At 38.4% G+C, this 283,674-nt stretch overlaps 2 protein-coding genes and 1 pseudogene across 7 annotated transcripts; 2 read left to right on the forward strand and 1 right to left on the reverse strand.

Annotated features, from left to right (window-relative positions):
* The first annotated feature begins 32,883 nt into the window (after positions 1–32,883).
* Positions 32,884–179,326, forward strand: DAAM2 (dishevelled associated activator of morphogenesis 2). Of its 3 annotated transcripts, none has more exons than XM_074236857.1 (26): positions 32,884–33,016; positions 118,273–118,475; positions 125,953–126,042; positions 129,976–130,050; positions 130,662–130,756; positions 132,129–132,462; positions 134,340–134,450; positions 137,221–137,324; positions 137,741–137,807; positions 138,716–138,833; positions 140,753–140,891; positions 141,967–142,025; positions 142,145–142,329; positions 142,887–143,189; positions 155,349–155,456; positions 158,282–158,311; positions 159,704–159,810; positions 161,787–161,871; positions 162,464–162,570; positions 163,217–163,305; positions 166,060–166,228; positions 166,377–166,484; positions 166,980–167,040; positions 168,620–168,751; positions 168,845–169,015; positions 169,839–179,326. In XM_074236857.1, exons 2-26 carry the CDS (start codon positions 118,308–118,310, stop codon positions 170,055–170,057), a joined length of 3,234 nt encoding a protein of 1,077 aa, XP_074092958.1. In that variant the 5' UTR covers positions 32,884–33,016; positions 118,273–118,307; the 3' UTR covers positions 170,058–179,326. The 3 variants fall into 3 exon arrangements, with proteins under 3 accessions (XP_074092958.1, XP_074092957.1, XP_074092959.1); XM_074236856.1 differs by lacking the exon at positions 32,884–33,016 and adding an exon at positions 72,919–73,232; XM_074236858.1 differs by lacking the exons at positions 32,884–33,016; positions 158,282–158,311 and adding an exon at positions 72,921–73,232 and having other exon boundaries at positions 169,839–179,325.
* Positions 173,587–214,138, reverse strand: MOCS1 (molybdenum cofactor synthesis 1). 4 transcript variants are annotated; one of them, XM_074236861.1, is made up of 12 exons: positions 213,939–214,023; positions 213,364–213,474; positions 193,000–193,132; positions 192,160–192,327; positions 190,117–190,281; positions 187,960–188,021; positions 187,481–187,592; positions 186,201–186,313; positions 185,624–185,734; positions 183,122–183,242; positions 182,613–182,660; positions 173,587–176,762 (listed from the first exon to the last, which is right to left on the reverse strand). In XM_074236861.1, exons 2-12 carry the CDS (start codon positions 213,403–213,405, stop codon positions 175,990–175,992), a joined length of 1,848 nt encoding a protein of 615 aa, XP_074092962.1. In that variant the 5' UTR covers positions 213,406–213,474; positions 213,939–214,023; the 3' UTR covers positions 173,587–175,989. The 4 variants fall into 4 exon arrangements, with proteins under 4 accessions (XP_074092962.1, XP_074092960.1, XP_074092961.1 ...); XM_074236859.1 differs by lacking the exon at positions 213,364–213,474 and having other exon boundaries at positions 213,939–214,137; XM_074236860.1 differs by lacking the exons at positions 213,364–213,474; positions 213,939–214,023 and adding an exon at positions 198,676–205,423.
* Positions 214,139–243,539: 29,401 nt separating this feature from the next.
* On the forward strand, positions 243,540–244,766 carry LOC141489203 (N-acetylglucosamine-6-phosphate deacetylase pseudogene; annotated as a pseudogene).
* The last annotated feature ends 38,908 nt before the right edge of the window (positions 244,767–283,674 follow it).

Raw genomic sequence — 283,674 nt, forward strand, 5'->3', positions numbered from 1 at the left:
GCCCCATTTGAGGTTTTCTTGCCAAAGATACTAGAGTATTTGCCATTTCCTTCTCTACCTCATTTTTTTTTACCTCATTTTACAGAGGAGAAAACTGAGGCAAACAAGGTTAAATGACTTGTCCAGGGCATTCAGCTAGGTCAGATTTAAACTCAGAGAAAATGGAGAATATCATTATATAAATTCAATTGATAATTCAGTGAAAGCCCAGATAACTTTTTTCTGACTTTATAAATTTATGAATAAAGAGAACTCATTCTAAAGAAAAATTAAACTTCCACAAAGTGTCATATTAATAATTTTTTCTAAAAACAGCAAATATTGCCCAATTTAATGCATTTTTCTGTCTCCAGTACAAAATAGGAATGGTTTTATTCCCTTGCTTTGCACAGCAATATCCGAAAGGCCTAGAATTTTGAAGTGGACTTTATTTCTCAATATCAGCTGACTTAAACAGTCAATCAATAAACATTTGCTAAATATTTATTATCTGTTAGGCATCTAGGAATTGTAGGAATGTAGGCATTGTAGGAATATGATCCCAGAAATAAAACAGTTTAGATTGTATTATGGGAGAGTTTATTTATATCTATATGTAAATATACATGTATCTATATGTATGTGTATGAACAAATATATTTACATATATATATGTGTGTGTGTGTGTGTGTGTGTGTGTGTGTGTGTGTGTGTGTAGAAAGAGAGACAGAAAGAGAGAGAAAGGAGAGAGGAGACTTAGTACTACTTTTAAAAGTAAATCCAACAGACCAAGATTTCCTTTGAAGGTCCCAGAGATTGTTATCCAGAAATTGCTGAGTACCCATGACCATATCTTTTTTCTGTTCCTTTTCAATTGTTTTTAATCATGTTTCATGTCTCCATAACCTTATTTGAGATTTTCTTAGCAAAGAACATGAGTGGCTTGACATTTCCTTTTCTAACTTATTTTACAAGTGAAGAAACTGAAGCAATCAGGGTCAAGTGACTTGCCCAGAGACACACAACTAGAAAGTCTGAGACCAGATTTGAACTTATGAAGATGAGTTTTTCTGACTTTAGGTTTGGCCTCTGCATACCACCTGCCCTTATGATCATCTCTTAAAGTTATATAATCACAGATTGATGATGAATCTGAAAAATAAATACTAACTTATAGCAGAATACAAGACATTTCAGCTCTTGTTGAAAGTGCTAACAGGGTAATCACTTTTTTATTCTGCATCTAGACTCTTTTTCACCTAGTCAACTTCCATAGAGAGTTGAATAGGGTAGAATACTACATTTAAATAAAGTGGTGAGATATTCAGTCCAAAACAAAATAAAAATAGAACTTTACAGATCTGTCATTCAGCAATTTCCCAAGAATGGCTTAGTTTGAATACTGTTCAAATATATCCAAGGTGATGATTTGATTCTAATACAGGCTGGTTAATATCACTCTGTTCCATGACTACAGATTATTTCTTTAACTCTGGCTAGTCATTTTACATATGCAGAGAGTTAGTCACAAGGGGAACCAGATGAAAGTTTGCAAATGGATTAGTGATAATCCAGAATAACTCAAAGCACATGCCTTACTGTTGATGGATTGTATTACCAGGTTGACTATTACTGGGGTTGAGTAAGAAAACAGGAGATAGGGTTCTTGAGGTCAAAACTCCCAATATATTGGGAAAGACATGGCTCTTTCTCTTTGGGGCATGATTTCCTAATTTGTCTTCTCTACAGTCTCAGTTCCCTCAATGCAATCTTTCATATCATTACCATATGCATAGATCTGATGTCCTTCCTTTATGGTTCCCTATACCTTATGAAATATAGCTTTTAAAATCTTTTGGGGTTTTTTGCATATATAGATTTTTTCATTCTGCCTTTATAGTTTTATTTCATACAGTTTCCTATCACTTATTCTAAGCTTTAGTCAATTGGACATTTTCAGTCTCCTGCAACTCTCCAAGGATTTCCCATTTCTGCACTTTAGTTTTCACTTTTTAGTTTATACAAACTGTACTATCCTGTCTCTGTGTATTGAAATCCTATGCATCTTTCAAGATCCAGTTTAAGTTGTGCCTCTTCTATGAAGCAATGTAGTATAATGGATAGAACACTGGACTTGACAACAGGAAAACCTGGGTTCATTTTCTATTTCAGCCTCTTGTTAGCTGTGAAAATTAGAACAAATCATTAAATTTCTTTAGTTCTCAAAGTGCTCATCTATAAAATGAGTGTTGGCTTTGATGACCTCTAAAATCCCCTTCCAGATCTAAATCTATGAACCTGTGAAAGCTTCCCTGATAATCTCAATCGAAAATGATCCTTCATTGAATAATATATAAAGCTTTGATTATTACTCTCTTGCGTTCTTATTAAGTTCTATTTTGCATTATGGATGGTTACTTATTTGTCATCTCCTTTTCTCCCTCCACCTTAGTAGACTATTAGAAGGACCAGGTTAGGAACTATGTCTCCATATCTGAGCCATTAGGAATTAAAGTATCCTTATTCTGTAGGTGATTGTCCTACTTTTGCTGACCCAAAGTGAACTGGGAAAGGGTTAAAATTGGGCATAAGAAAAATGTGAGAACAGTTATGAAAATGGTGAAAAGGGGTTTGAATTATAGTCTGATTTTAGGAATTCTCTTCCATTTGAGCTTCATAAAGGGATCAATTGGATACAGAAATTTTCTAGTAATATGCAAATACATTGTGTCAATAAACTGAACTGTGTTCCCACTACAACAAGGAGAGTATGCACTGAAGTAATAAAATGATGCAACTTAAACCAGAGTATAAATTATGCATTAAATTGGAGCCTAAACAAAGAACTGAAGCTTTGTTCTTTTCATCCGTTACAGTCAGTGCTAGATGCAGTGGATAATGTTACTAATTATAAACAAGTGGACAATAGAGTTTGTTTTTCACCCAGAGAAGCTGAACTCATTCCCAATCATTTTGGATTGAAAGAATCTCTCCCAAATTTGAATACATCTTTAACTGTAATGGAATTCAAAAGTGTCTTTTTAATCCTTCATTAAATAGAAGACAAATGAAGGAAGGCAAATATTTCAATACTAAGAATTTTTCTCCCCTCTATATTCATGGATGTTAAGGCTAGTATTCTTTTCCATATAGGATATTGATAATAACTTTGAAAGATTATTTCAAATCCTGCATCTTGCTCATCCAAGGAGAATATCATCCAAGCTGAGACAGATCCTAATTTCAGCAATCTCCTCCTAAGGCATTCCAGTGGTACTCTGTTACAGGAAGCTCTTTCTCATTGCTAAGACTAACCTTCATTGCTGAAGTTTAAAACCATTTGGTAGGGTTCTGATATCATAGCAAACAGGGAGAAAAATTAATTTCCAAACTCTTTACAAACAACATCAAAGTCTGGTGAAGCATTAAATTGCATCTCTCATCTTTCTCCCTCTCATAAGTAGGAAAGACATGCAAAAAAGTTAAGTAGGTAGGACTTAAAAAACAACTAACAACACTACATTCTTTATATAACAACACTATATTTTTACTACCCCATCAACATTTTCTACTATGCCTAATCTAAAAAGCAAAACAAAATAAAACCACAAAAATCTAAGCAGACATTTTAAGATTTGTATGAGTATTGATAGTGGATTTTTTTTCAATTTCTTGTGCATTGTAGTTCATCTGAAATGCAAAGTTCATTTCAGCAGATCTAGATCTCAGACTGGCTGGAGCACTCCAGTTTTGATTTGACCACTTTTTTTGGTACTATTATGATCAATAGAAAAGAGATTTACTTCTTACCACAGACACCTGAGATGCCTGGAGGGAATGGGCTGAAAAGTAATCTGGATTTTTCTTTAAAGCAGATGAGCTTTCTATCTCTAGGAAAGATCAAAGTGATGCATCTTGGATTAGTTTAAACTCTTACTTAATGACTCATAGAATTATCAGGAGAAGAGACATAAGAGATGAACTACTGTTTCTAAACATCAGAGAAGATAAGACAATGTTCAATCATTATTTTAGCAATATGAGAGAGGCAAGAGAGGGGGGATAATCAGATCTTGTAGTGGTACATCAGGAATAATAGCTAATAGGGAGAAAGGGAAGAAAGGAAGGATGGGAAGGAGGGAAGAAGGTAAGAAGAAAAATTAGAGGGAGGAGGGAAAGAAGGAAGAAACATTAGAAAGAGGAAGAGAGGAAGGAAGTATGGGAAGGAGGGAGGGAGGAAGGAAGAAAAGATAGAAGAAAAGAAGGAAGGATGGGAGGGAAAAAGGAAAAATGAGAGGGAGGAGTAAGGAAAGAAGGAAGAAAGAATGAAAAAAGAGGAAGAAAGGAAGGAAGAATGAGAGGTGGGGAAGAAGGAAGGAAAGAAACATGGAAGAAAAGAAGAAAGGATTAAAAACAAAACAAAAAAGCTTTCCCAAAAAAGGAAAGGAAGGGGGTGGCTAGGTGGCGCAGTAGATAGAGCACCGGCCTTGGAGTCAGGAGTACCTGAGTTCAAATCCGGCCTCAGACACTTAATAATTACCTAGCTGTGTGGCCTTGGGCAAGCCATTTAACCCCATTTGCCTTGCAAAAAAAAAATACAAAAAAAATTCAAAAAAAAAGAGAAATGGAAAGGAAGGAAAGAAGATAACAAAATCAAGAATCTTCCAAGATAGGGAATGAAGGAAGGAAGATAAAGACAAAAACAAAACCTTCCCCAAAAAAGGGAATAATGGAAGGAAGGAAGGGGAAAAAAACAACAAAAAAAATCTTCCCAAAAAAGGAATAAAGAAAATAAGCAGTTCTTAAATGTCTACTGTGTTAATGTCACTGTACTAAGCACTTGAATAATATCTCATTTAAAACTTACAACAGTTCTGTGAGAAAAGTGTCATTATTATTCCCATTTTATTATGAAGAAGTGGAGGCAAATGATGAAATAGCTTATCTAAGATCAATTAGCTAGAAAGTGTTTGAGATGGGATTTGAATTCAAGTTTTCCTGACTACAAACCTAGAGCACTATCCACTGAGTCATCTAGCTGTTTCAAATTTGAATCAGGTTCAAAGTTTCCTGAAAAAAGAACAAGGGGGAGCAGAACCAAGATAGTGGTATGGAGGCAGGAATTTCCAGAAGCTCTCCCCCAGATCACTCCAAATGCCATAAAATTAGGATTCTAACCAAATTCTAGAGTGACAGAACCCACAGAAAGACTGAGAAAATCAATTTTCTGATCCAAGACAACTTGGAAGAGCTGGAAGGAAGGGTTTGTTCCCCTGGAGTTGGAAAGGGCCACAAAACACACTGGGTCATGCCACACTGCATGAACTAGCTCCAACCTTCCAGGAACTGCTCATGGAGAGCTTGGGTCCCTGGGGGCACTTGGGTTCCTGGCAGCAAGGTGGTTTCCAAACTTCTCTTCCCAGGGATCGCCAAGGACAACTTGGAAGATCAGTAGGAAAACTCTGTTACCCCAGAGTGAGTGCAAAGCCCAGGCTAGTCAGGTCTCTGTGCAGCTCCTGCATGGCAACCAGAAGCAGGCTGGCAGAACCTCTCTGTAGTTGCTTCTAGAGTACTCAGCCCACAGATAGTGAGAGAGTTAGGTGAGACTACAGAGGTCTCTCCACTATTCCTAGGGCAGGACTCTGTTGCTTAGCCCATACTCAGATCAAGGTCGAAGTCTGGAGCCTCATATTACCATAGTAGAACAAAGACCCTCTTCATAGTTCCAGGGTAGAGCAGAGTACTTGTAGTCATCCACAGACCAGAGCACAGGCCAGGAGAGCAGTCAGAGGCTTTCATCGGTTCTTGAAGGGAGGGAGTATCCCAAAACCTTTCTGAAGTTTGGGAAAGTGTGTTAGTCAGGTCTTAGGCTGAGGAAATGAACATATAACAGAAGAAAAAGAATCTAACAATTACTATGATCCCATGGAGGATCAAATTATACACTCAGAAGATGACAAAGTTAAAGTTTCTGTATCCAAAGCCCCCAAGAAAAATAGAAATTAGCACAGGCTATGGGAGAGCTCAAAAAAAATTGAAAATCAAGTAAGGGAAATAGAGTAAAAACTGGGAAGAGAAATGAGAACAGTGTAGGAAAACCATGAAAACTAAGTCAGTGGCTTGGTGAAGGGGATGGAAAAAAAAAACCTGAAGAAAATAGCATTTTAAAAACCAGTTTAGATCAAATGGAAAAAGCAGTCCAAAAGGTCAATGAAGTGAAGAATATTTAAAAAAATAGAATTGGTCAGATGGAAAAGAAGATTAAAAAAAGCTCTCCTTCAAATGCAGAATGAAACTAAGGGAAGCTGATAACTTTGTGAGAAATCAAGAAGCAATAAAATAAAATCAAAAGAATAAAAGACTAGAAGAAAATGTGAAATATGTCACTGGAAAAACAACTGTTCCTGAAAACAAATCTAGAAGAGACAATTTAAAAAATAATGGATTCCCTGAAAGTCATGAGCAAGAAAAGCACCTAGACTTCATTTTTAAAGAAATTCTCTAGGAAAATTTCCCTGACATCCTAGAAGCAGAGGGTAAAATAGAAATTGAGAGAATTCACCCATCACCTCCTGAAAGTTCTCTACCCCCTATCCCCCAAAAAAACCCTTCCCAGAATATTAAACCCAAATTCCAGAATTCTCATGTCAAAGAGAAAATATTACAAGAGCCAGAAGGAAACAATTCAAGTGTTTCTTTGGAGCTACAGTCAGAGTTACACAGGATTTAGCAGTGTCTACATTTAGGATTTGTAGGACTTAGAATCTGATATTTCAGAAGGCAGAAGAGCTTGGATTACAACTGAGAATCAACTTCTCAGAAAAGTTGAGTATCCTCTTTGAAATGACCAGAGCTGAACAGAAAGTTTGATCTTCAAGTACAGGACTCAGGTGAAACATAGAGAGGGTAGATGGGAGGGGAAAATTATATGGGATTTAATGATATTGTACTATATGGATTCCTGCATGGGAAGATGACACTGATAACTCAAATGATCCTTCTCATTTATTAGAGGAATTAAAAGGAGCATATATAGGCAAGGCACAGGAGAGAGGTGATGAAGTTATAATATAAAGATGGAGTCAATGGGCCAGAAAGGAATTTCTGGGAGAAAGGGAAAGGAGAGATAGAATGGACTAAGATATTCATGTAAAAGAGGGAAAAATAGCTTTTGCAATGAAGTAGAAGGGGAATGAGTGTGCCCTCATTCTCATTGAAAGTGGTTCATAGAGGAAATAACATTCACACTCAGGGTATAGAAATCTATCTTACCCTAGAGGGAAAAGGAGAGGAAAGGGATGGGGGAAGGGAAGAGGGTATAGTATAGGAGAGAGAAGATCATGGAGAGGGTAGTCAGATACAATACATTTTTGAGGAGGGACAGAGTAAAAGTATAGAGAGAATAGAATATATGAGGGTGGGGAAGAATGGGATGGAGGGAAATACAGCTAGAAATATCAACTGTGGGAAAAAAATTGAAGTTACTTCTCTGATGGACTTATGGTAATAAGATCCATCCCAGAATCAGAGTTAATGGTAACTGAACACAGACTCAAGTACATATTTTCCTCTCATTTTATTTTTCTTCAGGTTTCTCTAACCTTTGTTGGTGGAGTGGGGATTATGTTTAATTTTATAAATAAATAAATTAAATGTAAAAAAAATTAGAGCAACTGAGGGTACAGGGACATTATTAAGAATATGGAGCTAATTTATTCCTCAAAATTTGTTTACTTTTTGATCATAATTATCATTATTATATCTCTAGGTGTCAAAATAGAAAGAACCTGGATTCAAGAAGACCCAAGTTCAATTCTTCCCACTAGATACTTCAAGTTCAATTCTTCCCACTAGATACTTCTCAGCTATATGATTCTGATGAGGTCCTTTCATTTATGCCTTATTTCCCTCATCTGTCAAGTGGAATAGCACTTAACTCCCAGTTAAGTGATCAAGCAAGATAAAGCAAGATAATAGTTGTAAAGCACTTTAAAATTCTATTCAAATGCCAACTGTTATTGTCATTATATTTAATGTTATTATTTTAGAATATGATAAAAACAGAATTACTAATAAAGATTCATTTTGTAGGACTGCAAAGAGAGTTCTGAAGGAATCTTTGTTAAGCTATCAATGTATTTGTTTTAGAGTAGCAATATAAAAATTTTATTAAATAATTAATTAAAATATAAAATATAAAACATATATGAATAACTTATAAATAAAACTATAGTGAATTAAAATCTATAAAAATATAAATAATTTCTTTTTGCACACACAAAGACTTTTGTTCATTTTTCTTTAGTCTATCTTTAGTCCATAAAAGGTGCTGACTTTGCTACTTTCAATTATATTCTTAGTTCTGGCTTGAAAGACCTTGACTCCAAGAAAAGTTGGGATGGCTTTCTATCTATAATTACCAGTTGGACCTCTTCTCATTACATACCCTTTTCCTTTTCTTTCTTTACAATATCCAGGCTCTTAGATTGTGATAAACACCTCTCCATCCCTCTGCTTGATTAATGTGTTTATGAATCACACACAAAGTTCTGGTCATTTGCTTTGTCTTGAAACCAGAATCCTAGAATTTTAGAGCTTGAGGGGACTGTAATGATCATTTAATGCAATTCCTTCATTTTCAAGATGATGAAACTGAGGGTCATTGAAATACAGTGAATTGGGAAATGTCACATAGCAAGGAAGTGGCAGATCCAGGGAATTCTCAATCATTCTTCCAGGTTAAGTGATGAGTAAATTGTTCCATTCACCACTTCCTAGTTATGTCTTTATTTTGACAAACCTTATCTTTGTTTTATTCTTCTTCTCTCTGTTCCAGCAAATTATATATGTATTAATGTAGAGCTTCAAACTCACCTTTATGAGACTAGTCCCCAGTCAAAGCCAGTTTTGTTCTCTCTGGACTTTTAGTCATCCATTGCATCCTTCCCCAATTCTTATTGATTTTATCTACACTCAAAATGTGGAAGCAACTACTATGCATCAAAGGAGTAAATACCTTAACATGGCTATGCTCATCTGTTCTTAATGCACAGTGAATGAAAACATGAGCTAACAAAGGCAAGGGGGATAAGCACATTTAAGCCAGACTAATTTCTAGGGAAGTCATTTAAAAAAGGTTCAAACAATTGCTTCAAAAACCCATATACAAATAATGATTTCCCCATGCATATAATTATGTACTTGTTGGCACTATAACTTTGACTTTTAAATTCAGTACCTAATAGAAAAGAAAAGTTAAGGGCAAGATTAAAAGAAATAAGCAGTTCACAATGAGGAGTAGCCCTTTTGTGTTGAAGCACAAAGACCCTCTCCAAGATTGGCTAGCTAGAGTCCACTGACAAAAGTTTCCAGATGCTGGCTGTTGTCCATAGAAGCAACATATGTGAGAATTCTAGAAAAAAGAGGGACTGAGACTGTTGCTTCCCATGTCATTATCTTCAATTGTCAGGATAGATCAGCAAATGTTTCCTGGGAGATGGGTTTTAACATCATTATTTTCCCTTATTTTTACATATCTGAAAGGCCCGAGACATGTGGCAAAAAAGGTAACTAATAATTCACTGTTGTTTTTAGTTTCCATTTCTAGTCTTCCAAGCAATAATAGATGAGTTCACAACAAATTTAAGCTATTAATCTCAATTAGACTCTTCTTACTGTTTGGCAATTTTTTGGTGTATCTCTGGTGGACTACCAGTAATGTTCCCCATATGAGCTGTTTCAAACCATATGTACTTTCCTTGAGCTCCAGTTCAAGACATCACTGCTACCTAATTTACTAAGAAGAATCTGACATATATTTCCAAATCTTTAATTTAACTATATTCTTAGTCCCAATCCTCTTACTTCTGTCAGAACTTCAGTTTAATAACTATCTACCTTATCTCCATTTCATCTACAATCTTTTCTTCTTTACTGGCTCCTTCTTTTCTGCCCATAAACTCTCTGGTTTTGCTTACCCAACCTCTCCCTTTCCAAACCTATCAACATTCAACCCTGCTACCCTTTCAGGCTCTTTCCTCAATCAATCAATCAATCAAGCAAGCAAGCATTTGTCAAGGGCCAGCTTTGAGCTAGACTAAATATAAGGTACTAGAGAGTTTTTGTCCTCAAGAAGAGGAGGTATAACATGTTCACAGGATATACATATATTTACACAATCACACATACACACATACACACATATGTATATATAAAGATATATATTCACAAACATAAAATTAATATACAGTGACTTGGTGAGGTGCTAACAACTAGAGAAATTAACTAAGGGTTTCCAAGAGATGGAGGTGAGGAAAGAAAATATTCTGGACCTGGGAAACAATCTATGCAAAAGCCTATAAGTAAGACCTAAAATGATATGTATTTTATTATTCAATTATTTATGGCTTTCTATGACCTCATTTGGGATTTTCTTGGCAAAAATACTGGAATCGCTTTCCATTTCCTTCTTCAACTCATTTTACAGATGAGGAACTGAGGCAAACAGAGTTAAGTGACTTGCCCAGGGGTCACACAGCAGTAGGGAGTCTAAGGTCAAATTTGAATTCAGGTCTTCCCAAATCCAGGCTCACTGCTCTATAATCTGCACCACTAGCTGCCCCTAAGTATTTTCATCTGACTTTGGCCCTCCATATAAATCTGTGTGACTTTGAGTACATTACTTAAACACTTTGAGCCTTTGCTTATTCATTTGTGAAATACTGCCTCAACTCAAAATACTTTTTAAACTTGTGAATGGGCTTCATTTCATCATTTTCATTTTCACAATATTGAATACATCATTGAAAAGATCATATATTGGGGAGATTTATCTGAGATGACTTTTGGTATATTTTCAACATCTTATCTATATTAGAAATTTTTTTTTAGGATTTTTCAAGGCAAATGGGGTTAAGTGGCTTGCCCAAGGCCACACAGCTAGGTAATTATTAAGTGTCTGAGACCGGATTTGAACCCAGGTACTCCTGATTTCAGGGCCGGTGCTTTATCCACTACGCCACCTAGCTGCCCCTATACTAGAATTTAATTACACCTTTGCTTGACAAACAAATCCCCATTGGATTCTGACAATGGTTTCCTTTGGGTCCAGTATCTTTTAATTATGCTGGGCTTTTTTCCTGACATTTCTGAGTAATATACTGGAATCCAATGGAAATGAACTGAATTGCCCCAGATGTGACTATATGCTTTATTTCAGGTTGGCTTTCTTATGTTACTTCTCAATTCTCAGGGATATTTTCAGGGCTGGGCCCCTTGTTTTGTTGTGATATATCTTCCTGTTGTTCCCATTTGAAAATGATGCTCCAAATTAAAAAAAAAGAAAAGAAAAGAAAATGTTGCTCCAGAAAGTGCCATAGTTAGAGTTATGATCAGAAGGACTATCAGCCTTCCTCCTGAGTCTGTGAATAATGGTAGATAACATTTTACTCTATCTTTAACTCTCAGACACTATGATTTGGCTAAAGGATTGCTCACATATAGGCTTATATTCATGATTGTTCTCTGTGTAATGAGTGACAATACCCATGTTATGCTATGCAGAAAAACAGACAGGACTGGAGTACATGTGCTCTCCTTACTTGGCTAGGCAATTAGTTAGGATACCAAGGAGTTCAATAGGTAACTGCTGTTGCCTAAGGAAAAGTTGAAACAATGAAGGTTCCCTTCAGGTTATTCATAATTGGCCACATGCCCCTTTGTCATCTGGGGGCAGGAGGGCACTCCCTTACCCAGAGACTTATTTGTTTATTTTACAATGCTCTTGGGTGGCATAGCGCTTTGTTGGAGTGCTTTGTTTCAAGATGAAGTAATGGAGGGGAGAGACTTGGGGAGAGGAAAAGAGTCACATTCATAATTGGGATTTTAGCTTGAGGACAATAAAACCAACATATAGGGTACTGCTGTTCTACAAAAGACATGAAGAGAAAATTGTGTTTTTCTCCAGAGTTCTGGGTGTGTTTAATGAAGGAATGAATTTCTTTTTCCCAATGGAGAGATAAAAGGACCACTGGGGCCTTTCCTAGTTGCACATGAAGGCAAGTCTCTCTTAGACTGTGCATAGGACTCCAGTCCACATTTGTTCCAAATTACTCTCTAATTATTTGTGTGTTTGTGGTATCTGTGCTCTTAACTTGATTTAAGCCAAAGGGGAAAAAATTCTCACCACCCAGAATGGACAATTCTGGAAGAGATTTTTCATACTGACCACCATAGCAGTGGAGGGGAGGTTTTCATTGAAATGCCTAAAGCCCTAAGGTAGGATCCTTTGGACTTCTTATATCTGAGATTCAGAGTACAGACTTGTGGTCACCAAATCCAGTATTGGGAAATTTCTTGAGAAATCGGGTTTTTTTCTTCCTGTTGTGATCATAATAGATACTTAATTGATAACTAATCCAATTTTCAAGGTATCAAATAACAATCATATTAAAATTAATATGGTTATTTATGTAGATCTAATGTCAAAGTTTTAGATAGACAGACAGATACTGAAAAGTTATGCTTAGTTTTCATGCCTGATTGAACCTTGAAGTACAAAATCTGGAATTATTAAGTTGGTTTGTGTTATCAAGGAAGGAGTTTTCTCTATATTATGCTCATGAATTTATTTAGGTCAAGTCAATAAACATTGAAGTGCTAACCCTATGTTAACCATTAAGAATATAAGAAAGGAAAAAAACAAAACAAAACTAGTCCCTCTCCTTTGGGAGCTTCTCGTTTAATAGAAGAAACACCATTATAACAAATATGTATATACTGAGTATGTTCGGGAGGAAATTTCAAAGGGCAGATGGAAAGAAATGAACCAGGAAAGACATCTTGTAAAAATAAAATTTTGTATTCGAAAGAAACCAAGAAGCAGAGATAAAGAAGGAGAACATTTCAGCATGGGGTCAGTCAGGGGAAAATCACAGATCTGGAAGATTGAGTGCCAGCCAAAAAAAAAAAACCAGCATAATGCTAGGGCTGATGGATTGTGGAAAAGTAGTGTGGAAATATATGAGGGATCTAGGTTATGACATACTTTTAAATACCAAATAGAATCTATTTGATCTGGGAGGTAATAGGGAGCCACTAGAGTTTATTGATTTGAGTAAGTATCTGAAACTAGATTTGAACTTAGGAAGAAGAGTTAATTAGATCCAGGAAAGGAGACTGAAAAGGAACAGTCAGACAGGTAAAAGGAGAAACAAGCACAAAAACTTAAAGAGATGAATATGATTAATAGTGTCAAAGGCTTCTAAGAGGGCAAGAAAAATAAGGGTTAAGTGGATTTAGGAAATGAACAGCTAGGCGGAACAGTGGATAGAGTGCCAGACCTAAAGTTAGGAAGACTCCTCTTCCTGGGTTCAAATCTAGCCTCAGATACTTACTATTTATGTAAAACTGGGTAAGTCCTTTAAACCTGTTTGCCTCAGTTTCCTCATATGAGAAATGAACTAAAGAAGGAAATGGCAAACTATTCCAGTATCTTTGCCAAGAAAACCCTAAATGGGGTCATAAAGAGTTGGACACAACTGAAATACTGAACTAAGAGGTTATTGGTAATTTTAGAGAGAGCAGTTTCAGTTGCATGGTGAGGTCAGAAGCCAATTTGCTGATGGCTTAGAAGATAGAGGAAGAGGACAATAAGTGGAGGTATAAATTATGGAAGTCTTTATCAGGAAATTTTGCCATGAAAGAGTGGTTAGAACAGCCTGAGGTGTTTTTGCTTGTTTGTTTTAAGAATGAGGTAATGATAGCTGAAGACAGCAGGGAAGTAGCCAATAAACAGAGGATGATGGAGGGAACAATTTGCTAGAGCAGTCAGGAGATCATATCAAGAGTTTATGCAGTGGTGGGGAGCAACTAGGTGGCGCAGTGGATAAAGCACCGGCCTTGGAGTCAGGAGTACCTGGGTTCAAATCTGGTCTCAGACACTTAATAATTGCTTAGCCGTGTGGCCTTGGGCAAGCCACTTAACCCCATTGCCTAGCAAAAACCTAAAAATAAAAATAAAAAAAGAGTTTATGCAAAGGAAGTAGCTTTGGCACAGAGAAGGGTCAATTCTTTGTCAGAGACCAGAATGAAGGGAATAGTTGAGGAAGATGCCTGAATAATGTGAGAAAGGGGTAGAGAAAGAAGGGGAGCACTCTGTGAATGATTTGAATTCTTTCAGTGAAGTAGAGTGGACTCAGCTTAGTTTTGGGATTTTCTTCAGCTCTGTTCAGCCACATTTGATTAGGACCAAAATCAAACAGATGATAGATTCAGAAGTCTGTAAAAAAAAACATGGAGATTCTGAGAACAGTTTTTTAATCTCATTTCTCAATCCTACCAATGAAATTCTCTTTAATCATGGTCTCTTATGTTTTCCTCTTTCTAATGTTTTGTCCCATGTATACAGTAAAAGTACTCTATATGCAAGCAGTACATAGGTATTATTTTTTGTTTTTGTACAGAGATTCTGAATTATCACAGAGCCATTCAAACTCAGACTCCTCGCAACAAGGGAGTTACTTTGTCAAGTTGCTGAAATTACCTGAGAGGTATCTTTGAGAAAATCCCTTCCTCCAGAAAGTGAAACTATATTGTCCTTTAACCTTGGACTTCAATCAAGTTTCAAAAATAAAACTAGAGACTATTTTACTATAAACATTTGCTGCTCTTTATCTGCCTGTCATAACTCCTACTCCCTAATGTAAGAATGTGGATAGAGGGCTATATCTGGCATTAGGAATACTTTTGGTCTCAGCTACTTATAATCTACATGACCCTGAGCACGTCATTTAACCCTGATTGCCTCAGTTGCCTCATCTGTAAAAATAAACTGCAAAAGGAAATGACAAATCATTCTAGTATCCGTGCCAAGGAAATTCCTAAATGGGAACACAAAGAGTGACACAACTAAAAATGACTGAACCATGACAGAATTCTAATGTAATCTAATAGGGAAAGTGCTAACTCTGGTCTACAGTCAGAGGACATGGGTTTAAATCTCACTCTGCTATTTATTAGCTATGTGACTTTAGGCAAAGTACTTTACCTCCCTAGGTCTCAATTTTTGCATTGTAAAATCAAGACTTTGGACTGGAAATACATTAAGTCCTTTCTAACTTTAAACCATAACCCCCATAATGGCAAAATGTAGATGTAAATCCAACATCTCTCAATCTATCTTACACATCTCCCCATTTCTATCACTCAGTACTCATGTTTTATACTGCAAATCTTTTTCTATTGGAAATAGACCTCTAGTTTTTTTTTCCTTCCTTCTGTTTTATTCCTCCCACTTGTTCCTACACTTGACTTTTTTTCTGAATGCATTACATAACTCAAAACACTTTCCAATTCTGTCTGCTTGTTTAAAACTTTTTTCCTTATTGCTAGCTACTTCTAGACCCTTGCTTTGTTACTATCATTCAGAAACCTCTCCTTATTTGAAGTTTATACCATTTGATTTTATCATCATTACTTTGTACTAGTGTTAGCAGTCTTTGGGAAACTCCTTCAACTTTACATAATAACTTCAGTACCAATATCTTACCTACTTCCTTATTCCTTGGACTGCAGCATTGGTGTTAAAGATCCTTCTAATTCATGTCCTTGAGTCTTTAAACTCTTCTATCCATTTATTCTCCCTACTTTGGTGTTCCATGGAGATGGTCCCACATTAAACCTTACAATTATTTTAAATGACAAAATTTTGAACTCTGAAATCTGTTATCTAATCAAACCTTCTTTTCTCCTACATCTCTCATACCCCTAGACCTGAATCTGCTCATTACATTCAATGTAAGATCTGCTTTCTCAACCTGCTCTCCAAGTCCATCATCTCTGATCTCACATCCCAGGATGTTGAGTCATTTCAATGATTTCTCTCAAATCTTCCGGTTCCCTAGATCTTTCACCTTTCTGAAGCTTATAATTCTCAATCCTAGAAAACCCTCAGTGCTTACTTTTTCTTCTCCTTCTGCTGAACAATGAAAGACTAATGGAAGAAGATGAAAAAATTATGCTGATGAAGGTGAAGGGAGGCTTCACTACAAATACATGCTATCTTAGTTTACCTGGGTCCTCAATGATGTATGATTATATTTTATATATCATTTCCCCCTATAACATGCATTATCAAAATATTTAATTATTATATTCCTCATACAAATTGTTCTCAAAATCTTACAGTGCTTCCTTTTATTGCTTTCAATGGCTTGCCAATTTGCAATGAACTTCACTTCCTACTTACTGAAAAGATTGAGCTATATGTCACCCTCAGGCCCCTTACTTTCTTGTCATATATCTCTTTGTGCTTCTCCAATCCTCTTCCTCTTCCCTCTTGTCTCAGAGAATGAAGTGGTTCTCATCCTTGTCAAAACCAAAATATCTTGTGTGCCCTAGGGCCTATCAACTCAATCTCCACTGGAATCTTGTTCCATCAATCATCTCCTATCTTCATCTCTTACATGCACTGCCTCCTTCTGCTTTACCAATCTCTGTTGCATCTCAGATGTCCTCTTCTTCCTTCCATGAATTAATTAAAAAGTACTTATTAAGCATTTATGATGTTCCAGATAATATGCTAAGTGATAGGCATGTCAAAGCAAAAAAGCAAGGCTCCACCCACATGCCTTGCTGACACTTCAAACTCAACATGTCTAGACAATTAACAAGACAGTAAATCAAACTTATATTTTTTTTCTTTTCTTTTAGGTTTTTGCAAGGCAAACGGGGTTAAGTGACTTGCCTAAGGCCACACAGCTAGGTAATTATTAAGTGTCTGAGACCGGATTTGAATCCAGGTAGTCCTGACTCCAGGGCCAGTGTTTTATCCACTGTGCCACCTAGCCACCCCCTCAAACTTATATTCATGGCATTTTTGCTGAGGCATAAACCCTAATTCTGAAAATTTAATAATGGCTCCCTGGTCCCAGCTAGTTCTAGGAAATCTCTGGAATTCTCAAGTTTTCAGACCTTGATGCTTCCTTTTTTGTAGGTCCCCAAGCACTGTTTGTTCCCTTTAGAAATTCCTGGGGCAGCTAGGTGGCGTAGTGGATAAAGCACCAGTCTTGTAGTCAGGAGTACCTGGGTTCAAATCTGGTCTCAGACACTTAATAATTACCTAGTTGTGTGGCCTTGGGCAAGCCACTTAACCCCATTTGCCTTGCAAAAACCTAAAAAAGAAAAAAAAAAGAAATTCCTCATCTTTTTTTACTTGTCATCTCTTTGTTCTCCTGGGTACCCTGAAGTAAAACCAGTTCTTTTGGTGAATTTGATCCTTAATTTGCCTAATTGTCTAGTCAACTTTTCAATTTAAGTTTGGGCCCCTTCACTCCATATCTTTCACCCCTAAGACTAATTTCTGAATTGTACTTCTAATACAGTCCTTTTTTTTTTAATTTATTTTTTATTCTCATTTTGTACAAATGTTTTTTTACATTAATAAAATATTCTTGTTTACAAGTAAACAAAATACCCCTCCTCCCCCATGCATATAGATAGACTTGCTTGGGTGAAAAAAGGAAAGGGGAGAGAAAAAAAATTAAAATTAAAAAAAAAAATAATAGTAATGATTGTAGGTATGGCCAGGTGGCGCAATGGATGAAGCACCAGCCCCTGGAGCCATGAGCACCCGAGCCCATATCCAGCCTCGTAAACCCAACAATCACCCAGCCATGTGATGTACAAGCCACCCGATCCCCACTGCCCTGCAAAAACCAAAAAAAAAAAGAAAAGAAAAAGACCCAAAATAAAATAAAATAGTAATAATAGTAGGGGTGGCTGGGTGGCAGAAAGAGCATTGGCTCTTGAGCCAGGAGCATCTGGGTCCAAATCCGGCCCCAGACACCCAAAGATCACCCTGCTATGTGGCCCCAGGCAGGCCATCCAGCCCCACCTGCCCTGCACCCTCCCCCAAATAATAATAACAAAAAATATGCTTGAGTCTTTGTTCCAACACCAACAACTCTGTCATGGGACTTATGATAAGTCCATCACAAAAGTTACTTCCATACTTTTCCACCGTTGCCATTGCTGATCGCAACTCCCTCCTTTCATATTTCTCCACTACCATGTACTATATTTTCTCTCTCCTTTCACTCTGACTCTGCTGTAGGGTCGTTGACTGGCTCAGCAGACAGATCCCTGGTCCTGGAGCCAAAAAGCCCTGAGCCCCCATACCACCCCTTAGGCCCAGAATCCACCTGGCCCCATGATCCTGGGCAGGCCTTCCAATCCCAGCCCCTTGCAAGAAGTAAAAAATAAAATGTGTTATATCTGACCACTCTCCCCCAATGGTCCATCCTCTCCTCCTTTATTCACATCCCCACCCCTTCCCCCTGCTCCCCCTCCTTCTTACTCCAGATGTCTATACCCCATTGAGTATATATGCTGTTTTCCTCTCTGATGAGAGCAAAGGTTCCCTCATTCCCCCTTACCTCCCCCCTTCCATATCATTGCAATAGCTCATTGTAATAAAAAAAAATCTTATTATGTGAAATATCTTGGACTATTCCCCCTCTCCTTTTTCTTTCTCCCATTCCATTTCCCTTTTTTTTCTATTGACTCCATTTTTACACCATATTTTATCTTCGAATTCAGCTTTCTCCTGTGCTTCAACTATAAAAGCTCTCTCTACCTGCTCTATTAACTGAGAAGGTTCATATGAGTATTATCAGTGTCATTTTTCTATGCAGGAATACATGCAGTTCATCTTCGTTAAGTCCCTCATATTTCCCCCCCTCTCCTCCAATCTCCATGCTTCACCTAAGTCCTGTATCTGAAGATCAAACCTTCTGTTCAGCTCCGGCCATTCCAAAAGGAACATTTGAAATTCCCATGGTTCATTGAAAGTCCATCTTTTTTCCCTGGAAGAGGACATTCAGCCTTGCTGGGTAGTTCATTCTTGGCTGCATTCTAAGCTCTTTTGCCTTCCGGTATATTGTATTCCAAGCCCTAGGAGCTTCCAATGTAGTTGCTGCTAAGTCCTGTGTGATCCTGACTGCAGTTCCACGATATTTGAACTGTGTCCTTCTGGTTGCTTGTAATATTTTCTCTTTGACTTGGGAGTTCTGGAACTTGGCTATAATATTCCTTGGGGTTGGTTTTTTGGGATCTCTTTCTTGGGGGGGGGGGGGGATTGGTGGATTCTCTCCATTTCTATTTTGCCCTCTGCTTCTAGAATATCAGGGCAATTTTCCTGTAGTAATTCTTTGAAAATGATGTCAAGGCTCTTTTCCTGATCATGTCTTTCAGGTATTCCAATAATTTTTAAATTATCTTTCCTAAGTCTATTTTCCATATCAGTTGTTTTTTTTAAATGAGATATTTCACATTTTCTTCTAATTTTTCATTTTTTTGGTTTTGAAGTATTGATTCCTGATTTCTGGTAAATTCATCAATCACCCTGAATTCTAGTCTTTGTCTGAGGGATTTGTTCTCTTCAGAGAGTTTTCTTATCTCTTTTTCCATCTGGCCAATTTTGCTTTTTAAAGCATTCTTCTCCTCAATAACTTTTTGAACTCTTTTATCTGTTTGACCTAAGCTGGTTTTTAGCATGCTATTTTCTTCAGCATTTTTTTGGATTTCCTTGACTAAGCCACTGACTTCATTTTCATGTTTTTCCTGCATCTCTCTCCTTTCTTTTCCCAGTTTTTCTTCCAACTCCCTCATTTGATTTTCAAAGTCTTTTTTGAGCTCTGTCATAGCCTGAGCCCAATTTCTGTTTTTCTTGGAGTCTTTAGATGCAGGAGCTTGTGCTTCCTCATGTTCAGACTGAGTATTTTGATCCTTCTTGGGCTCATTTGCAAAATATTTCTCAATAGTCTTCCTTTTGTTTCTCTGCTTGCTCATTTTCCCATCCTGGGCCTTGTTAGGGGGTGCTTCCTGAGCTTTTGGGACACTCCCACAAGGGTCTCAGTGTGTGAGGCTCTGTCCTCCCTCCTGGTCTGTGAATGACCATAAGCGCCCCCTCTGCCACGGGGTGAGGTGGGGGGGCCCTGCTGTTCTATGGGGGAGCCTAGACTGCGATCAGGATCTGAATGTGGTCAGAGCCCCAGCGTCCTGTTCCAGAGGCAGAGGACAGAGCTCAGCAGTCTCTCTTCACTCCCCTCCCTCAGCTCAATGGGCTCATGCCCTGGAGGCTCCAGCTTACCAGCTCCTTCTGCTTCTGTTTCTGGCTCTGGGCTGCAGAAAGACCAGGCTGCTCCCTGTGTGCCCCCAGGGCTGGGCTCCACGTTCTCGTGCTCGCTCTGGCAGAGGTCCCCCACTGTTCCCTCACTTTGTGCCCGGTGCTCCTCAGGGTGCAGCTCAGGAGTCTCCCCCGCTGCTGTGAGCTGAGACTCCCAGCCCCTGGGCCTGCCTCCGGGAGGCTGAAGTTCTTTGGCTCTGGTGGGCCACCCCTCTGGTGGGCCACTCCTCCTATCCCGGGGAGCAGAGCCTTTCTGCTCTTTTCCAGGTTACCTTGAGTAGGAGGACTGCCTCACTCGGTCCCTTTGTGGGTTCTGTCTCTCGAAAGTTTAGTTAGAGCCCTTAGCTGATGAGTTTTATCAGAGAGCGCCTAAGACTGGATCCCTTCTTGTCGCCATCTTGGCTCCGCCCCCCAGTCCTTCTTAATTGTCCATTATTGACAGAATTAAACTAACAGGCATGCCTCAGGGCCCTGGTTTTCTCTATTTGAAAAATAAGTTTTTAAAAAAGGTTATAAAAAGAATTTTAAATTCTTAAATTTAAATTTTAGAATTCTTTAAATTTAAAAGAATTTAAAATTTTAAAAGGATTGTATATATGTATGTTTCAATAAATGCAAATGAGCAAGAAACCTTAAGAAAATGTGACTTCAGAAATTGTTTGACCTGTTTATATGATTTTAAAGAAACAAAATATCTTTGAAAGGCAGCATAATGTAATGGCTTGCTATATGGCACACTACAAATAGAAAGCTAGGTCTAAAGTCAGAAGAATCATGTTCATGAGTTCAAATATTACCCCAAATACTTACTAGTTGTGTGACACTGATAAGTCATATAACCCTGTTTGCCTCAAATTCCTTGCTAGAAAATGAACTGGAGAATGAAATAGCAAACCACTCCAGAAACTTTTGCCAAGAAAACCCCAAAATAGTGTCACAAAGAGTCATATACAACTCAAACAGCTGAACTATAACAAAGGATTAGAAGACGAAGAGCTAGACCACAGAGACAGGAAAATCTGGCTTAGTTTATTTTTGATATAACATTTTCTGTGTGATCATAAGTAAATTCATAATAACAAGTAACATTTATACTGCACATTAAGGTTTGTAAAACACATTGTAAATATTTCATTTGATCATCATAAGAACCCTGGGAGACAGGTGCTTATCCCTATTTTATAGTTTAGAAAACTAAGGTGTACAGAGGTTAAGTGACATATCTAGGATAAGTTAGCTTGTAAGTATCTAAGTTTGGATTTGAACTTAGGTTGCTTCCAGGTGCAACCTTCTACCCACTTCAACACCCAGCTGTTGTATATGCATGCACATAGTTATTTATTTGTTGTCTTCCAACAACCCTCATTAGAATGTAAGTTCTCAAGGACAGCCACGATTTTTGCTTTTTTTGTATCTTCAGAGCTTAGTATCATGCCTAGCACATAGCACTTAATAAATACATCTGGACAGGTATAACTTTCCTGTTGCTTTAAAATTATAAATTATAAAAAAATTTACTAATCTCTATAGTGGAAAAATAGTTTCTATCTGAGAAACCCCCTTCCAAATAAAACAAACCCATATTCCCCCAAATAATTTTATCCTTTAAAAAGGGTAAAAATGATAATATTATAAATATATTCCTAATGAACATATAATCACTTGATTCAAATGGGAAGTTACTCTCCATATTTAAAAAAAAAAGTTTGCTGCAAACGTGTAGACAAAACACAGATGGCAGGTTTGCACACTCATGGCATCATTTGGTAAATACAGACATTTCTACACCCATGGGCTTTCATAAACACCCAATATCCTTGTTTGATTGTTGCATAACTGTGGTTTCAGGCTGCCATCACTTCATTTGTTAGTTAGATACCCTTCCTTTACTTTCTATTGAAATGCAAAGTGAGAAAGAGGGAATGGAGCATTTTTTTTTGTATTGTCCTTTTAGATTTTATATATGTGTCCACATGAGCTCATGTAAATGCAGCTTCAGGGAGGCATAAACAGCTATTTCTGGAATCTGGACCACCCCTCTCCAATATAGATTCATGTAGAGTGGGGAAATGAAGACTCCTCAAAGAGACTAGTATCTATCTGCTCCCCTAAATATTGCTAGTCTAACAGAAATTATTTCATTATTTGGTTCAAATTGCTTTCATGGTTAATATCCCTTAAAGAGGAAGGAATACCTTTATATTTGAATATCTTGGCCTCTTCCCACCAAATGTTAGCTACACAAAAGATCATCACAGATAGTAAGCAGAAATTAAAGCCTTTTATCCAATCAAATAGCAAAGACAAATTGGAGACATTGTATAAATTAGAATACACTCTACAAAATAAGGAGAGAATGAGTATGCCACTAGAAGTAATATATCTCAGCTCAAAAATATCTTAAAGATATGAGAAATGAAGACAAATTCCCCTATGTCTATTGGAAGATAAAATGGACATGCTGAGATATAAAACTTTCTGATGACTGTCACTTCCCAAAATTTCTGTCTCTGTCTCTCCATCTCTATTCTGTCTCTTTCTCTCTCTCTCCCTCCCCCCCCTAAGAAGATCTATGACCATCTATGTCCTCTCTTGAAATGGAAATAAAATGTCTGAATCCTCCTAAACTTTCATGCTAACTTCACCTCTCATTCAGGAACATCCTATCATCTTCTCCATCAAGAAAAGAAAAGCATCAACCTTGAACCCTGAGATAAAAAATAAATCTCTTTTGTTTCCAAAAGACACTGAATTCACTACTCCAATGGTCCAGCAATCAGACAAGAGGTAAAAACACAAAAGAAGAAACATTCAAGTTTAGATTCTTTTATGGGCCAAGTTCAGTGCTCATTCTACTTGAGTCCTGTATCAGCTGCTATGGTGGTGGGAAGTGGGGAAGGGAACCCAATTCATTCATTCAAGAAATATCTTATAAGCAGCTTCCTATATGAAAGGCACTTTTAGGGAAGTACAAAGGCAAATAATATATACCCGCTGTGTTCAATGGTCTTATAATTTAGTAGGGCACATGAGTTTAGGCAATCATCCCAACTACCACTTGAAGTGGCAGTCTGAGTCCACAGAGAGTGGCCATCACATCCTCCAGGGCTTTAGGGACAGCCCTGAGGGGGTAGAAATAATGGCCAATACTCAAAAATCCTCATCATTGTGTTTCCTGCCATGATTATCAGTTGACAGTATTTATTCATTCAGACTCAATTACCTTTTAGAAAAGAGGTGCTATATTTCCCTATGTATAAGAAGTACCTAATTTTGGGGCCTGAAATTTGAAAAAGAATATATTACATAAAGTTATTGAACTCAAGTTTTATTCATCATGAAATTCAAGGACCTTCTGCTCCTAGCTTTCAGACATCTCTTGGGCAAGTCTGGTGCGTGGATGCATGCTTAGTCCATTCTGTTTCATGAACCTGAAGCACTAATTGTGTCCCTCCTTTGAAATCAGTCACTTCTTTTTCATCACTAGTTCTTGTGGCCTTTTGCTGAACCATCTTTGTGGACATAGGAATTCCCATTGCCCTTTGCTCTTTAATGTATATCTTCAATTTCCCCTCTAACTCAGGCCATTTTGCTGACTTGCCTCTCATGGTCTTCTTCTGCTGGGGCATTTTCAGCAGGGTTGCTTCTTCCCATAGCCACTCTCGGATTGTTTTCTCAGTCGGAGGAGGACTAAACTTACATTCAGCAGCATGATTTCCATTCACTTTTGCAAATTGAATCACTTTGAACTTGAATTCAGAACTATACAAAAATCTTTTCTGAGCCATTTCTGGGCAAAATGTGATAAAACGTAACCTAATATACCAGGGGAAAAAAAAGTGAAACAAGTGCAAAGAAACTAAGCACAAAAAAGAGGGAAATGCAAGTAAAAAATCTACAACCATTGTATAAGAAACTCTGTTTTTAGACCCCAAATTTTTCAAAAAGGTTGTGTCTTATGCATGGGGAAATATGGTATTTATTAAGATGATTTTCTTTTTTTTTTTTGGTAAGGCAAACGGGGTTAAGTGGCTTGCCCAAGGCCACACAACTAGGTAATTATTAAGTGTCTGAGACTGGATTTGAACCCAGGTACTCCTGACTCCAGGGCCGGTGCTTTATCCACTATGCCACCTAGCTGCCCCAAGATGATTTTCATGACACAAAACATTCTCACCAAAGTCTGTGACATACTATACAACAAATATATAAGTAGAAATGTGAATGTATATATGTATACATATACACATACAAGCTATATATAAATAGGTGTATGCATATATATGTATATATATATATATTATATATGTATATATAAGATGTTTGTCCTTTTTCAAAAAAGGACCATGACATCAGGGGAGGTGATGTCATAATATGCATGTGAATTGGATTTGAGTGGGGGGGGGGGGCTGTGCTAAGTCACCAGCTTCACTTTCTCCTCCAGAGCCATCTGGGTCCAGTGGCCAGATATTAATTAGGCTGACTGGAGATGGCCCTGAATGCCAGGAAATCAGAGATAAATGACTTACCCAAGGTCACACAGCTAGTTAAGTATCAAGGCTGCATTTGAACTCCCATCCTCCTGACTTCAAGACCAGTGCTCTATCCACTGCACCACTACATAAACATATATGTAAACATATATGTAAACATACATGTAATTTATATTTCTGTTTTCCCCCAGGGGAAAGAAAACTCAAACTTACAACATATTTAGCAAAGGACTAACTCTCAACTCCTGATTGCATGCAGACGCCTATTCCTTTCTATGAGGAGCTCAAGAAGTTTCCTTTGGCTAATATCTATCTATATTTACAGCTACTTTTTTAGACTGCCTTCTGAAACCACAGCTGGTCTCTTCTCAATTCAGGTACTACTACCAATGGCCAGCCATTTTTCTCTTAGGGCATGATGTCAGAAGAGGAAAAGTCCAAAATCTTCTTAGCACTTCTGATCTTACAAGGTCCTCTTCCAGCCAGGGTAAGAGGAAAAGGAGAGAATTCTTAGGCCAAGTCTGAAATGCTATCCTCTTTCCCCAAGTGATTATTCCTTAGGAATTTTTCTAGAATACTCTCTCCTGGTTTACATTTGCTCTTTTATACCCAAAAGTAGCTTAAAATTTTATATTAGCTTCCTAAGAATGACCAGATTTCCTCATCAACCTGAACATACTCCCAGTGTAAGACCAATTGATCAAGGAACTCCCTTCTCCACTTAGTCTAAGGACTGGAATGGATTAATTGAAACACAAATAGGGTGCTTTGATTTATTCACTAAATCCATCTCTATCCTTACTCCTAAGTGACTGCATGTTATCTATCCATCTCTGTGGAGTATTTCATAGGAGTGTCTGAAATGGGAGCCAATGATCCTGCCTTATTGGGTGGTTAGGTGTGGGGTGGGTTTCTTTGAATAGGTCTTGGTCTGTGATTTCACTAGCATATTATGAGAAAACACCCTCTATTATTTCAAGTGGACACCTTTTTTGATAAGTAGAGTCCCAGAAAGACCAGAGAGCAAAGACTGTTTTAGTTTTCAAGGACACTCCAAGGTTCCATGACTGTCTGGAGTCAGATAGTATGTGTCACAAACAGAATTAGAACCCAAGTTTTCTAGCTCTATTGTCAGCTCTCTAGCCACTATGCCATGCTCCCTGTTTGAGATCTTTGAATATTTGCCCATGAATTCTTGCTCAGCTATAAAGATTTCTTCCTCAAATTAATTAAATTTTTTTTTCTGTGAACTGAGACTAGAATACTTGGCCATGAGAATTATTTTTCAAAAGGCTGAGAGCCATTGAAAATGAAAATATAATAGGAGTTTACATGTAATCATTACCCTGATGTTTGCTGTAACATAGGATCTGACTCCAGAAATAACATGAACAGCTGTGGCTACTAACATACACTCTTCTCCTAAACTCTGAACCTTAGGCTTTAGGGACAGACAGATTGTCTGGGGGGTGGTAGAGTGGGGTGGGGTAGATAAGGAAAGAATTTTCCATTTTATCTCTTCTACACTCCCACTCCAGACTCCTGTAGGATATTCCATTCCACTTGTGGCCTGGCCTGGCCAGGTACAGTACACTAGATTCGTGCTTGCCTTCCTGGCCTCTGCAGGGGAGCTACATACCAGATTAGACACATGCATGGTCTGGGTTAGGGAGGAGGCGGAGGGCAAAGCCCATGATGTCCTGGAATTGTGTGTCTTGTGGTTGAAAACTCAAGATTTTGACGTAAGAGAATTAATACACGGCAGAACCTCAAACCCACTGCAAACACCCTGAGTCTGCTTCTTGAAAATGAACAGGAGCTTGTTCTTTAAGTATGCTGTTTCTCAAACAGTTCTTTCAGTGTGGTTATGTCTGTCCTGGGAGAGATGGAAGCCAGGAGACTTGTAACCCCAGTATGGACATTTTATATCTCATGGGGGCTCTGGGTAGATATCTATAGTGGAGAAGGCAGAAAAAAGGAAAGAAACAAGAACTAAAATGACCATCAAGCAATTGAGCTATAAATTTTATATCATGTTAGGGGCAGCTGGCTAGTTCAATGTACAGTATCCTTGCTCAGGAGCCAGGAAGACTGAAGTTCAAATCTGTCCTCAAACATTCACTGCCTATGAAAGCATTATCCTCTGTTTGCCTCAGTTTCTTCATCTACAAAATGGAAGTGCTCCTGGGCTTCTGTGAGGATCAAATGAGACAAGTTTGAAGTATTTTCTTTCTATTTTTTTTTTTATATTTTTGCAAGGCAAATGGGGTTAAGTGGCTTGCCCAAGGCCACACAGCTAAGTAATTATTAAGTGTCTGAGACCGGATTTGAACCCAGGTACTCCTGACTCCAGGGCTAGTGCTTTATCCACTACGTCACCTAGCCTACTTTCTTTCTATTTCAAGTTGACTAGTTATTGATTGTTTCCAAATAATAGGTACCATATGAACTGAGAGGGACAAGTAGGAATCACCTTACTAACTGAATGAATCTTTTATTTTTTATAGACTGAGTTGCCTCCAAGCTATACTCAGTTCAAGACATATTTTATATTAACATTAGTTCAAAGCTAATCCTATGATATTGGTTTTTTTTTTAACAATAGCTAATAATAGCTCTCTGAAGTAGGATTTAAACTCAGGTCTTCCAACTCCAGATAGTGCTCTATTCATTGGGCCACCTAATTGCCCAAACCACCTACCCAACAAAGCCTTAGGAAACATTCATTTAAAAAAAAAATTGGTTGGTTCTTGTCCTTTGTTATCAAAGACCAAAATGACATCACAATGTTTGAGACAAATTACTGTGTGTCTGACTATGGCTGATCAGATCAATATGAGCTCAAAATGCTCTACCACAGATTGAGCACAAATAGGTCATGTGAACACCTGGGGTGGGTACTCTAAGCTTATGTATGTCACACTACCTTTGAGCTGGTTCAATTCTGCCTTCCTCATATAGTGCAGCACCCTCACTGATGAGGGCAGGCCATGTTGGGCGGTCCTATGCTAGTGTCTCCCATGCTGTAAACCAATTCTAAAGTTCTTCAATGAGACCTTCAGGGTTTCTTGATATCGCTTCTTCTATCCTTTGTGAGCTCTTGTCCTGTATGAGTTCTTCATAAAATAGGGTTTTGTTGGGGGTTTTTCTTGGCATGCATATATCTGGTATTTTAACAACATGACCAGCCCATCATAGTTGCACTTTCTGTAGTGATGCTGGAATGTCAGATAGTTTAACTCAAGAATGGACCTCAGTGTCTGGTATCATCTCCTGCCAGGTGATCTTCAGAATCATCCTAAGACAATTTAAATGGAAGCAATTTAGTTTCCTGTCATGGTGCTGGTAGACTGTCCAAGATTCACAGGTATTATAGCAATGAGGTCAGCACAATAGCTCTGTAGATCTTCAGTTTGGTAGTTAGTCTAAACACACTTTCTTTTGGAGCTTCCTAAATACTGAGTTAGCTCTGGCATTGCATGTGTCATGGTCAATGTGTACTTCTTTGGAAAGGACACTTTTCCACAGTACTCAGAACTTCTCTGTTTGTTGTAATCGATAGTTCCACATATGGATGGTGTGGTGCTGGCTGATGGAATACCTGTGTTTTCTTGGTGTTGATTGTTAGACTAGAATTAGCACAAGCAGCAGAGAACCAATACATACTTTGTTGTATCTCAGTTTCAGAAGTTGCACTGAGTGCACAATCATCTGCAAACAGAGGATCATGCACCAACACTCCCTCTACTTTGGTCTTGGCCTGTAGACATTTCAAGTTGAAGAATTTGCCATCAGTGAGGTAGCTGACTTTGAGGCCATGTTCATCCTTAGTGAAGGTATTTGCTAACATGGCTGAAAATCTCATGACAAATGATATTGCTCATCCAAAAACTGAAAATTTTCAGGTTATGGCATGAAGAGGTTATCCCCCAAGAATTCAAGAATGCCCCTATCAACCATGTCTATAAAGGTAAAGGGAATAGATTGTCCTGTGACTATCACAGGGATATTTCTATTTTAGTCATTGTGGGTAAGATTCTTTCCAGAGTCTTTCTCAATAGACTGACCCTTCACCTGGAAGAATCTCCCTGAGAACCAGAAACCTGAGAACCAGAAACTATTTTATGGAGAACTCAGAAAGGGTCGAGGAACAGTTGATATGGTGTTTACTGCCCGACAACTCCGGGAAAGATGCCAGGAACAGAACAGAGGTCTGTATACAACATTTGTAGATCTGACTAACCCCTTTGACACCATCAATCGTGAGTGTTTATGAAAAATTATGTCAGGTGGCTAGGTGGCGTAGTGGATAAAGCACAGGCCTTAGAGTCAGGAGTACCTGGGTTCAAATTCGGCCTCAGACACTTAATAATTACCTAGCTGTGTGGCCTTGGGCAAGCCACTTAATCCCATTTGCCTTGCAAAAACCTAAAAAAAAAAAAAAAAGAACAAAAGGGAAAAAAGTCATGAGGAGGAAAAAACAAAAATAAATTTTGGGGCAGCTAGGTGGCGCAATGGATAAAGCACTGGCCCTGGAGTCAGGAGTACCTGGGTTCAAATCCGAGCTCAGACACTTAATTACCTAGCTATATGGCCTTGGGCAAGCCACTTAACCCCGTTTGCCTTGCAAAATCTTAAAAAAAAAAACAAACAGTAAAATTATGTCAAAATTTGGTTGCCTGGAGAAGTTCATCAGTATTGTACATTAGTTCCATGATGGCTTGCATGCCCAGGTTCTGGAGAGTAGATGATGCTCTTGAGATTTCCCAGTCACCAATGGGATGAGACAAGGATGTGTCCTTATTTAAAAAAAAAAACAACAACTAGCATTTACTTAAATAGACCAGAAAGATAAATATCAAGGAAACCACACACCCCTTTCATACAAACAGGGATGTAGCCTCTCAAAGAGAAAAAAAAAAGGGACAAATATAATCTGAACAACTCATTCTTTTAGGGTTATATCATAGCAAGAACCTGTTACTACTTCCTTAGAGAGCTGCTATGTCATCTGCTGGACTGCTTTTTCTTCCATGCTGCTATCTGTTGCTTCTCTGATGAATTATTGGCTCTGTGTAGCATCTTTACAGGGGCACAGGTGGTGTTCAAGGAGGACTAGCACCTCTGGTGAGGACTTCCTATACCTTTTACAGGGTTTCTCATGCTTTGGTATCCACCTTACACCCAACTCACCTGTGGTCTAAGAACCTATAGGATGCACAATAGCCACGCCCCAGTACAATAACTCTCTGGACAGATGGGCTAAACCAGGTTGATGGTAAACAACATGTCTCAGACCCACCCATGAGTTAGGGGAAGGCCTACTCTAAGCACTTGAAGATTTTTTCCAGCAAATAAACAGACAGGAATAATTTGTTCCAATAGCCATGAAGGCATTAGTCCTCTTTGAAAATGGAGGAAAACCATGTGACTTCTTTAGAGAAGAGAGACTGGTCACTCTTTTTGTGAGTGTCTTCTATACTGGTCAAACTTGAATAGAAATGAATGACCATATATATATATATATATATATATATATACATATATATAAGGATCCCTGTGGGGTCCCATATTGACTTTTTTTTTTAGTTTTTGCTAGGCAATGGTACTCTATCCACTGAGCCACCTAGCAGCCCCCTCCATATTGACTTTGAAAAAAAACACAAATCAAGATTATCTATGTTCTACTGTATTTTTTTTGCTAATTTTGTTAAATATTTCCCAATTACATTTTTTATCTGATTCAGTCTGTAGTAGGAGTGTTGTCAATCTACAGTATGTTTGACACCTACTATAAGATGACAGTCTCATAGCTAGCTATTTCAGATTTTTTTTTTGAGTCAGATCCACGATCACACTCAGACCACAGTAAGATTTCCTTGTCAAGTCTGTCAGTTGTATTTTTTTGTGTCCTCTTCATCAGTTTCCCCAGGCCCATCTGATATATTGGTGTGGGTCAGTAAATTTCTTTCCATTCCCATCATACATCTAACACTAGATCCATGAACATTACTCAGAAGTTTCATTTATAATGAAAGAGTTTAAAGCTGACAAGCTTAGTGCTGAGTTCCTGCAGTTTCCTTAAATATTAACAAGAATATATATAATTTCTTTTTGTGTAAACAGAAATCAACACCAAAAATACTATTGCTAAAAATATTGAATAAGTTCCTCTATAAATGGGATTAGGTTTTTTAATAGAGCAAATTACACCCCTCTTTTGGGTTGTTATCATCATCATCATTATTAATATAGGTTTCTTATTATTTAATTATAGGGTCCTGAACTAAGAAAGCTGTTGATTTTTTAAGGCAAGGCTCATCTCATATATCTGAATAGTTCTTCTCATCCTTAGTTGCATTTATGACTGTGAATTAAGTACAGGGAAACATATTGATGGATACCTTCATACCAATGCTGTTATACTGAATTAGATCACATTGTGGCTCTGAGTTCTCTGAGATTCACCCAGGTATAGTGAGTGAGAAGAAATATTTATAGAGCCTAAGTCTTTCCCAAATATTGTTTCATAGAAGAATGAATCTTCTTTGGTAATCATACAAATTCAATCTTCCCTTTAAAAAGTATTGAGGGACTTAGTTTAAAGCACTATGATCTCTGGGATGTTGGGGCATTTGAATAATGGATAAAGGAGCAGAATCTCTTGTCCTGGAGATCTTTGAGAACTTGAGATAAACTTTCATCCATCTGGGACATATTAGGGACAGAGTTGGAGACAGAGTAATAGGCAAGATGAGGCTCTGACTAATTATCAACCTCATAGCCTGCCTCTGAACACTTAGTCTCACCTTTCAAGAGATTTTCTGTGCTACAGAATCAGAATAAAGTCAGATCAAAACATTCTGAAGTAGCAACTCTCTCTGTCTAGTTTAGACTTTCTTGTTTGTTTCTATCTCTCCTTTTTCTTGTCTTCATATATTCTCTTTCTTTCAAGATTTTTCCCTACCCCACTACTACCCAACCTGAATTTCTGTTAGAACAGAACATCACAGAAACCCCATGTAGAGAAGAGAAAAGGAAGATTAGAAGGTAGGCAAAATTAGTTTGAGTCTTGCTTAAGATGCATAATAGCTGTGTGACTCTCAATGAGGATAACAAGAATACCTCTTTCCCAGGGTTGCTGTGAGGATCAAATGAGATAAATATATATATATATAATAGCCTTTGTAAAACAAAAATATTATTTTCCCCCAGAAATGAGCTGATGAGCTGTGTACCTGGGATAATTCAACTCCAGGGTCTCCCTTTTCTAACCCTAGAATCTCCCATTTGGCTGAGATGCACAGTTAATTCAATCATATTTGTGATATCCTTTCAAGGTGTTGTAAGTTCTGCTCCCCAAATCTCAGAAAACTTTGTGTCTTGGGCATTACTTTTCAGTAAGCACTTTCCATCTGAGGTGCATAAGGAAACAGAAAATTCCACCCAGTCCTCACCCTTGGGAGGAGACACGCCTGGAACAGATGGGACGAAATCAAATTTTAAACAAGTTTTAAACACTTACAAAGAAACATAAACAATTACAAATAAATATCAAACAAATGCAGTCCACAGATGCTAAAGGCAGATTGCTGACTAGATCTAAGCAGGATTTCTTCAGGAAAAAAATCAGAGGTGTTGAGTTTAGAACAGCTTAATAAAAATGAACTTAAATATTTAGTCAGGCAAGCACTCCCCAGGAAAAAGCAGGGAAGCATTTGGATGTGAATCAGGACTTCTAATTGGTTGTTGTCTTTTGCCCCTTGTCTTTCTTTCTCACCTTGCTGGGAAATATTTATAGTGAGGATGGTTTTCCCCAAAATCTAAAACATTTGGGTATCCTGAGTAGGAGTTGTAGCAAGACTCTTCTTTTATACAGTGCATAGATACATTAGGGAGGAACATATTTTAGGTTGCATTTTTTTGCCTCTTTGACCTTAAAGTGTTTTCAAAAGAGAGAAAGGCTTGGTAGTTCACTTTGCCAAAGTTTTAAACAGTTGCCCTCATTGTCTGCCCTCCTGTTTCCTCCCTCTTTCTTTTCCCTTCTTTGTGGAGTTTTCTGTCTGAAAGTGTGAAAATTACAGATCCCGAGAAAGTGCGATCAGAAGTCTACCTAGGGAAACTTCAGTCTATCCTTGCCATAAATATCTCTCCAAGGCAGCCTGACGTCAGAGGCTGGGAGGGAGGGAGGGAGAAGAGCGAAGAGAGAGGTTGGTCTGAAAGTGAAAACAGCAGTGGTTTCAATCTGAGTACTGTACAGTACAGAGAGGAAAGAGGAGGAGGAGGACAAGAGGCACTCTGTGTGGATTATAAGACTACAGAAATCGGGGAGCTAGGACTAAGCTATGGGATACACAGTGTAAGTACCACAACCTTGACCCCTCTGCTTTCTGTTTCATGCTGTTGGGGAGGAATGGGGGATCAAAATCTGGGGCAACATTGTAGGGATGTCTCCTTTTTACACACTTTATAATCTTAAGAGGGTTTGGAAAACGTCTCTTCTATGGGCAAACTATTTTGTTTCATCTAAATGTACAGAGGAACTATGGCCATTTGGTGTTCTGCTGCTGCTGCTGCTGCTGTTGCTGCTGCTGCTGCTGCTGCTGCTGCTGCTGCTGCTGCTTTCTTTGTGTGTGTGTGTGTGTGTGTGTGTGTGTGTGTGTACGTGTTGGCACATTTGTATAAAGGAAATGTCTTTGGAAAACTTTAAGAGGGGGGAGAGAAAGATTTGTGGATTTGAAATCTGATTCCCTGATTGTCACAGGAGCGTCAACCCAAAATGAACTCTCCCAACCCCTAAATACTGGCAACTTTCCTGTGGCTTTTCCCCAGTTCAGGGTCCCCAACTGGCTCCTTGGGTTGGCTGGATTTTAACTCTTTCCAGTCCCAGCTTCCAGCCATGCACAAGTTGTCTTGAGGGCAGATGGGGCAGAGTGAGCAATATCTGTTCCCCCTCTTGGTGGTAATGGAAGCTTTCTTTAGTCTGGTCCTATGGCTTGAGCTACTCAAGAGGAAGAATGCCAGGGACTGGGGTGGGGGAAAGGCATTTGGGAATAAGCTCCTTGAGTTTATAAGCCTCAGCATCCCCACTTAGCTACTGCATAACTTTGTTGTTTGGGTCTGACATTTAAGGTTTAAGCTGTAATTTATATGAGGAAGGAATTGGTCTGGGGGACAGGTAATTTGTGAGGAATATGAAAAGGAAGAGGAGGGGGGAGAAAAAGAAGCGAGGGAGGAGGAGGAAGAGGAGGGGGAGGTGGCACAGACTTTGGCAAGGGCTAGATCCCCAGAAGAGGGGGAATGGGCAGGATGTCTCTGCCACATCTGTCCCACAGCAGTGTGGGTGCTGGGTACCCCGGGGAGTGTGCAGTGCCCCAAACAAGATGTGAGCCTGTACCATAAAGAGAAGTATCTGAGCTGTGGGGTGGAGAGAAAGATTTTTATCAAAATTGAACACAGATTGCTGAGGTCTGGGCTTAGTTAACCCTTCCCTCTGCCTTGTATACTCATGCAACATATTCTTGATTGATGTAAAAATCATTTTTCAGGGGGGATAGATGGAAGAATCCTTGTAGTTTTCTCTGAATTACATCTACAGAGTGACATCTTTAAATCTGTAACAATTTTAACATTTTCCATGACTTTCTCCCAACCCCGTCTAAGCTCCCCAGTTTGGTGTCTGTTTTGGGAGATTTCATTCTGAATACTGGTTTTCCTGAAGAAAGGACCTTACCCTGGAAGTTAACATGAAAGAAGCATGTTTTTGCTCAGTATGGAAGAGGGGCAAAAATGGATTGGGTCAAGATTACACAATGAATGGCTCTCTGATGTCAATAGTCAGTTTAAACAAACAAGAGACCACAGAAGAGATTATTTTCAGCTTTCTCTAAGAGAGTTTCATTCTGGTTTGGCATTTTTCAACAAAAATTTTGGTGGGAGGTGAACTGAGGGAGTTGGTAGTTAGTATCCTTTGGATTAGTTGATTGGAACATTTACCAGATTCTCCTTGTATGTAGGAAATTCTGACAAGTAAACATATGTCTGGAAATGTTTTGGACTGATTGTCTTAAATATTAGTCAAGTGAATTTTTTCAGAATAAGAAAACTTAAGCAAGTGGAAATTATACAACTAATTCAAATCCTGGAGGACATTGTCACTTTGGGTGTTTAGAAGCCAAATGAAATTATTATATATGAATATGGGTATATGAGTATTGGTACTTGTATGTTCATGTATCTTTCTGGATAAAGAGCATATATATGTGGGTATGTGATGAGAAAAAGGTAGAAATTGGGGTAGGAAAGGAATAAGTATTAGTCTGCACATTAGGTCATCTATTAATAGGGGTAAAGTTATTCATTCATTTGAAAAGTTATCCCATGCCTCATCTCTATTGCCTAATAGACATCTTGCTCTGGATGCCCCATAGATATTTTAAAGTACACATGTCCAAAACTGAACTCATCTTTTCCTTCCAAATTCACCCCCTTTCCAAATTTCCCTATAACTATTGAGGGTATCACTGTCTTTCTAGTCTCCTAGATTCAAAACCCTAATTGTCATCCTTGACCCCTCATTCTCTCTCACTCTCCATATGAAATCAACTGTCAGGGTCTGATTTTACTCACCTCCAAAATATACTTCTTTCTCTCCTCTGGTAGTGCTACCACTCTAGTACAGCTCCCCATGTCCTCATACTTGGATCATTGTAAGGGCCTGAGGGTTGGCCTATCTGACACAAATCTTTCCCTACTTCAGTTCATCCTTGAGTCAGCTATTAAGGTAAAGATATCACCCCTCCCTAATCATTAAATTCTAAGGTCTCCCTAACAGCTTCAGGATCAAATATAAATTTCTCTATTTGGTAATCTACCCCTCCTCACTTTCCAGTCTTTCTATACTTTGCCTCCCTCAAGCATTTTTGATTCAGTAACATTGGACACAGTGACCTTACTCCTCTTGGCTGTATTGTACAGTCTCTGACTGTATTCAATACTCCATCTTCTGACTTTCTTCAGGACCTAACTAAAATTCCATTTTCTACAGTATTCTAATGGATTTCTTCTGTTATTATTTTCTACTTATCCTATATAATTTGTACATATATAGTTATTTGTCTGTTGTTTTCCTCCAATAGAATGTGAGGTCTTTGAGAACAGGACTTTGTTTCTTCTTTTTTTATCATCAAATCTTAGCACAACATCTAAGAGCTTAATATATACTTTTTGACCAATTGGTAAATAGTTCTCTGGTTCACAGGGAATGGATTTGACTCACTGATAGAATATTAAAGTCTGGTAAGAAAGGTGATCCTGAGGCAAAGCTATTTTCTACCTTGAGTACCAATGATTAGGCTAAAAGTGGTAGCTTATAGGGACAAAGAATGCACAGAAAATTTTACAGAAGAGTTATGATCTAGAAAAAAAAGGGATCAGGGGAAGCTAGGTGGTGCAGTGGATAGAGCACTAGCCCTGGAGTCAGGAGGACCTGAGTTTAAATCCAACCTCAGACACTTAATAATTACCTAGCTGTGTGGCCTTGGGCAAGCCACTTAACCCCATTGCCTTGCAAAAAAATAATTACCTATCTGTGTGACCTTGGACAAGTCACTTTAACCCCATTGCCTTAAATAAATAAAACATTTTTAAAAAGAAAAAGGGGAGTTAATTCAAGAATACAATAATACATGGTATGTTATTGTGGAAAAGTTGGAAGAGAGTAAATAAGAATTTGAAGGATGGCAGGGCAGGATCCTTCTTTTAATATGAATTGCTTATGTACCCATATCTTCCACTGCTAATCCCCCAAGAAAGTGAATGTTACATGAGACATGACAGATACCTTTATCTCTAAGTAATCTTGAATCTGGGTAACTTATAACTAGGTTTCACAACTCCATTTCCTTGCAAAACAAAACAAAACAAAAAATAAATGAATAAATAAGTGACTAGGCCAAAGCAAAGATATGAGCATAGGTAGACATTTGAAAGGTGAGGATATGAAAGAAGATTGGTTCTTGGGCTAGGAATTTTTGTCAAAGGATCATAGAGTTGGAACTAGAAGGGACTTGGAAGCAATGTAATACCATCCCTTTATTTTACAGACTAGGAAATGAAAGATAAAGAGATTAAATTGTCAAAAGTAGGATTTGAATCCTGGTCCTCTAACTCCTAATCCAGAGTTCTTTCTCTTATATTAACAAATGGAGTCAACTGATAATATTTAAAGTTAATCCTTCTACCTCTTCCTATCAAAATAAAAACAAAAACCTTTGGGGTAGGAGAAAAATGTTAAGAAGAATTGGTCCTCTATAATAGTCCTGTTCCAGGCTCATGAATTCTTGACTAATATCAAAAAAAGGGACTTGAGAGAAGGGGCTTGGCATTAACTTTTTTGTTGGTATGGTTTCCTAAGATGGTCAATGATGTCTTGACCAACCTTCATAATTACAAGAGGCATATCCTAGATAAAAAAGGTCCTTGCTGTCTCTTCTGTTTGGAACACATTGACTAGACAACCACTGGACATTTCAGACTGGATTTCGCATAGACATCTCACACTCAACAAGTCCAAATTATCTCATTATCTTTTCCTCCAAACTCTCTCCTCTTCCAAATTTCCTTATTTCTTTTGAAGGTTCTACCTTCTTATAGATTCAACCTTGGTTTTGTCTTCAATTCCTTATTATCTCTTAAACATATCCAAATTCCCAGTCATTTGTTAATTCTTGCCTTTTCTTTCTCTTTCATAACTCTTATATCTGACCCTTTCTATTCACAATGGCCACCACCTTGCTTTAGGCTCTCCCCATTTCTCACCTAAATTATTACAATATCTTCCTAATTGGGCTCCCTACCTAAAATCTCTTCCTATTCCAGTTCATCTTCCATACAACTGTCAGAGTAATTTTCCTTAAGTGCAAATCTGTTTACGCCATTCTCCCACTCAAAAAACTCCAGTAGTTCCCTATTGCCTCTAGGATAAAATGAAATCATTTCTGTTTAGCTTTTAAAACTATCACTACCTAGCTTTCCAATCTCATTATACAGTTTTCTCTTTCCTCTCTTCCTCAAACAGGGCAAACTATCTGTAATATATTCCCTTCTCAATTGTGACTCATAGAATCACTCTTTTCTTCAAAGAGCAGTCCAAGGGGCAGCTAGGTGGTATAGTGGATTGAGCACCAGCCCTGGAATCAGGATGACCTGAGTTCAAATCTGACCTCAGACATTTAATAGTTAACTAGTTGTATGACTTTAGGCAAGTCACTTAACCCCCACCCCCCCAAAAAAATACCCCAAACCAAAGACCAGCTCAAGTACCACCTTCCACATGAAGCCTTTCCAGCTGTCTCTAACTAATGTCATATTCTCTTATTACTTTCTATGTAAAGTATGGATTTGCTTCCCCACTGAATGCAATCTCTTGAGAGTAAGAATTGTTTCACTCTTCTATTGATATTCCAAGTATCTTGCCTACTGCTTGGTACTTAGTATTCAAGTCAATAAAGCATTGATGAAGCATCTATGACAGAAACTAGTAATGGAGTTATATAGAAAGTCAAAAAGAGTCCCTAATCTCAAAGAGCTCACAATCTAATGGAAGGATATGTACATAGCTATATAGAATAAACAAGATAAATTTGGAAGTAATTTCAAAGGGATTTTTTGTTGTTATTGTCATGTCTGACTCTTCATGACCCCATCTGGGATTTTCTTGGCAAAGATACTAGAGTGGTTTACCATTTCCTTCTTCAGTTCATTTTACAGATGAGGAAACTGAGGCAAAAGGATTAAGTAACTTGCCCAGGAACACTCAGATAGTAAATATCTGAGGGAGGATTTGAACTCAGGAAGATGAGTCTTCCTGACTCCAGGTCCAGCACTCTTATTCACTATGTTATCTAGATGACCCAATTTCAAAGAGAAGAAAAAGTAATTAAGGAAGGTCAGGAAAGGATTCTTACAGAAGGTAGGATTGGAAGCCAAAGAAGCCAGAAGACAAAGACAGGGGTAAATAGCATATAAGGCTTGAATGCAATTTCTGGAAATAGAATATCTTGTATGACAAACTACAAGGAGGTCAATTATCACTGAATTTTACAGTTCACAGAGGGGAGTAAGATATAAGAAGATTGGGTCAGAACTTATTAAATGCTTTTTGATTTACTGATTGATCAATTGCTGAAATTTGAATAATTAAAGGACTCCCCAGGATGGAGACTCTTTGATTCACATTTAGCCATAAAAAATGATTTGCATTTCCTCTAAGGTTAAAGTTAGTCTTAACTTGTACTTTATAACCAGGAAAAATTGTATACTTGTGAACACAGTACCAGATTTAGTGTTCAGAGACCTGGGTACAAGTCCCAGTTCTGCTGTAAGTAACTCAAACAATATGTATGGGACTTAGTGTCCTTATTTCTAATGCTATGTTCTTAAGCAAGTTAATTAATTTCTGTAAGTCTCTCTCTCTCTCTCTCTCTCTCTCTCTCTCTCTCTCTCTCTCTCTCTCTCTCTCTCCATATATATATATATATAATGAGGGCAATAATATCCCTACTACTAAGTAAGCAGGACTATTTTAAAGATCAAATTAATTTATTTTTGTTCAATCATGTCCAACTCTTTGTGACCCATTTGGGTTTTCTTGGCAGAGATACTGTTGTGGTTTGCCATTTCCTTCTTCAGATCATTTTACAGATGAGAAAACCAAGGCAAACAGGAGTAAGTGATTTGTTCAGGGTCACTTAGCTTGTGTCTGAGATCAGATTTGAACTCAGGAGTTGAATTTTCCTGACTCCAGGTCCAGTGCTCTGTCCATTGCACTACCTCACTGACCCAATGAAATAATTCATATGCATAAAACACTTAAGAAGCAGGAAAGCCTTGAATCAGTCTTAGTTATCAATATTCCCTATCCTGAACTCTAGATCTCAAGTCAGTGTCAACCACTCATAAGAGTTTCCAGATCCACAGCTACATTGATCCTACTGGCTTTAGGGTGAAAGGAAGGAGTGAGTAGGGCACCTTGAGAGATAAGTAACCTGGGTTTTCATTCTCTATCTGTCCGGGATTTGGAAGATTGAGTTGAGCTTAGAAGAGACCCACTAATCATTAAAAACAATGCTCATAGTCAAGTATGGAAGAGACTTTCATGGGTCTCCATGAATTAAAAGGTCTAGATGCACATAAATCTCCAATTCCAGGGTTGGGGATGAGATAGAGCATTTGGCTTGAATTTCCTCTTCTCCCTAATTTGTTCCAAGGTGAACAAGGGATCTATCAGAAAATGAGAGCAGTACTAAACTGCTCTCTTGCTGAGGGAATAGTTATAGTCTTTCCAGGCCTATTCACTATCTTCTAAGAGATCCTTCAAATTGACATTTATGTCTATTTTGCTTTGAAGTGCACATTTGTTTTTGCTCAAGTTTTCTCTGAAATCATGTCCTGGGATGACTTTTCAGCTTTTAAAAGACTTAGCTAATGGCCAACTTCTCCAGAGATGTTCCAGTCAAAGGAACATGTAAACCTTTATCTAATGGCAAGATGTGCTTTCCCCATCTCTTCTTACTGGACTTTTAAAAAACTGTGAGCATTGTAAAATACTATGATAGAAGTGTGAATGACATCTGTTTGCTCTCTTCTCCTCCCCAATATGCATTCCCCAGAAAGTCACTCCAGGTCTGAGATACCATAATGGGTCATCTTCCTTTCAAAACTTGAGAACAGTAACCACTGCCCACATATTTTCACAAGGAGAGAACAAATTAGTTGAAAGCAAGAAGATTTTAATCAAATAGGATAACAAATCAATTAGCAAAAAAAATCATGCTCAAATGAATATGTATTCCCTCCTAAATAATAGTATGATAATCCATGGGAAAATATCTGTGGCAGGGTCACATGTATGAACTTCACATACATGTTTGACCAGTATAAGTGTCATCCCATGTTGAGAAAATAATTTTGTTATATAAAAAATGTTGTATTATTTCCACTCTCTGGTGGATGTTACTTTACTTGTTCTATGTTCATTGAACTGCTCTCTCCTACTACTTACTCATCTATAGCTAATCAACCTCTTTATTAGTAATTACTGACTGCTTTCTGCTATGGTATTGTAGCTGTTGAGTCTATTTTTGGGAAAAAAAGGGTTTAAGGTTGTAAAGAATACAGCTTATAGCTCTCCAACCTAGTAGTTAGCAAAGGTCATCAGAAACTCAGTTTTAAATTTAAGTCAAATATTGTGATTACATTTTCTTTGGTGCAGACTTAAAGTCTCTGACCTCAGCCAACTCGACTTAGCATTAGAAACTTCCTTTTAATTCCAGCCAAATATTTCATTACCTGCCTGTATCTCCAATATTCACAACAACATCAAGGGAACCTTGTGTGAAAGGGCTGAGGTGTGAACCTCAGATCCTATAATGCTGCCTGACTATCATACAAATCAGCCTGAGGATAAGAGGAAAGGACTAAATGAAACTGAGGACTGGACCTCTTTAATCTATATTATGCCTCCTCACCTAACTTGTTCCATTGATTAGTGGTGCCCAACCCTTTGTAACCCCATGGACCATGGCATGCCAGGCCCTTCTATCCTCCATTATCTTTCTAAGTCTGTCCAAGTTCATGTCCTTTGTTTCCATAACATTATCCATCCATCTCATTATCTGCTGTCCTCTTCTTCTTTAGCATTCAATCTTTCCCAACATCAAAGATTTTTTAAATGAGTTCTGTCTTCTCATTACGAGTCCAAAATATTTAAGCTTTGGCTTTAGTAGTTGACCTTACAATGAATATCATGAATAAATTTCTATAAGTGTTAACTCATTTAACTTTTTTGCTGACCAAGGGACTCTCAAAACTCTTACAGCACCACAGTTTGAAAGAATTGATTCTATAGTTCTCAACTTTCCTTATATTCCAACTTTCACAGTCATACATTGCTCATAGAAAAGCTATGGCTTTCACCTGAAGAACCTTTGTTGGAAATGTGGTGTCTCTGCTTTTGGTCAGCACAAAAGTGGTAGAAATTTCCACAAATGGATTTTCTCTCTGGGTATCTGAATTGTAAAAATAATACTGTTCTATATTCATTTATATTTATTCACCTAAATAGTTTGGGGGGTGTTTTTAAATTTTATCTAGAAAAAAAATTGCTATTGTTTTTTGTTCATGCCCAACTCTTTGTGACCCCATTTGGGATTGTCTTGGCAAAGATACTAAAAGTGGTTTACTATTTCCTTCTCTTTCTCATTTTACTGATGAGGAAACTGAGAAAAACAGGGTTAAGTGACTTGTCCAGGTTTACACAGTTTGTAAGTGTGTAAGGTAGCAAAAGTTTGTAAGTGTCTGAGGCCTTGTTTGAACTTATGAAATGTCTTTCTGATTCCAGGGCAAATCCATCTTGCCACCTAAACAGCCCAGGAACATCATAGACAATATTAAATGATGGATAATACAACGAATTTCTGTTTAATTTTGGAATGATTCACATAATAATGCTTCCTTTCTTTGACTTAGATTTATGTTTCACTAAGGGGAAAAGGAGTGTCTCCTGTTTTATGTAGGCAAAACTGATCTTTCAAGGAAGAGGGGAAACTTTTTGCTACCTTCGCTCCTGAGGTATAAAAGATCTGGCCTCTAAGGCAATGATGTTGGAAGTTTTAACTCTAATTCCCATCTCTTTGTATTTCTGATATAGCATTACTATATTCTTTGATTAATGTAAAGATGGAGAGTTGTGTTATATTTTAATTTAAACAGAAATTGCATCATTTTACATTTAATTATCAGTAAAGTTGTGTTTGTTATATTTTGTGATCTACTTGAGTATAGTGGAAAGAATGTCGATATGGAGTAAGAGGACCTAAATTCAAATTCTGGTTCTGCTACTTAATGGCTTTGTGACCTGGGGAAATGCCTTTGGTTTCTTTTTTCTCAGTTTCCTCATCTGTAAAATAGCAGGTTGGACTAGTTGACCTCTACATTGCCTTCCATTTCTCATTTATAATCATTGTATTCTAACTTCAAGCCTGTATCATTAGTCTGACCAGAATTAGATCTGGCCCAGCATAAGCCCTTTTAGGTTAAACATTTGCTACAGATAATTAAGAAGGATAGAAGAGGGAGGAAATTAGTATATTTACATAGACAAAATTTGGGACGTAATTTTGACTTTCAAAATCTGTTTTAAAATCCTGAATTATCTGGACAGTTTTCAAACTTGGATTAATCTTGTGTAACGTTGGCTTGGGATAAAATGGTTCATTCACTATGTGGTAAACACTTTAAAATGATTATTTAATTTGTTTCTTATGAGCAACCCTGGGAAATAGGTGCTACTATTGTATACATTTTATAGTTAAGGAAACTGAGCCAAAGGTAAGTGACTTGAGCAGGGTAATAGGACTAGTAAATATTTGATTTGAATTCAGTTTAAATGATTCCAGATCCAACTTTATGAGCGCTATAGTGCCACCTAGTCATCCACTTGGTTTCTATAGAAACCAGTTTGTTGGGAGGTTTTTGTTTTGTTTTGTTTTTCAATGCTGACTTCCAACTAGTGTCTTTCTAGACCCATTCTTCTCTTATCTGATCTCCTCTGGCTCTTTAATAAATATGGAATATGGTGGAGAAATATTATGACAAATGGACTTTGGAGGATTGTTTTAGTCAAATAATAAATAACTGAGGGTAACTTGAAACATAAAGTTCATTTGTTTGTATCTCCTCCCTTTCATTGTATGTTCAAGTAACACTTTATGTTCTGTCTTGAATGTGTTCTAGCCATTAACTGATTTTCCTAAAAATGAAGCTATACCTAAATCAAATAGGACATCTGTCCTGTCCTTTTTCATCTTTGTACCTCTATCCTCAAAACTTTGAAACTAGATCTAGTTTGGTCTTCAGGTCCAACCTGATTTGGACATTTGCCTATAATCTTTCCTGGAATTAGGGACTAGACTAGACCAGTTGACCTTTGGGATTTCCTCAGAAATGATTCTTGTTTGTTCTGTAAAGCAAAGAAAGTATTCCCGAGGGAGTCTGTTGGTACCCAGACCCACTATCCCTTTGGGAACTCTAGATTTATATTCAGATTCAGTATTTACGTCATTATATGAGTTGTTCCTGCCAAATCTGACTGGTGTTTGTGGTAGACACTTGATTATTACTCCTTTTGTCCTAAGGATAGGTCATCCCTACTGTGTTTTAAGTACACTGTCCTTACCAGCCTTTCTGAGTCAGAAACCCAGACAATACCAAAGACAAATTTTCCTTTATGATTCAAATTTGATAAACCAAAATCAACATGCCAAATCAAATTATTTGAGGTTAAGGCTTACTCTTCTTCTAGTCGCTCTTACTCTATCTTAGGTTTCCTAGAGAAGGACAGAAAAGGAACAGTGAAATGAATGGAAGGAAAAAATTAATATTTCTTCAATGACAGCACTAGTATTTGTAATTAACCCAAGTAGTACAAATAATTATGTTCATTTTAGATTGTCAAAATGACAAGAGAAAGAGAAACAAATCACTCCAGAAATATTATTGTCATCATCATCATGAGACGTCCTGATTACAAAAGTTTCTTTTAAGATGGTATTATGTTGTAAACTGAACACTATCAGTCACTATCCATTCATTTGAAGGAAAACTATACTGTCAGAGAAGGACATCCACTACCACTATTTCTTGATTATCATCTATTCATGCAGTTTTTTTCCTAAAAGAGTTTATTAATAGGCAATAGTCTTGGGGGGGGGGGACTTGCTGCTCCTGGAAAGAACATTGAACTAGGGACTAAGAATTAGGTTTGAGTTTCAGCTCTAACTTCCTCTGTGTCATGGACAAACCACACTACTTCTCTGAGTCTCAATATTGCCATAAAAAAAGATAGGTCTAGAGAACTGTGTGAGATGGTTAAATAAGAAGTAGTATATGTCTAGATCCCACTTTTACCTCCTCTGAACAAGAAAGAAATGTGTCAAATGAAAGAAAACAAATTATAATTAGAATAAAAGGAAGAAAGAAAAATTTCCCCACTAGAAAATCCCTATGGAAAATAAAATTGAAGGTTGAGTTACTACTCTACTATGCCTCCCACTTTCCAGAGTTGTCCTCAGAAGTGACCCTTTAAAAAAGAGAGAGAGATCATTGAATTCAACCAGCCCAGTACTTTGGAAAAAAAAATCAGGCAGACAACTATGAATGATAAGAAATGTAGATGTGGTTTTATTCAATGTTATTTAAAACAGGTAGGAAGCTAAAAGAGTTTGGGAATAAGTTTATCTACAGTAAGCTTAAAAGCATCAAATAAACTCGGGAAAACATCAATTAACAGAAAAGAAACAAGAACTTCCAAAATTTAATGATGAGAGTTTATATCAAAGCCCAACCCTCTTCTATCAAAAGAATAAAGTAATACTTGAAAAGGAGTGAAAAAAATTACAGCAAACATAAAAAAAGATTTGGAAAGCCACATCATATAAATCAGCAGTAAGATTATAAAGAAGATAAAAAGGAGCAATACTGTCTGGAAAAGAACACATACAATAAATACTGCAAACTCAAAAATCTCTGATGAAAAAGAAACAATGCAATAAATTATATGGGATTTCCAGAAATCATAATGAAAAACATCAGAAAACTCTGAAATCATTTGTAAGAGAAATAAATCTATTAAAGGAAAAAATAATGTTAGAAACAACAGCATATATCAGAACTCTTAAGGAAGAAATAAGAAAGACAAATGAGAGCTGGCAATTTAAACTTACAATAACAATCTTTTCAAAATAGTAGATCCTTTAAGAAATAAGAAAGACAAATGAGAGCTGGTAATTTAAATTTACAATAGCAATCTTTTCAAAATAGTAGATCCTCTAAAAAAATCAAAAATGGAAGAAAATTTGGTAGGGTAGAATTTTTTTAAATGGACAAAAATATGACTTCTATAAAATGATTGTCTATGATGATAGAGTATAGAGACAACCTAAACATTGCAAATTTCCTAGAAAGATGCAATGACATTAAAAAACCTCAATATGCTTCAAGAATTAGTTTTTATATATTTCCCAGAAATATTATAAATAGATAATGAAAACCTAAATTATAAACTCTATAGGAAACCAACAGAGAGATATACCAAGTTTATTTCATGAACAAATAAACTTGTCAAACATTAGAACATCAGTGTGAAAAAAAATTATAAGAAGATGAGAATCATTCACTTATGAAGAAAAATCAATCTTAATCATTCATGACTTTTCCTTATTTATGAAGAATCAATAGATATATTAGAATATGATAACGTGAAGGACAAAGGAAATAAAAACATAATTAATCACAAAAGAAAATTTTAAAATAGAAATAATTATATTTTAAAATTTTGAACCTAATCATCAATGAAAAAAATTGTATTCAGCAAAATGAAAGAATTTGAATTATTCTTACAAAGCAACCAGAAATGAAAAGATATACAAGCATATCAAATATGTCAACCAGAGCAGATAAGGGCAAATGTTAAATAAGAAAATATCAAATAATAAATTTAAATTTTTTTAGAGGTAAAACTAATGGTTTTTTATTTATTTTCAAGTCTCCTTGATTAAAGACCAATGAGAAACAGGTAAAAAGAATCTATATATATAATAAGAGTCTCAAACTTTCTTCTGTGAACAAGGGAATCTTAGGGACAAAATAGCTAATGGAATTAAAAAAGTGAGGAGAAAGAGGAAAGGAGAATTAAATGAACATTTCTTGGATGAAAACCCACATTCCCTTACTTGTGAATCAGTATTTTGGAGTGTTAGTGAAATACAGAGAAAAGTCACTCAAGTGGCAAGATGATAATAGAATGATGGGGAAAAAGAATAGGATGGTGGTGAAGGGAGTCAGAGATGTGCTCCCAACTGGTGATATGGGTATGTAGGTTTTTATGCCTCTTTGGAAGAGTAAGGAAAGAACACTGGAGAATGGAAGATGGAGTTTCGTAGAGGAAGATTTATGCCCTGATTAAGAAGGCCATATATTATGTGACAATATGATATACTTCTGTCAGTGGAGGGGGGGATATAAGATATGATAGAGGCTTTGCATTAGACTTTTTTCAGATGAAGTATATATATATATATATATATATATATATATATATATATATACACATATATATATATGTATTAAGGATCTATTCTTTCTTAATCAGGGTCTGTACTTCTTAAAAGAATCCACTGCCACAAACATTTCTCTTTCCAAGGGCTTCTAGTATTTAAAGAGGAGTGATGGGTGGTGGCAAGGATTTAAATCTAGAAATAACTGGAATTTGATCATAGAATGGACATGAGTTGAATGAAAAGGTATGGAGTAGAATCAAATACCTTGCCATGGGATAAAGAGCACCTTCTGCCAAGCAACACTAAATCCTTTACAAATTAATCTTTCTAGGATTGAGTCTCCTTGGAAGAAGGCCCTGTAAGAAAACAAAATACTATATATAGAGAAAAAAACTTAGTTAAAATACATAATTATATCATTATACAGGTAATATATAGGAAAGAGCAAGGTTTTTCAGAAGACCCAACTGGTATCAATGACATTGTGGTAATAAAGAAGGAACATGCAAGTGCATCAGATTGGAGATTCAATACCAGAGTATCCTAAAAGAGGAAAAAAGTAAAAAAGACAGTGAGAAAATAAAGACTTTTTTGGAAAAAGATTCAATGTAAGAATATTACTCAAAATAAGAGAATGGATTGGTAAAGGCATGCAGGAGGAATTCTCTACCATAGATGACACTCTTCTAAGTGTTGAGAAGAAGAGGCATCTATGGAATATCATTGAATTAAAATTCATGTAAGGTAAATAAATCATGGGCTATATTCTAATTTAAAAGAAAAAATGTTAAAGAAAAATCAACGAAGAAATGAAATAGAGGAAAACTTCAACCTACTGATAAAAATTTTAGATGTGAAAAAATTGAAAACCTTAATAAAGTGGAAGAAAAATGTGAAATGGGTTTAAAAGAAATTTCAGAAATTGGCTGTGTACTTTAAAGATATTTAATACAAACTGTATCAAAATTCATTATTCTTTAAATAATTTCAAAAAACAATAAAAATTCACAATGTCAAAAAAGCAGATAAGATATATTATACTTAAAGGCAATGTAATCAATAAAAAATAAAATTATATATATATATATATGCACCAATTGTCATAACATCTAAGTTCTTAATAGAAAAGCTAATTTTATAATTGAAGAAACTGAGGCAAACAGGACTTGTCCAAGGTCATATAGCTAGTAAGTTGCTGAGGTCAGATTTGAACTCAGGGAGAAGACTCTTCCTAACTCCAGGCCCAACACTATCCACTATGCTACCTAGTTGCCCCAAATAGTTATGTTGCTTAGGATAACCCAGTAATTGACAATGGGGAGCTTGGAAGAGTGACTGAGTTGGATTTATAGATCTAGAATTCATCTGCATAAATGAACTCATGGGACCTAATGGGATCACCAAGGGATATAATACAGAGAGAAAAGAGAATTTGAACCAAAACTGAACCATTGGGTAATGCCCACAATTAGAGAATCTGGTAAGGATAAAGACTGAGCAAAAGAGACAGAGAAGGAATAATTGAAGAGGTAAGAGGGAAACCAGGAGAAAGCAATGTCCCAAAATCCCAGAGAGGAGTGTATACAGTAGGAAAAGATGATTAACAATGCCATCTGCTGCAGAGCGATTAGAAGGAATGAGAATAAAGGAGAAATTATTAGAAAGATGATTGGCAACATTGGAAGAGGAGTTTTATTTTGATAAGGATGTCTGAATCCAAAATACAGTGATTTTAGAAGCAAGAGAGAAGAGGGGAGTGAAGCCATTAAATATAGATGACTTTATCTTTGTAATAGTATTTTATATTTCTAGTTACATGTAAAGATAATTTATAACATTAATTTTAAAATTTTTTTGAGTTCCAAATTGTAGATGATTTTTCAAGAAAGTTAGTAGAGAAGGGAAGGAAAGACAGAGCATGATAATTGTGGGGATGGTAAATCAAATGAGGGTTTTATGAGGATGGATGAGACATGGTTATGTTTATAGGCAGCAGAAAAAGAGCCACAAGATAAATAGTAAAGATTAGAGAAAATAAAGATGATGGGAAGGGCAATCTCTGGAAAAGGTGGAATAGGTGGGAGGAAGGGGTACATGTAGGAAAATTGACCTTGGCAAGGAATGAAGGGCCATTTTTCATAGAGATTAAAATGAAGAAGGAACTAGTTGGAGGGGCCAGGAATGATGTCAAAGGGGATAAGGGACTCTCATATGATGGATTCAATAAGGTATTAGAGTCTAAGTAAAGGCATTCTATTGTCATTGATGCTGAAAAATGTTTATTATAAAAATCCATCTTTTCCTGTTTATTGTTCTTATATTCTTATCTTTAAATGCCCTTAGAATGACTTTATTTCTAGAGTGTCTCATCAAACTTTCTTTTAATCACCTTTACCTTCTATTTCTTTGTTCTGTGTTATGAGAAAATGATGTTCATAATCTGTCTTCCATCATCTTCTTCCATAAAAATTTACAAATTAATTTACATTCTAAACTGGCATTGCTTTGGACTCTGACATCTATTAAATAAGGCAAGTGTTTGCTGACTAAGGAACTGTCTACCCTCTTTTTATCTATTTTTATGGTAACTTTTTTTTATATTTTTGCAAGGCAAATGGGGTTAAGTGGCTTGCCCAAGGCCACACAGCTAGGTAATTATTAAGTGTCTGAGGCCAGATTTGAACCCAGGTACTCCTGACTCCAGGGTCAGTGCTCCATCCACTGCGTCACCTAGCCACCCCATAACTTGTTTTCTTTAGTTCAACTTCTATATGAAATAATTTTTATCATTTTCTGTCATTTTTACTCATCTTTTTTTCATCAAATATAACTTCTTTAAACAGGTCAGGATGGAATTGCTTTAATTGTATGCCATATCTTTTATTACATATTTTATTCTTTCTAGCTTTGTACATATTTTTATCTTATCTCTAATAATACAATGTCTTGGGAATTTGGGGGAATCATGTATCAGCTTGGAGTTGTTGCTTTGTTTATTAAAATATAATAAATTTATTTGTGTGTGAAGAGTATAAAGGAATGTTATTTAACATTTTCATGCCCACTGTGTATGTATTCTTTCCTATTAATGATATATTGTCATGAGGTTTCTGTGTATATCTTTGGTACACAAGGTCTGGCCTTTCTAATTTTTTAATTCTTGGTCTACATTTTCCAGTCTAAACTTTCCATCTTTCCATTTGCCCATTTTTGGTCTAAAATAACTGAGCATCAAAGTATATACTGATTAAGTTTGGTATGTCTTGTTGAGGTCTTTTTAGAATTTCTCTTTCTCTTCATCCTTTGCAACAGATGTTGGTACATACACTGCCTTTACCTTCATGGTGGTCTTCATGCAAATACTTACCATGAGTTCTACAATATGAGTTGACCAGATGTCCAGAGAAATGTTGTTTCTTTTTTGTCTAGAGATGCATGATAAAGTGAAGACCAGCCATTCTTTTCTTTATTCCTCCAAATGGAAGTTGATTTGTCCTTTTACTTTGCTGCCATTTACCCCTTCCTTATGGTTTCATTGTAAGCTAGAATGTCAAAAACAATATGATTAATCACTTGATGATAAGTATCTATTAAGTGCTTGACAGTGTGTTAGGAACTTAAGATACAAAGACAAGAATGAAAGTTCCTCCCAGAAGGAGTTGATGTTCTCTATTGGGGAAAGAACATATATAATATATATATATATATATATATGCAAATAAACATATGAAAATAACTTAAGGTAAAACTTGAGGAGAGAGGACTTGCAGCTCAAAGATCAAGAAAGGCTTCAGATAAACCAGGAATTATTAACTTTTCTGTGTTATAGAATCCTTTGGCAATATGCTGAAACTCATGGACTCATGTTTTTAAATGCATAAAATAAAATGCATAGGATTACAAAGAAAAATATATTCAATATTCACAGTTATCAAAACATGTTTTAGAAGTCAGTTCTCGGATCCCTGTTAAAAATCCTACTATCATAAAAAATGTCCTTTTGAGCAGAATTTTGAAGGAAACAGGAATTCTAAGAGGTTCAGGTAAGGTTGCCGTGTCTTCTGGGTATAGGAGATAATCAGTTCCAAAGAGTAGAGACAAATGATAGTGTGCCATGTGTAAAGATTTGACTGGACCATTATATGAAGGAGAGAGAACAATAAGGATGGAAAAATAATTTGGTGGCAGATTGTGAAGAATTTGAAAAACTAAACATATTTGGTCTAAGAAATGATGGAAAGCTATTAAAGTTTATCCTATAGGGAAGCAACATGCTCAGAGTCAGACTTGGTGGTATGTTCACTTTTTGGCTAATAGACAAGGATCTCACATTTAGACTACCAATAAATAAAGTTTATAGATGGCCTAAAAATTCTGTTTTTAGCACCTTGTCTGCTCTTCTGCTACTTTGCCACTGAATCTTCAGATAGAGGCTTCATAGGACTAAAGGATATCTTATGTTTTTCCTTATTTTGCAAGTGGCAGTGGCCAGATATTTCATCTCCAGTTATCTGACCTACTGCCGATGAGCTTCTCCATACTTTGTCGAGTTGGTCCATGGAAGGCAAATTAGTATAGTCAGTCTTGGGACCATACTTAAAGCTTTACTAGCATGGTCATGCCATGAACTAGTACTTCATTGGCATAACTCCCAAAGAGTCCAAAGTCATGTCTGAGTCATTCAAGAAGGACTTAATGAAGATTTAACCATATAAACTTTTGCAATATGACCTAAATAAAAAATGTCTATGTATACATTTCAAAAAATGTATAAAAGCAAGTCCATTCTCCCCTATCAATTTCTCCCAAAATAAAAGACAGAACATCAAACTTCTGGTACAAAATATCCAAAAGTTTACCAAAACAATCCATTCGAATATTTGAAGTTAGCAAAAGCAAATAAATATCGTATTAAAAAATTTATACTTTAACAAGAAAACAGGAAATCCTCTGACAGGGACATGGAACAATCTCATTTGTATTTGAGTATATCTCATAGGGTCTTGGTTGTAAAACTGAAAGAGAATTTAGGAAACATCTAAGTTAATAGATGAGGAAACTCAGTTCAAATGAAGAAGGATAAATTGTCCAAGGTCATACAATATAGAGCTAAAGTCCTCAATTCCAGAGCCAATGATCTTTTAACATTGTTTCTCCTACCTATTTACCCTAGTGTGAAGAGATTTTTCTCAATATTAGATCAAGGACAATCCGATGATTTCTTTATTCCTTTACCAAACTCTATAATTTACACAACAAAGGTTTCCTATGTCTCTCTTTTGAAATAGGTGACCTGGGGGTGATTAGGTGGTGTAGTGGATAGAGCACTGGCCTTGGAGTCAGGAGTACCTGATTCAAATCCAGCCTCAGACACTTAATAATTACCTAGCTGTGTGGCCTTGGGCAAGTCATTTAACCACATTTGCCTTGCTAAAAACCTTTAAAAAAAATAAAATAATAAAATAAAAAGAAATAGGTAACCTGGTTTTGGAGTTAGGCTATAAGTTTTAGAGAAAGTACATACCTGCATTCCTATAGAAAGTTCCTCATTAGAAACTTCTGACATCAATGAAATCACAAGTCTGATCCAAAAAAGCCCCATATATGTAAATCATTAGAAAGAGTTGTAGGACAGACTTGGATGGAGTCATTTTGTTGTGTAATCAAATTTTTTAGTCACATCTGACTCTTCATCACTCCATTTTGGTTTTTCTTGGCAGAGATATTGAAATGGTTTGTCATTTCCTTCTCCTGCTCATTTTACAGGTGAGAAAACTGAAACAGTGTTAAATGTCTTGCCCAGGGTCACCCAGCTAATAAATATCGGAGACTGGATTTTTGAACTCAGAAAGATGAGTCTTTCTGACTCCAGGCCTGGCACTCTATTTACAATGGTGCCACCTACTTGTTCCTTAGAGATCATCTAGTCGAACTCTATTCTCTCATTTTACAGAAGAAAAAGTTAAGATTCAGAAGGGGAAAAGTAATTTGCTCAGGCTTATATGAGTAGTATGCAGCAGTGTTAATATTTGTAATGAGCTGCTATCACTTCTGTTCCAGTGGTCTTTCCAGTATATTGAAAAATATACTAATGGTAGAGTAGAAAGAGTGCTAGACATGGAGTCAGCAAGATCTGAATTTGAATCCTACCTTAGGTATTTACTCTCCATGTGTCCTTGGCAAGTCATTTAACTTTTATTTCTCTCCATTTCCTCAACTGTAAAATGGGGGTCATTCCAGTAGCTCCCTTATGGGGGGTTATAAAAATCAAATGAAATAACCTTTGTTTAAAAAAAAGTATTAAATATTTGTTTTAAAAAAAGCAGCATAGTGCCTAGTGAATAATAGGAGCTATATAAATATTCTCTTTTTAACCTCAGTTAAGACAGAGATAATAATAATAATAATAATAATAATAATAATAATAATTTCTTTATCACAGGGTTGTTGTGAGAATCAAATGAGATAACATATAAAGTGACTTGTATATATTAAAGGAACTTCTGATTTCTAGTTACACTTACACTGTTCCTAAAAATCTACCTTAGAATTGATTCGAAATCGTTACATTGACCTAGAGTTGTGAATTCCTGAGAATTGCTAGTGTAGCCATCCTTTCTTTGAGTAGGACTGGGATCTGACTACTAGCATATTGTTGACAATCTTACCTAACCAAATGTTTAAGAAAACAGACTGAGAAGCAATTGTAGGTTCTGGAAACAGTATAGATTGTTTCTTGGGGGAAGGACATCGTTCTTAAATGTTAGATGGAGAAAAGTCATATCTAAATTCAGAATTCAGAATTCACACTAGAGAATCTCTTGCAACTGGCAAAATGCTGCTCCTGGGAAAACTGGTGGGTGGCTAGAGACCTCTGACTGTTGGGTAAAAGTTGATGAATGACCTCAGTAACAGCAAGTTCCTGAATTCCTACAACATTGGAGCATTTCAGGAACAATTGTGATATGGAGAACTTTACAGTAATATTATATATTACAAGTTCTTTTGCCTTGAAAAATAAGACTTCTCCAACATTAGAAAAGGAAAAGAAAAAAATGACAGAGGGCTTTTTTTAGCCTTAGCTGAATATAACATTATTAGGTAGCTGAATGAGAGCTGTATTTGGTCACTAAGGGTCAACTAATGGAAAGTCATGACAGATACCCTAGATTGAAGAGGCAGTCTTGTGGGAGCAATGAATAGACTCACTGCTGGGAGAAGAGGAAACTTTAGGAGGGAGAGGGAGAAGGGAAGGAGGGAGGGGGAGAAAGAAACTGAAATGGAGAGAGAGACAGAGACAGAGAGACAGAGACAGAGAGACAGAGAGACAGAGAGAGACAGAGAAAGAGAGAATTAGGTTGCATATTAGAATATTCTGATTCAATTCTGTTTTTCTTACTTGGTTTTTCAAAATTTCTATGTTTTTCTTGAAACTTTGATAAAACTTGTCTTCTTTCATTCTGTGTATGCTTACTTAGGAAGAAAGAAGACTTCAAGATTGTGGATGAGAGTGGTAGTGTCAAGAACTTCTTGAAGGATTGCATGTATCATTGCTACCTGTGTATGCACCAGAAGCCTTTTTTTGTGTATATATTCAAGACATACTCTAAACTCCTGTCTTTCCACGTTCATTTCATTTAGATCAATAAGAATTTTCATCATCCCAAAGTTCTCATGCACAATTCTCAATTCTTTTGATTCAATAGTTGTGGAAAGAATAAAAAAAATGCTTTGCCTCTACTAAGCTTTTAATAAATGTTTTGTCATTTATTGCTTCATTCTTGTGGAAAGCAAGATGGTGTGAAGGTGCTCAAAAGACAAAACAAGGTCCCTAAGTTTATGTTACTATTTATCTTCTAGTTCCTACCTTTAGACACCCATAATAGAGTAAGACAGGAAAAACATTTTAAAAAACCAGAAAGCTTATGAACACATAAAAAGAAGTATGTATACAAGTGAAAAAAATTTCTTAAGTCTAGACTTATAAGCTCATCTGATACCAATTAGTAATTCACTCCTCTGTTACTACACCAAACTGACTCTCTGAAAATTAACCTAGAAAAAGCAAATCAAGAAGGACATGGGAACAGAGTAATTTGAATTGGTGGGGTTAGTACAGAGGAGAGCTTTGAGAGAGTAGAGGATTCCATATGAAATGGTTTTCCTTGATCTTTCTTGCATCAGCTGATAAAATATAATTGACCTAGGTGCAGTAATGGACATTGAAACATTCCAACCTGATGAAGAATGGGGAAATCAATTCTTTCCAAATCATGTCAAGAATGTTTGACTAGGCCTCAATACAAGGTAGCTATTAAAGAGAGTCTAGCAAAAATCTGTCTCAGAAGACCGTGCCCACAATCCCTGCATGGGCGTTCTCAGGAACATTTTCCCTCCTTATATTCTAGAACCCCCAATAAACACTCAGGGGGCAATGCATGTATTTTAGATGTGTTTGTGCGTTTGTGTGTATGTGTGTGTGTGTGTGTGTGTGTGTGTGTGTGTGTATGTGTGTGTGTGGTGTGGTGTATGTTTTCCATCTTGTGCTGATGGCAGCTGAGTATTTATAGCTCAGATCTAGAGAGCCGTTCTCACGTGGTTGCAGAAAATTAAAACCTCATGTGGATTTTGTTTTGTTTTCTTTTTCTGCCTTTGCCATTGCAAAGTTCTCCCAGTTCCTAAACCCTTGTTGTTGTAACCAGAGCTCCACTGTGCCTTGCTGTGATTGCAAGGTTATATAAATCCAGTGTTCCAGGGGAAAGGACTTATTCTTTTTGGGTCAGTCCACAGAGTAAAAGGTGGCATTTGGCACAGTGGATAGAGCAGCACAGTGGATAGAGCACTGGCCTTGGAGTCAGGAGTACCTGAGTTCAAATCTAACCTCAGACACTTAATAATTACCTAGCTGTGTGGCTTTGGGCAAGCCACTTAACCCCATTGCCTTACAAAAAAAAAAAAACCTTAAAAAAAAGGTGGCATTTCTCTTGAATATTACAGTGATGGTACAGAATCCTTGATGTTAAAGGTCCTTAATAATATATGTCTAAGGGAGAGATGTACTTGGCAACTAAGGGTGAACTTGGGGAAATTTTTCCTGATTAAACTCTCCTTGATGCTGAGAATCTTCTCAGCAATTTGTTTTTAACTAGACCCATGATTTCATCAGTATAGAGAATTCCTGGTGAGAGTCATCTTCCACCAATGTAAATGGGCACCATCTCTGCAACTTAGCAGACCTAGATTTGCCTGGGTATCTGAATGATTTGCTAGGATCACACAACCAAGATGTGTGAGAAAGAGGCCTTAGACCTGGTTCTTCCTTACTCAGAGACCAGATCTCTATCTTCTATGACACATAGCCTCTCTTAGCAATATGGACTCTAATAATGTTATTTTGCTTTACTCTTGTTATTGTGGTTTTATATTCTTAATTATTTTTTTCTTCACCAATGAGTATATTTTATTTCTTTTATTAGACTGAGGGTTCCTTGAGGGTTGGAACTGTATCTGTCACTTTACATTGTTAAGTCCTAAGAGATGGTAGGAAATGCCTCCTCTTCCCTCCATGGAATTTCACAATTAGAGAGGTTTCATATAAGGAAGGGATTGGCTGAACTGCCATTTTCAGGGCTACTAAAGATAAGGTCTATTCTTTTTTTTTTTGATTGGTCAGAGTGAGGCATGTAGAAACCATCATTCATTCAATCAATTAATAGTCAAGAAATATTCATTAAACTATTTTTTCTCGGACTAGAGATACATGTGTGTAAAAAGAAAAGAAAGAAACAATCTGTACTCACAAGGAGTTCAGATTCTAATGGGGAAGATAAGTAAACACATACACACATATGTAAACAGGAAAAATATAAAATAGTTTGATAGTTTGCAAGACAGGACATTTCACTTTGACGAAATCAGGAAAAGCACAAGAGAGTACTAGATTTTATTTTAAAAGAAGAAAAGAACATAAAGAGGCATAAAGAGAGAGTGCTGTCCAATAATGTAGGATAGTCAGTGCTAAGGCATGAAAACAGGAGACAGTATAGAGAACAGAAAGAAGGTCTCTCTCTTTTAATCAGTAAGCAAAATTCATGATTTAATTTTCAGTTTCAGGTAGAGCACCATGAGAGTAGAAAGAGACTAGTACTAAAGAAATATGACATTTTTTCTAGTTAATAATATTTGTTTTTTCCAATTACATGTAAAGATAGTTTTTAACATTCATCTTTGTGAAATTATGAATTCCAAATTTTTCTCCTTCCCTTCCTTTCTTCCTTCCTCTCCAAGGCAGTAAGTAATCTAATATAGGCTATCTATCTCTAGTTATATTAAACATAAGATAAATGACATATTACCAAAAAGCTGGGGGAGGGGGAGAAGAAGGTTAGGGATAAGGCATTGATAAAGAAAATTGACTTTGTCAGATTAACACTTTCAGTAGATAGTACATTCTTCCAATTATTATCCCCAAGATTATCAATGCATCCCTGACTGTATTTTTCCCTTTCAAAGACTGGAATTGCTTTTACTTATCTTCTTTAGTCTACTCCTTTTTGTTCTAATTTTTGGGGGGCTAGAAATTTAGAACACTGTTTCTGTAATCAGAGAACGGTTTTCAAATCCCATTTCTGAAATTTTCTATCAGTTGGGCCTTGGGCTAATCACTTAGACTATTGGTTCTAGTTTCTTCATCTATAAAACAAGAGGGTTATTGTTCAGTCATTTCAGATGTGTCTGACTCTTTGTGACCCCCTTTCGGGTTTTTTTTATTTGACATTTCCTTCTCCAACTCATTTTACAGATGAGAAAACTGAGACAAGCAGGGTTAAGAGACTTGCCCATTACCACAGAACTAGTAGGTGTCTGAGGTCAGATTTGAACCCAAAGTTTCCTGAGTTGAGACCTGGTGCTCTAGCTACTGCTCCACCTAGTTGCCCACAGAGTTGGACTAGATAGCCCCCAAGGTCCATTGCAGCTCTGGATCTATGATCCTAATGATTTACATTCCTTGGAGACTTGAAGATAATGATCTAGTCACCAGCCTTCTCTGCCTGAGTGGAATGCTCCAAGTTTCTATGATACAATAACAAGCTCTATTGCTTTTAAATTTGACAACCTTCCTTTATTCCTTTGGCTTTCCCCTCTCCACATTTCTTTCTGCCACCCTCTTTCCATCCTTGATTCTCTTCCTGTAAATCTAGAAGGTTTTCAGAACTGTGGTGGAGGCAGTAATTCATTAACCTTTGTCCTGTTTCCAAGAATCTTCAAATATAAGATTTCCTCAAAGAAAAGCCAAGCATTCCTGGGGAAAGTGTGTGTCACTATGAGAGAAGGAGAATTCCTCACATTGGGAAATTGGGTCACAGTCCTGTCCAGAAAAATCAATACAGGTTTCAGAGATACATGGAGAGTGAGTATCCTAAAAGGATTGGAACTCATTGACACGAATGTTGACCACCTTTTTCACATATTACAAACAGGGTAACTCAGCTTCCCAGTTCATTTGAAGATAACATGCAGATAACATCTTGCTTTCAATACAGAATACAGATTTGTGTTTGATGGTTTTCCTAACTGCTCCTGTGAGTCTTCTTATTCCTTTGGACTAATGCAAAAAAAGGCATAGAATAATCTCTTCCCAATCTAGCAGAAGAAGACAGATTCTGTACTCAGAGATCCCATTCTAATGGGATATGAATAAACTCTACTCTTGGAGATACATAGATCTCACTATAAATTAGGTCTAGGTCTTTTGAAGAACATTAAAAAACATCCAGTAAACTACTTAGACAACACATACAAAGCAAATTAGCAAACAAATTAATGATTGACAAGTGTGTAAGGTGAGCAATAATCAAGGAAAGCTTTAAAATAAAACTGGGTTTATCAGACACTTAAAACTGGGTTTACCAGACACTAAGAATTAGTAGAGAGAAGAGATTATGTCAGATCAAATGAAAAGACACAACTCAATTTGTTAATAAAAGAGATTTATAGAACCATTGTATCACTGGAGGCAGGGAATTATATTGCTTTCCTGCAAGTCTTTAGAGACTGAAAGCATTTTTACTCGTTAAGCATAGGGTTTTGAGGTCCAACTCTCAGGATTTCTTTTTTGTAATATCAGGACACATTTCTTCTTTGGCTGCACTTTGGCTTCCCAATTTGTAGAGAGTACAACTCTGATGAGTTAGTCACTTTGTTTAAATGTCAAATATAAGCTTGTCTTAAAGACTATTTTACAGAGAACTCATATATTACAGATTCTCACAGAAGTGATACAAGAACACTCTCAAGGTCTTTCTGAAGAACTTTGGTATTGATTGTGTGACATGGAGACATTGGTAAAGTATTGCCCAGAATGGTAGAACTGCATCAAAGAAGGTTCTATGCTCCAGGGGCAAAATAGAATTGAAGTAGTTCAAAAGAAATATGATATGTATAGTGTTAAAGAATCTACTCCAATTGTTCATATAGACAATTTATGCTCCAATTATGATAGCATATTCTGAGTTTGTATTAACTATAGCAGAGTATTCTGAGTTCATATTATACTAACATAGTAATGAAGGATAGCAATTAATCAACTAACCAATCAACTAATTTCCCAATCTTTGAAATTAGACTTTTCATGCTTACCTATCTCCTTGTTATCAGTCAAAAAATTAAAATGCAATTATTCAGCATCTATTATGTCACAAGTTTTAGGTCACAATGACTGAGGAGACAAAGAGATGGAATGGTCCCTGCCTACAGTTTATATTCTATCAGTTGAAGCACAATATATTCATATAAGTGTAAACAAAAATATGTGCAAAGTCAATATGAGCTAATTTTAGGGGAAAGCATTAATAGTTGAGGGACTCAGAAAAGGTTTCCTGTAGGAATAGGAGTTTGAGAGGAGCTTTTAAAAAAGCTGGGAATTTTAAGAGGCAAAGACAAAGCAAAGGAGACAGTGAAAAGGCTTGGAGACAAGAGGAGGAAGGAATAACAAGAACATGAATTTGCTTGAAATATAGAGTATCTGAAGGAGAGTCATATATAATAAATCTTGAAAGATCATATTGCAGACCTGCTGACTTGGGGGTACTAGAGAATTATTTTTCACTGAAAAGTTCCAACTCTGGACTCACACAGACTAGGTTCAATTCTGGGGGAACCTTAGGATTTTCCATGTTGTCACTGATAGATTATACACCCTTTCAGAAGAGAAACTTGGGAAGCAATGATTTAAATAAAGCTTAGACTTGACTCATTTTAGGGACTTCCCAAAAGAACTTAACAGTGTCCTTTCTAGAAATAAACTCAATTCCCAAAGGGCAGCTATTACACGGATAATTATTTCTTTCTCTACAAAAGAAATGCTTGAAACATAATGGGATTCCTAAGTAACATTGGCAAATATGCATTTAATTAACCATACTCTTATTATAGAATCCCAGGTGATTGTTACTTAAAACATCAAACCCTAAAATCCTCTGAGGGATTGCTGAACAACTATTTTTTGACTTTACTTTGACTCTGTACAGTCCAACTCACTTAAGGTTCATATCTTCTGGAAAACAGAGTCTGTCTTGGGTTTGACTCTTGTGACTAGTCATCTTCTCTTCTGAGAAAAACCATAGTAGTTGCAGAGATTCTGTATGCCCCACAGGGCTACTGACCCCACCTAAGGGCGCAAAATCACCGAGGCAACCACAGACTCAAAAGGTTTGTCTCTCAGGATTGCTGTTCATTCAACTATTTTTCAGGAAAGAAATAAAAGAGGAGCCAGAGATTTAAGGTCCATTCTCAGGCTCTCCCAGACAACCCCATGATCTTGATGCCATGTATGAATAGTTGATATAGTGCCAAGGGTGAGGGAGGGGAAGAATAAATCCCATCCTGTTCCTTACATAGAAGTATAATGGGGGGCTTTTCATTGAGTGCCAAGAATTTGGAAGAAAGGAAGAGAATTATAACAGATGTTGTCCCTACCTTTAAATTCTACTGCATAGGTAACTCTTTCTGTTCACTGGTTAGTCCTCTGACAGAAATTCTCACCCACCCCCTGGTCCAATATTGATTACCTCTGTCATGGGGATGGAGAGAAATGGCATACTAGTATGAACCAGAAGTCTCAGGTTGTGCCTGTCCTTTATCATCAAAAGTAACCTGAGTGCAGATCCATCATGTATTAGTCCCAGTTGCATTGTCCTCTTGTCTAAGTATTTGCTATCCTCAGCAAATCAATTTGGGGACATTTGACACATTTGTCTACCTGAGGAGTCTCAAGTATCTTCTATTAGAATGCTTCAACCCTATTCTCCAAAATGTCTCATCAAAGTTCATGTTGCAGTTCATTTTTCTTCTAATATTTTATTTTGAATTTGACATACATCAACAAACATGAACATTCCATGTATTATATAGAATATATAAAATATATAGAGAGAATATATTTCTAGAAATAAAAATATATAGAGAAATATGGAATATATTTAGAAAATATATTGAAATATAGATTTTTATATAGAGAGAAAAGACTATATGGAAAATATAATATATAGAAAAAATTCCATAGACCATGTATCACAATTATGTATAGCTTTCTATAGATATAGACACAATTCTAATAATCCTATTTGTTTATTCCACTTTGAACTTGCTTATGCCTATCTATTTTATAAATATTTCATTACTGTTCTTTCTTTTCTTTTTGCTATCACTATCATTCCCCTCATCTTTCAAAATTATCCATCTAGTACAACTCTTTCCCCCTTTTTTAAAAAAAATATTTTTGGCAATGGGGTTAAGTGACTTGCCCAAGGTCACATAGCTAGGCAATTATTAAGTATTTGAGGTTAGATCTGAACTCAGGTCCTCTTGATTCCAGGGCCAGTATTCTATCCACTGTGCCACCTAGCTGCCCCAACTCTTTCTCCTTTCAAAAAAAATTCCCACAAATATCCACCTTTGTATAAAAAATATATTCAAGTAAAACAGATCCACAAATTGATAATTTAATAACTAACATTGCTTTCAAAAGTGTCTGGTATTGTGCTAAGTGCTTTATTAGTTATTATCTCATTTGAGCCTCACAACAATGCTAGGAGGTTATTGGTATTATCCTCATTTTACAGATGAAGAATCTGAGGCAAACAGAGGTTAAGTGACTTGCCAAGGGTCATATACTCAGCACTCTATTGACTGCACTTCTTAACTGCCCCAAAATCATGACTCCTTGAGGGAGATAGAATTCATCATTGCACTTCTGGAATTGACTGGAGATTCTTTATTCTTTTAAAGTTGTTTTTTCTCAATAATATTGGAATTATTTTATAAACTGTCCTGGTTCTACTTATTCTTCCCTTTGATTCAGTTCATAACAAATTTCAAAATTCTCTGAATCAATCTATCATTTCTTACATGCCATTTCCCAATACTTGGGATCCTGTTTGTTTCAAGTTCTTTGCTACAACAAAAAGTATATTTATTTTTAACAATCAGGTCCTTTTCCTCTTTTGAGATCTCTTTGAGGATACAAATTCCCAAGGTGGGTAAAGGATCTGAATAACATAAAGACATTTGGATTTTAACTCCGATTGCTTTCCAGAATGATTGAGCCAAATGATAGCTCTACCAACATTATCTGTCCTCCCACAGCCCATGCAATAGCTATAACTTTTCACTTTTGTCATTTACTAATCTGATGATTTTAAAGTGAAACTTCAGAAATTTTTGATTTGCATTTCTCTTATTATTGTTGATTTGGAGAATTTTTTCATATTGTTATGGATATCTTAAATTTCTTCTTTAAAGAACTGGCTATTTCTATCCTTTGACCATGATGGAACTGTTCTTTTTTTTTTTAAATGTTATTTTAGTTTAATTTTGCCAATTACATGCAAAAACAATTTCAATATTCATCTTTTTGTAAGCTTTTTGAGTTCCACATTTTTCAACCTCCCTTCTTTTCCTTACCTCTCCCCAGACAATGAGTAATATGATACAGGTTATACATGTTACAATCATCTTTAACATATTTACATATTAGTTATGTTGTGAAGGAAGAATTGGAATCAAAGGGGGAGAAACCATGAGAAAGAGGAAAAAATATAAAACAAGTTTTAAAAACTGAAAATAATATACTTTGGTCTGCATTCAGACTCCACAGTTTTTCCTCTTAGTATTGTGATGGATTTTCCCTCACAAGTCTTTTAGAATTGTCCTTGGTCATTGAACTACTGAGAGGAACTAAGTCCATCATAGATGATCATCACACGATGTTTTCCTGGTTCTGCTCACTTCACTCAGCATCAGTACATACAAATTTTCCCAGGCTTTTCTGAAGTCTGCCTGCTCATGATTTCTTAGAGAAGTACTCTATCATACTCAATCACCATAATTTCTTCAACCCCCAATGATGAGCACAGTCTCAACTTCAATTCTTTGGATCTTTTCTCCCCTTTCTATGATTTCTTTGGGATACAGACTAAGTAGTGGTATTGCTGAATTAAAGGGTATTCACAGTTTTATTGCCCTTTGGACATAGTTCCAAATGGCTCTTCAGAAAAATTGGATCAATTTTCAACTCCACCAGAAGTCCATTAGTGTCCAAGTTTTGCCACATACCCTTCAACATTTATTATTTCCTTTTACTGTTATATTAGCAAATCTGAAAGGTATGAGGTAGTACCTCAGAGTTGTTCTAATTTGTAGTTTTCTAATCAATAATTATTTGGAACATTTTTTATATGACTACAAATAGTTTTAATTTCTTTGCATCTGAAAACTTCCTATTCACATTGTTTGACTATCTATTAATTGGAGAATGACTTGTATACTTTTTAAAAATTTTTTTCATTTAAGACAATGGGATTAAGAGTGACTTGCCCAAAGTCACATAGCTAGGCAATTATTAAGTGTCTGAGGTCAAGTTTGAACTCAGGTCCTCCTGACTACATGGCTGTTGCTCTATCCACTGTGTCACCTAGCTGCCCCCAATGACTTGTATTCTTATAAATTCAACTCAGTTCTCTATATATTTTAGAAATGATACCTTTATCAGAAACACTGACTTTGAAAATTGTTTCTAATCTTGGTTGCATTGGTTTTACTTATGCAGAACCTTTTTTGATTTAACATAATCAAGATTATCCATTTTGTATTTTATATTGTTCTCTGTCTCTTGGTTGGCCATAATTTCTTTCCCTCTCCAGAGATCTGATAAACTATTACTTATTCTTCTAATTGGCTTATGGTATCACCTTTATATCTAAATGCTGTACCTATTTTGACTTTATCTTGGTATAGATTGTGAATGGTCTATACCTAGTTTCTGCTATACTATTTTCCAGTTTTCCCAGAAGTTTTTGTCAAATGAGATCCCAGAACACAGAGTTCTCTCTTCAGGCATTGGGGAATTGGTTTTTACTGAAAGCTGTCCTGAGTACAAATCCCTCCTTGGATTCCTCTGCACATAGGGCAATTTGTGATTTCCTTAACAAACCCCCTATTATTGGATGGGACAATCTAGGTAGAGTTGTAGACATAAACCTCTCCTGGGGTTTTTGCATCACATAGGACCAATAATGTGCTGGAGCAAGCTTGGATTAGCTCTTCACAATTGATCATTATATTTTTAGTATGAGAATTTACACCTCAAAAATTGGTAAACATTATGAATCAGATCATCATTTATTGTTTTGGTGATTATCTAGACTTACAGAAGTGATGGAAAAATTGATGATGGAGCTTAAACTTAAAAGTGTGTCATCGGTACTTTTTTTCCTAGAGATCAATTTATTAAACAGTAAATGCCTACAAAATTTCATAAAGCATTCTGAATGGAAGTCTAAACTCACCTAGTAATGGAATAAACAATCTAGTTTTTTTTAAAAAGAATGCAAACAAAAACTGGAACAAAGGAGATGTCCATTAATTAGTAAATGGCTGAGTAGCTTATACCTAATGGAGTATGATTTTACGGTAAGGGATAGTGAGAGGTGCAATTCTAAAGAAACGGAAAAACATATCAACTGATACAGAATGAAATGAATGGAACTAGGAGAACAATTTATACACCAACAATGTTGTAAAGAAAAACAACTTTGACAGACTCAAGAAATTTGATGAGTGCAATGACCTACCACACATCCAGAGGGCTGATAAGAAATCATGCTAGCCATCTCCTGGCAGGTAAACTTACAGTGCAGAATAGGATATGCATCTTTGCACATGACAAATGTATGTTTTTTCTACCTTGCAATTTTGTTATCAAAATTTGAGTGTTTTCATTTGAGGGTGAGTAATTCAAGGGATGAGGTTAGGTATATAGCTTATAGAGCTTATAGGGTGACCAAAAAAAATGAAAGGAAAGAATGAAAAGAGTGTCATAGCAGCAATTTTTTAAAAATGCAAAGAAGAGAACTGAAGATATTTGGAAGAATCACAGGTAGGCAGGACAGCTTTGAAAAGAACATATTGAGGTTATTATGTATTATTAAAGGCAAGTTGTATATAAGGGAGATATGTTTTCACAACAATCTGCTTTTTTCTGTTCTACTTTATATATTGAGTTTTTCATAAATATGTATATATATGTGTGTGTGTGTGTGTGTGTGTGTGTGTGTGTGTGTGTATGATTTTGGTCTTCCAATTAAAAATAAAATAAGATTTAATTTTTTAAAAGAATGCGAACTCAGATGATCCTTGAACATGTTTGAGTTTCCAAAAAAAAGGAATTAAGCCTTTGAAGTTGATTTGAATAAAATCCTGGAGAGGGTCTTCATGGTAACAATTTCACAAGTGAGTTGACTAAGGCATCCTCTCCCATTAAGGTGCATCTGATTTGAATTCACATTCAGGTTTAGACCTAGAGGAGTATGACCTCTAAAAAAGGAATCAGACTCTTATTCCTTTCTCTGTCTCACTATCCTTGACTACCCAAAGTAGAATTATGGGGATAATACCTTAAATAAAGCTTAGGTTTGGCTATATCTAGTGCCTCCTCAAAATAGATTAATAGAATTCTTTTTAGAAAAGTTTTTAATATAGAATATACTACACAAAGAATGGGATTGAAATTTATATCCTTTCCTAAAGAAACACAAAAGACTCATAAACAAAGTATAAAAAAGCTGATGGTTCATATTATAATTTCCTGGAAGGTTGATACTTCAAGTAATATAACATGAAATATTTTGCAGGACTGCTGAATAGTCATTTCAATTTTATCTCACCACAATCCTTACTCAAGGTCTGTATTATATGCAGGGATGTGCAGTGGGGTCCATGATTAAGGAGCCATGAACAGTACCAAATCAGTTTGTGAGGAATCACTGCTGTCTCACCTCCCATCTTTCCCTATATTTAAGGCTAAAATTTGAAAATTCAATTGTTTTTGTCTATAACAACAATTGGAATCATACATAAATTGCAAATATCACAGATCAGTGAGCAAGCATTAATATTTATTTTATTTTATCAATTTTTTTTATTTTTCATGTCTGTCCTCTGTCTCTCCTGACTGCACATCCTTGATTTTATTTCAGTCCAGACCAGACTTGCTGGTCATTTTCTCCTTTAAGAAGAATATTGTTGAAAATGTTAGTTACTGGATGTCTAGATGACTTTGGACTGTTACTGTTAAGACACCTGTGCTGAGAAAAAGAAACACTCAAAAAAGAGGCAGCCAGAGACTTGAGGTCCAGCCTCACTCAGACTCATTTAAACAAGCATATAATCTTGCTGCCCTGGGCAAGCAGTTGCTATAATTACCAAGGGAGGAGGGGAAAAAAGAAATCTCCTCAATTCCTGTGAAGACCAAGTAAAAGCTGACAGAGACTCAAACCTCATATTAAGAGAGCAAGAGGAAAAAGAGTTTTCTTTAGAATCTACTGAGTGGAAGGGTGGAGCCTGGATGACAGAGCAGAGGCAGAAATTCACCTGAACTCTCAGAATTTCCCCTAAATATTGCTTTGGCTGCATCCCATAAATTTTAATGAAGTTATTGATTTTTTCTATGATTTTTTCTTTGTCCCACTCATTCTTTAGGAATAGATTTGCTACTGCTATTTCATGATATTTGAAGTGTTTCTTTCTGATTGCTTGCAATATTTTTGACTTGATGTGGGAGTTCTAGAATTTGGTTATAATATTCCTGGGAGCTTTCCTTTGGGGATCTCTTCAGGAGGTGATCAGTGGATTATTTCAATTGCAATTTTTACCCTCTGGTTCTAGGATATCAGGGCAGTTTTCCTTAGTAATTCTTGACTGGTGGAAATAATTAACAAGTTCAGCAAAGTTGCATGATAAATAAACTCATATAAACTACCATTTTTATATATTATCAACAAATTCTATCTGGAAGAGATAGATTCTATTTAAAATAACTACAGACAATATAAAATACTTGGGAGTCTACCTGTCAAGACATACCTAAAAATTATATGAACAGTATTACAATATAATTTTCACACAAATAAAGTCAGATCCACACAACTGGAGAAATATTTATTTAAGGGCTGGCCCAATATAATGAAAATGACAGTTCTACCTAAACTAATTTACTTATTCAGTGACATGTTAATCAAACTACTAAAATATTTCATAGAGCAAGAAAAAATATTAATAAAATCCATCTGGAAGAAGAAAAGTTCAAGAATATTAATAGAATCAATAAAAATAATGAGGAAAGTAACCTAGCAGTGCCAGATTTCAAATTGTATTATAAAGTATTAATCATCAAAACAATCTGGTACTGCCTAATGAATAGAAGAAAGGATCAGTGGAATAGATTTGGTACACAGTACACTGCAATAAATGGCCATAGATATCTAGTGCTGATAAAATCAAATAGTCAAGCTTTTGGGACAAGAACTCACTGTGTGAAAAAATTGCTAGGAAAACTGCAAAACAGTTTGGCAGAAACTAGGTACACTCTGTACACTAAAATAAGGTCAAATGGGTTTATGATTAAGACATAAAGGATGATAACATAAACAAATTAAGGGAACATGAAAAAATTTAGCTGTCAGATCTATATAGAAGGGGTGTATTTATGACAAAATATAGAGATAATGATGGGAAATAAAATGGATAATTTTGAATACCATAAATTAAAAAGGTTTTGTACAAATAAAAGCCAATTAAGCCAAGATTAGAAGGAAAGCAGAAAGTTAGGGAAAATTTTTATAGCAAGTTTTTTTTTCCTGATAAAGTTCCCACTTCTAAGTTCCCATATATATATATATAGAGAGAGAGAGAGAACTTAGTGAAATTTATAAAAATAGAAGTTATTCCACAATTGATAAATGGTCAAGGGGATGAACAGGCAATTTATATAAGAAGAAATCAAAGCTTTCTATAGTCATATAAAAATGCTCTAAATCACTTTTGATAAGAGTAATGCAAATTAAAACTACTCTGAGTTTCTACTTTATACCTATTAGATTAGGTAATATGACAGAAAAGGAAAATGACAAATATTGTATGGTGTGTGGAAAAATTGGGACACTAGTGTGCACTGTTGGTAGAGTTGAGAACTCATCCAACTATTTTGGAGAGCAATTTGGAATTATGTCCAAAGGGATTTAAATTTGAGTAAACTTTGAACCAGGAATACCACTATTAGGTCTGAATTCCAAAGAGGAAAGAAAAGAACCATATGTTCAAAAATATTTATAGCAGCTATTTTGGTGGTGGCAAAGAATTAGAAATTGAGGGGATGTCCACTAACAGGGGAATGATTGAGTAAATTGTAGTATATTATTGTGATGGAGTACTATTAAGTTATAAAACACGATAAGCAGAATGATTTCAGAAAAACCTGGGAAGATTTTACATGAACTCATTCAAGGTGAAGTAAGCAGAACCAGAAGAACACTGTGCATAGTAACAGCAATGTTGTATAATGATAACCGTTGAATGACTTAAGTATTCTTAGCAATACAATGATCCAAGACAATTCCAAATGATTTATGATGAAAAATGTTATCCACCTCCAGAGAAAAAACTATAATGGTATCTGAACACAGATTGAAGCATTATTATTTTTTTAAACTTTCTTTATTCTTCATGTTTGTTTTTCTTGTTTTTGGTTTGCATTTTCTTTGTAATAGGTATAATATGGAAATATATTTTTATGACTTCATATGATTTCATGTGTATAAACTGTATTAAGTTGCTTGCCTTTTGAAGATGGGGTAAGGAAGAGTATTTAGAATTCTGAATTGTAAAAAATGATTAAAAACTGTTAAATATAGTCAAGAAAATAAATAAAAATAAGAGAAAGAAAAATCAAGTCTATAGAGTGGACTTTGATCCAGCCTCCCATCATAGTGGTGGGAGATAAGCAAAGGTAGCACTTGGGGAACCATTCAGAAGCTTTTCATTGGTTATGCCCTCTATCTCTAAGACAAAACATGTCTCCAAAAAGCATATCTAGGGCCCAGGTTCAACACTTCATGGGAAGGTGGGATTTCTATGGAAAACAATCTAGCTAGAATGCTTCATGTCATTGGAGATGGCAAGATCTTGGGTCTATCTATATAAATGTTCCATGCAATGACCACTGTTACAGTAGGTGGGAAACAAATTGTGGTGGACTTTACAAGACAAAGCTAAGTCTATATCTTAACCTAATCACAAGAAGGAATCACTGAAAGTTCTTAAACAGGGAACCAAAGTGGTCAGTTTTTGGAATATCAGTCAGTGCTTAAATATGCCCTTCCAAGAGTGGGTGTTCCTGAAGGTGAAAATCAACTGTGATTAGTTAACAAGTAATTGAGAGAATGAACTTTATAATGAGATGAGCTTATTTGACTGAAAGTATGGGGGAAGGTGACTCTGATTACTCAGTCTTGGTCAAAGAGATTTATATATTTTCATATCACCCTGTCTAGTGTAATCTAGACAAAAGGGAGAATTCACTTTTACACCAGATCTGAGTAAAACACAATGGGCTGAAATTGATGGATTCATTAATTCACTTAAACTAAAATTTCTTTACCTTTTGAACACATCTGAGTTTTCTCTCTCATTATCAACCCTACATTTCAAAGGCTGCCTGAATAAACTATAAGGACTGATTTCTGAATGAGGAAGTACAAAAGGGGAAAAATTGGTTCTAATTCAATAATTAATTATTAATATGAGAGAAACAATCATTTCTCCCACAGTGAAGGCCGTTATAATTGTATCCAGTGATCTATCAGATCTAGTTTGTATTTAACATGAACTTCAAGGATAGTCATAACTGCTTCTTCTTACTCCTATATATCAATCTTATATGGGCCTTAAGACCCTGTTGTTTAGATTGTCTTCTCTAGATAGATAAATTCTTCTGCCTCTCTTGCTCATCTAACTCTCTCCTGCTTCCAAGCTTTTTCTCAAACTTATTTCTCTTCATATAGAATACCCTTTCCCTTTCCTTCTCTTTAGCTTTTCCCTTTCCTTTTTTTCTAACTGCTTAAAATTCACCTCTTCTGAAAAGTCTTTTATGATTAATTTGACTAATTTTGAGCACTCCTTTTCTGTGTATGTTTTCAATATTTACACACTTAGTTTGAATACCATTCATTTGTTGGAATGTTGCTTTGTATGCATTCTTGATGCTTTCTCCTATTTCCCCAGTTCTCCTGCATAAATCTCATAGCAAGCAAGTTCTTTCTGATGTCTAATCTAAGTCCCTTCTGCTACAATTCAAGGCATTGCTTCTATTTTTGCAAAAGGGTATTTTATTCATGGAAGTATAGAATATTCATGGCATCATTTCAGAGGTTTAGAGAATGTAGTGATACATTTCTAAGGGGAGTAGTGTTCCTTTAATTTTTTTGATTCAATATTTAATGAGCTTATGCTTGCATTCAAAACATCTAGCATTGTCTCTTATACCCAACTACCAGACAGGGCATCTAGGTAAGAAGCAGGGTATCACCTTTGGTTTTTTAGCTTGCAAATATTCATGGTTTCAGTTTCTTACTTTTTTTTAAGTCATGTTTAACATTCTTGTTGCTGTAGTGGAAACTTTTGTTCTTTGGAGAGGCCCAGGGTCAGATTCTGCACTAAAATCTGAACAATTTTTAAGGAGATTTCTTTTACCAGGGAGATTGTACCTTTGATCCAACTGTGGTTGGATTCCATGTTTAAGCCTCCTCAGAACTGCAACACAGAGACATTGAAAACTATAACATTCACTAGAAAGTCTGGAATATTTGATCAAATCCCTACTTAAACTGAATTGTTCTTGAATCTCAACCCCCACTCCCAAGTTCTCCAACTTTCAGGTGAACACTTAGTTAAAGGATTTTTTGGAATGAGATGAAAGCATATGAATCTGAGGTCTGAAAAAAATCCGTGTTACTTTGCCAATGTAGACTTCAGTCCAATGGTCCCTTTATGGTATTAAAAAGGTCACTTGTGGGGTTATTGCATGTCTTGGTCTATAAAAAGTAGTTCAATTTGGAGAGGTGGAGATAGAATTACTTTCCTCTGGGTATTATGTAAGTTTGTATTATTTTCAGGGAAAATTAGAATTTGATGCAAGCAATGAAAAATGAAATCATTTGTAAGGAATAAATTGTCCCTTTCTGACCCACCTTCATCCAGGATGTAGCCTCTGAGTAATTTTTCCAGCAGTGGTTATAGATGTAGATTGGAACAGAATTGAATAGACCTGACTTCTTGTCTTTGCATTGATATTAGCTAACAATGTGATCTTAAGCATACTCCTTCCCATCTCAGGGCCTCAGTTGCCTCCATGTAAAATAAGAGAGTTAGGTTATATAATCTCTATGGTGTGGTGGATAGAGTATTGGGAACCAGAAAGACATCTTTCCAAGTTCAAAATAGTTTCAGACATTATTAGGTGATCCTGGGCAAGTCATATAGCCTGTTTGCCTCAGTTTCTTAACCTGTAAAATGAGTTGGAGAAGGAAATGGCAAACCATTTCAGCATCTTTTGCTAAGAGAACTCCAAAATGGAGAAATGGAAAGTCGGACATGACTAAAACAACTGAACAACAACAAAAAAAGATCTTTTCTAGACTGAGATGCTGGAATTCTATGACCTACCCTCTTTTCCCAACTCCCCTAGTGAATGATTGGGATTAGTACTGTGAATTGTAGCTGTCTTGTGGAACAGAAGGTTTTTCTCCATTTGAGAGTAACTAGACCATATGGAGATATAACCCATAACCTTGGCCTCATTAGCACTGGGATTTAACTAACTGAGCTGACCAGCCCAGACAGAATGTTTAACATACACCAGCTGTGAAAATCACTCTATAATTCTTGCCTGACTACTGGTATTCACCTGCTGGACTGGAAGAGGCACAGTCAGGAGTGGAAAATGGGCAAGAAGAGAACATTGAGAGGAAATGGAGTCTTGGGAGAGTGCAGTGGGCCAGAAAAAAAAAGTGTTAGAGAAAGGACATGGTGAATAGCCCAGGCATTAGGGAGAAATGAATTTGGGGGCAAGAATGTGAAAACCATACTTTGGAAGACAACTTAGATAACAAATTTCTGTTACCAACCTGTGGGCACACTTGCTAGATGCTCAGGTCACTGCTATAAGCCCTCTTCTCTTCTTGTAACGTTAAAAGAATGCTTAACAAAAATGTAACAAACAATATCAGACAAGTTCTGTCAGAGGACCGAGGAGGGAACCAAGAAGGAAACACAAAAGATAGCAATAAAGGTTTATTTTCAAAAAAGAAAAGTTTCAAAAATACTGGACATCATAGGATGTGCATATATGTCTTGTCCTCATCTAGACTCATCTATCTACCTATCTATCTAAGCTATTTTTTTATCTATATGGGGGAAGAGATGGGGGGAAAGGACCATGTGGCATTTTTTACATCTTCCATGGTGCTCTGTGCAGACTCAAATATTTGCAAACTGCTGATATGGCACAGGGCGCCCCAGATTACCTGAATGAAACAGGTGGGAAGGTTGTAAGTGTGGCTAGGTCTGGCTGAGCCTTGTTGGGGAGCGCTTCAAAATTCTCTAACCCTGAGAGGAGTGCTGAAAGATTCAGGGCTCCTGAGTCTGTCTTATGCTGAGTCTGTTCCTTTTCCCTAGAGGAAAGCCTCCTTCCTCCTCCTCCTCCTCCTCCTCCCCGCCCCCCCCCCCCCAGGTCCCCATGGGAGAGCTGTCTCTTTAAGGAGAGGCAGCAGTTTACATAGTATCCAGTCAGTCCTGCCTCCCCCGGCTGTTCTGGGTTAGAGCAGGGACACCGAAGGAGCCAGGGGCGGACGCCACTGGACCGAGTTTGTGTGGGGGGAGCAGGCCTGAGTCCGAGCCCAACAGCCTCACGCATCAATGCCCATGAAGGACCCCCCCATCCCAGCCCTGATCTGTTGCCCTGAGCTTCCGCCCCAGGCCCTGGCTCTTGGACCCAAGATGGCCATTCTTGAGGACTGAGCTCAGGCTCTGTAAAAAGAAACTTGGGAAATGAGCTGGATGAACTTGGTAAGCGAAACCCCCGAGTTGCATCCTCCTTTCTTCTGGAGTGGGAGACTTCAGGTTCCTCGTCTCTGCAGACAGCAGCCCTTTTCTTAATAGAAAGGGGTCTGTGTCGGGGGGACGGGGGGAGTAGTGCAGCCAGGCAAATACAGCGGGGGTGCGGGGCTTTTCCAAGGGTCTGGACTTTGGGGACATCGGGAGTGGGGGAGTAATATGATGCTTGCAACTTCTGATCACCTCACTAAGAGTAACTTTCTACATCCTGACAGGGAATTGTGTTGCTGTGCCGGGACTCTAGTTCTAAAGTCTGTGTGTGTGTGTGTGGGGGGGGGGGGGGTAGGGGTGGAGAATAAAGCACGAAGGTTTTTAAGGGAGTGAAGGGAAGTTAGGAAAGATTGTTTCATTTCTCTCCGGTCTGGGAAAAGGAAATTTGGGCAGGGAGAGCAAAGATTGGAGCAACTACACCGGGCTGAATGTATTTTTACTGTCCTGAGGAGTAAGGCTGGAAGGGTGAAAAGCTGGGGAGACTGGAATTTCAATCTGTTTAGGGAGCTTGAGTGCTAGTTCCTCTCCTAGGGCTTGAGAAGGCAGACAAATTCCCGCCGGCCCCCACCCCAACCCCAAGTTCCATTATCCCTCCTAGTCCCCCCACCCCGTCCCCTATGTCAGAAAGGGGCAGGTATGGCTCATTTGAACTAGGGTCCAGTTTAATATGGTCAATGAGCTTAGTCAATTGTGACCAAGTGGGAGAACTCTTTCAAGCGAAAGGCAACAAAACTTTGAGGTCTCTTAGACCCAGCCAGGAGCGATGCTTCAGTGTCCTAAAGAGGACTGAGGAGCTCTCTAATTCCAGGCTGTGGAAATCTGGGAGATGAGATATGTGAGGAAGATCCCTGCGTCACTGATCTATAGGGAGAATATGATCTCTTGACCTTCCCCATCCCTCCTCATGCTGCTGCTTAGACATGCTCCCCAGTCAAAAAAAAAAAACACCTCAAAATCCATTTCTAGAAGTAACCTGGGGAACAGTTTATGCTGTTTGAATTTTCCTTGAAGGGAAGGAGCACTAGTGACCTCAGCTCTCAGGCTCTCTAATACTCAGTCATTCTGAGAATGTCTTTAGCTGGCTGTGGGAAGGGTGGTTTACCCTAATGTCACCGCGGGCAAACAGCGTGGTACCTTCATCTTCTTTTCTGTTCTTACAGACTATATATAGGGGACTGTATTTAGAGGGGCAGGTAAGAGGTGAAGACCGTGAAAGTTAATGGAGGAATAGAGGAGGATGTGGGGCTCACTTCTTTAGGCACCCTATCTCCCATTCTTCAGGCATAAGATGTTCCCTGCTCTCTAAGTTTGAGTGGAATATTCACTTTAAGTTAGGGAAGCTGAAGGAGCTATGAATCAGGGACTCTAAGTTCTAGTCCCAACTCCCTGCTGACTTTGTGAATCACTGTACCTCTTGGTGTGGGGTAGTCTGGGCAAAAGTAGTTTACCCAGGGAGAATAAGATAGGTCAAGGAACAACCTTCTGTTCTTTCCCTAATATTAGAGATTCTCTGGTTGCCACTGAACCACCAGCTTCTCCATCCAGTCCCAGAGGTCAAGTGGAATGAGAAGCTAGATTATCCCTTGAGCTGAAAACCAAGAAAAGCAATATTTATTACAAAGCCCAACCACTCCTCAAGTTGTCTTGGCTGTGGACACACCACTTGATGCCACTGTTCTTAGAGCCAACACTCTCTCCAGATTCAGATTTTTCTCCAGGCCCCACACCCAACCATTCCCCATGCCTGAAAACAGGGTAATGGAGAACTGCTTTGTCATGGGAATGGAGGCGGTAGGAAATTTAATTAATGCTCCAGACATTAATATTACATGGTTTTTCTGACTTTTGCGTCCTCCTCCTCCTTCTCTTCCTCATCTCCTCCTCTATTTGTTCTTCCTTCTCCTTCTCCCTTCCTACTCTTTTGAGAACCTGGAATGGAACAAGATCTGGTTGCAAGTAAGCCTGGAAATACCCTTTAAGAAAAACTAATAAATGTTGCCTCTCATTCTGCCTCCATTCCACTGAATCTTTCTTTATGGACCCTGGACCCAGCAGTGGTCATACCATTTGGGGAAAGCCCAGCCTTACCATATGTCTGGGTTCAAGACTGTCCTGCAGCTAAATCTATCCTTTGCTTTGTAATCTGAGCCTGCTCCGGTTTCTGCACCACCTGATCGGGTGTCCATGTTTGTTTTGACATCCAGTGTGGTGCATGGGGGGAACAACTACAGTTCCAGATTTCAAAGCAAAAATTTTTTTACAGCAGCCGCCCAAGGCCAGGCCCCTACCAGCTGCTGTGCTCCCATGTTAGCGTTTGCAGTTAATTAAGAAAACAAACCCCAAATCCCTGACAGAGACAGTTTTTTAAATACTGGACAGAGTGGGTTTATGCAAGCTTTTACAGGAGCTGCCTCAGGACAGGACAGGCTGATTGGGGTATTGAGGCCAAGTCAGTGAACTGAAGAGAAGAAGGAACCAAGCCAGTGAGGGAACAAAAGTGGGAAGGGGGTGAACTGGGGAGAAGATCAACATAGAGTCTTTTCAATAGTTTCCTTGGTAGCCATGGGATGGAATGGGAAGGAACGGAATTGGATGTCATGCAATGCCCTTCCTCAGAACAACCCCGAGTGATCTTGGCATTCCTGACAAGGTCCTTGACAAGAGTGCTAGGGGACTCAGGATGTTGCTGATTGTTCCTTCTTGGGGGAGGCAGTTGGGGTTGGGAGTGACCTTTTTTAAAATGAGGAATATATAGATGGATAAAACTAGACCAAAAGAGAGAGAGAGAGCAGAGTAGAGAGAAGTGATTTGAAAGTGATTTGAAAATTTTTCCCTTCAGGTCTGAGTTTTCTTCCCAAGAATTAGATTAGCCCAGGATAAAGAAGGGAATAAAAAGCATGAGATGAGTGATGCTTAAGGGAGAGCTTTAGGTGAACAGTTAAGTTAATCAGTTTGAGCTTCCAGGAGGAAAGCCCTAATAGCTTTTGATTCAGTAGATCTCTTCCTTTGTCCATGCAACAAGTTCCATCCCTCCTGCCAAGACATAACAATTTGTTGTTTAATTATCCTGGAAAGGGAAGTGCTCCTGGAGAAAGTTGTAAAGCTGCTAACTTTTGAATATCAGCATATTAATTATCTAATATATTGATTATTGGTGACAGATTTTTAAATCTGGAATGACTTTTCTGTATATTTCAGGATACTTCTGGGTCACCTTCCTTGCTGTTTACCTGTCTATGTTCAGAAAATGTTACCTTCAATATTAACTAGAACAAAAAATGCATTACACTGAGAGAGAGAGAGAGAGAGGAGACAGTGTGGCACAGTGGAAAGAGCACTTGATTGGCCCTACGATCAGAGGTTGTTGCTATTCAGGGGTTTCAGTCATGTCAGATTTTTGGTGACACCACTTGGGATTTTCTTGGAAAAGATACTAGAGTGGTTTGTCCTTTCCCTTTCCAGCTCAGAGAAAACTGAGACAAATATGGTTAAGTGAATTGCCCTGGTCACCCAGCTAATAAGTATCTGAGGCCACATTTGAACTCAGAGCATGAGTCTTCCTGACTTTAGACCCATCATTTTATTTCCTTAGCCACCTAGTTGCTCATATCTAGACTTAGAGGAGGGAGAATCAAAATCCCATCTCTGACTTGACTGTGGGGCTTTGCTCAAGCCTCAGTTTCTCCTCTTTAAAAATAAAAGGGTTGGACTCTAGTTGACCTCTCAGGTCCTTTAGAGCTATGATCCTCTGTAATATATTCCAAAACCTAGTAGCCATAAAGTAACTTGTGTGGTATGTATAAAGAAACATCTCAAAGTGGTGGTTCAAGTCCCAGCTAAAATCTAGCATTTTACAGGAAACCTTTCCCAAATCCTTTTAATTTTAATACCTTCCCTCCATTGATTATCTCTAATTTGTTTTGTATATAGTTTGTACATCGATTTTTGTATGTTGTCTCCTTCATTAGACAATGGAGTCTTCCAGGGAGAGGAATGTCCTTTGCTTTTCTTTGTACTTAACACATAACCTAGAACTCAGTAGGCACTTAATAAATATTGATTGAATGATGGCATTGTAACTCACATGTAGATACAGTTGGAATGTCCAGAAGCCCAGAAGCTTTTAGAAACCATCTCTGGGAGCTGCCTCTGATCCTACCAACACTCTCAAACACCCTGGTTAACACTTTGGTTTGCTCTTTTGTTTCTTACAGTCTCAGAACTTTATGAGCAGATATAAAATATTATCCTGATGATTTTCTCCTTGAACTCCAACTCTTCAGATTCCTCTGTTATCAACCTCACTAGGAGTGGCATGGAGACAGTATAGAGCTATGTATTTGGAATAGGGTCAACAAGCAATAATTAAGTTTCAAGCCAGGCTAAAGGCTGGAAATAAAAGAAAGGGAAAAGGAGCTATTAGATGGTTCACTCAGGCCCTGGAGAAAGGACCTGGGTTCAAATATGGTCTCAAAACACATACCAGCTGTGTGACCCAGAGCAAATCACTTAATATTGATTGCCTTAAAAAAAACTCACAATAAAAACAAGAAAGACAAAAATGAGTCCATGATTTCAAGAGATTCTTAGTCTGATGGGGGGGAATAACATGAAAAACAATTATATACAAACAAGATATAGACATGATAAATTTGAAATAATCAAGAGAGGGGCGCCATTAGCATTGGGAGGGATTGGGAAGGATTTGTTACAAAAGGTGAGACTTTAACTGGAAAGGAAGCCAGGAGGTTCAAAGAAGGAGAAAGGGCATTCTCCATATGGGGGACAGCCAGTGTAAATATGGGGAGTCAAGTGATAGAGTGTTTTGTTTGAGTAATAGCAATGTCATTGAATTGTAGAATATGGGGGTAGTAAAGTATAAAAAAGACTTGAAAGTTAGGATAGGGCCACCTTATAAAGAAATTTAAAAGTCAAACAGAGGACTTTATATTTCAGCCAGGAGTTTATTGAATAAGGGGGTGACAGAGCCAGATCTCTACCTTAGAAAGATCAATTTGATAGTTGAATGAACTAGAATGGAAAGAGACTCAGAGTAGAGATCCTTGTTAGAAAGGTAATTAATCAACTAGAATACAACTATAATAGATTGGGGTTGAGGAGATGACTTGTACCAGAGCAGTGTTATCATCTGAGGGGGGGGAGGGAATGAAAAATGAGATAAGTTTCTTGGGTGGAATCGATAGGAAAGATATGTGTGGGTATAGACTTTTTTATTTGTCTGCATATGTATAATCACCTGAAGGTGGAGGAGGATGCCATATATCTGTGTTACATGGTATTACTTTTCCAACCTTATCCCATAATAACCCTTATTCTGCAGCAAAATTGTAGGACTTGCCATTCTCTGTACAGTCTTCTAGTTCCTTCTAGAGCTTTTTGACTATGCCTTTAAACCCAAATCACTCTAGCTTTCACTTATTGGTCAACTAGAGTCCCCAGCTCAAGCCTTATTTGCTCATTATTTGGGTTTTCATGGCTCAGAGGGAGAGTAAATTGCAATTGTTTCTGTTCTGGACAGAAATTCAGAGGGTCTTCCCTGCCAAGATCCATTTCTTTAATGAAGACAACGAATTAGGCAATCTTTTTCTCTTACCTAGTTTTTTTAACTACTCAGTGGGTATTGCATCAGACAAACTGAGGCCTGGAAAGACCTTAGCTCAAAAAGGTCAAGGTTTCTCAATTCATCTGGGGCTATCACCAGTCATTTTGACCAAAGTGTTGCCACTAGACTCCAGTATCTCTGGAGGAGAAAGTGAAGGTGAAAACTTTGCACAGCTATGATCACAGCAATCCTTCCAGACCTCTGTCTTTTTTTTTGGGGGGGGGGGGCGGGGTTCAGTTAGAATAGTTCAACTCTTCGTGGCCCCATTTAGGGTTTTTTGGGCAAAGGTACTGGAGTGGTTTGCCATTTTCTTCTCTAATTCATTTTATAGATGAGGAAATTGAGGCAAACAGAGTTAAGTGATTTATCCAAAGCCTACAATGTCTGAGGCTAGATTTGAAGTTACATCCTCTTGACTCCTGGGCTGGCACTCTGTCCAATGAGTAAATCAAAGATTAAGCATTTTGTCCATGGTCACAAGGTCAGTAAATTTGTGAGGGAATATTTGAATTCAAATTTTCCTGATTCCAGGCACTGCCTCACTATCTGCCTCAGAAAGCCATCTCTTGTAACCTAAGTTTTAAAAAGAAACAAACAAAAAAACCAGTTCATCAAAAAACCAATACATCCCCTGTGACTGTAAGTATGCAAAAGTCCATACTTACAGTTTTCTGCAATGGAAGGGAGGAAAAAGATACATTTTTACAACTTTCTTCCATGACTAAGGTTATTCATTATAATTATACAGTGTTGTGTTAATGTTCATTCTTTTAAAGCAGCTGTAATCATTGGGTATATTGTTTTTCTAGTTGTGCTTATCATTAAATTCTTCATATTTGTCATTTTGATGGTGTAATAATTCTTTGTCACAGTTTGTTTAGGCATTCCTTAGTTGGTGAACATCTACTTTGTTTCCACTTCTTTGCTACCACAAAAAAATGCTACTGTTGATATTATCATATTAGGTTCTTTCTATCACAGTTCATAGTCCCTCACTATCTATTCTGTACCTATGTACAAATAAGTTATGGGCAAGATAAAAAAGAAAATACTCAACAAGGGGATGATACAAGCTATAAGGAAGTGAGATTTTAGCTGGGACTTACAGGAAACCAAGTTGGGAGGTAGAGATAAGGAGGAAGAGCATTGTCTGTATGGGAGGAAGATAGTGAAAATGAGATTTCATCGAGATGAAATGTCATTTTTTGAGGAATGTCATTTGCAAGAAGACAGGATCAAAGAATATAAGAAAGCAGTTGGGGAAGAGTGGATAAAGTCACACATGATTACAGCAGATGAGGCAGAGTTGAGCCTGACCTCTGTGCCAGGTGTATGCACTCAACCCTTCACAATCAGAGGTGAGGCTCAGCGCTGCCTTGAGGTGTACAGAGCCTGAAAAGGTGGGGGAGTTGGTTTTGAAGGATTTTGAATGCCTTCATCCTGGAGGTAATAGAGAATCCCTGGATTTATTCAGAGGGAGAGGAAAAGGCATAGCATGATTAGACTTGGGCTTGTACTAAATTATAATTCAAGATTGCTTTCTAGGATTGTAGAACCTAGTGATGGCTGTACCAATAGTGTATTAATATATTATATATTGTATTCATGTATTGTATTTGTATTTAGCATACCTACCTTTTCAGAACAAAACATTTGACTATTTTCCTTCTTGTGTCATCTTTGCCCATTTGTTGGATGTGAGGCAAAACCTCAGAGTTGTTTTGATTTTTCGTTTCTCTTGTTTTTAGTGGTTTCGTATGGCTCATAGTTTGCAATTCTTCTTTTGAGAATTGTATTTCATAGCCTTTGACCACTTATTCACTGGGGATGCAATTGCTTTTTAATGCTTTTTCCATTACAGCATGAAATTAGGAAAAGATCTTTGGGATAGGGGACAAGGAATGGGAATAGGAATCCTCTTATGAACTACCAAAAGCAAGCAAGAAAGATAATAGAAGTCACAGAATTGGGTGAAGATCAAATGATAAAAGCAAACCTAGCTGCTCACTTCTGATTATAGAGTGGAATGGGAATTGGACAGGGTATTGTCTGGACTGGTTTTGAGAGAGTTGCTAGTGGGAAAAGATGACATTTTCCATTACAGCTAGCTTTTGCCATGATCTGATAAATATTGAATTTCCTTTATACATATATAGAATCATTGACTTAAGTGCTAGAAGGGAAATTAGAGGCCATCTAGTATAACTCCCCTCATTTTAGAGAAGAAAAAACAAGAACTAGTGACTTTCCCAGGGTCACACAATTCCCAGGTGTCTGAGTTGGGATTCGAACTCAGGTTTTCTTAATTCCAAGTCCAGCACTCTCTACACTATCCTCATGCTCTTCACTTTATAGATGAGGAAGCTGAAAGCTAATGGAGGCAAAAGCCTTCCCCAAGGCCATGCTACTTACGTTGAGGGTGGGATGCACTATCTCAATTAAGCACCATTTTTGAAGTGTCTGTTATGTTCCATTAAACAACATTAAGGTACTGTGCTAGATGTTTAGAATACAAAGACAAAAAATAAAGTTACTGCTCTCAATTGCACATATGTTGGGGAGAGGGGAAGGGAGACTGTATTAAACAACAGCATTCTTTTGACAAGCACTTACTAAGATCTTACAATGCCAGGCATGGGGTGGGGTGCTTGGTGGTACAAAGAGAAAAACAAAATAGCCCTTGTGGTATATAGATAAGTGAATGTGAGGTGATTTTAAGTGAAGCTGGAAAGATGGTACCTTGAACTAGTAGAATGTTGAAAATAAGGATTTTTAGAGGTAAATGCAAGGGGGATAAAAATCTCAATCTAGCTAGTTGTTAATCTGGCAGAAATGGATAGGGCATGAAGATGTTCTCAGTCAGGAACGGTAGGCTACAGTCAGATGAAATGCAAGACTAAAAAGTTGGTGTTCTGTCCTAGTGGCCATAGAGAACCACTGAAGATTTTCTGAGTTAGAGTTACATGTTCAGATCTGTGCCTTACCTTTATTTTGTTGTCTGTGGGAAGGATAGATAGGAGAGAGGATAGACTGGATTCAGGGACACTAATTAGGAAGCTGTTACAAAGAGTGATAAATGAGGGCTTGAACTACTATAGTAATCTTGAGGAAAAGAGCAAAAAGAAAAGAGGAGGGGAAGGATAAAAGAAGTGTTATAGAGATAGAATTGATAACACTTGAGAATGGATTGCCTTTGAAGTCTGGTGCTGATGGTATAAGGGAAAGGGAAGAGTAAAGGATGACTTAGAAGTTACTGTATTCCTAGAAAATACTTGAAAGGAAAATAGAAAAGTTCAGAGCAGATACAGGTTGAATGGAGAAGACAGTGAATTCCATTTTGCACATTTGATTTTGAATGACCAAGCAGGACTGGAACCTGGAGAAAGAATAGGACTGGAAAAATAAATTTGGGAATCATCTACATGAAGTTCATATTTTAGTCTGTGGGAGTTAGTTTCCCAAAAAGAGAGAATACACAGAAAGAGGAACAGAGGGCTAGGGAAAGAACCCTGGAGGCCAGCAAGGGTAGGAGGTATTCCTTTGATAATGGACATTTTATAGATAGTTAGATGGTCATCCTTTTTCTTTGTCACACAAGTCTATTTCTTTTCTTTAGGTTTTTTGCAAGGCAAATGGGGTTAAGTGGCTTGCCCAAGGCCACATAGCTAGGTAATTATTAAGTGTCTGAGATCAGATTTGAACCCAGGTACTCCTGACTCCAAGGCTGGTGCTTTATACACTATGTCACCTAGTCGCCCCTACAAGTCTATTTCAAACAGATCCTTTCACTCTCCAAGCTTATATGGAATTGGAAGGAAAAATGTATCCAATTCAGAAAAATGGCACTGAGAAAAGTATCTAATGGAGTATGGCTTGGGAAGTTGACTGAGGCAGATGGGGTAAAAGGAAGGACATGATAAGTCTGGTTTACATTTGGTCTGAAATAGTGAACTCTCTATTTTCCCAGTCCAGATTGCACTTAGCTGTAAAACCTCTGGCAGATGTCCAGATATAGAGTGAATGTATGGGATGTCTGGGGGAATGTCAATATTCTAAAGCCCTGATTCAGAGACCCTGAAATGAACAGCTGAAATCTCCCTCCATGTGCAAAGGAGGAACCCTTAGGAGTCCTTGAGCATCTGGGAGAGTAGGAGAGCAGTGGGAACCTATGGTCCCACGCCACAGTCAGGCCTTCAGGGAGTGGGACAGAGGTCTGGACTTGCTCTTAGGCCTTTCCCAGGCAATTTTACCTCCTGCTGAGACCAGCTGGGCTCAGTGGAACAAGAGGGCTGGAGGAAGAGGGGTTGTTGTACATTACCTCACCATAAATTGAGAGTTCAAGCCTAGGAGACAGGATATCTGGATCTCTGCTCTCTAAGAACTGAATTTACTCTAGTCTCTTCTAACTCAGTTTACCTACTTGAAAGATTAGCACTTTAGCTCTGATTCCAATTCAAAGTCATGTTAGAGGGCGGGGATTAGCAGGAACTGGAAATGATACAGTGACTTTACTGGATAAAAAAGAAAAAGTAAAAAGAAGATATCATTATACAAAGCCATCAAAGTGATCAGATCATTGCATAGGGGAGTATAAGCTGTTGCTGCTATTCCACTGGAAATAAATACAAACTGATAGGTTCTCTCCTATTTCAGATTTCACTTAGGTGAATGGATTGATTCATAACTTCACTAATTCTCGACTAAATATCAAGTAGCTTCTTCTGACCTGGACCAGCCCCCTTTCGTTCCTGTTATTTGATTGAAGACTCTTCTGTTTCCATTCTGTTTCATTCTTCCTTGAATTCACCCTCTTCCATTCAGTTCAGTCACTTATTCAGTGGCCTGTGTGACCTTGGGCAATTCACTTCTCTCTGGTCTTCTGTTTCTTTCTCCATCAGATGAAAGGACTGGACTAGATGAACCTCTTAGTTTCCTTGTAACTCTGATATTTGAAGGGAAGGGAAAGGTTGCAACTGTTCCTGACTTTCTAGGGGGCACTGCTGATTATTTCCAGAGGGCAGTTATATTTCTGCTTGTTGCTTCTGTGGGCTTCTTAAAGTTAGGGGGAAATAATTCCTTACATATCCCAAAGTTTACTCTCTTTCCTGAGATTTGGGAGTCAAGGGTCAGAATGATCTAGGTTCTAACATGTTTGTTTTTTCAGGGAAGATTCTAGGAAACAGGGGACAATCTCTGTATTTACAAGCCTGACCACCAAGCCTGGTTGATGGATTGAGGAGTGTCCCAAGAAGTTATAGGATAGTTACTAAATGCCTTTCTTTTGACAGTAGTCTAGAGTAGAATGTAATGTTGTATAGTGAAAAGAGTCAAAGGACCTGAATTCAAATTCTGGTTCTGCTGCTGTGAGCCAAATCATTTGAGTTCTGCTACTAATTACCTGTACCACCTTAAGGAAGCCTTCTCTTGCCCTCAGTTTGTGTAAAATGAAGAGTTTAGGCTTCTAAAGACCTTTTCAGATCAAAATCTGTGATCTTAATATTAGCTTAGCTGTGTGACCTTGAGCAAATCAATAACTTCATGAGTCTCAGTTTCCTAATCTGTAAAATGAAGTGGTTCAACTCAGTGGCCTCTGGTCAGCTTCTGATCCATGATCTTATGACTTTCCTAATCCTAACCTCCCTCCCTCCCTCTTTTGAATTTAGTAGAATTTCTGTGGGATACCATTACTGAGATATTCTAGGTTGAGGGTGCTTAGGGAGAGAAGCCCCATTTGGTTCTCTGGATTACAACCAATATTGAGTAAACCTGGAGGAAGGAAGAGGTGGAAAGGAACAGGTGGGAAAGGTCATCTAAACACACCCTTGAACTCTGTAGCCAATGCTGCATCTTGTAGCAGGAGAAATATAGACTATGTGGCCAGATGAAAAACATAGATATGGGAAAAGTCCTAAAGACTCAAGGCTATGAGAAGAGACTAAAAGAAATGGAAATCTGTTAAAGAAGAAAAGGCCAATGCGGATAACTTTTTAATTGTTTTCAAGTCAACGAAGAACTTTAGTGATTGTGCTATGTCTTTTAAGTATCTTGGGAGTTTGGGGAAAGATGCAAATGAGAGAAATAAGGCCAGCATTGAAGCAACAAGTATTGAGCTATTTGCAGAAAAGAAGTGGAGGTATGTGAACGCATTTACCCAAACCACAGTCCCGCCCCCCCCCCCCCCCCCCCCCGTAGGCTTGTCCCAAGGGAAAAACTGTCCCCAGTTGCTTCCACTCTCCTGGTTTGAAGCCCAGAACAATCTCAAGTCTGAAACTCTGCCCTCAAGAATCTCTCACCCTAGCTTCTACTGTTATCTTTTGGCTGTCTCCTGTTTCAGCCCCCTTCCCAGGCTCCCTCCTTCCTCTTCACAGCCAAGACATAGTGAATACAGAAAGAATTTTATATAGCGAATATAGAAAGAAAACTTAAGGGGAACTTATTTGTACAATAGGGGACAAGCATACTCAGAATGTTATCAAAAATCTCTGCCCTGTAAACTCTGGATGTTCCCAAAGCTTCATCAGAGGAGTCCAGAGAGGACCAGGAGCAACAACTATAGATTTAGAGAAACAGATTTGGACTGTATGCAAGAAAAAGCATTGTAGGACTAGATGGATCTAAGGCTGCCTTGGTCCATGACTCCTGAAATCGCTTCCAACTCTGAGATTCGTGATTTTGTGATTTCATAGACTAACTATTTACTTACCCATGACCCTTTTCTGCGGTTTGGTCTCATAATGACATCAGTCATATTCTTCCAGAGTACATCTCATGAGTTCCAGTTTACTTTTAGTATGGCCTTGTCCCTTCTCAGCAAATTTGTATTTGGCCGGAGAGACACCCAACTTTCAGCTTAGTCCATTGGTAAACCACCAAAATACACAACTTCCCATCATCAACTTGGGAATAAGCCATCAAATACCTGGTTGAACCTAATACTTTGCCCATATCCTTGCATATGATTATGATATTATGACTAAAGTATACAGCTTTTATTACACCCTTCTACTAATAACTTTTTTCCAAATTTACCCTCAAAGTCATAAAAATAATTCTTAGCATTTATATTATGTTTTAAAGTTTGACAAGTACATGTTTTCTCATTTGATCATACCGTATTGTTATTATTTCCTTTTTTTTCCAGATGAGGAAACTGAGACAAACAAGGATAAATGACTTGCTTAGGGTCACATAGTTAAGTCTGTGTATGAGGCCAGATTTGAACTCCAGTTTTCTGGACTCCAAGTGCAGCATTCTATCCGTGGAACCTTCTAAGCTACCTCTTAATCACTAGATATTGATAACTTTATGTATTCCATTATTCTTGATCTTGTATCTAGATTAGGACACCTCCCTAGGATTCATGGAATTGTGGATTAAGAAAGAGAGGACTCCTTAGAAACCAAGTCCAACTCTCATTTTATTAACAAAATAATAGAAGACAGATAGGTTGTGCTTTGCCTGGGGCAAGATAGGAAATGAGATGGGATTTAAACCCCAGGTTTTCTATCTGACACTGTTCAAATCCACCAATACAAACTATCTCCCCCCCCCCACCTCTGCCTCAAGCTCAGTTGCTCATTCCTTTGTTGCTTCTTCCCTCTGGGAAAATGCAAATGAGGCCAGTTACCCCCCACCCCACCCCAATCCAGTACAGTAGTCCTTTCAGGTCATCCCCATCCTGGAGTGCTGGTGTGTGTCCTGGGATGGGAGGGGACTGAACAATGGTGCACTTAATGTTTTTTTTTTTCTGGGAGTTCAGAGGGAAAAGAAAAAGATAAGGAAATGAGTAAGAAGAAACACAATTTAAGAACTGAACCTGTTACAATTTTTGAGGAGAGTGAGGGCTGGCCATTTAATCATGTCAATGATCTTTAGGATGAGGCAGTGGGATTACATAAACCTGAAAGATATTTTGAAATCATGAATCTGTGGTTTGGAAACTGCAGATTATGATCAGGTAAGTAACTGGATATGTGATCAATCATTTTTAATGTGGACATATGTCTTTGTGTATTGGCAATGGCCTACCTCTAAAGACCAGTGAAAGAGAACAGAAACATATATTTAAGCCTAAAGGCATTTCAAAGAGGTAGAAACAAACTCTATGAAGGGCAGTCATTTATGTCTTCTTTAAATTTTGCTTCAGGAAGTCTTTTCCTGGGTCAACTATATGTTCCTTGCTGAACTTAATTGAAAGTCATAACCTGCCATGTCAGTACCTTGCCTTCTCCAAGACAAGCAGATGTAAAACAGTACATTTTTGCCATCCATCAGTCTCATGTCACCAAACCCCCAACATTGGATTTTGCCCCTGAAAAGTCCCCAAAGCCTCTGAAAAACTAGTTTTCACCTTTTCTCGCCAGGATGCACATCTTCAAACCATTTCCAGGATATTTTCATACCATGCCACCAATTTTATTTGCCTTTCCTTTCCCTGTCCCTTGCAGTTCTTGGGCTCAACATAGCACATAATTAGCCCTTAGATTTTCTGTCTTATCTAGTAGTCTACTCACCTGACTATTTTATCTTATCTATCTGTCCATCTGTCCATCACCATCTTTTTGAGCTGTTTCATTAAATCACCTTTACCAAGATGATTACTTCAGATAGAGTTTAATTAAAGTGGTTCAAGAAAGTAGCAGTAAGGTGATATGAGTCATTTCCATATCATGCCACCAACTTTATTTGCTTTTCCTTCCCCTAACCATTCCAGTTCTCCTTATTGTGTTGTTTACCTTCATTAGAATGTAAGCTCCTTGAAGCCAGGGACTGTCTTGCTAGTGGTTAACACACTAACCACTGTGTTACTGGCTTGCAGCAAGTGCTTCATAAGTGCTTAGGATTTCTCCAAGGGGAGACTGGTTATCAGTCCTTTCAAAAACAGATAGCTGGAAAGAGAAAGAAGGTTGACTGTCTTGAGCCTAACCATCTTTGCTCCCATGACCCTCTTAGTATACTGACCATCAACCATGGGGCCAAACTTCAAGCCTACACATGCTCACCTCAGACTGCATTCTAATAATAATAACTAACCTTTATCTAGAATTTATTATGTGCAAGGAGCTATGCTAAAAGCTTTATAATTATTTTCTCATTTGATTCTCACAAGAAGATAGGTGCTATTATTATTCTCATTTTACACATGAGGAAATTGAAGTGATCAGAGGCTTGTCTTACCCAGCTAATACTTGTCTGAGACTAGATATGAACTCAAGTCTCCCTGACTCCAGGACTAGACCTATGTCACTGCTTCCTATATATTTCTACTACCTCCCTCACAAGTTTGGGTAATGCAAGCAAAGGTGTTAGGAAAAAAACAAACAAAAACCAAAAATACCCCATAAAGCACTATATGTTAGAGACTGTCTAGTCCAACCTTATCTAAACCTGACATGCTCTGTGACATAGCTAGAGTCTGCTTGACCTCTAGTGAGGTGCACTACCTTGCATGGTAACCCATTCCCCTAAAGGACAGAGCTAATTGTTAGGATGTTTTTCCTAACATCAAACTTAAATTGACTCTCTATAGCTTTTACCCATTATCTGCCTTCTGGGCAGGCAGAATAAATCTCTTATACATGAGAACCTTTTAAAATACTTGAGGACAGCTCTAAAATCTCTTCTAAATCTTTTCTTGTTTAGTCTGCACATCTCTAGTTCCTTCAGTCAATCCTTATAGGATATATATACTCAAGGTCCTTCCCCACCCTGGCTTTTCTCTAGCTTATTATTAAGATGCTTCTGAAAATGTGGTACCTAGAAATGAACTCAATAGCCTAGATACAGAATACAAGAGAATGATCAATTAATGAACAAATATTTAATAACTGCCTTATGTGTGTCAGATAGTTTGCTAGGTGACAAAAGACAAAAATAAATCAGACCCTATCCTAAGAGAGCTTACCTTCCTTTGCGGGTAATAGTATGTATAATGTTTGGATGGAAGGAGAATGCTAAAAGCTAAGCTTTCAAGGAAAAGGTAGTGCTTGATCTGAGACTTGAAAAGGGGGATTTGTAAGAGGCAAAAGTAAGGAAGGACTGCATTCCAGCAAGGGGGGGGGCAGTCCAATGAAAAACCATTGATGTGGGAAATGGAATGTTATCTGTGAGGGATAGCAAGAAGGCTGGTTTGACTGAATCATAGAGTGAAAAGGGGAGTAATGTGTAATTAGTCAGGAAATGTAGGTTGGTGTTACCCTGTGAAAGTGCTTAAGTGCCAGAGAGTTTATATTGCTTCCTAGAGGCAATAGGGAGTCACTCAAGTTTATTGATTTTTTTTTTTGGCAAGGCACCAGGGTTAAGTGACTTGCCCAAGATCACACAGCTAGGTAATTATTAAATGTTTGAGGTAGGATTTGAACTTAGGTCATCCCGACTCCAGGGCCATTGCTCTATCCTCTGTGCCACCCAGCTGCCCCAACTCAAGTTTATTAAGTAGAGAAATGACATTTTTGGACTTTCACTTTAGGAGAAAGAGTACCTCCTTGGTCCTGTATACTGTTGTTTGTCCTTTATTTTTAAAGAAGGTCTTGACTTATGAATGAAATTGGATTTAATTGAGGAAAAATGCACCAAGTCATCATTCTCACTCTTTCTGAGTCATTGAAGTCCAGTGGTAGGACAAAAGTCAAAACAAATGGTGATTGTCCAGGTTGGCAAAGATGATCTTGACTTGACTTCTTTGATGTCTGATCAAGCTCTATGTGCTTCAAAGAGCTGCTTCAATTGCCTTCATGGTCATTGGAACAAATTGTTCTCATCTACCTATTCTGCTGGGGGGGAAATATTTACATGCTTGGAATAGACATCCCACTAATTTTCAAACCTGTCAGTTATCCTCATTCACTCACTCACTCACTGAGTTAACATGTCTGCCAAGACAGTTTACCTGGGTATGAACACTTGTATATGCTTCACCTTCTTGGAGCCAAAGGTGATGGCTGGGTAAAAAGTGGACATCAAAGGGAATGAACAGCCCTGAAAAGGATTCAGCAAGCACTCACTCAAGAGGTGTTATTTTTCCTGAATGAAATCCAATATTGTATGAACTTTTGAGACTCTCCTGTTGTACAGTTGACTCATCGAATTTTCAATCTATGAAAACAACCAGATTTATTTTGAATTTATTGCTTTTTAGCTAGACCTCCTTTATGAAGCTGACTTTTAAAACCCAAATATCCACATCAATTTTAATTGTATTTGGTTCAATCCAGTGTTCTAGTATATATAAAATCTAAACCCAGTCATTCAATGTGTTGGCTATCCTTAGGTTTTAATAACTGGAAATTTTGGTAAGCATACTATCTCTACCTTTATCAAAGTTATTGATAAAAAAATTTAATAATACAGGATCAAAGACAAATTCCCTGGAGTGCTTCTCTAGAGACCTTTTTTCCCAAGTTGACATTGTATGATTATTAACTTTGCTTTGTGTTTGGTTATTCAACCAGATTCTCAATTTATCTAACTGTTCTACTATCTATCCTTCATTTTTCTATCTTGTAGACATTACTAAATGCTTTGATGAAATTGAGACAAGCAATATTTATAGCATTTCCATGATTTACCAGCCTAGAAACTGTCAAAAAATGAAATGAAGTTAGTCTGGTATGATGTGTATTTTTAATGTTTTCGGGGCGGCTAGGTGGCACAGTGAATAGAGCACCGGCCCTGGAGTCAGGAGCACCTGAGTTCAAATCTGACCTCAAACAATGATTACTGAGTTGTGTGGCCTTGGGCAAGCCACTTAACCCCATTGCCTTGCAAAAACCTAAAAAAAAATGATGTTTTGGGGTATGATTTTTGCCACTTTCCATTAATGTCTATTCATACAGAATTCTCCCTTATAATACATAAAATTAATAATTTTAAATTAATTAAATTAATTAATTACTAAAAATCGATCAAACCTATCCTTCTCATAGTATCTACAATATTCTATATCAAAGTCTTCTTTCTGCTAAGAAAGATATGTATGTGTTTTCATCTTAGAACTAAGAATTCATCATTTCATTTAATCTTATTTTTGGCATCTTTTACTGTTACTTTCATTTATATTATTGCAAAGAATATCATTCTTCTAGTTCTGCTTTCTTTGTTCTAGTTAAGTTCATACAAGGCTTTGCATTCCTCATATTTGTCACTTTTATGGCACAATAATATTCTCATATTCATATATCACTTTGTTCAGTTGTTTCCCAATCAATGAAGATACATTTTGTTTTTGATTTTCTTTGCTATAATAAACAGGCAATATATGTTCAATGTTGCTATTAATATTTTGGTATACAAAGCACCTTTCCATGGCATGACCTGTTCTTAATGAAGTCACATTAACTCATCATGATCACTGCTTCCTTTTCTTGATGAGCATTGACTGGTATTTTAACAATCTTTTCTAGAATTTTGTCAGGAATCCATATCAAGTTCACTGGTGTTTATTGTGAAGATTCTGTCTTCCCTTCTTTTTTTGTGAAAAGCTCTCTGATCTTGCAGAGACATTGAAAAAACAGTGACTCAGCAATCAACCATCAGTCCTTTCAGCAATTTGGGATGTGGTTCATCTAGGCTTGGTGACCCAACTCATTCAAAATATCTAGCTGCCATTATTCTATCTCCACTAGCCTTGGTCTTCAACTTCCTGATATTTTGATTTCTTCCTTTCCTATCCAAAGATAATTTTCCTTGCCAGAGATGATAAGTAAAATTGATCAACTTTTTTCCCCATTATTCTAGTCCTATCTACACTGAAGAACTGTCCTATCCTTTCTTTGCCCCTCTTTTCCCTTGATATAGCTATTCATTTTTGTTGTCCTTTGTTTTTCTCATCAGTGCCAATTTATTTTGAACTCTGGTACTTTTTTCTTTTTTTTAATGTTTTTGCAAGGCAAATGGGGTTAAGTGGCTTGCCCAAGGCCACACAGCTAGGTAATTATTAAGTGTCTGAGGCCGGATTTGAACCCAGGTACTCCTGACTCCAAGACCGGTGCTTTATACACTACGCCACCTAGCTGTCCCAAGAACTCTAGTAATTCAAATATTATTTTTACAGTTCTCCTGATATATATGTTTGTTTACATTCATGATTACATATATGCATACACAATAAATATGCATGGCATGTGTGCATATGTATATAATGCATATAATATTAATTAAAATATAATATTAATATACTTGATTATTGCCTAATTAACAATTACTATAAATAATATTGTGATCATATGTATTCATATATTAGTCAAATGAGATACTACTTATAAAAATACTTAGGACAGTGCCTGGCAAACTGTAGGTGTTATACAAATGCTTATTCCTTTCCCTCTCCCCTCTTTTTAGAACTGTGCCATGCTTTATCATTCAGCTTTCATGATCAGATCTTATTTCCATCTTCTCTTTTAAAAAATCACATTTTCTTTTGTTAAGGGTAGGTCTGATTCAGAATACTATTAGTTTAAGTTCAACAGTGAACGAAAGGAGGTTTATTTTAGTGATTCCATGGAAATGATAGTTAGTGATTACATGCAAAAGTAAATGGAAGATTAGCATAAGTAGGCTTTACCCCTCTCCCTACTTTGCCTCCATAATGATCATTAGGGCAGGGTATGGTTCTGAATCTGAAGAGCTCCTAATTTTTTTATTCCTTTATGTGACCAGGAAACCACATCAATATAGCCAAAGGTACTAGGAAGCTGCTTCAAGAGTAGGGCAGGTTACATCTTAAGCATTGTGCCAGCTATGTCCCAGAGAAAGCTTTGTAGTTTTTCTGGGGGAAACTAGCTTGGTGGTACAGTGATAGAGCAGCAGTCTGAGTCAGTAGGACCTGAGTTCAAATGTGACATTTTGACACTTTACTAGCTATGCGACTTTGGACAAATCACATAACCACGATTGCACACATCCAGGGCCAACTCACTTTGCACAGTACCCCTTCACTCAAATACAATTCACATGCATGTCAGGGTATCACCTTCCTGATGCCGTGGTCTTCTTTGAAAACTATGGAGGAGCAAAAATAACAGCCTAACAGAAGACATTGGGGGAAGGAACAGCCCTGGTTAGTTGTGGTCTTATCACACTGCTCCTGTCTCTTTAGACAATTAACCCTTTGTTTTCTACTTTGGAATTGTTACTCTCAGCTATCCAAATTTCATCTGTCAGTCATCAAATCTATCAGTTATCAAAGCCCCAGATACTAAAATATAAAGAAAAAATACTAAAAAACTTAGGACAGAGGAGTTACTTATCAGAAGTAAAATAGAATTAATCAAGGAAGGCTTAATGCTTTAGAGGTAATTTTGAATCACAAATTAGAAAAGAAGAAAAGTGTTACAATATTTACATAGTCAGCTCTATGCCCCGCCCCAATAATTGATTCCATACAAACTTGGAATGGCTGTTGTGGGATGACTATTCTTTGGATAGAGTGTTGTGGACTCACACATAAGAGTCAGCTGGAATTGGAGGAATTATTAAGATTCTCTGTCCCTTAGGCCTTAGAGAGGAGGGTGGAAGGATAAATCTAATAGATCAACCAGGGAAGAGAAATTGTATTGGTATGGAGGAAAGTACCTTGTACTTTGTCAAGAAACTATTTCTTGTGTGGGAATTGTTTTCTTTCTTGTTACTCTTCAGCATATCCCCTTTTTCCATCCACATAGAAGAGCAAACCTAGAATGAACAATATTTCCCATTTTCAGTTTGTTCTTGAAATATCTTTGCTTATACTCCCACCATTCCCTCAACCTGGAATATAACCTTTCCCTCACTTTCCATCATTCCATGACTTTTTCTTCCTGTAAACCTAATTCAAAACTCAAGTGAACACATAATATAAAATTTAGTACTTTGGAAAGGATAAAGTTTACAAAAATTACAAAATGGTACATATTTCATAGGGCTTTATACTTTGAGAAATGTGCCTTTCTCATAACAGACCTATTAGTACAGATATTATTATCTCATTTTACAGATGAAGTTACAAAGAGACATGGCTTTCTTAAGGTCTCACATGTAGCAAATGAACTTATAACAACTTAATAAACACTTGTTAACTTTTTTCCTACAGAGAATGAGAGGCTGTAAGGACTGTGGCTTGGCTGGAGCTGAGGGTTCATATTGAGACATGAGAGTGGATGGATAGGAAGAAGTTAACTAATTTAATACTTTTTAAGGTAGGACTGAGGAGTTTGGACTTTATTTGTAAGCAATAGGGAGGCATAGAAGGTTTTTAATTAAAGTTGGCAAGTGACAAAAGTGATGTTTTAATAAAATGTATCTTTTTCAGACTTCAGGGTGAACTGAAATTAAGGAAGGTGTGATGAGACAGAGCCTGGAGGCAGGGAGGCTATTTAAGAGGTGATTTCAGTAATCTAGAAGACTTAGACTAAGGTTTATGGAAAGAGAATAGGAAAAGAAGCATTTACTTAGTTAATATCAACTATGTGAACAAATAATGTTACATTCTTACAAATTATCTCATTTGATCCTCAGAACAATCCTAAAAGGTAGGTTCTACATAACCTCCATTTTCCAGTTGAGGAAACTGAGGCAAGTTTGCCTCAGAGTGACTTTTACTAGGATCTAGGCTAGATTTGAATTAAGTATTCAATCCATTGAGCCACCTGCCTTTCATGGCAGTGAAAAGATTAAATCTAGTGTTCCACCAATTTCTTTGACTCCTGGAGATAATTCCCAGAAATGTTTAAGCTTTGAAAGGGTGAAGGAAAAAAAATCCAAACAAAAGAAACAGCACAATAGGCTAGTATTATAGGACATTTGTTCTGAACTTGAAATCATGGCCCAAATCAGGACAGATATTATCTCATTTTACTCATTTCTTATTATCTCATTTATTAATGAGGACCTGTTGAAGTATTTGAAAGTATTTTAGAATGATCAGTAGAAGTATTTTACTGTGGACAAATTCAAAGAAGACACTAAATACAACTGGTCTGGTGCTAATGACATCAAGAATCTGGGTATGATTTCCATATGAACCACATTTGTTTAATAGTGAGGCAGTGTAGAATGAAAAAAAAAAGCATTAGCTTTGAAGTCAGAGCACCTGATTTCAAGTATCATCTCTGATTCTTACTACCTGTGCAACTTTTAGACCTTCACCTGCTTAGCCCTTGGTTTTCTCATTTGTAAAATGGATTTGGATTAGATGGCCTCTGAGGTCCCTTCCAATGCCATATCCCAGATCCTGTGTCATAAAGTTATTTCTTGGTCCATATATTGGATGGGTAGAAGAAGGTCTGATGGTCTGTGAGGATCCATGTCTCCCCTACTAAATGCTAACAGACAGCAAAGTCTAGGTTTAATGGCAGCAGAGGAGTCTGAGAGTCTGATATCCACACATACTAATTGAATAGAATTGTCTTATGTTGCCAACATTTTTCCTCTTCAAGGTTTCCTTCTTGTAAAATGGAACTACTCATAAGCAAGGGGAAAAACAGAGTACTGTATTTCTGTAGTTTTGGTTAAAATTTCACTAAAACTCTAGACATCAAAATACAGTTACGTGGTACTATGGTAACCTCACTCTGGGGATTTGTCAAACCTTGGGCTAATATAACCCTTCTCCTCAAAAGTCATGATGGATTTGGGGGTTATTTAGTCTGACCAGAATCTGGGGAGTTGAATTGTAATTGAAAAGAGATGAGCTATTGTTGTGAGAATTCTGCCTGATGAGAAACAGTGGACCTAGAAGATGGTTAGGATCTGTGCTTTTCTGAGAAGAGAATGTGATGGTCTTTAATGAAGGCCATGGTAAGTATGGATGAAGAGGGTTTGATTTTCCTCCATAAGAGATGGAAAACAGATTTTGGTGATAATCAACTGGTGACAGAGGGTGAAAATATAAAGAAATAAGGCAGCTTTTAGAGGTCCTAGGTAGGAGTGAGAAATAGGGCGTTTGGAAAGGAAAAAGGAAACAGTTTGAGTTGACAAGAAAGAATTACTACTAGAAAATATGTAAAATAAATAAGAGAAATAAAAGGAAAGAAGGGGAACATATCTTTTTCCTAAAACTCAATTGTCTTCTATTCTTCCTTTTTCTGACAAAGCACCATCATTCTCCAGTCTCCTGGGTTCAATGCATCAACTCCTCACTCTCCTTCATATATTAATTTGTTGTCTAATATTTCTACTTCTAGCTCCATGAAATCCTTTACATTGGCTTCCTTCTTGCTTAACAAGTAAGACAATCACAATCCTAGTTCAGTAGCCTGTGATCTCTCACTAAAATCTCCTAACTTCCTATTGGGTTTTCCTTTTTCAGATCTCATTTCCAATCTTTTCTTCATATAGCTAACAAAGCACAGTTCTAATCATGTTACTGCTCAATAAATTCTAATGACTCCCTATTAATTCTAAGATAAAATTCAGTTTCTTTGTCTAGCTTCAGGGACAGAGCCTTGGGAAATACCACCATTAGAAGAGGGCAGAAAGAAAAAGAGAAGCCAGTAACAGGGACAGAAAAAAAACCAAACTAGGAGAATGAAGTCTTTTGCTGAAGCTAAGAAAGGAGAGTTTCAAGAAGGAACAGCATTATAAAATGATCCAGAAAGTACAAAGAAATGGTAAACTGAGGATAGGTCACTAGATTTGGTCAAAAACAGGTCATTCCTATGTAGGAAGTATGCAATTAAATTATTGTTGAGAGATTGGTTAGTTAAAAGAAGCATTTCAAGAAATTAGAGAGAAGATGGCACAGATAAGAAAATAGAAATATCAGATATAGAATATTTGTTAGAAAAGTTTGATAACAAAATGAGGGAGATATTAATTAGTACAGTAAATAGGAGAGGTAGCAAGGTCAAAGATTTTTTTTTAAATGGAAGGAAAACTTCATGCAGGGCAAGGAACCCTAGATTTGGGTTCAAATTACCTGGGTTGGAATTCTGACTCCATTACCTTTTTGATCTTGAGAAAGTCTACACTGGGCCTATTTTCCCATCTGTAAAATGATGTTAGGCAAGGTTTCTTCTAATTATACCTCTTGCTAGCCTATAAGCCAGGGCTTCTTGGAGTCTATTACTTATTTCTTTTAAAAAAAAGTTTAAAAATATTTCAATAAAATTGGTCCATCTTTAATGCCATATATTTTATGCATTTAAGAACATTATTCTGAAAAGGATGGAATAGTCTATTTATACACTCAGTGGATAGAGCACAGGTCTTGGTGTCAGGAGGATGAGAGTATGAATCCAACCTCAGACACTAGCTGTATGACCTTGGGCAAGTCACTTAACCCTGATTTCCTTGCATACAGGGCCATTTCCAGTCATCCTGATTCATATCTGGCCACTGGACCCAGATGGCTCTGGAGGAGAAAGTGAGATTGGTAACTTAGCACAGCACCTCCTCACTCAGATCCAGTTCATGTGCTTGTTATGGCAGCACCTCCCATAATATCACGGTCTTTTTTGAGAACAAAGGACAAACATCATCATGATGGATCTAAATCTATATCTATCTATCTATCTATCTAGAGAGAGAGAGAGGAGAGGGAGAGAGGGAGGATAGGGCAGGTTGTTCTTTGTGTATATTCACTTAATTTTAGCTTAACAACAATCAAGTCATCAGTTCTTCTGCCTATAAAGCCAATTAGAGAATATTTCATCCCCACATTATACCAACTCCTAAGTCATCCATATGATCCCTGCAACTGAAACCAGGAAAGAAATATCTGTGTATTTTTAAAGAACTGGACTCTCCTAGACTGATCCAGCCCTGCTACAAATTCAGGACAAAAGTGAAAAAAGAGATACCAAGAGATATCAAAAGGTAGCATATCATTAGCACAAAATGAGTGGTAAGCTAAGCCTTATTAATTTAGAAAGGAGAAATTGTTGTGGGTAGGAGTAGTCAGAGATGTAGGCTTTGAATGGGTCCTTAGAGCATTATTCTTCAATTTGTTTTACTCATGCATACTATTAGTACAAAAGAAATTGAGGATATGCCCCCAAATTATATTTATTTATTTATAAATTATATTTATGAAATACTGTTCTCAGAGGTAATGTAATAGCTAATGTTTATATAGTGCTTACTATCCGTCAGGTACTTTGCTAATTTATTTTTATCTTTACTTTATAATTATTATCATCATTGATTTTCACAACAGCCCTGGGAAATATGTGCTATTATTATCCTCTACAGATGAGGAAATTGAAGAAGAGAGAGATTAGATGACTTGCCAAGGTTCTTATTTAGTATGCGTTTGAGACTAAATTTCAACTCAGATCTTCCTGATTCTAGGCTCAGTACTCTACACACCTCTCCATCCTGCTGCCTCTGACACATAAAATGGAAAGATCCAATAGAAGAACAATGGCTGCTATAACAAGATCATGATACTTGTTTTTCAGTTCTATGCATCAATTTGAAAAGTACATTAAGCATCTACTTTGTGCCAAGGTCTGATAGGCCCATGAATGCACAAAAACAACTATCATGGTGTCAACCTTTGAGGAGTAAGGACTAGAAAATGGAGTATATAATCTATGAAGAAGCTTATAATCTACGCAAAGGTTTTGTTGAAGTATTAGCAGTGAATTTCCACCTTTCCTGACATTCCAGGATATTTTTGCAAACTAACCAAAAAGTCCCGAGCTTTTATATTTTTAGCAATATTTTTTAGCAAATAAAACCCCACCTAGAATCGGAAGATTTTTAGGTGAATTAGGAAACCCTGTCTCCAAGTTTCTTGAATATGTGAAACATGAGAAATTTTACAATGAATATGTTAAGGATAATTATATATGTCATTATATGTATTATATATATTATATATTAATTATATATTAATTATATATTATATATTATATTATATATATTAATTATATATTAAGTTTAGTCTTTAAATTTTGTCATCATTGTAATATAAATGGTAAAGTGTATCAAGTCCACAACAAAGTTAGGAAGACTTGAGTTTGAATTCTGCCTCAGATGATTGCCTGGACAAGACTCTTAACATCTCTGTGTCTCAACTTTATTTTTCTGCAAAATGAGGCTAATGATAGCACTTACCTCCTAGGGTTTTTGTGAGGTTCAAATGAGTTAAAAGATATAAAATGCTTTGCAATCCTTATGGTATTGTTTAAATACTAGTTATTATCATTGTTATTATTCAGAGGAAGCTAGTGGCATAGTGGAGAGATCACTGGATCTAGAGTCAGGGATTCGAATCCTGCTTCTTTTGAGCAAATCACTTAATCCTGTTTATCTCAGTTTTCTCATCTGCTAACATGAGTTGGAGAAGAAAATCACAAACCACTCTAATAACTTTGCCAAGAAATGGGGACACAAAGAATTAGACATGACTGCATGACTGAAACCACTGAACAACAACAACAAGTTGTATATTAGCTGTGGCTATTTTATTATTATTATTATTATTATTATTATTATTATTATTTTCAGTCAGAGAATATTAATGAGAGTGGACATAAGTAATTGCTCTAAACCTTAAGTGGGAAGAGGGAGGTAATGCTCACCATCGCCTTAGAGATGTTGAACCTACCTCCCTCTCTTCTGACCTTTGACTTTGAAAATGATGCGCTCAAAAAAATCTACAAATTACAGGCCAGAAAGCTTAACTTTGATTACTTGAAAAATTCTAGTACAAATCAAAATTAAAGAGATGTTTGATAAGTATCTAGAATGGGAATGCTGGGAAAAAATAGTGATTACAAAAAACTGACATGATTTCTTTGAGTAAGCCCTCATTTCCTTTTTTGATGAGATAGCTAAACTAGTACATTGAGCCATATTTAACAAGATTTTAGCAAAAGTTTTGAAAAAAATTTCTTCTACTATGTTTATATAAAATATGGAGAGCTATGGAATAGGTTCAGAATAGATTGGATGACTAGATTTAAAGAATAATTAATGGTTCAGCAACAGCATTTCAAGAAAACTCAGTGGAATATTACAGGTCTCTGCACTTGATCTGGAGCTGATTAACATTTCGATCAGTGACTTGTATAAAATTATTGATTGCATACTTATCAGATTTGCAGATGATATGAAGCTGAGACAGAGAGAGTTAATAGAGATGATACAAAGTCATTCTGAAATAATCTTGTTCTACTTGAGCAGGAGGTCATTTTTTTTAAAATGGCTAAGCTTTTTTTTTTAACATTCATTTAAAAATTTTTCAGTTCGAAAATCTCTTCCTCTCTCAAGTCCCTCTCTATCCCATTGAGAAAGCAAGCAATATGATATCAATTATATATGTGAAATCATGTAAAACATATTCCCATATTAGCCATCTTGCAAAAAAGCAAGAAAAATAAAGAAAGTGGAAAAAATACGCTTCAGTCTGCACTTAGAGTTTTTCAGTTCTCCCTCTGGATGTAGCTAGCATTTTTCATCAAGAGTCCTTTGTAATTGTTGTGAATCATTGTACTTATTAGAGTAGCTAAATCTTTCACAGTTGTTTATTGTTACAGTATTGCTGTTATTGTGTAAAATGCTCTCCTAGTTCTGCTCACTTCAGTTTGCATCAGTTCAAATTAGATTTACCAAGTTGTGAGGGTGAGAACGTCCAGTTATGAGAAGGGCTTCTCATTTTACCCATTGCCTATTTGTCTACTTGCGCAGCTACTGTGACTCAGTGGATAGAGGACTAGATCTGCAGTCAAGAAGACTCATCTTGGATTCAAATCCTGTTTACCTCAGTTTCTTCATCTGTCAAATGAACTGGAGAAGGAAATGGCAAACTACTCTAGTATCTTTGCCAAGAAAATTCTAAAAGTGGCCAAGATGAGTTGGACTTGAATGAAAATGAAATAAACAACAAGCAATACTGTCATCCCATTAGTTCTAGTCTTGCCCTGGAAGAGACACTTATTTAGCCTCTCCACCACTGTCTGCCCCAATCCCTGGGCTGTAAACCAGACCCCCTGTTGCCTAGACATCTGTTTCAATTTGCCTACATAATTTGGCCCTTCTCTCAGAGGACTCCACTTGACACTTGGAAAGGCCCATGATGCTTCTCTATTCTTAAAATTGTCCCTGATGTCCTTTCATTTCTTTCCTTTTTCTTCATGAGATTCCAGCCTGAATTACTCATTTTCAGAGCTATAAAAAGTTTGGGAAGTTAGAAAGAAGAAGGATATATATATAAAAGTACAAATGGAGAGCAGAGAGAAGGACAGGGAAACTATCAATATAGAACTACCCTCTCCTCCAATATCCATGGGCTGCTTTCCCATCTCATAGGGTTATTTATATTATGTTTTCTAGGGGGAATAAATAAGTTAATCAATATGAATATATTAAGCATTCCTATGTTCTAGGCTCTGTGATAGATGCTGGAGAGAGAATGACAAAATTGAAGCAGTCCCTTCCCTCAAGAGGCTTAAATTCTTTGGAGGTAGATAATTTCAAGAAATAATTGTCTATTAGTAAAGGACTGAACCTGGTTGTCTAAGAATGTTCCTACTTCTGTCCTGGAAACTGTGTTACTAAATAGCTTTTAGGGAAATATCAAAAAGTTGAATCTAAAATATGAATTAAGAGAAAGGAAGTATGGAAGGCAAGATTTGGTTTAATATAGTTGGACTATAAAGAAAGCAGTGCTACAGAATTAATGTTTTAAAATTGAGGTACTACAGAAGACTTTTGAGAATTCCCTTTGATAACACAGTCAGTACTTAAAGAAATTAATTTAGGCTATTACTGAAAGGTTAAATATTGAAACTGTAACTTAAATACTTTGGCCAAATCATGACAAGTTGGGACTCATTGGAAAAGACCAGTTGAAGGCAAAATAAGGAAGAGAAAACAGAGAATGAAATGGACAGATAGTGTAACGGAAACAACAAACATGATCTCGGACAGACTTTGAGACATAGTAGGGGATAGATAAGGGATTGTAGGGACCTGGTGTACTGTAGTCTATGGGGTCATAAAGAGTTGAACATAACTTAATGACTGAATAATAGTAGCATCAAGAAGGAGGAAATTAGGAACCACTGCAAAATTTTGAGCTAAGGATCAAGGGAACCAGAATGGCACTTTAAAGAAAAGTCATCCTGAGAATTGTTTGCTGGTTGGAATGATGTAAGGGAAAAACTAGAGTTAGAGAGCAGGTAGGGGGCATTTATGATAATCCAGGCCTGAGATTTTGTGTTTTGGGGAGTAGAACTGAGGCATTGTGGAAGAAAAACTGGTAATCACAGCAACTCTGGGAGATAGGTGATATTATTATTCCTGTTTTACAGTTGAGAAATCTGAGGTTGAGAGAGGTTATGTGACTTGTCCAGGGTTACACACAGTGAATTCTGAGACTGGAACTCAGGTCTCACTTGACTCCAGGACTATCCCTATTCACTATACCATCTAGCTGATGGATAAGATATGGAAGGTAAAACCCAGAGAAAATTTACCATCACTCTTAGCTTATATTGTCAGTTGATGGGAGTCAGGTCATTAGAAGGATATGATGATGAGGAGGGATGATGTGCAGCCAGGAAAGCAAATTGTATGATAGTTCTATTATCATCAAGTTGCTCCAAAGCAGTTTGGATTTCAAGTGCGGCTTGATTGAAAGAAGATGGAAAGTAGAGATGAGCCCTTCTGAGTGTCTGAGTCAAGTTTGTGATTATTCTAATGACTTCTCACATTTCAAGTTAGATCTGTAAGACAGAAAGAAGTAAACTATTAAGTATAATAATCCTAAAACCATATGATCCCTTCTGTGGACATTTAGGCCTTCCTCTTGCTTTCATTAAAGGCTATATTCAAGGAAATTTCAAATTCAATCAATCGACAGGCACTTACAGTATTCTAAATTCAGGATTACAAAGATGGGGGATATTAAGAAATTTCTAATTGTTTTTAATAAAAGGGTTTTTTTAGGACTCCATTGTCCCAGCTTATCCAGATTGCGTTGATCCTACTATTCACTGGCCTGATCTCAAAAAAGGCAGGAGAGCTTGATCTCCATTTCTGATCTGATCAGTTTACCCCTCCTTATACAACCTAGTCCCCTTCTCTTCATCTCCCACATTTAGTTGTGTAGCATTTTAGCTATATGATTGGCATGTCCCCATTGCAACTCAGAACTTCTGAGTTGAAGAGATTTGGCAGGCTCAGCTTCTCCATTACTATACCTGGTAAATAACTTACATTTTAATTGGGAAAACAACATATGAATAATTGAGTATATGCAAGATACATCCATAGTACTTTCTTACATGGTAGGGGAGGGGAAAAGACCCCAAATCATCATTTCATAAGATATTCCTTTATGCTAATTCCTATTCCATTTAATCCTATAGTCTCCTAATCCCACTGGTCATTAAGAGACAGGGATTACCCAGCAAGGTCTTGGTTTCCAGAAATGAGGTGACCCAGCACAACTCAGTTCTACTGGTAGCATGTATGCAGAGAATGAGCAGCAGAGGCAGTATAGCGCAGCAACTGTTGTGTGGGAACGGAAGTAAGGTATGAGAGAAAATATGTTGTTAGGGCAGTCAAACAGTGGAGTCGGGCTGGAGACCTCTGGGGAACCCCATGAAACCACAGGGACAGCAGTGGTGTCTGACAACATCCTGAAAGTTCCACGCTCTACAGCCTAGTTGATTTGCCTTCCTGAATATCTGATTTCCCTATTCCTTTAACTCTGCACAGAAGGGGCTCTATTCTCCCTATCCACAACCTTGGAGTAGAAAAAAAATGGAAAATCTGCAAGGGATTGCTTCAAAACAATCCATTTTAGTGATGAAGAAACTGAGATTCAGGAACGAGAATGAACATGGTCATTTATACTAATTTGTTAAATAGTAACCGAGTCTGGTTTCCAGGCTTCCAATCTGATTCTCTTTCCATTTATGCTCTCTAGAAAAAAAAGAGGTAGTGGTAACAATGGATAGGAGAGATGTTGTATGTATGAATCAAGGATTCATGACATTTGAGAGTCTCTGAGGTAGTTGCTAAAGGGAGAGTTGGCGGTGGTGGGGCGGGGAGGATTTAATCAAGCTAGTCACTCTTGTAAGGGATTTTATAATATAGGCTCATTTGATCCTTGAAACAACTTTGGGAAGTAAGTGTTATTGTTATTCCCATTTTACACTTGAGGAAGCTGAGACAGACAGTGGTTAAGTGACTTGCCCAGTATCAGGTATAGCTGTTATGTGTCTAACTCAAATTTGCACTCAGATCTTTCCAACTTCAAGACCTGGTGTTCTTTTCACTAAGACCCCCTGGTTACCGCCAGATTATAGTAGTCATGCCATACAAAGTGTAAGCAGAGAGAGTAGGATCTTGTAAGCCACTTTTAGTTTATATTTTCAGTGGATTGCATGCATAGAGAGATTATCTTTTAACATGAAGGACCGTACAATACTTGTTAATGAATGGAAGCAACTTGATAGCTGTCCTCCCTTCACCCTGCTCAAACCCAGGAGAAGGAATGTGTCCACGTTCCAGTGTTTATGATCAGCAAGGCCCTAAATATAAACAGCACATTTTCCAATGGAGGAAGCTAGAAATGACTAGAAATCCTGTCTAGGTCTCACTCAGTAGTATTTAGCAGCATTTTGGATATTCTTCTTTTTTTATACTCCACTTTGTGCTCATTGGTTCTAATTTCTCTGATTAGGATAGTACATAGCCTTAAATTACGCAAAAATGGAAGAAGACATTACTACTCTTGGCTTTGGTATATGCAAAGCTGGCTTTGCTGAGGTTAATGCTCTTCAGACTGTGTACACTTCCATTGCTGGTATGCACAAGACACCAGAATATCATAGTGATAATGTGCCAGACAGATAGCTATGCTGGTGATGAGACCTAGAGCAAGAGAGGTATTTTAATATTGAAATATCCCACTGTCTAAACTAGGATAACATGGAGAAAATCTGGCATCATACTTTCTACAGTGAACATTATGAAACCCCTTAGGAACATACTTTTCTGTTAACAGAAGCTCCCTTAAATCCCCAAACCAACAGAGTGATGATACAGATCATATGTGAGATCTCCAACACCCCAATCACATATGTCATTGTATGCTTCTGCTCATACCACTGTAGTTAAGGACTCTGGCAATGATATCACTCACACTGAACCTGTCTGGGAGAGTTATTCTCTTCCCTATGCCATTCTTTATCTTGACTTGACTGGCTATCATTTGACAGATGGCCTCATGAAGAGCCTGACAGAAAGAGGGTATACCTTCAAATCCACAGCTGAAAGGGAAATTGTTTGTGACATCAAGGAGAAGTTTTGCTATGTTATTCTGTACTTCAAACATTGCTGTTTCATCCTTTTCCCTAGAGAAAAATTGTGACTTTTTGATATAGCATTTGTTCACTACTAGCAATGAGAGGTTCAGGGATTCAGAGGTCCTATTCCAGTCATTCTTTCTGGGAATGGAATCCTATGGCATTCTTGCGATGACTTTCAATTCTATCATAAAAAGTGATGTTGATATTAAAAAAAAAATCTATACCAACAAGTACCATTTGCCACATTTTTGTTGTTCAGTTGTTTTTCAGTTATATCCTATTCTTCATGACCCCATTTGGGGTTTTCTTGGTAGAAGTACTGGAGTGGCTTGCCATTGCCTTCTCCAGCTCATTTTATAGATGAGGAAACAGGGTCACACAGATACTAAGTGTCTGAGCTCATATTTGAACTCAAGAAGATGAGTCTTCCTGACTTCAGGCCCTGCACTCTATTCATTGTGTCACCTGACAGATGGCAGAAAGAAATCATAGCCTTGGCACCTAGAACAATGAAAATTAAGATCATTGCTTTCCCTGAATGTATTTTATCTTCTCCACTTTCCATCAGATATGAATCAAAACTAAGAAGAAATATGATGAATCTGGTCTATCCATAGTCCACTGCAAATACATCTAAATGAATATCTTGAAGATTTATAGCATTTGGTGTATGAACATTCAACAAAGTAAAAATTTTCCCTGGCAAATATACATCTCATATTATCTTCATGATACTGGAATAAGTCTTCTTGGAAGAGAAACATGTCCTTGGGGAAATTTTTATCTGAGATTAGACAAATATCAGCACTTTTTAGATTGTTGAACTGTTCCTGATTTGACCTCATTTTCAAATTAGGTTGTTCCCTTGGTGTACATTTTAGCACATCTTTGACTTAAACCCATTGTGGCTCACTTTATTTCTACAGGTAAGGCCAAGCATTATGTTCTATAGAAAATTGAACTGATAATATGGCAATATAGTATCTGACTCAATGACTATACAATTTAGTTCTATAAAGCATCATACGTGTATAGAGTATTTAAAGGTCAGATTTCCAACATGTAAAAGAAAGTAATAGAAATCATATCTTGAGGTTTAGAAAAAGAATTGGGAGAAACTGGAGGTCCCACTGTTTTGTTAATGCAAAAATGATGAAGCTTTGGGTCTCAAGGTTATGCCATATTGGATATTCCCAGCCTTGTCCTGTTCAGATGGATATTGGTGCTTTTTTTTAAGGAATCTAGACAAAGAGATTTATTAAGAGCATGAAGTTTGGAGGAATGGAAAGAGAAGAAGCTGTATACCCTTCATACATTGTATTAAGACATGTCTTAGCAATGGGATGCAAGTACATCTGTAGAACACTAGATTTCAAATTAGACAACCTAAATTCAAATCAAACTACTACTACTACTACTACTACTACTACTACTACTACTACTACTACTACTGCTACTAACTGTATGACCTTGAGAAACAATAACTAAACCTATCTGGACCTCAGTTTTTTCCTCTGTAAAATGATCAATTCCTTAACTCCTAAAGTGTTTCTTAACTTCAGATCTATGATCTAGGACCTGGGGAAGTATATAACTTTGACTTAGTTCTTGAATCCAACTTCCCCATTTTATGGAAAGTTAATTTGAGCCCCAGAGAAATTAAATTACTTGGCCTCTATCCCACTGAAAGTAGAAGATCTGGGATTCTAATCTACATAGTCCTCTAAGAAAGGTATTCATTTTATCTCATCAAACTTCACTAGTTTCCCTATAAAATTTTAATAAAAACAGGAGAGACTCCCTTCTTCACTTCCCATCTGTATGAACTGGGAAAATGGCCATCCTATCTGGGGGAAGGAGGATAGAGTGACTTCTTCTTTGGAGAAGAGACCCAGAGCAGAGAAGTCAAGATCTCTCTTACCATCACTGAAAAGGGTGGGAATGAGAAGGTCCAAAGTTCCTTGAAAAGCTGATAGCTCAGAAAAATACCAAGTTGGGAATTTTCATTTTCTTCTTCCCAAGCTTCTTTCTTTACCCTCCTCAGAACTTCATCTCTGGCCTCCATCTGATTGATTCATTCACACCCTCCAACCTACTTTTAGAAGGAGCCCTAGGGGAAAGGAGTAAGGCTTTGGAGTGGGGGCAGGAGAGAGACTTTGGAAGACCAGTTTCTCAGAGGGGATTCTGGATCAGACTTTGCTTTCTCTGTCTTTCCCAGAGTAGAGGGGGAAAACTGCTTTTTAGGGGGCAGCTGCTAAAAGTAGCACCCCAGTCCTGGAAAGAGAACTTGATTATTTTGATAGTGCTCCCCCCTCAACCTCTCAGCTCCACCCAGACTACTGAAGGAAGGACTCACATACTAAGTTCTGTACTGAGAATGGAACCTGAGATTTTCAAGAGAAATGAACAATATCTCACTGTGTTTCATATTTGGAAAGTGATACCACTGTAGTTAGCAATGTGGATTAAAACTCCTTCTCAATAACTTTGGTATGGGAGTAAGTAGGGGAGATGTAGTCAGTTGGGCCTTAGTGATTAGCAAGCTGACTAATTAGGGAGCCATGGTACCTTTCCTCAGGAAGCCTATAGTCTGACGGCAGGCAGAGAAGATATTTCATTGCCCCATTTAGAATATTTGGGGAAGACATGGTTCTAGCCCTCAAAATATTTCCCTTTCTAATGGAAGAGACAGTGCACATATGAAGTCACATATGAAATAATATATATGATGCTATATGTGAAAAAGGACTACTTGAAAAAGCAATTCAAATGAATATTTAAATGAGGATTAATAGAATATCAACAGAGAAAAGGGATATCATGTAGCATGTAGAATAATCTCTGAATTTGGAATCAGAAATCTTGGAATGACAAGTGACTTTCTTCCTAGTGCTTGTTTGAGGTTGGACAATTAACTTATATTTTCTGGGCCTGTTTTTTTCACCTGTAAAGTGAAAGAGTTGGAGTAAATTAACTTTGACTTAACTCTAGAGTGATAAACTCAGTTTGAATTCATGTAGTCTGAGCAAAGAAATACTAGAATAAAAGAATAATTACAGAAGGCTTCCTGGAAAAAAGCCAGGTCTTGAAGGGAATTTTGCAAGATGGCAGCTTCTAAATTCATTTACTGAGAAACCATAGAAGGGAAAAATTTTTGTAAGAACTTGGAGGCAGGAATAAATAGATAATATGAAAGGGAAATATCAGGGGAGACAGTGAGATCTATGCTCTTGGATAATAGTTACCTGTTTTCTTCATTAATTCACTTAACCTGTCTGAGTTTTGATTTCCTCCTCTAAATAAAAGGCAACTGGAACCTTGACCCACCTCAAAGGATTGCTGTGGGGGGAAGCACTTTATACAACGTAAATCACTAATTGTTCAATGTTATTGTTCATTGGGTAGCTGTGCCTCAGAGCTGTTTCTGTGTGACCCTCTGTAGCACACAAATGGTCAGATATATGGGACGCTCTGGGCCCTTCATGAAGCAGGAAATGGTTTGCATTCCTTATTTTCCCCACAGCAGCTTTGGGAAGAACCAGGCCCAACTCCCAGACCCCAGGGGCCTCAAGGGACCCAGTGGAAAAAGGAGAGCAGGAGAGGAATGTCTCAGGCCCTGGGAGTGGGGGCAGCTCTGCCTTCAGACCAGGACATCCTTCTCCTTCCTTTCCCCCTTTTCCCTTTAGCCTCCCTTTTTCTTTGAGAATCATGACAAAACAGCAAAGCCAATAACCACCATATCCAAATTGTAAATTTGTCCCATCATATCCAAATTACATCATGGGAAGTCAGAGCAGCTATTTAGTATATACTTTTCTAAAATTATTCAGAAAATCCATCCAGGAGTCATAAAGCTAGACGGAACCCTCAGAGGTCATTCCATCTTATTTTACAGATGACATTGATGTATTTGAAGTGATTTGTCCTGGATCACTCAAGTATTAAGTAAGAGAGATGGGATTTGAATCAAAAATCCCCGACTCCAAATATAGCTTGTGCATGGAGTCTATTAGGACTCTTTCTAGGGTATCCTAGTGTCACTAGAGGTCACAATGATAACTGAGAAGGAAAGGGGATAGTAGGGAAGGATCTATAGAAGGCTCAGCTGGAGCCAATTTTAGTTGTTGCTCTGTCCTTTTTCAGTGGATCTGACTCTTCATAACCCCATTGTGTTTCCTTGGCAAAGATACTAGTATGATTTGCATTTTCTTCTCCAGTTCATTTTGCAGATGAAGAAACTGAGTCAAACAGGGTTAAGTGACTTGCCCATATTTACATAGCTAATATATGTCTGAAACCAGATTTGAACTCAGTAAAATGAGTCTTCCTGACTCCAACTGGCACTCTGTCCACTGCCACTTGGCTGCCTTCCTGTACAATATTTTGGAAATTGCAACTGAATCCTTTGTACACAAGAACTAAAACCAATTTGGGTGAAGTTATTGATCAAGGCCCAGAAAAGGAGTCTTGAGGCCTAAATCTCACATTCATTTTGATGAAGCACTGTTTGCTTTCAGGTTAAAGAGAAGAGTAGGCTTTGGGAATGATGTCTTTTTAAAATTTAAGACATTTATCAAATGCCTTATACTTGCAAGATTCTGAACTACCTAGGTTTTGGGGGTGAAAGACACAGTAGAAACTTGTCTATGGCCCCTGAGAAATTCCCCAACTAGAGATATTTAAAAATTTAATAGGTACCATTCATTTAGGTCAAGAATCAGGGGGAAGGACTTTAATAGGTTCCTTCCAGTGTTTTTACTTTATGATTTTTGTCTGTGTTTCTGAATGTGTTTAGAGGAATGCCAGCAAAGTTTGTTGTTCATCCTTTGTTTCCTTTTTTCTTTTTTGTCCTTTGTTTTCAAAGAGGACCAATGACACCACTAGTTTAACTCTTAAAGGAATGGAGAGGATTGTTGAGGAAGAAGAAACAGAACCATGAAAGAATGAAGCTGTTTAGTATTAGAGAAGCAGGAATAGATAGATAGCAACCAAAAGTAGGGACACAGAGGGAAGGGTTTAAAAATAAATTAGCATTTTGTTAACAAAAATTATTTATGAATGTTAACATTTCTTAAGTACCTCCTCCCTGAGATATACAAATACAAAATTGAGATGGTTCTTGCCCTTAAGAGGTTTACATTTTACTGAAGAGAATACACAATCTTTTTAAAAAATACATGCAAAATGTGTGAGTAGGACTGACTCACATGGGGGTTAGGAAAGGGTAAGATGGTCTTTGAGATGCTTTCTTCCTTGAAGGAATGTGAGGGTCCCAAGAGGCAAGAGATGAGGAGGAGGAGGAGTATTACAACCATTGGTGAGTGACATTCTGGGCAAAGGCTTGGAAGCAAAAGGTTGAATTGAGAAACATCAAGAAGACTAGTATAGCTGCCACATGGAGGTCTATTGGGAGAAGTGATATAGACCACATGATTATAAGAACACTTGAAAAGAAAGGTTGGAGTCAGACTATGAAGGGCTTTAAATTCCAACCAGAGAAGTTTGTATTTTTCCCTAGAATGAATCAAGTCTTTGAAGCTTCTTGGGAAAGGGGATGACATGGTCAGAACATTTTAGAGATGTAAATTGGCAAAAAAGAGGAAGAGGATGCTAGAAAGGGGAAAGCTTGGATTCAGATACATCAATTGTAGACTCTTGTAATAGTCCAGAGGAGATGAAAAGGCCTTAAACTTATAAAGTTTGAGTAGATAAAAAGGCGAGAGAGGTGCAGGGCAAAGAGCTGAGAAGATGTGTCTGATTAGATATGAGGAAAGGGTGAGAGGGAAGAGTTGAGGATGATTCTTAGACTAGAAGAGTGCTTGCAAAAATAGGAAAGTTGGGAGAAGGGGTTAGGTTTAGGGTTAAGGGTGAAGAAAAGACAATGAGTTTAATTTTGGATAAGTTGCACTTGAGATGCCTGTGAGGCAGCCATGTAAAGGTGTACAGTAGGCAATTAAAGATGAGGGATCTGTGAGAATAATAGGGGGTGAATATACTGAAAACTTAGGTAAGAATCTTGCAAATTGAATCAGTAGGAGCTGATGGCATTTCCTAAATCTGGATGTCCTAGTTTGTTGCCTTCAGTCGTCCATAATCTATTTTCCCACTCTGATTAGTTTCCACTCCTGTGGTAAGTTCCTCCAACATCTTCCAAGCATCACCTGCTAAAGTTAGCAAAGATATGTTAGAAAGGACACTGAAACTGGAGACAGACAGAGGATCAGGATTCAGATCTTACCTCTGATATTTATTACCTGTGTAAATCTCAAGTAAGTCACTTAGTCTCTCAAGGTTTCAGTTTCCTTATCTGAAAATGAGAGATGAACTAGATGACTGACATTTAAGGTCTCCTCAAACTTTATATCTTTTGAGCCTCTTACCACATTTTTTGAGACCCATTCCTATCACCCACCATCCAGGGAGCTGAGGTAGCTAAGAGGTAGCTAAATTTTCTTAATATGCCTTATTTAAAATGCCTTGACTTTAAGACAAAACACAGCAGGGACTTATCTGTCCACTCCCTAGACTTTGGATCTCAGGCAGGGACAATATCTCTAAAGTAGACCTGACATATCCCTAAAATACCAGGCTACTCCTGTTCTTTTCCTGTTTGGAAAAGGGCAAATGGTTCAGGTTACCTATGAGGCTCCAAGGCACAGTGCCATCATCCTCTGAGGGATTCTGATATTCTGGAATTCTTAAACTAAAAGTATTCTGGAGTTATTGAAAGGGAACTGAGGGAAGGCAGAGTCAGCATGCCTTACCATTGGAAAAGAGATACAATTCTCATGATTTTGGGTCACTTCCAGTCTTCTCTTTCCCAATACTATTGGGATACTTAGATATCGGTATTGGTCAAAAATCAGATAAAAGGGAGGAGCTACCCTGAGAGATAGAATAGAGAGAAGTGATTCAATGAAGAAGAACAAAGTAGAGGTCCCAGGTCATTGGACATTCTCAGCATTCTCCTTGGCTATCACTTTAGAACTCAAATATCAGGAACAGCTAGGTGCTGAAGTGGATAGAGTGTTTGGTCTGGCATCAAATCTGTCCTCAAACACTTGATAACTGTGTGACCTTGGATAGATCATTTAGCCTCTATCTACCTCAGTTTCCTCAGTTGTAAAATAGGATCAATAATAGAATCTGTCTTCTAGAGTTGCTGTAAGGCTCAAATGAGATAAGAATTATAAAATGTTTATCTTAGTTTCTGACACATAGTAAGCACTATATAAATGTTATTTATTAAGATTATTATAATCCTCACCTTCGCTATGTGGGTAACTGTCAAATGTATATATCCAGTCTTGGTTTCTCTCTTGAGCTGCAGTTAGTTACCAAAGAGACTTTTCAGATTCCAAATGTCCCACACAGAACACATTCTCTTAATATCTTAGTCCATTCTTCTTCCCTCTTTCTGTTAAGGGCACCGGCATCTTTGTAGACATGCAGATTTAAAATCTCAAGAGTCATCTCAACTTCTCAATCTTCCTCACCTCATATATCCAATCAGTTGCTGAGTCATGGTGGTTCTACCTCACTTTTTTCTCATCTGGTTCCCTTTTTCTCGCTCAGACAGCTACCACCAGACACATATCAGATCCTCATCTTTGACAATGGTAATAGCCTCCTTGTTGATCTCCCTGTCTAGTGATCAGGGAGGACTGGCACTCTGGTGTGAGGGTTTGGTAAATTCTCAAGGTGGCTCATCTGCCTTTCATGTTCACCTTTAATCTATCTCTTACCTGCAATTTCAAGAAGTGGTAGCATGCACAGCAACCACACCTCACTGTCTTGGCAAATGGTGAGAGTAACTAACTCTCTCAGTGAGTTAGGGAGATTCCCCATATATGTGCAGACTTCCCCAGTGGAATAGCATATGAGAACAATTTGTTTCAGTGGCCAAGAAGCAGTACTGTGGAGTCTTAAGAGGTTGGTCAGACATTGAAGGCACTGCTGCATCTAGGCCATCATGTCTTTACTTTTGTCCTACAACTGGACTTTGATGACTCTGGAAGAGAAGCTGAAGCTGAAGATTGCAACTTTGCCTCACTTAAGCTCAATTCATGTACATATCGAGACCAATGATGTCACTTAGAAGGACAAACAGCAACAATTCTATGACAAGTGACATCCTTAATGCATAGGTCTGACCATATCACTCTTCCTCAGCAGACTTCAGTGGTTCCCCATTGCTTTCAGGAACAAATATAACCCCCTTTAACATTTAAAACTTTTCAAAATCTAGTTTCTGCCTTCATTTCCAGTTTTATTATTACTCATTTATCATTCTCCTTCACTCTATTGTCTAGTCAAATTTTGTTGCTGTTTCTATGTCTTTTTGCCTTTTTGCCTAGCCTATACTTTTTAGAATTTCTAGTCTCCTTCAAAGATCAGCTCAAATAAAGTCAGGAAGTCATGAATTCAAATGCACTCTGAAACTTCCTCTGTGTTTCATTGGAAAGTGGCTAACCTGTTTGTCTTAGTTTTCTTATCCCTAAAATGGGGATGGGAATAGTAGCTACTTCCCAGAGTTGTAAGAATAAAATGAGAGAATATTTGTAAAGTACTTTGAAAACCTTGAAGTGGGACAACTATATGGTACAACAGATAGAGTGCCAGACACGGACTCAGGAAGACTCATCATCCTGAGTTCAAATGTGACCTCAGATGCTTATTGTGTTACCCTGAGCAAGTCACTTAGCCCTATTTGCCTCAGTTTCCTCATCTGTAAAATGAGCTGGAGAAGGAAATGACAAATCCTTCAGTATCCTCAATGAAAAAAACAAAAAATAAATGGGTCCCAAAGTCAATTGAACAATTGTACAACAAAATCCTTAAAGCTAAAATATAATATAAAGCTATAATGATATAACTGTTATTATCAAATTATTTTCATATGAGGTCTCTTGCAGCACACCTGAGTCACATTCCAACTGCAAATCTGACTAAAATGTAATTGTGAAATCTCTGACAAAATAAATAAAAATACAATAAACATAGATAATGTTAATATGTGACTTTCTAAGTTAATAAATATCTTATTCAATATTCCTTGTTAATGTTCCCTCAAATTACCTTATATATATTTTTTATATTTTGTTTATATTTATGTACATGCATTTTCTCCTTAATAGAATAGAATCTCCTTGAAGGCAAGGAATATTTCAATTTTGTGTTGTACTCTCAGTGCTTTGCAGTGTCTAGCCTAACACAGATATTTAATAAATCCTTGTTGATTGAATGATTGAAAAACACATTTAGTAAGTACTTAATATGAGCCAGGCACTGTGAGAGGCTTGCAATACAAATACCAAAGTGAGATAGTACCTATCCTTAAAGGATTTACATTTTAATAGGAAGATACCATACTTTGAAGAAAGTGATGTCCAGGGAAGGAAGGCTATATCTGGCTATATCAGAAGATTGATGTTGAACCAAAGGGTAGTCAATTCATATGTTCTCTCCAGAAACAATGGTAATATTTATTAGATTACTGATTAATCTCAATGGTAATATTAATAATAGTATTAATTTGATTAATCTGAACTTAGAGCAAGAGATGGAAAGGAGTTGGAGATTGGAGGAGATCCTATACATGACAACAGATTGGACTGTGTATTGGAGAGCTAGGACCAGCTAGATATAAGTTGAACTCATTCATTCACTAATTCAGATTGCTCAGTCTAAGGTGGAAGTTCCAGAACTGAGTAGATAAAGCTGCCTAGGAACAGGGAGCATATCTCTGGTGATCAGTTCCAGGAGGGCTATTCCAATTGAGAAATGGATAGATGGCAAGATGGTGGATGACTAGATAAGAAGATGTGAAACAAATTGATTGACTGATCAATCTATTAATTGTGAAAGTACATTTAGATCTAGATTAGTTTGAATAAGGTATCCCTTGGAGTGGCCCCATTATTTTTATTCTTTTTTTCTAGGTTTTTGCATGACAAATGGGGTTAAGTGGCTTGTCCAAGGCCACACAGCTAGGTAATTATTAAGTGTCTGAGACCGGATTTGAACCCAAGTACTCCTGACTCCAGAGCTGGTGCTTTATCTATTGCACCACCTAGCCGCCCCTATTATTTTTATTCTTACTGCATATTTCCATTGGCCTGGAATAAATTACCATTATTTTACATGATTATAACCTCAAATAGTGAGAGTTTGAATACATTTGATTACTTCATTGCTTGCACTATTTGGGACTTGGCTATAAAGTTTTAAGAAGTTTTAGGAAGGACACAGGACTGGTTAGGGAATCTAGATAGGTCATTTTCTGTTCTCAGGAACATTCTTATCAGAAATAAATTTAAGGAAGTTGGACTAGATAATCTTAAGGTTGCATTCCACCTTCAAATTTGATATCTGTTCTATGATATTAAAATGGAACATTAATGAGAAAAAAGAGAAAGAGTGCTTAGGAAAGGTGATGGTATCCCTAGTGTTACAAACTCAGGAAATATCAAGCAAGTCCCTTAAAAGGGCAAACTATGCGACACTCCCCCGAGGACTGAGTACCCAGATCCTTTTCAACTTCCTGTTTGGAAGGTCTGTGACTCCCCTTACTCCAGCTAGGTCTGGGAAGCTAGGGCTCCACTCCCACTCCTTCTCTGGTTCCTGCCACCCTCTCCCTTGTCAGGTCAGAGTTGGCAGTCAGCAAGCCAACTTGGTTAGTGGGGTGAGGGAGGAAAGATGGACCTGGGACGCCATCAAAGAAACCCAGCCACTGGTTTCCCAGATATCAAGCCATCTATCCCCTGGGCCCCTATCTCACTATCATCCTAACCTGCTGTAACCTCAAGATATTCCCTATTTGCGGTATGATGGGTTATTATGACTTCTCAATACACCACACATCAGCCAAGCTACAGTTGTACTTGGAGGCAGCTAAACAAAGAGGGTTGAATTGCATTCTTGTTAGGCACCCCAGGCTCCACATGTAGCAGGTATAATCACAGGTCATCTGGTTTAGTCTTAACAGAAAAGCTTGAATGAGGGGGAGGAGTGGAACTAGGGTAATAGAGGTTCAGCCAAGAAAAAATAGTCAGGCGGGCTAAGCTGGAGTCCAGTGCATGGGAGGGGGCCGGTGTCAGACAGGAAGCCAGAATCCCACAACTGAAGTGAGTGTTGGGCAGAGCAGTATGTGAACAGATGGGAAGAGGCTTTGCTCTGCCTCCTCAATTCTGCTTTCCTTTCCCTTGTCCTTAGCACCATTCAAATAAGAATACTGGAGTTAATATTTTATGTTATGTTTATGGAGTACATACCTTTTAGCTAAGGAAAAAAGTAGGAGCAAAAGTAAGGATGGTGAAAGTGTGTTCCAGGGATAAAGAAATATTCTTGTACTAGAGAATGAGGGAGGTTACCTTAGCCAGGTATTCTACCATGTGCTGAACAGTTCTGAATTGAAAGCACAATCCAGTTTTGCAAGGTATCCCATTTTGCAGAGTATATTGGGTGAGAGGTATGGGTCCCTTCCCTGTTTTGTTGCCGAAAATCCCATGGAGGAGGCAAAATGATAGCTTAAGGAAAACTGAAGAAGGAGCTGGTTAATTCTTGGTTTTTAGTTATACTTAAGAATGAAGAAAAAAAAATGTTGATAAGTGCCTACTATGTGTGCCATAGCAACTAGGTGGGGCAATGGGTAAAGTGTGGGACCTGGAGTCAGGAAGACCTGAGTTCAAATGTGATCTCTGACACTAGCAGTGTGACCCTGGATAAGTCACTCTTCTGTGTTTGCTTCAGTTTCCTCATCTGTAAAATGAGCTGGAAAAGGAAATGGGCAAACCACTCTAGTATCTTTACCAAGCAAACCCCAAAAGGGTCATGAAGAGCCAAGCATGTCTAAAACAACCAATCACCAGCAACACATTGTTTTTTGGCACTGTGTTAAGTTGCAAGTATTATCTCACAACAGTCTTGGGAGGGAGGTGCAATAATAATAATCATTATTATTATTATTGTCCTCATTTTAGTGTTCAGGAAATTGAAGCAAATAGAGATGAAATAACTTTCCCAGAGTCATACATAGCTAGCAAGAATCTGAGGTTAGATTTGAATACAATCTTCCTAACTGTAGATCCAGAACTCTCTCTCTCTATTTATTGTTCTACCTTATTACCTCTGGGAACTAATCAAAAACTTTCTCTCCTGTCACTCCAGTACCTAGTAGGCAGGAATCTACTTATCAGATTAGTAGCTCAAGTGTCAGGATACTATCTTTTCTTTCTTTTACATATTATCTAAACTATTACCTAACTTAATTTACAAGAATGCTCAGTGCAGAGAGCTGGCTAACAAAAAAGAGTGAGTTATGTATGGGGACTTCTGACTTTTGATATTAAGTATCCTTTAAGACAAAAAAAATACTTGGGTGAAACTGCCCTCAAAGTTCATTCATACCAGATAGTGTATGAGGAAGGATACTATTCCATATTTCAATGTCAACTCCCTTTTTCACAAACTTCTCTAGCTCCATTGATATCCCACTAAAAATCATTCTTTTACAACTCAAGAACTGCAAATGAATCAAGCTGTGGGTTCAAGGGAAAATTGGAAAACCAGTTTTAAAAAACAAATATGTCTTATGTCCTTCTTTATCTACTTTCAAGGATTTCCTTGGGGGTTCTCTTTTGTAAAGAATTCTGAGTTTGATAATTGCAAGAAAGGGGGTAATGAGGAAGAAATATCTTTTATTGGAGGCAACTGTGAGCTCAGTAATCAAATTAATGGCACCATGTGACCATTGTTCCTTGAAAGGAGTCTATTTGTTGAATACCCTTTGGATAAACTCATCATTCTTGTAACTTCCCAGAGACTTCCTTCTCTGGCTACCACTATGTTATGTGTATTATCTCTCTCTCTCTCTCTCTCTCTCTCTCTCTCTCTCTCTCTCTCTCTCTCTCTCTCTCTCTCTATTAAAGTATGTTCTCCTTGGGAGCAGGCACTGTCTCACTTTTCTATTCGCATCCCCAGTGAAGAATTGGTTTGCAAATAGATTGGCCAAGGAGCATTCAATAATATGGCAATACTTCTAAGATAAAAAACATTTGATGATGATCTCTGATGCTTGGTGCCCTCTGGCTTGGGAGCCTTCTCACATATCTCCTCTTCTCTTTTTCCTCAGATCATGATGAGTAGATAACAGTGCCCCAACTGACCATGGCTCCCTGGAAGAGGAGTCGTCATGGCCTGGGCTTTCTCTGCTGCTTTGGGGGCAATGACATCCCTGAGATCAACCTTCGGGACAACCATCCACTGCAGTTCCTGGAGTTCTCCAGTCCCATCCCACCTGCTGAGGAACTCAATGCCCGCTTTGCTGAGCTTGTGGTCAGTATCTTCAGAAGGCAAAGAAGAAATTGAAGGGGTCGGATAGAGCATCCTGGCATTGGGATATGGGAGGCTCAGTGGTAGACAGGAACATGTGAAAGAAGAAGAATGGTGGGGGGGAGGATATAGGGAGAAGGACCAACACAAAGAGCTAAGTATGTTGATAGGCAGAGGAAAATGTGCTGGATATGAATAGAGGTAAAGAACCTGGATTTGAATCCCAACTTTGCTACTTATTAGCTATGGGACCTTGAGCAAGTCACTTAATTTCTCTGGGTCAAAAATCCCTCATCTATAAAATGATTAGATAAACTATAACTTCTAAGGTTGTAACCTTCAAACTCTAAATCTAAGAGCCTATAAGAGAAAAATAAAAGAGAACTGTGTGAGAGGTGATATGTACTTCCTACACCCAAATCTGGGCTGCTGTAAGTCCCTTCAACATTGCTAGAAGAATAGAGCTAAAGGGTTGGAGGAATTGGATGGAGGAATCCCCCTTTTCTACTGGGCATTGCCCCCTGCTAAGCCCTGGACTATATAGTGGCAGATGACCTGGATTTCTGGGAAATCATTCAGTTACTAAGCATGAAAAACTTCCAAATAATTGAACACTTGTCTTTTCTTCTCTCTATGTGGAATCTCCCTGGGACTCTCTGTAGGTTTCTTTTGGGTAAGCTCATTGCTGGCAGACTCTACAGGGCTCTGAACTGGGAGAGTTTAGCTAGAGAAGATGAAGGGATTGTGCATTTTGCAACTGCATATCATGTTAACAAATCTAAAGAATTCTGAAATATCTAGCCAACCAACTTATTGATCATAAATCAAGGGATCTGGGTTCCATAGCCAACTCCAGCCTGACTTATTACCTTATTCTGAGTACCACTTTTCTAACACCATATATTGTGATGGTGTTAGAAATTAGGGGCAGCTGGGTGGCACAGTGTATAGAGCACCAGGCCTGGAGTCAGGAAGATGCACCTTCCTGAGTTCAAATGTGATCTCAGATATTACTTGTGTAACCTGAGACAAGTCATTAACCCTGTTGGTCTCGGTTTCTTGAGTACCTTCGCCAAAAAACTCCAACATGGGATCTTCAATGAACAACAACAACAAAAAAAGAAATTAGTAGAAACAGGAAATATAGTTTTGTTTCTAGGGAGAAGATAACCTATTAGGAAGAAAGGATCCCCTCCTTGTTTAGCAAACAAGGTCTTCCCATCGGAAGCCTCCAGTTTAATAAAGGAGACAGGAAAGAAACTCAGGAAACAGACATAAGGACTGGCACAGAAATATCAATACAGATTAATTTGTTCATAATAATATCCTGATAATCTGTTCTAGCAGAAGGGAATGTAATACAGATAATCTAAAATCACTTATATTTGTCTTTGAAATATTCTTCTCTTTAAATATGGACATGTTGGATCTAGGAATTTGTAACATTTCCAACAAGAAATGAAGCTACTTCATAAAGGCTCAATTCAAAAGAAGCAGGCAGGATTTCTTGACTTCTCAGCTCTGCTGAGTGGTGAGGAATTATAAGCATCAGGGAAGCTTGGATGAAGCCCTTCCTAAACTCTTAAAATTTTCAGACTCATACGTTTCCTAAGAGTAGTCAGTGTATCAATAACCATTTATTAAGCGCCTACTATGGGTCGGGCACTATGTCAAGGGTTGGGGGAAAAAAAGAGGCAAAAGGAAGACCTTTCCCCAAGGAGCTTACAATTTAAAGGGGAAGATACTATGTAAACAAATATACAAAGAATTCTCTATACAGACCAAATAAGAAAATAATTAACAGAGAGCAGGCATTGGAATTAACAGGGGTTGGGGAAGGCCTCTTCTTATTTTATTTTATTTTAATTCTATTTTTTTAGGTTCTTGCAAGGCAAATGGGGTTAAGTGGCTTGCCCAAGGCCACATAGCTAGGTAATTATTCAGTGTCTGAGGTAGGATTTGAACTCAGGTACTCCTGACTCCAGGGCTGGTGCTCTATCCACTGCCAGCTAGCTGCTCCAGAGGAAGGCTTCTTTTAAAAGGCAGGATATTAATTAGAAAAATAAATCAAATATTTTGGTTTAAATAGTATCTCAATATAAAAGATCATTTTTCTGTTGTAAAAATTATTCACCCACCAAGCATTTATTAGAGCAGGCATAATAGAGAATATTTGTGGTCCCTACTTCTGGGGAGGCCAAGATTGGTAGATTGCTTGAATTTGGAAATTCTAAGGTACAGTAGGCAACAGCCAATTTGGTGGCCAACACCAGTATGATGAGCCTTGAGAGAAGTCTGTAAAATTGACTTGTATTGACTAAGAAAAGGTGAATAGTGACCAGTCAGAGACTTAGCAGGGCAAAGCTTACCATGCTGATCAGCAGTGAGATGAGGCCAATGAGTGATCTTTATGTCTTCCTAATATCATCTTAACCTTTTTTTTCATTTGTGCATGCAATCTCTTTTTTTGTCTGTTGAAGTTTTTCTTTTCCTTCTTATCCCAGGTCAGGTGCTTCAACTTTTGCTCTATCTAGAAGTGATTCTTTCATCCTCAAATCAAAAATCCCCTAATTCAGCTAATTAAATTCTAACTTGGATTATAGTTAGTTGGTGACATGGAGAAATTCAGTCTCAAAAAACAAAACAACATTCATTAGATGTCTTCTCTGGGCCAAACACTGTGCAAAGTGCTAGAGTTTAAAAAATGAAAACAGTTCCTGTACTCAGTGTACTGATTCAAAGAACTTTTTTTAAAAAAAGCCTTAATGAATCAGATTAGCTTTTGCTGTCAATAAGTAATTAGCATGCCAGGAATGAAAATAAATTCAGAGAATTCTCTTTTAGCTCAATTTAGCTCAGTGAACATTTAGAGCTTAACAGACCTACTAACTGTGTGACCCTGGACAAGTCATTTAACCTGGTTTGCCTCAGTTTCCTCATCTATAAAATGAGTTGGAGAATGAAATAACAAACTGCTCCAATATCTTTGTCAAGAAAATCCCAAAATGGAATCAGGGAGACTCAAACATGGTTGAACAGCAACAACAACAAATTGTGCAAAACTGAGTGCTACTCAGGGTTTTAAAAAAAAAAGTTGAAAAAGACATAATACTGCCCTTAAAGAAGAAATTACCATTTATTAGGGGTTAAGATAATACAAAAATAACTGTAACCCAAGTTAGAATAAAATACTAGAATATCATATATGATATGATTTGAGGGGGAAGGAATACTCCTAGGTAGAGGGAAGGCTGAAGTATCTGACCTGGAGTATGAAGAAAGAGAAAAAATTTCAACAGGCAAGGTGTGGGAGGAGGTCCTTTAAGGCATGGAAGATTGCATGCACAACTGAAAAGAGTCAGGATAATATTAGAAAAACGTTTGGCTAAGGAATGAGAATGCTTGAAGGGGAATACTTTGAACAAAGGCCAATAATGTAAGTTAGAGCCAAATTGTGTATATCCTTAAATGTCAGACTAAGAGGTTTGCATTTTATTCCACAGGCCATTAGAAATATACACACACACACACACACACACACACACACACACACACATATATATATATGTATATATGTATATAGACCAATCATAGCTGTATATTAAGGTTACTTTGGCACATTTGTGGTAGTTGAGACCAGGAAGATGGCTATTCTAGTTTTCTAAACAAAAATTCTTTTTTTTTTTAGGTTTTTGCAAGGCAAATGGGGTTAAGTGGCTTGCCCAAGGCCACACAGCTAGGTAATTATTAAGTGTCTGAGATTGGATTTGAACCCAGGTACTCCTGACTCCAGGGCCAGTGCTTTATCCACTATGCCACCTAGCATCCCCTCTAAACAAAAATTAATAAGAATTTACATTATAGTTTTATTAGGATGGAGAAATGCAAGAGACCCTAGAGAGACAGAATCATTTGAACTTGACAACTTGATAGGATATGGGAGGTGAGAGAGAAATAGGAATGAAAGAGAACTCTGAAGCTAGGAGTTTTCAGGATTGAGATGATGACCATGCCATTAATGGTAATAGGAAGGGAAGAGTGATAGATCTTGAGGAAAAATTAATGAGTTGGGGACCCATTGAGGTTCAGGTGTCAGTGGGATGGATGTCCAGGTGAGTTGTGTCATGTTAAGTAATTAGTGCTATAGGACTGATGTTCAGGGAAAAGAAAGAAACTGAAGACAAAAATTTGTGAGTCATCTAGACATGGGTGACAATTAAAGTCTTGTGAGCAGATGACCTTCCAAAGGAAAGAGGAGAATGGATTGCCAGTGGCAGAAGTGGGGAGTGGGATGGATGCCCACAGTTATGGGCAGGAGGAGCCAATGGAAAGTGAGGAGTAGTTAGAGAAAAAGGAGAACTAAAAAGGAACATTGTCCTGGAATTAAAGAAAAAAGAAAGTATCCACTAGAAGATGAGATTGGTTAATAGTTAACAATGCTGAATGCTTCAGGAAGGTCAAGGAGGATGAAGTCTTAGAAGAGGCCAATTAGAAGATCATTGGTGATTCTGGAAATAATAATTTCAGCCAAGTGATAAGGGTGGAAGTGATATTAAAGGGAGTTGGAGAATGAATAGATTGTGAGGAAATCAAGGTTGGTAGGAACAGAAAAAGACTTTGTAGAAAGAGGATAAGGGAGATGAACTTTAATTTTTTTTTAGGTTTTTGCAAGGCAAATGGGGTTAAGTGGCTTGCCCAAGGCCACACAGCTAGGTCATTATTAAGTGTCTGAGACTGGATTTGAACCCAGGTACTCCTGACTCCAAGTCCGGTACTTTATCCACTATACTACCTAGCCACCCCGATGAACTTTAATTTTAATAGTCAACAAGCATTTAGGGTCTTCTATGTATGAGGCACTGCGCTAAGTATTGGGGGATACAAAGACTAAAAAAAGTCCCTGTCCTCATTTGCTCACAGTGTATAAGGGAAGTCTATATGTAAATAAGCTGTTACATCTATATCTATATCTATATCTATATCTATATCTATATCTATATCATCATCTGTATCTATATCTATATCTATCTATATCTATATCTATCATATCTATATCTATCTATATCGATATCGATATAGATGGTTTTTTTATGCTAACTCTCAGAAGAGGATGTCATATTGGTGATATGCTTATTTTTGCTTATTCTTGTGCTTTAGAGAAAGATTGATGCAGATCCAGTTCAGAGTTTCTTGGAGCATTCCAAACAGCAAAAAATTAATATTAAATCTGGACATGAATAGATATGGAGGTACTTAAATAGTATTTAGGTTGGAGAGAGGGTGTTTTAGGAGTGGAGTGGGAGGGCAGCATGAGGATTGTTTATATGATAGAAACATTAGAGAAGGAACTATGAAAAGTCCTTTTTTGGACTATTTATCATAAGGGCAAATAAACATCAGCAAGAAGAAAAAAACATTGAACTGAAACTCAGAAGATGCTTCATCTAACCCTTTGTCATTGTATCTGATGGATAGAGCTTGGTGAGTGAGATTAGAGAAGATTTTTCCTGGGAAAGCTTTAGTGAAAATTGATAGGTAAGTATAAGACAATTGGATGCAGATGTAACCAAACTAAACAGAGAAAATAAGCTGTTTTATGATCTATAGTAATCATTGCATTTATGATGAGTTATAAAGAATCATCTCAGGTATTATGTAAGGAACTGTAGCCTAAGACTCTAAAATTGAAAGCCATGGGGAAGGTTTTCAGACCTGATATTATGGGTCATAAGAGTCATTATAAAACTGCATGCTGTCAGGGCAATGGTAAATCAACACTTGAGGTGATGGGTAGGGGCTAGATTGATTTAGGAGTTTGGTGATGGTGACCATTTGGAACTATGTAAACACATTAACTACATTTGAGAAGTAAAATAACTAGCACTGAGAGATGGCTAAGTAGAAGAAAAGTTTAAGTCCTTAATTAGAAAAGGGTAGTCCATGGGCATCACATGTAAGAAATGGAATACATATAATAACCATTATTTTTTCTTTTGCTTTTGGATGCATGTCTTACTATCACCTCCCTTACATTTGGATAAAAATATTTCCTTATTTTCCTTATTACTCAGGGGCAGCTAGGTGGCCAGTGGATGGAGCACTGGCTGTAGAGTCAGGAAGATCTGAGTTCAAACATGACCTCTGACACTTACCAGCTGTGAGATCCTTGGCAAATCACTTAACCCTAATTGCCTCCAAAAATATATATATAGTTAGTTCCCTGTTATCTACTTGATATCTTTAGGTATGATAGTCATAATGTCTAAGAGAAAATAAAATTGACCTTTTTAAAATTTCATATGTATATGTATACATATATATTTTTAAACCAATTTTCATTCCCTTAATAATGTAAATGATACCTTCCCACCCACCCCCATCTTACCACTTAACAGTTGTACATTCTGGCTTCACAGTATCTTTCCAACCTTACTTCATGCTCTCTCCCTTCATATGTTCTATAATTCAGTGACTCATAATTTTCTGTTCTTGTCCTGTCCTCTCCGTGGCTTTGGTCATGCAGTCCTCAGAGAACTTACTATTTGGACCTTGAAAGAAGAGATTTCAACAGATAGAGATGGAGGGGAGTTTCAGCATGGAAGAGGGCACGAATATATAAATAGTATATGAAGGATGGAGGGAAAAATTTGGATGCAGGGCCATCAGTTAGAAAATGTTTATAAGAGTCTAGACAAAAGATGATGAGGACTTAAAATAGAGTAGAAAGAATTAAGATTCAGTTGTTGAGAGTAAGCAAGAAAAGGCACTTAATTGTTCCCAGATAAATATATACTTTAAATCTTACTCTGTATAGGAATTTTTTTAACAGGTATATGAATTAGCAGATTTTATATTTTGTTTTGATAGTTTTGTTTAAAAAGATAAAACATAATTTTAGACAGACATGCAATGTTAACTGTGACTCAGTCAACCATACCTTATATGAAGCTAGAGTGTTTGATCTGTGATTCTTTGGTTTAGGCCACTGTAAACTCTCATGATCAAAATTAACAATCACACACTTGGAAATGGAATTAATGAACTGGGAGGATTCTTTGAAGCCATCTACTCCAGTCATTCATTTTGCAGAGAAAGAAACCAAGATTGAAAGAGGTTCAGTTACTTGCACAAAGGTCACCTAGCTAAGCAAGTGGTAAAGTGAATGACCCACCTCAGTTTGTACCTTAGCTTTTCCATGAATCAGTATCATTCAGAAGGATAATTCTGCTATTTCATTGGAAGGAAGGAAGATGGTGATGCACATCTTCTAATGATGAAGGGAAATATTTGAGGGCGGGGAGGGATAGATATAAATATAGCTATGCACACAAGCATGCATGCACGTATGTGTGTGTGTGTATGTTTATAAAATAAGGCTGAGAAATGGGTGAGTAAAACTTCCTGTGGGGCTGAATTTTGCAATAGATTTCTGTATTTCTGATCACAATTTAGTTGCTTTTTTTCTTTGTCTCCCCTATAGGATGAGTTGGATCTCACAGACAAAAATAGGGAGGCCATGTTTGCACTGCCATTGGAGAAGAAATGGCAGATCTATTGCAGCAAAAAGAAGGTAACTATCTCTAACCTTCCTACCACCCCTTCTTTATTTCTAGTCTTTTGGATATCAGTTATTGGGATGGATTTTTTTATGTGAGAAAAGTCATTCATGCCATAGAGGTCCACGAATACAGGAAACAGACCATGTACTGTGGTTGGACAGATAGTGGATAGAGTACTGGTACTGGAAATCAGGAGGACTCTTCTTCCTTGGTTCAAATATAGCTTCAGATACTTACTAGCTTTGTGACCCTGGGCAAGTCACCTCACCCTGTTTGCCTCAGTTCTTGTAATACGAGCTGGAGAGAAATGACAAACCATTCAAGTATCTGCCAAGAAAATGCCAAATGGGATCATGAAGAGTTGGACAATGCTGAAATGACTATACAACTACAGATGGGATCCTGTAGGCCCAGGTTGACAAGCCATGGCAAAGGAGTTTTTCTGAAGCATTTTTGTTCTAATCACTCAATCAGAAATAACCATTTATCCTTCCTTACAAGGAGCTTACATTCTAAAAGGGGAGACGAGAACATATGAATGAATGACTAAATGAAACATTTATTACTTACTATATGCAGAGCACTGTGCTGATCTCTGGAAATCCAAATAGAAAATTAAGATAGTTTTTGTTTTCAAGAGGTTCACCTTTTAATGAGCGATAGATAGACAGATAGAAAGATGGTTGGATGGACAGATAGGCTGGCAGACAGATAGATGGATAAATAGATGGACAAATGGACAGACAGATAGGCAGACAGACAGAAAGACAGGCAGTGAGAGACAAGTAGATAGATGGGCAAATGGACAAACAGATAGAGAGATAAGACAGGCAGACAGAAAGAGAGATGAATAGATGGATGGTTAGATAACTACAGGTAGGATAAAGAATATAAATACAAATAGATTAGGAGATAGAGAGTGTGTGTGTGTGGGGGGGGGTGGAAATCAGTAAAGGTTTTATGTAGAGGGTGGTACCTAAGCTATATTAAGGGGAAAGAGAAGGTCTCTAGGAGATAAAAGGCAGCAGAGAGTATATTCCAGGCATGAGGGATTGCTAGTGCAAACATACAAAAACAGGAGATTACATTCTACATATGTTTAGAATGTGAGATTAAGTCCAATGACTCCAATAAGTTAGGTTGGAATCAGTGCAAAGCTTTCAAAGTTAAACAGAGGAATTTTTGTTTGCTGTTATAGGCAACAGGGAGCAATAGGAAATCACTGGAGTTGATTGAGTAAGGGAATGTCATGTGACCAAATCTATACTTAAGAAAAATCATTTTGGCTTCTCTATGTTAGATGGATTGAAGTGAAGAAATACGTCAGGAAGGCTAATTAGTTTTTTGCTAAAATATCAGAGAGGGGGTGGCTAGGTGGCGCAGTGGATAGAGCACTAGCCCTGGAATCAGGAGTACCTGAGTTCAAATTCGACCTCATGCACTTAATAATTACTTAGCTGTGTGGCCTTGGGCAAGCCACTTAACCCCATTGCCTTGCAAATAAAATAAAATATCAGAGAGGATTGATGAGGACCTGAATTAAGGTGACAACTATTTAGACATAAAGATAGAGTAAAAACAGCAAAGACTGACAATTGGTTAAAATTATTGAGCTTCACTATATATTGTCAGGAGAACAAATTCCAATTCATCCCTGCTTTCATGGAGGGACAATGAGATGATATACATACACTTCACAAATAGTTTCAAATCCTTTAAGAAGGAAGGTACCACTTCATTTTTTTTCATCTCTCATTAATTTTCTTTGCAATTATCTCTGTCTGCTCTTTATGTTTCTTTCTTCTCTATCTCCTGGTCTCTCATCCTTCTTCTTCCCCCCACTCCATCTTTTTCTGTCCGTGTCTCTTTTGCATATTGTCTCTTTCTACCCTCTATATTTCTATTGCTTATGTAGCTCTGAGGAAAGCACTCTGTAAATTGTAAAGCATCAGATGATTGAGTCATTATTATTATGCTTTCACTGTCTATTTCTTTTTCTTCATCTTTGTATTGTCTCATTTTTCTGGCCTCCTCTCTTTCTCCAGACCCAAACAGTAGTCATAAATGCATTCATGCCAACTTGGAGGGAAGCCTCTAAGTGGAGTACCCTAGGGATTTGTTCTTGGCCTTGACTTGTTCAACTTTTTAAATCAGTGAATTGGGTGAAGTGTTCATTTCATGCTTCCTGGATCAAAAATTAGTATAGGTGTCATTTTGCTTGGCAGCCAAGAACAAAAAAGATCTTGTCAGATTGGAACAATGGATTCAATCTTATAAGATGAAAACTCATAGAAATCAATCTAATATAGAGAAATATAAATAAATAAATATTAAGCTCCACATCTTACAAATAAACTGAACAAGCACAAATTGGGGGAGTCTTGGTTAGATAAAAATTCCTATGAATTCCTAATGAATTGTAGTGTAAGACAACCTAAAACAACAACACTAAGAAAAAACCTAATTGAATTTTAAGTTGCATAAATAGAGAGGCATAGTGTTCAGAATGATGGAAGTGGTGGTTCTCCTATAGTACACCTTGACCGCATCACATCTATAGTATAGATTGCAAGCTCCTTGAGTACAAAAACTGTCTTTTGCTTCTTTTTGTATTCTCTAGTGCTTAACATAGTTCCTGGCTCAGAGTAGGCACTTAATAAATGCTCATTGATTGTTTGATTTTTGTTGAGGATCAAATGTTAAGTCAATATATTTATTATTGTTGTCCATTCCTTCTAGTAATATCTGACTTTTCATGAGCCCATTTGGTGTTTTCTTGAAAAAACTGTAATAGTTTTTCATTTAATTATTTTACATTCCATCATTTTATCCTTGAAGAAATATAGACAAATAACCAAGGTCACACAGCTAGTAAGTTTCTGAGGTCAGATTTGAATTCGTCTTCCTGTCCCCTGGTCATGAAAGTCTTTAAAAAACAAAGAAGAGAACATGTATTTCAGTGGAAGTTGTAGAGGGAGAGAGATAGAGAGATTTTTAGGCTTGATTTAAGGAAAAGCTTACCAACAGTTAGAACTTATCAATCCTAAATAGAGATTTTTGGTCACTTAATGCTGTTTGCCTCAGTTTTCTCATCTTTGCCAAGAAAACCTCATATGGAATCATGAAGAGGAGGATATTACTGGGGCAGCTGGGTGGTACAGTGGATAGAGCACCAGCCCTGGAATCAGGAGGACTGAGTTCAACTTTGACCTCACACACTTAATAAGTACCTAACTGTGTGACTTTGGGCAAGTCACTTAATCCCATTGCCTTTAACCCTCCCCAAACCCCCCAACCCCCCCCAAAAGAGTAGGACATTACTGAAAAATGACTACACAAAGTCATCCTTTAACAAAAATCTTCAAGCAAAGTCTGTATGTATCTGGGGGGCAGAGAAATAATTCTTATTATCATATGATTGGACTGAGGTCCCTTCCAACTCTGATTCTTGCCCAAGGTCACATGGGCCCTAGTCTGCTGAGAAACATTTGTCTTCAGGAAAGAAAGTTATCTAGGGGCCTGGGAGTTTGACAAGACATCTTTGACAGTTTAAGCAAACTATGCATTTAGTGGGATCTGGAGGAGGCATCCAGGTTTTTTCTTGAGTACTACTTCCACCATGAATACTTTCTAGAACTTTACCCTAGGATCACAAGAGCCTCTCCCCTTCAACTTCATCTAATATTTTTCCTGTAACTCTCTAAGACAGTTATTGTGTAATAATCTATACTCAATGTATCTGTGTCAGAGTCTTATTCCCTAATATTGCCCCCTTAATAGATTAAGGGGAGAACAGAGACTGGATATTATCTAAAGATTGTCTCACTTTCAGTGCCTAGCCCTTAATAAATCTTTATTATATTGTATTCTTTTCACAAACCATTAATCCCCAAGTCAAATTTCTGACTTTCCATGAAGTTACACGAAATCTTTATTTGTTTCAGGAACAGGAGGACCCCAACAAATTGGCAACCAGCTGGCCAGATTATTACATTGACCGGATCAATTCCATGGCTGCTGTAAGTAGTCTCTTCTTCTTTTTAGGAAGTCCTAAAGATTCTCTGAAGAGATGCCTACCTGTCTCTAGCATTGATGGCACTCAATCCTTGCTTCATCCTAAACAGAATGTCTACCCTAAATCCTTCAGTGTGTTTTGGGTCTCTTACTCTGCCTCAGATATGAATACAAAATACAGGATGTTCTGAATGGGAAAACATTATCTGTGAACTGTCTGGATAGAGGGAGGCAAGGAGATGGATTAATAATAATAATAATAATAATAATAATAATAATAATAATAATAATGGCTAGCATTGGTATTTAATGTTTGCAGTACACTCTTCAAATGTTAACTTCACAGAACCTTATGAAGTAGGTACCTTTATCCCTATTTTGCAGACGAGGAAGTTGAAGCAGAGAGAGAGAGAGAGAGAGAGAGAGAGAGAGAGAGAGAGAGAGAGATGAAGTGTATCCTGAAGCAAAGATTCAAACTTAGATTTTCCTCAATTAAAGTCTAACACTCCAAGCTCCATCTTGCTGCCTAGTGCCAAGGCAGCAAGGTAGAGAAACCCTTCTCTCACCTTCCCCACAAATACACACCTTCTCTTCCTTCCACCTGCTTTCCCAACAGATGCAGACTCTATATGCCTTTGATGAAGAGGAAACAGAGATGAGGAACAAAGTTGTTGAAGACCTGAAGACAGCTCTTCGAACTCAACCCATGAGGTAACTCTGAGTTATCTCCCTTGAATCCAATCAAGGATCCTTGGATCCAATTCAGCTCCCATGCCTTCACTTCAGTTGGTGACTTTAGGGCATTGTAGTATCTTCTCTCTCCCCCCCCTCCACTCTACTCCAGCCCAGTTCCATTCCTCTCACTCTACCTCACTTCATACCATTCCAACACATTCTATTTCAGTTTACAATTCTTTGAATTTCTTGAGAAGTTGGGAGGCCGCCAAGGCTTAGGGCCCAGGCCTTAAGGGGCTGAAGAGGAGAGAAGTCTGAGAGGGGAAAACTACAGTAAACCACAAGTCCATGAAGGGCCATCTTGGGGGAAGGGTAGAGCAACTATTTTGGTTCCTTTGACAGCTAGGACAATAGAAGGCATTCAGGTTAAAGCTGGAAAGGATTTTCTGAAACAGAGCTAAGTCCCTACCAAGGGATGAGACAGGTTTCAGAGGCTCCTTTGGAAGATTTTGTAGACATCTTCCCCATAAACAAGCACACATTTATTAAGTTTTAGGCACTATGCTAGGCTCTGAGGATGCAAAGGAAATAAAAAGCCATCCCTGTCCTCAAGGGGCTTATATTATTACAACATAAGGATAAATAAATAAATACAAATTTTATACAGAGTACATGCAAAAAGTCAGAGATGGGGAGGCATTGGCAACTGGGGTTGGGGTGGATAGGAAAGGCCTTCTGCAGAAAAAGAATTTGAGCTGAGTCCAAAAAGAAGCCTGGGAAACTAAGATTCAGAGGTGATGGAGAAGATCAATCCAGACATGGAGGACAGCTAATTCAAAAGTTTGGAAACAAGAGATGGAGTGTTGCATGTAAAGAGGCCATGTGAAGTTGGCTTCTTCTTCAGTTGAGGAAATAAATAGACAGCCCATTGAATGAAGGCCAGCCTAAATATTCTGTGACGAGTTTCCCCTTTTTCTGCATTGAAAAGAGGACCAAGCAGCTGGGCAGGAAGTGGGGGGGGGGTGTTCTATCTGTCCTGTGGGTGATTTCCTCTATTGAGGCCCTTGATTCCTTCTGCCTTTCCTCTCTTCAACTTCTTGAATTTCCCAGATATTTCTGTTCTTATAGCTGAGGTTGTATTATCAGCAACAGGAGAGGAGACAGAAAAGAAAGTGAGGGAGTGAGAAGTGAGGGGCTTAATGAGTGGAGTCATAACCACTGATTTTTCCTTCCTCTAAGCCTATCATGGGCAGAGGATAAGGAGACACCAAACTAATCATTTCCTCTTTCCAACAAGAGCACAGAAATATACAGTTAGAGGTAAAAATGTGAAATGATATGTCATTGTATCTCATCTGTTCTCATATTTTCTCCCACTTCACACTGCTCCTTTTATCCCTGTCCCCAGATTTGTGACTCGATTCATTGAGTTGGATGGGTTGACTTGTCTCTTGAACTTCCTGCGGAGTATGGACCATGCCACCTGTGAGAGCCGAATCCATACATCCCTCATTGGCTGCATCAAGGCATTAATGAACAATTCCCAGGGCCGTGCTCATGTGTTGGCACAACCTGAGGGCATTAGCACCATTGCCCAAAGCTTGCGCACAGAGAACAGCAAAACCAAGGTGGCAGTGCTTGAGATCCTGGGCGCTGTCTGCCTGGTTCCTGGTGGCCACAAGAAGGTGCTCCAAGCCATGTTACACTACCAGGTGTATGCTGCTGAGAGGACCCGCTTCCAGGTGAGGAATACAAGATCCATATAGGGCATGAGGGGTTTTGTGTATGATAAACAAAAGGATGGGGGGAATGAGGAACCTTATTAGGAAAGAAATTAGGGCATATATAGAGATAAGTGTATGGATGGATGGAATGAGGGTCAAATGAATGACATTGTGTAAAGAAAATAGGGATATATCATCCAAGTGAGGAGGAAAAGAAGAGATAATAGAGGAAAGGATGAACTAGATATATCTCCAAGAGTTTGACTGGGAAAATAGACTACCTTTACAACTGTTGGTAATGATAGTAACAACAGTAACAATGTAGATTTCAAAATAGCCAATATATTCAACCAATAAACAATCCAGGTAATAGGACATCAACAGTTGTGGACTACAATTGTTCTGATATCATACTGATTCATACAACTTAATAATAATGTTAATGGGTATTGCTATACCAGATATTCATAATTTCTAAGTAATATGGAAAAAAAGGTTTCAAAATACAGAGAATAATAGAAGAAATCAAAACCATGTGGGAGGAGGAAGAGGTACATATGTATATCCTTGTATTAAGAATGCTTTCATCAAGTCTCTAGACAATGAGCTCACATCCCAATGATTTCATTTAAGTAAAAAAATAGAGTTTTTGCAATGATCCATCAACATCAAATATACAAGAATAAAAGCAGTCTAGAAACCTGTTCCAGGACTTTTTCTCAGCCAAAAAGATGAGAAGAATGAGATGTTGATAATAATAAGATGTATAATATTGGTATTAATTCTGCAATTTATAGTTTGCAAAGCACTTTTGCATTTTATTAAATTTTATTAATAACAAAACAATATATTTTATTAAAATTACATTTATATTATAAGCAGATAAGTAGTGCAGTGAATAGAGTGCTGGATCTCAAGTTGGAAAAACTTGAGTTTAAATTTGTCCTCCACAAGTTACTTCACCTTTGTTTATCTCAGCTTCCTTATCTGTAAAATGGGACTAATAATAATATTTGCCTTGTGAGGATACTTGTGAGGCTCTAGCAAGCTAATGATGATTAAAGCCCTTTGATCAATGTCTCACAATTAGTCAATGCTATATAAATGTTAGCTATTATTGTTTCACCTGGGCCTCCCAACCACTGTGTGGCAGATGTGACAGCTATTATTTTCCTCATTTTACAAATGAGAAAAAGGAGGTTCAGACAAGTAATGTGATTTCCCCATGGTTCCAGTTAATAAAAGACATAAGTGGGTTTGAACTTTGGTCTTTCTGATGCTAGGGGTCCATGCATCCCCCACTCTGCTGTCCTGCCTTTCATTGAAATTAAATTTTTCAAAGAATGTTCTGCTACATAGGAGGCTATATGCCAAGGATCTTAGAGATCACCAAGCATGTCATAGAATTTTGGACCACAGGAAACTGTCCAGGGTCTTAAGCAACTGATGTTTGTTTGCCTTGGTACCCAAGGCTTCAGTTTAACACCCTCTCAAAACTCAATTATGGCCTCCTTTTGATTTTGTTTTTGTCACGTGCCTGCTATGAAAAAGGACCTATGTTAGAAACTTAAGGGAACATACAAAAGAAATAAAAAAATTATTTCTGGCCTCAAGGAACTTACACTTAGATGGAAAACAGAATACAAACACATAGGAGTTTGATTTTTAAAAAATGATATATCAACATCATATGATACCATAACTGACAAAAGGAGATAAAATTTTGATCAGAATGAATCAAGATGGGTTTTAAGAGAGATTTCAGAGGAAGCAATGGGAAGTATGGGGATGGGGTGGTACATTCTAGGAGATTAGAATAGAATGAGCAATAGCAGGCATGGATGGAGGCAGGACTGGTAAGATTCTAAGGTCTCCTTTCCCTTCTCCCCTCCCAGACTTTGTTGAATGAACTGGACCGAAGCATGGGGCGCTACCGGGATGAAGTGAATCTGAAGACAGCCATCATGTCCTTCATTAATGCTGTCCTCAATGCTGGTGCTGGAGAAGTAGGTCATTCCCTTCCCCCTCCCCCTCCACACCCCTAGACTCTCCCAGAGATCAGTGACCTCTTAATTAGGTTCCTCCAACTTCCTTAGGAAATCCTGGAGTTGGGAAGGGGGCCAAAGTAGGGATTCTTGACTTCTGATTGGGCAATGTCTGTCACCACCATCACTAGAAAGTTTGTATTAACCTTCTTTCTGTAAGCTACAGAATTAAAATCTTGTTCTCTGAAATATAAGCACTTGAAGTATCAACGTGATAAAAGTAAAATATAAATAAAAAGTAAAATGTAAAACTGGAATCCCCAAGAGGGGAGGGTGCATCATATTATCATTATATCTGCTGTTGAATACTTTTAATGGTTGATATCAGCCAATAGTCAGTTGAAGAAATAAGATCTTATTTATATGAATTTGTTAATATTAGCTTTTTGCTTCTTTTAAGCAAAAATATTAAACTTCATTAAAGTCATTTAAGTCAATGAGTAAACAATTAAATATTTAGGCTTCAGAAATCTCAGTCCATGTTAAATGTCTTGAATTTCACAGCAGAGATCACTTTAAATGCTGTGACTGAAGTTTAACTTTTTACTTAAACTAACAAGTAATTATTCTTCACAGAGCAAGTATAAACAGTTCTTCTCTTCTATTAACATTAGTCAGAACAGGCCCAGAATAAAGTTTAAAATTTAAATGCATCAAGACCAGTTAAATTAGGGACCCATGTATAGTTAGGATAGAAGTTAAGGCCATAAGATCTCTTCTAATCAGTCCCAGAAGATAGCTAACTAGCTAGCTAGATGGATAGCTTAGATAATTAGATAGATGAACTAATTAATCCAGAAAAACTTCCTGAGAGAGGAGAGAGATCTGAAGTGCTATTTGAATAATAAAAGATGTCCAAAAGTTAACTAGAGCAAAGGGAGTAGATGTAAGTTATTATAGTGAGACAGTTTGGAGGGGAAGCTAGATGTATTAGAAAAATGAAAATGCTCTTATCTGAAGGGTCTAAAATGGAGAGAAATCCAGAAGGGGAGCAAAATTTAGTAGAAGTTTGAAGAATGAAGACTTAGTACTTGGGAAAATCTTGAAGAATAAGGGGTATTTGTTAATCTTTCAGAAGAACTTTCTGAGGTCTCGGTGATATTGCTACTTTTGAACTTAATTCTTAAGATTTCTCTTACTATAAACTCTGAACCTCCTGTTATCTTTATACCTTCTATTGTGTAATAATCCTTAGTACTCTTAGATCTCAGGTTAGATAGAGCTGGTCCCTGAGACTAACTGAAGCCTTAGGAACAAAGATATTAGAAAAGTAGATGAGAAGACCCAGAATTCTAAATGAAAAAAAAAAGCAACCAACTCAGGATCTCTTTTTTCCCCAGGATTGGTCTAAGAGCTTGGTACTGTTTTTTTTTCCACTCCCTTCCATATATATGACACCCAAACCAGTCTACCAGGACAATGTCAGAAGTGTGAGGGGTTTCTGATAGTGGCTTGTTTTTCTGAGGTTGATATTACTTAGCTCTCAGAAGCCCAGTATATAAACCAACTTTTAAAATTAGGCTAAGCCCAGGTTGTATAGCTAATATTCTATTATCTTTTATAGATTTTATATTCTATTTGTTCTATATTCTATTTAAAGGGCTTAGAAAAAATTGAATAAGATTTGCATCTCCTCTATCTCTACTCTGGGAGGAGTTTCCATGGAACTCTGTGACTTTTGGAGTGACAGAATATATATATATATACATACATACATACATGTATATATGTATATATATATATAAAATATATTTGTGTGTATATATATATATATAACAGGAAGTATTGTGGGATATTTCAAGAAAGTCAAGTCTTAAGGCATTTATTAAGTAGCTACTATATATCATGGTAGAAAAAAAGACAAAAGCCTTCACTTTGAAGGGGCTCACAGACTAATAGGGGAGACAACATGCAAACATGGTGTTGGGAGATGGGGTATCTTATTTGAAAAATAGCCAAGAGGTCACTGTCAAGGATTTTAGAGTAAGAGAAGTAGGATATAAGATGTCTAGAAAGGTAGGAAGGAGTTAGGTTATGAAGAGCTTCATAAAACAAATAAGATTTTATATTTGTAACTGGAGGCAATAGGGAGCCACTGGAATTTATAGATTAGGGGAAAGAAATGCCCTTAGGAAGATCAAATTGATAGTTGAATAGAGGATGAATTAGAGGGAAGAGAGACTTGAAGCCTGGAGACCAATCAGAAGGCTATTTCAATAGTCTAAGGATAAAGTAATGAGTGGCTGCATCAAGTTGATGTCATTGTCAGATGGGAGAAGCAGGAATATAAAAAAAGACATTATCAAAGTAAAATTCTCTAGACTGGAATTGGCAACAGATTGAATATGGGGCCCATGGATAGGCAGGATAGAAGTTAAGGTGCTGATCTCTTGTCTTACCAATTCAAGAAAATAGATAGATGGATGGACGAATGGATAGATGGATGGATGGATGAATGGATGGATGGATGGATGGATGGATGGATGGATGGAAGGATGGATGGATGGATAGATGGATGGATGGATAGATGGATAGATGAATTATTTAATCCAGAAAATCTTCCTGAGAAAGGAGAGAGATCTGAGATGAAAAGTACATGAAGAGCTAAAGAAAGCATTAAGAGATGGTGACTTTCTAATCTAGCCAATGAAATAAATGCTTCTTTACTGATTCTGCTCCCTGTTCCATTCCACCCCCATCCCAATTCCACCCCATCCCAATTATCTTCAAGGATAATCTGGAGTTTCGGCTACATCTTCGATATGAGTTCCTAATGTTGGGAATACAGCCTGTGATTGACAAACTTCGGAGACATGAGAATGCCATATTGGACAGGTAGGGATAAGAAGGAGGATTTTTTAAAGTGGGAGAGGAGGCCTAAGAATAATGAACTCAGGATGGTGGGGAGAAGACAAAAGTATCAACCCAAAGAGAGTAGGCCAAGAATAGGTATTGATTATAAGGGAGGACTTCTAATAGTGGGAAGGACAGGGACAGATTTATGGTATCCAGAAGAAGCTACACTTCACAGATTTCCTAGGTCAAGACTTAAAGGTTTTTTAAAACCTCTTTAGTTTCTCTTCTGCTTGGTCCCTCCTCCAGAGAAAGGTAAACATTCCCTGCTCATCTATGTGGAAGAGGAAAAGAGTAAGTGCTTGGTTGAAAGGGGTGTTTTGATCTAATCTAACTTTGATTTCCTTGCTGTGAGATGCTGCTCAGTTTGTGACATTCTCTATCTTTTCCTTGCCTAGGCATTTAGACTTCTTTGAGATGGTCCGGAATGAGGATGACTTGGAATTAGCCAGAAGGTTTGACATGGTGAGATCCACCAGGATTCAGTTCAAACATAATGCATATGAACTCTACCAGTGGCTTCCCTAGAGGCCCCCGTGGGATGGTGCTCCAAAGTGGGCATTCTAGATAGAGCATTATCAGTATTCTTATTTCTAGGATGCTGAAAATGTCCAGATTCTTCCAGAACCCTCTGTAGAATTAACATGTGTCCACAGGCCCTAGTCCTCAAAGGAAAGAAGGCATAGATAGAATCAGCCCTATATTACCTATGACTTCTTTATGAATTCTCAATATCATGGGTGACTGATAAATAACAGAACTCTTTTGGGATATATATCCCTGTCATCATCTGAATTGAATTTAAAGAAATGTATTCTCATTTTAATATTCACCTCAGCAAAATATAGGGACAAGGTAGGCTCTGGACCTGTGAAAATGGGTGTAGGTAAAGCCAGGGAAACCTACCAATATAGGTTAGTACCTTCTTTGCAATTTAAATCCTTAAGAGAACTGCTCACCAAACTGAAAGGTTCTGCCAATTATCCAGGATCACACAGCCTGGATGGGCAGAATTCTAGCCAAACATAATTAACACCATAAAAATATATGATAAATTTCCAAACCAAATATATGATAAATTCCCAAAAGGAAGAATTTTCTGTTTATATTATTATTCATGACAATATTCCTCAGACCACCAACAGTTATGATCTCCTTTCCTTATGTCTAGGTAGATAGTGAGGAGTGAGATCTGTTGTTATTTATAATGAGATATTTGGGGACATGAGAGACAGGAGGAGACTCTGGATGAGAGAGGGTATCTCAGAGTTCTTTGAATTAAGAATCAAAGACTTTTCCCTTCTCTTCTTCCATATTTCTCTATCTTCCTTGAATTCCCCATTCATTTGTTCCTTTCTTTGTATTTCCATCAGGTACATGTTGATACCAAGAGTGCATCCCAGATGTTTGACCTGATCCAGAGGAAGCTGAAGCATACAGAAGCATATCCCTACCTGCTTTCCATGCTACAGCACTGTTTACAGTTGCCTTGTAAGTCCTTTATCCCCTTACTCCATCAGGAAAGGCCTCAGACATCTAACTTTAGGGAGATCTCTAAAGAGGGGCCTTTTTAAAGAAGTATTTTCACAAGTGTGGGTCATGGGGAAGACAATTTTTTTTTCTGGGAGACCAGGTCAGATCAAACCAGAAGCTCAAACTACTTTCTCATTCTTGGGGAAAGGAAAATATGGTTCAGGGTAGGACCCTTACTCTAATCCTGATTACTGTCTGTAGGACCTAGACCCTTAGACTTAAAGAAGACCAACAAGGAACATTTTGATCTTTTCTTTTTAATCTGTTTTCCTATTTTTGATTGTCATACTGTCCATTTTCTTGGGCAGTTTCCAATTTGGAAAGAAAGAACATTTATGCTGGATAAACAGGGCAGATCTTAATAAAATTATTTTTTTCTCCCATTATTACCAATTTTACCATTTTGTTTTCTCTTGTTCACCTTTTTCCCTATCCACAAACTTTTGTCTTCATCATTTGTAGAGCTATTCTAAGACTTCTAAGACACAATCTTTGTGATTATTATTCTCCTCTGAAGTCATAAAGACATGAAAAGAAGAAATGGGTATTAGTTGCCATAATAGAACTTTAAGTTAGATATAAGACAGAAACTTTTTCCTTGTGGATTATTGGCACAAGAGTGGTTAACCAAGAGAGAGAGTGTGTATATAATATAGACATTTTCTCCTACTTGCATTTAAGTATATGTAAGATATATTCCATGCATGAAAACCTCTGATTTTCCCTCTTATCTCATTTTCTTTGAGGAAAGAAGCATATAACAAATAAGAAAAATAACCTACAGCAGGTAGAGAAAGGGAGGACTATAGGAAAAGGATGTGAAGGAAGGAATCTGGCATTTCTTCTTTCCTAAAAGGGTTGATAGAAGAAGTGGGAGGTCCCTCTATGCCCTTCCTGGAACTTGCTTTCTAGGGTGATTTTTGGTCCCATAAGTCCCATGTGGGACACTAGGAATGAATCTGTATATTCTTTGCAGCAATTGGACTTTGATATCATGGCCCACTCCATCCCTGAGATTCTGTGTTATGGCACACTCTATCCCTAGTCTTCATGGCCAGTATCCCCAAGGTTGCTTTTGTCCTGTGGTTACTAGAAGGGTCCTCTCACTCAAAGAAGGACACTAAATGACCCTCTCATAAATGGTGTGGAGAGCGAGGGGGGGGGGGTGGGAACCCAACACATTAAAACAGCAACAACAGCACAAATTTCCATACATCCAGTGAGACCAAGTTGGGGTAGAACTGAGTGACTAAAAACAGTGGTCCTTGAACAAAAAAGACAGCATCTTTGCCTTTATAGTTTAAAGGCATCTCCTCAGGAATGTCTTTCCTGAATAACACTACTCATTCTCCATCCCACAGCACAGCCAATGACCCCTACTCTTTTGTAATATTGTGTAATATATCTCTCTCAATTGTCTGATCTTATGGAGTAGTGGCATGAATAATTCAAAGCACAATCTACTCATTTTTATTTTCCTTTGGAAATTCATTATGTATCATGAAAATTTTTGTAATCAGTTCACCATTCTAAATATACTTTCCTTTGGAAAATGTGAAAATGAATTTTTCTTGTCTGAACATACACTTAACAGGGAAGCTAGCCTCAGTTAAGGGAATGGTGTGAGCCAGACCTGGGGATTTAAGATTCCACAGCAGATAAATCCCCCAATTTGGAGTTGATTAGATATATGAATTTCTGGAAGCTATATATTTTTCTGATCTCCCCCATTAGATTGAGAATTTCTCCAAAGTGCAGACTACATCTCCTTCTTCAGTTGGGAGCTGTGTCTGCTCTTTACTCTGTGTCTCAGGCTATGATACCCAGGCCCTAGCCACTGGGGCTTAGTAAAGACACAGTGACTGCCTTGCCTTCAGATAAGCGGAATGGTGGGAGCATCCATCATTGGCAGCTCCTTGATCGGATCCTCCAGCAGATCGTCCTACAGGATGAGAGGGGCGTGGACCCTGATTTGGCACCCCTGGAGAACTTCAACGTCAAAAATATCATCAAGATGTGAGCAGCAGTGACTCTTCTTCCTTCCTTCTTCTTCCTACCCCTCTCTATCCCTTCCATCCATGAAACCTTCACTTTCTTTCCCCCCCCCTCCGAAAGCCAGCAACCTCCAAGTAGTCTATAGAAGGTTAATTGACTCTCGATTATCCACTTTGAGGTTTATTCACAACAATTACTTAATTTCAGAGACTGACTTCCTTATTACCTCCCCACCCAATGTATTTTTGGGTGCCATTTCTACACCACCAATCAATATTTATTCAAATAACATTTATTTTAGTATCAGCCTGAGCCAAATATCAATTACTTAAAATAATTCATGCTGTGTATTTTGAAGCCAAGTAGAAATGGTTATTTTAATTGTCCAGAGTTTTGAATTATTTTGTGCCACACTTCTCATTAGCACAGATAATCGAGAGTTTGCTGCATTTCTCTATTTCGAAAACTTAATCAAAATGACCCACATTATTGGGGATTGAGGAAGATAGAGGACAATTCCCTCAAGTCTCTAAGCATGGAAGTTGAGAATTTGGCCCTTCGTCAGGGCCAAAAGACTAGCATCTCTGCCCATAACAGTTTCCCTATCCCCTCCCCCAATCATCCTGACTCCAGCTAACATGGGAAACAGAGGGTGGGATATTAAAAAAATTTGTAGGGGAGAACAGGTGAGAGTAGAACTAAGATAACCATTTCTAGTTACTGTGTAACCTTGGGCAAGTCACTTTATCTTTTGGGACCTTACTTGCATGGTTTATAAATGAGAGCGTTGGGCTAGATGATTTTCAATATTCTTCCTGATTCTAATCTTTTAGAATACTGTGAGTTGAATGAGTTAATGAAAATTTGATGCAAAATGGAACCTAAGGAGAATGGATTAGGAAATCAGATGACCGGTTTGGGGGGATTGTGTAAACAGTTTAGGGGAAAGGAGGTAGGTTGAAGAGAAAGAAACTGGTCTGGTTGGAATGGAGAACAAGCTAGAGGAGTCAAAGGGACAGAATAAGGTTGTGTAGATGTAGTGGAAGAGATGAGTCTGGAAGATTGTCAGCAAATGAAAGATAATTTCTTTCCACAGGCTTGTCAATGAAAATGAAGTGAATCAATGGAGAGATCAGGCTGAGAAATTCCGAAAAGGTAAATAATTCTGTCCAGGCCTGTTTTGTTCCTTCCCACCCCAGTCACTTCATATTTCAGAATCCTTCTTGTCATGATCATAACCACCTCTCCCTTGCTGGTCCTCCTTGCTCCCCTAGAGCACACGGAGCTGGTGATCCGGCTAGAAAGGAAGGAGAGAGAATGTGAGACCAAAACTATGGAGAAAGATGAGATGATGAAGACTCTGAACAAGATGAAGGACAAGCTGGCCCGAGAGTCCCAGGAGCTACGGCAAGCTCGGGGACAACTGGCAGAATTGTTAGCTCAGATTAATGATTTCTTGGTATGAGTTTTAGTCTGTTACATCCCTTTCAACACACACCTAGGTCATATGCATGCAACAGAGTTTTGAAGGTCTGGGATTGGAGATGAGAAAGACAGTGTGCCTGGTCTCAGTGAGGAGACTGATTACCATTGTTTGTGTGTGTGTGTGTGTGTGTGTGTGTGTGTGTGTGTGTGTGTGTGTGATGGGGTAGTAGGTTTGGAAAACCTAAAACTGAGGAAAAGAGTGAAGTAAGCTTGCAGATAACAAATGGGGTACATTGAATATATACAACTTCATATTAGGCTGTGACTCTTTAACTATGAATATCCTATATCTGTGTTTATAGATGTGCCTGTCTTTGGGTATGTGGGTATTTGTTGGATCTCTAAAGAGAGATGTGAGAGTAAGGGTGAATGCAGGAGTAAGGTCAAGGTTTAAAGAGAAAAGAAAGAAAATGATGAAAGGGTGGGTATAAAGTTATAGATGGGAGTGAGTAAGAGATGCAAAGGCAGAAGTGAAGTTAGGAGGGTCATGAATACTGCTGATGGTTATTTTGATTACCTTTTGTCTTTCAGCCCACGGGTGCTGTGTCTCCCCCTCCTCCTCCAGGAGGCCCCTTCTCCCTCCCATCCCCTAAGAACTCCACTGATTTACCTCCACCCCCACCTCCTCTGCCTTTTTCCTGCAACCCTCCACCCCCACCCCCACCTCTTCCACCTGGTGGACCTCCCCCTCCTCCAGGGGCACCCCCTTGCTTTGGCATGGGGATGCCCCCTTCTCTAGCCTCTCTCTCTAGCAGCTGCACCACCCTCAGGAAGAAGTGTGTCCCACAGCCTTCCCATCCTCTAAAGTCTTTCAACTGGGTAAAGTTGAATGAGGTGAGCAAAGGGTCCTGAATTACTATTGTATACTTTACCCTGAAAACTTATTCATTGAATATCCACAGTCTGCAGAGGCCTGAATCAGGTGTTTTGAGGGGATATGAAGGGAAGAGGAAGTATTATTTTGAGCTGTCCCCTTAACTGGGGTGTTATGATACATGAGAAAGACTTAAGAAAATTATTAGCAAAGCAAAATAGAAACAAGAGAAAAATACTATAGCGAAAATTAAATGATTAGGTTCTAACAGGACAAGGAATAATATAATCAGAGCTTGGTGAGTTAATTAGAGAACATGTCCTATGGGGCACTAAGTTTAAATTTGACTTTTAAGTAGGTGATACACATGGAGAAAAGGAAAGAGAGCTTCCTGAGTAGGGAAGTTAATTTGTTTGCAGTCTCAGGTGAAGAATAAGCAAGGAATACACGTTTTAGACATGAAATGACTAATACTTATCAGGAGAATGAAATATAATTGCAAATGGAGAATTCTTACTAAGAGAATAGTAGAGAAATAATAGTCAATAAACATTTATTAAGTACTTTCTATCATTCTAGAGGCAATACTGTTGTCAGTAATGTGGTGGATTGTTTGAAAGTCTCCAGCAGTTCACTTTTTATTAATAATAATACCCAACTGTGTCTACAAAGATTCAGCACATCTAACTCACTTTTCAGCTGGAAATCATGAGTTGATATTCCAGTCATTTCTTTCTTTTTTTACCTTGTGGGACAATGGGGTTAAGTGACTCACCCAAAATCACCAACTAGTAAAGCATCAAGTGTCTGATACCGGATTTGAATTCAGGTCCTCCTGACTCTAGTGTGGAACTCTATTCAATCCACCACCTAGCTGCCCCTCATTCATTTCTTTGATAGACACAAACACCCACCCATATTCTTACACACACACCCCCAATCCCCTCCCCTTACACCCCTATCTTACCATCTTGGTTATTTTCTCCCCATTATGAACTCTTTATAAATGTCTTCAATCCACATAAGAAGAAAAGGGACGCTTCTCTGCTCCATTTAAGATCTAGAAACAATTAATAGAATTGAGTCCTTTGGTCAAAAAACATTTATTAAGGATTTACTGTCTAACAAATACTAAATGCTGGGAACTTTAAAAGCATGTTCCTACCCTCCAGGAACTCACAATTTAATGATGAGTGACTTTAGATGACTTTCAGTTACATCCTCAGAATAGGGAATTACAATTGACTGCCCATAAATATACAATGAATATACAATGAATAGTTGCAAATAACTGAATACATATTATCATTTAACTAGTGGTTGCTAATAGCTGAAACTAATGATGACCATTACCTAAAATCCATTGGTATATATTCGTAATTGTGTTGTACCTTATACCCGCATTTATAACTAGGAATGTTTTCACTTGCAGCAAAAACAACTGGGGTGAGAAGGGAGGGTATGTGTAGAGGATGACCTGATGAGTGGGTTGAATGGCCAGGGAGACTATTTTATTATAGTATTATGAATGTGTATGGTTAGTGGGGACAGCTATCTCCTGGACAATCTATACTGGAGAGGTGGAGGATCATAGAGACAGCAACTGCCAGGAAAGGGAGCATACCTCACAGGTTGTTAGTGACCTAGACAAAGCCGTATTTACCCCAGGCAAGTTTGGGCCCTCTTTATTTAAGAAAGCTGCCACTGAATCAAAGTAGTAATCAGTTACAGATGGAGAATTGAATGTCCCTAAAAGAAAGCAAGTAGTCTGGCCACCAGCATAAACAGATCATAAAATCACAAAATTTTGAAACTGGAAGGAATTCTTAGAGAACATTTATAGAAGATATTTACAGATGAGGAGAATAAAATGCTCAGCTATTTACTGAGATTTGTTAATTTTAAGTCATTCAATAGATATTATTAAGCACTGATTGTATGTAAGGTTACATTAGTTGCTAAAAAAAGTACAGTATAAAAAAGAATAAATGGTCCTTCCCCACAAGGGGGTTATTGTCTCATAAAAATACTGGACTAGGAGCCAGGAAACCTGAGTCTAGTACTTAAGCTGTCAATAACTGGCTAGATGACTTGAGCAAATGACTACAATTCTTCAACTGTCTTTTTCCTCTGGTCACTGAGGAGAATGGATGAGATGAAGTCATCTTATCCATATAAGTAATTTAATAGGACAGACAATGCATAAAGGAATACCCTGTATTTAATAAATACCTATATGTATTTAAAAAACTGAAGTAGTTAATAATTGAACTCCTTCTACTCTTAAGTTTGTAAATAAAATACAATAATAAGAAAATTTCTAAAATTTAGGAAAAGTATCTCTCATAATCATCTTTGTGTAGTAGAAGGAATACTGGATTTTCAGTTCAACTCTTGGCTTTTGTTATTTACAACTTACAATTTAATGTGACTTTAGGTCAATTTAACTCTCTGGGCCTCAGTTTCCTCAATTGTACAATGTGAGTGTGATAATAGATGATACTAAATCTATGATTTTATGATGTCTAATTCCAATTCTGTAACAAATGAGAGATAGTTGTTGATGGATGAGAAAATAAACTACATCCTATGACCAGCAGAACTGAACAAAACATTTTTTTATTTTATTAAAGATTTTATTTATTTTGAGTTTTATAATTTTCCCCCCAATCTTACTTCCCTCCCCCCACCCCCCACAGAAAGCAATTTGTCAGTCTTTACACTGTTTCCATGTTGTAACTTGATCCAAATTGAGTGTGATGAGAGAGAAATCATATCCTTAAGGAAGAAACAAAAAGTATAAGAGATAACAAGATCAGACAATAAGATATCAGGTTTTTTTTAATTAAAGGGAACAGTCCTTGAACTTTGTTCAAACTCCATGGTTCTTTATCTGGATACAGATGGTATTCTCCATTGCAGACAGCCCAAAATTGTACCTGATTGTTGCACTGATGGAATGAGCAAGTCCATCAAGGTTGATCATCACTCCCATGTTGCTGTTAGGGTATACAGTGTTTTTCTGGTTCTGCTCATCTCACTTAGCATATGTTCATGCAAATCCCTCAAGGCTTCCCTGAATTCCCGTCCCTCCTGGTTTGGAATAGAACAATAGTGTTCCATGACAAACATATACCACAGTTTGTTAAGCCATTCCCCAATTGAAGGACATTTACTTGATTTCCAATTCTTTGCCACCACAAACAGGGCTGCTATGAATATTTTTATATAAGTGATGTTTTTGCCCTTTTTCATCATCTCTTCAGGGCATAGACCCAGTATTGGTATTGCTGGATCAAAGGGTATGCAATTTTTGTTGCCCTTTGAGTGTAGTTCCAAATTTCTCTCCAGAAAGGTTGGATGAGTTCACAGCTCCACCAACAGTGTAATAGTGTCCCAGATTTCCCACAACCCTTCCAACAATGATCATCATCCTTTCTGGTCATATTGGCCAGTCTGAGAGGTGTGAGGTGGTACCTCAGAGTTATTTGCATTTCTCTAATAATTAATGATTTAGAGCAATTTTTCATGTGACTATGGATTGCTTTGATCTCCTCATCTGTAAATTGCCTTTGCATATCCTTTGACCATTTGTCAACTGGGGAATGGCTTTTTTTTAAATATAACTGAATTCTCTGTATATTTTAGAGATGAGTCCTTTGTCAGAATCATTAGTTGTAAAGATTGTTTCCCAGTTTACTACATTTCTTTTTGATCTTGGTTACAGTGGTTTTATCTGTGCAAAAGCTTTTTAATTTAATGTAATTGAAATCATCTAGTTTGTTTTTGATGATGTTCTCCATCTCTTTCTTAGTCATAAACTGCTCCCCTTTCCATAGATCTGACAGGTAAACTAGTCCTTGATTTTCTAATTTGCTTCTAGTATTGTTTTTTTATGTCTAAATCTTTTATCCATTTGGATCTTATCTTGGTTAAGAGTGCGAGGTGTTGGTCTACTCTAAGTTTCTTCCATACTAACTTCCAATTTTCCCAGAAGTTTTTATCAAAGAGAGAGTTTTTATCCTGATAGTTGGACTCTTTGGGTTTATCAAAGAACAGATTACTATAATCGTTTCCTGCTATTGCACCTAGTCTATTCCACTGGTCACCTCTCTATTTCTTAGCCAATACCAGACAGTTTTGATGACTGTTGCTTTATAATATAATTTTAGATCAGGTAGGGCTAAGCCCCCTTCTTTTGCACTTTTTTCATTAACTCCCTGGAAATTCTTGAGTTTTTATTTCTCCATATGAATTTACTTACAAGTTTTTCCTAACTCATTAAAGTAATTTTTTTGGAATTTTGATTGGTAGGGCACTAAAATAGGTAGTTTAGTTTTGGTAGAATTGTCATTTTTATCATATTAGTTCTACCTATCCACAAGAAATTGATATTTGCCCAGTTATTTAAATCTGACTTAATTTGTGTGAGAAATGTTTTTTAATTGTTTTCAAAAAGTTTCTGAGTCTGTCTTGGCAAATAGAGTCCCAGGTATTTTATATTGTCTGAGGGTACTTTGAATGGAATTTATCTTTCTAGCTCTTCCTGCTCTATCTTGCTAGTCATATATAGAAAAGTTGAGGATTTATGAGGGTTTATTTTATATCCAGCAACTTTGCTAAAATTGCTAATTGTTTCCAGTAGTTTTTTGGATGGTTTCTTGGGATTCTTTAGGTAGACCATCATGTTATCTGCAAAGAATGAGAGTTTTTGAACAAAACATTTTAAAGCCTTTACTGTGCTAAGTCCTGGAGATGCAAATACACACAAATAAGTCAGTACCTGCTCTATTAGAGTTCATATTCTAATAAGGGGAGACAATTCTAATAGGAGAAGAAAAGAGAATGGCTAGAAAGTGGTGAGGGGACTTAATGTTGAGTATCTGAGAAAATAATCTGGAGGTCTAGTTGCAGGAAAGATAAAAACTCACCTAACAAAGGCAGGGCCAGAGACCAAGGTTCCTGTAAATAGAGCATGAGTACGATGGCCAGACTGGAAGGGGAGCATGTTAGAGACAGCTGTAAGAATAAATTCACCTTTCCTTACCAGACATATTATTTATTGTGGCTCACATTCATAAAAACTAAATTACTAATATTTAAATGATGTCACCTTAAAAACAAGGCACATTTATATTGACCATATACATGCAGAGTTAAATAGCAATTACAAGGCAACAAATAATGTTTGTCCTTCATTTTTGAAGAAGACCACAACATCAGGGAGGTAATGCCATGGCAACACATGAATTGGATTGGAGTGAAGGGGTGCTATAGTATGTCTCCAGGCTCACTTTCTCCTTCAGAGCCATCTGGGTCCAGTAGCCAGATATGAAATCAGAATGCCTGGAGATGGCCCTGGATTCTGAGCAATCAGGGTTAAGTGACTTGCCTAAGGTTACACAGCTAATAACTCTCAGAGACTGGATTCAAACTTCTGTCCCCCTAATTCCAAGGCCAGTGCTCTATCCACTGTGCCAAATGGATGAATGAATAAGATATTTAAGTGATTAATATGTGCAAAGCACTGGGCTAAATGAACAATGTTATGTTATGTTTCAAAACCCTGCTTCGAAGAAACTCACATTTTTATGGGGAAGCTAATACATATGGAATTTTTCAGTTGCAAGGCAACTGGAAAAGTCCAGGCTCCTTAGGGTGCAGCAACCTCTTCTTTAATGGAATTTACACTGATAAAATCATATCTGGTTCTATATTTGAAGATATTTGAGATGTCACAAGCCAGTAAATGGTCAATTATTTAATACACATAAGGGAATAGGGAAGAGAATAAGCATTTATTAAGTGCCTGCTGTGTGCCAGGAACTATTCTAAGCACTTTACAGATATCATCTCATTTGAATATAGAAAAGTATTATATCTCATTGCATTTATTGTTTAAACATAAATGTGAAGAAAGTACTTTGTAAATATTAAAGTTTTATTTTATATATGTTATTATATATATATGTATATAAATGATTATTATTCTTGTAAGAAATGCCACACTTGGTAATTTTCATGAGAATAAACTCCAAAAGATTATTTAATTCCTTTGGTTCTACTGAAATTATGTTATATTTATCATCGATTGAAATAGTTGAACAATAACCCAGAGCTCTTTGATCTTTTCATCACTAAGAAATCTTTACCAGGATTTGATCTTTTATTATTTATTCATTCAAAAATAATTTGTTAATTACATTTTACTTATTAGGCACTGAGCTGGAGATATAAGATTTTTAAATGCCAAAGAAAAGTTTTTATTTTATCCTAAAGATAGTAGAGAGCCACTAGAATTTCTTGAGCAGAGACATAACATGATCAGACCAGTACTTTACTTAATTTAAAATCAAATGGAAGATAGATTAGCAAGGTGAGAGACTTGTAGAAGAGAGATCAGATAGGAAGTAGTGAAATTCTGAATTAGAGTCATGATCATGTAATCAGAAAGGATGGGGTAGATGGGATAAATATTATAGATGTAGCCTCTGTGGCAAGTAACTGAATATGGTGGTGGAGGGGAGAAGATAAGGGGGAATAACTTCTTAAGAATGTCCAAATTTTCAAGGCTCGGAGACTGAAGGATGGTATTGCCCCCAAGCATAAATAGTAAAGTTAGGAAGAAAATTTTGCTTGGGAGTGGGGGGGAATATAATGTTTGATATATCTATGGAATATCTAATTTTAAATGCTAAATAGATAATTCATGATATGGTACTTGAGTGAAGGAGCCCATAGATGGATATACAGATCTAGGAGTCATCTGCATAGGAATAGTAGTTGAATTCACAAGAGTTGATGGATTCAGTAGGAGAACATATACAGAAAAGAAAAGAGCCTAGAGCAGAACCTTGATAAGACTGGGATATGGTTGATGGTCCGGTGCAAGAGACTGAGAAGGATAGGATGGATAAGTATGAGGAGTACAAAAAGAAAACTTTGTCTTAAGGCTGATCATCAGTCATATACTTCCAAGAGGTCAAAAAGGAAAAAGACTGAGAAAAAGCTATTGGATCTGACAATTAAAGAATCATTATAAACTCCAGAGATGGGGCAGGTAGGTGGTACAGTGGATAGAGCACCAGCCCTGGAATCCTGAGAACCTGAGTTCATATCTGGTCTCAGATACTTAATAATTATTTAGCTGTGTGACCTTGGGCAAGTCACTTAACCCCATTGCCTTGCAAAAAAAATATAAAAACAAAAATAAAAACTTCAGAGAGAGCAGTTTCAGTTAAATTATGAAGTCAGAAGCTAGACTGCAATTATTCTGTATGCTCTGTATATTACTAGGTTTTTATTAAGATCATACTGCTGTGTGTTCTTGACTGCTAAACCTGAAGAAGACTGGGTTTTAGATGGTAGATTCTTGGAAGTAACCGCCAGTTCTTCAGCATGACTGACAAAATGAAAATATTTCTGAAGACTATTACTTTGGCAACTGTGTACAGGATGAATTAGTCTAGGGAAAGGTAGTAGAAGTAATCCATGTGCAACAGGTGTGGGGTGATAAGGTCCTGGACTAAATATGATATGGAAATTGATTCTGGGAATTATTGCAGAGGAAAAATTATCAGGACTTGGTTATAGTATGTGGAAGTAAAAGAAAGAGATTTAAAACAAAAATTAGGAGGGTGCCATTGAAATAATAGTGATAGAGATGTGGGGGTGGAGATAGACAGACAGAGACAGATTCTAACAGGAAAAGGAAAAGAGGGAATCTATTCCAGGTAGAGAGGAAAGATAATGCAGAGGCCCAAAGATGTGAATTGACATATGTGAGGAGTAGCAAGAAGTCTATAAAGTTTATAAAAGGGAGTGATGTATGAGACTAGAAAAGGAAATTCAAGTCAGGTTGTTAGGGGATTTAAATGTCAAACAGAGAAGCATGTTTTTGATAGTGGAGATTATAAGGAAGATGAATTAAGAGGGAAGAAACTAAGACAGGAAGACCAATGAGTAGATTATTTCAATAGTTCAAGAGCTATGTGATGAGTGCCTAAATTAGGGTCATGGCCACATATGTGGAAAGAAAGGGATGGATGTAAGAAGTCTTCAGGAGAGAGAATTCATGAGATTTGGCAACTAATTGGATATTTAGAGTGCTGGGGAATACAGAATTAAATATGATTCATAATGTGAACCTTAATAGCTGGAAGAATTATGGCACTTTGATGAAACTAGGGAATCAATCAATAAAATTAACATTTATTAAGCACATACTACCTGTCAGATATTGTTTTAAGTTTTGGGGATACAAAAAGAGACAAAATATGATCCCTGTCCTCAGGAGCTTATAATCTAATGGGGGGACAATAAGTAAACAAATATAAACATATGCACACACACATACACAGAGAGAGAGCACAAATAATATATATATATATATATATATATATATAATAAATAGGAAATAAAATGACAGAGGGAGTACAACAAAATTAAAAGAAATTGGGAAATGCTTCTGTAAAAGGTGAGAAAATTAAGAAAGGAATTTTTTAGGAGAAAAGAGAATGAATTCTTTTTTGTACATGTTGAATTGGAAACAAACACCTGCAGGAGATACAGTTAGAAATGTCAGGCAAACTTTTGGTGGTGTGAGTTTAGAATTCAAGAGAAAAATGAGGCCTGATTATATAGTTCTGGGAATCATTGCTGAAAGTAACAATAATAATAGCTTGCATTTATATAATGTGCTAAGGTTTGCAAATTTCTTTACAAAGATTGTCTCATCTTCATAGCAATCCTGGAAGATAAGTATGTTATCTCCATTTTTCAAATGAGGAAACTAAGGCAGATGAGTTAAAGATTTGTTCAAGCCCATATATAGCCAGTAAGAAGTGGAGTAAGATCTGAACCCAGCCTTTCATGACTGGAGATCTGACCCTCTCACCCAGTGCCACCTATCTAGTCTTAGAAATTAAACCCATAGGTGCTGATGAAGCTACCAATAAGAATATAGTAAAAAATGAGAAGTGTTGGGGGGCATGAAAAAGGCGGTGATTCAGAAAAAGTACATATTCACAAGATCTTGGGCTGCATTAAGTAAAGCAGAGCTTCCACAAATAAGAAACAATGATATTCTGCCCTGATTAAACCAACATTTGAAGTATTGTGATCCATCCTGGATGCCATGTTTTTGAGAGGTCATTGGTAAGCTTGAGATTATATGATGGATGGGAACAAGGAAGGGGAAGGGGCCCTAAGTCCATATAATAAGAGAATTGGTTGAAAGAAGTGGGCATAGCTATTAGCCTTAAGAAGGGAAGACTCAACGTGACATGTATTTTAAGGGTTGAGATGATTTGAAGGGTTGACGTGATTCATTTTAGTTCCAGAATCAGGAACAATTAACAAAAGCTACAAAGAGGCAAATTAGGCTTGATATCAAAATCTTTCAAATAATTAGAGTGGTCTATGTGTAATGGGTAGACTTTAGAGGCAGTACTTACCTCTGTCTTGGGGATTCCTCTGGGGGGGGGTTATAGGTTGGACCAGATGGCTGCTGTGGTGCCTTCCACTTCTAAAATTGTTTTGATTCTCTGAACTTGATCAAGTTTAGATGGAGAGTACCTTAGAGCAGTCCAGATGTAGTAGGGTTTCCTGTTTCATGTCCTTGAAGCAATCTTCATTGCCATTCCCCACCTCAGCTATCATTCCCTTCCCTTCCCAGTCATCTTTCATCCTGACTTAAGTCCTAGTCACTCCTGTACTCTCTGCTCTCCCTCATATTTTCCCTCTGATCCCTGACCCTGAGAAAGCTGAGTTTTTTCCCCCCACACCCTCCTCCATCTGTCCCTTCCCCATTTCAGGAAAATTATCCCCCTTCCCCAGCACACACCCACACCCACACCCACTCCCACACACACATACAGACACACACACACACACACACACACACACACACACACACACACACAATCCATGGTTATTTCTGCCTCGATAAGAATGTGTCTGTGTTGGGCTTGGCCAGATGCCTAGACCCCTTGCTGCTCCGGACTCCCTGGACCAACATTCCTAGTGAGGGTCCCAGAGCCTAGGGAAGGCCACAGGAATGTTCTTAACCCGTCTTTGCCCCCACCCCAACCCAATTTTTTCTTTTCTTTTCCCAAGTTTTTAAAAATAGAACTGAATGAAAATGTAAGTTACATTTTTCTGAGCTTGCTGAGAAAGCAGGAAAGGTAAAGAAAGGATAAATTCATGTTGAAGGAGAAGAAAAGCTAAGAGATGGTCTCCCTTCCTGTGCTCAGAGCTTTGGGAATTGTGAAAGATTCAATTTTCAAGGAGCAGGAAACATCTGAAAGTGTGAAGGGATTCTCAGTGGGGTAGTCAAAGGAAAATGAATCAAGCAAGAGTGATGGAAGAAATTTGGTCAGATCAGGAGGAACATGAAAGGTAGTTTAGAGAGAATACTCCCCTGCCCCCACCCATAGTCATCCCTTAAGAAGCTTGGAATTGGAACCTTTTGTCCTGGAGGTAGAGAAAACTAGTCTTCTCTCAGGCTTATTTTGATGTAAGCCTGGCATCACCTGAAGACATTACCTGAGAATGAGAATGAGAAAAACAGATAAAATGCTGAAAATCTAGACCATTTTTCATCTATTTCAAATTCATTTTAGCTTGGTCAGATCGGTAACAATTTGGTTCAAAGGTGAAGAGGAGAGACCTTGAACTGACAGATCCAGGAATTTAAATATTTACCCTAACCAGAAAGTTAAAGATGGGACTTAATTATTCCCTCTACCTTCACCATTAGCTTAGAAAGTTAGGAGATCAAACAGACAACTAGATGGTGAGGAAGTATCTGGTTGTTGTAAAGGCAGCTGTATATAGCCTACTGAGCTTGGGGTAAGAAAGACCTGAGTTAAATTTTGCTTCAGACATCAGCTGTGTGATTCTGAGCAAGTCACTTAATTCTCTCATTCTGCTTCTTCATCTGTAAAATGGCAATAATTTATAGCATCTATCCTATCAAGTTGTTGTGAGAATGCAATGAGATAAAAATATGTGAAGTACCTTGCAAATCTTCAAGTGATATATGTTGTTGTCTTTGTTATCATCATCATCAACATCTTTATCTGGTCAATCCTTTCTCACTATGTGTGCAGATAGAAACTGGATATTTCAAAGATGGAGTGAGGTGTGAAACTGTGTTTCCTTAGGAGAGAACCGCATCTGTCTTGATTGACACTTATCCTGCATGGTTGTCCAAGCTTTTAGCTCTTTTGGATCTCACTGCTCAACAAAAACTTGTCAAGGGTCACATATAGAATTTAATATTATTGACTACACTGTAATGCATATTACCAATGAACACAATAATAAAAGGTAATAGTTCCTCATGAATGAGCTTTGAGTGCAGCTTGCAGCCCTTGGGCTGTGGGTTTGGACACACCTGTTCTGAAAGGCAGGAAACTGGCTAATCAGCCCTTTAGAAGATTTTTTACATTTTAAGACTGAAGAAGAGGAAATTAAAGTCCAAGATGAAGAAATGAAAAGGGTTATAGGGTTGACTCTACAGTAATGCTTTGGGTTTGCCCAAGCAGTTTGCTGGGACACAGGAATTATTCCCCCAATTAGTGATGTGGTACAGCTGGCTCCATTCCATTCCTCCCAAACTTTTTAACTCTTCTGGTCCACATTATCCAGAAAAACTTGGCAGTCCTTGACACATTTTTGTTGATCAATGCAGCCCCCCAAAACCCTAGTATTAGTAATCATGGATGTATATCCAGGGGATGTAGGGGAAACATAAGGAAAGATGAGAGAAGAAGGGATTTAGAATAGGCAGGAGTCTGAATCTAACCATCAGTTTATCCCAACCCTTAGCAGAGTGCCTGGAGGAATGGTATTCATCTCTTCTCTCTCCAAATAATTTTCAGGAAGTGTTGGTTATTATACCTCTTGGATTATTAATTCTTCATATAGGAAAGGAGAGTAGGTTTAGGAAGGAGACAGAAATGTAGAGGAAACTATCTTGTTCTGAGGGGTTGGCAGGAGGTTTCCCTAAAGATGGTGGCAGAAAGAGGGTGAGAGAGTTGTGGAAAAACTTTGTAAGATGAGGGAATGTAATTTCAGCTTAATGGGTATTGGAGGGAGAGAATTTGGAATTAAAAAATTAAAAATATGAAAAAGGTTTAACCACAGGGTCTTGTTCTCTCTACTGTATATTTTAGGAACGAATCTCTGATACAGTATGGAATGAGATTGATGATCTTCAAGTATTTCGAGTCTTAGACTTGGAAGACTTAGAAAAAATGTTCTCAGCCTATCAGAGGCATCAGGTGAGGTCTTATATGTGCCATCTGCTCCTTGCTGTGTTTTCCTCTTACCTCTGAGCTGACTACTTTATCCTGATAGCCTCCCACCTGCTCTTTCCATTCCTTTCATAAGCCTGCCAAATTTGGTGCCAGGGAGAGGAATTTGGCAGGGTTATGTGTGTAAGGTGAGATGATTCTATTTCCTATGCATGTTAAATGTGTGGAATCCCCAATCCCCAGGATCTGAAGAGAAGTGGTTGAACTTTTTCCTGACATTGGTCTTTCTTGGGGTTTGGGAAGGGAGACACAAACACACAGATTCAGACACATATACACATACATGCACACACATATACATGCGCACACAAACACTCCTTTTTATTTAAGTTTCTGATGATATTTTAAAACCATTATTTGTTGTGATTCTTCACAACAAACCCATAAGTGGAGTGGATCTTATTATGATCTTGACACTGTAGAGATATCGAGGCACATGTGAAGGAAAAGAGCTAGGACCTGGGAGGCAGAGACTTGGAGGTGGTGGGGAGCACACTGAGAAAAGGGGGGTTTGTACCTTGGCTGCTGTAGCCAGTGTCAACACATAGCAATCAATTATTTTCATGATCAGTTTGTTTTCCCCCTTACAAATATTTATCCTCATCACTGATCAAATACCACATTAGAATATTTCTTGTTTTCTTTGGATACACAATAAAATGAGCTCTTACATTTGACTTTCTAAATTAATAATAAATTAAGGAAGGGAAGAGAGTAAGATTTTGTTAAGCACCTAATACATGCCATTTACTTTGCTAAGTGCTTTTACAATTATCTCATTTGATCCTTACACCAATTCTAGGAGGAAGGTACTACTATTATTATCCTCATTTTATATTTGAGGAAACTGAAGGAGAGATTAACTGATTTATCCAGGATCATACAGCTAGTGAGTGTTTGAAGCTGGTTTTGAATTCAGGTTTTTCTGATTTCAGGTCTAAAGCACTGAACCCCTGGAACCACCTAACAGAGAATTTTGTATACTATCTTTCCATTTCATTGCAACTTGTTTCTTTCTTTTGGTTTCTTTTATACTGAGCACATCAATATTGATGCCATGCAATCATTCCAAAAATGTGTCCACTGTCTCAGTCATTGGACAAAGATTTAGAGTACCAATGGCAAATTTAATGCTTTTGTATAGTTTACAGACTATAGAATTCTATGACTTTGCTGAGATCATTGATAAAATATCCCATGTCTTTTTCTATCCTTCTGCTATTGGTACTAAAGAAAGGAGAAGTGAGTTACATTGGATGGAGATGTTTCATATTTTCCTTTGTTTCATGGCATTATCATGGCCAGAGAATCTATCATCAAGCGATTACTGGTGATAGTCTTTTTTCTTAGCTAGTCTGATCCCCAGGAAGCAGAAATTCTATTGCCAGGACCATACTTCCATTCTCTCAAGGTTGATATAGCTCTAGGATTGAATTTCTCCCAGACAAGTCTCTTGACTGACTTCCTTTCAATATCCTTATCTGTAAAATGGGAAGACTAACAGTGCTTACCTCCTAGGGTTGTTGTGAGGATAAAGTGAGATAATGTCAAGTGCCTGGCCCATAGTAATCATTTATAATTATTGCTTATTTCCTTCCTAAGTACATCTAAAAACAAAGTAATATCAGATATGCCACTGAATTTATGAGCATAGCCATTCCTGTGACCTCAGTCCCAGCTGGATGAGTTGAGAATGGAATTCTTGGTCATTTTACTAGATCAAGGTTAGGAAGGGTCTCTTGAGCCTGTTCATTTAGTCCCCCAATCTGGGAGCAGGATCCACTCAAATTCCTGCAATCAAGTGGGAAGCCAAGTCTTTGACCCTCAAACTCCCCAACTGTCCCTCTGATTTAGGCTCAAAAGGGGTAGCTTTTTCCCTGACCCTCTTTTGTCCCTAGCTTAGGTTGAAAAGCTGTCCAAGATGAGGATACAACTGGGGACTTGGTGACCACAGCTCTGCCTGCTACTGAATTCTTTAACTCCATCAAAATTTCTATTAATAAAAGATGTTACTTCAGTCTTGACTCATTTAACTTTCTTTTAGTGGTCTAAGGAAAAGTGATTTTAGGTAATGTTGTGGAAAGGGCACCGAATTAAAAACCAGAAACAACTTCTGGGTTCGAATGCTTACATTTGTTGACCTCAGACAAATCCCATGCTTCTTTGGGACTCATCTATAAAACAGAATGAATTGTACCTATACTGCCTAACTTTTAGGATGATTGTAAGGAATGTGTAACTCTTTCCTTCTAGAAAGGGAGGGAATAAAGAATGAGAAGGCTTTTCTTTCCTCTGTTGCAATGACCACAATTTTTACTTATTTTTCAAGTTAGTTTTACATCTTTTGGTTAAAAAATTAACTGGAGTAGGAAGCGGGTCTGTTTTATTTCTAATGAGACATTACTGGAAGAAAGAACAATAGGCATTCATTTGTGATGAGAGTGAGTCTGAGCTCTGGATTTTTACCTCAGTCACCCAAAAGTGACTTCCTTGGAGTAGAGGTAGGGGATTGAGAGAAGGGCAATTAAATTTTCTGTGCCTCTGCACTGTTGAATTAATCCCAACATCCTTCCAACACATCTTTCTTCAATTTTGGAGAAGTGGCTTGGCTTAAATGTGTAGAGATCTTATTAGCTCATGATTGCATGGAGAAGGGGAAAACCAGATGCTGGAGAGTCTTTATGCTGTTCCTAGACTCTATACTGTTGTTTCGGGGACCCCGGGGGTCTGTAGAATTCCTGTAACTAATGTTCTGCATGTTTAATTCTTTGTTTGCTGTGGCTGCTGCCTAGGACCTGCTAACTAATCCTTCCTTTAAGCAGGTGAGTCACTCTTAGGGCTCTAGAGACCCTATCTTTTATCCCCCTCCCAGTTTCTATTCCACTTACTTGAACCCCAAGAAAAGGAATACCCATTCACCCTAACCCCAATAGAGTTACTGAGAAAAGGTGAGAATTTCCAGAGCAGGGATGGAAGGGGATACTTGGGTGGATTCTAGCAGCATTTGGGTTATTATCTATACATTTAAACTTCTCAGCTCTGGTCAGGTGAACTGTTTTGCTTTTGATGAGCCTGGCAGAGGAGAACTAAGTCTTTCTTCTTTGACTTTGAGGCAAAGGGAGAATCCAGGGGTATCGTTTGCCTCATTGAGAGTACAGGAAAATAGAAACTGTGTTTCTGAGTCTCTGAAGATTTCCTTCTTATATTGTGGCCTCTAGTTCCCTTTCTTTCATGCATTTGCTCAGATCCCTTCCTCTTGGATATGATGGACATAATATACAGCCCTCAGGACCCAGGAAGGGGACAACCATTGACCATTTCTCAGTCAGCTTCACCTTAGGAAACTGAGTTGTTTTATTCATATGCAGTGACTAACAGGACCCAATTTGGGATTTTCTTTGCAAAGACTTGGAATAGTTTGCCATTTTTTTCTCTGCTCACTTTACAGATGAGGAAACTGAGGCAAACAGTGTTAGATGACTTGCCCAGGGTCACACAGCTAGTAAGTGGAGTCTGCAATTGAACTCGGGTCCTCATGACTCCAGGTCCCTGTGCCTGGAGCTACACTGATATGATAAAAGGGACAGTATGCTCTGTTACTGCCCCAAGTTTTAGTAGTCAGATTCTCCTAAGCTGGACATTCCCATAGCCTAACTTCTCTATCCCAATCAGGAAGAGCTGGTACATAGTCCTCCATCTCATTCTGACATCTTAATCCAGAAAGTAAAACAATTCTTCATGTTTCATTCCAATTTCTATCTGCAAAAGCAGGTTTTAATATCAACCTTTCTTTTTCCTTTTCTTTTTATGGAGAAAATTGGGGTTAAGTGACTTTCCTAGAGTCACACAGCTAGTAAGTGTCTGAGGTCACATTTGAACTCAGTTCTTCCTGACTCCAGGGCCAGAGCTCTATCCACCTAGCTGTCTATATCAACTCATTTTTTTAAAAGCATGGCTCTGCAATCAGAAGGCTTATGTTCAAATCCTGTCTCTGGGATTTACTACCTGTGTGACTCTTGGCAAATTACTTAACCTCCCTGGTCTCAGGTTCCTCATCCATAAAATGAGGGGGTTAGACTAGGTGACCTCTGAGATCTTATGATCTTCCCTGCCTCCTTGGTGGCAAATATTCTGAGGTTAGACAGGGAGTATCCTGGGTTTCTAGGGAGGTCAAGAAGAAGCAAGTACTGAACCTCTTCCATACTTGATTGCAGAAAGAGATGGGCTCCACTGAAGATCTCTACCTGACCACAAGAAAAGTCAAAGAACTCTCAGTCATTGATGGCCGAAGGGCCCAGAACTGTATCATCCTCCTTTCCAAGTATGTGAATTTCTTCTACCATCATACCCACTTCTACACAAAGTCTTGTATTGCAAGATAGAGCTCTTCCCATATCAGAAGTTCCTAAATTGGTTGAAGATCTCTTCAATCTCTTTTGCTCCTAACCTGGGGACAGCTGGAGGCTTTGCTACCATAGCTCTGCTTGCTATTAGTTCTTTGGCTCCATCAAATTTTCATAAAACAAAAATTTGAGTCTATTTGAGTCTCAGCCCCCTTAACTTTCCTTTAGTGGTCCAGGAAAAAGAGGCAGTTTATCATTGTCAAAAGGGCACTGTACTGGAAATCAGAAACAAACTCTGGGTTCAATCCTGATCCTTACATTAACCTGAACCCTGGGTGTCATGAAATGTAATGAGAGAGGTTTATTCTCTCAGGGTAGCTTTGTAATGATGACTCAGGTATAAATAATGTACAGATGCAAATGATGATAGAGGTGTGAATGATGATCCAGGGATGAATGATGATCCAGTTGTGAATGATGATACAGGGACAAGTATAGTACAGGTGGGAATGATGGTTCAGAAGAAAATTATTTTCAGAAGCAAATGACAATGATGACACCTTGTTGTTTTAATATGAGGCACCAGAGAAAAAAGGTTATTGAAAATCAGAAGTTTAATTAGATCTCACCATTCAATTCCTATTCTTCCTATTTGAAGGGGGGAAAATTATGGATCTGCAAGGGATGGGTCAGTAATAAGTTGAGGCTTCTTCCCATACCCTGTCTACCAAGGTCTGGGAAGAGGCAGGCACCTGGTCAGGGTCCAACAACTGCTGCTATCCCAAGAGGATTTGAGCAGGAGCACGCACCAAGAGGCCTGGGTCAGAATATGCCCATGGGGTTGAATGATCTCAATCTCAAAACATGTTGCTTTACATGCAGAACAAGACAGGCAGTATCCAAACCAACAGCTCTGCTTCTGTGTGAGCCTCCTTGCCTGAGCTTGGGGGCCACAGGTCACAGTCCCATAGCCTATTCTTAGCTCTGTCTTGGACTCACTCCCTTCTGTTTTTTGGATTAAGTCCCATGCCTCAGTTTCCCTCTCCTTGATAATGGAAAGAAATCATCTTCTTTGGCAGGAATTCCTAATCTACTTTTTAAAAATTTTGATAACTAATATATATATATGTATATTTAAATAATATCAGATATTATACATCATGATTTCCTTTATAATCCTATATACTTGATAAACTTTAAACTATTATTCAGAGAAGGAATCTTTAGGTTTAACCAAGCTGCTAAAGGAGTCCATGACACAAAAAAGGTTAAGAATGCCTGCTCTATAGGATTCTGAATTGAGAAAAAGGACTGTTCTCTAGGGAAAGAAGAAGGAAATATTATGGCATCTATCCAAGCACTTGAGTTTCCCAAGATCCAGCAGAAGGTGGAACACTAAGGCCACTTCAGAATGCCAAGAAAGTAGACAATTAGTCCCTTGATGAAAAGGCGGAGCACAAGAGTACCATCAATTTTTAAGAGATTTGTGGTTGGGCTTAATAAATGCCTAATAAATGTTTGATTGATTAATTGATGTATAGAGGTTAGGGAAGGAGCCAGGAATCTTTGTCCCTTCTCTAGAATCAAAGTTAAATCCATCTAAATAACAGCTAATAAGTTCTAGTGCTACAGATGTCGGAGGCAACCAGGATTAAAAACAAACAAAAAAGCAGTAGAAATTAGATGACTGAACAAACAACTCTGTGTGTGAGGGGAAATGAGTTAAGTAGGTAAAAAGTTAAGTTGGTGAATTAAAGAATGAACTGGTTTTTGGTCCATCTTGGAAGCGTAGAGGTGGTGACCCTGAGATGAGGTATGTTTTTGTTCAAGGAGAAGCATATACATTACCTGATATTGATAGGGGGAAAATAAATAAGGAAGGTAATAAAAGATCTGAAGTGGGATTAGGAAATCTCTACAGCAGATTGCTAACAAGGTAGAATCTTGTAATTAGGTTGAAGCTCTCTAATGAGGAAATCCGACGAGCTGTGCTCAAGATGGATGAGGAGGAGGACCTGGCTAAAGACATGCTGGAGCAGGTGAGACCTGATGCTCAGGCAAAGGGAATATGGGGCTCTTTCCTTTCTGATATTCAGAACCCAGGAATAAATCAGAATTAACAAAAATCAGGGTTTAGGACTCAGAGAAGTTTTAAGGAAAGTGAAAATGACCCTGTACTAGTCCTTTTTTTAGGGAAGAAAGGGATAAAATGAGATAGTAATGGGAGAAAGGGATGGAAATGGGACTGTAATAGAAGGAATAAAATGGCAATTTCTGTCACCACATCATTCTTCTGTGAGTCTTGGCAATATCCTGTCATCATTTTCAAAGCAAAAAAGGGGTGAGCTCACAGTCATAAGAGGAAATGGGGGGGGCAGTGAGGGCTTCATCCCTATACAAGGAGAGCTTAGAGTCCTGTAATGAGTTTAGCCAAAAAGGTCAACTCATCCATCCTGCCCTGGGGCACTACTAGATCTAAACAAGTGGAGATGGATTAAAAACTGGTCTATTTTTAAACCCCTCCCCTTTCCCTATTTTAGGTAATTATGAGATAAATATCCTTCTCTGCCAGTCTCTGTTCCATAGCTTCTTACTGAGTTTCTTGTCTGTTCCTTATGTCTCCCTCCACAGCTTCTCAAGTTCATCCCTGAGAAGAGTGATATCGACCTCCTTGAGGAGCACAAGCATGAGATAGATCGAATGGCCCGGGCTGACCGTTTCCTCTATGAGATGAGCAGGTCCGGGCACAATGGGTAGAGGGATTGGTTGGGTTAATGTGTGTGGCTTTGAGTTGACCCCCTATTCTTTAATGTGAATAGGTTTGAGCTAGCACAAGAAACCAGGGGAGGGATGAGAATTGTGGTCAAGGGGGAGAAAAGGAAGGAACAGAACTGATTTCTTGGGGAAGCAGACACAAAGGATCAAAGAGAGCCGATGAGGAGCAGGAGCCTGTAACTCTAGGTTTGCAAAAGGATCTCATAGGCCATTTAGTCCAGCTTCCTTATTTTGTGTATGAGAAAACTGAGTCATAGAGCAGGAAATGACTTACCTGAGGATCCAAAATAAATTAGTAATAGATTCAGAACTAGTTCTCAGGTCTCCAGGCTCTCATTCTAGTAAGTGCATTTTCCATAATTTAAGCATTAGAGGTCTTCTCTTCCAACTCCATCATTTTGCAGATGAAGAAGCTGAGGTCCAGAAAGATTAAGTAGTTTGCCTAAGACCTCTCAGGGAGCAAGTGGAAGTCTTGGGATGTCTGGTTCCTCTCTGCACTCTGTCTTGTGTGAGAGGATAGGATAGGGCTACTGATGAGGACATGGAGGACTGGATCTAGAGCTGACTATTGAAATGACTCCTCAAGACCCTCTTCCCTTTCCCCCATAGGATTGATCACTACCAGCAGCGTCTACAGGCTCTCTTCTTTAAGAAAAAATTTCAAGAGAGACTGGCAGAGACCAAACCTAAAGTAGAAGGTAAGTTTGGGGGAGGCTTATAGGAGATCTTGGGTTAAAGGAGACTGAAGTTAAGGGTTAGGATGGGCATATTTTAAATATGGAAAAACTAAGGAGACCAGAAACAAAAACATTAAAATGCTACAGAGCAGGGAATGGTATATGAAATCTCTGCAGATCCTCAAATAAATCCCAAGTCAATTACAAAATTGAAAACTCACCCCATTAGAAAACATATGCATGTGTGTTGATATACATATTGTCCAGATAGCACTTGTGGTACCTCAGCATGAAGATGCCTATGGGTCTCAGTTCCCTTATCTGTAAAATTAAAGAATTGTGCTAGATGACCATTAAGGTCCATTAATGATCCTAATGATTGATCAATAAGGGAAATGGTTTGTTATATGACTATACCATACAGCAACCCAGTATGGAATAAAAGTTACATAAATATAAAATGCATTATTCTTAAAACTGGATTAGACAGAAGATGAGTATACTAGAGGAGGGACACTCGAGCAAGGGAATGAAGATGGAGAAGATAGATAAAATGTGTTTAACTGATCTGGAATATTTAGTTCTTTTATTAGGGCAGCTGATGCATAATGGAATGGAAAACATAACTGTGCTACTAATTAGCTATTTGACTTTAGAGGAATCAAATAACCTTTCTGATTTTCATTTGTAAAACGAGGGTCCCTTCTGGCTTTGACCTTTTGTGCTTGTGGACGCAGAAGGCAAGACTGAACTCATCAAGTATATCTCCCCCTCCTTCCTAGACCCTAGGATGCTAGGAACTCAAGTTTCCTAAAAGAAATGATAGAAAGGGTCTAATTGACTGCAAAAAAGGAGACGGTGATTAACTTGGTAGGAAATGAGAATGATGAAGGAGCCCATTAGGCAGAGAAAAAGGTGGGTGTTTGAGGAAGCAGGAGTAGGAAGGTTTCTCCAGACTTCCATCCCTTACCCTCCCTCATCCAAGAAGGGGATTCCAACATGGTGGTAAAGTAGTCCATGAGTAAGACACCAGAGGTTCCAACTCACCAATTAGTCTCACATTTAAGAAATAGCTTGAGCACCCTCTGCTGGACACCAGAGCGCTGGCTTTCAATGAGAAGACTGGAAATTCTAACTATAGGCATCCTCAGGATTCTCAAGTAGAATCAGAATCAGAATCAAGTTGAATACAGAGTCTCCCCATTCATTTCAAATCTACCCTATTGCTACTATACTCTACTATTGCTACTATATTCTACTATAGTCATGCCAGACTGGGGTAGGGCAGGGAGCCCAGTGAGAGTCTGTAGATCTTCAGCCTCATCATGTCTCTAAGTGGCATATAACATAATTACCATTGGACTTATCATACTGGAAATGGACAGATTTTCAGGATGTACAAATAAATGAACATACTTTTCAAAAATAATATTATTTAAATGAATTCTTCCTAGCTATCTTTCAGTTTTGTGCAGATTATCATCATAATTATTAATATAATTAACATACAATAATATAAATATTATTGTATGATAATTATGCAAGTTGTTGCTGATATTATATAAGCTATAAATGCATTAGTATATGATATGTAATTATATTAAACAGTTATATAATGATAAAAAGAATGATTTCATATGTAATATGATATATGTAATCCAATATAATATATTGTATTCTCCAATTATATATTATGAATAATATGTTACACATGACATAATTATATTATATAATCATATAATATACAATAAATATGACATTTTGTGATAAATTTATATACTATATCATTTATATGCTATATATTTATATATACAAATGTATATAATATACATATATACTATATAGTATATATGCTATATAAATAAAATTTACATAATATACTTATACATTATATACTACAATATTTATGGCCAAAAAGAGAGACAGCATGGTATGCCTGATGGACAACAAGACCCAGATTCAAGTTGCCTCTAATACCTATTGATTGTGTTAACCTGGGCAGTCACTTAACCTCTTACTGAATCAGGTAATTCTCTAAGGTCTCCAAGTTACCTAAAGGGGAGCAGTATACTTAAATTGGTAGAGACAGTTTCCTTAACTGAGGCTTCCTGGTACCAATGGAATTCCCCATTAATCTCTAAGACTTACAATTACCCCATGGGACCTAGATAGTTTGCAAGCATTGTCATTTTTATTTTGCAAATGATGAAAGTGAAAGATGAAGGGATTAGTCTGTGGTCCTACAGGTAGTGAGCTTCAAAGCTGGGACGTGAAACTTGGTCTGGTGTTTTTATTTTCCCCTGTAAATACAATTTATGAAATGATTAGGAAAACATGTCTTTTTGAAGTCTTTTTTTTTTTGGAAGATGAAAGTGTTGCTGAATTGTTTACCACTTCTCCCTCCCCACTATAAAGATAATTGAGAGTTGACAGTAATTATATCATGAACAAGCAGAGGAGTTAGTGGAGAGATCCATTATAAAGGCATCAAATATTATGGGTTGTGTGGCAGTGAGTATTGACAACCACTCTTCCAGTTCATCTAGGAAGACTGGAAGAAGTGAGCTTAGAACCAGCCTTGGACTGGTTGAGGGGCAATGATCCCTGGAGGTAGGAGGCTACCACTTCCACTCTGAAGCCTGGGTCCTGCAGTCTGAGCTTCGTGTTATAATATTCCTTTGGGGAATGGAATTTGCTCTCCTTCCTTATGGCTGCCCCCAGGCCAGTGTTAGGGGTCTCCCTCATTTCTGGGAGTGACCCACCTCTACCTCGTAGCCCTCCTGCTGGCCTCCAAGGAACTGACACGCAGCCACCGACTAAAGCATCTCTTGGAAGTCGTCCTTGCCATTGGCAACTACATGAACAAGGGACAACGAGGGGGAGCTTATGGTTTCCGAGTTTCCAGCCTCAATAAGATTGTTGACACCAAGTCCAGTATTGACAGGTGAGAATCCTTCTTCCACCCTCCCAACCTCCCTGTCTTTCTGCTGCCCTGTCTTCTCACCCATGATTCCACATTTCCTTTGGGTACTGCTTGGATTTCTTTCTTGCTATGCTCTGTGAACAATTCTTTTCCCACCTCCCAACTGCAGGAACATCTCATTGCTCCATTATTTGATCATGATTTTGGAGAAGAATTTCCCTGACATCCTCAACATGCCTACCGAGCTTCAGCATCTCCCTGAAGCTGCCAAAGTCAAGTGAGTGAATACATCCTTCTCTATTATTGTTCTGGCAGGCTAGGCTCCTAGACAAGTCTCTCCTGCCTTCTAGACCTTTCCACTGGGCTTCTATGAGAAAGAGGGACTGGAAGAAAGGGAGAGTAGCTCCCAAAATTTACTGTGTGGTAGGGAGAAGTCAACCAGACAATGAACTTTTGCTGCAGATAACCAACATTGCAAATGAAAATTGACTGCACAGAATTTATCTAACCAGAGTTTTCTCTCTTTTGATGAAAAATATAGCTTTTCACATAAAAACTTAGCTTTTAAATAAATATAATGAAGTCATATAGAAAATCAGAATCTTGTCCTTAATTCCACCAGGAAACTTAGAGGTGGGGGGAGATCTCTTTTAAAAAGTTCTGTGAAAAGTGGGTGTTTGGGAAGACTTCCTTCTCTCCCTCGGATCCCCTGCACTCTGCCCCTTTCCAAGCTGGGAAATTACAGACCAGTCCATGACCTGTTTCCCTACAGTCTGTCAGAGCTGGAGAAGGAAGTAAACAGCATCAAAAAAGGGTTGAAAGCTGTGGAGGCGGTGAGTACCTACCCCTGGATTCCCTTGCCCTAAGACTTGGGAGTTGTCATTAAATGAGGAAAGAAGTTTAGAGAGAGCTTTTCATAGGGATGGGCCCTCTGGGTGGGTTGGCAAAGCCCCCCCCCCCCTTCAGGAATGTTTCTTGTGTATTAGGATTTTTTTGTTCTCCCAACTTGATTTAAGCTACTTATTAAGTAGCTTAGCATTTGTGATTGTACTTTATGCTTCTCTGGTTCCTGCCCAACCCTAATCCCTACCTTGCCCCACCCAGCACTTGACACACTGCTGCAGCTACCGGGTAAGAGCTGTACTTGGCAATGGCACATTGATTGACAATGGCCATGATTTCTCCTCAAATTTCTTTCTCTATTTAGGGTCCAATTCAAACAACAGTCATTTCTGTTTGGCATGAATTCACTTTCAATTTTGTCTTTCCTTATGTTTGACTTAATTTGATAATACAACTAGTTTATATTCCTTTTAGTCTGGAGGGAGGGAGGCAGGGAGAGAGGGAGCTGGAGAAATCAGAGAGTGGAAGGTGCCCTAAACATATGCTGGTAAGAGACAAAGAGCTAGTCCTAGAAACTATCTGGATAATGAGCATCAGAAGATCATAGATCCAGAGCTGGAAGACATTAAAAAAAAATTCTGTGAATTTTATTTTATGAATTGAAAGGCATAATTCTGAGAAGGGGATGCTAGGCTTGACAAACGGGCCCATAAGAACTCTAGAGGTCATCCAGTCTAATCCCTTCATTTTATTTTTTATTTTTGGAAACAATTGGGGTTAAGTGACTTGCCCAGGATCAGACTAGTAAGTATTTGAGCTTGGATTTGAACTCAGGTCTTCCTGATTCTAGGGTTTGTGTTGCTTCTCTCCCCTCATTTAACAGTTAAGGAAACTGAGGCCAAGGGGAATATAAGGGACTGGTCTCACTACATGAATTTAATTCAAGATACTTTCTTATTTCTCTGTGTGAGACTGAAGATATCAATTTTCCTTTAAGGAGTTGGTTCTCTGCACTAGAGCATCCTTACAAATGTTTCCTGGATGCTAGCTTATATTGATCAAATATTGAAATATCCTGCAACCTTCTCTTAGCCTCTGGGTAGTTTTTCCTGATGGGGATGGGAGAGAAAGAACCAGGGTCACACTTTGCTTTCCCTTCCCCTCTAGTTGGATGTGGTGGTTCTGGGAAGAAACATGCTGACAGGGAGCAAGCAGAATGGCAATGGTGTTTCATTGCAGAGGCCATTGTTTGAGACTAGATATAGCAGGAAAAACACAGATAGTTTGTGGTAAAAGGCTGAAGAATCAGTTTCTATGAAAGTCCCTAAAAAGAGGAGAAAACTTTCTCTTCTCCCTTCCTCAAGTCTGCTCAGCCTGAGGGCAAAGGTGATAATAGACAGGGAAATGGATTCCAAAGTCTTTTGAAGATCCTTCCAGGTTAAGAAATTCTGAGACTGTATTCCTATTAATAGAAAGAAGTGGGGGGAAACCCTAATTCCTCCCTTTTAAAACTGAATAATTTTAGTCTGAAATCCTCTTTCTATTCCATTTTTCTCCTCACTTCAATAGGAGCTAGAATATCAGAAGCACCAGCAAAGGGAGTCCGGGGATAAGTTTGTCCCAATCATGAGCGACTTCATCACAGTTGCCAGCTTCAGTTTTTCAGAGCTGGAGGATCAACTCAATGAAGCCAGGGACAAGGTAGGGGATGCTTCCATCTTCCTGATCCTCTCTGAGCCAACCAGAGATCCCTCCCTATCCTGATCCCTCTCCTCGCTCTCTTCCCAATAACAGTTTGCCAGGGCACTGAAGCACTTTGGAGAACCCGAGGGCAAGATGCAGCCGGATGAGTTTTTTGGCATCTTTGATACCTTCCTTCAAGCCTTCTCTGAGGCCCGGCAGGACCTGGAAAGCATGAGGAGAAAGAAAGAGGAGGAGGAGAGACGGACTCGAATGGAAGCCATGGTAGGGAGAGGCAATGAGGGTGGTAGAGGAGGTGGGAAGAGTAAAAAATACTGAAGAAATGAGGAATGGTTGGGGAGTACTACTTTTTAGGGAGCAACAAGGGTTTGGGAAGTATATTGGATCTGGGAGGACTCTTGAGGATTGGGCTATTGGCCAGTCCTTTCCCTTTCCCAGCTATTGAAAATAGACAGGAACTGAAAGACTTTGGAGGGAAGAAGGAAAGACCATGAGGAAGAGGATTTTAGGATTCAAGGAGAACTAATAATCAGTGTGAAGCTCTTGGGGGTGAAGGGAACAAACATTTGTCGAGTATAGAAACTTCATTAGGTACTTTACAAATAGCTCATTTGATCCTAACAACAATCTTGCAAGGTAGGTAGTGTTATTATTTCCATTTTTAGTTGGGGAAACTGAGGCAAATGGAGATTTTTTTTTTATAGCCAATTACCCAGGGTCATACAGCTAATATCTTAAGTTTTATTTGAATTCAGATCTTCTTAACTTCAGACCCAGCTCATTATTCACTGCAGCCTGTAGGGCAGTTTAGTAAGAAGATGAATCTGGGAGATCTTTTGATGTATTTTTTTCTTTATGCAAAGTGCTTTGTTTGCAAAAGCAAACAAAACCCATTATTTAAATGCTAGTTATCAATATTATGTTGTTATTAATAATAAACTGGGTCACTTTTGAGAAGGTGGGACTATGAATTCCCACCTTCTCCAGTTCCCCAGTGGGGAAGGAGTGAGAAAGATTGATTTCCCAGTCTTTCCTTGGGCTGGCCTCCCTCCCACTGCTGATTGACCTGGCCTGTCTTCATCCCCAGCTGAAGGAGCAACGGGATCGAGAGCGTCATCAGCGGAAGGCAGCTGTTGGTGTCACCTCCTTGGAGGAGGGTGGGGAGTTCGATGATCTGGTATCTGCTCTGCGCTCAGGTGAAGTCTTTGACAAGGACTTGTCCAAGCTCAAACGAAGTCGCAAGCGGTCAGGGGCCCAAACACTCGAAATAAGCCGAGAGCGGGCAGTGAACAAGCTAAATTATTGACTTGGAGACTTTGTTGGCAGAAGGAGGATGCTGCAGCTCAAGGAAACTGAGGGAGGACTAAAAGGGATAAAGTAGGGGGTTGCCTAATTGGTTGCTTAAGCTGGGTTTGGGGCGGTGGTGTGAGGCTGGCCCAAGTGAATCCCCCTTACTTCTCTAACTACTCCTCTTCAGTCCTGCTCCCCATTCTGCTGTGACTGAATCCTGTCCTGAAAGCACCTCCAGTGATCTCTATTGTTCCTCAGCCAGAAGTCTGGGGACTTCCAAGGGATGCTTAGAAGTTGTGCTGAGGGTCCACAGCTCCACCTGGGTACCTGTATGTTGGCATAGAATGGTTCTGGCATCTCATATATCAGCTCTGAACCCCACCCCCCAAAGACAAACCAAGATGTTGAGATTTCACTGATGGGGAAAGGGCAGGGGGAAGGCAGAATTTTCTTTGTATGGCCTCTGAGAGCTAAAATGGTACTGACACCCCTTTCTCTTGAATAGAGACCTGAAGCATCTAGGTTAGGGATAGTTCTGGCTGTAAACCTGAAGACAAATTGTTCTACTTAGATGAAAGAGAAAAGGGGGGAAAATAGATTTAATGAAAGCTGTCAAAACACAAACAAGGTTTGTTAATCTTCTACCCTGACTGTGTTAGGATTTCAGATAAGCTTGTCTAAGAAGTGAGTAGAATGGAAAGATGAATGGAGGGAAGGATATGAATGTGGCCAATGCAAAAAAAAGGGATTTAAGGAAAGAAGACAGTCTCATCATGAGCTAGAGAATTGGGTTATTTTCCTCAGTACAATTTTGGTAAAGATGAAACTCAGTAATGGTGAAACTGACTGGGCCTTTGTCTTACCTTCAGTGAAACATTTATATTATAGCCAAAGTCAAGGATTTGGGCTTATGTATAAAGACTGTATTCCCTACACCAAAATGGAATCTGGCTTGCCACTGTTCCCTCTTCCTCTTCTTGGAGGGGAATAATTTGGGATCAGCTGCCTAGGTCCCTTTCCAAAACTTACCTCCCCACACACCTCTGAAACATAAACCCTAACATCTTGTCCTCTTCAGCTTCAACCTGCACCTCATCCTTACCCACCCCATTCCCCAACCCCTTCAATGTACGTACCCACTGACCATTGTCCTGGAGACATGGAATAATGTGCATCCTCTGTCTGGAACCCAGAGAACACCCCAACCTCAGTTCCGGGTTTGATTTTTTCCTGTTCTCTTAAAGAAACTTATTTGCTCACAGCCTCACTTCTTTCAGACTATGCCTAATTTCCAAGGCAGCTTGTCTCATAAAAGTGGGAACAGCCGACCCCTTTTCTTCCCTGGTTGTCCAAGGGTCTATCTTAGGGAAGGCCTTGGTTTGTGTGTGGATGGGTAGAGAGCCACTTAGAAGAAAGTTTTCTCTTCCCTCAGTTGAAGAGTGAACCCTCAATAGGGTGGACGAGACAAGTAATTTTTCCACAGTATTCTTGAGGTGGTCACATATTTTTAAAGCCATACCCCGAAAATCAGACCCAATATATCCAGTCCATGTTTACATATCTCCAATAAGGGACTTCTCATTTTGGACCAGGAGGACCAAGCTCAGATCCAAAATGAGGGTTGTGGATTCAAAGAACTATGAGTGATGGAGTGTGGTTTCCTTCACCAAGTTGTCAGTGAAGGGTAGAACTTGGAGCTAGGAAGGAGAGAGGGCTCTAGCCCCTTCCTCCCAGCTCATAAATCTGTTCCCCACTCCCCAGCTGCTAAAATAGTAACCATGATTGAAGAAGGTAGAAGAGGGGGGGGAACAGGTTAACAAGACCTGTTGATAACCCCTTTACAGCTCTAGAAAGTCTTCTCCACCCCCTCCACCTCCATTTTAACTTTCATCTTACACTGTCCTTTGGTTAGCTTACTGACACCCTGCCTTCTAATTTCTTATCTCCAAAGAATTAGGAAGACCAGAGGTATGTGGTGGAGGCAGGAAGCTAAGCTTCTATTTGCAGTGGACTTTCTCCCCTTCATTTATCATGACATTCAACCTTTAAGTGCCTTTCCCTTGGAGTCACAACTAGATTCTCTTTTTTACTTCATACCTTTTTAACATTTTTTTTTTGCTCTGACCAAATCTCCCTCCTCATGGTGGTCTGATGAGCAGGCCCACTCTCCAGCTGCCAATCTTAAGGTTTTTAGGAGGGGGGGCAGTGAGCATCCTGGGCGATCTGGGTGGTTGAAGGCAAGGCATCTGGACCTTGCCTGAGAGACAAGAGAGGAGACCCTAGAGGGGAGACCAGACTGCCCTCTGAGAAGCATGTCCTCGGCATGTGTTGTGTGAGTTGGGTTAGAGGAAAAGATGAGGGAATGGAGTGGAGGTGTTTCTACCCAAGTGTAGAATGGACAAGGGCAAATAAGAAAGAGGAGGGAGCTGAATTGTCTAGACTGGGGATGTTGGGGAGGGATGTGAGGGGAGTTCTGATTAAAAGCTGTCCCTCTCTCACATATATTTCCTGATCCCAAGGAGGTGTTAGGAAGGATTTCAGTCACATTTGTCCAAGGAGTGAAGGAGATGGAAGATGGAATGTTGAAAGGTGACCAATCTGGTGGAACTTTCCTTTGTCCTGGTGTACCCCCAAGATGCAAACCACTTCAGCTCCTTGTCCCCCTCCTCTACCCAAGCTGTCAAGAGAACAGTGCTAGTATTCCAGACCCTGACCCTACAACACAGTTCCACTCCAGAGGGTGACCTAGGGTAGGGTAGCCCAGCTCCAACATGTGTTTCTTCCTCTTGGCATCCCCCTTGTACTGCCACAGGAAAAGTCCCAGATACTGACCTCTGGAGCTACATGGTGGATATTGTGCCTCTCTGTCCAGGAGCATTTGGCACATTCAATTACCTTTAGTTTATTTCTAATGTAGATGAGGCCCATCAGCCCGGGGAGCCCGATTTCTATTTATTGTTCCCTAGTTCTTGTTGGCCCAGAGGGCCGATGGAGGCAGTAGAAGCTGCTTGGCAAGATTAGCTCCCCACCATCTCCCCAACAGACTGACTGAAGAGGCTGGCCCAGCAAGAATTGGGGGAAGGGAGGAGTCATTGACCAATGCCCCAGAGAGGCTGGGTCAAATTGGTACCTGGTGTACTGCCATGTTTTAATCTTTTACAAACCATTAAGTTTTGTCCTTTGCCCTTCACTCTTCATTCCCAATTTGCCTTTTCTTGGGATAAAATTTTCCCACTGTTCAATTTTACATCAAATGTAGAATTTATGTTTGATGTAATGAAATTCCACCCCCTTCCCCAACACTGCTGAATCTTCCCCCATATACCCAAAACAGACCCCAGACTCAGACCTGCCCTTGGCTTCCATGTCTAGATCTCCTATAAGAGGAAGCTTGCTAGCGGAGGAATCTAAGGCAGGGGTGGGAGGGAGGAAAAGGTATCTTCTCTTGTCGGTCTCTCCCAAACCCCCAAACTGGGGCTGTCCCCTCCTATTAGTCACACCTCAGTGACATCATCACATTCACCAGCTATTTCAGACAATGAGTCTAATGTACAAAATCTGTAGTGTCCTTTTTTATTCGCACCTTTTTTTATAAGAATATACTGTAATACTAAAAATATTAAATCCGTACAGCCCCTTTACTGCCTCTCTTGTGCCTCATCTTTGTTAAATTGTCTCTTTTTGCCACAAAAAGTGAGTTTATGTTTTGGAACTTGGGGAGATGACAGGGAGATGGAATCCCAGAGAAAGAAGAAAAGCTAGGACCAGGACACCAAAGGCAAGACTGCTGAGGGTGGAGAGAAATCATAGGTTTAAGCAAAGAGGGTAAGGTGGGTCCTAGGGAATGGGTTACTGTAAAAACAAGAAAAAAGTCTTTTTTACATGTCATCTAATCTGGTATTACAACCCTTTCTAGTGAGCAAACATGTAAGGTATGGTAAGATGTTCATGTGTCTCAAACTGGTTGGAAAGGGGAATAGGCTTTCCTGCTGTTGGTTAAGGGTAGGAAAATAGGACCTTTGTAACTCTTAATAGCCCATGGTTGGGAGCCATTCCATTTGATAGTAGGGTGGAGGCCTGGCTGTACTATTTTCAAAGAAACTAAGTGGCTGAAGCTGATAAAGGTATGAGAAGGAAAGCCTGGAGTCCTAACTGGACTCCAGTTTAGAGAAGAAAGGGTTTATTAGAACTAACATTTAGAGGATAGACATCTAGTTGCCAGACTCACCTCATAGGTTATTAGCTCAGTTAAAAATCAGCAAATGGGAAGATTTTGAGTTAATGTAGAGGGAGAGGGAATGAGGAATCTTAGAGCTGCCTTAAATCCTTAGTCATTCTCGTTATCCTTCCTTGCTAAAATCTTCACTTCTATTATTCTTTAAAAATCATTGTCAAGGGTTTATTCAATATTATTGTTCATTCTTTTTTTTTTAGCAAAGATATTGGACGAAGTTGTCATTTCCTTCTCCAGTTCATTTTAAAGAGAAGGAAACTGAGGCAAACAGGGTGAAGAAACTTTCATAATTTGAAAGTGTCAGATTTGAACCCAGGAAGATGAGTTTTCCTGATTCCAGGCCCAACAACTTATCCACTGCATCACCTCTGTGAAATAGGATAATTAAGACAAATCTGCAGAAGCATATGAGTTGGAGAGGGAAAGTGTCAGACTATATTCCTGAGCCAGAAAGAAATAAACTCAAACCAGCAATGGTTACTAAATTCTCTTCCAATTGTAAATACCTGAACACCCTAGCTAAGATGGAAATCATTCTCATTCATCCTCTTGAAAAAATTCCTTTTCCTACCCCACCTACATAAACTTCCTAGGAATGCGGAAAGAAGGGAGTATGTGGTGACCACCCATAAATCTCTGTATCTCTGGCTAGCTGGAGCAAGGCTATCACAAGAAAATTAAGAATAAACTCAGGTTTAGAAAAGAAGTGAAGAAATGAACCACCTTCCTTGGATTGCTGAGATGGGAGATGACAGTTATGGAATGTTACCTCTACAATCAGATGTAGCCTCTGCCTTGGCTGGTTTTTCCTTAACCATTTGTTTCAATCATAAAAGAAGGCTCATAGAGGTAAAGGGTATATGTGGAAATGACTGTGATGTAAAAAAAAAAATTAAGGGCATCAATAAAACCAACAAAGCACAAATCCCCAAGGCCTGTATATCCTCCCTATTTCCCTTTCTAAAAAAAGAAAATGGACCAAAGTCCTCTCCCAGTAAGGGAGGGTGCATCTATGTGGAATGAGGGTAGGGGACTGAGCAGACAAGGGAACCAATATAGGATATCTCCAAAATCTTAGTGTTCCTTTAAGCTTTGTAACTTAAAACTGTGTATCAAGACTTGAACCAAAGCAAAGATAAAAAAGGTGTAAAAAATGGTAAGGGAGACTATATTGGGAGTTGGAGATGGGGTATTAATAAACTCTTTTATCCAGGGTCGTTGATTTAACTTGTAGATGATTTGGACATTTGGCTCCCCATTGCTGGCCTCAGCATTATTTCAGGGGTCAAATGATATTATGGATATAAACGTGTTGGATATTCTGCAAAGATAAAGTATCCTTCTTAATCTCACTTCCCTAGATATAAAATGAGAATTCTAACCCCATTTCTGTCTCTGACTGGTTGTGACATCCCCAAACCTTCATCCTAGCTTGTTACTCTCCCACGTTGGGTCTCAGTTTTCTCATTAAGTAAAATGAGTTTTGGACTAGATGAAATTTGGCTCTGAATTCATGACTAGAATATTCTTAAGGTACCTCCAGCTCTGACATTCTTCGGTCTTGGATAATGGGGAATGACAAAAGGGCACAGTGACCCAGACAAAGATGTCTCAGACCCATTCATCCTTATCCATTCATCATCCCAGATGCCGATACAAAATCTGATGCAGATACTCAGGAAGGGAGGGAACATCAGACTGTCAGAGTTGGGGCTTAGGTTGATAAGCTTCTCTTAAAGTCCCCTCGCTGCCCCCCTGTTTTGCTAAGCAGTTTGATCTCTCCCAGGACAATGTCTCTGCTGACTGCTTTGCACATATCATAGAGAGTGAGGGCAGCTATGGTGGCAGAAGTCAGGGCTTCCATTTCCACACCAGTGGGGCCCCAAGCCCGGCATGATGCTTGGATCACTACAGCATGGCGGGCAGCATCCAGCTCCAACTGGACCTGGGTATGGCTCAGAGTAACATGATGGCACAGTGGGATAAGCTGGCTGGTCAGTTTTGATGCCTGGATTCCTGCCAGCTGGGCCACAGCCAAGGCATCTCCCTTCTGTAGCTGGTTCTGGCGGACAAGATTGAAGGCCTCAAGTCCCAGGAAGACTGTGGCTGAAGCCACAGCCACCCGCTCTGTGGTTGGCTTTCTGCCCACATCGACCATGGCAGCCCGCCCCTCTGAATCCAGGTGGGTCAGGTGGTCTGAGATGGGAGAGAGTCTGGGTGTAGCTGGGATACCTGATATCTCTGTGTTAAGGCACTTAGGGTTGCGGTCAGGATCTTGGGGATGAGAGCTGTAGAATCTCCAAGGAGAGCCTGCCTCTAGCCTCCACTGAGTTGGAGGAAGGACTTGTGGCAATCCCCATCTTGTCCATACAGGCTCTGTGTGGCTGGAGAAATGCCCTCTGACTCTGAACCTTTGGATGTGAAGAGGTTCCCAGGGGGGAAGGCTGGAAGGGGTCAGAGGAGCATCTTGGAGCTTTAGGAAGCATCCTAAATGGAGACAGGAAATAAGACTAGAGGTTAAGGTCAATAATGAACTGACTGGAAAAAACACTGAAAAATAAGAAGGTGAGAAAACTGGGCAGAAAGCCACAGAATCATAAGCAACAGAAGAGATACGGGGCAAGAGACAAAGGCAGACTCAACATTAAATATTTTCTTAAAATCCTTCCCCTGGGGCGGCTAGGTGGTGCAGTGGATAGAGTACCGGCCCTGGATTCAGGAGTACCTGGGTTCAAATCTGGCCTCAGACACTTAATAATTATCTAGCTGTGTGGCCTTGGGCAAGTCACTTAACCCCAGATGCCTTGCAAAAAAAAATCTCCTTCCTCTGATACTATCACCAATAAGTCAGCTTCAGCTACAAAACAATCATCTGGACTGTGGTATGTGCTCCTATCCTGGGAAAGCTAGTGGCATAGTGAATAGAGTATCAGACCTGGAGTCAGGGAGACATCTTCCAGAGTTCAAATCTGGTCTTAGACACTTCTTAGACCTGGGCAAGTCACTTAACCCAGTTTGTCTCTGTTTCATCTTCTGTAAAATGAGCTGGAGAAAGGAATGGCAAATCCTCCTAATATCTTTGCCATGAAAATTCCAAATAGGGTAAAAAAGAATTGGATATAACTAAATAATAAAAATGTTTACTTATAGGATCATAAATTATGAGCAGGAAGGGACTTTAATGGTCATTGAGTCAAAGCCCTTTCCATGTTGTATTTGAGAAAACTGAAGAATAGAGAGGTTAAATGATTTGTTGTGGGGGGTGGTGGTCATAAAACTATTAAGTAAGATTCAAACTCAGTCTCCCTGACTCCAAGTCCATTGGTCCTATCCACCTTACTATGCTGCCTCTGAAAAACTGCTTATAGATCTGTAGCCAAAAGGATTGTCAAAGACCATATAGCAGTGTAACTTCCTCATTTTACAGATAAGGAAACTGAGGCAGAAGGATTTGCCTAAAGTAACAGAGGTAGGAAGTCTCAGAGATGGGAGGGATAATCTAAGTTCTCAGACTCTTGTACCACAACTTCATTCATTCAAAAATTTTGACAAGAAAGGAAGAAAGAGAAAGAAATGAAATATGGAAAGACAGAAAAAAAACAAGCAAAAAAAGTCCTAGATGAAGTCTCTAATTCCAATAAAAAGTTTGTTAAGCAAATAACAAGTATAAACAAGAAACCAGGGGAAAAATTTAACCTATTTAGGAGAATGCATTTTGTCATATGTCTTCAAGTAACCCTCAAGCATGTCAGACCTGCACCACTTACTTCTAGTAAACAGGCTCATTAGGTGGTTTTTTCTCTTCCTTAAAGCAGACTCTTTTAAGGAATTCTACCATTGGGGCCACATTTTGTTAGTCTGGTTCAAATAATTTGACACACTTGAAAATTATAAAGTTTCACTGAGGGCATCATAGCAATAATACTGGACAATGAGTCAAGAGACTTGGGGTCTAGTCTTGACTCTCACACTAACTTGCTTTGTGACCTTGGACAAGTCCATTCTCTTTTCTGAACCTCAATTTCCTCATGTAATCATAGTTTTTTACATTTGGGAATGAACTCAGCAAGATTCTAGACCAAAATATATCCAAAAGGAATCCCATCAACCTAGCCAATGGTTAAATGATCTAACTGATCTTCATTTAATCTCTGTTTTCAAACCATCAACAAAGGGAAACTAATCTCCCAAAGCAAGGCATTCTTACAAACAGTCCTCTTCTCTTACCCTACACATCCAGTTACCCAAGTGTCTCCCCATTCTAGTCTAGCCTCTACTCAGTTGCCAAAGTGATTTTTCTAAAGTGTAGATCAAAGTCACTCCCCCAACTCAATAAAATCTAAAGGCTCCCTATCACCTCCAAGTTCTAATAGGAAGTCCTTTGCTATTATTCATTTGTGTTTTGACTTTTTTGATCCCATTTGGGGTCTTTTCCAGCTCATTTTATAGATGAGGAAAATGAGGCAAGCAAGGGTAAGTTACTTGTCCAAGGTCACATAGTTGTTCAGTACTTAAGGCTGTATTTGAACTCAAAAAAGAAGTCTTCCTGACTCCACACTCTACTCTCTTATTCACTATGCCACCTAGAAATCCTTTGGTAGATCCTCAAAATTTGGCCCCTTCTTGGGTTCCCAACCTTCTTAAACTCTAATCTGTTCTAGCCATTCTAATCCAGAAATATTAGCTTGCCTGCCTGCTGTACTTCAAGCACAACCCTCTCTCTTCCATCACTGCCTCTGTTTTGGTTAGCTCTCATCCCTGTAATGCTCTTCTTCCTAACTTCTGACCTTTTGAATCCCTGGCTTCCTTCAGGACTCATCCCCTGGACAGCTACCTTCCTTTTGTTCTCTATTTTTCTAGTGTGCTATGATTTATGTTGTTTTCTCCATTAGAATGTAAACTTCCTAAGGACAGGAACCAATTTTTTTTTGTCTTTCTATCTCTAATATCAAGGTCTGGCACACAGCATATACTTAATAAACATTTGTTGATGCATTGATTCAGAGTAACAAAAAGTCCAATCTCTCCTTCACATGTCACCTGAAGATTTTCCCGTGAAAGAAATTATTTTACTATTATATTAATAAACAATTATTAAACTGGTATTTAAGTTTTTCTCCTCTGTTTCTTCACTGAGATCTAGATCCTGTGGAAGGTCTGCCTCTGAAGGACATGATTGATTGAGATTACTCTTGACCCTAACATCACCCAACTGGGAGATGTTTTCTCTGTAAAATCGGAATTCTTATCCAGAGGAAATGAACCTTTGTCCTTGTACCCAACCATTAGAGTTTAGGGTGATCCACCTTATGAAGTGGTCTGTATGGAGATGGATTCCTCTGTCCAGATTTCTGGAGGAAGCTGAGTCTCAAGATCAAGCTATATTCTCAGAAGATTTCTAGCCTACCTTCTCATTAAATGTCCACTAACCAACGTTGATTTTCAATTGTCAATGGAATTCCCTCTAAAGGATTATTTAAAGCTTTCAGGCTCTCCATGTATTTTGTCTTTAGTTATCAAGAGAAACCATTGATTATCAATTTATTGAATGATGACTAGCCTAATAATAAATTGATTATTAATTACCCAGAAACCCTGCCTTTCCAGGTTTTTCATATATCACACCCAACTTGAAGGAGGTTCACTTGTAAAAATGAAGGTGTTCACTGAACTTTTTGGTCTCTGATGGTATTATTACAATCATATGATTCTAAAAATCTCTTTAAATTGGTAGGGATAGGGAGAGAGGCCAGAGATGTAATTTCAATGATATGGGGAAATCCAAAATGAAGAAATTCCCTGTACTGATATGTCAGCACCTTCTCAGTCATTTTTAGTCTTGGTTTGCCTAGAAGCTAAAAGGCTAGGTGACTTGGCCAGAATTAGAATCATAAAAACAGTTCAGAAAAGTGGAATTGAAATCAGGTGTTCCTGGCTCTAATGGCTGGTTCTCTAAATACTATGCCATGTTTGCTCCCATTAGTAAGAAGTATTAAAATGAGTCTGAAGTATAGAACTCTATTCTTATTACATAAGTCTAACTATCACTCCTGGGAAACATTTCTGTTCTTTACACTTCTGTCACCTCCACACGATTTTATGTACACACTTTTTAGATTAGGCAGCTAGATGCTTTAGTGTATGGAGTGCTGGACCTAGAATCAAGATGACCAAAATTCAAATCTGGTATCAGATAATAATAACAGTGTGACCCTAGGCAGGTCATTCAAGCTCTCTGTGTTTGCCTTAATCCACTGGAAAAGAAAATGACAAACTGCTTCAGTATCTTTGCCTAGAATACTCCACAGATGGTATTACGTGGCACGGTCCACAGGGTCATGAAGAATCTGAAATGACTGAACAACAAATTCTTTAGATTATGAAGCAGTATGCTTCTCTAAAATTATGTGTTCTCTTTATAAGTAAACTATTTTTTAATAATATCTTTGGCAAGATTTTGAGATGAGTTTTACATAACTGTTTTTCCTAAGAACATTATTCTACATTTTTAAAAAATTACCTTCTTGAAGGACTCATGATATAGAGAACACTTAGGGTTAAAAATCTGGTTTTGAATTCTGGTTCAATAAGCCCAATCTGAACTTTTCAGAATAATGTTCTTAAATGCATATAATAGGAATATATAAGATTATGAGGGAAACTATGTATATTGAAATAAAGATATAATTTTTCCCACACTATGCTCTTCCTGACTATGAAATCTATTCACGAATTCATTAGGGTTAGGATTAAGAAAGTTTATTTTAAAGTTCTTTACCATTTTCTTTTTTTTTAAGTTTTTGCAAGGCAAATGGGGTTAAGCAGTTTGCCAAAGGCCACACAGCTAGGTAATAATTAAGTGTCTGAGGCCGAATTTGAACTCAGGTACTCTTGACTCCAGGGTTGGTGCTCTATCCACTGCGCCACCTAGCTGCCCCTTCCTTACCACTTTCAACCCACAATCTTAAAATCTCTATCATCCCAAAGTCAAATCACAAATTTGATCATGAAAAACTAAGGCAGATTCTATAGGAAATATAATGGTGATCATTTGTCTAATTACTTTGTAGACATATTATTTTATAGGCACTTTGCAGGCAACATTATTATTTCTCAAAAATCTAATAGAAAGAACCCTGACTCCAAAGTCAAGGGCCTGGATTCAAATCCCATTGCTGATGTTTGCTATTTGTCTAAGTCCTTGAACCTCTCTTTGGGCCTCAGTTTCCTCATTTGTAGAGTAAGGAAATCAGATCAAATATCCTGTAACCCCCCTTCTAGCTTTAAGTTTCTTATCCAATGTAATAGTCCTCAATGGCACTTTATGAAGTGCAAATAATCTTGGGTCTTCAAAGGCACAAACTTGGATAGTTCTGCCTAGCTGTAAAGGTGAAAAGGATAGATTGCCATGTGTTCCCTAAGAATCAGCTGAGCTAAACATGAAGGGGCTTGTCACCAGACATTCAAGAAAGGCATGAAAAGTCTATATCAGTAGAAGATACATGAGGCGAATGAAATCATGGATCCTATAGACATTACTCATAATAGTCTGTTGTGAGCCCGCCAGATATTAGTCACATGACAAAAATAATCTGTTTCTGAAGCAAAAATCATGTACCTCAGTAACATCTGTCCCTTAGAAAAGCTGTCTGAACCTTAAATCAGTCAAATTTTATTTTCCCAGTGATTTGAAGGGACACAAGATTTAGAAATGGAAAGGACCTTAGAGATCTTCTAGGCCAATCTCTTTATCACTCATATAAGAAAACTGAGGCTCAAAGGCTTAAGTGATTTGTCCATGACCACAGAGATAATAAGAAGCAAAATTAGGGTTTCAATTTAGGTGGCACAGTGGATAGAGTGCTAGGCCTGGATGTCAAGAAGAGTCGTCTTCCTAAGTTAAAAACCGTCCTCAGACTTCCTAGCTGTTCAACCCTGGACAAGTCATTAAACCCTATTTGCCTTAGTTTCCTAATCTGTAAAATGACATAGAGAAAGAAATGGCAAACCATTCCAATATCTTTGCCAAGAAAATTCCAAATGGAGTCATGAAGAGTCAGACTTGATAAAAAAAATGACTTAACAACAACTTCTGACTCCAGATCCACCATACCACTCCTCCAAAGTTTGACCCTGTTCTGCTTATTGGATTGAACCTTAATGAAAATGGAACCTATCAGTAGAGATCTGATAGCCCTATTTATCCTTCACTCCTTCCCTGCTTCCCAGTTCTCACCCTTTCCCTTTCCCCCCACCCCCCCATCCCGAGAGATCTCTAAAGTACAGGGAAGGATTAAAGGGAGGGGGCAAATGGTTACGTACTGATGGGTCACCCACCGATGAGGATCATGGGTCGGTTCTTCATCTGGGCAATGTTGAGCATGCCTGAGTGAAAGGGGAAAATGGGGAGGGAGAGAAAGATGGGGTGGGGAAGAGATCAATGAATGGAAGAGATGGATGGACAGCATGTACACGATATGACAAATACCTGTGTGTTCATACACGTATATACACAATGAGGTTGTCTTTAGGAAAACAGGGAAAACCAGGCTTCCAGACTCCTAGGCCTCAATTCTATATAAACCCCAGAGATGGGAATGAGAAGGAGAGACCTGAGGAAGCAGCTTATCTTCCTCCTCTGTCCTCCCTCTCTGCCCATCTATGGGAGAGGAATAGGTACAAAAAGAATGATGAGGGTAAAGGAGAGTGCTGAGCTTCAGGTTAGACGTTATAGCCCTTAGCTACACTGCCCTTTCTCCTTAGGGCTAATCTCCCTTCACCCCCAACCCAATCAACTTCCCTCTCAAGTCTGCCTGCAAGCACCTCCCTCTTCCATCCTCAAATACCTGCATGTTGCTGCTTCTTTCTCCCTACAGCAGCCCCAATGATGCTCAGCAGCTCCTCCTCTGAGGCCCCAGCCCGAAGGTGATCTCGTAGAGAAACTTCTGAATTTCCAAAGAGGCAAACCTGTCCAATATCACAACACAGAATCAATGACACTCACCCTCCTTCCCATTCTCCTTTCTCCCTCAGTGCACTGATATTTGGAACAAAAGGAAACAGATTAAAGCTATACAAGGAAGGGATGAAGTCAGACATAAGGATGGAGCCTGGTACCAGAAAAAAATCACTATTTCCGAAGTCAGAGGACCTGTGCTCAAATCAGAGGCAATTGGGAGGTGTAGGAGATAAGAATGTGGGACATGGAGACAGGAACTGTTAGGTTCAAAATCAGACATCAGACTCAGGGTACTCTCCATTGTACCACTTAGCTATTATTTAAAATTATTAAATATTATCTGTTATTAAATCCTGCATCTGACAGTTACTATTTGAACTTAAGGAAGGATTTATTAAGAATAGGCACTGTGCTAAACACTTTACAAATATCTTATTTCATCCTCATAATAATGCTGGGAAATAGTTGCTATTATTAAACCCATTATACAGATGAGGAAATTGAAGTAGACAGGGGTTTAGCAAATTTGCACAAGGTCATGGATCTAGAATGTGTCTGAGGCCAAATTTGAACTCAGATCCAACATTCTAAGGCATCACGTAGCTGCCTCCAACTTAACTTCTCCCTGGCCTTCATTTTCTTCATTTATAAAATAAGGAACTTCTGAATCCCTTCCAGTTCAGGATATGTAATATTATGAGTACATGATAATAAAAAGAAGTTTTGAAGTTTTGAGGGGAAAGGGCCAAGTGACTTAAAAATAGTGAAGGTTCTTCCAAGATGATCTGCAAAAACCATTGCCAAAATTCTAGGTCAGATCCACGTGAGAGTCTTCCAAAGACATTTCCATTTGGACATCCCAGTCACCTTAAAGTTTCTCAAATGGAAATCATCCTAAAAAAGTCAACTTTTTTTCCAGAAGTCCCTATTTCTGCAATTGATGCAATCACTCTTTGTCACTCTCACCCATGACCACAACCTCAGAATCAGCACAAGGAAGAAGTCAGTCACTAAATATTTCTCAAATCTGAAACCACTAAAATGGTCTCTTTCATCAGTCTCCCTGCCTCTTATTAACCCCATATCAATCCTTCATGCACTGAAGAATCTTCCTAATGAATGTGTCACTCCTCATGAAACCCTTCAAAAGCCATCATGCCAATGTCAGTGCAAAAATCTTCATTGGCTTCCTATAGCCTATAAGATAAAGTCCATATTTCTCCTCCTAGTACTTAAGACACTCCACAGTCTAGTCCCAACTTAATTATACCAGGCTTATCTCCTCTTAATTTCCCTTCTACATATTCTCTGATGCAATCAAATGGGTCTATCATCTGCCAAAATTTTGATCTTTCCTACCTTTGTTCATATTTCCTGTTCTTGGAATGCCCTTTCCTATTTGGCTCATCTCACATGTTCCTCTTCCAGGAAAAGCCAGAACCACTCTAACATATGGTACCACCTTTTCCTGACCCTGCAGCATTCACTTGGAACACTGTCTTGTGGCAGTTTTTGGCAAGGTTGACTTCTTTAAAAATTGTTTCTTGTGCAGTCTGTCCTGAGACTATAAACTCTTAAAGGACACTGTGTTTCTTTGTTTCTCCTCTGGGATCAAGAATACTGAATGAATAATACATTGGTTCGGTGTTAAGTTTGATTTAAATGGCAGTTCTGATGCAGAACCCTTTACATATCTTCCAGACCTTGACTTTGGTGAGCCCTAGCTCTTTTGGTTGAATAAGGATAATATACCTGGGAGTTGTTGTTTTTTTTTTTTGGAGGGGGGGAAACAGAAAACAGGTCAGAGAATAAGCTTCTAAGCAAACAAAATCCTTAAAGTCAACCCCTATCCTAGAGTTCAGAGAGTTCACCCATATATGTGTTCCAAGGCTCCCATCATGCCCCAGGTAGTGACAAAGAATACCCCTCAAATTTGGTCTATCTCATCATCAACCATCTCTGTGTCCTGTTTTCTGAAGAAATCTCTAAAGTGGGGCTTCTCAATCTTTTTTGTTTCATGGACCTCCTTAGAAGAACAATGAAATCTTTGGATTCCTTTTGAGAATAATTTTTAAATGAATAAAATGAAATATATAAGACATATAAGAAAAACAATTATATTAGGATTTACTTTTCAAACTATTATCTAAAAATCAAGCTTACTGACCCCAGGTTAAGAATTCCTGGGTTATAAAGTCAATCCTTTCCAGCATTCCCATACTTACTCCCTCAAATAATCAATATCTCAGGATGAGAATAAGGAAGATATTCAGGATGGATTTGATTATGGGGGGGTAGTGGGTAGAACAAGCTGGGGAGACAAAACACTTAAGGGAAATGACAGTTGGGGGAAGTAACACATCTGGTGAGGCAAAGAAGGGCAACCCACCTTGAGGTTTCCATCAGCTGTGATACGGAGGCGGTTGCAGCTCCCACAGAAATGCTCAGACATGGATGTAATGAAGCTAATCTGACCTTGGAAACCAGGGACCCTGAAGGCCTGGAGGAGAAGAAGGACTTGGAGTGAAGGAGATAGTACTGGGAGATGAAATTTCCACTAAAGTCTTAGCAGGAGCTCCTACCCAACCCTTTCTCCAGACAGACCAATTCCCAACTCTATACAGGCTATTTCATCCATCTCTTGACTCTTCATGCAAAAAATTTCCTACATAGACGACTGAAGAGAGTAATGGCACTCCCCTATAGACCCCCTCCAATCCTATTCACTGCTGCCATTCCCCCAACTGAAATATTTCAAGGTCTTTCAACCAAGTCACATGGGAAATTATTTTGTTTTGTTTTGTTTACTTTCTTTACCTTACTCCTCCTCCTATAACATCAACCCCACCCCCAAGCTGAAACTCAACATTATCCAGGGCAACTCTGCCAAACCATTTATTTCCTCTAAGAGATAGACACAGGCTCACCTCCCTGTCTCAGACCCATACCCTAATTTCCCTTCCAACCTTAGCTGTGCTTGAGGCTTCCTCTGGGAGCTTCTCCAACTCTGGCCAGTGCTGTTGGATCATGTCCAGCATTTCCTTATAACTGACCATCTTCTTAAAATTCCATTTGTTACCTGTGGGATCAGCACATGAGCAGCCTTGGTCACTTTCCTGAAGATCCCAGCATTGGCCAATCTCTGTGATCTTGAACACAAGTCACTTTACCTCAGTTTCCCTTTCAGTAATATAGATATCATAATGCTTGGATTCCCTGTCTCACAAGATTATTCAGAGAGAAGTACTCTGTACACTTAAGAGCGCTTATGAAAACGGTAGTTATTATTATCATTATAAAATTCACAAATTTACAGAATCACAGAATCTTCATATTGAATAGCCCTCTCAAAATTCACCTCATCCACCTTCCCTTCTGTATGAGAACTGTAGTAGTAAAGTGGCAATAGGCAAAGCATTTGAACCTCTCAAAAATTCAGTTTCTTCAACTGTCAAAAGAGGAACAATGATACTTTCCTCACCTATCTCATAGGATTTTTGTGAGAAAAGAACTTTGTAAACATGTGAATTATAGTAAATAGGAAACTAGATGATGCAGTGAAGGGAGTGTTGAATCTAGAGTCAGAAAAACCTGAGTTGAAATCTAGTTTTAGATAATTAGGAGCTGTGTGACCCTGAGTTAAGTTAGGGTCTGCTTGCCCCAGTTTCCTGATCTATAAAATGGGGTTAATAATAGCATCTACTTCTCAGGATTGTTGTGATGATAAAATAGATAAATTATAAAGCATTTTCCACAAATTAAAGTTTTATATATTATATATATATATATATATATATATAATTATTAATTATTATTTTCATTAGAGTCACAGAATCAAGGTTAAAATCTCCAGCTCTTCAATGCTGGGCAAATTACTTTAATTCTCTGAAGATCAGTTTGTCTACAAATTTGAATGTAGGATTTGGATTAGATGGTCCCTAAGGTCTCTTCTGACTGTAGCATGATTCTTCAATCCTAATTCTCACCCTCCAATTCCTCTCTAATCCTTGCTATCAATGGCTCTCTTCTAGGGTTTAGAAATGGGTAAGTAGCTATGATATCCTCACTAAAGCCACTAAGAGATCACTTGGAAATTCTGACCCAGTAACAGAGCTCCCAACAATGAGATCCATTGTTGGGGGCAACTAGACTTCTCAACATTGAGGCCATGATGGCTCTGCAACATAACCCTGGCAAAGTTCAGTCTTTTAGGCCTTTGGAACCATCCCACAGCCCAGTCACTAACCATCAAAGGGCATGTACTCTATGAAGCGCACATCCAGGGGAAGCCCCTCACTGAGGGCCACGAAATCTAGGAGTTCATCTTCATTCAGGCCACGCATCACCACGCAGTTCACCTGACCAGGGAGGAGCAGCAAGCTGAAACTCAACATTATCCAGGGCAACTCCATCCCAAGTAATCCCAAACCCAAAAGTCTCTTGAGGATGCTGAGAGTTCCCAGTATTTCCCACTATCTTTCTCCCTCCTCATTATTCCTTTTTGTGACCCCTCCCCCTTTTCTTGCCTTTTTTCTGAGGTCAAGTAATATCCTATCAATGGGGATAGAAGAGATGAAGGGCAGAGCAGATACACTTGGATTGGGAGATAAGGCCCTGTACCTGGAAGATCATCTAGGGACCAGAGAAATGATATGAAAAGAAGCAGCTGATGGGGAAGGGAAGCAAATGGGATAAGGAATTAACAGCAAACAAATGCTTCCTCACCTTGACAGGGTCAAAGCCCAACTCGATGGCCTTATGAATGCCTTCCATAACTTTGTGGAAACCTGTATGGGAAATAAGAAGGACAAGATAGGAGATTAAGGCTTCCCCACTACCTCATGTCTCCCTGGGCAGTTATAGTGGTGGTGGTCATTATTGTTTCATTCTTCACTCAATTGTCTCTTTGGTGTTTCTCTCAATACCAAATTCACTCCTACTTCCTTCTCTAACTTCTGCCTATAGTATTCAGCAGAACCATAAGCCAGGCTCAAATTCCATGGAGAAGCCCAATTTGCTGTGGACTAATCCTAAAGGGAATTCCAAAGTCAAAAAGAATTCCCTTTGGTTATTGCAGTGTTATGGATTATCCTGCTATGGACTAACACTCCAGTTTATGAGTGAATAATGGAAAAATCTTAGAAAGTTTCCTGGGGTTTCAAGAGATTATGCAACTTCCTAGGGTCATACAGTCAGTATGTGCCAGAAGCAAAACTGGAACTTAAGTCTTTTAAAATCTACTTTTTATCCACTGCATCTGAGGGGACAAACTCACTGTCCAAAACCTCCCCAGTGCAGCATGAACCAGATTTAAATGTAAGTGGAAAATGTTTAACAAAATAAATAAAAATACAACAGAGATAATGGTAATTTGCAGTTTTCTAAGTCAATACAGTGGGAATAACTATATACCACATTGCTTCTCAGTTTTCTTAGAGAAGCAATTCAGGAAGGCTAGGTTGCAAGGCAGGTGCCAGTTTGCACTGGGGAAGGAAATTTCCTCATTAAGAGTCCTTTAATTTAAATCAATAGGCAATGTTGAAATCACAATCTGATTTAAAAAAAAGAATAGGATTGTCAGTCATTCTACCATTTGGTCCCCCTGATCAATTTACTTTCTACCTCTAAAATACCTTTCAAAACTTTCCTTCTCAGTTCAGCACAAAAATCTCCATTCATACTACCACTGCCACCTTAATTCTGTATATTCTGAATCAGGAATAATGTTCCTTATGCACAGCTCCAATCCCTATAACTCATGTGGTCAAAAACTTTTAATGGCTCCCAATGCCTGCAAAACACAACACACACACACACACACACACACACACACACACACACACACACACACACAGAACTCTGGACTCAACCAGCCTTCTCAGCTTTATTTCAGACTTCCTCTTATTTGCATACTTCATAACTAACAAATTGTTTCCCAATCTCCTTCTGTACCCTCCTTCCTCTTTGCATGAGCACATCACGTTCCTTTTGTATGGGAACCCTTCCTTGTCAGTGATACCCTTTTTCCTTAGGAACTCCATAAAGCCTTCTCTAATCCATTATGATTCAGTGATTGTGTTTTCCTTTCTTATGTATGGAAACAGCCTAGCATAGCAGATAAAGAACTGGCCTTGGAGCTCAAAAGACTTGGATTCAAGTACCACCTTGGACATCTATAGCGATGTGTGATCTACTCAATGAGACTATCTTGAAGAGAAGGTATCTGTTGACATTGGTAGAGGGTCTATTCCCTGTTTGAGTGAAATCACAGGACTAATTCCTATTCCTGAATTCCTTTAGTGTTTATTACCTTCTACATAACAGTACAATACAGAATGCAAGGGAGCAAAGTATAATGCAAAAACACTAGACTAGAGTACCAGGCTCCCAGTTTGTACCCTCAGGACTATATGACTCTTTGCAAGTGACTTCTTTTATTTCCTCAAGCATAAGGTAAAGGTTTAGGACTTAAGTTCTTTGACTGTGTCTCAATCTCCCCTATTAGACTATAAGTTCTTTGAGGGTAGGAAGAAAGTTTTGTTCATCTGTATGTATGGCAAGAAATATAGAGTAACTACTCACATATTTAAGTAAATTTAAATGAATTTTTAGAAGTATTAAGCAAGGTTTGAACTGACTCTGACCCAGTAAATCTCAGATCAGTTTTCTCTTTCTTCTTACCCCTCCATCCTTATCATTTCAATACCTGCTTACTTTACTCCAAGAGAAGAAAACTGATAGGGTCAATGGAAGATAGACAGTTCAACCTCACCACCAGCCCTTTGCTAAGAAACCAATATGGATTGATTCTATATTACTTCCACTTGAACCCATCCATTTTCTAGTAGTGATGCCACCTTCCTTTATATGCACTCTGGTCACCTTTCCTACGAGCGATGAACTCAAACTTTGCAGGCACTAGGGTGTCTAGGCTGATGTTGATGGCAGTGAGCCCAGCTCCCTGGAGCCGAGGTAGCATCCGGGCAAGGTTGATCCCATTGGTGGTGATGGCAATAGTCTTCAGGCCATCTAGCTGTTGAAGTTGGGCTGTGGGATAAATAGGATAGAGGGAATGAAGGAATCAAATTCAGACTAGTTTGTGTCAACCAGTAAGGTAAGGGAAAGGAAGGTGAAGCTTTTGGCCAAAAAAAGACCTTTCAGCACTCTTTGCATCTTTATTATCCAGGCTGTTCCTGGAAACTTTAGGGATGGAATTGTTTATTAGCCTCAAAATTCAGCATACTTAATAATTATAGATTTTTAAAAAAATAATGTGAACCCCATCCACCCTGGCTTCCCATTCCCACCCTCCACCATTTTCTTGTGAGCATTTTTACAAAGCCCCTGTGATAATTCAGTTCAGCTCTATGGCCCTAATGAAGAAATCAGACAAATGAAACCATGAATCCAGGCTGAGAGTCTATAGTGAGATGTGGAACAAGTTCAGTTTCGTTGTGTGGTTCCCCTTTCCCAGGAGTAGGGAAAGATTCTGAATATTTCCAGAAGGACACACAGGTTGGTCAGTTGGTTGGCTGGTTGAATGGGTGGGTGGGTAGGTGAAGGAGGTAGTGGAGGCAGGAACAATGGCAACTTTCATAGCCTCATAAGATTCAGAGCTAAAGGGAACCATAGCAGCAATTTAGACCAGAGTATACTAGCAAGTGTCACAAAATGTGAGAGATCACAGTGCAATTTTTTAAAGCTCTCCTAGGGAGGGAAGTGCTTTACCTGCCATCTTCCCAACCAGAAGCTTGGAAACTGATCCACCTAGCTCATTTTTTGAAGTCAAATCACAATCAAGATTCTGACTACTGATACCATGTAGCCTATTACCCATCATATCTATGATTATTGTTCACGGTTCATTATATTTGTAAATAGAGTTGTGGCATACTGACAAGAGACCTACATCTGAAGGAGTCCTGGTCCTTTTCTAACTTACTGTGTGACTCCAGGCAAGTTCCCCTCTTACCTCTCTGAGGCTCATTTTCTTCCTCAATAAAATAAGGATAATGGTATCTGCACTCCCTGTTTCATAGGGTTGGAGTGCTCATTGACTATATTGTGTCAACTCTAATCCAGAACCTAGTCCACACCATGTCTCTGGAAGATACCAGGGAGACCTGGCTGGGGTGGGGTGAGGGGTTCTGAAAGGAAGAAGGGGAGGAAACTTGGAACAAAAAGAGCTTATGGAGTTCAGGGTAATTCAGAGAATACAGCCAAACCCCCTAGCAGCAAGGCAACCCCAGAAGAGCCCAACTCCCCCAAGAAGGTCATGTTCTTTGAATGGACATCCCCAAGAAAGTACTGGGGGGTGAGGGGAAAGAAGGATAACAACAGAGTAATCATAGAATTTATAACAGGAAGGGAAGGTAAATCCTCTCATTTTAGAGATGAGGGAAGAGAAATGTCTTGCCCAAGGTCACAATATTGTTAGTAGCAGAATTAAAATTTGAAGTCAAACTCACTCCATATCTATGCTCCTGCCACTATCCCATGAGTGACTGGAGGCAGGAAAATTGGTTTGAAATGCTTCAGGATTTGGCCTTAAAAAGGCCAAAGTTCAGGGTGGGGCATAGATGGGAGAGAGCCAAGGAGTTAAGAGGTGAAGGAGGGGAAGCAGAACAGCAATTTTTGATGGGGGGCAGGGGCTGGAAGAACATGAAGTAGGACAGGAGCTTGGCAGAATTCAAGGCTAAAAATCACTATGTGGCTTCTGCAAACAGCAGCTGTAGACTTTAAGTCACAGGACAAGCATATGACATATTTTATAGACACCTCTGCAAAGGGCTAGGAACAGACAATTAGATTTAACCTAGAAATCTATCACACTCAATTGGATAAATGTATGTAGGATAAGTGAGAATGGAGGGAAGAGGGTAGCAGAGACAGAGGGTGAAAGCTCCAGATTCAGCCAGGACTCACCTACAATGTCTAGCACATCAGGTCTGATGAGAGGCTCCCCACCAGTGAGCCGGATCTTGTTCACCCCTTCTTTCACAAAGAGCTGGGAAAGGGTCAGAATCTCTTTTGTGGTCAACAGGTCAGCCTTAGGAGTCAGTGGGACACCTTGCTCAGGCATACAGTACTGACCTAGGAAAGGGGAGATAAATGGGGAAAGTAGTCAGGTCTGAAGCTCCCTCAAAGACCAGTCTTCTGTTTCCTCTAAGTTTTGTGCTCCCTCATAATACACAGTCTCAATTCTCACCCTAAATACAACTACAACCCTGACCCATGCTTTAATCTAGACCTTACCCTAGTGTACAACCAACATTTTAATCTTTCTTAATTCTGAACTTAAAGAAATAAATAAGCATTTCCATAATATAGTAAAATAGGAAAAAATGATTAAGCAAGAAACTGCAAATCTATTACATACAACTTATTATTCTTTTTAAAAATATATTACATTTACCTATCATGGAATTTTTTCCCTTTTTTTCTCTTTCCCTCCCACTCTACTGTATTATTAGACACAGCCTAAATCTTAATCTTAAAAATCCAGTCTACTCCTATTACCCAATTCTAAATTTCATCCCTTGTGTTGAAATGATGTTTATTAGAGTAAGTATGGCAGCTCCATGTCCACAGTGGATGGTAAAGGGAGATACCCTGAACTCTCCTCTAAGTGGCTGAAGTTTTCCTAAAGGAGTGAGATCTAGGGAATCATTTAATTAATGGAGCAGATGTTTTTGCTGGCTGGGATGGGGGTAGTAGAGAGGCAAAACTGCAGCAATAGGAAGAAAAGGGAGAATACCAACTTACAACGAAGGTTGCATTTCTCAGTGAGGGAAATGCGCAGATAGTTGTGTCTTCTGCCAAAGTTGTCAGTTAGGAAAGCAGAGAAGGGGGCAGCATGATCTCGTAGGAACTCTCTTCTCTTGACTGGGGACAACACCTGCACAGGTAGATCAGGTGGTGTAGAGTATTGAGGAATACAAAGAAAGATAAAGAAGGGTTAAGGTAAGGAAGAGAAAATTTTTTCTAGAATGGTTCTTAATCATTCTTCACGAATCAATAAAAAAATTGGGACCCTAATGCATATTCATTGGAGTTGCAAACTGATCCAATCATTGTTTTTTAATTGATGTTTTATTTTTCCAAATATATGTTATGAAAGTTTTTTTTTTTACCTATGCATATGCCTATGCACTTTTCTAAGTTACGAAATTTCATTCCACCCTCCCTTCCTACCCCCCACCCTCAGCAGCAAACAGTTAGGTTAATATTATATTTACACAGTTGTGTTAAGCATGTTTACAGGTTAGCTATTTTGGGTATGAGGAATTCAGATTAAGGGAAAGAAAGAAATAAGAGATTTTTTTTTAAGAAAGTGAATTGTGGTGTTCCTCAGATTCTGAAGGATTTTTGTTTTGTTTTGTTTTGTTTTGTTTTGATTTTCTTCTTCTGGATGGGGATAGCATTGTGCATAGCTGGTCCAATAGGGTTGGCCTAGCTTGATCCAAACATTTTGAAGAACAATTTGGCACTATTTCCAGATAACAAATTGTAAATATCCTTTGATCCAGTCATACCACAACTAGGTCTGTATCCCAAAGAGAGCATAAAAAGGGAAAAGACCCACATATTTAAAAAAAATTTATAGCAACTCTGGCAAAGAATTGGAAATTAAGGGGATGGATGCCAATTAATTGGGGAATAACTGAGAATAAGCTGTATTATATGATTGTGATGGAATACTACTGTGCTATAAGAAATGATGAGCAGGTAGATTTCAGAAAAACAAAACAAAACAAAACCAACCTGGAAAGACATGAACAGAAAACAGGAGAACGTTGTACACAGTAACAGTAATATTGATGATTAACTATGGATCACTTAACTCTTCTCAGAAATACAACAATCCAAGACATTTTCAAAAAGATTCATGATGGGAAATGCTATCAGTATCCAGAGGAAAAAACTGATAGAATCTGAATGTAGATTGAAGCATACCATTTTCACTTTTTTGCTTTTTTCCCCATGGTTTATCCTTTTGTTATGTTTCTTCTTTCATAACATAACTATTTTGGAAATATGTTTTACATGACTGCGTATGCATAACCTACATTAGATCACTTACTGTCTTGGAAGGGAGGGAATGAACTCAAAATCTTTCAGAAAATCAAGGTTGAAAATTTTCTTTACTTGTAATTGAGAGATACAAAGAAAGGCAAAAACAGCCCCTACCCTCAAGGAGACTGTATTCTGATAATGTAAACAACATGCAAATTTATATGCATGCAAAACATAATAAGTAGAAAGGCAGCTAGGTGGTGCATGGAGTCAGAAGATCATATATGGCCTCTGACACCTACTAGTCAGGTGACTTTAGGCAAAGCACTTAACCCTATTTGCCTCAGTTTCCTCATCTGTAAAAATGAGCTGGAGAAGGGAATGGCAAACTACTCCATCATCTTTCCCAAGAAAACCCTAAATGGGATCATGAATAGTCAGACATGACTGAAAGGATTGAACAATAACAAAGAAAAGTAAAAGGCAATCTAAGGGGGGAGACTCTTTATCATCCTTTATGGGTGGCTAAGTGCCACTGACTTGTCCAAGCACTTTCCCATATCTTGCTAACCTGGGAGGATAGAGGTTAGGATCAGAGCTCATTCTCCCCATTTTTACAGACTGGGAAACTAAAGCCTAGAGCTCAGATCACAAAATGAGTCACAGTTTGCCCTTCCCCTCTCCATTACACATTTTTGCTGGTTCATAGAAAGATCTTAAGATAGGATTCAAGTGACATTGTGAACATGAGATTATATTATCAGAGATTTAAAACCAAAAGGGAACTTGAATACTCAATAACCTAAAGTATTCATTTTATAATTGAGAAACTGAGGGTCAAGGAAATTAGATGCCTTATCCAAGGTCAGCTAGATAATAAGTAGCAGCAAGGATCTGAAACTAGCTGCAAAGTTAGTACTCTTTAGTATGCTGTATGACCATGAACAACTCGCTTAATCTCTCTGGGCCTCAGGTTACTCATAAATTAAGAGGGAATGACAATACACTACTGACTTTACAAGATTATGCTTGAGAAAAGTATTTTGAAGGTTCCAACTGAAACAAAAACAAAAATACCTAGGGGTTAGACTAAAGAATTGCTAAAACTTCCTAAGAGGCTAAGTGATCTGTTATTTTTACAATTAAAACATCTATAATTTCTTAAGTATAGGAACTCTCAGTGTAGAAATTCTCTCCATCAACGTAGATTGCAACTAGACTATGACTTATCTAGTTAAGTCCTAAATAGTTGAATGAGACACTGAGAGATCAAATGACTTCACTCAGTAACTATTAATGGTAGGATTTGATCCCAGGTCAGAGGATCATAGGTCTAGAGTGAACTTCAGAAGCCATGTAGTTCAATAAGGAAACTGAGGTCCAGGGATTGAAGCAATTTGTCCAAGATCACACAAAGAATTTAACGTTTAGAGGTAGGATTTGAATCCAGGTCTTCTATTTCCAGAACCAGTTTTCTTTCCATTGTATCACTCTGACTCCTCCCTGCCTCAAAGTCTATCATTCTTTTAAATATAACACACTGCCTCTCATTATTATAGTAATATTGCTACAGTTATTGTATTAATAAGAGAACACAGTAATTCACCAAAACTATCTATCGTAGAGGGGTTGTTATCTGAATTGATGAGAGGAATACCCCCCCGCCCAATTTAAGAAATTCCACAGTATTGCTGTTTGCAACTTGTATCCAACTCTTCATGACCCCATTTAGAGTTTTCTTGGCAGTTACTGGAATGGTTTACCATTTCCTTCTCCGACTCATTTTACAGATGAGGAAACTGAGGCAAGGAGGGTGAAGTGACTGGCCTAGGGTCACAAAGTAAGAGTATTAAATCAAATTTGAACTCGGTGCTATCCACTGCACCACCTAAAGAGGAATTGTGTATCTATTTATCTCATAAATCCTCTTCACTAACCAGTGAGTTAAGGGAATACAAGTATTACATGACTTCTTTACTCCAAAAATCAATGACTTCCCACTTGTTGATCATCCTTTATTATTTAAGAGGACCAATGACAACAGGAGGGTGATGTTTTGACTTGCAAATATTGGATTTAAGTGAAGCAGAACTGTGTAGAGTCATCAGTCTCACTTTCTCCTCTAGAGTCATAAGAGTCAAGACAGAGGTCAAGACAATTGACCATGGCCCAGATGCAGCAGGAGATTTTCTCCTTTAAGATAAGGTCTTTCCCAGGTTCCAGTTTGCCTTTTGCCCTTTCAATAATTAAAGGCTAAGTAAGAACTAAAGTAAAAGTTTGCCTTCCCAAAAGAATGAATCTGAGAAGGAAAAACCTTCAGAATTTCTGGCCAGAAAAGAAACAATTGCAATTTACATTCATTTTGAGCCATCAAAACTCAAACAATGATCTGGCTTCTCAATTATCAAAAAATAAATGCCTAATCCTGGCATCCAAGACCCCCTAATTCACTCTGAGATCATCTCAACAGCTGTCCTGTCATGGGGACTAGACACGATACCCCCATTGACTTAATCCTTTGTAGTTCTAATTGGTGAGTATCTGATATGTGGCCAACTATAGTTGACTGGCTTGCTCTAGCCATGCTTCATTTGACTCCCTTATCTGTTAAATTCTCAGCACAATGTGGATCAGAGACAGTGATATACTGGATTAAAGCGATACCACCACTGCTCCTGGGATGAGTGTCTCTATCTACTTTCTGTGACTACACTCACCAGGGTAGCCTGATTGTTAAATTTTCAGTGAGAGCATTTATACTTTAGAAATCAGCAAAGAATATAAATCAGGGTTTGAATTATTGTTTTGTTGTCAGTCTAGGCTCAATAAAGGCATGGGAAAATGCTAATAATTTGAATTAAACTTAAAAGTTTGTTGTACTTTTTTTCAGAGAGCCAGTTGTAAAACATTTAACAAAACACTCTGATTATAAGGGGCAGTCAGATAAGGATTGTTAGATAGATGTTATGGTTAATGTACTAGGGCTGGCCAGAATCAAAGAGACCTGAGTTCAAACCCAATCTTAGACATTTACAAGTTGAGTCAACCTGGGCAAATCGCTTAACTCTGTTTGCCTCAGTTCCTCATCTGTAAGATAGGCTGGAGAAGAATAACTTTCCAAAGCAAAATTCCCCTCCTTAGGAGAATTTTACCTCTTTGAGGATAGGAAATGTTTTGCTTTTTTATCTATATTCCCCAGTGCTTAGCCAAGCTGCTTAGTACGCATTAATATGGGATTTTTAAAAAATTCATTCATTATTCACACTCTGAAGCTAGTCTCATCTCTCATAACTGAGCTGAATATACTCCTTACTCTGGCCAAACTGGACTTCTCCTCATGCCCATTCTCATTCTACCACTAAGTCTTTTCTCTCATTCCATGCCTAGAATGGATTCTTATCATTTCCAGGGTCAAGTCAGATGCCATTTCTTCTGGGAAGCCCTCCAATTGCACCTCCATCCCCACCCACAATCTCTTCTTTATCAAATCTCTCTGTACTTTTCTTGGACCTCTCTTTTGAATTTCTCTTTCCCTCTTCCTTATATTATAGTTAGCTGTGTCTACCCTTTTCAATTGATGCTAATATTTATAACCTTGAAAGTAGTGTCTGTGGAATAGTAACACAGGACTCCTCATATCCTTTTTGACCCATTGGTCTTACTACTATGAATATATGTACCTCAAAGAAGCCATTAAAGGAAAACAAAGTTTAATCTAAATAATATTTGTAAAAGAAAAAAAAAGCTAGAAACAAACTAGATGCCCACTGATTAGAGACTGATTGAAAATCAGTTATGTGAATATAATGGAATATTGTTGGTGTTGTTCAGTTATTTCAGTCATCTTGACTCTTTGTGATCTCATTTAGGATTTTCTTAGTCAAGATACTGGAGTAATTTGTTATTTTCTTCTCAAGCTCATTTCACAGATGAGGAGACTGAGACAAAGTGTTAAATGACTTGCCCAGAGTCCCATAGTTACTAAGTGTCTGAGGCCATATTTGAATTCAGGGAACCTAAGTCATACTGTCTCCAGACCCAACACTAACTATTGTACCACCTATTTGTCCAAAACAATATTGTTATGTCATAAAAGCAATGGCCACAAGATTTAGTGGATAAAGAGCTGGTCATGGTAGAAGGAAGTCCCGAATTCAAGTCCTGCCTCATATCTTGGGTGTGACTCCAGGTTAGGCACCTTATCCACTGAGTCATCTAACTGCCCAAGTTCCCAGTGAGAGAGGGAAAAAAAATTCTTTTATCAATTGCAGATCAGCCAGTTACTCTGTATTTATCATTGCCTTGTACCTTCTTAGTGCTTCAGATAACCCACTATAATGACAAATTGCTGAGTAGTGGAAAGTGCCTGACCTGGAGTCAGGAAGAATCATTTTCTTGAGTTCAAATCTGACTTCAGACACTTACTAGCTGTGTGATCCTGGGCAAGTCACTTAACTCTGTTTGCCTCAGTTTCTTCATCTATAAAATGAGCTAGAGAAGGAAATGACAAATTACTCCAGGATCTTTGCCACAAAATCCTCAAATATTGTCACAAAGAGTAGTATACAACTGAAACAACTTAAGAATCAGCAACAATACTGGGAACTGGACCAGTGAATTTACAGGTGCACAGAATTATTTTTTTTAAAGGACCAATTAATATGAAGAATTCACAGGAATACAACAAGATGTAACTTGATATGTTTCCAAGGAAAGAAAGTAGGACTAAAAGAATAAAACATGAAAAGGCAAACTACAATCAAGCAAGATCAACAATAATAGCAACAAAACTGACCTTATATAACCATACAAGATCAACAATATTAGCAACAAAACTCATGTTATATAACCAGAAGCAGTTGAACAGGATTAAGAACACAAGGTCAGTTTGGTACTGCTATTTATCAGATTGGGTCAACAATTAAGAAATAACAAGTTACAGACATGTGAAAGTGTTTACATTTCCTTATTTGTTTGCTTCCACTTGCATGCTCATTTTTTTTGATGTTCTCAGTCATCTAACTGAATCTAATTATAAACTTTATTCTGATTTTCATTCATGTTTCTTTTTAAAAGAACGCAAGGAACCATACAACAAAAGTCACTAAATTCTGCATGTCCTCTGACTGAAGATACCACTATTAGGTCCAAAACCCCCCCCGAGACTAAAGAGAGAAGAAAAAGATTCAAATGGACAAAAATATTTAAGGTAGCCTTTTTTGTTATCACAAAGAACCAGAAACTAAGGAAGATTCACATTAATAAGGGAGTGTCTAAGTAAATTATTGTGTATGAATGCAATAGCATCTTTTTTTCACCAAAGAAACCTGGGAAGAATTATATGAACCGATAATTAAGTGAGCATAATTAAGAGCTAAGAGAACAATAACTGCAGTAACAACATTATCAGGATAATTTTGAAAGTCTCTGATCAATGTAATGCTACCCACCCACTGAGAGAAGTAATAGTTCCATGATGTCAAATAAGGAATACAGGAATTTGTTTTACTTGGCTCCACATATTTATAACAAGGACTCTGATTTTCTTTTTTTTTTCAACTGGAATGGAGTAGGAAGGAAAGAAAGAATAGGGACAGGAAAATAAAAAGAAAAAATAAAGAAAACAGGGTAATTGAAGTAACTTTTATTTTTGAATGCAATAGAAGAGTAGAAAAAGAAATCCAGAAAGAATGACAGATGAACAAAGCAACTTTGAATGTTACATATTGAATATATTCAAAAGACAAGCAAGCTGTACGAAGGAGAGATTCACACATTGAATATAAACCTCTTCTATTAAACACTATATATGAACATGTCCTCTTTTTTTGGGTTTAATGTTCAGAAATTAAGAAGGAAATAGGGTCAAAGTCTTAGCTATCTCTCCCTCTGGTACTTAGCACAATGCTTTGAACATTGTAAATATCTATTAAAATAGAAAAAAACTTTTCCTTTTGTAATCTCCTCTATATCTTTCACATATGCCCTTCTCTCCATACATGGGATCATTACTCTAGTTAAGGCCCTAATTATTCCTTGCTTGGGCTATTGCAATAATTTCCATATTGGTCTCCCAGTCTGAGAAGTTTCTTCACTAATTCCTCCTCCATAGAATTGCCAAAGTGTTTTATTCCTAAATTCCATAGATTCAGTCAAGTCCATTGTCTCCCAAAGGCTTTGAGGCCAAATATAAACTCTTCTGCTTGGTATTTGGGGCTCTTTTCAACCAGGCTCCATCCTACCTTTCCAGACTTAGTAAAGATTACTTCCTTCCTCACACATTCTATGGTCCAGTTACACTGATCTACATATAACACTCCATCTACTCTCTCTGACTCTGTATGCTGATTTTCCCCATGCATGGAATATACTTCCTCAACTTCATCTCTTCAAATTCCTGATTTCCTTCAAGAAATAATTCAAGTGAGACCCTCTACACGAGGTCCTCCCTGGTCCTCCTACCTACTGGTGCCCTCCCTGTCAAAGTTATCTTACATTTCTTTTGCTATACTTAAACACATGCAACTTTTCTCCCCTGTAAGGATATAAGTTCCCTGAGGGCAAGACTGTTTCACTTTTGTCTTTGTATGTTCACTGCCTAATATAGAGTCTGCCTCATAGTAGATTGATTAATTAAATACTTATTGATTGATAGATTAATTGAATTTATGGTTAGCCTCTTTCATAAAGGTGGAAAACCTGAGGCTCAGAAAGTAAATAACTTGGCCCCAGTTATCTTTCCAGTCAGTACAGAACAGAGAAATAAAATCCACATCATTAGAGTCCAACTCCAGAACTCTTTCCTCAATATAAAGTGATACAGAATATGTAAAAGTGTTTTGAAAAGCCAGATGTTAATGATAATAAGAAGCAGGAAGAAGAGAAGAACAACAAAAGCAAGGAGAAAGAAGAAAGAAGAAAGAAGAGGAAGAGAGTAGATAGGAGTGTTAAGTATAGGTCAATGTGACTGGTTCATAGAATATACGTATATATATATGGAATTAATGGTCTTGAAAGGTCGGATGGAGCCTGGTTGGAAAGAGTTCTAAATTTGAAAAATTTAAGAAGTAATACCAAAGCCAGATGATAATGATGATAAGTAGGAAGAAGAGAAGAACAACATAAACAAAGAAAAAGAAGGAGGAAGAGGAGGAGGAGAAAGAGGAGGAGATGAAAGAGATTATTTATCATCTCTGCACCAAGAAACTTCTGCCACCCCATTCTTGTTTCTTCTCCCAGGAGAGAAAGGTTTATTCCTAATTGTGGGAACATAAACTCATTTTCCTCACCCCTTTAACTACTGTTTCTGGCTAAATTTACATGTTTTCTTAGCCTAAAGGTATCAAGACAGGAGCAAAGAGGAACCTGAGGAGAGGGGAGGGAGAGATAGGCAGAGATTTAAAGGAATGGGTGAAATTTCAGATATAAAAGGACATGGGCACTCAGGGAATAGGCAACAGGGTAGGACCCCTATCCCAAACCAGTCAATCTTTGAGTTCAGGCTATGGGGCAGAGCATTCAGGGTCTTTGGTTCTTGGATTGTTAGAATAATCTTCTGGTTGGTGTCCCTGCCTCATTTATCCCCCGCCCCCTTTCAATCCATTTTCTACTCAGTTCCCAAAGTAGCATTCCTGCATATCTGGTCATGTCACACCCCTCCCCTCCAATTCAGTAAATTTCAAAGGCTCCTCTAGAATCAAACAGAAAATCCTAGTTAGTTTTTGTCTTTTCCTTGGTGCCTCCTGGCATGTTCCTGAATCTGTCCTTATCATCTTTCTTAATAGGAAAGAGTTGTTATTGCTCTTGTTTGTCCTTTGTTTTTGAAGAAGATTAATGGCATCATGGGTGATATCTGGATTTGTGTGTGAATTGGATTTAAGTGAAGCAAAGTTACAACAGAGTCATCAGCCTCTCTTTTTCTTCCAAAACCACCCAAGACCAGTGCAGTACAAAAGTTAAGGTGATGGCCTGGAATTCAGTGGATGATCTTGGTGTCTTCAGTGTCTGACAAGTCCTAAGCTTCAGTCGCCTTCATGGCTATTGGAACAATCTATTCTCATTCTCCCACCTTGCCAGGGAAGTCTTCACATGTTCCAGGTAGACACCCTGCTAACTCACCAACCATTTTGAGGCCTGTCAGTTAAACTCAACCTGGTTTAGTCAGTCTACCAAGACAGTTTGTCAGGGTGTGGCCCCTGCACATGCTGCGCTTCTTAGAGCCAAAGGTGAGAGTTGGGTGAAAGATAGACACCAAAAGTGGATGAGCATCTTTGAAAAGGGCTCAGCAAGCCCTCATACCATGGATACTAGTCCTCTTTGAACACCCCATACACTCCTATTCAATCTCATTGCCAAAAAGTAGAGGGGACTATATCAGGAGCCAAGAGCCTAGCCATAGGTGAGAGGTTTGGAAGAGCTACGCATCAGGCTTGTACAAAGATGACCTCATTATTATTCATCTTCACTTAACTCTAGAAGCAAAGATTAGACTCAGCTATTATGGGGTTCAGAACAAAGGAGAAAATGCCTGGAAGGAGGCCACACAGAGCAATACAAAGGTATCCTGGGAGAGAAGACTTGAAGATACAGCCAAGGAAAGTCACCCAAGTCCATTTTTAGAGAGATAACCCAAACCTCCAATCTCCTTTATCAACCCCTTCACTACACACACACACACACACACACACACACACACACACACACACACACACACACACACACACACACCCTTACTCATTTTATTATAACTTAAAAAACACCATGGAACAGGGAACTGATTCCTTTGTTTTTAAAATTTTTATTTTTATTTAAGGCAATGGGGTTAAGTAACTTGCCCAAGGCAAATATTAAGTGTCTGAGGTCAAATTTGAACTCAGGTCCTCCTGATTCCAGAACTGATTACTTCTTGAGGTTCATGTAAACATTCTAATATAAGTCAAACAGAATTTACACAGAATCAGAGAAGCTCATGATCTGGACCTAGAAGGAGGCTCAAAGGCCATCTGGTTCAACCCTCTCAGTTGCATCTGAGGATGGGAGTTTAAGTAACTTGCCCAAGGTCACAGAAGCTGATAGTCTCAGAGCCAAGATTAGAACCAAAGTCCTTGGAAGATCGGGTAGAAAGAGAGGGAGGGAGAGGGGGGTAGAGATAGTAAATCAGACATACACTTGATGATTTGGGCTAAAATCCAAATCTTACCCTGGGTTGAGCTGGGTTGGTCCAGCTGTAAAATAGGGAAAGCATCATTTCCTCCATATATCCGTTAATGAATGTCTTTCAGCTCAGATTTCAAAGAATTTTTTTGTTTCATTCTAAAGCACATGTTTTTACAATTCAGTTATTAGGGGAAAGAGATCAACTGAGCATATAATAAAAACCTACTATGCACCAATAGATGGTGTACAAAGAGGAAATTAGAATTGTCCTTGCCCTCAAGGACTTCACATGCTATTGGGGGGAGATAACATGCACAAACATCAAGTAATAAACATTTATCATGCCCCCTCCTAGCGTTCCAGGCAGCTAGGTGGCTCAATGTGTGGAGAGTTTTGTCTGGAGTCAGGAAGACCCTAAACATTCATTGGCTCTGTGACATTGAATAAGTTATTTAGCCTTTGCTTGCTTTAAATTTGCTGAAGAAACAAATAGCAAAACACACCAGCATGTTTGCCAAGAAAACCCCATAAGGGGTCACAGTGAGTCAGACAAAAACAATTAAACAACAATATGGCAGCCCCTTTGCTAAGCACTTAGAATGAAAAAAGAGGCAAAAGATAGTCCTGCCCTCAAGAAGCTAATGGAGTCTAACAGAGAGGACAACATATACACACATAAATATATGCAAAATAAATACCAGGGTATTTGAGGGAAGAGTCTCTAATTGGGGAGGGTAGGAGAAGTGAGTAGAGAGCGCATTAGCAACATAGGGTTTTGTTTTGTTCTGTCATTCATTTGTGTCTAGTTCTCATGGATCATGCTGTCCATGGGATTTCCTGGACATTTGTCATTTCTTTCTCCAGTGAATTAAGGCAAACAGAAATCAAATGACTTGCCCAGGGTCACCCAATTAATAAGTGTTTGAGGCTGGATTAGAACTCAGGTTTTCCTAATTCCAGCACCAGGAAACTATCTATTATGCTGCCTCTAACACACAAGAGGAGTTATTGTTGTTGTTGAGTTGTTTTTCAGTCATGTATGACCCCATTTGGGGTGTTCTTAGGAAAGATACTGGAATGGTTTCTCATTTCTTCTTCCAGCTCTTTTTCACAGATGGGGAAACTGAGATAAATAAGGTAAAATGACTTTCCAGGGTTAGTAAGTATCTGAGGCCAGATTTGAACTCAGGAAAATAAGTCCTCCTGACTCTAAGCCTAGTGCTGGTATTGAAGGCAGATATCAAGATATCAAGATATTTCATGACAATGAATGACAAAGACAAGAACAATAAGAAGCCCAATTTTCCTGGGCCATAGAATAAGGGAAAGGGAATAATCTGATTTAAAAAGGGCATATTGGTTAGGTAAGGTCCCTGAGCATACAGATACATGAGGTCCACTCAGAAGTAATCAAGTTTTACCCTGGGCTGTCCTTCCTTGAGTGACTTGATTTTAGTCCCTCATTCTTAAAGAAAGACCATGACATCAGGGAAGTGATACTATGACATGCAAATAAATTGGATTTCAGTGAGGGAGAAGTGTGCAAAGTCATCAACCTCACTTTTTCCTGAGTCTAGTGGCAAGATATCTATCAGAATGACTGGAGATGGCCTTGGATGCAGTGGGAGACCTTGTCCTTTTAAATTATATTTATTTTATTTTTGTACAAATGATAGATTTTTTTTATACATTACTAAAATATTCTTAAGAGTAAACATAATACCCCTCCCTCCAAAAAATATAGATCCTCATGAGCAATAAAGGAAAGAGGAAAAAATTAAAATTAACATTAAAAAAATAATAATAGGGGCAGATAGGTGGCACAGTGGACACAGACCGACCCTGGAGTCAGGAGCACCAGAGCTCAAATCCAGCCCCAGAAACTCAGCAATCACCCAGCTCAGCCCTGGAGCCAAGAGCACCTGGGTTCAAATCCAGCCCCAGACACCCAACAATCACCCAGCTTGCCCTGGGCAAGCCACCCAACCCCATCTGCCCTGCAACCCCCCTAATAATAATAATAATAATAATAATAATAATAATAATAATAATAATATAAATGTACTTCAGTCTGTGTTCTAACACCACCAGCTCTGTTGTGGGTGGATTCCATTCTTTAGGATAAGTCCATCACAAAAGCTACTTCCATATTTTTCTACTATTGCCATTGTTGATTGCAACTACTTCCCCACTACCACACACTATATTTTCTCTCTCCTTTCACTCTGTCCTTCTGCTTAAATGTGCTGTAGGATAGCTGAGTGGCACAGCAGACTGATCACTAGCCCTGGGGCCAAGAGGCCCCAAGCCCACATACCACCACTAAGGCCCAGCAACCACCTGGACCTGTGGTCCCAGATAGGCCATCCAATCCCAGCTCCTTGCAAGAAGTGAAAAGGAAAATGTGTTATATTTGACCACTCTCCACCATGGTCCACCCTCTCCTCCATCATTCACATTTCCTCCTTCCCCCTGTCCCCCTTCTCTCCTTACTCTAGATGTCTATACCCCATTGAGTATATATGCTGTTTCCTCTCTGAGCTACCTCTAATGAGAGTGAAGGCTCCCTCATTCCCCCTCGCCTTCCCCCCTTCCATATCATTGCAATAGCTCATTGTAATAAAAAAATCTTATTATATGAACCATCTTAGTCTATTTTCACCCCTGTTTTCTCTTACTCCCATTACATTTTCCTTTTAGCCATTGACTCCATTTTTATAATATATTATATCTTCAAATTCAGCACTCTCCTGTGCTTCATCTATAAAAACTCCTTCTACCTGCTCTATTAATAAATGAGAAGTTTCTTATGAGTATTATCAGTATCATTTTTCTATGAAGGAATACATGTAGTTCATCATCATTAAGTCCCTCATATTTTACCCTTCTCCTCCAATCTCCATGCTTCACCTCAGTCCTGTATTTGAAGATCAAACTTTCTGTTCAGCTCTGGCCATTCCAACAGGAACATTTGTAATTCCCCTGGTTCAATGAAAGTCCCTCTTTTACCCTGGAAGAGGACATTCAATTTTGCTGGGTAGTTGATTCTTGGTTGCATTCTGAGCTCTTTTGCCTTCTGGAATATTATATTCCAAGCCCTATGAACCCTTAATGTATTGTTGTTAAGTCCTGTGTGATCCTGACTGCAGCTCCACAATATTTGAATTGTGTCCTTCTGGCTGCTTGCAATATTTTCTCTTTGACTTGGGAGTTCTGGAACTTGGCTGTAATATTCCTGGGGGTTGATTTTTTTTTTTGGATCTCTTTCTGGGGGAAATTGATAGATTCTCTCAAATTCTATTTTACCCTCTGCTTCTAGGATATCTGGGCAATTTTCCTGTAGGAATTCTTTAAAAATGATGTCAAGGCTCTTTCCCTGATCATGACTTTCAGGTATCCCAATAATTTTTAAATTATCTTTCCTGAATCTATTTTCCAGATCAGTTGTTTTTTCAATGAGATGTTTCACATTTTCTTCTAATTTTTCATTCTTTTGGTTTTGCATTATTGTGTCTTAACTTCTCATAAAGTCAGCAGCTTCCTTTAAGCTCCATTTTCGATCTGAAGCATTTGTTTTCCTCAGAGAGCTTTCTTATCTCCTTTTTCATCTGGCCAGTTCTGCTTTTTAAAGCATTCTTCTCCTCAATAACTTTTTGAACTGTTTTATCCCTTTGACCTAAGCTGGTTTTTAACATGTTCTTTTCTTCAGCATTTTTTTGGATGTCCTTGACTAAGCTGCTGACCTCTTTTTCATGTTTTTCCTGCATCTCTCTCATTTATTTTCCCAATTTTTCTTCTATCTCTCTCACTTGACTTTCAAAATCTTTTCTGAGCTCTGTCATAGCCTGAGTCTAATTTACATTTTTCTTGCAGTTTTTAGATGCAGAAGCTTGTACTTCCTGATCTTTAGATTGAGTATTTTGATCCTTCTTGGGATCATAGACAATGTATTTCTCAATGATGTTCCTCTTTTTTCTCTGTTTATTCATTTCCCCAGCCTGTGCCTGGTTTTGAGGTACTTCCTGAGCTTTTGAGTATTATTAGGGCCACCTCCCACACACACACACACGCACACACAAGGATCTCCATGTGTGAGGCTCTGTCTTCCTTCCTGTTCTGTGAATGATCACAAGCACATCCCTCTGTCATAGGGCTGAGGTGGGGGGACCCTGCTGTTCTATGGGGGACCTAGACTGTGATCAGGATCTGAATGTGGTCAGAGACCCAGAGTCCTGTTCCAGTGACAGAGGACAGATCTCAGAAGTCTCTCTCCACTCCCCTAACTTAGGTATGCTGAGCACTCAAGGCTCAGTTGCCTGGGGGCTCCTGCTTACCAGCTTTGCCTGCTTCTGTTTCCTGGATCTGGGCTGTCTGCCTTGGCCATGCTGCTCGCCCGGAGGGCTGGGCTTCATGCACTCACTCTGGTAGAGCCCTCCCATCTTCCAAGTTGTGCCTGGTGCTCCTTGGGGTATAGGTCAGGAAACTGCCCCAGCTGCTGTGAGCCCCAGCTCCCAGGTGCCCTGGGGCTACCTCTGGGAAACTGAAGTTCCTTCACTCTGGTGGGCTGCCCCTCCAAGCCCATGGAGCGGAGCCTTTCCACTATTTTCCAGTTACCTTGGGCTGGAGAATTGCCTTACTAGATCCCTCTGTGGGTTCTGTCTCTCAAAAATTTAGTTAGAGTCCTTATTTTATAAGTTTTGAAATATATAGAAAGAGCACCTAAGAGAGGCTCTCCTTCTGTTGCCATCTTATCTCCACCCCTGACCTTGTCCTTTTTAAGCTAAGATCTATGACAGGTTTCAAGGCCTATTCTGCAATTAAGGCTAGGTAAGAGATGAGGCAAAGAATGACCTCTTTAAAATTACTCTAGCATGTTTTAGAGATGTCCCAACCCAGAGCAAGGCAGACATGAATGCATTCTTTAACACCAAATGACATCTCAGGGATTCATCAATCACTGGAGGATCTGGAGTTTTTCTGTTGGCATGCTCTCTAATGCCCTCTTGTGAGAGATTGGGGAGAAGGTATCAAGTCTGCAACATTCAGTACCCATTGTCTGTATTTGGCTATTTGGGGGTTTCAAAGAGCCATAAGGGGAGAGGGAGGAGACAGGACTTATTATTGTATTAGTAAGGAACAACCCCTCCACCAATACATATTGGCTCTAGCTCTGCAACTGATAGTCTTAGAATTGTTTAGGGCCCTGACAATAAATATCAAAAGTAGACTTGAACTCTAGGAGGCAGTTAGGTAGTTCAGTGGATAGAGAGCACTGAGCCTGGAGTCAGGAAGATCTGAGTCCAAATCTAGCTTCAGATACTTACTAGTTGTATAACCCTGAACAAGTCACTCAACCTGTTTGCCTTAATCCCCTAGAGAAAGAAAAAGCAAACCATTTCAGTATCCTTGCCAAGAAAACCCTATGGATAACACTAGTAAGCTATGGTCCACAGGACCAAGAGTTGGACAGGATTGTACAGCTTGAACCTAGGTAGGTCTTCTTGACACTGATACTCCTACTTCCTGACTATAATACCCTCTGCGGTGTCTTATCTGGAATACAGGTAATAATAAATGTTGAATAACTGATTAGCATTTATTGTTATGGCTATCGCTGTGACTAATCTTTATGCCAGATCATGAATTTACAAATGATAGGGACTAAGTATTCTTTGAATTTTCTAAACCTTTCCATGATGAACATGATATTCTATATATAGTATGCTTTTAATAAATGTATGTTGAATGTTATACCTATCTCATGGAGGTAATAAGGATTTATAATCTCAATGAAAGATCTAATAAAGGTGTCTTTTTTTGGGGAGGTGGGTTAAGGTGTGAGTTACTGGGTAATCTTAGATAACTTAAGGGGAAAATTAGGTTGCTTCCTCCAACCTTTTTTATTCCACTGGAGCCACAACCAAAAATGCTTTATGACCAGAGCAAAGACCACTACCTCATCAGGTAATGAGGAGCTAAGAAGAGCAGGATGAGTGTATCAAGTTTACCCCAACCTACCCATTGTGGAGGTTCTATTTTTAAACCATTATAGCTAACTAGATCCTAATCTATGTTGTTCTAGGCAACTGAGAGTCTTCAAGCAATGTTAGCACCCTCAAACTCAGGAGTTCTTAAACTTTTTTGTGATATGAACTTTTGGACAATCTGGTGATACCTATAGACCCCTACTTAGAATGTTTTTAAAAGCATAAAATACATAGGATAACAAGAGAAACAAATCATATTGAAATATTATGATCTATATTTATACCTTAAAACCAAAATCATTGAGCTTCCAAATTAAGAACTCCTGTTCTAAATTCTGAGACCTACATCCCTTCCCCTTCCTTCTCAAAGTCCCCTGTTAACCAGAAGTAATTCAATTTTGGCCACCTCATGGGTGAATTCTAGGCAGGCCGAAAAAGCCAATGTTTGCTTGGACCATGCCCAAGTTCCTCCCTCCTGAAGCTCTCAGTTTAGTATCCCTGATCTTTGTCTCAACAAACCTGGTCAAGAATCCAAGAGATCAGATAGCTAGAGAATTCATGTTTATCCCAGGATTGGGGGGTTTTTTTTCCTCCTCTCTTCCCCTTAAAACAGTCATCCTAGTCTCCTTCCTCCCCTAGGATCTACATGTCCCACCCCTGGTCCTAAGGATAAGCAGAGTTTAAGGGCATGGGGGGAATGAGAAAGTGAAATCTAAGAAACCAGAAACTGAAGGTGAGAAAGCCAAGGGAAATGATTCAGCAAAAAGGGAGTTAAGCAAAACTGAAAGGCTGGGAGGGCCAGGGAGATTTCATTTTAGAGTGTAATTTAAAGCTTACTCAAATTCTGAAGTCCTCTAAACCCTTCTTGGCATATTTACCTAAGACAAACTTCCCCAGAGAGACAGAGAGAGATATTTCTCACCTAGCCCAAAGGAAAATAACAAAATCCATGGCCACATGCCTAAGATGTCACTTTGAAACTCCTGCTGTCCTATCCTTTCCATCTCCCAATAATCCCACTGTGGTAGTTCCCATCTTAACTTTAACCTATGTGTTCATACAGTGAATTATAAATGCATATCCTTCATTTTGGAATTTTTTTACTGTTTCCTACTAAAATTCCCTCAGGCTGCAAAGCCAGCAGGCCAAGACCAGGGAGTGTTAGGTCCAAAAGGGTAGTGACTGGGTAACACAGACCCAAAGAAAGCTTGCTCCCCCCAGGTAACAAGAACAAAAAAGAACAGAGGAGAAGAAGCAAGGGACCAGGACTCTGCATACTAGATCATCAGAGGGGATCTCAGGTTCCCATGAGGCCATGTACCCATAGATGCTGGCAACTTATATCAACATTGGCCCAAGAATGTATGTATGTAAGAAGTTTCTTCACACATACAAAAAGGGGGCTATTTATTATATCAACACTGAGCCAAAAATATATGTATGTGAGAAGTTTCTTTGCACACATAAAAAGGGGACTTCTTATAACAACATTTACCCAAGAATATATATGTATGTAAGAAGTTTCTTCACACACACATAAAAGGGGGCTTCTTATATTATCAACACTGACCCAATAATATATGCATGTAAAAAATTTCTTCACACACACAAAAGGGGCTTCAATCTTTAGTTAGCAAACAAGTCTGTTTTAATCTGTCTCCTCTCAGAGTAGCTGTGCTGTAGATTCTCCACACTAAACTTTTCAAGACCCAATTCTGACATTAATTATCTTGTGACTCTGTGTTAGTTAGTTCACTCCTCTGAGTCTCAGGTTCCTCATCTGCAAAAAAAGAAAAGCAGTGTTGGAACAGATCTCATTGGAGTTCCTTCCAGGTGTAATACTCTATGCTGTATATATCTTAAATGTACATAGCTGTTTTCATAACTCCAACAGAATAGGAGGTCGGGGATCTTGTTCTTTCCTTTCTTTCCAGGGACCAGGTTTCTTTCTTTTCTTTCTATCCGCAGTGATCAGTATGATGCTGGCACCTATTTTGTTCACAATATTTTGTGAATTTTAATATTTTGTTCACAATTTAAATATTTGATTCACAAAATGATTAACTGTAGCTATTTTCCCTCCAATGTTAAGGGTCTCCATCATCTTGGTGAGGCATATACAGGTACAGACCTACTGTGACAACCACAAAAAATAAAGTCTCTCCTAATCATGCCTTGACATCTCCCAACTCTGAAACCCCACTGTATGAATATGTACATATTCATACAAAGATAATAAGAAATGCTAAATAGTACCTGCATGAATATAAGTGCATATATATATATATATATATATATATATATATATATATATATATAATGTATAAGTGCATAAAATGCAGAGCAATGTGTATAAAGAATTCTGAATCTAAGAGAATCTAAGTTCAAATCTTCTTCCTACTTAATGGGACCCCAGGAAAATTGATTAACTTCTCAGGGCCTATTTCCACACTAATAAAATGGTAGTTGGTGGGGGGCATTGGTTGGGCTAGATGACCTTTGGAATGTCTCTTCTAACCCTGAATCTTTGATTCAATAGTCTTTCTGGGATTTAGTTTCCTTATCTAAAAAATAAAGAGGAGGAGTGGCTAGGTGGCTCAGTGGATAAAGCACTGGCCCTGGAGTCAGGAGTACCTGGGTTCAAATCCGGTCTCAGACATTTACTAATTACCTAGCTGTGTAGCCTTGGGCAAGCCACTTAACCCCGTTTGCCTTGCAAAAAAAAAAACCCAAAACAAAAAATAAATAAAAAATAAAGAGGCTGGAATAGATGTCAGGTTTCTGTTATTATACTATAAACACACTGAGCATAGAGACTATCTTTTCATTTTTCTATCTCACACTCCAGTTGCTACACATAGCAGTTACTCAATAATCTCCCTTAAAAGGAGATTACTGACAGAATCTTGTATTATTAAACAATATGTGAAATTGTTTGCAGTGTTGTTCAGTTGTCTTAGGCATGCCTGAACTTTCACGACCCCATTTGGGATTTTCTTAGCAAAGATTCTGTGGTGGTTTACCATTTTCTTCTCTAGTTCATTTTAGATGAAGAAACTGAGGAAAACAAGGTTAAGTGTTAGCCTTCACAAAGCTAGTAATGATGAGACCAGATTTGAACTCAGGAAGAAGGATCTTCCTGACTTCAGGACCAGCACTCTTAACACCCTGATAGCAAGGAAAATATAATAAAGAACGTGATCAGGGCTTGCAGGGTAATTCCAGTATGAGGACAGAAGTACATGCCTTTAGGGAGCTCCTTGTCTCATAAAAGTGGCAGTACCTGTCCTGGGGTAATTCACAATCTGATGAGAGAGGAGGGGAGATACAACTGATGTCTCCAGAATGCATCAGGTTTCCATCTTCCTCTGCCACCTGAGATCAGAGTTTAGTAACAATATTTACAAACTTTTTTTTTTATTGCAAGGCAAATGGGGTTAAGTGGCTTGCCCAAGGCCACACAGCTAGGTAATTATTAGGTGTCTGAGGCCAAATTTGAACTCAGGTATTCCTGACTCCAGGGCCGGTGCTCTATTCACTGTGCCACCTAGCCGCCCCTTATAAACTTCTTATTACAAGTATCTACTAATCTTTGATTTGATATCCAGTTGGCTGGGGTCTGAGCTAAAATAGGACTCACCTTTCTCTCTACATAAGTACACACACACACACACACACACACACACAATATAAACATGTTCCATTTATTTAGGCTTCAACCAGAAGAAAGTGGGCCTGCTTAGCTTTAGTCTGTGTATCCAGTTAGTTCTGGGTAATTTGGGCACTAATCCCAAGTGAAGGGTTCCCACCCAAGGGAAGAGGGCTTCTACCTGGCTAACTGCCCAGACAGAAAGGGGTTCTGAAAAGAGGAATGATGGTTTCTCCCTAGAAGGCTTTATTCCTACATCATCCATCTGATAAACTTTTTCTGTAAACTTAAAACAAATCCTCAAACAATAGTACATAGTACCTTTGCTAAACAGAAGAGTACTTGGCTAGGGGGGGAAGTCATGCCATTATGGAGATAATGGGTTCTTTAACCAGAGTAGCCCAGATGTTCCTCTCCCCCAAGGGGAAGGGCCTGGAAAGAGAAAATATAATTTGTAACAAGTGCTAGACTCGTGCCTAGGTGAGACACAGTATCAAAGTTCAACACCCGCCCCATGCACAAAGTCTTGCAGCCTCAATCCAGCAGAGCTCCTGGGAAGCAATATCCCCATATTCCTTATCATAGGTAGAGAAAACTGAATAGGAACTGGACCAGGGCCAGCCAGGAATAGAGCACAGCTGGTATGAACCACAGGGTCTCCAATCTGTGCCCCTTTAGTCGGCGGGTTTGCAGAGCCGCTGGGAGCCCCTTCCTCGGCTCCCTTCACCCCAACCAGCCCCCGGCGTGGATCCAGCCCTCCCTGACTTCCTCCCCAGCACCTAAGCGCTTGGGGGTCGCCTGCAGAAGCGCACCAGGGGGCAGGCGCTGGTGGGGCGGGCATGGGGGTGCCACCGCCTCCCGGGGGAAGTTGGGATGCCCAGGAAGGGCTCGCTCACCCGGGCTTCTTGCAGAGCCGTCTCCCCACTCCGAGGCAGCGTCACGGGGGCCCCTGAGCTGCAGCCCCGAGCGGCAGCCCGCAGGAGCCCCCAGAGGGTCCGAGACACTGACCGTGCAGCCATGGGGCCAGGGAGCAGTCGGTCCACGCCCAGACCCAGGACTCCGGAGGCGAAGTGAGCCTGGCTGGCTCCCTACCTGCCCCCGGCCGAGAGCCGAATCCAGGAGAGGCGGGGAGGGGGCGAGGCCTGCGCGGCCAATCAGTAGCTGGCGCCGACGCCGCCGTCCTTTCTGGGACTTGTAGTCCCAGTCCCAGTCCCGATGTCGGTCTCGGTGCCAGTCCAGCTAGCGCAGGACACTTTTTCCATCCCGAACTGAGGCCACAGGGCTGTGGTGTACATTGTAATTCCGCTGCCTGATTTCCCGCAAGCACCGCAATTATAGTTTCCCGCCCCGGACTGTGCTTTGAGCTAGTTAGGGGACGTGTCCAGTCGCTCGGGAGAGTGACCCCTTGCGTGTTTTCTACACCCACGCAGAGTGAAGCTGGTCCACGCCTAGAAGGAGAGGAATCGTTCAACTAAGCCCGCCTCGTAATTACACCCCCGAAGAATTTAAAGCTCCCCAAGGGGCAGCGTTTAGTACAGTCCAGGCCCAGCCCTGGCTAGATTGAAAACATTGGGCAAACTTGTCTTTGAGGACATTTTGTTCTCGGCAATCAGTGTAGTTTAAGAGATAGAACACTAGACTGGTGTTTGAAGATGATATTTAAATGTTGACACTTATCTGTTTGACCCAGATTGGGCAAGACTTCACTTCGACCCTGTGAATCACCTTCTTTATCTGTCTAAGGCCGATCTGCCTAAGATGATCTCTAACAATCAACAAATATTTATTACGCACCTAGGAGCAGCTAGGTATTGCAGTGGATAGAGCACCAATCCTGGACTCAGGAGGACCTGAGTTAAAATCTGGCTGCTGACATTTGACACTTATTAGCTTTGTGACCCAAGGCAAGTCACTTAACTCTGATGGACTTTCTCCAGTCCTGATTCATATTTGCTCACTGGAATCAATTGGCTTTGGAGAAGAAAATGAGACTGGAGATAGCACAGCATGCCCTCACTCAAATCCAATTCATGGGCATGTCATGGCATCACCTCCCTGATGTTATGTTCTTCTTTGAGAATGAAGGACAACTATCATCATCATCAAACACCTACTAATGTGCCAGAAACTTAGCTAAGTAAAGAAAATACAAATAAAAGATAAAACAATCCCTGTCCTCAAAGAGTTTACGGTTTATTGGGAGAGACATCATGCAAACAAATATTTACAAAGCAAATTATATTATAGAGGATAAATTAGAAATAATTCATGTGGGAAAGGTACTATAATTAAGAGGGGTTGAGAAAGGCTTCCTGTAGAAGGGTGGGGTTTTAATAGGAGCAAGAATATTAGAGTCCTGGGGAACACCCCCCCAAAAATGTCTAGAGCCAAGAGATGGTCTGTTTTTGAAATAGCCAGGAAGCTGCAGTTACTGGATTGAAGAGTAAGAAGCCTGGAAAGATAGGAAAGAAATTTGGTTTTGAAGGGTTTGAATGTTCCTTCCCTTCCAACTCTGAATTCAGTTGTTCCCTTATGGTACTTCACACCATCCTCCCCAGAGGACCCCAGAGATGGCCCAGGCTGCTTTGTCACATGGGAGGGGGCAGTCAAACATATTTAGTCATTGATCTATTTCATTTCCATTAGCCCCTGGAGTCCTTGGTCTGGCTGTGGGATGTAAAACTTAAACATGATAGTTATTCCCATGGCACTTTTATTCAGTCTCCCCCCCCCCTTAATATTGCATAATATTAGTTTTTAGCTGAGAGTTGAGGCTGGGTGGAGAGGTTAAAGTCTAGTACATAAGATATTCTGAGGGAGGACTGGCCTCTCCCAGGGACATCACAATTGGAAAAACCGGGTCTTGTGATCTTAAGAAAAGATTCAGAATGACTTAATGACTTAAGAAAGGTCTCCAGAGGCCAACTAGTTCAACCACTTTTCCAAAGCTGCAAGTTTATCAGTGATCAGAAATCCCTTGGATAATATCAATTCAATTCACCATTTATTAAAGTGTCTTCGATATGTCAATCTCTCATACAAAGACATGATTGGCCCTTGAATACATTCTACAGGAGAGTATATGTAAAACAGAAAAGGCAATTTGAGGTAGTCCAAGTTAGAAGAAAATAATAATTTGAAAGAACAGGGAAGGCTGTAGGGAGGAAGTTAAGGAAAGAAGTTAAGTTAAAGAAGTAATTAAGGGCGGCTAGGTGGTGCAGTGGATAAAGCCCTGGAGTCAGGAGTACCTGGCTTCAAATCCAGTTTCAGACACTTAATAATTACCTAGCTGTATGGCCTTGGGCAAGCCACTTAACCCCATTTGCCTTGCCAAAATATAAAAAAAAAGTAATTAAGTAAGTAATTAAGTAATCTTTGAGATAGAGTTGGGAGGGCGTGATTTCAGGTATGGAATGACAGTATGAATAAAGACAAAGAAATGGAAAAATGGGTACTGAGTTTGGGGAAAAGTAAGTCAATTTGTCTGAAATAGGGAGAGTACAGAGGAAAGTATATAATGATAATAAATAATAAATTTACAAGTATTTAAAAAATAAATAATAAATTTATAAGTAAATTTGCAAGTAAATATAATAACGTAAAATAAGTTCATGAAGGTAGTGTCTAGCTGAGGAGTTTGTATTTTATCTTAGAGGCAATAGGGAACTATTGAAGGCATTTAAACAAGGAAATGACATAAGCAGACTCTTGGGTTTTAAGGAAAATTGTGTTTGTGGGAGAAGAATTCAAGGAGAAAGAGGTTGAATATCACATAGACCAAAGAAGAACAAGTGAAAGCTAATGATGGCCTAAACAAGAATGGTTTCTATTTAAGTTAAAAGAAGGGAACAAATGCAAAGTATCATGGGGATAGAATCATCAGGACTTCATAACAAATGGTCATCCAGTTACTAATTTCTTAGCCTTCTTAAATGTCATGACCTACTCCTTCAATATCTTTAGTCATACATAAGTATTGATATTATCATTATTTCCAAAGTATTCCAATTCCCTATTTAGAAACTCTAACATTTTCCTATTTGACCACAAATTTCAACTATTTTAATTCACTGCTCTAAATCAGTTCTGTGGCTTCAAAAGGACCCCCAATTACCTCCTTTTCTTGGGGTGATTAATCTCTGGGATTTCCTAAGGCCATGACAATTTGTAATTTGCCTTTACTTCTCTCCCTCTCCAGTCTCAACACAATAGTTAGTCATTTCAATTCTGTACTGTCCTCCCACTCATTTCACTCATTTTTTTTTGGTTTTTTTTTTAACAACACAATGGATTTAATTGACTTGCTCACAGTCACACAGTTAGGTAATTATTATATGTCTAAGATAGGATTTGAACTCAGGTCCTCCTGAATCCAGGGTAGGGGCTCTATCCACTGCACCACCTAACTGCCCCTGTCTTTGACTCTAGAAGGTCTTGACACCTTGAACTTCCCCTCTCATATCTTGCTTTGCATTATTTCCACTTCCTCTGATTCTATTTATGAATCTGGATGAAGTCTCATGACTATACTGGTTGGCTACATAAAACTCGTCCATTTTATGCACTATCAAATTAGAGTTTGCTGCAGCTAGGCAGTATTTTGATTCCTTCTTAATAGATTCCCTATATCATTTCTCCTAGGCACCTAGGTGACATAGTGAAGAGAACAACCAATCTGGAATCAGGAACATCTAAATTCAAATCCAACCTGAGACACTTACTAGCTGTGGGACCCTGGGCATATTACTTAACTCTGTTTGTTTAAATTTCCATATTTGTAAAACGGACTGGAGAAGGAAATAGTAAATAATTTTTTGTCAAGAAAACCTCAAAAGGAATCACAAAGAATCAAATATGACTGAGAAAACTGAACAAAAAAACATCATTCCCCAGAGCCTTCTCCAACCCCATTAGCTGAGGACCTTGTTTCTTAATTTCTTGAGAAAATTGAAACCATTACTGGTGAGATTCCTCTTCTCTCATTCTTTTTATTGTGAAATCCCTTGACATCATTTCCCACTCTCTCCTCCTTTCCTTCTGTCCCTAAAAGAGGTGACTCTTTTCCTTGCCAAGGTTAACTTTGCCTATATGTGTGCTCAATCCTATCATCTTCTCTCTGTCTCCCTGTCTCTGTCTGTCCCTCTATGTCTGTCTCTGTCTGTTTCTCTCTCTCTCTCTCTGCAACTCCTACCCAGAATCTCTCTATTCACTGGTTTTTTCCCTTCATTCCCTAATGAGCTAAAGTATGCTCAAGTCTCTCCAGCCCTGGAGTCAGGAAGACCCAAGTTCTTCAGACACTTAATAATTACCTAGCTTGGGCAAGTCACTTAACCCTATTGCCTTGCAAAAACAATGACAAAAAGAATGTAAATTTCTTGGGGATAGGAATTATTTCATTATCTTATCTTGTATCCTTAGTGCTAAACACAGTGCCTGATATAAGGTAGGTACTTAATAAATGCTCATTAATTGATTAATACTTAAGAAATATTCTTCTCCAAAGAAGGGGAACCTGCCATCTCTTCAGGTAGTTCATTCCACTTTTGTTCAGATCTGGTTTTTAAAAACATTTTATTTTTCTTCCTTACATCAAACTTAAGACTGTCCCCCAGAATTGTTCTGAGCTCTGCCACTTGGGGCTGAACAGAGCAAGATTATAACCTCTTCTACCTAATAACTCATCAAATATTGACAAGACATTTTCATGATTCCTGGAAATCTTCTCTTCTTCAGGAGACCCATTCCCAATTGCCTCAACTGATCCTTATTATAGCATGTTCCTCAGATCTCTCACCATCCTGGTCAAGTTGTCAAAAAAGCCTTTCCTAAAATGTAGTACCCAGAACTGATAGCAATACTTCAGTTGTCTGTCATTCAGTCAAATAGTATTTATTAATTATATTGGGAATACAAATAGAAAGAAAGACAGTCTGCTCATAAGGAATTTCTGTCCCAATGGGAAAGACAACACAAAGAAAACTGAAAAGGAGGACAGGCAGGGAATAGAGAGGAAGAGACAAAGTTACCCAGTGCTGGGGAATGGGAAAAGTCCAGATTGAGGACTAGAGAAGACTTAAGACATGACTGACCCAGACATACTCCTTAAAATAAAGATTCTGTGAGGAGTCATGCAGTCAGAGGGAGAGACCCTCAAGGGCAGAGGGTACATCCAGAGTGAGAATTCTAGCACTGGAATGAGCTTCAGAATGAAGAGGTAAGAGGTGGTCAAGAGTGCAAAACCTGGAGATAAGACTTAATCAAGGCTGAATATAATGAAATCATTAACTCTCATATTCTGCAAACAAGCCCTCCCTTAATGCAACCCAGGTTAATTTACTGATATAGTGGATTGGATAGAATGTTGGTCTGGAAGTCAAGAAAATGGGTTCAAATCCTATATCCAACAATTATTAGCTGTATCACAGGGAATTCAAGGCTTTTTTGGAAAGCAGTTTCCTGATCTATAAAATGGAGGTAATAATCCTAGACTCATAAGATTCTTATAAGGTTCAAATGAAACAATGTAAATAAGGTGCTTTGCAAACTGTACTCTTTATGTAAAGATCCATGGCTTCTGTTTTACACTTCTGATTCATATTAAGCTTACAAATCTTTTGTTCATTTAACTAAGGTCTGGAGAAGTTTCCTCTATTCTGTACTTGTGAAGTTGATCTTTTGAACTATTTGTATCTATCTATCTATCTATCTATCTATCTATCTATCTATCTATCTATCTATCATCTATCTATCTATCTATCTATCTATCTATCTAATTTCAATGTATATATATACATACACACATACATATATACATGTATGTATATATCAGTCAACAAACACTTATTAAATATTTAGTGTATACCAGACATTGCCAATCAGTCAAATGTAAGACCAATAAACATTTACTAGGGACCTATTAAGTTCCAGGGCTGGGCAGCTAAGATGATTCAATGGATTAGAATACCAGTCCCAAAGTCAGAAAAATCTGAGTTCCAATCTGTCTTCAGATAATCACTGTGTAACCTTAGGCAAGTCATTTAGCTGCTTACCTTAATTTCCTTATCATAAAATGAACTGGAAAAAGAAATAAAAAATCAATTATGTGGAAGAGAAACAACATGATTGGTCTATTAAATTTCATCTTATTTTCTTCAGCCAATGCTCTGATTCTGTTGAGGGTTTTTTTTTAATATATTGTCTAATATGTAACATATTAGCAACTCCTCACAGTTTTACATGTTCTGCAAAATGGATAAACATAACCTCTATGTTTTCATTCAACTTATTGGTAAAAATGTTAGACAACACAGTGCTGAGGACAGACTTCTCTCCAGATAGATAGCAACACATCAAAAATTAGTCTTTGGATCTAGTCATACAACTAAGTTTTTTAAACTGGCTCAAAAAAACCCTAACTTCCTATTACTGTGTCTTATCTGGCATGAAAAGCTTTGTCAAATATTTTGTTAAAATCTATAACATATTTCTGATCTACTAGTAACATAACTTTCACAAAAAAGGAAATATGGTTGGTATGGTTTGACTTATTTTGGATGAAACTATGGAAAATTTTGTAATCATTATTTCTTCTTTTAAATATGCAATCCATTTCCTTATTTAATGTGTTCAAGAACTTTGCCAGGAAAAAAATGTTAAGCACACTTGTCTATAATTTGCATATTTTTCTTTCTTCCCTTTACTTCATTAAGTTTAGCAAAGTAATAACTGAAGCTAATCAGTTGGATAAAAGGTACTAATTTATTCTTAAGCATTATATTTCTTAAAACCTTGCTTCAAATGATAATTTCTCCTTTAAATATTTTTTATTTATTTATTTTTCCAACAACATGCAGTGATAGTTTTCACCAATTTTTTTTGGCAAGATAATGAGTTTTACACTTTTCTCCCTCCCTCACTTCCCTCTTCCTTCTCCCTGACATAAAGCAATCTAATATAGGCTATATGTGTGTAATCATGCTAAACATAGATCCATATTTATCATGTTGTGAAAGAAGAATCAAATCCAAATGGAAGGAAAAAGCATTACAGAGAAAAAACAACATAATACATAAAATAACTTGAACATTGAAGATAATGAGCTTTGGTCTGCATTTAATCTCCACAGTTCCTTCTCTAGATATGGATGGTATTTTCCATCACAAGTCTTTCAGAATTGTCTTTGATGATTATATTGCTGAAATGAATGAGTCCATCATGGCTGATCATCATTCCATGTTGTTGTTAGTGCGTGTAATGTTCTTCTGGTTCTGCTCATTTCACTCAGTATCAATTCATGCAGGTCTTTCCAGAATTTCTGAAATTCTGTCTTTCATGTTATTATAGAACAATAGTGTTCCATCATATTCAGATACCATAATTTCTTTAACCATTTTGTCTTTGATAGGCATCCTTACAACTTCCATTTCTTTGCTACCGCAAAAAGAACTGCTATGTATATTTTTATTAACATTTTTAAATTTGTTTTCCAATTATATACAATAGCAATATGTACCTATCATTTTTTTGTAAGATTTTGAATTTTACAATTCCCCCCCACACAGAAGGCTGTCTGATAGTCTCTACATTGTTTCCATGCTATACATTAGTGTAAATTGAATGTGTTATAAGGGTAAACATAAGAGTAAACATTAAATCCCCTTCCCCAAGAAGATGAGAAACCTCAAGAATAGAGAGAGTGAGAAAGAAAAATGTACTTCAGTCTGTGTTCAGATTTCAATGACTCTGTCTCTAGGGTGAGTTGCTTTCTTTATCATATGTCCACCAGAGAAATTGCTTCAATATTTTTTTTCCCACAGTTGCTATTACTAGCTGTACCTCCACTGTATTCATCCCCACTCTCATTTATTCTATTTTCTCTCTCATTTCATCCTGGCCCTGTCCAAAAGTGTGTTTAATCTGAGTACCCTCTCCTTTGATCTTCCCTCTCTTCTATCACCTATTCCACTCCTGCCTGCCCCCATTCCCCCTTATCCTATCCCTTTCTTCTTATTTTTCTTTAGGGTAAGATAAATTTCCTCACTCTATTAAGTGTGTATGTTTTTAAATCTCTGGGGCATTTCTGATGAGAATGAAGGCTCACTCATTCCCCCTTGCCCTCCTCCTTTCCACTCCATTGGAAAAGTTTTTTCTTGACTGTTATGTGAAATTTCTTAGTTTCTTCTTCATCTCCTTTTCCTTCCTCCCAGTACTTTCCTTTATTGCCCATTGACTCCATCTTTTTACTTTATTGTACCATTATATTCTGCTCCTTTCTATGTGTTGTCTATATATGCTCCTTCTAACAGCTCTTTTAAATGAGCAAGTTCATATGGGCTATCAATATCTTCTCCCCGTGCAGGAATACACACAGTTCAATATCATTAAGTTTCTCTTAGTTAGTCCTTCTCTTCCACTCCCTCTATGGTTCACCTGTACTTGGAGATCAAACTTTCTGTTTAGCTCTGATTGTTTCAATAGGAAAGTTTGAAAGTCCCCCGTTTCATTGAAAGTCCATCTTTTCCCCTGAAAGAGGATGTTCAGTTTTCCTGGGTAGTTGATTCTTGGTTGTAAACCAAGATCTTTTGCCTTCTGGATTATCATATTCCAATCCTTATGAGCCCTTAATGTAGTTGCTACCAGATCCTGTGTAATCCTGACTATGGGGCCTCAGTAGTTGAATTGTTGGTTTCTGGCAGCTTTTAGAAATTTTCTCTTTGATTTGGGAGTTTTGGAATTTGGCTATAATATTCCTGGAAGTTTTTCCTTTGGGATCTTTTTCAGGAGGTGACTGGTGAATTCTCTCGATTTCTATTTTACCCTCTGCTTCTAGGATCTCAGGAAAATTCTGCTGTATTATTTCTTGAAAAATGAAGTCTAGGCTCTTCTGATTGTGACTTTCAGATAGTGCAATAATTTTTAAATTATTTCTTCTGGATCTGTTTTCGAGGTCAGTTGTTTTTCCAATGAGATGTTTTACATTTTCTTCTAATTGACTTTTTTGGAATCTTTTGATTTCTTCCTGATTTTTTGCAAAGTCATCAACTTCCTTTAATTTCATTCTGCATTTGAAGGAGTTATTTTCTTCAGAGAGCTTTTTTATCTCCTTTTCCAGCTGGCCAATTCTGCTTTTTAAGGCATTCTTCTCCTCATTTGCCTTTTGTTTTGCTCTATTCCATTAGGCCTAAACTTTTTTAACATATTATTTTCTTCAGTATTTTTTTGTATATCTTTCACCAATCCATTGATTTGGTTTTCATGATTTTTCTGCATAGCTCTCATTTCTCCTCCCATTTTTTCCTCTATCTCCTTTAATTGCTTTTCAAAGTTTTTTTTTTGAGCTCATTCATAATCTGAGCCCATTTTCTATTTCTCTTGGAGGTTTTGGATATGGAAGCTTTGATTTTGTCATCATCTGAGTATGTATTTTGATCTTCCATGGAACTAAAGCAATTCTCTAAAGTCAGATTCTTATTTTTCTGTTGTTTACTCATTTCCTCAGCCCAAGACAGCACTTCCAAGGATTTGGGGTTGTTTTGTTGGGGGTGGGGACACCTCACTGGGACCTTTATTCTTCCAAGGTTTTATGCTCTTTTGCCTGTACTTTGATATGTAGATGGACCCTGTACTTCCCTCTGCCCTGGAGCTATAAGGAGGATCCTGCTATCTTAGTATAGAAGCCAAACTGCAACCTGGATATGAGTGTAGGCTCCCAGTAGAGTCCTACCCTGAGGGAGAGCAAAGAAATCTCTGCAGACTTTCCTTTATTGTCTCTAAGGATGCAGGCTGCTTTCTCCAGATTATCCCTGTGGCCAGTGCTCCTCATTCCACATTCATTCTGGTGTAGCAGAATTCGCTCCCTGCCCCTTCAAGCTGTTGCTGGTGATCTCTAGGCTGGGTTGGGCTGCACTGGATTGTGCTGGGCTATGCTGCACTGTGCTGTGGCTGCCGCTTTTTTTCCAACCCCCAGTCCTGGTGAAACACACCTTTCCTACAGAACTTCTAAGTTATCCTGGACTGGGAAAATATATCACTCAGTCTTTCTTTGGGTTCTGCCCCTCTAAATTTTGGCTGGAGTCATCATTTGTTTGCTTTTTGGAGTTTGGGGGAGAAGGAGTTCCCTGGAAATGTTGCCTTTTCATGCTGCCATCTTGGTTCTGACCTCCCCCCCATGTATATTTTTGTACATGTGGTTTTTACCCTTTCTTCTTATGTCTTTGAGATACAGACCTAGTTAGTAATTGCTGGATCAAAGGGTATGCACAGTTTTATTGCCCTTTGAGCGTAATTCTAAATTGCTCTGCAGAAAGTTTGGAGCAGTTCACAACTCCACAAATGGTAATTTCTTATTTGGCTAATGTATTAACAGGACAATGTAGACTTATATAGATAGACTAAGAGGCACTAATGACAAGAGTAACAAATTTCAGGACAGCTAGATGGAGCAGTAGATAGAGCACTGGCACTGGGGTCAGAAGGACCTGAATTCAAATCCAACCTCAGATACTTAATAATTACCTGTGTGACCTTGGACAAGTCACTTAACCCTATTGTCTTGCAAAAACAAAAAAAAAGAGTAACAGATTTTCACAAGGATTCATATCCCAGTTTTGCTGTATGTTACCTATGCCAATTTTAGGGTCCTCATTGAGCCTCAGTTTCTTCATCTGTAAAATTATTAATGTTAGGATCACTTTCAGTGAGTCTATCTCTGCTTTATGAATAGAGAACTGATGTCTTTGAACTTTGGATATGAACACAAAATACATCCAGTTATGCTATGAAAATAGAATTTTACTAGAATAACAATATACATTTTGCTTATTCACTGACTCCCATTCAGGTAGCTTCCCCAAATTTTCTTGGTACTGTTTGTTAGAGGCATAATGCCACGAAGAAAGTAAACAATCATTAGGGGCATTGGAATGGGGATGGTGGAGTAGCATGCAGACCCCAGTCAAACATTGAATCTCTCTTAGCTATAGACTCTACATCCTTTAAAAGGGGCTAAAATTAAAGCACCTATCTCTCAGGGTTGTAGTGAAGATTAAATGAAAACATTTGTGAAGTGTTATATAAGCCTTAAACCATTATATAAATATGAGCTATTATTAAGCCACAGGAAGATTATGGGCCACTCCACTCAGGGAGAAAACAATGTTCTGGTAGTCATCCTCCTAACAGTCAGGTCCCCAAAGGGTGGCTTCTACATCTCTTTAAGATTCTTGGGTAAATGCTGATGGGCTAAGAGGGTAGGGATGGGGAGTGTATTTTTAATGCACTTAAGTCTCAGACAGGGGTATCATTAATAATCCATCAATACTATGGGACAACTAGGTGGTACAGTGGAGCACCAGTCCTGGAATTAGGAGGACCTGAGTTCAAATCAGGCCTCAGACACTTAATAATTGCCTAGCTGTGTGATCTTGGGCAAGCCATTTAACCCCATTGCCGTAAATAAGTACAAAATTAAAAAATACTATTAGGCAACCAGACTTTCTTATAGGTGAGATATTGTGAGCACAGGCAGGGAAATTATGTAAGAACATGTCATCAATTTTATACCTCTAAAATCTTATATGAATAAAAATGAGAGAAAGAGATCAATGAATTGCAACTAAAAAAAGCTAAAAAAAAAGAACAAATTAAAAATCTCCAATTAAATACTAGATTAGAAATTCTGAAGATCAAAAGAGAGATTAATAAAATTGAAAGAAAACTAATGCAGATGATATGATGGTATACTTACACAATCCTAAAAAATCAACTAAAAAACCACTTGAAATAATTGAGAACTTTGGCAAAGTTGCAGAATATAAAATTAACCCATATAAATCAATAGCATTTCTATATGCAACCAACAAAACCCAATAACAAGAGGTAGAAAAAGAAATTCCAATTAAAATAAATATAGACAACATAAAATACTTTGGAGTCTACCTGCCAAGACAAACACAGGAACTATATGAACATAATTATAAAACATTTTTCACATAAAGTCAGATCTAAAGAACTGGAAAAATATTAATTGCTCATGAATAGGCAGAGTTAATATATCAAAAATGCTCATTCTACCTCATTTAATTTACTTATTCAATGCCATACCAATCAAATATCAAAAATTATTTTATAGAGCTGGAAAAATAATAACAAAGTTCATCTAGAATAAGAAAAGAACAAAAATATTAAGGAAATTAATGGAAAAAAATGCAAAGGAAGGTAGCCTAGCTTTACCAAATCTAAAACTATACTATAAAGTGGCAATCATCAAAAGCTATTTGTTACTGGATAAGAAATAGAGTGGTGGATAATGAAATAGATTAGGTACAAAAGATAGAGTAATAAATGACTTTATTGTTTGATACATCCAAAGACTTTAGTTTCTGGGATAAGATCTCATTTTTTGCCAAATACTTCTGGGAAAACAGGAAAACTGTATGGAAGAAACTAGGCATAGACCAAAAATCATACCCTATACCAAGATAAGGTTGAAATGGGTACCAAAAGTTGGTTAGGAGAGAAAGGAATAATTTACTTGTTAGATAAAGAGAAGGAAAGAACTTATGTCCAAACAAGAGATAGAGAACATTTTGAACTGCAAAAATGGATAATTTGGATTACATTCAATTGTAAAGTTTTTGTACAAACAAGATCAATGCAACCAATATTAGCAGGAAAGCAGAGAATTAGAAAAATTAGTTCTAAAATGTATTAAGAACTAAATCAAATGTATATAAGACTACAAAGCATTCCTCAACTGATAAATGGTCAAATGATATCAAAAGGCAATTTTCAGATGAAGAAATTAAAGATATCTATAGTCATATAGAAAAAATGATTTAAATCACTATTGATCAATTAAATCCAAATTAAAACAGCTCTGAGGTACTACCGCACATCTATCAGATTGGCTAATGTGATAGAAATGGAAAATGATAAATGTTGGATAAGATGGGAGAAATTGGATCCCCATTGCATAGATGGTGGAGCTGTGAATTGATTCAACTATTCTGGAGAGAAATTTGAAACTTTGTTCAAGATTATAAAACTGTTTATATCCTTTGATCCAGCAATATCACTCCTAGATCCCAAAGAGATCATAAAAAGGGGAAGAAACCCATATGTTTAAAAATATTTTCAGTATTTTTTATGATGGCAAACAATTGGAAATTGAGGGAATAGATGTTCATCAATTGGGAAACTGCTGAACAAATTGTTGTATATGAATATAATAGAATACCCTTGTTTTACAATAAATGATGAGCAGGTAGATTTCAGAAAATTCTAGGAAGACTGACATAACATGATGTTGAGTTAGGTGAACAGAACCAGAAGAATATTATACACAGTAGCAGCAACGTTGTGTGATGATCAGCTATAACTGAGTTCTTTTCAGCAATACAATGATCCAAAACAATTTCAAAGACTTGTAATGGAAAATGCCAACTATATCTAGAGGAAGGACTATGGAGTCTGAATGCAAACCAAAGTATACTGTTTTGCCTTTTTTCCCTTTTCATTTTTTCTTTCTTGTGTTTTTCCCCCTTTTTTTCTTTTTTTTTTTTTAGTTTTTTGCAAGGCAAATGGGGTTAAGTGGCTTGCCCAAGGCCACACAGCTAGGTAATTATTAAGTGTCTGAGACCGGATTTGAACCCAGGTACTCCTGATTCCAGAGCCGGTGCTTTATCCACTACGCCACCTAGCTGCCCCTCCCCTTTTTTTCTAATTCTTCTTTCACAACATAATATGGAAATATGTTTAACATGTATATAACTATATGTATTTGTGTATACCTATATCAGGTTGCTTGCTATCTTGGGGAGGGGGGAGGGAAAGGAGGGAAGTAAAAAATTTGCAACTCAAGATCTTACAAAAAGAATGTTGAAAGTTATCTTTACATGAAATTGGAAACAATAAAATACTATTAAGTAAAACAAAATGAAAAAGGGAATGCTGAATTTGGAGGGATATGTTAGAAAGTCTAGATGATAGAAATAAAATGTCTTTTAATAAAAAGATTAGAGGATCATAGATTTAGATTTGGAGATTCAAACATTGCCTGTCTCCACCATTGTCCCATTTTCCCTTCCATCTTAAAAACAAAACAAAACAAAACAAACAACTCTTCCCTAAATGACTTCTTTTATGTGAGAAAATTTTTTCTTCTTCCTTCCCTTTCTTCTTTGCTCAATATATTCGCTTCTTCACCTTCCATTTTTCTTTTGAGATCATCTCAACATATTAGACTCACACACTAGTGTGTCTGATCTTTTTATCAGAAATGTCTCAAAATACTCTTTTCATTAAATGTCAATGTCACTGCTCCCCTCCCATTGCCCCGTCCCTCACCTCCATATGATTATACTCAATTGTTCTGTGGAGATTATTCTTGCTTTGCCTTCTGGAATATTATATACTAAGTTATTCAATCTTTTACTGAAGTAATAGCTAAATCTTGTGAGATCTTGACTATGACTCTATGGTATATGAAGTGTTTCCCCCTCATTGCTTGTTATAATTTCTCCTTGATTTGGTGGCTCTGTCATTTGGCCACAATATTCCAGGAGGTTTTTATTTTGAGATCTCCTTGAGATGATAAGTGAAAATTTTCAGTCTCTATTTTGTCTTCTAGTTCTAATATTTTGAGACAGTTTACCTTAATAATTTCTTAAAATTAATGTTGAAGCTCTTTTTTTCTTTTGTTTGTGGGTTTTAAGTAGTCCAGTACTTTAACTTATCTCTCCTTGGTCTATTTTCCTTGTTTTCCTGATGAGATTTTTTTTTCAATTTTCTCATTCTTTTTACTTGGTTTTATTTTTTTCATGACATCTTGTAGAGGAATTAGCTTTCACAGGAAATATTCTAATTTTTAAGAAATTATCTTCTTCAGTGATGTTTAACTCTTTTATCTTTTGGTAAAATTCTCTTTTTTTAAGAACTTGGAAATTTTTTCCAGTATTTTTTGTGCTTTATTTACCAAGTTAATAACCCTCATTTCATAATTTTCTTTTTTTTCTAATTTTTCCTCTACAGTTTTTACTTAATTTTAAAATAATTTTTTGTTTGTTTTTAGGTTTTTGCAAGGCAAATGGGGTTAAGTGGCTTGCCCAAGGCCAAGCAGCTAGGCAATTATTAAGTGTCTGAGACCAGATCTGAACCCAGGTACTCCTGACTCCAGGGCTGGTGCTTTATCCATTATGCCACCTAGCCGCCCCAATTTTAAAATAATTTTTGAAAGTTTTATCTTTAGTTCTTCTAGAAATTCTTGTTGGAATTGTGTCTGATCTGCATTTTTCTTGAAAGCTTTGCTTGTAGATGTAGAAAACATTGTTTTATTTTGAATTAGTGCCTGAGTTTCCCTGTCACGATAGTATTTTTTATGGGCAGGTTCTTTGTAATTGTTGTTAATTTTTCCAGTCTATTTTTTGACTTTGAACTTTATTATAAAGTTGATCTCTATTCATCCTTGGGGAGGGGAACATTGCCCCAAGTTTCTGACTTTTTTTTACTCTCATTTTTCATTATTAGAGTCCTCTAAGTTTTAGAAGTTTCCAAGATGGTGCAATCTGGGGAGATGTGTGGTCACTGCCTGATCTGTTCTTACCCAATTAGGGCTTCTACTCTCTTGCAATCACAAGTCTATATGTCTCTGGTAATGTGGTCAGGAACTGCACATACCGTAAATGGCAAGTGTTCCTCTTCATTCTGAGACCCCCCCCCCCCAACTGGATAATAAACAAGAGAGCTGCCAAATTTACTTTCTTCCACCTCCCACCCAGTTCTCTTTCTGAACAGGTGTTGCAATCTCCTCACTACCTTTTGGGAGAATGTATGCTTGAGAGAATTATTGGTTTGATGCTTTTCTTCTTCCTCCAAGGCCTCTAAGCCTCTAGTTCATTGCAGAGGTGCACTTCACTCTCAGCCAACTCTTACCACAGTGCCACAGATTTCTCTTTTCAACTGCCCAAGTTGTCTTGGGTTGACTTTTTATTGGTTTAACAACCAAACTAATATTTAACAGCAGTATTTAGGTAATACCATTTTAGAATCTGATTGAATGCATTTTAAAAAATGTGTTTAGAGGTTTATGCTGACCTCCATAAGTTTGACCTTAGAAAAAAATAATTATAATTTAAATATAGTGCTGAACTTCAGAATTTGGTTTCAAGAAAATCAAAACAATTGTTAACACACACATTTACTAATATTTCTCTAAGCATATGATTACACAGGCATGCATTGGGGCCTATCTAGAAAATTGGACCCCTGAAATGGAGAGGCATTCTTACACAGTTTCACTATCAGAAGGCAGGATCTTATTAAAACACTTTTTCACAGACAAAATCAATGTAACCAAGATCAAAAGAAATGTAGCAAATTGGGAAACAATTTTTACAACTAGTGTTTCTGAGAAAGGACTCATCTCTAAAATATATAGAGAACTGAGTCAAAATTAAAAAAAGACAAGTCATTTCCCAATTGACAAATGGTCAAAGTATATGCAAAGATAATTTACAGATGAGGAAATCAAAACAATCCATAGTCATATGAAAAATTGCTCTAAATCACTAATTATTAGAGAAATGCAAATTAAAAAATCTCTGAAGTACAACCTCACATCTTGCAGACTGGCCAATATGACCAGAAAGGACAATGATCAAAGTTGGAAGGGATGTGGGAAATCTGGAGCACTAATACGTTGTTGGTGGAACTGTGAACTCATCCAAACTTTCTAGAGAGCAATTTGGAATTACGCCCAAAGGACAACAAAAATGTGCATACCCTTTGACCCAGCAATACCACTACTGGGTCTATACCCTGAAGAGATTATGAAAGAGGGTAAAAACCTCACCTGTAAAAAAATGTTCATAGCAGCTCTGTTTGCAGTGGCAAAGAAATGGAAACTAGGAGAATGTCCATCAATTGGGGAATGGCTTACTATTGCTCTATTAGAAACCGGGAGGGATGGGAATCAGGGAAGCTCAGAAGGATTTGCATGAACTGATGCTGAGCGAGATGAGCAGAGCCAGAAGAACATCATACACCATAATAGCAACATGGGAGTGATGATCAACCTTAATGAACTTGCTCATACAAACAGGGTATGAGCAGGCATAATTTTGGGATATCTGCGATGGAGAATGCCATCTGTATCCTGAGAAAGAATTGTGGAGTTTGAACAAAGACAAAGGACTATTACCTTTAATTTTTAAAAAATGTTATCTTATTATGTAATTCTGCTATATTGCATACTATATGTTTCTTCCTTAAGGATATGATTTCTCTCTTATCACATTCAATGTAGATCAATGCATACTATGGGAACGAAGTACAGAGTAACAAATTGACTTCTGTGGGGGATAGAAGGAGGGAAGCAAGATTGGAGGGAAAATTTAAAACTCAAAACAAATAAAACCTTTCTTAAAAACAAGGCAGGATCTGAAAAAGCTACCTCTAGAGTTTATCAAGGGTACTCCTCAACTCAGGATTGAACTGAATATCAAACATATCTCCTAGAGATGTCCAGGAGGACATGCCAGGAGAAATGGCTCTTCCCAACCCAGGATTTTTGTGCTTAGAAGCTCTACTAAGACCTTTTCAAAGCATATGAACCTTCCCCTTCCAAGATGATGGCACCACCTAGTGATCATTAATACAATTGGGAGATGCATATTTGCTATTAGAGGTCAACAGTGGTAATGTTGAGAGAGTTTGAATGCTCCATTTTCTCTGCCTTCTTGACACCTATATACTTGGATCTTAGAAATAAAGTCCAACCCTATTTATTTTACAGATGAGGGAATAGAAGCTTCCAGAGATTAAATGAATCTTCCCATAGTCAAATCACTATAAAGTCTTAGACAAAATTTGATCTAGCATTTCCCAGACACCCAATTTAAGGTGTTTTATGACATCTTATGACATGACTACAATGTCTCTTAAACAAAAACAAAAATAAATACATCACAGCAGAATTAAAATAATTATAAATGAATGTATGACCTCTCTTGTGGCTGTCCAGATCAAAACCATTCACAATAACCTTGTTCTTCATTAAAGCACTAAACCAATTCCCATCCTGACTGTGAGAGCCTTAAGCTAATCCTCTAAAATAAACCCAGGCCAACACAGCCACCAGGCACAGCTTGTTCTCCTGTTGTTAAATTTCACTTTGTTCTCTGAAACAATTTACTTAAGTGCTAGAGGTATCTGCTATCCTGAAGCTGCAATAGGGAAAAAATGAATTTGAAATTTAAAAAATATCCAGTTTCTTGAAGTTCTTTATCTCTCTCTCTCATTGTGGTTGCCCTATTCCTTCAGTTTCTGAAAGAAGGGTCATAATTTTGACTCCTGTTTCATTATGGTTCCCCCCCTCCTTAATTATTACCTCCTTTCAACACATTCCATGAGACTTTTACATTTTTCATTTGGAGATTGTACCTTATCTTTCCTAACTTTGGACGGATTTGTTTGGTTTTGAAACAATGCTCAAATTCCCTTGATAACTCTTGTTTAGATAATAATAATAATCCAAGGTTATATTGCTAGGGAGTGGCAGATTCTCTGACTACCAGTTCAGTGTGGAGGTAGTTCTAAAACTGGGTGAAAAGTCACAGAATCTCAAAGTTGAGAGAGAGACCGCAAAAAGGTATCTAGACCAAAGCATCTCCTAATGAAAAATTTTCTATATGACATGTTCTTTGAGCCTTTGTTTGAAGGCTTTGACTTAAAAGGAGCCCACAGCCTTTCAGAAGCAACCAATTCAGCTTTTGGAGAGCTCTTAATTTTTCAGGACCGTTTGCTTATCTCAAGAATAAATTTGTCCCATTATCTTTTCCATCCATTGCTTTTGATTCTACCTTTTGGAGTCAAGCAAATCTCCCTTCCACATAACAGTCCTTCAAATTAAATACTTGAAGACAACTATTATTATTATTATTTTATTATGTTATGTTAATTATATTACATGTACACATTTTTCATTATATATTATAAAGCATGATATAATATATGCAATTTCATATAAAATGTATATTTTATTTTTAATTGATAAATTTTAATAATGTTTTAAATTAAGTTTATCATTTAAATCAATATAAATATATTGTTGGTATTATATATTATATAATACAATGTAAAATGATATAAAATAATGCTATGAACTATATTTAAATAATATTATGGATTATATAACATACAATATATTGTCATATAACATATCATTTAATAGTAACAACTAATAATTCCTTACCTAAGTCTTCTCCAAGTTAAATATTCCCAGGATTCCCATATCTGTGTTTATGGTAATGTGGAAAGAGAACTACCTCTGTATTCAGGAACTGGGTTCACATTTTGCTTATATAGCATGAACTCTAGGATACATCCTCCCAAACTACATTTGACTTGGCCTGTTGGGTCTCTAGAAGGTAGCTAAGTTTCCAAAGGACTCCGGGGTTAACTCTGATGAGCTTAGGGTGGGAGTAGGGAAAGATATGTTTCTGATGCTATAGCTCATGATTATCCAATGTTTCAGTAAGTCAGCGAAATTTTTACTGGCTCCAACCAGCTCATTCTTAAGACAGTGTTAAATAACAGCTCCTGGAAGTCTTTTTAATTCTCAGTTGGGAAGACTCCCCTTCCTGAATTCAAATACAACCTCAGACATTTACTGCTGTGTGAACTTGGGCAAGTCAATTGTGAATGCTTCAAATTCAAGTCCATCTCTAAAATCTGGCCACTAGACCCAGAGGGATCAGGAGGTGAAAGTGAGACTGGTGACTTTGTACAACACCCCCTCACTCAAATCCAATTCACATGAATATCATGTCATCATCTTCCTGATGCCATGGTTTTCTTGAGAATGAAGAATAAACATCATCATCATCACTTCTCAAGGATGAGAAATCTAAATCATTTGTTCACAATCAACCAATAAACATTTATTAAGTGCTTATTATATGCCAAACATTGTCCTGCAAAGTATTAGAGGTACAAAAGAGGCAAAAGATAGTCCATCATCAAATAGTTTGTAATCTAATGAAAGAGACAACAAGCAAACAAATATACAAGTAAGAATAAATAGGAAATAATTAGCAGAGGGAAGGCATTCCAATTAAGAGGTTTGGGGAAGAATTCCTGTAGAGGATCAAATTTTAGTTGAAATCTAAAGGAAGCCAATAGTCAAGAGTGGTCAATAGAAGATCAATAGTCAAAGTGGAGAATGGAGAGCATTTGAGGCATGAAGGTGTAAATGAAAACATACAGTTATGAAGTAATTACATTTGATTGGAGAAAACTAGTCAGGAAGTAAGGTGTAAGAAGACTGGAAAGCATTTCATATTTGATCTTGGAAGCTTTAGAGAACCATTGGAATTTATTAGAGGGGTAACATGATTGGATCTGAGCTTTAGGAAAATCCCTTTAATGACTACGTGGAAGATGGATTAGAGTGAAGAGAGACTTGAGGAAGCAGAGCAAATGGCAGGCTATTCTGATACTTCAGGCATGAGGTGATGAGGACCTATACCAGAGTGATGGACAGAAAGGGCAATACCTGAGAAACATTGCACAGTTCCTTTTCTGATTAGGCTGGAAGGAAGAGGTTATTTTCCTCTCCTCTTCCCACAAGTAATTCCTTTCCTGGGACCTGTCTGGAATAGCTCTTCCCTGGCTCACCATGGAGTAATTCTACTTACCAAATAGGCTAGCTCTTTTATAGAAGACCCACAGGGTATAACCAGACATACATTAGTTTAGAGATGTTTTCAACTGACAAAGGTATCTAAACCAGATTGCCTCTGAGGAAATTTTCAGCTCTAGATTTAGGATCCTGTGGTCTGTGTAATTTTTTTTAATTTTTTTCAGTTTATCATTTTTTTCCCCTAAACTGTAGACCCTGGACTGAATACAATATTTCAGATATGGTCTGACCAAAGCAGAGGAAAGAGAAATAATCATTTTCTTAATTCTAGACACTATCTTCCCAAACAAATTTTTTTTTGATAAAGGAAAATAGCTTTTTTTGGGGGGGGGTTATTGCTAAGAAACTATCACACCACAAAAAAGCGAAATATCTTTAATGGGAGATATAAATGAAAGACAATTTTTTAAAACCCCCCCAAAATTTATCTGGGATATGAAATACCTTTTTTCTTCAGACTTCTCTGTGGGGAAGGTCATAGGGTCAAAGAATTTAGAGCCAGAGGGGACCTTAGATATTATTTAGTCCAATCTTCTTATTTTACAAATGAAGAAACAGATTCCAAGAAGTGAAAACTAATTTGAGAGGTAAAAACTTCCCTAAGAGCACAGAAATTTGTTTGAATACTGGAATGTTTATAGTGCAGGAATCAATATCTGTAATTTATAGATAAGAAATGAAATTTATTAAATGTAGAATTGTGCAACAAGTAAACAGGAAATCCAACTGAAAGTGAGGTCTTTTGATTCCTTCTTTCAAGCTTTTTCTACTACATAAATAGCACGTTTTTACTTTTCATTCATTTTTCAATCCTGTCTGATTATTTGTGATCCCATTTGGGGTTTTCTTGGCAACAATACTGGAGTCTTATTTCTTCTCCTGCTATTTTACTTAGACAAAGAGATTAAGTGATTTACCCAGGATCACAGAGTTAGTACATATTTAAAGTCAAATCTGAACTCAGGCCTTCTTGACTCCACTTTATCAACTGCACTAATTAACTGCCCATAGCTCAGAGAAAGTATTTAATAAATACTTCTTGACTTGACTATATTGAGGTCTCTCAGAACTGAGTTGTATATCAAAAACCAAAAAGATTTTGGATAGTTTTTTAAAGATGCTTTTTTTTAAATTAAAGAGCAAATTAAAAAGCATTGGTAAAAATTCAAGAACAAATTAAATTCAAGAAAAAATTAAAATGTTTTAATGGTAAAAAATTATGTTTTAAGTGATTTACTATAAATAATATTGAACATAAATGGAATCAGTTCCACTTGTTTCACAATTATTTATTATTTACATTTCCTCAGGAGAAAGATAGCCTTTCTTCCCATTTCTTTTTTAGAATGTCCTCAAGTCAAGGGATGATACAAACATTCTGTCAGAATCTTAAGATCATCAGGTATCTTGAAATGGTCTTGGTAATTTTGATGACCTTAAAAAAAGTGAGAATGTGGTGAGAGTTTGAGGAGAAGGAAAAATGCACTAGGAAATAATAGGTGAGGAAAGGATAAACAAAATTATATCCTTAAGTCAAACTCACTTCTCTCATATCTGGAGGTGGAGTTTTAGTCACTTCATGAAGGAAGCAAGCATTGTCTGAGAGCTAGGAAAATACAGAATTGAGTACTGGAGAAGGAAAGAGAATAAAATGACTTTTTGTAAATGTTGCTAAAACAGACAAATTGAGGAATAGGAGGAGAGAAGGAAGTGAGGAAATAGTAAAAGCCTAAAGGTCCTCTAACTGAATTTGTCACCACTTTGAGAATAATTATACCCTAGGGTAATAATCAGTCCTTTATAATAAGTACGGAAAGTGTTTTCATACATAAAAGGAAGATAGCACTTAAGATGAAGATAGATTTTATTTAGTCCAGTCTTCTTACTTTACAAATAAAGAAACAGATTCCAAGATGAAAATACTTGTCCAAGGTAAGTTAGCAATGGAAAAGGCAGGATCTGAATCTAGGTTTTCTTACTTCACAGTCACTTCCTTCTCTATGGTATCTTGCTGCTTTTTACACCTACAGTATATATGAAAATATGATAGCTGGGCAGCTCCCCTTATTTTTTTAATCTCCCCTTAATCTTTGAGGCAAGGCATCTAGGTGGTGAAGTGAGTAGAGTGTCAGACATGGAGTCAGGGAGATCTGACTTCAAATCTGCCCTTAAGCACTTATTAGTCTGTGACTCTAGGCTAAATACTTAACCCTAAAATTAACTGGAGAAGGAAATGGCAAACCTCTTTAGAATTTTTACCAAGAAAACCCCAAAAGGGGTCACAAAGAATTGGACATGACTGAACAACAACAATCTTTGATGTATCATGCTTGTTCAATGGGAGACCTATTCAAAGACTGGATATAGTCACATGTCTCAATTACCACAAAGGGAAGAAAGTGAATTCTGTAGATAATAGAGTGATCCCATAACATTCTCCACTGGCAAAATTCTAGATTGGATTATTAAATGGATGGTTTAGGAACACTTATTGAATTATTCTAGCTCCTTGTGGTTGCTGCTTTTATAAGAACAAATCATGTCAAACTAACCTCATTTCCTTTTTAATTAGATTATTAGACTAAATCCAGGGAATATTATGAACAGAGTAATCTGGTTTGACAAAAGGTTTTCAGGATGAGATGAAGAGATGTTGACTGGATAAGATCCAGTTTCATGAATTTCCAACAGGCTTAAAGAATGGTTCTGGGGAAAATTGGTTGATCATCTTTTTTAAAAAATATTTTACAGACTCCAAAGCAATATTCAAATTATGCCTTTGTTCTCCCTCTCTGAAAGAGAAGTCACGGCTTGACTTTCCAACCTGGAGGGAAGGCCTTCATGGAATACTTCAGATCTCTGTCTTTGGTCCTGTTTTGTCCAACATTATATTCACAACTTTGATGAAGTGGATACTAATACCATACTTACTAAATTTAGGATAAAACAAGTTTTTTGGAAGTATAGAAATATTTGAGAAGAATCAGGATCCTAAAATATTCCAAGCTAGATAGACCCTATTGTTTCTAGGAAAAAAAATGTTGGCTCCTCAGCCTGGAATTGAAAGCCCTCTACAATTAGGCTCCCACCTACTTTTTTAGGTTGATTTCATATTATTCCCCAACTCCACACATGCTGCATTCCAATAAAATTGGACAAATAGTTGTTTCCTGAATTCAACAGTTCATTGTGGATCTCAGTGATATTTCTGCAAAGCTCTCTCACATTTCTGAAATGTGCTCCCTTCTTATATATGCTTTTTAGAATCTTTATCTCCATGCACAAATCAACTATGTTGCCCTAAACTGTGGCAGGGTCAGCTATTCCCTTCCTTCCCTTTGATTTGTGACCTTCCTTTGAAAATCATTTTACCTCAAACAACTTTTTTTTTTGCAAGTCAATGGGGTTAAGTGACTTGTCCAAGGTCACACAGCTAGGTAATTATTGTCTGAGGTCAAATTTGAACTCAGTTTCTCCTGATGCTAGGATTTGTGCTCTTTCCACTGCACCAGTAGCCTCCCCCAAAATTCATTTTACTTTAAAGAAAAAAGAAGAGATCATTAATGGAATAGGAAAGGGAGGTGGTAGCACCTGAGCTCAGACTAGAAGGAAATTAGGGATTCTTTGAGGTAGAGAAAGGGCATTTTAATTGAGGGTATGTATGGTTTGTCCAAAAGCATAGATATAAGATATGAAATGCTGTGAATGGGGACAGCAAGTCGATCCATTTATACAAAACACAACATGTAGAAAGGAGAATAATGTGCAAGAAGCCAGGAAAGTAAGGCTGGTAGTGGATTGTGAGGTTCTTTAAATGTCAAATAGAAGGTTTTGTGATCCTAGAGGCAAGAGAGGGCCAATAGAACTTTTGTTCAAGACTGTGATATGGATCTGACTTTTAGGACTATCAATTTGACAGACTATGGAGGATAGATTGGAGAAAGGAGAAACTGAAAAAAAGGAAAAATGATCAGGAGACTACTGCACAGTTCATTTGGGAGTGGGTGAGGACCTGAGTCAGGATGGTGGTTGTGTGAGTGGAAAGAAAGATATCACAGATGTGGGAAAACATTTGATAAGATCTGGCAGCTGATTGATATGAGAAGTCATACAGAGGGAAGCATCAAGGAGAACTCCCAAGTTAAAAACCTCAGTAATTTCATGGTTCTTTCCATAAAAACAGGAGAGTTAGGAGGAAGAGAAAATGTGTGTGTGTGTGTGTGTGTGTGTGTGTGTGTGTGTGTGTGTGTGTGTGTATGTGTGTGTATGTGATAATGAGCTTTGATATGGATATATTGATTTTGAGGCATCAATAAGACATATAATTAGAAATGTGCAATAGATGGTTATGTGGGACTGGAGCTCAAGAAAGAAATTAGACTGATATACAGATTTAGGAGTTTTCTGCATAGAGTTCATATGCTGCTGATTGAATCTGGAAAAAGAATCATAAATCTGTCCTGAGTAGGTTCACCATAAATTTATGTTACAAAATCTCAACCAGGTGACACAGTGGATAAAGCACTCAACATGGAGTCAGGAAGATCTGAGTTCAAATTTGACCACAGACCCTAGCTGTGTGTCCAATGGCAAGTCACTTAATCCTATTTCCCTCAATTTCTTCATCTGTAAAATAACCTGAAAAAGGAAATGGCAAACCATTTCAGTATCTTTGCCAAGAAAATACCAAATGGGATCATAAAGTGTTAGATAAAACTGAAATAGTTAGATAAAACTAAAACAGCAGACATTGATCATCAATGTCCTTGTTACATTGATAGGAATAGATCAGTTAGTCAAGAAGCATTTGTTTAAGTATTTAAAAATGTGTGAAGTCCTGTACTAAACAATTAAGCTAAAAGAAAGGCAAAAACAATCTGTACCTTCAAGAAGTTTACATTCCAATGGTGGAGGTGACATGCAAATACCTGCATGCATACCAGATATATACATTGTAGATAGAAGGCAGTCTGAGTGGGAAAGGAATTAGCAGTTAGGGCAACATGAAGACCTCTTGCAGAAGGTAGGATCATAACTTAATCTTGGAAGAATCCTAGGAAACCACAGATTTGGAAGTAGAAGGGACCTTTTAAAGATTGGGAAACTGATGCTAAAAGAAATTATAATGACAAGGTGATATAGAAAGCAAATGTCAAAAAATGCATATAAAATGGAATACATGTACATTTTCTGTATCTACATATATGTGAACTATTATTGTTTTATTAGGAGAGAAAAAAGTACTTTGGAATTCATAAGACAAGAAGATCACTCCCTGGCTTGAGTTGCAAGTACAGACATGTGATAGGTGCAGGTGTTCTGTGAGGGAAGCAGTAGACAGCCAGAAACTGGAATTATCCAGGGAAGGACAGTGCCTGCTTATGCTTGCATTGGGGAGGGGCTGCAGGGTAAGTAGGGAAAATAATCACCAGGTGTGAGAGGCTCTGGTTTCTTATTGGGTAAGCCTAGGCCTAAAGAAGTCAAATTACACCCTTTTCAGACACAGAAAATATTCACAGAAATCAGGACATTAGTAAGTCTGGGCCAGGGAAGGGGACACAATCCACTGTGCCCATGGAGGCACATCCTACTAGGGTCAAAGTGCTTTAAGTTCATAGGAACAGCCTGTTGTAAAGTGAGCCAGATTTGAGGCTGCTGAAGATACTGAAGGTAAAATCACTTAAAAAAAAGAGGCATAACTAAGGTTGTTATTAGTTTTTTTCTCTCTCTCTCTCTCCATATACATATGCATATACATACATACATACATATATATAATCTTCTTTGTGAAACTATGGGAACCCAGCATAATCTCTGTCACTTAGTTTTGACCTGTTTCTCTCCTGTTCAGATTCTTGATAAACTGAAAATCAGGAGATGTGGATTTATTTCCTGTACCATTTTTGCTATTAATTAGCTATGTGACCTTAAACAAATTACTTTTCCTTGGATGGACCTCAATTTCTCCTCTCTGGGAATGAGAGAGTTCAGATTCCTTTCAACTTGACATTTTTTGGGTATCTAGAAATCTATAGCAAGTCTTCAAATCTTCATTAATATCTTTTAAATCAAGTTACATGAATCTTTCTCATTTATGTGACCATCACATGAGAAAATGTTAAAGATACTAAATAAGAGTTTTAGAAGGCACCTAGTCCAATTTATTTGTTTTACAGTTGAGGAAACAATGAGGCTTAGATTTTATAAGAGCCAAAAGAATGAGAGTGGATATGGTCAGATGTGAACTTCAGACTAATTGAAATTAGGTCTGTTAGAAAGGTCAGAGAAAAGACAAATGTGACTCCTTGACCAAAGTAACTCCAATAAAGAACTAAAAAAAGAAAAAAAGTGCCCCCCAGTAGGACAATGGCTGAATAAATTATGGCATATAAATGTAATAGGAAACTATTATGTCTTTAAAAATTAAAAAAAGGGATAATTTCAGAGAAACCTGAGATCACTTGTATGAAATGATATGTGAAATGAGCAGAACCAGGAGAACAATTTATTCAATAACAACAACATTGCAAAGCCATATGTTTGAAAGACTTAAGAACTCTGATGTGATGATCAACTATGATTCCAGAGATCCCATGTTGAAAGTTGAAATACTACCTACATAAAAAGTTTAAGATACTCAAGATGAAGACCCAGATAGACATAGCTAATATAGGGATTTGTTTTGTTTCATGAGGCATGTTTATTACAAAGGTTTTCTTTTTCTTTTTTTTGGGGGGGAAGAGAAGGATCAGGAGAAGAGTGGAGGCAGTATAATTGAAAAAATTAAATTTGTTTAGAAACTTTTTTAAAAAAGGGTCCCATATTAATGTACTGTTGGTGGAGTTGTAAACTGATCCAATGATTCTGGATTTGGAACTATGCCCAAATGACTATAAAACTGCATGCCCTTTCATTCAGCATTAGGTCTGTATCCCAAAGATATTGTAAGAAAGGGAAAAGGACTACATGTACAAAAATATTTATAGTAGGGGGGTGGCTAGTTGGCACAGTGGATAGAGCACCGCCCCAGGAGTACCTGAGTTCAAATTCGGCCTCAGACACTTAATAATTACCTAGCTGTGTGGCCTTTGGCAAGCTACTTAACCTTATTTGCCTTGCAAAATCCTAAAAAAAAAATTATAGTAGCTTTTTTTGTCTTGGCAAAAAAAACCCATTGGAAACTGGGAGGATAGAAATGAATTGGGGAATGGTTGAATAAGTTATGGTAAATGAATGTAATGGAATATTATTGCTCTATAAGAAATGATGTTAGTTGAACTTCAGAAACACTTGAATATACATGAACTGATGCAAAGTGAAATGGGCAGAACCAGGAGAATACTGAACACAGTAATAACATTTTATGATAATTAAGTATGAATGACTTAGATGTTCTTGGCAATACAGTGATTCAAGAGTTTCAAAGGACTCATGATGGAAAATGCTATATACAACCAAAGAAAGAACTGTTAAGAGTCTGACTACAGATAGAAGTACCCAATTTTCACTTTATTTTTTCCATATTTTTTCCTTTTGATCAGTTTCTTTTTTTATAACACGACACACAGAGATATATTTTACATGATTACAGATATGTTACCTATACCAAATTATTTACTGTTTTAGGAAATGGGAAGGAGGAGGGAGTAAAATTTGCAGCTCAATTTTTTTTTAAAAATCTTAACATGCAATTGGAAAAAAATACTACTTAAGAAAAAGAAATGAAAAAGTAAAAAAAGGTGTCAGCATCCCAAGGGATGCCTTGATTTCTGATTTCTCTCATTCTCTCTGCCATTCTTCCTGAATTTTTTTTCTTTTCTTCTGAGCCAGATCATGTCCCAATATCTTTTCCTGTTCTTTCCTCACAGAATCTCTTATTTCTTTCTCTATCCGCTGGGTTTCCTGTGATGCCGATGATGTTGACACTTACAGTAACTAACCCTTCCCCAAGATCATTGAAGCTCATCTTTAACTTCCTTCCTTCAGCTATGGACAGATGGTGCAGTGGACAGAGCACTGACCTTGGAGTCAGGAGGACAGGAGTTCAAACCTGGCCTCAGACTCTTGACACTTACTAGTTGAATGACCTCGGGCAAGTCATTTAAGCCTGATTGTCTGGCATCCAGGCCCATCTCCAGCTGTCCTGGTGGTGATGAAGCTTGTGCCTTAGCAAAGCCCCCCCTCAAATCCGATGCATGTGCTTGTCATGGCCTCGCCTCCCCTGAGGGCCTTCTTCCAAGAGATAACTCCATATTAAATAGCAACAATAACACGTTTTTGGGCCAACAGGATTCCTTTCTCTCAGGATAGTTTGGTCATAAAGTCAAAGGCAACATCTCTCTAGCTGGCTTGGCTCTGAACCCTCCATCTGGCGGGACAAGCAATGACAATCTTGCCGGGGGGAGGGGCAGGCTTCCTTCTTCTCTTCTGGCTTTTCTTCTGGTCATGAGGGTCTCAGGAAAAGCCACAGATCACTGAGGAAATTCTCCTGCTAGTCTCGAACGAACATGTCCAGGAGCTTTGGCTAACGGCCAAAAGGCAGGTTAGCCGTTGAGTCGCCTCGGACTAGTCCGCCATTTTGGAGGTTTCCTGGCTAAGAGAGTGGAGGGTGGGGCTGGTCACGTGAGGTCAGCTGATCGATGATCATGCGGCAGGGGGCGGGGCCCTGAGCCAGGCAGGAAGGAAGCAGCCCCTCGCTCTGGGTGGGGAGAGCCCCGGGAGGCGGGACTCTGGCTGGGAGCTGGGCGCCTCCCTGCTGCGCCTGCGCACCGCCGGCGCCCAAGGCCCGGATGCCGCCGACATGGCCGCTGCGGTGGTGCGGTTTACCAGCTGCCGCATCCTGCGGGATCACGCGCTGCGCAGGGAAGACCTGTGGATTCGAGGCGGCCAAATCCTGGATCCGCAGAAGCTTTTCTTCGAGGAGAAGAGCGCGACTGCGAGGGGCTCATCCTGGCCCCAGGCTTCATCGACCTGCAGATAAACGGCGGCTTCGGGGTGGACTTCTCCCTGCCCCGGGACAATGTGGGTGCCGGCATCGCCTGGGCCAAGAATCTCCTGGCTTTTGGGGTCACGTCATTCGGCCCCACCCGGGTCACGTCACCACCTGGCATTTACCATGAGGTCCTTCCTCGGATCATCATGAGGAATGGCGGCCGCAAGGGGGCCGGGGTCCTTGGGGTGCACCTGGAAGGGCCCTTCACCAGCTGGGAGAAGAGGGGGGCACACCCCGAGGCCTACCTCTGCACCTTTGAGGCTGCTGCATTCCAGCAATTGCTGAAGACCTAGGGATCCTTGGACAACGTTGCCATGGTCACCTTGGCCCCTGAACTCAAAGGGAGTCGTGAGGTCATCAAGGAGCTCACTTCCCGGGGCATCAGGGTGGCTCACCTGAAGGAGGCCGAGGTAGCGGTCCAGAGCGGAGCCACCTTCATCACCCATCTCTTCAGTGCCATGCTACCTTTCCATCATCGAGAACCGGCCATTGTGGGTCTTCTGTCAAATGACCAGATCCCACCTGGTCGGCAGATTTTCTTTGGAATGATTATAGATGGGATCCGCACAAACTCTGCAGTCCTAAGGATTGCCCACTGAGTCCGTCCCAAAGGGCTTGTGCTTGTGACCGATGCCTTCCCTGCCCTGGGCTTGGGTGATGGGTCCCACGCCTTGGGTCAGGAAGTGATAGTGGTAGATGGGCTGTCGTGCTATGTGGCTGGTACCAACACACTTTGTGGCAGCGTGAGCCCCTTGCATGCTTGTGTTCGGCACTTCCACCATGTCACCAGCTGCGGTGTAGAGATGGCCCTTGAGGCCGCAACCTTGCACCCAGCCCAGCAGCTAGGGATAGACAACCAAAAGGGGACCTTGGACTTTGGGTCAGATGCAGACTTTGTGATTCTCAATGACACCCTGCATGTCAAAGCCACATGTATTGTAGGGGACGTGGTGTGGCAGGATAAGGCTTTCAGTCACTGATGATGGACTGGAGCCAGAAGACTCTGTTCAGCCCTCAGCTAGATGCCGCATCTGCATTCAGGTTGGTGGCTTCCTTGTTGTTTTAAATATCTTGACAGGTTACAAGTTCTTGGTCCTTCTAGACCATGGATTTGGAAAAATACTGAGCCTCACATCTTGGACTCCATTGGCGGGTCTCTTCTATTGTCTCTTTCCACTCCCCAAAATAAAATGGCTACTCCTTATCCTGCTGCTACCACTCCCTGCTCCATGATAAACCATGAGTATTGATTGGAACCTTTGACAATCATCCCTGTCCCTCTTTAATCAGCAACACAGATGAACATGCACCTCAAAAAAAAAAAAAAAGCAAAACCCAAGATAATAGAGTGGTTTGCCATTTCCTTCTCCATTTCATTTTACAGATGGGGAAACTGAGGTAAACAGGTGAGTTGTACAGAGTCACACAACTGAGGCCATAATTGAACTCAGATCTTCCTGATTCCAAGCCCATTGTAATAGCAATCAAATTAGACATATTCATCTGGGTCATTGGAAATGGTCCAAATCCAATCTCTGAAGCTAACTGCCTTTTCTGAGTTTGATCAACTGTCTTCCCTCTCTAGGTCTTGGTTTCCTCATCTATGAAGGGTTTAGATATCTCTGAGATCCCTTCCAGGTCTATGTCTGCTTCTTTGAGGTTGGTCTTTAACACTGCCAGCTGATCTTAAACTATGTGCACTACTTGAGGACAGGGCTTGTTTCACTGTTGTCTTTGTCTCTAGCACATAGTTCCTGGAATATGGAATTCCTTCATAAATTTGTCCTAACTGTTGCTTAATCTGACCCCCTCATGTTATCCATAAGGAAAGTGAGTTTCAGAGAGGTTTAAATGCCTCTTTGTTTGACCTTGTTTGGGCTCAGTCCAAAGTCCAAAATATACCCTAAAAGGAAAACTGATCTTAGTTGAGGTTTTATTCATTGTGATCTGGCAGTGCCTTTGGCTTGAGCCTTTGATCACAACCAAGACTGGTTCAGTACTCTCATTTTACTTGTGGTTTATTCCCAGGTTTAACACCAGTCTGCTCCTCTTAGAGGAACTCATACATTTGGAGAAGGCTTAAAAGGTCCTTATACCCATATTTAATCAGTCAGGGATCCTGAATCATGAGCTAAGTGTAAAAATTACTGGATTTGGAATCAGAGCACCAGGTCTGAATTGTGGTTTAACTGTGGTCTTAGAAAGTCACTTTCCAGGGGCCAGCTAGGTGGTGCAGTGGATAGAACACTGGTCCTGGAGTCAGGAGGACCCAAGTTGAAATCTGGCCTCAGATAATAATTGCCAAGCTGTGTGACCTTGGGCAAGTTACTCTTAACCCTACTGCCTTAAATAAAAAAAAAAATAAAAAAAGTCACTTTCCCTTTGTGAGTCAATTTCTTCACTTGTGTAAAGTGATATTTGAATTAGATTTCCAAATTTCTTTCCATCTCTGAATTCTATGGATTCCTTTTGTTAGTTCTTCAATTTCCTTTCCCCATCCCTCATAAATAGGCACAGAGTTTGCAAGGAGGGAGAATGGATGGGTTTCTGTTAAGAGAAGAAATTAGAATGATTACTATGTATCTATCGTTGGCATCCACTGCTGCCTGTGGACGAAAGGCTACCACATCACTTTGTAGGTCTAGTAACCTCAGACTTGGGTATTGTTTCCTCTTCAATAAAAGAGGGAGTAGAAGTACAGTAACAGGACAAATTTATTAAACACCTTCTATGAACTCTGAGTATAACTTCTGATGGACACTGGGAAATCCCTGGGAAATCCCAGGAACTTGCTGGAATGATTGTCAAAGTAAATTCTAGTTTGACCCAGAATCTCGTAGATGGTAGACACTGATGACTGCAACCATATCCCACTATTAAGGGGTTGAAAGTGCTAAGTTATTGACCAATTATTGTATCCAGGCTCCTAGAATGGAACTTGCTTGTTTACTGGAATAATAGAGGCTTTGGAACTTGGGATAATACTGGAATAATAGAATAATAGAAAGGCTTTGGACTTGGAATCAGGAAGAAGTGTTCAAATCCTAATTGAGATACTTATTTACTGAATGATCCTGAACAAGTCACATCTCCCTAGTTTCCTCATCCTTATATGAGGGAATTGGATTTGATGGCCTTTTAGGATTCTTTTAGCTCTAAATCTCTAATAAATCCATAGGATTCTATGATTCAGAACAAGGAAGGGAGCTTTGATACCAGAAGCCACGGATGTCATTTATGGTAGAGGCTGAGGTTAAAGCTGAAGTGTAACAGATGCTGAAAATGTCAGTTATGCCAAAAACTTGGGTGGAGCAACCAGGAATATAGATGAGGGAATGTTGGGGGCGGGGGGAAGAGGCCTGGCAGTCGCTTAGAGGGGGAAACATAATCACCTTATAAGGGAATGTTACAGAACTCGGCCCCTCATTGAGTAAGAGTTCATGGGAGGGAGGACAGAGGGGATAAAAGTGTCTGCTGAGAGGTGGGGGGGAGCGGGAATGTGATCACAGAAGAATAAAGACTCATTACCCACCTCAGGCGCTCTGTCTAGTTCTTCCCCCATCAAAGAGTGGGGGCCGGAGGTACCCCGAAGACTCATCACGCGTTGGACTGGTGAGTAAGAGGACGGACTAGCATAAAGAAGCCGGCGTTGTAAATAAAAACCCGGCAAGTGGCGCCCGGAACAGGGACCTGATTTTGCTAGGGAACGTCTGAATCCGCTGGTCGGATTCTCCAGACAGCCTCGGTCGTTTCTGACCGGGAGGAAGGAGAGGGCGTTTACTCTCAGATATTGCCTGAGGGACATATCCCTATTGTGTTGACTATGCTTCCTTTCCCTTCCCTTTCTCCTTCTGCTCTAATCACGCTCCTTGCCGTGCTGGCCTGTCTGATTGTGCCCTGCTGCCTCCTTCTCTTTTGCCGAACGGGAACTTTCCAGTTCTGCCACCTGTTAGGATTGCAGCCTCGGCTAGTAGACAGCATGGGGGGCCGGAATAGTATTCCCGCCTTTGAGCCGGAGGAAAAAGAGGTCGTTGCAGTGCAGCTTTATAAACTCTGCGCTAAGCATGGCCGTAAATTACCTATCAAGACGTGCCGTGCTTTTGTTGAGAATATCTGGAACATCTGCCCTTGGGTGCAACATAGTGGGATCCAACCAGATAAATGGAAGGTGGTAGGGCAGCAGATGGCCTCCTATAATGACACCTGCCCGGGAAAACTGACCCCCAAGGATTTTACAGTGTATAAGATAGTGGATGCAGCCCTGCATCCCCAGAAGGTGACTTTGGCACGAACAATCAGCACTCAGGTGGGTAGCTCGTTGGCGGGATCGGATTCAGAGAGCTCAGAGGAAGAGGGAAGGCCACCCCCTCCCCTGTATCCGTGGGAGGAACTTAGAAGAAACAATGGGGGAACAAGGGGCCCCCAGGGAGAAGAAAATGCCGCATGCCCCTCCTTACCGAGACAGAATGAAAAGGGGGAGGGCGATGAATGTGGCACACTTAGAGATTCAGGGCCGGAAGTTTCCGAGCGCGGGAAGGGAGGGGTGCAAACAGTCCTCAGGGGTGGCAGGAAGAGGAGCGTGAGTAGGTGGGACCGGGAGGCTGCTGACGAGGAGGGAGAAGTCCGCGCTGATTGGACAGCTGCCGCGCCCCAGGCTTGGCGGCCCAGCCAGGAAACAGAGGCAAAAAATCCCCCATGTTCCTTGTCCGCCCTTCAGAGATCCCCTCAAGGGCTCCGCCCATCCGGCCTACTTGCCACCAGTGCCTCCATAGCAATAGAGAAAGGGGAGGAGGTGGACTGGGATGACTGGGGCCTCTACCCGGTATTTACGGACCCCCTTACCGGAGCCCGAGACTACCGCCCTGTCCCTTTTAAGATGCTTAAGGAACTTAAGGAGGCCGTGACTAAATACGGCCCAAGCTCCCCTTATGTAAAAAGACTGATGCAAAACCTCTTTGCTACGCACCCTTGGACCCCTGCTGACTTTGACGAAATTGCAGCCGCGTGCCTAGATGCCTCCTTATATTTAGCTTTTAAGGCTCAGGCCCGCAGAGAGGCCTCTAAGCTGGCAAAATCCCGGGGTTATACTCCCCTGGATTTAGCCATTGACCTCCTGTGTGGAACTGGAGCCTATACTGACCCTGCTGTTCAGGCCCAGTATGGCCAGTTCGAGCTAGAGACTGTTAAAGAAACACATGTTGCAGCTTGGGATAAGATTGGAGCCATGAAAGGGGGGAGAGCCACACAGAAGTTGGTTGGGCTGAAGCAGAGAGCAGATCAGACACCCCTCTCATTTGTGAACGAGGTTAAAGAGACAGTGACTCGTATAATGGGAGACACCCCGGGATCTGATCTACTTATGAGACAATTGATTAAAGAGGGTCTTCGCCCCAAAGGGATCGCAGCCATTAGCAGCCTTCCCCCCGACGCTTCATTAGAAGAAATTGTTGACAAATTGCTGGACATGCCCAGCGAGGATTCAATTCAAGCCTTAGTGACTGCCATGGAGAACCGGGAGGATAGCCTCCTGACCGCCCTTCACGGTATGCAGGTGAGACCCACCTGTTTTGGGTGCGGAAAGCCAGGGCACCTCAAAGCACAGTGCAGGCAGCGGCCCCCCTCCACTTCAGTTCCGACCTGTTATTCCTGTGGAAAGCCAGGTCACATAGCCAGGTTCTGCCGATCCAAAGGGAAGTCGGGAAAAGGGAAAGGGAGGGGCCCGGCCGCGGGCCCCCCCCCCCCCTCCGTGCTCGAAGACAGCGGCCCCATTACTGTGACTATCCCCGTGAGGGTTGACTATAGAGAAGGGACACAGCAGAGAGAGATCGGGCCTTGGGAAACCTCGATGATTCCCATTGAGCTAAATATTTTCCCAGCGCTCATCACAGGGGCTGAGAGATGTGTGGACTTAGTCACCCATACCCAGGTCATTTTTGGTCCCGGAAGTCCCACATCCGTAAGGGTCACAAACCCCCACCCCTTTCCCACCTTGGTAAAACAGGGCCAAGAGGTAGGAAAGGCGCTGCCCTTGCGGGCCCCTCCCGCTCATGTGAACTGGGTCCACCCGGTCAGCTCTGGGCGACCACTGTTAACCGTCACGGTGGAAAATCAGAAGCTCGAAGGGATAATTGACACTGGAGCCGATTGCTCTGTCATAAATAGGGGACAGTGGAGGCGCGAGTGGCCACTCCTACAGAGCCCTCAAGCAGTGACGGGGATGGGGGGCAATAGATCTGCCATGAAAGCAGCACACGCCCTACGGTGGTCAGCTTTGGAAGAATCTGGACTCTTCACCCCACTGTGCCTACCCGACCTCCCTTATGCATTATGGGGTAGAGATATCTTGAGCCAGCTTAACCTGACACTTGCCACCCCTGATAGCCTGCGGGGAAATTAATTGGGGCCACTCTAGAGATGAGCTTTTCCCCCAGAATAACATGGATTAATAAGAAACCTATTTGGGTTGAGCAGTGGCCCCTGACAAAAGAAAAGCTCATCACCCTCACAGACATAGTAATGACCCTCCTGCACGAGAACAAAGTGGAACCGTCCCTTAGCCCGTATAACTCCCCCGTCTTTGTCATAAAAAAGAAAGGGGGGAGTTGGAGAATGTTGATTGATCTTCGGGCAGTAAATGCCAACATGGTACCCATGGGGACCCTCCAACCTGGTCTCCCTATGCCCACTGCAGTCCCGCAAGGGTGGACTATTATAGTGATTGATGTTAAAGACTGCTTCTATAGCATTCCCCTCCACCCGGAGGACAAAGAAAAATTTGCCTTTTCCCTCCCCGCGATCAATTTCCAAGCCCCCAGTAAACGTTATCAGTTCACCGTCCTACCGCAGGGAATGGCCAATAGCCCCACCCTGTGCCAGCTTTACATGGATACTCTGCTACATCCTATCAGAAAAGAATTCCCGAATTGCATGCTCATACATTACATGGATGATATCTTGATTGCAGCACCTTCTGTGACGGGGGCTCGGGCTTGCTTGCAACGCACCACCCATGTCCTCCGCAAGAAGGGGCTTCACATAGCCCCGGAAAAGGTACAGATGGATTTCCCCTATGATTACTTGGGGCATAGGATTTTTCCGGGAAAGATTAGTAGGGCACTTCCTCCGATCAACGTCGAGGGATACACTACTCTTAATGATTTTCAGAGGCTTGTTGGCGCCATACAGTGGCTGCGTCCCGCTATGCCCCTCCCATCCTCCTTAATGCAACCTCTATATGATGTCCTTAAAGGCGACTCCCATCTGTCATCCCCTAGAAGTTGGACCCCCCAGGCAAGACAGGCGCTCTCGGAAATTTTCCGCAGAACCTCTTCCTTCTTGGTTCAATACGACCCGGAGTCGCCTGTCCTCTTCCACACACTGGGGGACAGTTCCCTGGGCTGGGGATGTTTATTCCAGAGACATGGATGCCTTGAATGGCTATACCCCCAGACCACTAAGAGCATCATCCGGGACCGGTGGGAGGCCCTGGCCTTATTTTGCCTTCAGGCCTCAGAGCGATGCCAGCGTCTCTTTGGCCTCTTGCCTGTCCTCAACTTTACCCTCCCAGAGGAGGTGACCCACTCGCTAGTTGATAGATCTATCGCTTGGGCCACTGTCCTGACTACCCTCTCTCAGACCAGACTCACGCCACCTCCCGTGGTTAGAGTGTTCGCTGGACTGCACCTTTCCCGCCCGCGCCCTCTAGTGTCCCCAGAACCAGTGACCGGCCCTAATGTCTTCACTGACGCTACCAGGTTGGGCCGTGCTGTGGTCCATGACCCTGCTAGACCCGCCACCTGGATTTTTGATACCCCCTTTGACTCCACTCAGAAGAATGAACTATATGCTATACTTCAGGCTTTCCGTCTCTACAGAGACACCCCTTTTAATCTTATTACTGACAGTATGTATTGTGCCATGCTAATCCCTCGTTTAGAAGATGCCTTCATTTCCTCGACTTCTTCCATTAGCCCACTCCTTACACAGCTGCAATCCTCCCTCCGTGATAGAAACCACCCCCTGTTTGTTCTTCACGTGCGCTCTCACGTTTCTTCCACCGGCCCCATATTCCAGCGCAATGCGGAGGCAGATAGGGCTCTCTTGTTAAACCTGTCCACACCTGCCCAGCTGGCACATGGTAAGTATCACTTGTCATCCAGGTCGCTCCGGCGCCTATACAGCATTCCCCGGAAGGAGGCTCGCCAAATTGTGCGCTCCTGCACTTCTTGTGCTCCCTTTAGACAAGCCCTCCCCGCAGAGGGGTCTAACCCACGTGGGGACGGCCCCAATGCTCTTTGGCAGATGGACATTACTCACCTGGGTCGTAAGTACATCCATGTCTCGGTGGACACCTTCTCCTCCTTCACCTTCGCCTCTCTACAGCCAGGAGAAGCGGTTAAACACGTTCTCTCACATCTATATGCCCAGATGGCTGTCTTAGGGGTCCCCTCGGCTATCAAAACCGATAATGGGCCTGCCTACACCTCGAGAGCCTTTGCTTCCTTTTGCAAAGAATTTTCCATTTCCCATTCCACCGGGATCCCTTACAATCCCACTGGCCAAGCTTTGGTAGAAAGAGCAAATCGCACACTCAAAACTACGCTCTTTAAACAGAAAGGGGGAGTTGGCAGGTCACTGACCCATTCAGACCTGTCTCAGGTACTATTTACCATGAATTTCCTACAAGTCAGGGATGACGGCACTACAGCCGCCCAGAGATTTTTCTCCCCAAAAGGACATGCTAAGAAAGAACCAACACTCCTGCCCTCTCCCACCAAGGCCCTACCAGGCTCTAAAGTCATGTGGAGAGATGAAGAGGGAGGTTGGCATGGCCCTGTAACGGTAAAGAACAGAAGACAGGGCCACCTGTCATTTCATCCCGAGGATAAGATAGAAGAGCCAGAAAGATGGCTCCCTGTTTACAAGATAAGAGACCTTGATTAATGCCCAACCCTACGGGGTGAGAGGAATTTCTTCCTTTTTCAGGCCTTCTGATCATCGTAGGGATCCTTGGAGGTGCTCCATCTGAAGGAGATGACCTAAGACAGGGTTCCTCGCCCCCGGCGGATCCCCAAGTCTGGCTAGCCGCCATGCATGACATGTGACACCTAGGGGTAAGACGAGGTAAACCCCAAGACGGGCAACTTCTCCTGACCCAGCCACCTAAGACAGGCCCTGAGGGTGTCGGGCGCCTAGGACGGGCAAGGTCCTGGGTTGAAGGAGATGACCTAAGACAGGGTTCCTCGCCCCCGGCTATCAGAGGCCAGTAGAAATGACACCGCTTAAGGCTAACCTCAGCACCGCTTAAGGTCACACCAAGTGATAACCTTGTAAAACAGAAAGGGGGAGATGTTGTGGGCGGGGGGGAAGAGGCCTGGCGGTCGCTTAGAGGGGGAAACATAATCACCTTATAAGGGAATGTTACAGAACTCGGCCCCTCATTGAGTAAGAGTTCATGGGAGGGAGGACAGAGGGGATAAAAGTGTCTGCTGAGAGGTGGGGGGGAGCGGGAATGTGATCACAGAAGAATAAAGACTCATTACCCACCTCAGGCGCTCTGTCTGGTTCTTCCCCCATCAAAGAGTGGGGGCCGGAGGTACCCCGAAGACTCATCACGCGTTGGACTGGTGAGTAAGAGGACGGACTAGCATAAAGAAGCCGGCGTTGTAAATAAAAACCCGGCAAGGGAAGATGCCAAAAACCAGACATTGGGAAATCAAATCAGGAACACATAAGATTCAAAGTCAACATAGGATAGAATACATTTATTTTTAAGATTATATATATATATATATATATATATATATTTGGCATAATATTTGCAACATACTTTCTGTGTGCATATTTTCTCCCTTAATCCTTTTAACAATCAGATGAGGTAAAAGTTATAGATATTATGACTCTTCTCCACTTTACAGATGAGGAAAATTGGGGTCAGAGTAAATTCTTCAGGATTGGGGCAACTGGGTGGTGCAGTGCATAGAGCACTGGCCCTTGAGTCAGGGGTACCTGAGTTCAAATTCAGCCTCAGACACTTAATAAATTACCTAGGTGTTCAACCTTGGACAAGCCACTTAACCCCATTTGCCTTGCAAAAAAAACCCTAAAAAAAATTGATCAGGATTATACAAAGAATATAACAATAGGAGGTGGGATTTGTGGGATTTGGACCTAGATCTTTTTGCTGTGCCACTCCCAAGGTTCTTTAGACACTATGCTTGTTGCCTTTTAGGCTGATTATTTCCCTTAAAAAAGTTTGTATGATCCCAGACAAATCAATTCTCTCATCTCCTTAAAGCTTTCAGTATTTCATCATGGCTTTCAGGTAGTCCAGTAATTCTTAAATTATCTATCCTGGATATCCTTTATAAATTAGTTGGTTTTCTTTCTTTTTTTTTTGCAAGGCAGTGGGGTTAAGTGGATTGCCCAAGGCCACACAGCTAGGTAATTATTAAGTGTATGAGGCTGAACTTGAACTCAGGTACTCCTGACTCCAGGGCGGGTGCTCTGTCACTGCACCACCTAGCTGCTCCTCTTAATTGATTTTTAAAATCCTTTTTGAACGACTTTTTGGACTCTAGACCAATTCATATTTCTCAGTGAACTACCTTAGATCTTGATCTAACCTGTCTCCATGGTGGTTCTTAGGATCATGTTTTTTTTTTCTTTTTTCTTGGTGCTCATTTTCCAACCCATTTTGTGACTTTTAAAGGTTGAACTGTGCTTCCAGGGTACAGGAATACAAGTCTTTTGTATGGGAGACCAGGGGCCTGGCCACTAGTTTTCTGTTCCAGGGTCTCTGAGACTGGTACTTCACCTACCACCCTAAAGTCAAATGGCCTAGTCATACCTTTTGCACCACAGGTGCTGGAGCTGACAGTTTGCTTGCTGCACTGGGGCTAGAGGTCTCACAGCTGGCTCACTGGTGCCACTGGAATACTGGACTGCAATCCCTTTTTACTCAAGTGAGACAAAACTTTGCTAAAGTTTTCGTAAGTTATTTTGGGCTGGAAAATTATTTCATCCCATCCTTTTGTGGATTCTGGCACTCCAGAATTCACTTTGAAGTTAGAATTGAAGTAGTTTTGAGGGAAACTGCGGAGAGCTCAGGCAACTTCCTACCTTTTCTTTGCCATCTTGGGTCAGTTTCAGTATTTTGGTATTCCCATTTGGCATTGCTTACCTGACAGAATTATGGAAGAAAATAGATTCTGCAGACCTCAAAGAGCTACATAAATATGAATTCTTTAATTATTTTGTCCAGACCTGTGATTTAATTAGTGATATGTTAGAAGCATGGTTTGAACCCGGAACTTTGTGGCTCCCTCTCCTTTATATCATTATGTCCATTTCCTTCAAATTTTTGATAATGATTTTGTTAGCTCATCTGAATGCCCTTTTTTGTGATAATAAAGGTTTATACCTCATTTTTCCCTAGGCCTTACCTATAAGCCACTACTGGGATTCTAAAGACATACTTGCTTACCAAAATTATTACTTTAGAGATGATTCTTGCCTCTGTTATCAGAGGTAATGAGCGAATCCCACCACTAATAGTGCAAGTGGGTGCTCCTTTGTGGAAAGTGTCATGTAGTCTTCATGTTAAATTATTGAACATCCATCCATTTGCAATTGTCCAATCTTTGACTTGTTTTCCTTATTTTTTTTATATATCAAAACAAGACTAGGGAAGGGACAGCTAGGTAGTACAGTGGATTGAATAAAGGGTGAAAAATCAGGAAGGCTTATCCAAATATAGTCTCAGATACTTACTAGCTGTGTGACCCTGGGCAAATCACTTCACTCTGTTTGCCTCTCTTCCTCATTTGTAAGATGGAGCTGGAGAAGGGGATGACAAATGGCCCCAGTATTTCTTCCAAGAAAACCCAAGAGGGATCATGAAGAGTTGAACACAATTGAGAAATGCTAAGGAAATGATAAATGAAACATTTATTAAACCCTTACATAATGAACCAATCATTATTCTGAATGATAAAGATACAAATACAAACAAGTAAGACAGTCTTTGTCCTCAAGGAACTTACATTCTAATGGGGAAAAGATAGCATATAAAAGGGAACTGGAAAAATGATAGTTTGCTCTGTGATGATACAGAGATGATTGGAAAAGCAAGGTGGATGATTGGTTCTGCTCAGGTCTCCCCCTTCTTCTTTCCCTTGGCCCAGGATCTAACCTATTTTTCAATGAACAGTCAAGCACATCTAAGACCGTGAGCTTCATTTCTCCTTTCTGTTAAAAGAAGTATTCCTAATCAGAGCTGTCTTGAATTCCTGACTGGCAGAAAGTTAACCAGGAATTTTTTTGTAGGATCCATCCTGTAAAGCCTTTGCACCTTTCTATTGGTGAAAACATGCCACCAGCATCCCACTGTACTGAAACTGGAGGCTGTGGGAAAGCATCTTAGCAGAGAGAATGGTATTTAGCCTCTACAATTATTTCTACTGAAGTAGGAAGGAAGGGAATGTCATGCCCCAGCTTGCAAGGAAGGAGAAGCTATAGGGCAAGTGTTGTCCCACAGGAACCTGTCTTTTTCCTTATGATTGTTCAAGCTTCAGGCACTCTTGACTAATTCCTAGTTAATCCTGAATTCTGGCTTCCAGACTATTTCTTGACTTGGTTTTTATTAATCTTGTTTCATTTCATTTCCAGGTGCTTATTTCTGCCTGTTGCTTCCATGATAACCAGCTTCTCCTAACTTTGGATTTTTTGGTTGCCCAAGGTAGTACATGATACTCGACCTTACTTAGCCTGCCTTGGCTCCCTAGCTGCTAGCACAAGATGGTAGAATGTGCCACAGACTATAAGATGGGAGAGTCACAAAGATGAAATTATGATCATTGCATTGATGCTAATTAGGGATAAAGGGGAGCCCTCTTTCCCTCCCCTAACTTTCTTCATCATTCAGTTCAAATCACTGTCTCCAAGAGGTCTTTCCCAATCTCCAATTCTAGTGCAGCTTAGAACTTCTGATCTCGATGTTTTTGTTTTGTTTTATGGTGTCATGTTTGTGAATTGGATTTAAGTGAGGCCGAGTTGCACCAAGTTATTGTTGTCACTTTCTCTTCCTGAGCCATCAAAATTGAGTGGCAAGATAAAAGTCAAGACTCCTGGTGATGGCTTGGGTTACCATGCAGGATCTTGGAGTTTTTGATGCCTGACCAAGATCTAAGTACTCTTTCGTACCTGCTTCATGACATCTATCCCTAACTCAAGAGAACCATCAGCTATAACCTCCCCACTATCAGGGGTTTCAGGAATGTGCTACTTCATGCCCTTCCAGTACCACCTCTGACTGTGTGACCCTGAATGAGGAGCTAAGACTCCAAATCACAGGGAAGTTGCTGTTCTGCATTGGTAGAGGGAGTCTCCTCATGGGAATTTCTTATAACAATGAAATTACAAGTCTTTCTCTCCCACCCTCTCCCCCAAAAAATTTAATGAGGAAGGGTAGAAATGCTAATAGTTGATGACTGGGAAAGAGCTACTCAGCTCTTTCTGGCTTTTATCTTTTCTGATTGTCTTTTGACAAGTCAGGCTGAGACAACACTTTGTTAAGAGGAGATAATGCTCATTTAAAACAACTAGGTGCTTTTTATGTCTCTTGGGCTTCAAGCTTCTAAGAGCAGAATAACATCATGTATTGGTAACTTGAAGCTATTAGGCAGTCATCCTTTTGAAATACAGAAGAATGGGAAATATGCCAGAATCCAGGGATAGAAAATTTTTTTAGTAGTTTTCACAGAAAATTGGGGGAATTAATAGATTGTTAAGTTTGGGACTCAATCATTAGCCTAATTTGGGATGAATGCATAAAACTAATGATTTGTGATTGTGTGTTCCTAATGGTTAGCCTCCATTTCATTTTATATCATTTTTACTTAAGATAGCCAGGTGGTACAGTGGATAGAAAATTTGTCCAGGAATAGGGAAGATGGGTTCAAATCTTTCCTCAGACCCTTTCTAGCTGTGTGATCCTGGATAAGTCATTTAACTGTGATTGTTCCCCCCCCCCCAAAAAAAAAGATATAAGCATAATGGAAGTATTCCAGATTTGAAACCGGAGGATTCAGCTTTGTATCCTAGCTCTGCCATTTAAGTTGACATGTGACATTAAGTAATTCACTTTACTTTTTGGTCCTACCAGGGGCAGCTAGGTGGCACAGTGGATAGAGTACTGCCCCTGGGGTCAGGAGGACTTGAGTTCAAATGTGACCTCATACACTTAATAATTGCCCAGCTGTGTGACCTTGGGAAACTTCTTAACTCCATTGCCATAAATAAATATGTAAATAGTATAAGTAAATATGTAAATGCATACCTTATAAGTAATACCTGTCCTGTTTACCTCAAGAGACTTTTGAGGGTCAACTGCAAATAGATGTAAAGCTTATAAAACACTATGTAAAGGGTAATTTTTGGTCTTTCCATAAGATATTTGGCAAAACCTCTCAGAAAGTCTGAAAGAGCTGGGGTTGCAATGCAGCCTTGGGGCAGTTGAATTTTTACTGGTAGCAAGTTCAATGTTTGGCATTTCGTCCATCCAACCTCACAATATACCTAAATTCAATGTGATTAAATTCTATTCAAGAAATCCTCATTAAGGTCTATTATGTACAAGGAAAAAGAGTGGAAAGAGAGCTAATCTTGGAGTCAGGAAGACTTTGGTTCAAATTGTTCCTCTGGAACAGGCTGACATTGTGACCTGGGCAAGTCACTTCATCAACCTCTTAATAACCTGGGTTATTTTTTAAGTCTATAGGTATCAAGGCAGGTAGTCATCTCTTTTGGTATAGGGAATGTCCTACAGTAATTATTTATTCAGTATTTATTAATCATCTATTATGTGCTAGGCACCATACTAAAACACTGAGGATACAAAGAAAGGCAAAGGACTATCCTTTGATGAACTCAATCTAATAGGGGAGATGATATGCAAATAACTGTACATTTAATATACATACATATACATATATAAACACATATAAATAAAAGAATAATCATATAAAATGTGTATATATTCAAATATATACCATATTTATAATTTAAGAATATTTAAATATGTATCCACCATAAATATATACCATATATAATACAAATGCATATACATACATATATGCAACCTATACATGCATGTGTGCATATATGTATATACCTATGCCATATAAATAGGAGATAATCAACAGAGGGAAGACACTGTTATTAATGGAAATCAAGAAAGATTTTCTATATAAGGTGAGATTTTAGCCAGGTCTTAAAAAGAAGTCCTGAAGGTAAGCCATGAGGTAGATATGGGAAGGGAGTATATTCCAGGCATGGAGGAATTAATTCTAAGCCAGTGAAAATATCTGGAGTCTGGGGATGGAGCATCTTATTTGAAAACTATGAGGAAGGCCAGTGTCTCTGGATTGAGAAGTGTACACAGAAGATTTGAAATGGAGGGTGTGTATGTGAGGAGTAGGTAATGCAGGGCTTTTAATGCCAGATTGTGGATTTTGAATTTGATCCTGGAGGCAAAAGGGAACTGAAGCTTATTGAATAGAGAAGTGAATAGGATCTACACTTTTAGAAAAATATTTTAGTGGATGAAAAGAGAATATATAAAAGTGGAAAGAGATTTGTGGCAGGCAGGTCCACCATTGCAATGGTTCAGGCATGAGGTGATGAGGGTTTGCACTAGAGTGATGGCAGTGTCAGAGAAGAGAAGGGGGCATATTGAACAGTTGTTAAAAAGGTTACTCAGCAAACCTTGGCAACAGATAAGATATAAGAAGTGAGAGATCGTGAGGAGCCCAGGATGATACATCTTTTTTTTTGGCTTTTAAAGCTATTCACAACCTAGTCCATTTCTTCCTTTCCAGGTTCTTACACTATAGTTGCCTACTCATATACCACTATTTATCATATTTATCTACTTCCTCTTTCTCAAATCACACAATTGGTTCCCCAGGTTTATAATGCTCTACCTTTTAATTTTCTGTTTTGTCTCATTAGTCTTCTATAAGCTTCAGTTTGAACTCCACCTTCTTCAAGAGCCCTTTCCTGGTTTCCCTAGCTACTAGTTGGTCTGACTCTTCTTCACTCCGTTTGAGGTTTTCTTGCCAGAAAATTTGGGAAACTCAGTAGTGGTTATTGGATTGGAAAAGATCAGTTTATGTCCCAATCTGGCAATGCCGAGAAATGTTCACATTATCAAACAATTGCAAACATATCAATTGTCAACAAATTTATTTCTAAGATTCAGTAAGCAAGGTTTCAGCAATATATGAACTGAAAATTAACAGAAGAGCAGGCTTGTTTCTGAAGGGGTAGAGGAACTAAAGACCAAATTGCCAACATTCTGAAAATTTTAGAGAAAGCATAGGACTTCCAGAAAAAAATCTGGATTTACTTCCTTGACTACACTAAAGTTTTTGTGTGAAACACCAAAAATATGTTGTTCTCAAAGAGATGGGAGTACTAAATCATTTTATTTGTTTCTTGAGGAACTCATATGTGAGCCGAGACTCAATAGTTAGAACTAACATGGAACTACTAATTGGTTTAAGATTAAAAGAGTATGACAAAGTTGTATATTGTCATCTTATTTAACTTATTTTTTTAACATTTTAACATTTTATTTGTTTTCCAATTATATACAATAGTAATATGTACCCATCATTTTTTGCAAGGCTTTTAATTCTACAATTTTTCCTCCTCCTTCCTTCCCTTCCCCCCTACAGAAGGCTGTCTGACAGTCTTTACATTGTTTCCATGCCATACATTGATGTAAATTGAATGTTTTAAGAGTAAACATAAGAATAAACATAACCCCCCCTCTCCCAACCCAAGAAGATGAGAAACCTCAAGAAGAGAGAGAGAGAGAGAGAGAGAGAGAGAGAGAGAGAGAGAGAGAGAGAGAGAGAAGAGAGGAAAAAAAAATTGTACTTCAGTCTGTGTTCAGATTTCGATGGCTCTGTCTCTGGGGTGAGTTGCTTTCTTTATCATAAGTCTACCAGAGAAGTTGCTTCAATATTTTTTCCCACGGTTGCTACTCCCCACTCTCATTTATTTTATTCTCTCTCTCTCTCTCTCTCTCTCTTTCTTTTCATCCTTGCCCTGTCCAAAAGTGTGTTGAATCTGATTACCCTCTCTCTCGATCTTCCCTCTCTTCTATCACCTATTCCCCCCTTTCCCCTCTCCCCATTCCCCCATTCCCCCTCATCCCATCCCTTTCCTCCCATCCTTCTCCAGGGCAAGATAGATTTCCTCACCATATTAAGTGTATGTCATTTCCTCCTTGAGCCATTTCTGATAAGAATGAAGGCTCACTCATTCTCCCTTGCCTTCCCTCCTCCACTTGATTGAAAAAGCTTTTTCTTGACTCTTATGTGAAATCTCTCAGCTTCTTCATCTCCTTTTCCTTCCTCCCAGTACTTTCCCCCCATCACCTATTGACTCCATCCCTATACTATTATATTCCGCTGCTTCCTATGTCCTGTCTATATAATCTCCTTCTAACAGCTCTTATAAATGAGAAAGTTCATATGAGTTATCGATATCTTCTTCCTGTGCAAAAATACAAACAGTTCAACATCATCAAGTTCATCATAGTTAGTCCCTCTCTTCCACTCCCTCTATGTTTCACTAGAGCCCTGTACTTGGAGATCAAACTTTCTGTTCAGCTCTGGTTGTTTCAGTGGGAAAGTTTGAAAGTCCCCTGTTTCATTGAAAGTCCATCTTTTCCCCTGAAAGAGGATGTTCAAGTTTTGCCTGGTAGTTGATTCTTGGTTGTAAACCAAGATCTTTTGCCTTCCAGAATATCATATTCCAATCTCTATGAGCCCTTAATGTAGATGCTGCTTGATCCTGTGTAATCCTGACTATGAAGCCTGAGTAGTTGAATTGTTTGTTTCTGGCAGCTTTTAGAATTTTCTCTTTGAGTTGAGAGTTTTGGAATTTGGTTATAATATTCCTGGAAGTTTTTCTTTTGGGAACTCTTTCAGGAGGTGTTTGGTTCTTTTACCCTCAGCTTCTAGGATCTCAGGGCAATTTTGCTGTATTATTTCTTGAAAAATGAAGTCTAGGCTCTTCTCCTAGCCCAATAATTTTAAATTTTTTTTCTTCTGGATCTGTTTTTGAGGTTGGTTGCTTTTCACATTTTCTTCTAATTTTTGGCTTTTTTGGCAGAGTTTTATTTCTTCCTGCTTTCTTCCAAAGTCATCAGCTTCTTTAGTTCCATTTTGCATTTGAAGGAGTTATTTTCTTCGGAGAGCTTTTTTATCTCCTTTTCCAGCTGAAATTGGCTAGCTGGCCAATTCTGCTTTTGAAGGCATTCTTCTCCTCATTTGCTTTTTGTTTTGCTTTTTCCATTAGGGCTAAACTGGTTTTTAACACATTATTTTCTTAAGTATTTTTTTGTATATCTTTCACCAAAGTTTTGATTTGGTTTTCATGATTTATCTGCATTGCTGTTATTTTTCCTCTCAATTTTTCTTTCACCTCCCTTAATTGCTTTTCAAAGTCTTTTTTTGAACTCATCCATAGTCTGAGACCATTTTCTATTCCTCTTGGAGGTTTTGGATACAGAAGTTTCGATTTTGTCATCATCTGAGTATGTGTTTTGATATTCCATGGGACTAAAATAATTCTCTGTGGTCAGATTCTTCTTTTTCTGTTGTTTACTCATTTTCTCTGCCCAAGACAAATTTATAGCACTTCTGAGGCTTTGGGGTTGTTTTCTTTTTTGGGCTGCCCCACTGGGACCTTTATTCTTCCAAGGTCTTATGCTCTCTAGCCTGTGCTTTGATATGTAGATGATCACAGCACTACCCTCTGCCCTGGGGCTATGAGGAGAGATCCAGCTTGGTTATTTAGTATGGAAATCCAAACTGCAACCTGGGTCTGAGTGTAGGTAAACAGCAGAGTCTTACCCCAGGGAGAGCAGAGAAATCTCTGCAGACTTCTCTTATGGTCTCTGGGAGTGCAGGCTGTTTTCTCCTGGTTCTCACTGCAGATTGTGAGGTCATGCTCCTCACTCCACACTCACCCAGGTGCAGCAGAGTTCTCTCACCGCCCTTTCAAGCTGCTGCTGGTGATCTCTGGGCTGGGCTGGGCTTGGCTGGGTTTGGCTGGGCTGGGTTGGGCTGAGCTGTGGATTTTTTCCAACCCATGGTCCTGGTGAATCACACCTTTCCCACAGAACTTCTAAGTTATCTTGGACTGAGAAAATGTATTACTCAGTCTTTTTGTGGCTTCTGCCCCTCTAAATTTTGGCTAGAGCCATTCTTTATTGGTTTTTTGGGGGTTTGGGTTTGGAGTCCTTGGGAAATGCTGCCTTCATATCACCATCTTGGCTCTGCCCCCTATTTATTTAACTTATAAGCAGTATATATCATGTGAAATACCAGGCTGTATGAATCAAAATCTGGAATTAAAGTTACTGGGAGAAATGTGAACAATCTCAGATATGCAGATGATATCATTCTGATGACAGAAAATTAAAAGGAATTAAGAAACCTCTTGATATGGATGAAAGAGAAGAGTATAAAAACTGGCTTGGAGCTTAATATAAAAAACCAAAACCAAAACCGCAAACTAAGGTCTTGGTACCTGGTCTCATCACTTCCCATCAAATAGAGGGAAAAAATGGAAGCAGTCTCAGATTTTGTAGATGAACTTGTATCAATGAAATTTAAAGATGCTTTCTCATTGGAAAAAAAGCTATGACAAATCTAGAAAGCATACTGAAAAAACAGAGACATCACCTTGCTAACATACTTGCATATAATTAAATCTATGTTTTTTCCAGTAGCAATGTAATGGTCATGAGAATTGAACCTTAAGGAAAACTGAGTGTCTCAGAAACAATGCTTTTGAATTGTGGTGCTGTAGAAGACTTTTGAGAGTCCCTTGGACAGCAAGGAGATCAAATCAGTCAATACTTAACATTAATTCATGCTGTTCACTAAAAGATAAAAGACTGAAGCTGAAGTTTAAATACTTTGGCTGGAACTCATTGGAAAAGAGACTCTTGTCAGATAAGATTGAAAGCAAAAGGAAAGGGAAATGGCAGAGAATGAGATGGATAGGTAGTATTATGGAGACAATGAACTTGAACTTGTATGGACTTCAAAAGATAGTGGAGGATAAAAAAACCTGGAGTAGTGTGGTCCTTGGGATCACAGTGAGTCTGACACAACTGAACAACAAATTGATTTGTCATTAATCTCCAGGATTGTCTCCTGATACATAATAGGCACTTAATGCATGTTTATTGAATGAATGAATATCATTTCTAAATGTTTAATTTCCCTTTTCTGTTTGCTTTGGGCTCTCTGCAGAGAACTATGGAAACTCAATTCCTATCATAATGTGACCCCTATGTGAAACCAAGATGCTCACGATTGACTGGTTGACTCTTCACTTCTCCCTTTCAACCAGAAACAGTCAAAGGTCAAAAGATTTACTGGTCCCTCCTTTTTCTGGTCACTGTCACTGTCTTGGGACAGGACTTTCTTCTCTATTTCCTATCTCTTCTTCCTCACTTCACCCTCCTTCCATGTCTGGGAGTTTATCTTCAGAGGTTCCTAAATCCCCAAGGTGCAGGGAAGAAAAGTCAGGCTTGCATTCAAAAGGGCCCTAGATTCAAATGGAATCTCCCTGCTCTTTGGGATTCTATAAGGATTTTAAAGTTATAAATAGCTTGTGAATAGCATCCAGGTGGTCTTTTAAACCATCAAACCAGAACAGACAGGTTCTAACTTATATAATTTATGAAACCTTGTCAGAGCTACCTCATTTGTAATCAGAAGAGGCTATGGCCTTTGAATTGCTTCCTCAAACTTCCCAGATATGTCTTTGGCTACCCTTTCAATTTCCTTGTGAACAAGATGGAGAAAGAGATGAGTTAGAGGATTATACAGATGGATGATTTGGAGATTGAATGCTTCTATCCCAAAGAGTACTGATTAATGTATAGAAGTCAAATCAAAAGAAATCTCTTCTAGCAACTTGGATGAATGTAAATAGAGATAGCATGCTAATCAGATCTATAGATATCAATCAGTAGGGGATGATGAGAGAATTGTGATTCAAAAATGTCTTAAAAATGGTCCAAAGACAAGATGAGTTTTAATAAGGATAAACAAGAAGTTTTACAAATAGGTTTTTCTTAAAACAGATTTAAAAAATAACCAATTGCACAAGCATAGATCAATAAAAACTAATATTTGTATAGCGATTATATTTTGCAAAGCACTTAGTATATAACAATTTGTTTAAACTTTCCCACTATTCCAAGATCACATCACTTATTAATGTCTAAAATAAGGATTTTAATGCAGACCCTTCTAGCTCCAAATCCAACAAGATATCCACTAGCCAAGATGCTTCTAAATAAAATATGGCTCCACTGTACTTTATAAAAAATGGAGAGGTTTGGAATACTGTGGACAAGTTCACTTAGGTCTTACCAAACTGAAGGTCTGTAGAGCCATTGTGCTGACCTCATTCCTACATGCCTGTGAAACATGGACAGTCTACCAGTGCCATGTCAGGAACTGAATCATTTCCATTTAAATTGTCTTAGGAAGATTCTGAAGATCACCTGTCAGGAGAAAATACCTGACATTGAGGTCCTTTCTCAAGCCAAATTGCCTAGCATTCCAACATTATTACAGAGAGTGCAACTATGATGGACTGGACATGTGGTTAGTATGCCAGACGTACAGTTGCCAAAAGAAACTATTTTATGGAGACTCACAAAGGGCAGGCACTAACAAGAGGGTTATAAGAAGTAATACCAGGACACCCTGAAGGTCTCATTGAAGAAATTTAGAATTGATTGTACAGCATGGGAGACACTGGCACAGGATCGCCCGGCATGGTGTGCCCTCATCAGAGAGAATGCTAGGGTCTATGAGCAAGGCAGATTTGAAGCAGCTCAAGTAAACAAGAGATAGAGTAACCACCCTAGGTGTTCACATTAACTATTTGTACCCAACCTGTAGTAGTCTTCTGAACTCATATTGGCCTGATCAACCACAATAGGACACACTGTAATTTGTCCCAAACTTCGAGATGTCATTTTGATCTTTATCAATAATGAAGGATAAGAACCAACAAGTCATGTGAAAAAACTTGGTGTGTGGGGGGGTGTGGATTTAGTTCCTTGAAATCTAAGTTTAAATTGCCTATAAGAGAAGCTCATAAAATCTTAATAGATTTTCCAGAACTCTCTTCTAGGCATTTAGAAACTGAGTTTGAAGAAGAAGGGGCAACTAGGTGTCTCATTGGATAGAACTCAAGGCCTGTAATAAGAAAGACCTGAGTTCAAATTTGACCTCAGACTCCAGCTATATGACTGTGGGCAAGTCACTAAAGCTTGCCTTAGTTTCTTCATCTATAAAATGAGGTGGAGAAGGAAATGGCAAGCCACTCCAATATCTCTGCCAACAAAACCCCAAATGGGGTCACAGAGAGTCAAATATGGCAAAAATGATTGAACAAAAATATGAGTAAGATAGATGAATGAAGTAGATATTTATCAAATATTTACCATGTGCTAGGCATTGTGATAAACACTTTTTATGAATATTATCTCAATTGATCCTCACAGGAACTCTGAGAGGTAGGTTTTATTATGACTTCCATATTAAAGATTAAGAAACTGAGATAGACAGAGTGAAAGTTACTTGCCTGGAATCATGTATGTAGGAACTGTTCAAGGTTGGATTTGAACTCAGATCTTCCTGATTTCAGGCCCATTGCTCTATCCAGGAGGCAATCCAGCTGCTTCTTCTGACTCTTAAGACCAGCCCTCTGTCCAGTAGACTATGCTATTTCACTTTGAAATTCATCTTAAATAATCTTAATAAAATTTTAGCAATGAGACTACCCCAAGTTATTACTAGGATAATACACCATGATCCAGTATTATTTATACCAGGTAGGCAAGGATGGTTCAGTATTAGGAAAATACTTAACATAATTGAACATATCAATAGCAAAACCCAACAGAAATCATATGATTATCTCAATAGCTGCTGCAAAAGCCTTTGATATAATACAACATCTATTCTTGTTAAAAACACTAGAAAATTTAGGAATAAATGGAATTATCCTTAAAATAATAAATAGTATTTATCTAAAACCATCAACAAATATATATAATAAGAATAAACTCAGAGCATTTCCAATAAAATCAGGGATGAAACAAGAATGCGCATTATCACCATTACCATTCAATATATTATTAGAAATGCTAGCTGTACAATAAGGATATGAGCACAAAAAGATAGAAAGAAAGAAATGGATGCCAAGAGGAGTGGAATGGTGTGTCAAAGGAGAGTCAATGGTGAAACAAAAAAATGAATGAAAAAAGAAATGCTAGCTGTAGTAATAAGAGAAGAAAAAGAAATGGAAGGATTTGAAATTGGCAGTGAGGAAGCAAAGTTTTCTCTCTCTGTAAATGATATGATGGTATTCTTAGAGAACCCAAGGAAAATATCTAAAAAAACTCCTTGAAACAATTAACAAATTCAGCAAAGTAACAGGATATATGAACAACAAAGCCCAAGAGCAAGAGAGACAAAGAGAAATTCCATTTAAAGTAACTGTAGACAATATTAAATACTTGGGAATCTACCTCCCAAGACAAACCCCAAAACTGTATGATCAGAATTATAAAGCACTTGTCACCCAAATAGAGTTAGATCTAAATAATTGGAAAAAATGTGAAATGCTCATGGCTAAGTTGAGCTAATATAACTAAAATGACAATTCTACTCAAATTAAATTAGTCAGTGCCACACCAATCAAAATAACAAATAACTATTTTACCGAGCTAGAAAAAATAGTAACAAAATTCGTTTGAAATAACAAAAGGTCAAGAATAGAAATAGAACTGATAAAAAAATATAAGGTAAGATGATCTAGTTCTACCAGATCTAAAACTGTACTATAGAGTAGCAGTTAAAAAACTGCCTGTTACTGGTTAACAAATAGAGCAATGGATCGTGGATCAGGATAGGTTCAAAAGAAACCACAGTAAATAATTACAGCAATCTACTGTTTGATAAACACAAAGACATTAACTTCTGGGATAAGAACTCACTATATGACAAAAATTGTTGGGAAAACTGTAAGATAGTATGGCAAAAACTAGGCATAGACCCACATCTCATACCCTATACCAAAATAAGGTCAAAAAGGTTAAGAGTGATACTAAGGATAAATTAACAGATCAAAAAATACTCTGTTTATTAGATCTATGGAAAGGAGATAAATTTATGACCAGTCAAGATTAAGAGCACATTATAAACTGTAAAATAAATGATTTTGACTATATTAAAAAGGTTTTGCACTAATGCTACTAAAATTAGAAGAAATCAGAAAGCTGGGAAACAATCTTCACAACTAGGAGTTCTGATAAAGGTCTCATTTCTAAAATATATAGAGAATTGGATCAAATTTATAAGGTTAGAAGTCATTCCTCAATTGATAAATGGTCAAAGTATATGAATAGACAATTTTCAAATGAAGAAATTAAAAGCTCTCTCTCTCTCTCTCTCTCTCTCTCTCTGTGTATATATGTGTGTGTGTGTGTGTGTGTGTGTGTGTGTGTGTATGTGTGTGTGTGTTTGTGTGTATGTATTTAAATCATATGAAAAAATGCTCCACATCATTATTGATTAGAGAAATGCAAATTAAAATGACTGTGAGCTATCACCTCACACCTATCAGACTGGCCAAGATGAGAAAGGGAAAATGATCAAGGTTGAACAGGTTGTGGGAGGCTTGGGACATTAATGCATTGCTGGTGGAGTTGTGAATGGATCCAACTATTTTGGAAAGCAATATGGAATTATGCTCAAAGAGCAATGAAAATGTTCATTCCCTTTGACCTAGGAATTCCAATTCTAGGCCTATATCCAGAAGAAATCATTAAAAAATAGGAAAAGACCTGTATGTTCTAAAATATTCATATTTTTGTAGTGGCAAAGAATTGGAAATTGAGGGGATGCCCATTAATTGGGGAATGTCTAAACAAGTTATGGTACATGAATACTATGGAACATTTTTGTTTTATAAGAAACCATAGCTGGTCAGACTCTAGAGAAGCATGGAATGAGTTACAGGATCTGATGCTGAGTGAAGGGAGCAGAACCAAGAGAACAATGTAAACATTAACAACAACTTTGTGAGATCAACCTCGATAGAATCAGCTCTTCTCAGCAGTTCAGAGAGCTAGGACAACTGAATTAGACCAGCTATGGACAATGTTATCCCCACCCAGAGGAAGAAAAACAAAACAAAACAAAAAAACAAAAAACAAAAACAAATCACAGCCCTTAAGAATCTGATGAACACTTTATAAAAATTATCTATTACATATCTCTTTCCCTTAATTCTGATTCCTCATACCAAAAATAACTAATCTGTAAATGTTTATGAAAAATATGTATGTACAATGCTAACTTGACTGTCCACTGCTGAAGGGAGGAGGGTGGGAAAGGGAGGGTGGAAGGAAATTTTGTAACTTAAAAATATACATGTGCATATGAAAAAATTAAAAATAAATAAAGAGATCCTATCCATCCTTTTAGACCTAATTCTAAACTCATATTCTCTGAAATTTTCCTTTATGCCATCATTAAAGTGTGATCATTCTCTCCTCAGAACTCACATAAGTGCATAAGAAAAGCAGAAAGAATTCTATTCTAGAGTTTATCCTCAGGATAGGGATTTCTAAAATGAAGCAGTTTAATAATGGGAATACCTCTATTAACACCTTCCCCTTCTAGTTCTTAGAATTATTGTGTAGGGGTTTGGAATACATGTATATGTGAAAATCAAAGGAAGGAATTTGAAGCAGTGAGGTACCAAAGCAGATAGACTTAGACTTGGGGTTGGAGTTGAGAAGATCAAAATTCAAAACCAGTTTTAGACCTTTACTAACTTTGTGACTCTGGACAAATCAGTTAATTCCTGCCTATATCAGTTTCCCCAATTGTAAACTGGGACTGTTGTAGGGATCCATTGATATAATATTGGTAAAGTTCTTAGCTTGGTGCCTGAAAAATAGTAGGTGCTTTACCAAAGATTCATTTTCTTCCTTTAAGTCTTATGGAGAAGCTCTCTGTTCTTTGGAGGAGTTTCCAGTCTAATGAAGGAGATAAGTACACTTAAAAAGATTACAGGTCACAATATTCATAAGCATATAAACACAATACAACTGTAACCAAAATTTTATCTGGATCAAGGAACATTGTAGCCATTAGTTTAATACAAGTTAAGTTTATTTAAATTAATAATTACATTAAAACCTAGAACATGATGAGCTCTCCTCACTGAATATTATAATGAAAATCAATTTGACCATTCACAAAATGGCAAGTAACCCAAGGGCAGTTATGGGTCCAAACCAGCTGGAGCAAATTTACTGACAATGTCTTGAACACAAATAGGGTAAGAGTTATTTATAAAGGTCATACAGACCTGGAAGAGGAATTCATTAGGATTAGCGTGAGAGAGATCACTAAATTTTGAAGGCAGTTAACCTAGGTTTGAAGAGTCCACTGCTGTTTATGTTTATAGTTATGTTATATACACTACTTTCTCTAGGCCTTAAAATTCAATAGATTCAAAATCTATATAATGTGTGTATATGTATATGTGTGTATTTAATGAAGGGGTCAGATAAGGTGACCCTTTTCAACTCTAAATTTATGAACCTGTGCTATAAAAGAAAAACAAAGCCCTAGACATGTATTCCCCAAAAGTGTGAATGCTATACAAGTTTCCTTAATGTATTAAAAGGAAAAAGAGAAAATCATTTAGTGTTTTGGGCAGGATCTGCATTGACTTGTGGTGGATATACATTGATGCAAACATGACCCACATCATGACATCACAAGTATAATTACAATGATAACATCAAGGACAATGACTGACTTTTTTGTTGTTTAATTGTTTTTTCAGTTGAATCTAGTTTTCGGTGGTATCATTTGAAGTTTTCTTGGCAAAGATACTGGAATGATTTATCATTTCCTTCTCCAGCTCATTTTGCACATGAGGAAACTGAGACAAATGGAATTAAATGTCGTGTCCAGGGTCACACAGCTAGTAAGTGTCTGAGGTTAGATTTGAAATCAGAAGGAAGATTCTAGAACTGGAACTCTATCTACTGTACCACTTAGCTGCTTAAAAATTTGTAAAAACACTTTATAATTTTATTTCAATTGCACAGCAATGTAGTGATATAAATATTGTCTTTATATTTGTCCCTGATTTGCCAATAAGAAAACAGACTGTAGAAGCTAAGAAATTTAGACTTTGTCATATAACTATTACACATTCGATATGTAATAATATATAATCTCATGCATAGATCAAAGTACTTTTCAAACATCTCATTTGGTCTATGCATATAAGTTAATTTATTTTTGTATATTGGTTATTTCCTATCTATATGACAATGGGCCAATTTCTTAGTTATGTTTGGCAAATAGTAGATAATAAATGGTTGTTCCCTTGTAAAACACATTCTCATCTATCCTCTTATTTGATCTTCTCAGAAATCCTTTGAGACAGGAAGTTGAGGGTATGCTGAGCCCTCTCCAGCATATGGAGCCTGTGGAACAATAGAAAGAAGATTATTTCTGAATTCATAGGACCAGGGGATGAAGTGTGGGTGTTCTAGATTGGAGCTGCTCAGCACAGTCCCTTGCAAATATAAGTTTGATGTTGGAATAAAATGAGATACCTCATAGATCATTTGACAGTTTGCTAAACTATAGCAGAGGGAGGATATTCAATAAGCATATGCATCAAAGACCTCTGGAACTCATTCAGCTGAGTGAAACCCTCCTGCTTCTGAGTTGCCCATAGTGGTCCACCAGTCAGTTATCAGAGAGTAACTGTAATTCCTCATCACTGCTTTGTGCTTAGGTAACCAGGAAGTGAGCCTTTAGTCAACTGAAGCATTTAAGTCTTGAGCATGGTTTTGATAAGGAAAAACTAGTCTAACTCTCAAACTCTCAGGAATGAAATGTGTGTGTGTGTGTGTGTGTGTGTGTGTGTGTGTGTGTGTGTTAATCAAATACTACCTCTGATGTTTGCTACCTATATGACCGCTAGCAAGTCCCTTTACCTCACTGAGCCTCAGTTTTTCTCATCTGTAAAATGAGGTTGTACCAGATGACTTCTGAGACCCCTTACAGTTCCAGATCTGTAATCCTATTTGATCTTTCTTAATAATCCTCCCCAGTGATTCATTATGGCATGATGGAGACCCTGGGTAATCTAAGGTGATGATAGTGGATCACAAACTTCTGCCAAATTGGTAAGGATGTAAGGATGGGCTTCTTGACCAGCTAGGTATCTATAATCTAAGAAGCAGATGAAAACCCTAGCTGAGCCTGAGAAACTCATCACCAGAAAGTTGGTTACCATTTGTTTTTGGCCACCAAAGCTAAAGAAACTAAGACAGTCATGGAAAGTCTATATCAGTAGACATAGCACTATGTTAAAATGAAATTGTGCATTCTTATATTAATCTGTTTTGAGCTTCCATAGGTCTCAATTGCCACATGTAAAGTGGAAGATTTGGATTAGATTGACTCTGAGATCTCTAGTCTTTAATTATGATTAAGAGTAATTGTTAAAAATCTTCTGCATAGCTGAAAGATGAAAGTTTTGACACTTTATAAAGGCATTTTTGGGAAGATAGGTGACATTGTGTATAGAGAATGGGGCTTGCAATCAGGAAGACTCATCTTCATGAGTTCAAAACTAGCCATCCATACTGTGTAACCCTGGGCAAGTCACTTAACCTGGTTTGACTCAGGTCCTCATTTCTAAATGAGCTGGAGAAGAAAATGCCATATCATTCCCAGTGTATTTGCCAAGGATCCTCCCCCCATCCATAAACACACACACACACACACACACACACACACACACACACACACACACATACACACAGAAATGGAATCACAAAGAGCATGAACTGATTGAGCACCAAACTGGGAACTTTCTAAGGTGGAGGAGTAGATTTCAGTTTATAGCTGAAAGGCATTGAAAGGCATTCAACCAGGCCAACAACATGAAACTTTCTTGTCTCTGTATTTTCAAGGTCTAGTACAGTGTCTGGTATATAGAAGACTCATTAAATAGTCATAGATTGATTGATTTAATGCAATTTGATAAACATTTATTAAAAAACTTCTATGTGCCAGACACTAAGGATATAAAAAGAGATAAATGATACTTCCTAATCTCAAAGAGTTTTCAATATAATGGTGGTGGTGGAGAACAACTTGCAAACAAATGTAGACAAAGCAAGCTAATTATAGAGTAAATAGGAAATATTATCAGAGGGAAGGCATTGATATTGAGAGGTTGGGGAAAGCTTCATGTAGAAGGTGGGATTTTAGTGGTACTTACAGGAAGCCAGGGTGGTCAATAGTGATTGATAATTGATAATTGATATGTAATGAGGAGGTATTAGCAGTGCCAATGGAACTCAAGCCACCAAAAGATATTAATTTAGCTAGAAAGAACTTGGGTAGTGGGGAAAATGTTCAGAAAGATGAAAGGCAATAAAAGCACGTCATACAGAATTGGAAGAAAGCATGAAGGGTAGCAGAAAAATAAATTGGAATAGAAGCCAGAAGACTTGGTTTTACCTATACTGCTGATATGACTGTGGATAAAGAGTATGAAATGATTGAGCAACAAATTGGGGACTTTCTAAGGTGGAAGAGTAGAATTCAGTTTATAGCTTGAGGCATTGATAAGCATTCAATCAGGCCAATAGAATGAAACCTTGTCTTTGTATTTTCAAGGTCTAGAACAGTACTATATATTCTTTGCTATACATTCCTCCCCTTGAAATGATCGTAGTAAATTATTATATTTAAGGACTAAAATCCAGCTACCAGTCTTAATGATTCTTTGGAAGAGGGACTGCCTGGAATATGTTGATTATTTCTAGGTGGGAGTTGAATCTAGAGTTTTAATAGAGGGCAGCCTTATGCCTATCTTGCCCTGGTTAGTAAGTTACATCAGGTCTATCTGGTGCCCAGGGAGTAAGCTTGGAAGAGGATATTGGTCAATAGCAGAGGTGAGAAACCAGGATTTAGGCACTGTACCTTTGGTGTAATACAAAGATAACTTGAAATCAGAAGACCTGGATTCAAGTCCAAGCTTTGTCACCTTGGTCAGTCACTTTGAATCTCATTTTCCTTATCTGCACAATGACGAAATTATACTAGATGATCTCTAAGATTTCTTCCAGTTCTAATATTTGCTGAATGTCTGTTAACCTCACAGTGTTATCGTGAGAATCAAATAAGATAATGCATGTAAAATGTTTTCCAAACACAGAAGCTCCTAAGCCTCACTGATTCAGCAATTGGTGGTATCACTAGAAAGTCAGAAGGAAAGAGAGGCAGTGGTGTAGTGAATAGAGCATTGGCCCTGTAGTCATTAGATCCTGATTCAAATCCAGCCCCAACTGTGTGCCTCAAAGAAGTCACTTGACCCCATTGCCTCACAAAAAAAGCCCCAAAAGAAGTTAACAGAATAGCATTTTAACAGAAAGATACTAAGCTTGGAACAAAGAATTAAATAGCATGGAATTGTGTGGATATCTGGTACAGAGCAGGTGCTTAATAAGTGTTGTTCCCCCTAATTTACAAAGAGGATTCACATCCATTCTCTTATTTCATCCATCCAGAAATCCTGTGAGAAGGGCAGGTTTCTTGCCACCCTCTAAAAGTCATCCTTTTCCTAAGGTACAATAGAAAGAGAGGGTGAGATGGAGTTGAACATGAAGAAGAAAAATAGGTGGCTAGAGATGTTGGCCTTTTGATCTCTTTATCTTTTGCTGTCTCTTAATTTTAAAAAATGACAATTTTTATTTTTATATCGTTTTCATTGCCAACGTATCCTCCTACTAAGATACATATATCTTTTAATAAAGTATTAAAACAACCTTTTGAGTGATCACTTGAGGAAAACTAACCAATACATTATATTACAGTAGGTCTGTAACATGCAGTTTTCCACCCCTTAGTCCTTTATAAATACCAAGAAGGAGGGAGTTGTCTCCTATCTTGTCTCTCATTCCTTAAACTGGGCACAGTATGGAACAAAAGTACATTTTTATTCATTGTTTCTTTTAAGTAGATGTTTTAACAAGTTGATATATTAAATCCATTATAATTCTTTTTTAAAGAAAAAAACACTCCCTAAGCAAACTTGTTATTTGTTTTTTTTTGTGGCCTTTAATCATGGTCCTTCCCATGTCTCATCTTCCTTACCCTTGAAATCAAGGGTATGGTAGAAACACCTCCTATTGGAAAACTAATTGTTAAATTTTCAGTGTGAGCATTTACATTTCAGAAATAAGCAATACCTATGAATTATGTTTTGATTTTATTGTTCTGTTGATTGTTAAGAAAGTGATGGAGAAAAAAATGTTAATAATGCAGATTAAATTTAAAATTGTATGCGTGTTTTTTTTTCTAGAGAGATGGGTAGTTAAATATTTACCAGCACACTTCTATATTGCTCTATAAACATTGCTTGAGTTCAGCAAGAGTGTAATAGAGGGCTTAGGGAATGAAGTCATACCCAAATTAGAGGCCTGCTGCATGGAGGTTGTTGGCAAAGAAGAGAAAGAAGAAAAAGGAAGGAAGGAAGGAAGGAAGGAAGGAAGGAAGGAAGGAAGGAAGGAAAAAAAGATTATCATGATGATGAAGAAGAGGATAAGCATTTACATATCACTTTAAGTTGAGGAGCAAATGAGATAATACAAATATTAAGTGCTTAGCACAGGATCTGGCACATTGTAGATGCTCAATAAATAAATATACCCCATGAACTTGAAATATAAATGAATATGGGATATGACTATGGAGTGGTGAGAAGGTAAAGGGGCAATCAAGAATTTGTTCTAACTTGAAGAAATGACATTCCACTAGTGTGGAAAGAGGTTTATTAATGGAGGCATTTGTACTTCTTCTGGCAACTGCTCTGCAGCTTCCTGGGAGAATCTAGCCAATGCCTTGATCTCTGAAGTGACCACCAGATGGCGGTACCATGCAACACATAGCGACAAGTTTACCCTCACTCATTGCAACTCCCCTAGAAAGAATCACAGCAACTTCGAGTTGGAGGGGACTTCTGACATTACTAGATGCATAACTCGCACCTGATGTATTAGAGGCCCTGTGACCTGCTCCTTGTGGTTTGAAGACTGTGGGCAGATCCTTCAGTGATATCAAGTCCCAGCTTGTGGAAGGTATCAGAGGACTGTGCTCCCCAGGACTTAGAGATGGAGACAAGGTGCCTTTGTCATGGGGTGAGGCATCCAAAGGTTATGTCTCCTTTTATCCTGAGGCAATTGGGCTAAAATGACTTGTCCAGAGTCATTTAGCTAATAAGATCTGAAACTGGATTTATACTCAGGCACTCCTGACTCCAAAGTTGGTGCCCTTATCCTTTATCTCCAGGCATCTTTAAATGAGATTATTAGACTGAATGTAAATGTGAGCTCAGTCCTCAGTGAGGGACCCAAATATCAGATGTTCCACATTGCAGATCCCCAAACAGAATTTGTCACCTTCGCTTGGTGTCTTTATTACTAGTCCATCAATAATGTTTATACAACCTTTTAAAGTTACCAAAGTAACCTACAATTTTTTGTTAATCCTATGATTCTCAAACTAAACTATGAGATAGATGCTACTCTTATCATTTTGTAGATGAAGAAAGTTAAGTGATTTGCTCAGGGTCACATAATAAGTTTATGAGGTATGATTCATATTCAACTCTTTCTGATAAGAGGGGTTGGGGAAGACTTCCTGTAAAAAGTAGGTTTTTAGTTGGGACTTAAAGGAAGATAGTAGAATAGAAGATGGATATCATTCGGGGCAAGGTGGACAGCCAGAGAAAATGCCAAAGTTCAAGAACATTCAGGAGGCCAGTGCCTTTGGATCAGTGTATGTGTTGGGAGTAAGGCATAAAAAGATTGGAAAGATAGCAGAGAGTAAGGTAATGAAGGACCTTGAATGCCAAATATGTTGTACTTTAGAAGCAATATTGAACCACTGGAGGATTGAGCAGGTGGGGTGACATGGTTGGATCTGCATGTTAAGAAAACACTTTCATGGATGAATGGAGGCTAGGTTGGTATGAGGAGAGTTTTGAGGTAGGCAGACCCTCCAGCATACTACTATAATAGTCTAGGTATGAGGTGATGGGGCCTGCACTAGAGTAGTGACAGTGTCAGAGGAAAGAAGGGGGCACAGTCAAGAGGTGCTGCAAAGGTGAAAATTCAAAAGGTGCTACAACTAACCTTGGCAACAGATTGGTATGGGGATTGAGAGATGGTGAGGAATCTAGGATGACTCCTAGAATTCAAAGTTGAGGGTTTGGGAGATGGTGTTGTCCTCTATAGTCTTAGGGGAAAGTAGAAAAGGGGGAAAATAATGAGTTTGTGTTAGATATAACAAGTTAAAATATCTCATGGACTATACAGCTTGAGATGTCTTAAAAGCAATTGGAGATGTGAGAATGAAGGTCAGCAGAGAGTTCACAGCAGGATAGGTAGATATGAGAATCATTAGCAGCAATGGTAATTAAATCCTTCCAATTGATGAAATCACCAAATAAAGTAATATATAGAGAGAAGAGAATAGGGTCAAGGATAGAGTTCTAAGGGACAACTATGATTAGAGAGAATACTTTGGAAGAGGATCCAGCAAAAGAGAGAGAAGAATTGGTCAGATAGATAAGGAGAACCAGGAAAGATGGATATCTTGAAAGCCTAGAGAGAAGAGGAGGAAAGAGTGAGCAGTAGTGTTAAAGATTGCTGAAAGATCAAGGAGAATGAGGATTGAGAAAAGATCATTGGATTTAGAAACTAAGAGATCATTAGCAACTTTGGAGAGAGTAGTAAACGTATTGGGAATCAGATTCTAAGGGGTTAAAAAGAGAATGAGAAGCGAGAAAGTAGAGGTACCTCTTGTAGAAGACCTTGAAGAGTTTAGCTGTATATTTGGCTCTCACTTTAGGTACATTTATATTACACAAATTTGACTTTAAAGAATACTGAAAGAAATCTACATTTGATCTAAAAAAAAACCCATGTTAACTTTACTCTAAAGTACTGTGCTCTGTCTCTCCCTATTTTCTGCCTTCCATCATCTCAAGAACAGCAAAAAACTTTTTAAAAAAACCTACTAAAAAGCTTTCTAATTGGAAATTGAGGGAATGCCTATCAATTGTGAAATGGCTGAATGGTATATGAATGTTATGGAGTACTATTGTTCTATAAGAAACCATGAATGGTCTGACTCTAGAAAAGTATGGAATGAATTACACGAACCAATGCTGAGTGAAGGGAGCAGAACCAAGAGAACATTGTATACCTTAACAGCAGCATTGTAAGTTGATCAACCTTGATGGATGAACCTGCTCTTAGCAGTTCAGAGAGCTAGGACTATTCTTGAAAACCTTTTATGGACAATGTTCTTCATATCTAGAGGAAGAAAAACAAACAAAACCATACCCCTACAGAATCTAAATGAAAACTAAATTCAATTTTTAAAAATTTCTTTTATGTTTTTCTTTTCTATCTCATGGTTTTATTTCTTTTCCCTTAATCCTAATTTCTCATACAGAAAATGACTAATCTTAAATATTTTAAACATAAATACGTATGTACAATATTTAACAGACTGTTCATCACTAAGGGGAGGGATATGGGGAGGAAGAGTGGAAGGAAATTATATAACTTAAAAATATACATATGCATGTAGATGAATGTTGAAAAACTTTCTTAACATACAATTGGAAAAATAAAATATCATTTGAAAAAACTCTCTAACTGAAAGTAGAAGAATGGGAAGAGACTGATGCCACCAGATAGGGCCTTGCTTTGACACCTTGATGTGAAGATCAATCTTTACCTGATCAATCCTTGTGTCCATAATTGATTTATCTGTGCTTTATATAGCGATTTGTGGAAAGATCTACTTATATAAGTGAAAACTGTCTGTAAAGGACAGAAATGATATAGGAAGCTAGTTAGCAAGATAGAAGAATCAAGTGAAGGGCTTTTCAGGATGGAAGAGACATAAGCATGTCTGTAGACAATAAGAAATGAGCCTGGAGATGGAGATAAATTGAAATTAAGTGAAATAGGGGATGAAAGAGGAAGCTTATAGAGGATATAGAATGAAATTGGGTCATTAGAACTAGCTGAAGAGTTAGTCTTGGTAAGGAGTAAGGCCAATTCATCATATCAGGGGAGAAAGAGGAGAGAGTGGAAGAAGACATTTGAGTGATAGAAGATGTGGATGTTGGAGAAGAAGATGAATGGCTTCATTATTTTTCCATAAAATATGAGGCAAGGTTCTGAGCTGAGTCAGGAAAGAGAGCAATGGGAAGTTTGAGGTGGAATGAAAAGGTTTGGAAGAGCTGTTGGGAAGAGAGGAGTAGTGAATTAATAAGGGAATTATAGTGCAGCCTAGCAGCAATGAGGGCCCAGTTAAGATAAATTTGTAGTGGATCCTAGCAGCAGATATGTAGGACTAAAGGTGGCAAATGGTGGAAATGATCTGAGACTGAAGCTTATCCGGGAGTAATCAGTGATGGGATAAGAGAGGAGAAGGAGAGGAAGAGGTCATATATGAGGATATGTGATCTTATTATTTAGAGTCAACTTCTGTTGAAGCATAAACCAAAGAAAACCCTTCTCCCCACCTCCTCTCTTTATGATTTTATTCCAATCTAGTTCAATTCTCCTCCAAAATACATATGCCTACTCAATTGCACAGCCTGAAAACCCTGTTTAATTGATAATTTCTCTTAGACCCAGGTCTTTTCACATCACATTCTATCTGGTTTCCTCCACAAGAAGTTACTTTGCTGTTTTTCCACCATATTTCTAGGAAATTCTTCTTACCTGTCCCTGGAGATCAGGAATAGGGAAACTCCTCATGGCTACTTTTGGGCTAGCTGTTGCCCACCAATCTTTTGTTTACTACTTTGTGGCTTATCTGTCCAGAGCATCATCATAATCTCACCTTATTATCTAATTCCTCTGTAAATTCAAAAAGATTCAAGAGATCTCTTAGCCTCCTAGGGATTTTTCTGTCCTTCCATTGTCTCTTCTCCAGTTTATCCAGGGAAGAGGCAGAGGCCATTGTAAGATTACTGCTCTCAACATTTCAAATTTATTTGCAAGCTTCAGGCCCTTACAGACATGATCTCATTGGATCCTCACATCAATCCTGTGAAGTAGGTGCTATTATTAGCTTCATTTTGCAAATGAGAAAACTGATGTAGACAGAGGTTAAGTCACGTTTCCAGGGTCAGAGAGATCATTGATGTCCAGTGTCAATAATTCTGAGATACAGTCAGTTGTTCAATAAACATTTATTTATTAAGCTCCTACTAAGTGCCAAGCAATGAAGCTACAAAGCAAAAGACAACATTTGCTCTCAAAGAACTAACAGTGTAATGGGGGAGACAAGATACAAAAAACTGTGAACAAACAAGATTCTACTTACTTTGTGTGTTCATTGTGGAACTGGAATTTGGAGAGAAAGAAATCAAGCCTTAGATATAAAACTTAGGGTTTTCCTTTTCCTGATAATGTTTAATAACTAGAAGTTTAGTTTAGTTTGAATCTTAGAACACATTCCCTATACTAATAATAGAACAATTCTAGCTCAGTCCCCTTACTCTCTTCTGTCCCTAATGTGGCAGGAAATAAACTCTCCCTTAAGTAAGAGGAAAAAAGGCTAGAGATGTCCATTGGTATCTCCTTGTAAGACATACATTTCAATCCCCATGCTTTTTTGTGGGAGACATCTTCACTTTGAACTTGTGAAGATCAAATGAAATAATAGTTGTAAAGTGCCTGGCCCCTAATAGACAAAAAAATTCTTGTTTCCTTCTTTTTACTTAATAATTGTGACATTTGAAGCAAGCCTCTCCATGACACCATCTGAATTAGCTTCCACATCTATAAGTTGAGATTTTGGAGATCTCTAAGGTCTTTTTCAGCTCCATCAACCTCTGATTATTTAATATTTAGCATTTCAGACAGATTGGATAATGCTCTGGACCCCTAAGACCTAGGTTGGAGTCATTTCATGGAGACCCCTGCCAATACTCATGGTAGGCAGAGAAAGGGTATTCCTACACATTCTCAGGGACTGATAGTTTTTACCTTCTATAAATCACTCATTTTAGAACTTTTCAGATGATCAAATCTGAAATCTTGACCTATCACTTTGGCCAGATAATCAAACTATACCTTGTTCTCTTGACCTAAATTCAATCCTCAGAGAAATTGAGCAAGGGACAATGATCATCTCAGGCACAGAGCCAAGTTCTTGGATCATTTACTCGTTAATAGCAGTTAGGTTAGGAGTACATTGAAAACTCTCAACACTAGGCTAATAAGAGAGAAGTAGGGGGAGCTTCTCAAACCTAGACTTGGATTTATATATAGCTCTGCAAATTACTGAAGCTTGGACAAGTTACTTCTCCACATGAAAAGCCTCAGTTTCAAGACTATTTGAAATCCCTCCTAGGTTATCAGAGCTCAAGGAAAAGAATCAAAGAACTCAGACCAGTTCACCCTCTCCCCTTCAAAAGAAAAATGAGGCAAACTCTTTTCTCTCAGTCCTAGATCTAAGTCCATTTCATTCAAAAAATTTTACTTAAGCCCTGGGTATACAAAAATGAGAAATTATATACTTTCTACCATCATAGGACTTATATTCTAATAGGAAGAAGGGCAGATAAATGCAAATTATAATTTAAAAATATGTATATAGTTGGGCATTTAATAGAAATGTTTGGTCTATATGTGGAATTGATAGATAACTAATGTGGGATGACTTGCCCTCTTTCCAAAAAAAGATTTCAATTTCCTCCTTTGTGTAGAGTAGGAGGACTGAGCTGACACTAATAGCATCCAGGGAATGAGGGAGCAGTGAGGGAAAGGATCAGTCAGGATCCAAGGCTACTGTAGTTGAGTAATCTCTCCTCTATTTTACTATCTCTAAGAAGGTATCAGGCTAGAATTAATCCTATTTACTATATATCAAATATCTGTAAGACTAACAGAGATTCAGAATAAAAATTACTGTCCCTCTCAAAGGGACATTACCCTCCCTCCCTCATGAGGAGGGTAATAGTTAACTTATTTCTCACCAGTCTAACTCTTAAGACACACACTCACACAAATTCACACACATCAATTGGGAATAACTAGTAAATCTCTTTATTAAAGTAAACAGTAAATAGAAATCAGGGAAATTATGCAGATTAAAATAGATAAAAAATTACACAAGAGCAAATGAGCCTTCCTTGTGAGCAAGTTCTGACAGAGAGAGAGAAAATGATGGAGGAAAAGGAGGGTTGGGAATCTACTCTTAGCACTGTCTATGATTCAGACACTGGAAATTAAGCATGTTGAGGCCAACTTCTCCATATGTCTCTGGCTCGAGAGAGATCTGTGGTCTGCCATTCAAAAGCTCCTCTTCGTGATTCCAGAAGATACATGATGAAACATACTGCACACCTCCTTATTTAGAGATGATGTTCTCAGGATAAAGATTAAGACAATTTTTTTAAAGATATGGTAAATTTATTTTGCTTTGACCCTACATTCTTGTTATAGAGAGTTTTGTTTCTTTTTTTTCCCATTTCTCAATGGATTGGAATTGGTAGGCAGAGAAGATGGATTTTCATGGAATGAAAAAAATTAATTAAAATAAAGACAAAACAAAAGTTTGCTTCCTCTCAAAAGCCCCCCTCTAACTCCTTTTTCAAAGTGACTACCCTGACTCAAGCAGGTATGAATTATTATTGTCTCAGAGGCTTCTCTGGTATATATATAGCCTGGGTCTGTTATCAGGAAAAGTACCTCAGCTTTGGCTGAAAGTGGGGTTCTGTACACAAACTGGTATGATTACCTATGTGGAGGGAATTCTCCTTACCTGGTTAGGTGATCCTGGATTATCACTGAAAACAAAGAACAGGTAAGTGAATGAGTTAAGAATGACAGCAAGTCAGAGAAAAGATTCACCAACTTCAACCCTTGTAAATAGTGACAGATATTGCAAATAATTTTTCACAGAAGAGAGCTATTGGTATTTTGGTGAGGAAATCACAGAACTTAAGCAATTAGCAGGACCCTCAGCAGCCATCTAGTCCATATATGTGAAAGGAATATCCATAATAGCCTACTCAACTGGTGATTGTTCAGATTCTTATTGAAGATTCTAAGAATATCTCAAAGCAATTCATTTGACTTTTTTTCTCAGTACAGTCATTTTCAAACTCAAGTTCAAATCAAGGTTTTTGTTTTTTAATCCTTGCCCCATCCCCGGGAGGCAGAGAGGAGCAGGAATTATTTCCCCCAATTCATAGAAGGGAAAACAGAAGTCGTAGACCTAAAGGTTCAGTGATTAGCCTAAGAACACACAGTAAGGCAATCTTGGGAGATAAGAAATAGTTATCCTAGTTCTGCCTCTATGTCTAGGTACAAATGATATGTGGCGATTAGAGCTTTGCCCCTGGTGTTCCCCAGCAGATTGCTCAACCAGTATACACTCTCACTCAAGTCTGAGGTCCTGTGTAGAGTTCTGAATCTCTTCTTCTGCACTGACCAGCTCAAGGTGAAATGCCCAGCCTGGGGATTCACACCCCAAGGATGCTTGGAATCATCAGTAACATATTTGCTGGACTGGTCCCTCTATTCTGTTCTATCCTATTCTATTGTAGCCTCCAAGATCCTCTTCTACTATGGCACAGTAGAAAAACTAGAGGATCTTACTCCAAATACTACTCCTGTCGCTTGCTACCTGTGTGACTTTACTTTAAATTATTTAACCTCTCCAGGCCTCAGTTT

Source organism: Macrotis lagotis, chromosome 5 (genome assembly GCF_037893015.1).
Source record: "Macrotis lagotis isolate mMagLag1 chromosome 5, bilby.v1.9.chrom.fasta, whole genome shotgun sequence".
Classification (NCBI taxonomy): domain Eukaryota; kingdom Metazoa; phylum Chordata; class Mammalia; order Peramelemorphia; family Peramelidae; genus Macrotis; species Macrotis lagotis.

Bases quoted from the DNA above. Each gene is read 5' to 3' on its own strand.
- MOCS1 (XM_074236859.1), bottom strand. From the start codon at position 214,061: ATGGCTGCACGGTCAGTGTCTCGGACCCTCTGGGGGCTCCTGCGGGCT. The intron at 193,133-213,938 runs GTGAGCGAGCCC...CTACCTGTGCAG, and splicing joins CGGCTCTGCAAGAAGCCCGG to GTGTTGTCCCCAGTCAAGAG. The intron at 192,328-192,999 runs GTAAGTTGGTAT...CCCCTTTCCTAG, and splicing joins TGAGAAATGCAACCTTCGTT to GTCAGTACTGTATGCCTGAG.
- DAAM2 (XM_074236857.1), top strand. From the start codon at position 118,308: ATGGCTCCCTGGAAGAGGAGTCGTCATGGCCTGGGCTTTCTCTGCTGC. The intron at 134,451-137,220 runs GTAGGTCATTCC...ATTATCTTCAAG, and splicing joins TCAATGCTGGTGCTGGAGAA to GATAATCTGGAGTTTCGGCT. The intron at 155,457-158,281 runs GTGAGGTCTTAT...GCTGCTGCCTAG, and splicing joins CAGCCTATCAGAGGCATCAG to GACCTGCTAACTAATCCTTC.